The 288358-nt window shown below is 44.1% G+C and overlaps 4 protein-coding genes, 1 long non-coding RNA gene, 1 other non-coding gene and 1 pseudogene across 22 annotated transcripts; 4 read left to right on the top strand and 3 right to left on the bottom strand.

Annotated features, from left to right (window-relative positions):
- The first annotated feature begins 51082 nt into the window (after positions 1 to 51082).
- ACSL1 (acyl-CoA synthetase long chain family member 1) lies at positions 51083 to 115906 on the top strand. 7 transcript variants are annotated; one of them, XM_040966269.1, is made up of 21 exons: positions 51083 to 51157; positions 72145 to 72371; positions 84760 to 84874; positions 90420 to 90484; positions 92100 to 92201; positions 94634 to 94733; positions 95263 to 95441; positions 100107 to 100139; positions 100299 to 100350; positions 101201 to 101274; positions 103246 to 103323; positions 104913 to 105047; positions 107269 to 107403; positions 107724 to 107819; positions 108266 to 108338; positions 110392 to 110480; positions 111123 to 111239; positions 112445 to 112588; positions 113234 to 113335; positions 113446 to 113517; positions 114215 to 115906. In XM_040966269.1, the coding sequence occupies exons 2-21, from the start codon at positions 72177 to 72179 to the stop codon at positions 114353 to 114355; spliced, it is 2097 nt and encodes a 698-aa protein (XP_040822203.1). In that variant the 5' UTR covers positions 51083 to 51157; positions 72145 to 72176; the 3' UTR covers positions 114356 to 115906. The 7 variants fall into 7 exon arrangements, with proteins under 7 accessions (XP_040822203.1, XP_040822201.1, XP_040822202.1 ...); XM_040966267.1 differs by lacking the exon at positions 51083 to 51157 and adding an exon at positions 54880 to 54993; XM_040966268.1 differs by lacking the exon at positions 51083 to 51157 and adding an exon at positions 70373 to 70533.
- A 12001-nt stretch (positions 115907 to 127907) lies between these two features.
- Positions 127908 to 152978, top strand: CENPU (centromere protein U). Its single transcript, XM_040965758.1, has 12 exons — positions 127908 to 127990; positions 129115 to 129429; positions 131072 to 131138; positions 132276 to 132387; positions 135870 to 135975; positions 137968 to 138028; positions 138464 to 138700; positions 142309 to 142375; positions 144499 to 144607; positions 150154 to 150232; positions 150780 to 150827; positions 152908 to 152978. Exons 1-12 carry the CDS (start codon positions 127908 to 127910, stop codon positions 152971 to 152973), a joined length of 1350 nt encoding a protein of 449 aa, XP_040821692.1. The 3' UTR covers positions 152974 to 152978.
- A 2866-nt stretch (positions 152979 to 155844) lies between these two features.
- On the bottom strand, positions 155845 to 251114 carry PRIMPOL (primase and DNA directed polymerase). Of its 8 annotated transcripts, none has more exons than XM_040966280.1 (13): positions 198224 to 198314; positions 195713 to 195930; positions 192559 to 192656; positions 191222 to 191351; positions 186150 to 186297; positions 174948 to 175235; positions 169501 to 169663; positions 166837 to 166925; positions 162443 to 162532; positions 162255 to 162363; positions 158645 to 158727; positions 158519 to 158565; positions 155845 to 156736 (listed from the first exon to the last, which is right to left on the bottom strand). In XM_040966280.1, the coding sequence occupies exons 2-13, from the start codon at positions 195890 to 195892 to the stop codon at positions 156488 to 156490; spliced, it is 1674 nt and encodes a 557-aa protein (XP_040822214.1). In that variant the 5' UTR covers positions 195893 to 195930; positions 198224 to 198314; the 3' UTR covers positions 155845 to 156487. The 8 variants fall into 8 exon arrangements, with proteins under 8 accessions (XP_040822214.1, XP_040822217.1, XP_040822215.1 ...); XM_040966283.1 differs by lacking the exon at positions 198224 to 198314 and adding an exon at positions 251018 to 251114 and having other exon boundaries at positions 156488 to 156736; XM_040966281.1 differs by having other exon boundaries at positions 156488 to 156736; positions 198207 to 198314.
- Positions 156602 to 157764, top strand: LOC121146715. Its single transcript, XR_005882248.1, has 2 exons — positions 156602 to 156672; positions 157657 to 157764. It is a non-coding gene; the product is annotated as an uncharacterized LOC121146715 (long non-coding RNA).
- Positions 198693 to 220297, top strand: CASP3 (caspase 3). Of its 4 annotated transcripts, none has more exons than XM_040966289.1 (7): positions 198693 to 198763; positions 207780 to 207843; positions 209918 to 210042; positions 214816 to 214944; positions 215484 to 215659; positions 216180 to 216300; positions 218262 to 220297. In XM_040966289.1, the coding sequence occupies exons 2-7, from the start codon at positions 207794 to 207796 to the stop codon at positions 218489 to 218491; spliced, it is 831 nt and encodes a 276-aa protein (XP_040822223.1). In that variant the 5' UTR covers positions 198693 to 198763; positions 207780 to 207793; the 3' UTR covers positions 218492 to 220297. The 4 variants fall into 4 exon arrangements, with proteins under 4 accessions (XP_040822223.1, XP_040822224.1, XP_040822225.1 ...); XM_040966290.1 differs by lacking the exon at positions 198693 to 198763 and adding an exon at positions 198935 to 198975; XM_040966288.1 differs by lacking the exon at positions 198693 to 198763 and having other exon boundaries at positions 207329 to 207843.
- LOC121146948 lies at positions 217634 to 217737 on the bottom strand. Its single transcript, XR_005882307.1, has one exon. It is a non-coding gene; the product is annotated as a U6 spliceosomal RNA (small nuclear RNA).
- On the bottom strand, positions 232346 to 250781 carry LOC121146392 (annotated as a pseudogene).
- Positions 251115 to 288358: the final 37244 nt, after the last annotated feature.

Here is a 288358-nt window from a genome sequence, read left to right as displayed (position 1 = left end):
TGGGGAAAGGAGAAGACACCAGGTGCTGCATCTTAGCAAGTTCATAGACTGGACTCAAATAAAACTACAAAAATGCAAGCAAAAATACAAATTACAGTGATAAACTACATTTTCCATCCATAAGGTTAACAAATATTTCAAAGAATGACATTGGAACCAGTGCTATGGCGTAGTGGGTTAAGCTGCCTACAATGCATCCCATATGGGTGTTAGTTTGAGTCCCAACTGTCCCACTTCTAATCCAGCTCCTTACTGAGGTACCTGGGAAAGCAGTAGAGGACAACCTGAGCATTTGGGACCCTGCACTCACACAGGCCATCCAGAAGAAACTCCAGGCTCCTGGCTTCAGGCTGGCCCAGTGCCAGCCATTTGGGAAATGAACCAGCAGATGGAAGATTTCTCATCTCTCTCTCTCTCTATCAAACTCTGCCTTTCAAATAATAAAAAATCATTTACTCTGTTAGCAATAATGTGGGAAAATAGGTCATGGTTTATGGAAGCATTAGTTGGTGTAATTTTGTAGAGCAGTGTGGCAGTATTAGCCAAAAATGCCTTTATTATGCCAATATTTACATTTATTTATCCTTTTTTTTCAAAATTCAGTTTCAGAAAGCAAATTATAGTTCAAACCTGTCTATACAAGATGTTTTTAGTAGAAAATGAAATATCTGAGAACGTAAATTGGGTTAAGTAATTTGACAAAAGCTTGACAAAAGAGAGATTGATGAAGTCTGAAAAAAATGATGAGCTAAAACTTAATTGATTGACATTACTAGTCTGTTCCTTTTTTCTCTGCTATCATGGTTGCTATTATCACAGCCTAAGTAGGCATTAGAATTCTGATAGTGTGTGAGATTTACTAACAGTCTTAATAAAATGGTACAAGGAAATCTACTGGTTCCTTTAATGCGAGCAAGTTCAGAGATCATCATGGAGTGCTTGTCTTCATTTGAGAAAAGTTAGTCTGACGACGGAGTTGGAAGTCTCACCTTTGATCAGCCACTTCTCGTGTCATCCTTGGTGGATTCTATGAAGGAAACAGTTCCTTATTGGATATTTTCTCATGCACAAAAAAATTACAGGTGAGAAAATAAGTACAGCTGAAAAATTAGGAATCAGTTGACAAAATTCCAACCTAATTATGAAGTAGGCAAAAAAGGAAGATTTTTTTTTTCACTATTGAAATCCTTTTAAGTCTATAGGCTTATTTTAGTCATTATTTAGAAACAGAGTATACATCTGAAATGGTTGTTAGAAATCTGATCTAAACTCTTCTTCAACATTGGAAAGTCCACTCATAAGCTTGTTTAATAAATAGAACTTTGCCCAACACATATTAGGTGCCAGCAGAGACATGTAAATACCCATGCACAATCTCCTTTTCCCAGGCAATTTAGAGTCAGCTCAAGCTGTTTCAGATGCATGAATAAGGAGTTGTAGAAACAGAACAGAGAAAGCAGCTTCTGGCTGGTGGGGACAGAAGGCCGGAGGGGAGGGGAGGATTGGCCAGGGGACAGATTTCATCTTCTAGACAAGAGAGACAACCATTATTTTAAGTACTGTTTTTCATTATTCCACTTAATGGTAGAGTTACTTCCAGAAATGTCAGTTATTTCACCAGGATATTACCCTGCTTGTATCAGTAATTAGAAACTTTAGAACTAAGGCAAGATTTTGTTGGTTTCCTTCTCTCAGTAGGTTCTGGGAACCTACTATGGTAGATATGGAATCTACGGTTAGGTATCCTAACCACAACATTGTTCATATGGTTTACTCATTCATCCATTGAAATAATATTTGTTAATGCTATGTGTTAGGAACAGTGTTGAAGCTTGAAGATACAATAACAGATGTGCTTTCTCAGCTTATAATTGGAAGAGTAGACACATACGCGAGGATGCTGTGGCATGTTAAGTCACTGCTTGGCACACTCTCATCCCATATAACAGTGCTAGTTCAAGTCCTAGTTACTCTACTTTCTTTCATACTAGCTTTTAACTAACTAAGCAAATAGTTTTTTTTTTTTAAGTGTAGACAGATAAAAAAAAATAATAGAAATATAGTGATGCAGTATTGCTCCCTAAACAACCATTCTTTTCGTCTCAGCATGACTTTCCCCCCAAAGCTCTGAGTTTTGACTATTCTCACAAGAATGTATGTCAAGAATCTCCCTATCAAAATAACCCTGACTCCTGCTATCCTAGAATGATTATTTGATTTATTTACATTCCCCAAGTGTTTGGTCTGCAAAAAACTGGCCTAATTAGTGGTGAACACCAAAAGGAGGCAAAACTCTTCATGAACTTTGGATGAGTTGCAGATAGTCTTTTTTTTTTCAATTGTAAGTAAAAAGATGTGATTAATGAAATACAACTCTATTTGAAAATGCCATTGACCTTTTGATTATTTTATATTATTTTCCCAAGCACCATGTACCAAAAGTGTAACTGCTAATATGAAGAAGGTATTTTCAAGATTGGTTTTATATCAAGTGGTGATATGTATTGAATGCTATTAACTACTGATGTGAAGGATAAATTCCTGGTGGAATAGGGTTTGCATTTGGATTCTCCAGAGAAGTAGAACCGCAGTGTGTGTAGAGACAAATGGATAAGAAGTGTATTATGAGAGATTCACTTCCATGATTATAGAGAACAGGAGGGCTCATGGGCTCCAGACTGCATGCTGAGACACCGGGGAGACAATGGTCTGAGTCCAGAAGCACGAGAACAAGGAGCGCTGGTGGGCAAAGGCAGGAGGCAATGGGTGTCTCCATTGTAGCTGGGGTTGGTGTGCCTTCCCCCGCCTTTCTGCTCAGTGTAGGCCTTCATGGGGTTGGAGGATGCTGGACTGGGCTGGTGGTAGTTGGTGGATCTTGTGCTCAGTCTTTGGATTCAAATCTAGTTTCTTCCAGACATACCTGAAAAAAAGAATGTTTGCCCAACACTCTAGGCATGCCTTATGCTAGATAGTTAATCCTCATAGAGGAGGAAAGATGATACAGGAAGGCAGGATTCCTGAGAAGGAAGAAGCAGATGTTGAGGGATTATAGTTAGAAGCTCGTACCTTCAATAAGTGTGTGCTCATGTATCCTGAATTGGTCACCTGGGTTAGAAAGGGTTTTGATGGCATTCTAGATGGGCAAACCTCATTCTACAAAACCTTTAGTGACTCATTCAGTCAATGTTTTCACTAAACTGATGAAAATATAATTTGTTGCTTCTATGTCACTGTTTCTTCTATATTACCTGGTCTCCAAGTATTAGAGTAATTTGAAGACAAAAATCAGGTTGGATTGTCACCTGTGATGATTCAGTTTCCTTAAACTCAGAGCCACATTTGTGTCGATGCAACTCACTGCACACCCAGATCACTTAGTGTCTGTTGCTCCTCCTCGCTCGCTCACTCTGATTTTTTCCCCCCTATGGGTAAGTTTGAAGTGTTGTGACATGAATTTCATGATACTCAGACTAATGGTCTTGCAATAATAAATTGCTGCTTGTTCCCTGGTATACCCTCATAAATGTCATAGCCCCTCAGTGGTATCCATGAAACTATGGCAAGCTGGCTTGTTAGCTGGCAAGAAGCATAAATTCATTCTCTCCACAGTTCTTGACATGATCCTCCTGTACTCAGCCACAGACAGAGACCCAACTCCTCAGGCTCTGGCTGAGGACCCATTTTACCAAAAGGCCACAGTTTGTGGGCTGTACTTTACACAGTACCATGCACTCAGAGCCTCCTAGAAGACGTCTGTCACGTTTGTGAACGTGAGATAAATCTGCTTCCAGTGTTCTTTTGCTTCTGATTCTTTTTGGAAAATTCTTCAACTGACTTGACATACTTGCCAATCCTCACTCAAAGGAGTGGCCTTTATAGAAATCCAAGTTAACAATACCCATCATCCATGTGTCTGCCTTCAGAATAGAGGTCAAAACCCCTTCTCTACATAATGATATTAAGTCTTATACCTTTACCTAGACTTACCATGTCATGTTACATTTAAATAGCAGAAAGCTAAACTTGTGACTTGTACTAAGGGACTATATGGTTGTGTTAACATGGGGGGAAATGAGGAAAGAGGAAGAGAAGGGATGAAAGCTTAGACTTATATACAGTAAGTTGCATTGGAAGGCATTTTTAAAAAAGATTTATTTTTTTAGAAAGGCAGATTTATATGGAGAAGGAGAGACAGAAAGAAAGATCTTCCATCACTGGTTCACTTCCCAAGTGGCCACAATGACCAGAGCTTAGCTGATCCAAAGCCAGGAGCCAGGAGCTTCTTCCAGGTCTCTGATGCAGGCACAGGGTCCTGAGGCTTTGGGCCATTCTCTACTGCCTTCTCAGGCCACAAACAGGGAGCTGGATGGGAAGTGGAGCATCCGGGATATGAGCTAGCACCCATATGCCTGGCAAGAATTTAGTCACTGAACCATCATACCACATTTATTGTTTTCACAGGGACAGAAAACAATAAATTAAAAAATCATTTTAATCCCTTATCTAGAGACCACTTGTAGATCTATTTGTTCCATGATGCCTTTATAAATGTTTCTTGATGGTGAACACTATTTTCTACTAAAAACCATGATAAAAGCTTTCTGTTCCATTGGGCATTGCCTGGATGTTGGATTCAGTTAAACCATCTAACTCTTACACACAGCTACAATTTCATACCTTCACTAAACTGCTAGATATTGTACCTGTTTTCCTGTCTAGACTGCTGGACTTTCTGATCACTGATTCTGCCTTCATTACCTAATCAGTAATACACACATAGCTGTTCATTAGCCAGATTGCTGGTTCCAGCCAAGCTAGGCCATTCTGCCCTGTTTCCCACGCAATGACCACAATGACTGCACCCACATCTCCTTCCAGATTTCCTTGTCACCAAGACAATCTTACAAGTGGGCATTTTAGCCTCCTTTGCTTTAATTTCTAAAGTAGTTTCTATATTTCTGTTTTCTATTCTGTAATATAAGTATCCTTAAGAAGGAGAGCAAAATTTTACAGATAAGAATGCTGCTTTTAAAAAAATCAATGCTAAATAAATTCTTACTAGGCAATAGTAACTTTGGGAAATCACACCAAGATTTGAGATTTCAAATTAGATAAGCAACTGAACAAGCAGTGCTTAACCATTTGACAGAATTTGATTTACAGTATTATTCACTGAGTATGTCCAATAGTTTCCTATTGTGCTATAACAATTTACTGCAGATTTAGTGCCTTGGGATAACGGTCATTTGTTGCTTTAAAGTTATGCAGACCAGAAGTCTAAAACCAGTTGTCACTACCCTACTTCAAGGTACTGGCTCAGCAGTGAGGGCGCCAGGGGACCAAGTGCTTCCTTGCCTCTTCTGCCCCTGGAAGCTACATGTCTGTCTTGTCTCCTGGCTGCCAGAAGTTGCTGTGGTTCCATCTCCTCTGACTCCAAGCCTCCTGCCTCCCTTGTGTTTATGTTGGAACCATGCAGATAATCCAAGACCATCTTCCTATCTGAAGGGCTTAATAACATCTGCAGAATGCCCTTTCCTGTATTGGGTAACATATTAGGAAATTAGGCAGAGTCCTAGTAACATATAAGGAAATATTCAGTTTGTAGACATCTGTGGATTTATTCCACCTGATGGAGTAAACAGAAGGCTACAGTACTAATATTCTTGATAGGTTCAATCAGCCACTCCAGGGAGCAACGTTCTCTGCTGGGATTGGATTTCACAAAAGGAAGACTCAGCCTGCCTAAAACTGAGTGGTTTTGAGGCTGGATCCACCGGACGGAAACCCAGACATTAAAGGATGGGGTATCAGGGGCTAGCTAGTGCCCGGGCCTCTGAAGAGGTGCAAACAAGGCAGGTGCTGTGACGGCCGCATTTGGGACCCAGTGCAGCTGCCAGAGGGAAAGAAGCTGGACTTCCGATGCTGACCACACAGGAAACAAACAGGAAGCCCACAAGAAGCCACAACAAGGAGCTGACTTCTCTCCCTTCTTCCTGCTCAGCAGTTTTCCTCTGAGGTTCCTTAGTGAGCCTGCTCGCCAAGAAAACACATACATGGCCCTGCCACAGCTCACACAGCTGGGCATGGAAGGTATGGCAGAATCTGGGAGATATCTTCACAAGAAGGTGTGGGAATCATCCAATGAACATCAAAATAATGGCTTTCAGGAGAGTTTCTCCACCTGTATGGCAGTTGTTGTAATGAAACTCTTTTGCGAAAGGTAGTGAAGAGCAAGCCATAAAGAGGACATCCTGGGCCTGGCACAGTGGCCTATTGGCTAAAGTCCTAGCCTGGCATGCACTGGAATCCAATATGGGCACCAGTTCTAATCCAGGCTGCTTCACTTCCCATCCAGCTCCCAACCTGTGGCCCGGGAAAGCAGTCAAGGGCAGCCCAAAACCTTGGGACCTGCACCCCTGTGGAAGACCTGGAGGAGGCTCCTAGATCCTGGCTTCAGATCAGCTCGATTCTGGTTGTTACGGCTACTTGGGGAATGAATCGGCAGACAGAAGAGCTTTTGTCTCTCTCTATCTCTCTGTAAATCTGACTTTCCAATAAAAATAAATAATTCTTTAAGAAAAAAAGGAAACATACTGAGGCAGAAGATCAGATGAAGTAAAATCATTCCATTATGACAGTGCAACCATTGTGTTTTTATTCATGGTCATCCCCATATTTTAATGGTGTGTGGACACAGTCCTTCCATATCTACCAAGTTTTCTACAGTCACAGGCCAGGCTTATTTTCTACAAGATTTAATTTAATTATTCAAATTATCAAGATGTTAGTTTTTTATTATTATTATTTTAAAAGCAGAAAGACTATTTCATCTGCTATTTCGTTCCCTAAATAGTTGCTTGTAATAGCCACATGTAGGCCAGGCGTTGTCCAGGAGCCAGGAACTCCATCCTGTTTTCTCATTAGGCTGGTAGAGGCCCAAATACTTGAGCCATCTTTCGTTGCATTCCCAGTTGCATTAGCAGAAAGCTGAAGCAGAAGCAGGGCAGCCAGGACTCAAACCAGCACTCCAATATGGAATGCCAGCTGTGCCAAAGCCCATTGCACCACTATGCCAGCCACAACATCTTAACACATACCTAGCATATGTTCCATTTTGACTTAATTAATATACCAGGATTAAGCACCTGCAGGGCTAACTGAACCTCAGTTTTGGACAGCTGGTAGTGCTTTCGCCATCACTCAGTCGACTTTCTAATAATTAAAGGATACTCAAACTGAACTATTCATTCAATTGCTTCTAATTCTCTACAATCACCAGTTCTTTCCTCTACCCATCTGTAAGCACAGCTTTTGATTTATGCTGTGGTACTAAATTTCTGAAAATTGTTAGTTTATTTGAAATCATTTACTTGTTGCTTGTTGAAAGTCCTCTGCAAGTGTAGTTTTTATAAAAGGGAAGAAGGGGGAAAATAATAACAGGAATCTACTCCAAAAATACTGTTTGGGAGAAATTGGTTCTCTGTACATGCCTGTTACCACATACATTTTATATTTGCAACCATCTCGGGTCTGTGGTGTAGGCACTGGTTCCAGTCCTGGTTGCTTCACTTCTGAGGAGTAACACGAAGGGAAAGACAGAGATCTTCATCTGCTGCTCCATCCCTCATATGGCTGTAACACCTAGGGCTGAGCAAGGCTGAATCCAGGAGCCAGCAATTCCATCTGGGTTTTCCACCTGGGTGGTAGGAACCAGGCCCTTGGGCCAACAGCTACCATCTCCCAGGTACGTTAGCTGGTATAAGAAAGGGGTCCAATTTCCCCCTGTGTGGATAATCAATTCACCCAGCATGTTTCTGCAAATAGTCTTCCTTCCCCCCCCCCCCGCCCCCGCCCGCCACTCTGCAGTCGCACTACTGACAGAAAGCGAAAACTCCAGTGTGTGTGGAGGAGTGATTCTGGGTTTTTCCGTTCTGGCTTATCAGTCATTTGACTGTTCTTGTACCAATACCACATTTCTTAATCATGACAGCTTTGGCCATGGTCATATTCACTGGAATAACTCCTTCCTCCTCAATTTCCCTGTAAATTTTCAATGACCACAGAATGTGAACTTTCAACTTTTTGGGGGCCCCAGGCCAGTCCACGGGGATTGATGCATTCTGTACAATCTGTATACAACCTAGAAGCTCCTAGTCCATGAACACGGTATGTGCTCATGTGAGTGAACCTGTCACTCATATACTTTCAATTTCTTCCATTTACATTTTACACTGCTACTGTGGAAATCTTGCATATTTTTGTTAGGTTTATGTCTACATACTTTATTACATTTTAATATACTATAAATGCTACATTTTTAATGTTATTTTATAATTAGCATAGAAAAATACGGGCCAGGCGGTGTGGCCTAGTGGCTAAAGTCCTCACCTTGAACACTCCGGTATTCCATATGGACGCTGGTTCTAATCCCAGCAGCTCTACTTCCCATCCAGCTCCCAACCTGTGGTCTGGGAAAGCAGTCGAGGACGACCCAGGGCTTTGGGACCCTGCACCCCTGTGGGAGACCTGGAAGAGGTTCCTGGATCCTGGCTCCAAATCGGCACAGCACCAGCCGTTGCACTCACTTGGGGAGTAAATCATTGGACGGAAGATCTTCCTCTCCATTTCTCCTCGTCTCTGTATATCTGACTTTGTAATAAAAATAAATAATTTTGTTTAAAAAGGATAGAAAAACACAGTTGATTTTGTACAGTGATATATCCAACAATTTTGTTAAACTCTAAATCAATTTAATAATATCTCTGGGATTCCTTTGGATTTCTTGTATATATTACAAGTTGCCTGTATGCAGGGTAGTTTCAGTCCTTATGTTCACATTTGTCTTTAAATTTTTAAAATGTAGTTTTCTATTTAGTTTTAATTTTTTTCTGAAGACTTTATTTCTATTGGAAAGGCGGATATACAGAGAGAAAGATCTTCCATTCAGTGGTTCACTCCCCAAGTGGTCACAACCACCAAAGCTAAGTTGATCTGAAGCCAAGAACCAGGAATTTCTTTAAGTCTCCCATGAGGGCACAGGGTCCCAAGGCTCTACTGCCTTCTTTATCTGAAATACAGTGTTACAGAGATAGGGTAGGGGAGAGGGAGGAGGAAAGGAAAAAGGATGAAGAAGAGGAGGGAGGGAGGGAGGGAGGGAGAGAGAGAGAGAGATTGAGAGAAAGAAATGGGTTCATTGGCTCATTCCCCAAATAGCCACAGTATCAGGGGCCTGGAACTTCATTTGGGTCTCCCACAGAGGTGTCAGGGGCCCAAGCACTTGGGCAGTCTTTAGTTGCATTCCAAGGTACATGAACAAGGAGTCACATTGAAAGTGGACCAGCCAGGATAGGGACCCATATGGAATTGTGGCTCTCAGGCAATGAATTAACTCCAATGTCATATAAAATTAGCTCCCCCACCTCATTGTTTAAAATAAAGATATTCATCTGAAAGGGAGTTATATGTGGGGGCAGGGACGGAGAGAGAGAGAGAGATTCTTCCACTGGTCTATTCCGTGTTCATGGACTAGGAGCTTCCAGGTTGTACACAGATTGTACAGAATGCATCAATCCCCGTGGACTGGCCTGGGGCCCCCAAAAAGTTGAAAGTTCACATTCTGTGGTCATTGAAAATTTACAGGGAAATTGAGGAGGAAGGAGTTATTCCAGTGAATATGACCATGGCCAAAGCTGTCATGATTAAGAAATGTGGTATTGGTACAAGAACAGTCAAATGACTGATAAGCCAGAATGGAAAAACCCAGAATCACTCCTCCACACACACTGGAGTTTTCGCTTTCTGTCAGTGATGCGACTGCAGAGTGGCGGGGGAGGGGGAGGTGGGAGGGAGAAGGAAGACTATTTGCAGAAACATGCTGGGTGAACTGATTATCCACACAGGGGGAAAATGGACCCCTTTCTTACACTAGTACAAAACATAAACCATCTAAAAGAATGGGATGGTTTCATGAGACCAAGAAAGGCAAGTGCTTTCTAAATATCTTTATTTATTTTTATTGGAAAAGGCAGATACAGAGAGGAGGAGAGACAGAGAGGAAGATCTTCCGTCCACTGATTCACTCCTTAACTGGCTACAATAGCTAGAACGGAACCAATCCAGAGCCAGGAGCCCAGAGCCTCTTCCAGGTCTCCCTCTTCCTTGCAGGGTCCCAATGCTTTGAGCTATCTTCGACTGCTTTCCCATGCTACAAGCAAGGAATTGGATGGGAAATGGGCCCACCAGGGTTAGAACCTGTGCCCACATGGAATCCCAGCACATGCAAGGCAAGGACTTTAGCTGCTGGACTACCACTCTGGACCTATGGATGGATTTTTTTTTTAATGTAGCATATGCATTCAGTGAAATATGAACAAGCCTTAGAAAAGAAGGAAATTCTAACACCTGCTACAATATGCATGACTCATGATGATCTTGAACAAGCAAAGAAACCAGTCAAAAAAGACAAATACTGTGTGATTCTACATGTACAAGACACCTAGAATAGGCAAAGCAAAAAATGGAAACAGAAGTAAAATAGAGGTTACCAGAGAGAGTTATTCTTCAATGTATACAGTTTCAGTTTTGGATGATGAAAAAAATCCAGACATGGATATTAATGATAGTTCTGCAATCTGATAAAGGTACTCAGTGACACTCAGCTGTACATTTGAACTGGTAAATATTGTGTTATATACATTATACTATAATTAAAATACATAGGGAAAAGTGTATACACAAATTTACCAAAACAGTATGCACGTAATCAGCTACTCAGATGTAATTCTGTTGGGTGTTGATTGATTCATTCAAAAAGGAGAACTGTGTTGAGTACTAATGGTGTGCCAATTCCTCTTGTGGTTTTGGAGTCAGAACTTGGCCAATAAGACACATGGCTACTTTCACTTTGGAGGGTATAATAGATTATGAGGCTGTATCAGTGTTCTTCCCTTTCACCTTTTTCTGGTTTTTTCCACTGGGAATTTTAGCGAGTATGCTCTTTTTACATTGGGTGGGTTGGGGGAACAAGTGGAAAAAGGGGGCATTTGAGCAGTATCAGTGTGAGGTGGTGGTGCATTTTCCTTCTCAAGCTTCCTTCCTTGTTGTGAAGTGAAACTCCATCCAACCAAATCGGACGACAATAGGTGGGAAGGCAACGGGGGATCACAAAGCAGGAAGTTAGACCTGTGCTGTCTGCGCCGACACCATCCTAATCCTCTCCACATCATAATTTGGGGTCTTCCGATTTCCCAAGGTGTGTGGGCTGCAGTGACTCAGCCCTGATCGCTCTGCCCACTTCCCATGTTCAGATACTCCAATGCTATTCTTTTTTGAAAAAATTGCCCTGCAATGGTGCTTCAATAATTGTCCTGATCCTCCCTCCACTTCAGCCATTGAATTTCTTCTAGAAATCCACATAGATCTGCTCTGAAAAGGCTGGGCAAGAAATTCACTGAGTCAGCGCCCTTCTGCCAAGAAATTGGTGCTAATTTTGGGCTTCTCTTGCAACATAGAAAAACAGAGCAATTTGGGGACTTTGCAATGCAAAAAGTCTCCCAGTGGCCTAATTTCTCCATCCTCTCCCCACCCCTACAATAACAACCCTAGGTTTCCATTCCTTCTTGGCTAATCTTGGCTGGAATGGTCTGAGCTGGGTGAATCGAGAGCCCAGGCTCTGGTACATGGAAGGAATCACTCAGTCTTGCGGTATCTCCCTTCTTTCCCTGCATTACACCTCTCCTGTAGATAAAAGAGGTCTGCCAGATGAGCAGTTTCAGCTGAAATCCTTCTGTAGCTCTCCATGGTCTTTGGCCTCGGGATCTATTCCAGGCAATCACCTTCCCTCCCTCTCCCAACATGAAATGCTTGACGCCTCTGAACATCTGGCATTTAGGCTGTGAGATCCCTCCAGGCTGCTAGCATGCTTAACTCTGGTATTCAATTACTACTTTGTTTACAAATATATGATGAATCATGAATGAATAGAACCAAATTTTATGGCTTCCTTCTAATCTTATTTTCAAGGCAAATCTCTCTCTTTCTCCCATGGGACTGATATATCTTTTTCTCCATTTCACTTCTTTTTGTCTCCTTCTTTAAAAACAAAAAACAAAACCCTCCAACTATCAACCATTCCTTTGAAAATTCCCTCTTCTCTCTCTCATCCTAGTTCTTCCTGATCTAGTAGTAGTTTTACCTACTTTATTGCAGGGTTCAGGCTGCCTAAGTTCAAAAGCTGATGACCCTATCTGACAGTGGCAAATTGTGTGCCTCCATGTCCTTTTCTGTAACTAAAAGGTCAGGTTGTTGGGAGAGGAGTAATACATGCAAGACAGTGAGCATGGAACCCAGTCATTGATGAAAACTTTGGCAAATATTGTTGGTAATGCAATTTAGATAGAGATAAGCTGGAAAATTATCTAGGGAAGCAACCCTTTCTTAAGCCTTTGTCAGACTCTAGACTTCATGGTACAAAGAGAAAATAAATAGTTGATCCATGATATGAAATCTGGATGGGTGGGTTACTTACCAGCAGAGAGATGAATGAAGAGTGGAACGGCTCCCTCTTGCTCTGAATCTGCCAGGTGGGAAAACTCTGCCATGTGTCTCAGTCTCTTTCATCCTCTAGCAACTTAACCACCTATTGCAATAACAAACCTCAGGAGCATGCAGTGCCTGGTGATGCAGACATATTGCCCCCCTTCAAGGTGCCCGAGTTCTACTCCCAGCTCTAGCTGCTGATTCCAGCTTCCTGCCAAAGCAGAATCAGGGAGGCAGTGATCAATACACAGGTCTCCATATGGGAGACCTGAATGAGGGTCCTTGCTGCCATATTTGTAGCCTGTTGTGGATGTTTAGAAAGTAACCAGAAGATGGGATCTCTCTCTATATGTGTGTACATGCGTGTGTGTGTGTGTGTGTGTGTGTGTGTGTGTGTGTGAGAGAGAGAGAGAGAGAGAGAGAGATGCTCTCTCTTCAAAACAAGAGTGAAATTTGGAAAATCACAAGCTTCTGACTCACCAGTTATATCATTCCCCGTATACAAGAAAAAAGCTGCATCTTTGAGAATCTCAACCCTTAGTGAACAATCAGTGTGAGTGACAAAGCAGATTTAATATTCCAAGTGTCCAAAGGGCCAGTCAGAAGGTGGCTCTGCATTTTGATTTAATCTACTATGATTCCAAATACCCCCCTTGCTTCTGAGTGCTATGCCTTTCTAACCAGTGCCAGCTACAGACTCTGACAGCGTTTTGGACTCTGCAGGTACACAACATCAGCCTCTCAACTCTGCCCAATTTGCTGGTGGACCTGTAAATAATACACAAGTCTAGATCTGGGTCCTTTGTGTCAGTTGAACAGATCTTAGGGAACAGTAGTTTGTTTTACCTCTTTCTGGCCATTTGAAAGCTGTCTGCTTCCTCTACTCTCAATCTCATTAGCCTCATTACAAATTCTTTTTATTTCATTACCTGCTACGTTGGAAGTTCCTGAGGCTGGCATTGTAACATAGTGGGGAAAGCTGCTGCCCATGACACGACACTGGCATCCCATATAGGCACTGGTTTGTGTCCTGGCCACTTTGTGTCTGTTAGATGATGGCCACCGACCGCCCGCCCGCTTGGTGAAATAATATCGGCAAGTTGTTCAGAGTTGAGATGGAAGCTTTATTGGAAAATCCACTCCTGGGCCCCATTCGCGCAGAGGGGAAGGAAGAGGGAAGCGAAAGGGCGTCTGAGATACATGTCTGGGAGTTTTATACCCATCTACACACGTGGGAGGGCAAAGGGGCTGTTCGTGTCCCAACTATGCAAGGAATGTCCATTCAGGTGTGCCATTGGTCAACTGGAATCCCGCCAGGTAGGTGACGTAACCGGCTCCTGTGGCCCCTCCTCCTGTGGGGGCGGGGCAGACCCGCCCCTAGCCTCCAGTGCCCTGGGGAGCCATCATTCTGGACTCTTGGTAATAGGAAAGGGGGCGACGAAGTCGTTCTGGCTACTTCCTGCTGAAGGGGGGGGCGTAGTCCCTAATTGTGGTCCGGAGAGGGCTCCGTGGGCACTGGGACGTAGGGGTGGAGCAGCAGTTGGTTGAGAGTGACCCGTGAGGCTTCTTGGATTTTTTCTTTGGCAAACCTTAGAAAACAAGGAGCAATGGTTAATAAAAGGCCTATAACTATTAATGGGGTTAGTATAGGCATGAGCCAAGTTAGTAGGGGGGATTCCCAGATGTTAAAGCCCGAATCCTTGCCCAGATTTGGCCAACTATTGAGTCGATCCCTTATTGACTGGAGATTTTTTATCCCAGTTTCTACTATACCAGATTCGTTAATATAATAACAACACTGTTCCTGTAGGAAGACACAGGTTCCCCCTTTGCTTGCAGTCAGCAGGTCCAGGGCTCGTCGATTCTGGAGTGCCACTTCAGCTAGCGAGGTGATTTGTCGCTGCAAGGATGCCAGGGACTAGGCTGAGTCTTCTATAGCCTGATTGAGGTCCGCTTGGAGCTTGTTGACCTCGATGATGGAGTGACCTAGGGCTCCTGCACTGAGGACTACTGCCAACAGGGAGGTAGCAATAGACATTCCTACCAAAGTTGGAATGAAGACTGCCAGTTTGGTTTTTTCAAGATCCTGGGAATTTGAAATTTCCTGTTTAGCTTCTGATTAAGAAAGCAGTGTTAGTTGGTGCACCTGCTAGAAAATTCATCACAGTTGACTGAAATAGAAGAAAATGAATTGAAAGAATTGGTGCTGGAAGCAAGACAATTACATTGAGCCATGTTTAGACATGGGGCAGGGGCTGGCCAGCAGAATGGAGATCCCAGACACCTTGCAATATATGAGGTTTCCCAGTGCGACACAGCTGTTTGGAATAAAAACATTTGTTAAGAGGTGGGCTAGACATGTGCCCTTGACAGTGGCATGGGTTGCAATACACTAATGAGGCAAATCCAGCTGAAATGAAGAGGAAGGGGTTAGCTGTTGTCCAGAAGAGTAAGAGAGGAGTGAGGTAGTCAGGAGAGTTGGTGGGTCAAAGAAGTGGCAGACAATTTATCCTTGGTACAAGCACTAAAATGTTTGAGGTGAGAAATATGATACCAGGAAGTGTGATCAAGGAGTTTGGCAGTCACAGGCATGGTCAGGGTCACGAAGTGAGGCCTGGTCCACTGAGGTTGGAGTGAGCGTGGGTGGAGGGTCTTGAGGAGGACCAGGTCACCAGGCTAGAGAAGAGAGGCATCGGGGTCTGATGGTGTGGTAGCAGCCGGGTCTAGAAGATAGCAGTCAGCGTGGTCTCAGAGAAGCTTTTGTGGGTGAACACATGGGTGAAATCGATCTGCCAATTCTCATCTGGTTAATGTCCTTGCAGCTGGTGAGTAGGCAAGCTGAGCTTAAGGGCTCCTTGAGGAAAAACAGTGGAAAACATTAGGCAGGAGGAGTTAGTGAATGAGGCATTGGTGATGGGCATCCCTTTGGTGGTAAGGGATTCCTTCTCCTGCCAGATGGCAGAATGGGGAGGCAATTGGCCTCTAGGATGGACTCAGGAATGAGTACCACATAGGCTGCATGGTGCAACCATGCCGGTTGGAAACCGAGCTACCAGCCACTAAAGAGTGAGGTCAGGAGACTGTAGAGGCTGGTACAGCAAGCCTTCCCTAGGTAAGAAGTGAGAATCGAGGACCAGCTGGCAAGAGTGAGAGATTGGAAGTTGAGGAAAGTGTTAAGGGGAGAGGACGGTGGGTGAAGTTCTCAGGAAAGACTCGTAGTTACATCTCATTGGTGCATAACCGGAACAGCACAAATTCTGCAAGCTGTGGGAAAGGGAAGCAGGAAGTGGTGCCAGGGTCCAGGTTGGGATGTTCCTTTCTGTTACATGTTGGGGAGGAATGGCAGGCTCTTAGCCCTGCAAACGAAACTGGTTAATGATTTGGTTAGAAGAAATTTATACATTTGAGTGGATGACACAGGAATGGAGGGAGGGGTTACTTATCAAAATGATGGCTTGATTTCCTCCTGAAGCTCACTGGAATATGTAGTCTCTGAGGGTTGGTCTTGAGGAGCTTCTTTGGCGACGCATGGATCATCATGGCAGGTGTTGACCTTCTGTGCAGATTCCACATTATGGCCATTCTTGGATGGAGTGTCCATTTGACTTAGGTAGAGAACTGGGAACACTTTTACTCAGCCCAGATATCGCGGCTTTATGTTGTATGGAATTAGTGGGGAAGCTTAGGCAGGAACATGCATGACAGCTGATTAAAATTATCTAGTGAGACCTTGAGAAACAAGACAGGATGTATAGTCTGGCCTGCTTCTAATCTTGTATTCTTTCCCTCCCTCTGCTCATGGGGACTCTGGCTGCTAGCAGGAGCTAAGTCAGGGCCTATGGTAAGGCCAGGGCTCCAGTAGGCAGTGGCCTTCAAGGTTACAGTGTTAGCTAGTAAAAACCGTTTCTAAGGTCTTACATACACGAACTCTGGAGTTTCAGGTAAGGTCAGGACCATCCATCTCTTCACATAGAGTACTGGAAGAGACATCATAAAGGAAGTGTGAAACTGCGGAGACATCCCATTGACTCCCATTACCTGGCTGGACAGAGAGGAGAGCTGGCCTGAAAGAGAGGTTGGTACAGAACAGATGGTGTCTCTGGACAGAATATACAGCTTTACCTGTGATGTTGCTGACCCCAGGCCATCCCTCCATAGCGATGGATGCTTTGGGAGCTGGGCAGAGTGAAAGGCTTTCTAGCTTGTGGCCCACCATGGTTCTGACCCAGGAATACTTTGACCCCCAGGGCAGTCCCATTTCTAGTGGCCTGGCTCTTGGCAGAGCTAACAAGACTCTTTGAAAGCCACTTCTATCACTGCAGCTGGTTGCCCAATATTCTGGCTTCCCATATCACAAGCAGGTGCTACTTGAGGGTAGACTAGCCTTACTGGGTCTCCTAGAGAACAGGTTACTGTATAAAGCCACATTAATGAGCCTCCTGATGCCTAGCTCACTACTCTTCCTCTGGGCCCTGGTTAAAGTGGGCCACAGAGGCAACCACGGGATGTCAGCCAAAGGGATGCTCAATTCTATCCCTGAATGCCTTAATGGGCTGATCTAGGAATTTGTAGTTACAGGCATAGTCCTGATAGTTTTAGGGTGATGCCTACGAGAAGATAATTAGGCTGCTTGGTCTGACAAGTTAGCCATCCCTATAAAGGGTCTGGAAATCAAACTGTGCAGCCTGAGTCCCTCAGTGAGAGAGAGAGAGAGAGAGAGATGAAGAAAGTAGTTGGAAGCATCAGATTAATTACCATCAAGTAAAAACTCTCAAATAGAAGTTCTAGAAAGCATTTGCCAAAGGTCTGATGTCGGCTACAAATTTGAAACAAGCACAGCTTTACAATTAGCTTAAATTGCACATTAGAAAAAGCAATAATATCAGTGATAAATATTTAGAAAAATGCTATAGGCAATTTAAAGGACAATGATAAATTACATTGCACATAAACCATGCAAGATGTATTCCTCTCAAAACTTTCATGACTTCCCATTCCTTCTACGACATGCTTTAACCTGGAAATACTCTATAAAACAATTGGTAAGAGCACATGAGTTTACCTCATGGCTTGGAATAACTTAGCAGTGGATTAGAGCAACTCTATACTGGATTATTTTGATATACAAATGTTAAATTAAGTTACAGAACAACTTAGCAAATTACAGTTTTGTTCTTTTGGTAGATGTTAATTAGCTTATCTTTTTATCCCACCCATCTTAGATAAGGGGTGGGGGTGGGGATGACAAAAGGAAAAAGAGTTAAAAGCAGTTGCTGCAGCAGCAGCAGGGAATCAGGCATTATTGGGGTTAAGTCAGAAGAACCAAAGAGGGAGAGCAGGTTAGGTTGAGGGTGAGAATGGAGAAAGGCAAGATGGCAGATAGGGTCCTGCCACATGAAGGAAGGCAAGATGGTGGACAGGGTCCCATCAGGTGGAGGAGAAAGGCAAAATGGTGGATGGGGTCCTACCACATGGAGGAGTGGGAGGGGAGCTGGGAAGATGGCGTCAGAACAGGAAGTGGAGGGGGGCTTGGGAACATAGTACCTGCGCAGGAAGTGAAGGATCCGAAGGAAGAAGGTTCTGAGTGGGGGAGAACGAACTGGGGAAAGGCGAGTTGGGGAAAATGTGAGGTAGAGGTCAGAGAGGTCCTTGGGCAAGGATAGGGACCTTCTGTGCAGCAAGGATGTCCACACAGAGGGAAAAAGGAGGAACAAAGAGAATGATGGGGTTAGGTGGAATTAGGTGGGGCAAGATATGGGAGTAGATAGAATAAGGGAGGGGTGGGAACATAGCAGAGAAACAGAAGGTGAAGTGACACTGGAATCCAGTGGCTACTCAGGAAGTGAAGGAGTCTGGAAACATGACAGAAGGACTGGGAGCGTAGAAGAGGTGACCAAAGAGGAGGTGACCTTGGGGAACATGGCACAGGGACTGGAGGAGTAACGTACAAGGTGGATGGGCCAAAGGCTCCGAGAGAGGCGAAAGTGCAGGTAAAGAGGCTGGCAGAGAAGGAGGTGGGGAAGAAGTGGGGGCTGGGTGGAGTCCTAAAAGTTCTGGTGGCTCAGAAAAGGTATGGTTAGGTGAAAAGTCTAAGAGATCCTTGGGAGAGTGGGAGGGCTTAGCCTTGGCCAGGAGAATCTGAGTCGTGGAACAGGAGGAACATAGGGAAGGGCAGGAACGGAGTTTCCAAAAAGCTTCCACATTACGAACTTAAGACCATTTACCCTCGCGAGGACAGAAATTACCCAATTCCGTGAGGATCTGAAAATCAAACGTGCCTTCTGCTGGCCATTTGGAGCCTTTTCCAACACGTACTGTGGCCAGGCCACGGTTGAAAAATGGACAAGGCATTTTTTGCGTAAGTCCTGGCCCAGACCCATGGTTTTAAAATTGGCCAATAAACACCTTAAGGGGGTTTGGGGGCCATGAGCTCGGGACATTTTGTTGCCCATCCTGTCCCAATAAAGTATCTCACGGCTAATCTAAACACAAAGAAGGCGTCCCCGCTTTGAAATTTAGACTAGAGGGGAACCTGGTTCCCCGTTAAGGAGGGCCAGTCAGTAGGGGGGACGTCTCACACCCCACTGAGGGCCCTGGATAGGTGGGAGCCGGTCAACGACCAGGGCGTCCCCCGTCTCGCTGAGGGCTCAGGACAGGCAGACCACGTGTACACGGTTTGGGGGGTCTGCAGGAGGTTGGGGAATACTTTTCAGGACAGGAGGAGCAGGGCGGAGGGACTTACCTCACGTCTGTCGCTTCGCAGCCGGCAAAGGCCTTGGGGCTGGCGACTTAGAGGTGGAGAGAGGAAGGGGGGAGCTCAACCAGTTTAGGGAGCCCACGCATCCCTTCCCGGGTTTCCGGCACCAAATGTTAGATAATGTCCACCGACCGCCCGCCTGCTTGGTGAAATAATATCGGCAAGTTGTTCAGAGTTGAGATGGAAGCTTTATTGGAAAATCCGCTCCTGGGCCCCATTCGCGCAGAGGGGAAGGAAGAGGGAAGCGAAAGGGCGTCTGAGATACGTGTCTGGGAGTTTTATACCCATCTACACACGTGGGAGGGCAAAGGGGCTGTTCGTGTCCCAACTATGCAAGGAATGTCCATTCAGGTGTGCCATTGGTCAACTGGAATCCCGCCAGGTAGGTGACGTAACCGGCTCCTGTGGCCCCTCCTCCTGTGGGGGCGGGGCAGACCCGCCCCTAGCCTCCAGTGCCCTGGGGAGCCATCAGTGTCCAATTCAGCTTCCTGCTAATGCACCCGAGAAAAGCAATGGGAGTTGGGTCTCTGTAGTGGTATTTGAGACCCAAAGGAGCTTCAGGCTCTTGACTTCAGTCTGACTCAGTCCCAGCCATTGCAGCCATTTATGGAGTTAATCAGCAAATGGAAGACCTTTTTCTTCATCTCTCTAACTCAAATTAATAAAATACATATTTTTTAAAAATTAGGATACCCCTTCCTCCTTACTTCTCCTATCGTTGTTTTATCAATGAACCTGTGCTACTTAGTATTTCAGTAGCATCTGTTTCAACAAAATGGGATTGTTAGTGTCTATAAGGAGTAGTATTGAATTGTCTGCTGTAAACTAATGCTGAGCAAGTCATTTTATCACTCTGAGCCTTCATTCTTGCTAAAATGGGGATGAGTTATATAACAGCTTTCTGTGTAAAACTCCATGAGTTGAAAGCTGAGACGTGTTTCTGTTAGCCAAAGAGGAAAGCCTAGTTATCAGGTTAACATCATTTCTGTCTTCAGGTGGGTCTGTCTTTCGGGGAGATTTTGAAATTTTTTTCTATCATAGATCAAGAATGCTTTCTTTATTTCTAGTTCCCATAACCCATGCTGCATTTGTGTGTCCCCTAGCCTGGCTGTATGAGATGTTGTCGTATTTGGTCTTTTTCATCACCTTTGTAAAATACTCACACCTTTGTAAATGGTGCTATTGACATGAAGAGTCTGATTGTCTCTCAATATGGAGATAGAAGAAAGGTAAAGTAGCCTTTAGAGTGAAATGTCACCCTGATGGTACTGCGGATGTCACTGGGTTTCCACCATTGTCACATGCCACAGAGCAATATTTTAGTTAGTGGTAGATCAAGTACATGACAGTGGCCCCAGGGGACTTTAACAGAGCTGAAAATCTCTGGTTCCCAGCATTTCCACTATATTTGCTATGTTGAGGTACACAGACACCACCGTGTTACAATTGCCTACAATGCTTATTTCCTACAGTGACACACTGCACAGGTGTGTAGCCTGGAGTAACAGATCACACACATGCTAAATAGCCTTGGTGTATACTAGACCATATGCTCTAGGTTTATGCAAATATGTGCTACAATATTTGCATGGAGATTCAATCACCTAACCACACATGTGTTAGACTATCCTCATCTTGAATGACTCATGACTATATTTCAATTTGGTATGCTTATTGTCTCTCAGCATGCACTGTAATTATTGGCGAAATGATTAACTTCTCAGTTCATTTCTCATTTCTGCTTAAATTTTCTTTAAAAAAAAAAAGCTTTGTTTCTTGGTGAGCAGAATTAGTTCCCACCATATGACTATGCGTCATGATCTTTTATTCTTCTTACAGTACAAGAAGAGTATTCATTAGCTTAGTAAGTAATTTGTTCAGCTAGGAAGCTTCAGCAATCCTAATGTACTCACATTTGGGGGGTGAAAAGAGAATGACTCAAGACCCATCTACATTTTTCTAGCTTCATAACCAAACCACATTTTTGAAACTGAAAATGAAATTGTTCTATGATGTCAGGCATGTTCGTTGATAGAAAAATCATGAATCATGACTTTTAAAAAATAAAACCAGCCCAATTCTATATTTTCCCCTAGCAAGATTGACTCATAAAACCTATATGCCTTTCCTGAAAGCAGTCAGATGAATGTCTCCTCTGTTGCATGTAGGTGGGGCCATATGACTGCTTCTCAGCAAGGGAAACAGGTAGGAGTGATGCTGTCATGAAGGGGTAAGGCAGCGTCTCCCCTTTTCTCCCACTCACTGGCTACATAATGCCAGGGTAGTCCCATAACCGAGTGCTGAAGCTGGCAGAACTATCTGGCAGGAGCTGTACCCATGGACCTATATGTAGAAGGTTGCCTGCCTCCATCCTACTAAGACTGTAAGGTTTGTCCTTAAGGCTCAGGAGCTATAGCAGCAGACTCTTCTTTGTGAAGACAATTGGAGACTGGTGAGTCTTTATAGAGCTCTTCCTGTGAGGCATGGTCAAAGATGCTGGTTCCTAAGTGGTTCACAACACCCTGCCCATTCTGCCTTCATGTGGAATAATAATACCATTTACATTACTCCAGCAGAGGAAGGCCAGAGTTCAATGTGAGGAGCACATACTCTCCTTTCAGTTGACCTTTGCTGCCCAACCCATGTTGGCCAGTCCTTCATGTCACAATTTATAAATCAGTCAAGATCTCTTCTTGCTTGTAAGTTCCTTCCTCCTCCTCCTTTTTTTTTTTTTTTTTTTTTTTTTAGCAAATAAGAATGCCTTGGGCCCTCTCTTAATTCTCTGTCCACTGTGCCTTCTTGTCTGTCTGAGTCTCTTATCACAAGTAATTTCTATCATGATTATTCCCCTAAAAGTGTATCTCAAATAATCTCCTATGGGGTCTGTCTCTTGTTTAAGAGAAAGAACTGTAAAGCTCCACAATATGGAGATCTAGTTTCCTTCTCCTGTACCACAGTTGGCACCAACTGCTTTTCTGAATCTTCCCTCCTAGTTCAGACCACTTAGAATTTGCAATAAGCTATCAACTGCTAACTCAAATTAGGCAAGATAATGTCCAATTTGCTCTTTTTTCTCTAATGCTTTTCCTAATGTTTAAATTTCTCCCATCAGTGAACAAATCACTTTGATATTCTTTGCCAAGAGCTTTGAGATAATAGAAAAAAGATGAAAACAGAAGAAACACCAGTATGCTCACAGTTGAGGGAGTCATTTACATAAAACCATGCAAGAACGAAAGAGTATAGAACAATTAGTCATCACCTGGGGTCTATGCAAAGTGCATTCAGAAGTATGGAGAGCAGAGTGTTTGCTAAAGCAGAAGTTTAAGGTGAGAGTGAGCCCATAAGGACAGTTAGGCTAGAGCTACAAGAAGCACAAGCATTTCGTTTATGGGGAGTATTATGAGCAAAGGCACAGAAACAGAAATATACATAACAACTACAGTGGGTCCCACTAACTATGCGTCTCTCTGTCTCTCAAGTGCCTTGCTTTCATGGACGCTGATCCTCACAGCTGTCCCGAGATTATCAGGCAGACCTCATAGAAATAAGAGAATTCTGTTGTCAAGAAATATAAAATGGCAGCTTTGGGGTTCCATATGTTTACTTCACCTACCACCTAGGAGTTTGGAGAGGAATAGAAGTAGTGAACTTAAGCACTTAGTGAAGTTAGATTATAGAGATGTTGCCAAAGAATCTTCAAAAAGTTCCAGAGAAAATGGAATAAAAAGATTCATTTATTTTCCCAATTTTTTGAAGTCTGTGCATGGTGGTTTTTATAGCATATATATTTTAAAGGATTTATTTATTTGAAACAGAGAGGCAAAAAAAAGCCAAAGATCTTATTTTCACTGTTCTACTCTTCAGATGGCCACAATGGCTAGGGTTTGGTCAGGCTGAAGCGAGGAGCCAGGACCTTCATTCTAGTTTCCCATATAGGTGACAGGGCTCTAAATACTTGGGGCATCTTCCACTGCTTTTCCCAGGCTACTAACAGGGAGTCGAATCAGAAATTGAATATTCAGGACACAAACATTCCCGTAACCAATGTGGGATGTCAGCATCACAGGTGGTAGTAGCCCTATCCCCATGCCACAACACCAACTCCTCATGCACAGTGTTTTATAATATACATTGTTCCACGAATATATTGAAGTCCCATTGTACATAGACTGAGAATGCTGGGCCTGACCTGTTAAGAAGTAACATGGGGACTGTTGCAGGTTTTTTAGAACTTAAGCAGCAATAGAAGTTAGATAAGATTTCAGTTTAAGGCCAAGGTCCATGCTAGCTTTACAGTTCTGGGAATTACAATTAAGCTTACTGAGATTCAGATTTTGTTTGTAAAATATGCCAATCATATCGATACATAAGGTTGAAAGATCTGAAGGAGCGAATGTATTCAAGCTTCTACAAAGTGTCTATGATAAAATTGACATTTATGTATGATGGAAACCGTAGCTGTTATGATAGTGCTACTCCTGCTATCACTGCTCAAGAGGAGAAACAGCCAAGGACCTATGTTCTGAAGAAGTATCCTGAGATGGATGATGTTGTGATTTGGGTAGTAGTTTGTATGTCCCACAAAGGCCCATGTGTAAAGGGCTTGTTCCCTAGGTTTTAGTTAATGGAGTCAGGATGGAACTTAACCAATTATGGTGTCTGAGGGTGGGAACTGGGAGGGGATTTGACTGGATTCAGTGATTACTGTGGAGCCCTGTGTGAAATCATGGTTCACTGGCAGACACCACATGGAGGGTGGATGGTGAGCATCCCTGGCTCACCCCAGGATCCTTCCTCTTATCTGATACTAAACCAAGGGGGCCCCTCAATGGTGGGCTGCGAACCTCCCAAGTCCTTTTCTGAAAGAAGTCTTTTTCCGTTATAAAACAGCTTTTCTTGGATGTTAGCTGTAGTAACAAAAAACTAATAGTGATGATTAGTTGAGTTTGGAAATTTTGAGGTTGAAAGTTGATAATACATACAAATGTATTTGTATGGAACAACTGGTTAAAAAAATTGACTCTGGAAATCTAGATGTGTGAACTGTTATAGCAAATATATACTACTAAGAAATAAAGATTAACTAAAGTCTAAAGAGGAGAGATCAGGGCAGCAGCTTTGACACCTGGGGATGCTTGCTGCTAGATAACTTGATTTGTGAGAGGGGTTGTTCAAAGGCAAACAAGAGGTGAGATGGTAATGTAGATCACAGAAATCATGGAGCAGGAAGGAATTCTCCAAAAGGAGAAGGTCTATTGTGCCCAGAGATGCTGAGAGAAGACATGATTGGAGCCAGGAAAAGACATCTGCAGTGGGCACAGTGCCAGCATGGAACCCAGACGGGGAGGAACCAGATGGAAATAAAAGACAACAGGCAGCCCCTCATTCATGCACATGTTTACATAATGAGCGAGACTTGGCTTTGGCTAGAAGTAGCAGTAATGTGAACAATAGGTGTTATTTGTAGCGTTTGGAAAGGTCAATACCACTGATAACCTTGAATAAGCTCCAGTTTATCTCTGCCCTTGTCATGACAGTTCTCTTCATGCTTGTGTCCCGAACCTGCCCCCCCTTTCAAACCCATTGCTGCTGCCTCCACCTTTAGTCTGACTTGGGTTGGCTCTTGACTTCTCCCTTGAGTCTCATTGTAGTCACCATAGCAACCTCATCCATTTGACCCTAACCCCACCATTTTTGACAATGACATGGATCCTGTAACCTTTGACAAATCCATCTAAGGTTGCTTCTTCAGAGGTGTCACCATGAATGAAGATTGTTTCATGCAATAGTTTTTCCTGGTTTGGCACAGAACAATTATGATTGTGGGCCTCAGGTCACTCTTCCTAAATATATTCAAAGTTCTTCCAGCTCTTCACCCTAATTTCATCATTAATTGTACCCAGCTGTTGGCCAACTATTTCTTGGCCATACACCAGGAATCATCTCTGTGCCCCAGCTCACTTGGTAATTCTTCGAAGAATGCTTTCTCCATAATACCTATCTAGCTGGCTTGCTTTAGTTCCTGCCCCGACTAAGCAGAAGGCTTTCATAATAATTTCCCATGTGTTCCCTTCCCAAACATACTCAACCTGTCTAGCTGCCTTGTCCTAGTAGCTGTGATCTTAAATCTCTCAGTAAAAGTGACATTGCAGATTTCTCTGAGTTAAATTACTGTTTTGTTTTTTTTTGTAGTAAATAATTTATGGAGAAAGACTGGTAAACATCTGGTTCGCCATCAAGATTTCACCCTTAAGCTGTAGTGTCCATTGATCATTGTGATCTGAATCTATTGTCCTACTTCCGTCATTCCTTCTGCATTTTAGTTGATGCCTAATATAAGAAAGGACCTTTTCTCACTCTCCCACTCCCTCCCTTTCTCCATTTTTTCTTTTTTTCATATGTGTATACATATGTACATTTGAATGTATGTACATGTATTCTCAGTGTAGACACATGGGTTCCTACTTTATCCCATGGGTTATAATCCCTTGCTGCCATTATGATCAAATTGTCTGAAAAATGGTCATTGGGAACCCATGTCCCACTATGCTAGCTCCCATGTCCTTTTTGCATGCTCTTAGCATTTTAAAAAAATTCCTTCTGGTATAACAAGATGTTCAAGACTCTACTTGTATTTCCTTTGCCCCTATCTTTTTTTTTCTTTTCCCCTATCTTATGAGCACTTTTCTCCAAGCTACTCTGATGCCTTTCCCCACGGACAATGACTTACAAACTCTGATCCAAATGGTGTGTGCATTGCTGCCAGAGGGTCACCTTTCCTAGGCCTCTGAAAATCTAGCACAGGATCACGTGAGTTGATTCGACAGTGTAATTCCACTCTGACCTCATACGTTTCTTCCTTACCTTCTCCTGTTCTCTATTGCATTTCCCTTCTTCCAATGTGAAGATATTGGCTCCAAATATATTTATATGCACTATTTTTCTCAGTATTAGCAGTATTCAACTGGTCCAATGAGGTAGCCTACTGGCTGAATCCTTGCCATGCATGCGCCAGGGTCCCATATGGTCACTTGTTCATATTCCAGTTGCTCTGTTTCCCATCCAGCTCCCTGTTTGTGGCCTGGGAAAGCAGCCAAAGATGGCCCAAAGCTTTTGGGGCCCAACACCCATGTAGGAGACCTGGAAGAAGCTCCCTGCTCTTGACTTCAGATTGTCTCAGCTCTGACTATTGAGGCTACTTGGGGTATGAACCAGTGGACAGAAGATCTTTCTCTTTGTCATTTTCTCTACCTATCTGCCTTTCTGGTTAAAATAAATAAATCAAAACAAACAATATTCAAATATAGTTTCAGAATTTCTAGATCCATAGAACCCAGAAGGATCAAGATTGCTTTTTAGTGATTCTTTTCCCCTTTCGTTTAGGCATTGATCTTAAAAACATGCAATTCAAAATGTTTAGGGATACATTGCCTCCATGATTTGAAACAGCATTGAAGTCATGTGTTTCTGTCTATAATAAATTGCAGCTTTTTTGAATCATTTTTCAGTAAGTTTTAATCAATTTTTCTAGCATTTCCATTAGCTGTCAGATAAATCCCATCCTACTTAAAGAGCACTCCTAAACATTCCCCACTCTCCAACCCTAAGCAATCCAAATTTACATAATTTCTATACTCTAATATGTCATATAAATGGAATCAGACAATAGTATGTCCTTAGTACCTGCCTTCATTCATTTAGCATATTTTAAAGGTTCCTACCTGTTGTAGCATGAGTCACTACATAATTATTTTTTTATTTATTTTTATTGCAAAATCAGATATACAGAGAGGAGAAGAGACAGAAAGATCTTCCAAGCATTAATTCACTCCCCAACTGGCCGTAATGGCCAGAGCTGAGCCGATCTGAAGCCAAGAGCCTGAAGCTTCTTCCAGGTTTCCCACATGGGTACAGGGTCCCAAAGTTTTTGGGCCATCCTCAACTGCCTTCCCAGGCCACAAGCAGGGAGCTGGATGGGAAGCAGGGCCTCCAGGACATGAACCGGCATCCATGTGGGATCCCAGCGCATGCAAGGTGAGGACTTCAGCCACTAGGCCACCACGCAAGGCCTCCATCATTATTTTGATGGCTGAATAACATTCCATTGTCTGGAAACACCACACTTTACTTATCCACTCATAACTTGTGCACATTTGGGTTACTTGCATATCTTAACTGCTGTGAACATTCATGTACATGTTTTTAGGTGCCTGTATGCTTTCATTTCCCTGCAATATATTTATATATACACAGCTGTGGGGTTGCTGAGCCATATTGCACTCTATATTTCACCATGTTAAGAGCTGCCAGACTGTTTTGCAAGGTGATTATACCACTTTGCATTTCCACCAGCTGCAGGTGGGAGTTCCAGACTCCCTCCATCCTCACCAACACTTGTTATTATCTGTTTCTTTGACTATAGCCACACTAGTGAAATCTTCTTGTGGCTTTGATTTACATTTCCCTAATGGTTAATGATGCTCAGCCCCTTTTCATGTGTGTGTTGCTAGTTTATATATATTCTTTAGGAAACTGTTAAAATCCTGGGTCTGATTTTATTGTTGAATTTTTTTAAAGATCTGCTTACTTATTTAAAAATGTAACAATACACACATGGAGAGAGGGGGAGAGACAGTGATCTTCCTGCTGCTCCTGTTGCACCCCAAGGCCTTCCCATCAACTCCAGTCTACCTATTGAACTGTCTTGTTTTCTGCTGTGTTTTGGATATTAGTTTGAGTGTCCCCCAAAGGCCCATCTGCTAAAGGTTAGGTTCCCCAAAAGCCTTATGTTAATGGTGCTAAGAGGATGAAAACTTAATCCAGTGTTGCTGTCTGAAGATGAATTTTTGGATGTAAGCAAAGTGAATTAGATTGTTAGTGCAGTTTCCACATTCAGATCCTAAAGGCTTTTATAAGGAGAGACAAGACAAATACATGTTCATTCCTTCTGTGCTGCCTTGGGGCCCTACCAGCAAAAATGCAATCATCAGATGCCAAACCAATAGGTCCTGCCACACTTCATCTGTGCTAAGATAGGCTCCTCTCTTTCATAAGAAGTTTACTTAGGTATTTTGTTATAGGAACAACAAAAATCTTATTACTATAGTGTCCTTCTCAAAAGACATTTGGCCCTGAAAACATGATCTCCCAATTGCAGGACTCTTCATGTGAAGAGTCAGACCAGTACCCCATTGTCTGCTTGCTGTAGCTGTGCTGTTTGGGAAGTGTGAGTCCTCTATTTTAAGTTCAACTTGCTTTTTCTAAGAAATTTTGTCCGATCCTGGGATGCTGGTATTTTCATTTGTTTCATTTTATTCTTATTTGAAAGGTAGATTTTATATAGAGAGAAGGAGAACTCGGGGGGAGCAGGTGTGGGGTGGCAGAGGTCTTTCATCTCCTTATTCATTCCCCTCCCCAAGTGGCCGTAATGGCTGGAACTGAGCCAATCTGAAGTCAGGTGCTTCTTCCAGGTCTCCCACATGGGTACAGGAGCCCTGAGTCTTCAGCCTTCTTCTGCTGCTTTCCCAGGTAATAGGAGCGAACTGAATCAGAAGTGGAGCAGCCAGGGTATTAATCTGCATCTTTATAGGATGCTGGCAGCACAGACAGAGCTTAGCCTACTACAACGCAATGCTGCCCCCTCCGTAGGAATTTCAGAGGTAGCTTGTCAATATCTGCAAAGAAGTCAGGGGGATTTAAATAGGAATTATGCAGACTCTGTAGATTAATCTGGAGGGCATTGTCAGTTTAGCTTTTATATTTTCCAATCTTTGAACATGGAGTGCTGTTGGTTTGAATGTAGTTTGTCTTTCGCAAAATTTATGAGAACTTTGATTGCCATTGTGGTTGGTGGGACTTTATGAGATGATTAAGATATAAAGAGAGATTACTGTTTTTCTTATAGGGATGGGTTCATTCTAGTGACAGTGAGTTTCTTCACAGGAGAGTGGAAGGCTACAGAGAGACCATCCTTGTATTTGGGCTTTTCCACATGCCCTGATTCTTCGCTCCCACATATACATTTGTCATGTTACTACATAGCAAAAGACTCTGGGTGATGTGATCACCTGTCCTTGAACCTCCAGCCTCCAGAATTGAGCCAAACAAACTTTCCCATATAAATGATCAATCTTAGCTATTCTGTTATCACAATTTTTAAAAAATGCTAAAATAGAAAATTACTTTCAAGGAATGGAGTTGTATGTACACATGCTTAGTTCTATGGCCTATCAATGTAATATATTTTCATAATTTTAATTATTCAAAATTGCATTATATTTTACAATCACTAAAATTTTACAAAATTTTACAATTTGGGGTTTTTTTTTTAAGAAGTGGAGTTGTCATTACACTAAAATGTGAAAATATGGAAATCACTATGAAGCTGGGTAACAGTGGGTCAAGGCTAGAATAAACTTAGAAAGTGTGTTGGAATAAACCTGTCTTGCTGTAAATAAAACATGAAAGGTTATTCTGACTATGTCTGACCAAAGGCAGCTGGAAGCTTAGAATGTTTTAGAGATTGATTCAGATATCATCTCAAATGATAATGATCAGCATGTTGATGCAAATGTGGATAGTAAAAGTTGCTCTGACACACTCTCAGACAGAAATAGGGACAATCTTATTAGAAACTGGAGTAAAGGCCATCCTTGCTACACAAGTGCAGAGAGCCGAACTGATGTGTATCATGCCTTTCTACAAGACAGAATGTAGGTGGTGATGGATGACCCATCATAACTGGTGGAAGAAATATAGAAGCAGCAGAGCATCAGGCTAAAGTCAGTCTAAACACAGAATTTATTGTTGAAGGGGAAGTAGAGCATAAGGATGGAAAAAATTCTCGGCCTCATCCTGCAAAGAATTAACACACTAGAGTGCAGCCCAGCCAGCTAAGAGATGAGCACAGAGGGACGGAAGCCAGGAGCTGTTTAGCAGGACCGTGAGGAAAAAGGCCTAGAGGAAGGCGTTGCAGAGGTGATGAGGCTGTCACTCTGACGAGAAATTCTGAATGTTAGGAGTCCAGGGACATAAAGGGATCACTACCTGGAGATGCTGGCTTATGACCTCAGCAGAACCCTAGGACTCCAAAGCTGGATTGGCAACAAGGATACATCTCTATTCTTGCTCTCTTGTGATACTTATTTTCAAAGCCAAACAAATGTGGGAGGGAGAGCGTGGCTAGAGGCAAGTCCACTGGAAGGGCAGCTGCCTGCACCTTGCCAGCCATGGAAGGGACTAAGCTGAGTGCCTCCTCCTGCTCAGGTGGAGCTGTCACTGAGTGGAGCACAAACAAGCTGCAGGCTCAGGAGCAGAACAAACCATTGTTGTGGTTCTGAGCCTTTGGATTCTGGAGTGGTGTGCTACGGGGCAACAGAGAAGTGATACATCACTCATCTTTCCACTTTAACCCTCTCCTCTCATTCATTCGAACTGCTCCATTCTCAATCACAGTTTGCAGTTCTCTTCCTTGTGTCTTTTCTCTGGCCATTGCTCCCATTAGATGCCCTCTATCCATTGAAATCTTACCATTGCTTAAAGTCCCATTCAAATGCCCTTCCTTCTATGGAACGCCCCTCACTGCCCAGCTGGTTTTGATATCCTCCTCCTCTGAAGTATTGGAGAACTTGGTTTTGAGCACTTACACAGAATTTGGTTTCTTTGCTAACCAGGTCAGTTTCTGACCCTCAAAAGATAAGCCAGCCTCTCCAGTTGCCTCCAGTGGCCAACTCTGTGAGCCCCTCTACCTTTGCAGCAAAGTTGGTCCCCTGCATCCTCCCCACTGGCCTGGAAACACCTTCAGGACAGGGTGCCTCTTATGGTTTTTTGTCCCCTTTCCAGTGTTCACAATAAAACCCCACCCATCATTTTATGTATGCTTTGTTGAAACTTAAAAGATAGATCTCTGGGGATGAGTGTGATGGCACAGCAAGTCAAGCAGCCACCTATAGCACCAGCATCTGTTACATGTACCTGCTGGAGTCCTGGATATTTCACTTGTGATCCAGCTCCTTGTTAATGCACCTCATATAGGGAACTGGTATGTGGATCTAGACTCCTGGCTTCAACCTAGCTCAGCCCCAATTATTGTGGCCATTTCAAATAAATACATAAATCTTTGGGTCTTTTAAATAAATAAACAAATCTTTTTTTTTTTTTTGAATCTCTGATGAATAAGATATCAGGCCCAGGAACTTAAACTCTTTAAATCTGTAAATGGTTGGGAAAGAAGACAATGGTTTTCAAACCAGCATCAAAAGTTACAGGACTTTTAATCTACGAAGCTAGAAACGGTTCAACTGGGTTCTCACAATTTCACATGCAAAAGAATCCTTTGAGGATGGTAGAGGGTGCAGGATCTGACTCCCAGCCATGAACATTCTGCAGAAGGAGTCTGACTCCTGGATGAGCTATCTGCAGGGACTCACATGGGTGGTATAGTATTCTGTGAACTGCACCTTGAGCCACCCACCCCACCCCCCGGGCTTTGCTGGGATTCTAATGGATCACCTCTTTTTTTTTTTTCCTGCATAAAATTGACCCATTTCTGAATCTATCAGACATTCAGAAATAAATCCATGGAGCCTTCGTAGCTGTGTCCTTCCAGCTTCCTTCTCTTGGTTCTCTGGAATCCCTCACAAAATGAGAAACTCAGTTCTGGGTCCCAGTCTCAGGACCACGTCATGTAGCACTTACCCTATGCATGCACCAAGCATAGTACATGTGACTCTTACTTCATGATGGCTTATGAGGAACAATAGGCACAGGCTTGGGCAGCAGTCATGAGAAAACTCCTCACACAGCTCCAATTATAAGGTTCCCAACTGGCCACACTGAGCTCCCACCATACCCCTCTGCCTTCACTGAGGCCCTCTTCTCACAGGCTGCTACTGCTCAGTGGCCAAGTATGGCAAAGGCCCAAGGCCAGGCTTCCTGGAGGGAAGCTTGCTGGTCAGACTCTAGAGAAGGCAGAAGACAGGCCAATGTGGGCAACCTTCTGCACATTCGCCCACATTGACCTGAATCTGTCCTTGGACAGGAAGCAATCTGCCACTGCCATGGGCATGACCTTGAGTGGTCAGGAAGCAGGGGATGTTCCGCTGTGCTAGTGCTCCCAAAGAAGCCCCATCTCCCTGTGGTAGACTTGTCACTCCTCTTAGACCCTTCACATTCCTCTGAAGTCTCCCAAAGCCATCATCCACAAGATCTGTACTTGATAACCTTGAATTGTACATTCTGTAAAAGAGACAGCAAGGAGCATTTCTGTTGATTTATCCTGATAAGAAAGCAGCAGAGAAGGCATGAGTCTTTGTATCTGCCATTCAAAAAAGGAGCCAGTGTCAAAATCACAATCCCCCATGCTTTCCTCCGTAAGTCACAGAGCAAGCCTCCCAGTCCCATTTCGTTTGTCCACTGAGCACTACCCGAGTCCTCTATAAGGTACTAGACTCAGAGAAGACATGCTAACAGGGTCGCCAGCCAGTATCAAATAAACGTGACAATGATAGAGTCTAGGGAGACCCAGGATTGAAGCAGCTTCTGTTGTAACACAGATAAGTGTATTTACCACAATGCCAATGGTCTCAATTTTAGTACACACACTGTCCTCCAGTTAATCTAGCTGTGGCTAGGACACCAGGAATGCTGTGTTCTACTGGCATCTGTATTCCTAGGCTGCCATGGCTGGCCCTCAGGCAGTGTGAACTGGTTGTTTTCCTCTGGTTCTGTGATCTCTAGCATTTTTATCTCACTGCTTTATGACAACTCAAAGCCCTATAAAGCTTAGAGTACAACATCCAAAGATTACTGTGGGGCAGAAAGGAGGGGTTTAGACAATAAGAACGGAGGTTGTGCAATATCATCTAGAGCTGTGCTGTCCACTGGTCTCATGTAGTTATTGAAGCATGTCTGGTCTGAATTGAGATGTGCAATTTTTGTGTCAGGTGCACATAGATTCTTTTTTAAAAAAAATTATTTATTTTTATTTGAAAGGCAGAATTCCAGAGAGAAGGCAAGACAGAAAGAGAGATCATTTGTCTACTGTTTCACTCCCCAAATGGCTCCAACAGCTGGAGCTGGGCCAGTCTAAAACCAGAAGCCAGAAGCCAGTAGTGTCTTCTGAGCCTCCCACAATGGGTGCAGGGACACATGGATTTGGTCCATCTACTGGTGCCTTCCCAGTGAATAAGCAGAAAGCTGGATCTGAAGTGGAGCACCTAGGACTTGAACTGATGCCCATTGGGGATGCTGGCACTGCAAACAGAGGATTAGCCATGGTGCCAGCCCCAGCTGTGCACAGATTTTGAAGATGGTTTAAAAAAAACACACAAAATATCTCACTAACAATTTTTATGCTGATTACATGTTGAAAAGAGCCTAAGCTTTAGCTAAATGAAATGTATTATTAAAGCACAGCTACTAGGAGAGTTTTATGGCACATAACTTGTATGAAGTTCACCTTCTATTACACAATGCTGGCCTAGATGTGAAACTCAAAGATTCAGCACAGAACCCAGCAGAGAAGCACTCAATTAATATTTGAGCAATCAATACAAATCTCCACAAATATGGACATTATTCTATTCTCTGAAGTCAGGAGGAGTTCTCTCTCCTTATTTTATCCAAGCATTTGAGAGGAGAGTTGATTTCAAAACTCTTTTCCCCTCAGATAACAGCCTCCAGGCCTGACTTCCCCTTCCTGTGGTTCCAACAGAAGCTTGGAGAGCATGGAAGTAGACTGCCACCACAGAGGCCTGTGTGCTCAAGGCCTGATCTAGAGGGTGGTGCTGGTGGCATGCATGACATCATGAGGAGGTGGGACTTCCCTGGAGCTCCTGCAGCCAATGTGGTTGTTACAGGTGTGCCCTTGGAAGGCACTCTGTGAGAGGGTTGGCATAAAAGCCTGCACAGGAGCTTGGTCTTTTCCTACTTGCTGGCTAATAGGCACGTTCCATCCTCCACCTTCAGCTGCCCTTGCCTTTACCACTCTTTCCAGAGGCCAAACCATTGGGGAGTCCCAATCTTGAATCTATAAAACTGAACAAAATGAGTCTTTCTCTTTATAAAGTTAATTATCTTTGGCATTTTGTTGTAGTAATGAAAAACCAACTAACACATTCCCTGAGTGTGCATTAGATTGCCTGTTTGCAACCTCTGTTTAGGTGGGTAACAAGCATCTCCGACCAAGCATCTCCAACGCTGAAATGTTTTTTTTTCCTCAGAAACTGATAATAGCACCACTATCCATCCAGTCTTTCTGGTGAAGTCATTGAGTCCTTATTTTTCTTCTTGTTTTTCCATCATCACTGCCACCCAACTTCTTTCCCATCACCCCACCCACAATATCACTGCCAACCAACCCAATCCGATCAAGAAACAACCCCATTGGTTCTTTTGCAAAGTACCTTCCAGATATATCCGCTTTCTCCACCATCACTGCCGCCATCCTTGCATCTGCTACCTTCCTCACTGACCTGCAGTATTATTCCTAGCTTGTCCAGATGTTGCTGCCACCATCAGAAATTCCTGCAAGCCATTATTATCTTTCTGACAAAGAAAAAAAAAAAAAGAACTTCCTTGGGCCATCCTCTGTTGCTTTCGCAGACCACAAGCAGGGAGTTGGATGGGAAGATGAGCAGTCAGCACACAAACCAGCACCCGTGTGAGATCCCAGCACTTGTTATGGGAAGACTAGCTAACTGAGACTTTGTGCAGGGCCCTGCAGTAAGATGCTCTTTAACTGTATCTAACAAATGTGCTTTAATAAAGCACACAAATAGAGGGTTGGAAACAGCTGGGGGCAGTTGTTTAGGAAGTCTCAGGCTGGGCAGACAAGAAATGATCAGTTAATAAAGCTCTCTATGGATAACGGGGCCAGAGGCAGGTAAGCCGAGGTTTTGATCACACCATTTGTTAGCTGTGTGATCCCAGCTTTCTCCAGGGGTGGGTATGAAAACTACGGCATCACTCTCCACCCTTCCGGGGACTTCACCCAGGAACTTCCCAAGCTGAGAAGGAAACAAAGCAGAGTTCATGTCCCTCACCTAGGACACATGAAGCATTAAAAAAAAAAAAAGACAAGTAGTCTTGCCTGTAGAATCAAAGAAGATGGAGAAATCAAACATGGGTGAACCTACATCACAGACACACTTTGCTCATCTTGTTTTGTAATGAGCTTGCATGGCTGCACATTTGTGGACAAAGTGAACACAAGAGAAGAGGGGCCAATTAGAGCCTGAATCTTTCACATGGGACCCATGCTTGCTCCTTTTCATGAGAGCAGATGTCTTCCACAATCTTTCCTGTGATTTAACATGAAAAACAGTACATTTCATGCCTACTTTCTGCATCTAAATTTCACCTTCTTCTAAGACATTCCTCCATAGACATCCTCTTCCCTTTCAACCTGTTGTGCCCCCTGCACACCTGCCACCTCCTTCCAGTTCTTGCTCTTGCCTGACTCTTCCTTCTACCTGGTCACTCATACACATCTCCAACTCTGGGGACTCTTTTGATGTTTCTATGACTGTGGCATCAGGTTCTCTCTGCAGGAGAATCCCATCACTGCACATCCAGTGAGCACAGAGAGTCCTCCCCTCGCTCTCTGCCCTGATCAGCCCTACTCATCTCATCCAAAGTAGCATTTCCTTCAGGTTCCACTGGGAACTGAGAATCTGCAGTAGTTCCCCTTGGTTTAATCATCGTTTTTGAAGGTCTATGTGTCCAGAACATATTATGCCAGGCCATATGCTGGTTGCTGAGGATATTGATAAGCAGCCTGGATCTGACTCCATGGATCTGACAAGCTCCTTTCTCTTTCTTTACCAGCTCTCAAATAGGCTTGTGCATTATTTCCCAGGGTGAAGTTCCTTCATTTGTTTTCATCCTCTGAATTTTGCTAATTACAAAAGGACTGATTCAAAGCCTCCCTCATTAATATTGTTCTTTTCTTCCACTTCAACCCCTTCATTCTACCATTTATTTGGTCCCTATCCATCATTGCCTTAATTTTTTAAATGAGATTCCTTTTTCATTTCTGTGAATCTTGTCCCCACAATTACACATAAATGTAAACATCTTGAAGGTGGCCCTCCCCAAGGTATAGCTAGCAGAATCTTTAGAAGTATTTCTGATTGATTGATTGATTGATCTCTATAGAGATGTATCATTTGAGGGATCTATGCTGTTTTGTCATGTAAAGTCAGATAGGAGAGAACCAGACTGGTACCTTCTTGCTGTCATTCCAAATTGTTCAATTGAATCTGTATTCACTGAACTTTATATCTTTAATAAGTAGATGTTTAATATCAATTCTCTATACTCAATCACTGAAGACATTGAATCATTCCATTTTGTTTTATGAATGTTCATGTCTTTTCTTTTTAAAAAGATGAATTTTTATTGAAAAGGGAAACTTATGGAGAGAAGGAGATAGAAAGACCTTCATCCACTGGTTCACTTCCCAAGTGGCTGCAATGGCCAGAGCCACATCCATCTGAAGCCAGGAGCTTCTTATGGATGCAGGGTCCCAAGGTTTTGAGCTATCCTTTGCTGCTTTCCCAGGCCACAAACAGGGAGGTAGAAAGGAAGTGGAGCATCCAGGACATGAAACAGCACCTGTATAGGATCCCAGAGCTTGAAGGTGGAGGATTAGCCAGTTGAACCATTACTCAGGGGCCATCATGTCCTTTCTAGGACTTGACTCAGAGCCTGTGCTTTGATTTCTCCCTTTACCTCGAACACCTCTAGTGTTTCACCTTTACAGGCTCTCCTGCTTACTCTTCAACACAGCATCTAGAGAACTTTCATACTCTATTTGCAAAAGCCAGTGCCATGCCATGGCTGTCACTTGTGTCAAATATGGCATTGAGCAAATAGCAAGTACCTAAGAATGTTTGCTTAGAATATTTTTCTGTTTTGATGGTTTATTTTCTCACCTAACTTGGCAACTGCATTCTAGTTCACTGAAAACTGGGATTGTGTTTCATGTCCCATTGCATCAATAGGGCAAAACACAGCCCTGCCACCTATAAGGCAGGGTGGGGGAAAAAATGAATGGATGGACAAGTGGACAGGCAAATGGATGAATGATGTAAAGTAAGGGAGATTTCTTACATCCAATTTCCTTGCCAGAAATTTCTGAAGGAACTGGTAGTTGAGCTGTTCCTTAAGGGCTAAGGAAAAGATTGGGGGAAAATCAGCTTTGCAGAGGCTGGGGGAGTTCAGAATGTCCACTTAGTAGCTACCTTCCCCCAGGAAAGATACCAGATCTGGTGGCTCCAAGTCTTGCCCTGTCTGAGCCTCATGGTAAGAAATGGCTAAAGTTCTGGTGCACCTGTCCAGAAACTGAGAAGGCACGTGGAGTGTGCGTCATTGAGAAAGTAGAGAAGTTCTGGAGACATCTAATTGAGACCCATGAGGAATGCGTGAGAGCCCTGGGATTTAAGATATGAAATAGTAATCTGGTCTGTGAACAAACATTCCCTGCAGAATGAAGAAATAATTTTCAATATTCTTTCATGAACTTTGATCAGTGGAAAACATATTTGTGATTCATTTTTTAAGAAAAAGGAAATTATCTATGGTTAATACAAAACAAAAGGCTAAGGAACATGTAGACGTGTGGAAGCAAGACCTCATACATCTATCACAATTTGGTAACAAGGGCAAGTTCACACAAGGAAAACAACTTGAGTGAAATCTCAGTGGACCATATGGGTTTGACTATGGCAAAGTAGGCAAGATATGGAGTGATGGGCAATAAGGTTGATGACGGGTCAACCCGTCAATAAGGGCTGCAGCCCGAGTCCTTTCAAAGGTTTCATGAATTGAAAGCGTAGTCAGCTCATGATAATACTCCCAAAGCCTGATACAGGCCCACTCCACTCAGAGGAGGGGACACTAAGCTGGCATGGTGAAAGCTTGGCCCTGGCTGCTGCTCTGAGGTCACCCTTCTCCTGGCTTGCTGCTTGAGTCCTGGTGATGGTCTTGGCCAAGCCCATGCTTTCATTCTTGAAAGACTCTAGTTGTGTGTCACTTTGCCTGCCTGTCTTGCTCTCCTGCAATCCTTGGAACTTGCCATTTATTTGCTCTTTTTCCACATTCAAGATTCTTCCTATTTGCTTTCATGAAACCTGATTCCTTTCATTTCAACTTCTGCTCAGTCTCATTCACATGTTTGAGGCAAGAATGCCCCTGTCCTTCTGCTACTGTCGTTTCTTCTAATCCGTCTTATTTTCCTTGATAGCTCAGGTTCCTGCCTTCTATCATTAGATAGTTTGTTGTTGTTATTGTTAGCTGATCCCTCCTACTCCCATTAGAATGTAGGCTTTTATCCTGAAAATCACACAAAGTGGTAAGGACATTTTCTTTCTTAGTACTGTTTCCTGAAGCCTGTAACAGTGCTTGACACATAAAGGCACTCAATACATATTGGTTGAACAAATACATAAGTAATTCACATGCCCTAATGAGGAGTTTAAAGCCTTTTATAGTACAATCTACCCTGGAGCAATAATATCCTAGTATCTTCAATGCAGAATGGACCACATTAAAATGATGGTATCCCACCCCAGCATTCTAAAAGATGGAAGCAAGGAGCCTAGACAGGCAGAGATCAAGTTGAAAGCAAAAATTGAAGAGCCAAATGTAGAAACTTGGTCTCCTCATGCTATTCCAAGTTTACCATAAGCCACTTCAGTTCCAACCATTCACTATGCATAGAGGCATAAGAGGGAGCTTTCTAAAATGGAAATGCAACTTCCCTCTGTTTAACTGGGCAGTTTTTCATCACCCAGTCCAGCCATCTAAGCTGGCTGGGAAAACTGCCAATTCTGCTCTGTCTCCTCTCTTCACTCCTCTGCCACCCTGCTCTTGTTTATGCCTGCATTTATTATTGTCTGCTAGCTGATTGTTACCCATTTACCCTTCCGAACTTTGTTTAAGGGTATGACCACTGTGAGACCTACCTCCTCATGTTTCCAAGGAAAGAAATTATTTCCATCATGTAAACTAACTCTAGTATTTGTTTTATCAGTGAGCACAGAATGTGCTAGACAATTATCATGTTTTGCTGTATAGTATTTAACTTTCTTTGTATGGATGGAATCATATTACTCTTTCCGCAACTACAGGAAACAAACTGAGATCTTCTTCTATCTACTCTAGTAGCCAGGACATAGGTATAACACCAAAGACTGGCAGAGGCAAGCTCTTGCCATGGTATTTGGTTCTCACAGAGTGTAACAGAGGCAAAGACAGGGCTGGGATTTACCCATGGCAATGACTGCAGTGTCCAGACATGTCCAGCATGGTGGCAGTTACTGTACCCAAGCCAGCAGCATTTGAACAAACTGTTTTGATTCAAAGCAAGCTCTGGTTCTTTATGGTGCCTGGTTCCCAGTCTCTATACCAGGTCATATCTCTCAGTTGCTGACATTCTCCAATTTCCTTCCAGGGAATTCTGTATCTATTCAGAATAGCCTCAAGTTGATTTCTGTTGCTTACAACCAAGAAGATAACTATCTTACCATAACCTCTGGCTCATTCTTGTGTAAAGCAATAGGTGCTCAGGAAAATGGACATTTTAGTAAGACAAATATACGAGAGCATCAAAAAGCTTATGGGAAATTGCATATTATGAAAAAACGAAGCATAGCTTTTTTGAAAAAAATGGCACCAAATTGAAGGTATCTTTTAATCCTATGTTTCTGTGATCTTTTTGAAGTGCTTTTGCAAGCTTGAAAAGGAGACAAATTGAAGCAGATCAATTAACCTAAAGGTTAGGCTAGACCATTATGCTTCTTTTTCTAATTAGCATGCAAATTTTAGAAGCTTAATGTCATGCTGTACTGCAGGGGGAAATGACACTCAGGAGACAGAGATTCCAGAAAATTATGGTTATTTAAGCCTTCAGTAAACTCTGAGGTTATTGCCCAAAAACCAGTATTTGGGCAAAGAGGGACTTAGTGCCTTCTGAAAGACTACTTCTCTTGAAGAAGAGATAGTCAGTGCAGCAGCACCCAGATGTTTCCAATAGGGAACACAAGTGACCAGAACAGAATGCCATGAGCAGCCTATCTTTCAAACTGAGAATTGTACTAAAAACAAACAAACAAACAAAACCAAAAACCCAGCCTGACAAGCATTTTTAAAAAATGTTTGATCATGATACAAGATGTTATTAATAACTTTGAGCTGTACAGAGTGCATTATAAGCAGTTTTGTTGGGTCAGTAAGAACATTGATATTTACCATACTGAGCTGATTCTAACATTCATGTAGTCAGGGTGTTCAGACTGAAGGTGTCTCACTCAACGTTGCTGACACAGAATACCTCTGGTGGAGACTCTGGCTTTGCATTTGACATAATCAAGAGAGAGTGTGCATTTTCAGACATGTGAGTGCCAGACAAAGATTGTGCTGGGCTCACATGGCCCATGTGCTGGTGGTACCAGTTACTAGCACAGGCACCTTCATTTTTATGTCAAGTTTTTGCCCCTGTGGAGATAAGAATTTAAAGCAGAGGTTTAAGTACTGTGTATAAGAAAGAGCAGAATCTATTTAAAAGAGAATGAATACACATCCACACCTGATTTTGGCAATCCCACATGGAGAGATGCCTGGTATCAGTGGGCCTGAGAGTTGCCTGTGAGGAACAAGAGAACGAGGAGTCGAGAGAAGGACCTATGGAAATGATCCACAAGTGCTCATAGCAAAACACAACAAAACTAAACAAAAACCATTCTCATATGTATCAATTTTATAGTTGGGGTGGTACATTAATTTAATATTAACATGGGGTGGAGCTTTGCATGCTTGAAGCTTTCTGCAAGTTTCATGGTACCTCCACATGGAGCTTAACTTTCATGCGGCCATCATGGCATCTCCTCCTCTCTGATTCTGGCTGAGACACAGCTGCATCATGGGAACGTTTTGGCATACTGAATTGGCATGGTAAGTGTGGATACACAGACATTAGGGGGAAAAAGTCCTTACAGTTTTATTTTTTTCTGACCTAACTCTGCCTAGTAACCCATGTCAACATTGTGGACTTTAGTGAGTTATTCAACAAAGCATTTTAGGCCGAAATCTTTAGGAAGGATTGCATTTCAGAGCTAGACAGGCACTAGAATACCAAACCAACTAGAAGCTCTCCCAGATCCCTCCCCACAACTCCACCTGCAATGCTCCAGTACCTACCATTGTAGCCAGTGCATAAAACAAGCTCAGTAAATATTTTTAATTGAATTCATGGAGACCTGAGTTTAGAATGAAGCTCTAACTCATTACTGACTCTAGGCACAACATTTTTAGTACTGGGTACTTGCAGTTGGTTTTAAAATGTTGGGGAGCTGGGATAAAGAAGTTAAAATGAAGGACCTATTAGGTATCAGTCCTTTAGAACATGCAGGACTGGTTATCATTACAGTTCATTTTAAGATGATGAAAATAAGATAAAGAGATTAGTCACCTAACCAGAAAGTAAACTCAAGTCTTGATTGCAAATACTTTTCGATTTTATTTATTTTTATTGGAAAGGCAAATACACAGAGAGGAGGAGAGACAAAGAGGAAGATCTTCCATCTGATGATTCACTCCTCAAGCAGCTGCAATGGCTGGAGTTGAGCAAATCTGAAGCCAGGAACCAGGAGCTTCTTTTGGGTCTCCCACACAGGTGCAGGACCCCAAGGCTTTGGGCTGCTCTCAGCTGCTTTCCCAGGCCACAAGCAGGGAGCTGGATGGGAAGTGGGGCCACCAGGATTAGAATAGGCATCCATATGGGATCCCAGCACATCCAAGGTGAGGATTTTAGCTGCTATGATATCTCACCGGGCCCACAAATACTTTTTTATTTGAAAACATGAGTGACAGAGAGTAAGGAAAAAAGAACAATTTTGCATTTGCAGTTCACTCTCAAAATCTTTCAGCACTTAGACTGGTTGAGGTTGAATCAAGGAACCCAGAACTTCGTTAGAATCTCCACAAGGATGACAGGGTCCCAAGTACTTGGGCCATCATCCTCTTGCCTTCCCAGGAGTATTAGCAGGAAACTGGATTGGAAGCAGAGTAGCCAAAGTAGCACTCTGATGTGGGAAATGGGATTCAGCAGTGCCCTAACACCGGCCTCTTTGTAGCTAAATTCTAGAACTCTTTCTAGTGCAGTTCTTAACTAAGGTTGCTAGGAGAGCAACAGCAAGTATTTAGAGACCTTATAAACATGAGTCTTTTATTAGATTTTCAAGGTGGTCCATGACTGTCCAATAGCTGAAAGGTGGGCTTAACTTTGCATATAGGTAAAATTTAATTAGCACAATGATGAGGGAGATGAGAACAGAAATGGATGAAGGTTATTTATTGCTCCACTCATCCAGTTTCCATACCATTCCATACTGATTTACCAGGTCACACCCACTCCCTGTGGTATTTATAGACACACTGTACCCAGAAAAACTTCACTGTGTGTGTGTGTGTGTGTGTGTTGAAGATGGTGTGTGGAATTGATCCTACACTTGGTCTCCCTCTGGGATTTGGTGATGTAGCAATCTGGTGATATATTACAGTCTGAAAGTGCTGGAGTCCAGTTCCAGCTGAGTGCATGGATGAGGTGTAAAGAGGAAAGAAATGGACCACTATGATTTCATGATCATAATGGACAATGCAAGAAAGCTGTCCACTTTATACAGAAGCAGTCAAACTCTGGTTCAGACTTTTTATATCATGGTCAAGTGGGTGTTTCCAAGGATAATTCTGCCATTTGTTTCACCTAAAAACTCTAGAAGTTCCTACTACAATTCTTATTCTACAACTCAATCTTGTATCACAAAGAAAAGGAAAACCTGAAGATTAAGGAAAGCATGAAGTTCAAAATACAGGTCCCTTGATTAGCATAAGGTCAATGGGGACAGCCAAGACAGCATGAATAATAGAAGGCCCTTTTGCAAGATGTTATTATTGTCATTAACCTCTAAGCTCACATTGAGTAAAAAAGCCAACTCCACAGTAGCAAACAATGCCTGCATGGATTAGAATTCTGCAGGGTGGTCCATGCAAAGGAAGGTGGAGCTGTGTTCAGGTGGTTGTAGAGACATCGGCTGGGCCCTGTCATGCAGCAGGAAATTCCTTGTGGCCCTGCTTGCAATGGAACAACACTCTTCACACCTTTGTGTCTCCCACATCCACTGCACAGACCCCAACATGAAAGGAATACTAGTGGTTCTTAGACTGTAGTGGTGAAGCAAGACATGATCAATAATGATTAAATACTAACTCAAACAGCTGATGTTTGGCATGGCAGTTAGGCCTGTTGGGGTGTCTGTACCCCATAAAGAGTGCCTGGGCTCTGTGCCTATCTCTGACTCCAGCTTCCTGTTAATGTCCAACCTGGGCAGTAGTGGTGATGGCTCAGGTAATTGTGTTCCTGTCACCCTTGTGGGGAGACCAGGATTGAGTCCCCAGCTCCCAGCTCCAGCCAGCCCACTCTAGTCATTTCAGGCCTTTGGAGTGTGAACCAGTAGTTGAGAATTCTCTGTCTGTGTGTCTTCTGCTGTCTGCCCCTCAAGTAGATAAATTAGTTAAAAGGGTACTAACTCTAATTTTACTCTCTACTTACAGGTCACAGGTCTTCATTGGGTCTTAGAGATGAAAAACTAAAAATATTATATAAAATCACCTCTATGATATGTGTAAAAAATGCTTATGAAATACAAATGAACTTCATGATTAGACTTGAGTCCCACCATCAGGACATTTCAATATGTATATGCAAATGTTCCAAAAGCCAACGCATTTTTGGTTCCAAGCTTAAGGAGTACTCAACTTATTGTGCTTGTTACAATTGACTATGATTTAAATTTCATGCAACACAATATTGTGCTCACTTGGAGGATGAAAACTAAGGGCTAAGCTTCAGTCTGTCAATAATGGCGTTTGAATCTGTGCTCTGTAACTGCTCTTAGCTTGCCAATAGTTTCATCTAGATGGAGAGGGGAATGAGAGACCAACTGGTTGGTGAGGAAAGCAGGGGTAGATTATAGATGATCCTTAGAAACTCCTGTCAAGGCTTGAATTTTACTGGATATGATGGAGAAAACCAGCTAAATCAGAAAGATGAAGAAATTACTTACAACTTCCTCTTGATAATAGATTAAATACAGTTTCCATTCCACCTCAAGAAACACAAAATAAAATGCTGTAACAATGCAGAATGGACAGTGGAAGCCCTCATTTAATCAGCAGTTCTATGTTGGAACAGGAGTGCAAGGCAGGGACAGGATCCAATGAACAGAGGGGAACACCTGGAGGGGTTACTATCCAGACAGATAGGAGCTCTCCCATCTGTTAATAAAGGGATAGGTTAAGAAAGGGTGGGGAGGGGAAGTAGTGCTTTAACAAATGACAAGGAGTGTGAGGAACCTGAGACCTCTGGAAATCATGTGAGAATGAACAGTGACTACACAAGAGCTGCAGTTTGGTAGACTCCCCCTCTACTGGAAATGGTATAGATTGGTTTTGGAACCCAGCTAAGGGAACTGGAATTGCACATACGTTCCTCTGGACTTGGGGAGATTGGTATGTGGAATTTGCCTTAATTTGCATGTGTGTCTCTAAGCCTTCCAAGCATAAGACTATCTGTAGGACTATGGCATCTCTGCCTGCTCCTCCAGCATACCAGTAGGAGGTTCAAGGCCAAAGGCTGCATTCCTATACGAGCCTCTATTAAACATCTGAAAGCATGTGGGTAGGGAAAGAGCCACACAGTCTGAAATGTCTACAGCCAGATCGTACACCCTAAATTCTTAAATTAGTGGTTCTTTAAAATGGAAAGCAGTAAATTTGGCTTTCATCAAAACTGAAGCCATAAATTTTTAAAAACTCTATCAATCATGTTAGACTGAACTTTCTATTTTTCTATAGAAAATTATGAAATTGTCATTTATGACCTCCCTCACTGAAATTCATGAATGACCCAGAATAATCATTAAAAAATAATCAGACAAATCCCAAGAAAAGGATATTTTGCAAAGCACTGGGCGGGTGCTTCTCAAAAGTGTCAGGTCCTACAAGGCAAGAAGAATCTGAGAGATTGTCACAGCAAGGACAAGATGAGTGACAAGTGCATGGGACGTGGTGTCCTGGTTGGGATCCTGGAATAGAAAAAAGAGCATCCCCTAAAATTAAGAAAATCTGAACAACTGATGAGCTTTAGTTTAGAGTACTGTTTCAGTACTACCTAATTATAACAAACATTCCATACCAAAATAAAATGTTAACCACAGGAGATATTGAATGATGGATTTATGCCATTTTTCTATACACTGAAAGAAGCTCATAAAAGATCATTTACTTAAAAATATCATGTGAAAAGTTAATGAGTATACAGCCTAAAACATTAAAAAAAAGAGAAAACTGCTTGTAGAGATAGGATAAAAATTTATGCTGTTGTGTGGTGCAAGTGAGATCACACCAGACCTGTCTAAGGTTTTTTAAGGAGTCTTTATTAACCAAGCTTAGTGAAAACAGAGCCCACTAGAAATAGCAAATCACAAGTCCATATGCAATTCAATCAAATATAACCCAATCAATCATGATTCAATCAATCATAACCTCATAAAGAACAAATGGTGGTTTCCCTTAAGTCCATCCATTAAGCTGAAGATCTGTGTCCCAGCTTTGCCAACAATATAAGTTATCCTAAGAGACATGCAGTGAATAACCTGGACACACTTACAAAGCTGCAGACATTTACCCCTCCCTCACCCTCTCCACATTCCACTGCTGCTAGGCCTCACCTCTCCTAGAACTTCCGACAGCACACAAACCAGAAATACAAAGCATCTTAACAGTGCTATCTTTATCGTCCCACCTAAGCAGTAAACAGAGGGTGAGGAATACACACATACACGGACCATGCTCGCGGGATTACCTGTCCTGGGGAGGACAGAGCAACAGAAGCTCAGGGCCAGGCACAGGATCAAGAGAGCGAGCCCCTCCTTATCATGAGCCTTTCTAGGGGCTTGTGAGGGGAGTGGTTACAAAACAATGCAATACTGCCCCTCCCCTCAGATGATAGGTGAGAGTCACAGATGGGTTGGAGCGAATCCCTAGGTGGTGGGGGGAAAGGCTGAGGGTTTCTCCCTAAGGATGGAATTAACATTCCATTGTTGTCAGGCCCCACCATCAGGACAGAGGGTGGGGGACACATCCATATTCCATTTGCCCACTCTCAAGGGGTGCTGGCTATCACTGGCTGTACCCCATAACAATGCAAGCTTTAGGTTATTTTTTTTCTGAACTTTCTGCAGTCTACAATTTTTTCTTTAAACATTTTCTTTTATTGGAAAAGCAGATTTGCAGAGAGAAAGAAAGAGAAAAAAGATCTTCAAATGCTGTTTTACTCCCCAAGTGGCTGCAACTGCCGGAGTTGAACAGGGAAACCAGGAGTCTCTTTCAGGCCTCCCATGTAGGTGCAGGGTCCCAAGGCTTTGGGCCATCCCTTACTGCTTTCTCAGGACATAAGCAGGGAGCTGGATGGGAAGTGGGGCAGCTGGGGCATGAACCAGTGCCCATATGCAATGCTGGTAATTGGAGTTGGAGGATCAGTTATTTGAGTCATCATGCTGGGCCCCTGGGTGTTATGTCGTGTAAAACAAAAAAGCCCTTTTGCTAGAAGCTCAAGACAGCCCGAACTTTAGAAATGCATATACATGTATTTTTAAAAATTCTATTTATTTTTATTTGAAAGATTTACAGAAAGAGGAGAGACAGAAAGTGAGTGAGAGAGAGCTTCCATGCACTGGTTTAATTACCAAATGGCTTCCATGGCCAGAGCTTAGATGATCAGAAGTCAGAAGCCAGGAACTTCTCCTGGGTCTCCCACGCGAATGCAGGGACTCAAGCACTTGGACGATTCTCTTCTGCTTTCCATTAGCAAGGAACTGGATTGCAAGTGGCACTCATATGGGCATTACTGGGCAGAAGCTTAATCTACTCCACCATGGCACTGACCCCTAAAAATGCATATTTTACTGTGATTTCTGTTCTTAGTGTAATATAAAGAAACATTCACTTTTATATCCAGTTTTGTAATTTTCTAAATGAGGTCTCCTAAACTCTGGAAATTTTAGGTTCCACAAAACCAGGATTCACCTTGGCTGCCATGGATGACTCAAGAATAATTAGAAAAAAGTATTCAGTTCAGCAACTGAGTGCTATTATGTATACACATTGTAACAGGACTTTAAGGCAAGGAGAAAAGAGTGATGTGGATGCATGTGATACTCTAACACTCCAGGCACTTACAGCTTTCCGGGGGAGAAGGGCAGATGCCTAGTAGAGCAGCAGCCTCAGAACAGACTGAGTAGATTGAGTACCTTGGTACCAAGATAGCCACAAAGGCAAAGAAGCACTTGTTCCTCAGAGGGATGCAGTCAAAGTCAAGGCTTGCAGAAGCAAGAAGGCCGCAATGCAAGGCATCCATGACCAAACCAAAGGATCTGCCTTGTCACGCACCTCATTCAGAGACCCTGATATCTCTGGAAAATTCCCCCAAGGAATCAAGATCAAGTCCCCCTGACACGGAGTCTGTTGTGAAGAAGATGGAGGACCACCCCATCTACTGGGTATGCTGTGGAGGTGAACAGGTGCTTGTGCTGCAGCTCTATGGTCATGCCTGATGCAGAGGGGAAGACATATGTTCCATACGATGCTCTGGATGCTGCCAGAACACTGGGCCATCTATACTGAGTCCAGCTGGCTAAGTCTACACAGAAGCTTTTCCACCAGAAAGAAAAGCCAAAGCCAATTGAGCTCCAGGCTCCCACCACTGATACCTTCCTATATCTGACTGATTACCAAGGGCTAGAATTCAAAGCACCTTGGCCGCAATCCATTGACGTGAGTACATTTCAGTTCTCATGAAACAATAGATGGGGAAGGTCCTTAACAATCATGAAGCAGGAAGTTTTGAATCAGGGTCACTATTAACCTGCCAACAGCTTGTCCCAAAAAGAAGACTTACAGTGTAACTTCTCTGGGAGATTGACCCATTAATCTCCCAGTTTTAGACACATGTAGAATTGGATCTGGCCAGACCTTGCCTTGGCATTTTAATCAAGCCAGAAAGTAAAGGTTCTAGAACAGCTGAAAAGAGGAAATTTGCTCCCACTATAACAACTGGCTCTCCTTCACTGGCTTATTGAGGTGTTTGGAAAAAAAAAAAAGTGTAGCATAGGGAGTTGAGAATAACTTCCTTCCTTAAGTCACAAAATGGGACTTCTAATTACAGAGTCTGGAAACTTCACTTAGAAAACCCAGGCCCTGGCTGTCAAGTCTTATGACATCCTTTCACAATAATCTTGTCCTTCTTGGGCTGCTTCCCACCACATTCTCTAGCCAATGGCCATAGGACACCCCACAAACTGTAAAAAGTTATTAGTGAGAATCTAAGACTTATTTACTTTTATTTGAAGGGCAGATTTACAGAGAAAAGGACAAAGTAAGTTCTTCCATCTGCTGTTTCACTTCCAAATGGTGACAACAGACAAGACAGGACAGGGTCAGATCAGAGTCAGGAGCCAGAAGTTTCTTTAAGATCTCTCAAAGGACCCAAGAAATTGGACCATCTTCCATTGCTTTCCTAGGCACATTAGCAAGGAGCTGGAACAGGCATCCATATGAAGTGCCAGTGCTGTAAATAACAGCTAAACAAGCTGAACCATCGCAAGGGCCCCAATAATTTCTTTAAGTCTTTGTACTGAAGGGATCTAGGAGATTATTTAGTCCAGCTTCCTTATGCAGGGTCCTAAGGAATGAAGTTGTTTCCCAGTTTCACATAGCAGCTTTAATTAGAGCAGGAATTCAGACCTAATTGGTGGCAGTATGCAGTCTCTATTCTAACCTTGTAACTTACTTGCTTTAAGGACCACAGGCCAGAAGCAAGCGTCCAGTATGAGGATAGCATGTCTTGCAGGAGGAAGGTGAGACAGCCAGTGACAACTGCCCATAGGTTGTGGCTCCAACCGTGTCCTCCCTTAAATTCATTTGTCAGTCACCTCAGGATGTGACCTTAGATGTAGAAATAGTCTTTTTTGTTTTTATTTTTATGATTTCTTTATTAGAAAGGCAGAGGGAGGGATTGGCTAAAGACAGGAGCCTGGAACTCCTTTTGGGTCTCCCATAAGGGCGGCAGGGGCACAAGTACTTGGGCCATCTCCTACTTCCCTCCCAGATGCTTTAGCAGCGGGCTGGATCAGAAGTGCAGCTGGGACTTGAGATGGCATCCATAGGGGATGCCCATTTTGGAGGCTAGGTGACAACAGCAGCACCAGAGAAAGGTTCTTTAGGGAGGTGATCCAGTCAACATTAGGGTAGGACTGAATCCAGAAGCACTGGTGTGCTTATAAAAGGGGAAATATGGACAGAGGGAGGATGTGAAGAGACATTAAGGAGAAGAAAACCCAGTGCTAGGCAGAGGAAGACCCCCGGGCCCAGCTCTTCATTAGAGCCCACAGAAGGACCCAACCTTGCTGGACATGTCTGTACTTTGTGACACGAGGGTACAAAAGGCCTTGAAAATGAATACAACACAGAACTTGGAAAGTGCCTAAGGAGGCTGAAGGACTGGTTGGAGAAGTAAGAGAGAAAAGGAGAGGCTAAAATGATGAAATTGTGGGTGGGGAGTTGAAAAGAGAAGCCGAAGATTAGCCCAGGAGAAAATGGAGTCACCTTTCCTTTTCCCTCTTAATGGGAGTCTAGAGCTGGAAGACACGAATCCAGAAAGAGCTGTGCTGTTTTAGACACTGGATTGGAGGATTGGACTCACCAAAGAACCAGCCGCCCAGCGCACTGGGGGTGGGAAAACAAACACTCCTGCCACACTCAAGGCAAGACCTGCACAGCTTTGCTAGTTAGCTTGGGTGGCACTTGTTGTTGCCCCAAAGTGGCAGCCTCTAAGACAGGCTCTGAGTGAAGGCCTAGGACTGTGCCCAGCACCAGGTAACCTGCGTCAAAGGCAAATGATGACAGTACCCACCTCACGGGGGGTTGGAGGAAGCTTCTGGTCCTGCCTTCAGATCAGCCCAGCTCCAATGCTTGTGGCCATTTGAGGAGTGAACCAGTGGGATGGAAGATTCTCTGACTTCCTTCCTCTCTCTGACTCTGCCTTTGAAATAAATTAGCCATGAATTTTTAGAAAACATTAGGATAATGTATCTGAAGTGTTAACAACAGAGACTTATCAAGCAGTCTGTTAGGATTCAAGTTGCTGTGGCAACCCTCCTCTCCATCCCTCAGACTTAAAGCCAACCGTCCAAGTCCAAGGTTGCTTCACGTCCGGGCAGCTGAAGCCGGGACAAGAGCCAGGGCCTGTGGCGAAACCCTGCGTGGGGACCACGGGAAAATCGGATTAAAAGCAGGGTGAGCGAGCGGTCAATGGCCAACAAAGCTCTGGGGCCACGCTGGAGGGGGGGCGCTCCCAGGACGACCCGTACCCAAAAGGAAGCCAGGGTTCACGTCGCTGCAGGATTGTGACACTACAGTGCACCCTCGCCTCTTCCCCCAGATAGGTCAGGCAACCCGGTGGGCAGTTGGCGTCACGCCCCTGGGTCCTGTCCCCTAGGCCCTGCCAGCCACGCGCCCTCCGGGCCAGGGGGCGGAGCCTGCGTGCGGCTGGGCAGGGTCTGCGTGGGCGGGACCGGCGCGGCGGGGCGGGGCGGGCGCGGCACGCGCGCCAGCAGTAGCCAGGCTCGGCCGTGACCGGGCGGGGAGGCGCAGCCGCCTTAAATAGCGTCGGGAGCCGGCTCCGGGCAGGGAGCGAGGGTTGCAGTGACAGCCGGCGGCGGAGCGGCCCGGCCAGCCGAGCGGGTGAGTGCGCCCTGCGGCGTGGACCTGCTTCTGTGGTGGCCGCCTGTGCCCGGGGACGCAGGGTGTGCCCCCTGCAGGGCAGCTTCCAGGCGTGGGGAGGGCGGAGAGGCGGCCGCGCCGTGGGAACACGTGAAACGCCCAGGGGCTCTCGGGGACGTTCCGCTTTTCCGGTCTCCGCTGTGCGGCCTCGCGTCCCTCCGCGCCGGTGGCTTCCACAGGCCGCTTCCTGTGGCCGAGGCTGAGCCGGGGATGCCCGGGCGGGCTGTGCGGGCGTGCAGCCGGTGACGCGCGCGGGACCGTCCCCTTGTTTGTGTGCGGAAAGCCGGTGTCTGCGGGGCGGGGTTGGCGCGGGTCTCGCCGCCCCCGGTGTGCCTTGTGCCCCTGAAAGCGGGGGACGGGGCGCGGGGCTGAGCCCCTGTGTGGCGGCCTGACCGCCCATGGCCCGGAGCGATGGCCTCCCCGAGCTGTGAGGCATCCCCGCCGCCAGACGATTTCGGTAGGTAGACACGGTGTTGGCGGGTGTCTCGGCGCGGGGGAGAGTGCTGGCAGCCGGTGCGCAGCCGAGATGGAGTCCTGACGGGCTGTTGGGGCGGTGGGGAAGCTATCTTGACACAGGGTGCCGCGGAGACAGGGAGCGTTGTGGCGGCTGGAGACTGGAAGGAACACGTGGGTTGGAAGTAGAAGACCATCTGGGCCGAATAATCCGTGTGGCTGCCGGGGCGGGGGGCGAGGGGGAGCACTCGGAGACCCTCTCTCTGCATTCCTGCCAGGTTCAAGGTTGTGGAGCTTGCCTAGTAGGGCCCTTGTACTCGTGCCCTTGGAGTGTCCTGGATTGAAGGCGCAGGAGGTCCCTAAGTATCCCAGTTCTCCTTACCCTTCCTGTTAGTTCCTGGCCCCAGGGGCAAACTGGCCAGAGCTTGCACTTGCTGGCCCGTTTCACTGCAAAGTCTGTGATTATAGCAGTGAAACAACGAAAAGCAATCAAAACTTTCCCTGGACTCTGTCCCTCCTCTCCTCCCCCTCCTCCCTTCAGGTGGATGTGGCAGTTGAGAGCGGCTGACACTTGCAGGCTGAGTTGAAGGCAGAATCTTTAAGGGGGGGGGGGCTGGCTTCCCATCAGTTTGGAATCAGAAAGCAGGCAGTGCTGTAGTGGATAACTGACAGGACCAGGTCTTGGGAGGTATTCTTTCTGATTCTAACCCAACTGGGAAAACCCCATCCTAGTCTGAGTCCTTATTTAAGAAAAGGCTGCTGCAGGCTACAATCTGGCATCAGCTAAAATGTTGCAGCTAGAAAATCAGAATGCTACACTCCCTGCTCTCCGGCCCTTTATGTAATAAGTGTGTATTAAAGATCTCTCTTTTGAGTTATTGTGGAGAGTACAATTTTTTAAATTTATCCTTCTCCTATGATTATGAGCATTTTGACATATTTCCTGACTGTGATGCATACTTAGGCAATATTTTTATTATTATTTCAGGCATCCCAACTAAAAAGGAGATCTCTGGGCTCGTAAATTTTTTGAGAAGTGACGTGTGACAAGCGCAGGTTGGGATGACTGGCTGCTTATGCTGTGCAGATGGAGGTCAGGTTTGGGATGACTGCACGTATGTCAGCGTGCCAGGCATTAAGCTTACTGTGTAGGTTTTGCTATGTCTTCAGTTGTGATATGATTGCTTTACAGAAAAAGGCTGTGTACAGTTTGGCGAGGATCTGACTGGCTTCTCATTATTGCCAAGAGTGTTTCCCTCCTTCTTGCCCTTCCCGTTTAACTTTTCTGGAAAAAAAAAAAAAACAAGACTTTGGGAATACTAGTAACTCCTAGATGTTTATATTCAATGACTTGTAAAGGAACCTTTGATTATTAAGGCATAAATTTACTATGCACATTTGCCATTTAAGACATATTTATTATTCCTTTAACATGATCTTATAATCAGTATGTTGAGGTGAGACTCCATCAGCAGTGTTTTGTGGACAGTCTGGTTTGGGTGATTAAGTGTATGAGGTCCCTACACTAAGAGATTTCCTATAAGGCAGCTTGGAACTGTGGGCATCCTAAGCCTCTTTAAGCCTTATTGTCCCACGGGCAGTGGTTGTCAGGAGATCAATTACGTTTCCAGAACTTTTGTTTTTATTTATTTAAAAGCCATAGTTATGGGGCCCGGCGCGGTGGCGCAAGTGGTTAAGTCCTCGCCTTGCACGCCCGGGATCCCATATGGGCGCCGGTTCTAATCCCGGCAGCCCCGCTTCCCTTCCAGCTCCCTGCCTGTGGCCTGGGAAAGCAGTCGAGGACAGCCCAAAGCTTTGGGACCCTGCACCCGCGTGGGAGACCCGAAAGAGGCTCCTGGCTTCGGATCGGCATAGTATCGGCCCGTTGCGGCTCACTTGGGGAGTGAATCATCGGATGGAAGATCTTCCTCTCTGTCTCTCTTCTCTGTATATCCGCCTTTCCAATAAAAAATAATAAAAATAAATCTTTAAAAAAAAAAAAAAGCCATAGTTATGGAGAGAAGGGAGACAGAGAGAGAGAGAGAGAGGAAGAAATCTTCCATCTATTGGCCCACTCGGCAGGTGGTTTTGGCAGGTGGACTGGCCCAGGAGCCTTATCTGTGCCTCCTACTGGGGAGGTGGGGGCAGGGAGGCAGGGACCCAAGTACTTGGTCTGTTGCTGCTTTTCCCAAGGCATTAGCAGGGAGATGGATGGGAAGAACAGCCAGGACACGAATCAGCACCCATGTGGGATCCCAGCATCTTACAGTGGCTTGACATGCTCTGCTACAATGTGGTCCCCCCCAAAGCTTTTGTTGAAGGTTTTCAGGCCTGTTAGTTTCACAAACACATTAGAGTCATGAAGTGCCTTTGACACTTGTTAGAGAAGGGGAAGGGAGAGAAGATTGTCCTTGAACTAAAGCTCATTTAGGCCACCAGGGAGTGAGTTTGAGTTTCCCTGTATTGGCACTTTATGAGCCTTCTGAGAACTAGTAAAGAAATGCAGTCGCTAGGGAAGTGGTTGAGCTTTATGAACTAGGAGATAGAAGCAGTTCTTTTTTGTTGTTATTGTTTTAATTTTTAATTTATGTATATATTTAAGATTTATTTATTTTTATTGCAAAGTCAGATATACAGAGAGGAGGAGAGACAGAGAGGAAAATCTTCTGTCCGAGGATTCGCTCCCCAGATGACCGCAATGGCAGGAGCTGAGTCAGTCCGAAACCAGGAGCCAGGGACTCTTCCAGGTCTCCCACAGGAGTGCAGGGTCCCAAGACCCTGGGCTGTCCTTGACTGCTTTCCCAGGCCATAAGCAGGGAGCTGTAGGGGAAGCAGGGCCGCCAGGATTAAAGTCGGCACCCGTATGGGATCCTGGTGTATTCAAGGTGAGGACTTTAGTTGCTAGACCACCGCACAGGGCCCTGTTTTTAATTTTATGGCACAATTTCACAGGTCTGGGATTTACCAACCCCCTCCCCAAATTCCTTCCTACGTTTACAGCAGCAACTTTGAGGCTGTCATTTTAGGTGAAATGCTGAATGTGAACTAGGAAAGCTTTAGTTCGGGTAAGCACCGTGTGATACAAAGTAGCAACAGGAGGAAACTGTCAGGTAATCTGAGTTGTTACATTTTCTTTCTGACATCTTCAGCTTTGGATGTTGCTGGTGGGGTGGAGACAGCACCGTAGGTGGGCAGTTAGAACCTCTGGGAAGCCTTGAGGCAGATGGATTAACTTGTGCCATCGTCCTGTTTACATTCACACCAAAAGTACACAGAGCTAGGAGGAATTCACCTGGAGGCAAATGTCTTGTTTCCTGGAAAAGGTACCTGGACTGAGTCCCTCTGTGAGTAATTTCCTAGTCTGTCAGGGTTTTTTGTTTGTTTTTGAATGTGAAAGGCAGCATTTCAGTCTCTTCAGTTAGCTGGTTCCCTTCCTGTTTGGCTGCAGTAGCAGAAGCTAGACCTGTCTAAAGGCAGGAGATTCTTTTGGGTCTCCCTGTGGGTGTAAGGGCCCAAGCATTTGGGCCACTCTCACTGCTTTCCCAGGCTACCTGCAGGGAGCTGAATTGGAAGTAGAAATGCTTATTTATTTACTTCTCTCTTATTGTTGATATTAAGGAAAATTTGTTTGTTAGAAGTTTGTTAAACTTTATTTATTTAAATATGTATATTTTTAAATTATGACTTGATGTTAACAGTGATTTGGGAATGACTTTTACAAATGGATCAGTTTTAATGAACTTCTTAGTTCATGTTTTCAAGTGTAAAGTTATCAAAATGAGCGTTTCGTGGCTTGGAAAGGTATTAGAAGAAGTTAGACCAAGAGGAGGAAACGTGTGTTGCTTTTTAGACCATTTCCTCATTATGGGAGGGACTTCTGATAAATGAATTATCTGTTCATTTGCACAACTTGAGCTGCTGTAGAAATTGGCACTTTTCCCTCAGGTTGTTGTGGGAGAGAAAAAAAATGTTTTTTTTCATGTCTGATCACTCTGCATGGCACTCCAGGGCCAGGTTTGAGAAATGTTTTTATAAAGAAGACCCAAATGGCATTTTTCCTTAGGTTAAGAACTTTCTCTGTAGGAGCTATTTGTCCTTGGGGGTTCAGTTGTCACCTACCCAACGGAGCTGTGGTGGCTGCAGCTGGCCATGCCCACGTGTGGGACAGGATTGGCTCTCATAGCACCGAATGGAGCAAGACAGTGTTCTCGGAGCTTCTGTTGAGTCAGTTCTGTTAATCTCTCGACAGTCGTGTGTCCTGCTCTTATCAATATTTTAGGAAAGATAAATAAACAGTTATGGACTAAGGTGCCCATACCAGCTTTTGAACCTAGGCAGTCTGGCTTCAGGGTCTTTGCTTCTAACCACTGGCTCTGTGGGCCTCTAAAGCTAGGAGTTGGCAGATCAGGGCTGCAACTCTTTTTCCTCTGTTTTTGCCCTTGATTCCCACACTCCCCTCCCAACCCCCCCCCAAATTTCATTAACATTCTAATGTGAATTTTCCCTTTGTGTAACCAGAGTGCTCAAAGAAACAGCACATTTTGATTCACATGGGTTCATTCAGTGACATCACTTGCTGCATAGGTACGATTTTCTAGAGAGTGAAAAATACATACATACATACATACAAGACTTTGCCTGAGGTATGCAGGTGGTAGGGAGCATCTTCCGAGTGGCAACATGGGTCCAGGTGCGGCAGAGGTGGTAGAGATGGCCTCACCAAACCTCTCCACTTTGCTCTATGCTGCACATCTTGGAAGACTTTTACAGGGAAAGGACCTCCTTAGCATCCTCTGAATCATGATGAAACTGGACAGACAAGATCTGGACATGTGAAATCCCAGCTTGGAGGCAAGTTAGTATTCTTGGTTGGAATTTGGATCTCTGTCCCAGTGAACTTTTAGGCAGAATCCCATGATAAAGCAATAGATCTAACAGGACAGTGTTGCTCAGTGTAGGAAGGAGGAGTGCCTCTCCATGCTCACACAGGCCTGGGAGCTGCTTCTCTCTGTCCAGGTGCCTTGCACCACTTCAGAACTGCCCCGCACTCTGCTCAGTGCTAGCATTAACTCATTTGTTTTACCAATCCAGTGACTGTGGGTGCAGGTAATGGGAGTGACAAGCTGAGGTTGCACAACTGTTTTGTCCTCTGGCTACGGCATGCACCATGGAGTTTGGTCCTGGGCCCTGGCCTGTGTACGGATTGGCTGGACTTTGCCATTGCCCTTGACTTGTGACCCGAAATCCCCACAGTCAGCAGGTTGTACTGTTCTAACCTATCTGCATCATGTTGCTCAATGTACACCCATTTCTTCCTTCCATTCCCTGTGTGACTCCAACACAGAGTCTGTCCCCCAAGTTTAGCAGCAAAAGGACACTGGTCTGCCCTGTGGCCAGCAGCCCTCCAGACAACCTCAGCAAGGTCCAGAGCTGGCCTTAACTCACCCTTGCAGGGCTCCCATGGTGTGATTCCAACCTACTGCTTCCCATGCCTCACCCAAACCCCCATGGACTCAAGAGCTCTTGTGAAATGAGCCTGTGGCGATTCACTACTCCACCTGAGCCATCCCTTCCACCTCCCTGGCTTCCTGGCTTCCGGAACGAGCCCCAGGGCCCTGCTTGCCCACCTTGCCCCACATGGAAAGCCAGTCTTCCTTCTATTCTCATTTCCTCTGAACTCTGGTTCTCAGAGGCACTGTTCCTGGAGTGACTCTTCCTGTCTGATTCCATATTACTAGCTCCCTGCAGTGCTGGGCTGATCTGTGGCTGGAGGCACCAGCAGCAGCACTGGAGCTTGGCTAGCAAACAGAGGTTCTACACTGAGTGCTCCAACCCTGGTTCAGAAACTGCAGGATAAGAGCTTGGCCTAGCAAAGGGCTTCTGAACAACCATGTGGTGCACTGCTCTGTGTTCTTTCTCATTGGCGGATGCCAGTGCATAGTGATTCTTCAGTCTTTGAGCAGTATCCCTGTCTCTGTACTTCATGTTCCTTTTCATGTGTGCATATCTTGCTTCCCCAAGTAGCCACCAGTTACTGTCTAAGCAGATGTAGCCCTAGTCATTGCCACTTCTGTGTTTTCAGGAGCATTTAATGCAGGACACACTGCTATTAAGTGCTCGATATTGTCTGATTGATGCTGCGAAGCATTCTGACAAATCAGCTGACTCCTAGAAGGAGTCCCTGCAGGAATGCGTGTGGTTAGGTCCCAAGTTTGCCTTCTCTGACTCAGTGTAAAGCTTAGATCTCATTGTCAAGACCAAGGGTTGGAGACCCTCAAGACCCAAACCTGGGCTTCCTTTGGGGTGCCCCTTGTGTTTGGGGTACATCTGAGCCTTTCCTTTCACTGTAGTTTTAGTTATATGTGAGGAACAGGTGGCTGTGGGCTCTGCGGGCTGTGGGAGGGGAGAAGATTAGTGTCAAGTCCCAGATAAGCTTATGTAACTGTACTATGATCTTTGTTTACCTGGTATTTCTGCTTTACAATCCTGCGTTGTTCTGGGCTGCTAGCGAAATGATCAGGTAGCTTTTTGTTCCATCTGTAGAACAGTCTCACACCTATGCCTCAGGCTAGCTTCAGAGATGTCCAGCATGCCAAGCTGGCAGAGGCCTTGCTGTCCAGCAGTCCAACCAAGCACCTCCCAAGGAAAAGAGCTGAGGCCCAAAGAGGCGTGGCACAGCAGATCAGAGTGACGGGTTAGACTCTCAAGAGGGAGCCAGTTGGCCGGTGTTTCTTTTTCCTGATGTGAGTCAGAGATGAGTTCTCCTCTGCCAAGGCAAGATGAGGCTAGGGACCGAGCCTAGCCCAGGTGAGGCCTCACCAGTGAGGCCTGTCTCCAAGCCCGCGCACTCGACGTGGCTAAGTGGCCCTGATTCCTCTTCTTCCGTAACGCCCAGCCCAGACCATCTGCTCTCTCATGAGTGGCCAGCTGTGCTCTGCCCTCCACAGCATGGCCCTTTCCATCCCTGGATGATGTTGACTGTCTTAGTTTCCCCTTCTTGCAGCGGTTGGCAGGCTGTGTTCTGCCTTCTAGGTATGGCAAGTCTTTCTGGGTGCTTCAGGGAGTATCTAGATTTTTTGCCCATACGAGGAACCTGGTGGAAACTGCAGCCAGGCCAGTGACCTGGGAGGCCTCAGGTGTCCTCAGGAGACTGATAGCTGGTCTCCTAGATGTGTATGGACATTATCTACGGATGTGAAAGGCACCAGACCATCCATTAGGGTTAGATGGAAATAATGGAATCTTCGTAGATATTTAGATTTTTCCCCCTTTTAAATTCCTAGCTGTATCATGATAAGGTTGGGAAATGTTTCTAATATGTACATGTGTATAGTTAATAAATGAAAGCATTTACACATCAGGGTGCCTCGATTAAACTACCGCTGGGAGGCTTTGTCCAAAGCTTAAGAACTAGAACGTTAAGCCTTTCTCTGTCACCAAGATTGTAAGAAGCCTCCAAATGCCAGTTGAGAAATGAGGGGCCTGAGTTTGTCAGTTTCAGGGGACCAGAAAGTGCTGTTCTTTACAACCAGATGGTGATTTGTGCCTTAGTGGGTCTCTAATTTCAGGACTCAGATTAAAGCCTGGGTATGTTTCACCCTTGGTACCAAAGCTTGACAACAGGAAGTCTTTATAGAGATGGGCATTTTATTTTTTCTGGATCGATCGCATCTGTCTGCTCTTATGTTGTGTCACTGGTGTATAGTGCCTACTAATGACAGTTTACAAACCAGTAGTAGGGACCTTTTCTTGAATAACAAATGTGCTAAGTTGGCTGTTCCAGGTTACTGTTTAAGTTGACTTTGTTGAAACTTTTGGACACGAGGTAAGACACAGTATCTGTTCCCCTCAGTTTTAATGTTCTGCAAATGTCACCCCCAAACTGTGGGACCATAGAGCTAATAAAACCTCCCACATGTCACCTGAATGATGAGATATTTAGAATTTACTTTAAAACTATTTTTAAATGAGTGTATATTGTAGTAATATGGGGGGGAAGCAGTGCAGGGAGAGAAGGGGAAGGAAGGGGGAGGTCGGGGGAGAAACCCCTATATCTATAAAACCTTATCATGGAAAATAATATAAATAAAACATTAAATTATATCTTAAGAAATAACAAAATGAGTATAATGAAGCGTGTTGGCAAGAACTGTTTCTTGTTGAAGCTGAAGCTATGTGGTAGCTTTGTTAAACTATTCTGTGTGCTATTGCATAGATTTGGTAATTTCCGGACAGAATGGCCAAAGTGAATATAGAGACTCCAGATTAGTGGCATATATCGCAAGCAGGCAGTACCCAAGCTGCACAAGCTCTTTTCCTTCACTCTTGTAAATACTGGGATGCTATTCTCAAATCCTGTGCACCCTGTTATATTTGTTCTGTGTTTAAACTTCCGCTGAGCCAGTCATCTTAAGTGACTCCTACTCTGTAATTGTTTCTGCTTTTCCATAGCAGTCACCTGTAAAACTTACACCAGCTCTACACGAAATCTGCAGACCTGGGAGTAGCAGTGCAGGAGTCCATGTGGGGATTCTAGCTGCTACGTGCTCCTGTCCTGCTAAGCCATTTCTCTTAGTTCTTTAGTCACCCTGAAACCCTGCTCTATTTTCAGAGGCGTCAGTAACCCTACCCAGCCTTGTGTCCTCCGTAGCCTTCTTGTCCAGGGCAATGCTAGTTGATAGCTGTGACCTCTCAGAGCAGCTGGGCCATAGGGCCTCGTTGAGGACATGGGCTGCCTCCCTATCTCAGGCTCCCATCCCAGGGGAGGCCCCTGACAGAAACCCGGAGGTCTGAGTGAACCAGCTGCCCATGGGGCAAGGGCAGCAGGAGTGCTCTTGTGAGGAGGTCAGACTTTCCCAGCCTCTGCCTCCTGTCACTGCTAGTCCAATCCTAACCCACCTGCCTCTGCCTGCCTCCCTGCTCCCAGCACAGTCTGCCTTTCCCAGCATGTTTGCCTGTTTGGATTGGGCCTAGTTCCATCCTCACTCTTGGGACAGCCCACCTTCGTAGCTCTGGCCTATGCATAGAACTTTTTTCCTCCTCCTGCAGCTGCAGGGGCACTGGGCTCTTACTGCTCACTGCTTGCTTCTGCACTTGTCAGGTTTGTTCTTGTGTAGTCCACTCCTGAAGGTGTGTTTGCCTTCCCCAATAACTCAAGTTGGTAAGGGCAGAAAAAGCATTGTAAATGCTTCTGTCCTCATGGTGACATCTTTTTCTGTTTGCAAAGGACTGAGAGCTTGTTGTGCTCCTGAAGTTTTCAGAGCGTTGCTTGCTTATTTGCAATGGGACCCTCCTTTAGAGGAACACTAAGTAGAGCTAGGGCCCAGGAATGTATTTTCTGGGAGGGATTTATAGCCCATCTGTCACTGTACCTTAAGGACAGGTTGCCACCTGTAGTATTTATGCAGCAGCTAGGACATGCAGCAGGACAAGAAAACAGCTGGCCTGACTCTGTTGCATCTTGTTTTGCAAATTTAAAGCATAAACTTCAGTTAATGTTTAAAATGGCAGATTTTAAATGCATTTTACCACAATGACAAATGATGAAAAATTAGCAAAATACAGAGAACAACATAATAATAGTAGGAACATTCACTGTCCCCCACCACACACACGGTGGGTGGGTCTTTAAAATTTTTATTTGTTTTACTTGAAAGTCAGAGAGAAAGAGAGAGGCAGAGAGAGATCTTCTACCCACTGTATCACTCCTCTGGTGGCTGCAACAGCCAGAGCTGGGCTGATCTGAAGCCAGGAGCCTTGTTTCCCACATGGATGCAGGAGCTCAAGGGTTTGGGCCTTTCTCTTCTGTTTTCCCAGGTGCATTAGCAGGTAGTTGGGTTGCAAGTAAAGAGCTGGGACAGAAGCTGATGCTCATACGGTATGCTAGCACTACAGACGACACACTGGCCGCAAGTGGATGGATTCTAATAGTGATTATCTTATATGTGTGTTGCTTTTTCCTGGCATATCTGGGTGCAGGTGTAATCCTTGTCTTCTTTTGGCTTCTTGTTCCCAGTCTGGGAGGTGCCCCCAGGGGACATGACCCTGCTCTGTTTGAGGGGCTTCCTCAAGATTGTGCAGCTCAGCAGGGGTCCTGCTCAGAAACCAGAATGTGGTCTTCTTACCTTGGAGTCTAGGATTTGCTCTATGTTTCTGTTTATTTTTATAGTCACCACCGGGCAAGGCTGGCTTTGTACAGAGAACTGAGAGGACCACAAGACATAGGAACCTCTGTAGTTTCTGTCTAGCCAGGGCCCAGCTCTGTCTGTCAGGAAAGAGCTTTCAATCCCCTTCCTGGGAACTGTCTCCCCACCCCTTGTGTGTCTGAGGGACTCTCTTACTTTCAGGTATTTTGTAGATCATCCCAGTCTAGCATGATAGAAAGTGTATTTTTCTGGAAGGCTTTTAGTGGTAGGAGCCTTAGCTCTTTTCACTATTGTAGTAACAGGCCCTGCTTGTCTTGCCTAATGCCATTAGACCAAGGTGTCATAGTCTTCAGCCTGCAGTCCTAACACGATCAGGAATCTTTCCTCTGCTGAACGTCAACGGAAATAACATGCCTTATTAGAGCTGGTCTGTGAGTGAGCTGGCTTCTATGTCCAGCTGTTGCTTGCAGAGGAATTGGGTCAGCTGCCTGTCTCCATTAGCCAGAGCAGAGCCAAGAAACTGAGGCTGACTGTTCTCCCAAAACCCCGCACCCTTCTCCGGATCTTGTCAGGAAACTTCCTGGCCTCATGATGGCATATGTACAGAAATCGCTTAGCAGTGTTTGATCGGCAGTAGAAGAAGAAAGGAATAATGTGAACGCTTTTAGGAGATTGTTTTTAATGGAAACTTTCCATCTTAGATTCTCCCCACTGAACTTCAACCTTGTTCGTGGCCATTGACATGACCAGGATGTCTTCCTCAGGTTCATGATAACTGTAATTACCATTTCCAGGGCTGGTCTTTGCATCTCTGTGTGACCAGAGGAGGTGGAGTGCTCTGCTGTACACTCCGGGGAAACTTGGGTGACGCTGACGCTGCTGTTGCCATTGCCAGCATCCTTTGCATCTCAGAGGGCTGCCCACCCAGCTTTCTTAGTATTCCAGGTTGGGCCTCCTCACGAGAGCTCGTGTGAATTGCATCAGCCAGCATGCCGAGAAGCCAGCTCTGTTGACTTCTGTGGTTTTCTCTTGCAGGGGTTGGGGAGCAGCACCCTGGTGGAGCTCAGGGCTTCAGCTGTCCTGGCATTTGCTGTTCTCCATAGGAACAACACAGCTTGTGTCTCTTCCTTTCCCTTCAGAAAGCCTTGTCTTGGTTCAGAATACTCCACACTCACATGAGGAGTGTCTAAATGTCTTATGAGGTGCAGAGGGTCCTTGTCCATAAGAGCTGGCAGAGTCCTGAGGGTGATATTATACCAAGTGCAATAGTATGAGAAAGAAGCTTCCATGGAGCCGGGGACTCTTCTTGTGTGGCCTTACATTAGTGACCTGCAGTTTTTTAAATTTCTTCTAAATCTCCTCAGAGGGGCTTTTCCTCCCTCCTCTACCCTGACTCAGAGCCACCATGTGGACATGACAGGCCAGAGGAAGGAGAATGCTAAAGTCTGAAGAGGCTTTGGTTGCCTCCCTCTTCCTTGGAGACCAACCTACGGCCTTGGCTTCTGGGACTCCCCATTAAGCACCTTAAGAAGTGATACTTGTTTGTGTGAAGCTCGGGCACAGTGTTGCACAAGTTTGGATGGGAGTTGGGTCTCTAGTGTCGCAGTGGTGAGGTGGAAGACCTGTCTCAGAAGATATAATGGTTAGGGCTGGGTGTGGTAGACTAGTGGCTAGTTCTTACCTTACATGTGCTCGACTCCCATATGGATGCCAGTTCATGTCCTGGCTGCCCCACCTCCTATCCAGCTCCCTGTATGTGGCTTGGGGAAGCAGTCAAGGACGGCCCAAAGCCTTAGAACCCTGCACCCACATGGGCGACCCAGAAGAAGCACCTGGCTTCGGATTGCCTCAGCTCTGGGTAATGCGCGCACCTGAGGAGTGAATCAGTGGATGGAAGGTCTTCCTCTCTGTATATCTGGCTTTTCAATAAAAATAAATACATCTTAAAAAAAGAAATATATGAAGGCTGGTTTCCTGGGGACTGGGCCAGTTCCCAGGAGAGATACTGGTGGTGAAATGAGGCTGCCCCGTACACTTAGTCTTTCCTCATTGAACTATTTCTTTCCTTTTTTTGCTTCTGGTCATGTTGTAACACACCAAGGAATTGAACAAATGGGACTGTGACTTCTGGTCTCCAAAAACTGTGAGCTGAATACATCTCTTATTTCTAATATGCCTAGCATCTAGTGTTTAGAAATGAACTAAGACAGGTACCAGGGGCATAGAAAGCAAGCTGGGAAGGGATCCTACTCCCACAGGAGACAGAAGGCTCTCAGCAGGTCCTGCTCACCCCAAGTGTAAGATCCAGGAGGAGCCAAGTTCCCTGCCAGGGCACAAATTAAGAATTGCTGGGGTCAAGAGGTGGGGCTGATTGCCTGGGATAGGATCTGGACATCTTGAACATGCACCATTGGTGAAGGAGAAGATGGGGGACCATCAATGCACAGTGGGTCGAAGTGAGAGGGAAGACTATTGAGGGGGTCTTTGGGTGGTGCAGGAAAGGACCAAGAACAGAGGAGGAACTAAGAGAGATGCATGCATGGTGTGCCTTCTGCCGTCACATGGGTGCAAGCAGTGAGGACCCACAGTGGAGACCCCATCTCCTCACATGTAAAGGAAGACACACAGGACCCTGGTAGCTCCCAAACTCCCCTCCGCAGTTTCGTGTTGATTCCACCAGGCTCAAAACTCAGACCTCTACTTTCTTTTGTTTTCCCATTTCTATCTTGGTCACAAAATCTTAAAGAGAAAAGATTAAAATATGCTTATAAGGCCTGGCATGATAGCCTAGTGGTTAAATCCTCACCTGGCTCATGTTCCAGCTACTTCACTTCCCTTCCAGCTTCCTGCTTGTGGTCTGGGAGGGAAATGGAAAATGGCCCCAAGCCTTGGGACTCTGCACCTGTGCTGGAGACCCAGAAGAAGCTCCTGGCTCCTGGCTTTGGATCGGCTTAGCTCCGGCTGTTGTGGTCACTTGGGGAGTGAACCAGCAGATGGAAGATCTTCCTGTCTCACCTTCTCTGTGTATATCCACCTTTCCAATAAAAAATAAACAAACCCTTAAATATGTTTATATTGTGGTAAAATATATGTAACATAAAGTTTACCATTCTTAAGCATTTTAGAATGTGCAGTTACATAATAGAATTATGTCCTTCACAAAATTGTATAACTATCACCACTGAGAACTTCCAGAATTTTCCTTTGTACCACAAAAACTCAGTACACATGAAGCAATATCTCTCATTCCTCCCTGCCCTCAGTAGCCTCTGTCCTACTTCTTGTCCCCATAGATTTGAATTTGCCATTCTAGGCAGCTCATATGAGTGAGGTCACATAATATTTGTCTTTCTGTGTAGGTGCTTGGCTCACCTAGGGTAACTTTGCCAAGGTGTTCCCACATCATGGCAGGTGTCTGAATTTCCTTGTTTCTCAGGGCTGAGTGCATTGGATGTATAGGCACATTTTGTTGACCCCTCATCTATTGTTGAACATTTGCCTTCAAATCCTGACTTAGTAAACATTGGTTGGCATGACAAAATCATCATCACTGTTGCCCATGACCTCGTCAGTGTTTGAATCACTGCAGATCTGCACTGCAGCACTTAATGCCCCAACCCCCAGCCCCCAGACTTTGCCCTCAGACCTAGGTTCTAGTCCTGCCCTTGTGTGGAACAGGGACCAGACAGGTACCTCCACAGCACTGGAATTGAAGGCAAGAGCAACTTTGTGTGGTCCGCATTTAGTCATCATGTGTGTGATTGCTTAGCACTGTGCCTGCCACAGAGTAATTTTAGCACGCAGTGGCTGCTGAGGAAGGCACAACTCAGTTGGTCTCCCCCATTAATCTTCCTTGCCTCTCTTATCTGGTTTAGCTCTGCCATTCATTCAGATTAGTTTGCCAGAAATGCTAGCCCTGTGTTAGGACCTTGCTCTGTAGTCTGATTTCTGCCCTCACAGCGTGGGATGGCTCTTGTTTTCTTAGCCAGCATTCATTTGCCAGGCCCAGTCCAATGTGAGCTTGCCCTTCCTTTACACTTATTCACTGGCATTATAGGCTCTTGTGTGTATATATGTTGTGTTGTGGACTGTGTTTTATCCTCATGCCTCAGGAACAGAGCCTACAAGTTTTTCTCAGTTTGTACCCCCATCTGAATATGAAACAGTTTGTACACCCCAACCTATGAGGAAGATTTCCCTAAACTCTCTCGCAGTCCTCATTTTAAAGTCCTTCCCAGGTTGTTTTATTGTGGGGTGTCTTTGCAATTCCTTTACACAGGACATCAGATCCTGAAACCATTCCTGCCAACCCCATCTGCCATCCTGATGAAGCTCAGCAAGCTAAATTTGATTTGTTCTAAAGCAAAGATATTCAATGCTAGCTGGGCAGTCATGTCTTCAGGTTTGACCTTAACAAAGGGGAGTGTTAGATGTTATTGTAAAAGGTTTTAAAAACCAGTTTTAAAGGACAAGAAAGTCTGAAGTTTAATTATATGAATTGGATCCGTAGGACTAATTATGCATGTGTCACTTGCACACTTATGCTCCTGTAACTTGAGAATTTGTTCCAGAAGTAGCTACATCCACAACTGAAAAACATGTTTCAGCTTCCATGGAGGAGAAAAGAATGAAGCGATGCCTCCATAGAATTGTGTGGCATCTCAGAATGTAACTGTAGAGATGCCTAAGACCAGTTGCCTAACACGCATGTGCGTGTTCAAGGGATTTAAATGAAACATTCATGAAATATGAATTTATGAAGGCAGCATTTTTATAGTAATTAAATGTGTCATATGACTTAAGCATGAGAGTACTTCAAATAGTCCGTGGAAAAAGAGTTTGTAGCAAAGTTCATTTCTGTGACAAGTTTGAAATCCACTTTTCATAATACACATTTTCTGTAAACTTTTTGAAGACTTCTCCTGTGTAGTTTACTGAATGTAGAAACTGCCATTTTTGGCCATTTCCTCTTCATCCCCAAATTGTTTCTCTGTTCAAGCTGAATGCATTCTGTTTGTGACCTCTTGATTTCAGGGGAGCACACAAGGCAGTTGTGAGTTTGACATGTCAGTATAGCTTTGCTTCTGAACGCTTTGGGACCCACTCCTTCTCTGAAAGGTTTAGCAAGTCAACGTATAGAAGTGCTGTGACTGACTTACTTTTCCCCAGATCATATTTATAAAAGCAGAGCATCACAGCATGTTTCTCTCCTTTGTGTCTTCTTGGAAGTTAAATTGGTCATTCACAGTACCACTTAAATGAAAATTCAAAACCCAATGGTTTAAATTTTGTATCGCTACATGGGAAGGGAAATCCCAAGGTAGTAGATGGAAATATTAGTTCCCTGTGAATTGCTTGCTTGCTTGTGTGTAGGAGACCAAAGTTACCCAAAACTTCTTTCCTTCTTTTGCTCAGAGGGAAGGTGGACCAGGGATGGCACTTGCAGTGAGGGGTTCCTGTGTAGGATAGGATTTCGAAGGCAACCTCTGCTTCCCTCCCAAACCTGGAGGCATTGGCATTTCTTTGGAGCTTTTGGGCCTGTCTTTCTCTCTCTCTCTTTCTCCAGCCTGCGCTTTTGGTCCAAGAGGCAATGGCTTAAGCAAATCTAGCTTTAGGTAACTTGCCAGCCAGGGTTAAGGAGCATGCATCTAACAGTTGTGGAGTGGCGAGCTGAAAGGCCTGCGAGTGGTCGGGCTGCTGTCCGCTTGTTTCCTACAGAGGCTCGGGCTCTGCCCGGCTAGTGCAGGACAAAGGGGGAGCTTTCAGACTCTGTAAATAGCCCATTGTACACAGGAGGAGGTGGGGCAAGGAATGGCTGCATATTGCCAGCTTGGCTGTGCTAAGGAAAGATGTCAGAGTTTCGTAATTTGCTGCTGCTGGGGCAAGGGTGATGTTTCTGTGGGCTGTTTGGGGGGGTGTGGTTCTAGCACAGTTGTCCCATCAACTTGCTGTTCAGCTTCATGAACACTTGAGGAACACCCAGATCACCTGTAATTTTGGTTTACAAATGACAAAATGCTCGTGTAAGTACAGCCTTGCAGAATTGTAGTGGGGTGCATGCATGTGTGTGTGTGTGTGTATGTGTGTGTGTGTGTGTATGTGTGTGTATGTGTGTATTTGTTGGGGTGGAGTTGGGGGGATGCTGAGAATGATGGCCTTGTGTGTCAGCTCTGGCCAGGAACCCCTATTTTCATTAAGTGATGAAAGGTGAACCTTTGTGTGCACTTGAGAGCTGCTCAGAGCCAGGGTGTTCAGATAAACGCTGGTGTTGATGTTGGTAGACATTGAGAGTTGCAGTGTGTTTTGGTTGGGTTCCCTCAGTATGCTATTCCCATAGTTTTTAGCTGCAGGTTGAGGAGGGACCCTTGAACCCCTTGTATCAACTGTTGGGTGGGTATCCTTAGAGGAGAGGGTCACTGCCTCAGCAGAGGTTGAGTCATTCATGCAAACTAGATTGAAGAGTCATGCGGGCATCCTGTTCTGGACCAGCACCTGGAAGCTGTCAGGGTCTTTGGCCTTGACTGCCTCATCATTGTCATTGCTTTCCTGTTGTGATGCTCAGCTAAGACTAGATGTACAAGCCCTTCTAAAACACCAAATGGCTGCTTACTCGATCCCTAGCCACGCTATCCCAAGTGTGGGCAGGCAGACCCAAGGATTTCTCTTGGCTCACGGTCATGTCCTCCAGTGCTTGTCATCCTGCCCTGCCCCATGTTGCCCTGCCCAGGTCTATTTAAAGGTGTCCTCTCTGCTGGTTCTCAAAGCTGGCTTGAGCCACATCTCTCTGACCCCTGTCACACTCTGTCGTTTGGTGGCTAGAGACTCCAGCTTCATAGGAAATTCAAGAGAGCCAGCTGAGCAAACCCACTTTTGTGTGGGTCGGGGAGGAAGGATGTTCAGGAGCAGCCAGAGGGAAGGGAGAAGCCTGCGCTCCTGAGCCCGATCTGTTCTCCACTGAGAGACTGCTGCCTGTGAGCCAGTAGAGTCGTATTTTTAGAAAAGAGCAGCATGATTTTGGTGCCTGGGCTATCAACTCCTCCCTTAGATGACAGGATGGAAATTTACTTTTGAAAGAATAAAGATTCTGACTAGAACACCTCTGCACTGGCATGATCTATGTCTCTGAATTCCAGCCGTTTGTTAGTTAGCATGTGTGTGACTCTTAGCTTCTTAGAGATCTGCTAGGACTGAATATTCAAGCATGGTGTTTATGTTCACACGAAGCATATAAAGGCTATTCATTGTGTCTAATTCTCTTTCTATAAAGGTCTGCCTTCATATTTGTGTAATCCAAGTACCTTGTTTTTAATAGCAAATTAATGGAAGGGAAACAGTTTTGAAGGCTGATCGCATTAGAATTGAGATTTACATGGATCTAGATGAGGAATTGTCTTAGTTCTTTGCACACAGACTTTAGTTTTCCGATGTGCAAAATTAACCCTTTGCTCAGTGCAGTTGGTTTGCAGCTTTGCAGCTTGTTACCTGGCTGCCAGTAAGAGCTTGTCATTGTCACTCAGTAAATCTTAGAATTTAACTGGATTTAAAAGCTTACCATTACAGATGAATAGCTAATAGAACGTTCATGCTATCAAATCTGAATCTCAAGATTTTTTTTCTAAGCTTTTTTTCTAAACTTACTAAACTTTCTTAGTATAATACAGGCTTGTGGGTTTGCTCCTGCAGGTACCTAAAATTAACAAATTAATTACCCATGTATGACTCTATTTGCCTATAGAGGAACTCGTATCTCACTTGGTCATTCTGTTGAATGCCCCCTATAATTCAGTTTCAGTTTTCTGGAAACCACTTCAGGGACTTTGAGAAGTGAGGGTGTGTGTGTGTGTGTGTGAAACCGGTTAATTCTATGCATCGTAGGAGTACTGCAGGGTAAGAAGACACCAGCAGGCAGAATGATGGGAAGGCAAGGCCAGCTTGTATGTTCGGTTCATGAGGTTGCCTGGCACCTGTAGAGTATTACTTATGACGTGCAGCCACTCAGGGCCAATAGGACCTGGACTTGACCTGTCTGCTTATCCTTGAGGTCTCTCACAAGCCCTCCCTTATCTCTGGCAGACACAGCTTGCCTGATTTTGCATCAATCCCATTAGATCCTTAGCCCACCAAAAGCCCGGCTCAGGTCATGAGCAGCGTTCCTGGCTCCTAGGGCAGCGCCCGACAGACAGCAGACACTCAAGTATGGCAGGCAGCCGGAGTAGCTCTGTTCCTGTGAATTCACCCAGAACAAATGCGTGGACTATGAATGTATTCTGGGCACTGTTTCTCTCTGGGTATGTCCCCTGTTAGTTAGACGTGCCACCCGACCCGACATCCGATCCCACATTTCATTGGTTTACAATAAATATGCCCATTGTCTCTTCGTATTGGGACGCTGAACAGAAAGAAAACAGTATCTGTTTGCAGAACTGGCACTGGCGTCCACCCTCACTGCTGCCTGTCCCTGCCCATGGGTGGAGCAGTGGGGTGACTCTGCTCCGTGCTCCTCATTGGCCCATCCTCCACTCCTGCTCTCCTGAGAAGTCAAGTGTGGCTTTTGCCTGCTAGTTACCTTTAGCCCAGTGGGCAGCCGCGTAGGCCTCCACATGTGACTAATGCCCTGAAAGACCTTGGCAGGCGGGTAAGCGCCCGCTGAGCTCCTCCGGCCCCTCCCCCACCCTGGCCGCCCTTTTCTGTCGCTGCAGTGGTGTGTCACCTAGCAGTCAGCTGTCAGTGGCACAGATGGTGAGTGGTTTTGTAAGTACTGCTGCTTTCTCTCCAGAATTATGACCTGAAGAATTTGCCTGTCATTTCTTTGTTGTGTTGAACCTTAATTTTTCGTGTGTGTGTTTGTGTGTGATATCTCACATTGGGTTGTGTAGTATTGATAGCTGGGAACCCAGCTTGCTATCCTGCTGTGCTAGGCAAAAATCTATTCCAGTATAGAATTTAAACTGAGAATTTCTATTTTTAAAAAGATTATTTCAGTCTTGGGACTCAGCCACTAGAAGGAATATATGAGTGTGAGTGTAGTAGTTCACAAATACCATCTGAACTGGTAATATGTTAAACTGTTAATACTTGTTGCAAGGCCAGAGAGGTTTTCAGGAAAATCTTCCAGATCATTTGCTATTATTTTCTTTCCTCTGGGGCCAAACTTGAGAGTAATTATTCATTAGTGACTTTCTAGTTGGTGCTAGTCCCACTGATTTTCTATACTGCACATTTGTTTTATATATTAATTTATATTTAAACTGACATTCAGTTTGTGACTTTGATTTTTATTGATAGATCTAGCAGGTTACCCCTCTGATTTTCATCTGTATTTTAGCTCCTTAGTGTTTGTGAGCTCCTTGTAAGCAAGCATCATTTTATTGCCTTTGCATCTTAGAGTTCTGCACTAAGAGCTTTGGTAAAGGCAGTAATCACACCTGACCTTTGTTGAGCGCTCTCTGGTGTGTGGCACCTTCTTAAGCTCTTTATGGGAATCATTTAGTCAGCAGAAAAGCCCTGTAGGATAGGTATTATTTCCGTCGCCTTTTATAGATGGCAATTCCGCGGTGCAAAAAGGCTAAATAATTTGTCTCAAATCATAAAGCTAACACCTTGGAGAAACAGGACAGGGATTCCAAACCTAGCCCTTAACCAGTCTATACTTGCTCTCACATACTGTGCTGTAACCGCACTCTCTCAGGGCTGATTTTTGTACACCTCCTTTCTTTGTTTATTCATTTTAAATATGCTGTCTTAGGGACTATGAAAGGAAGGGATCTTATCAGAAAAGCTAACTGTGTTCCAGCATGTTTATTATTACTCTGTGGAATGAGCACCAGGAAGATGAGAGCCATGTTGCAGTTTAGACTGAATCTGTTTTACCAGTTGGAGAACTTGTTCTAAGCTCTATTGGAAGAAACAGAGACTGGTGACCCTTGGGTGGTTAGTCTCGCCTGTGCCTTTTCACTCATATCCCCACTGGCCTTGAGAATGAGACGAATATCTTTGATTAAGAGAACAGAGATGTAACATCAAGGAAGAAAACAAACTCATACCACTTATCTGAGTGTTTGATTATCAGAATCTTTTGTGAGTAGAATCTGTTTGATGTGGCTAATGAAAGCAGGGTTGTTTTTTTTTTTGTTGTTAAGAACAAGCTCAAGGAGAAATACAACAAAAATTAAGACTACAGTGCTTTTGGAAAATGAAACTGGGCAGCCAGGAAAAGACTTGGGCCATTGGACTGCAGGTTCGATGCCTTGTTTGCCTGTCGGCTGTCATGTTAGTTGGCTGGCGTTCGGGAGTCCTGGAGAGCAGTCTGCCTCCCTGGAGTGAACATGGCTCTCCTCTCTCTCCTCACAGAACACAGCTTGGAGGATCACCAACCCAAGACCATGCAAGCCCATGAATTGTTCCGGTATTTTCGAATTCCAGAGCTGGTTGATTTCCGGCAGTACGTGCGCACCCTTCCAACCAACACGCTTATGGGTTTCGGAGCTTTTGCAGCACTCACCACTTTCTGGTACGCCACGAGACCTAAAGCCCTAAAGCCGCCATGCGACCTCTCCATGCAGTCGGTAGAAGTGGCGGTAAGTGGATCCAGGACCCACCCCTGCCTCCCGGGTTCTCACTGCATTTCCTCAAATTAGTCAAGCCCCATCGAATGTGACGTTGACCGAGACCACAGTCACAGTCAAATAATTGTGTGTGAAGATACTTGGCAAACAGAAATGTGCTTAACAGACAGATGGCAAACTGAAATAGAGGCCAAAATATAGGGCACAGGAACAAATGAGGTGATGTAAGTTGGTGATCTACCCAGTCACTCCTACATCCCGTATGAGCTTGCCCCCTGGTCTGGGCGATGTGCTGGGGGAGGAGCACCAGCCCAGAATCCCTCTTCTCACACAGGTTCCATTCTAGCAGAGAAGAGAGCTGTCCAACACATGTTTCAGAAGGATGAATTTCACTTGTTGCTCTCACAGACTGGACACAAACTCATTCTGTTGAAAGGTCCTCTGAGATTTCAAATAGGATCAGACTGGCATAGGAACTTGCCAGAATAGCAAAGCGGCAGGATTTAAGCTGGGATGTGAGAAGGCAAGCGCATTCCAGAGGTGTCTAAAGTTTAGGGCGGTAGTTGTATGTGACACGTGCAAGCTAATAATGATGGAAATGAAACCAGAACATATGTAACTTGTGAGTAATGGATTGGATGGCAGAGGAAAGCTTAACACTTTTTCTAAGATTCTTTCTTCTCGAAATTTACCCTTGCAAACTCTCATGAGCATTAGTAAACTGCGGCAGAGGTTGGGAGGATCAGGAGGCTGGTCCCTGAGCCACTCTTTGCTCACTTTCCTCTGCGTAGGTCAGAACTTCACTGCTTAGTTCTTTCCCCACCTGTGCAGGAGACTGTTCTGAGCCAGGGTCGTCTGATACTCTGCTCTCAGCTGTAAAGGGGAAAGACCCTGCCCGTTCCCTGCTGGGCTGGTTGCCTGAGGAGGAGAGCGTGTGCCTTTCCAAATGCAGTGCTGGCTTGATTAATAGCCTTTGGTTATTAATAAGGTTTTAGCTCTTTGTTTTATTTTAGACATGTTTTTGGACTCATTAATGTGAAACTCTTAAAATATAAATCAAAGACATGTCAGTGTCATTAATGCCAAAATCTGAATGTAGAATCAACTGAGCTGCTGAAAGAGGCTGGCTCTGTGCTCGTTCCGGTCCCGAAGGCGTGTGCGCTTGTTGTTAACTAAGCCGATCATGTACCGATTGCACCTTTTCTCAGCATTTCACGTGAGATTTCTGGCGCTCCTTCTGGCAGAGCACCTGGTGTACAGCAGTGATGTTGTTGTAGTTATGAAAATAGTAGCTGGCAGTTCAGAGTTAAGACATTCATAATTTAGCCTTGGCTGTAAGGAATGCCTAAGTCTCATTATATGAGAAATCGTACGGGCACTTACAATGTGGGTTTTAAGTTCCTGCTTAGCAAAAAAACTGTTGTGCCTCATTAAAATAATATTACAGATTCTCTGCAGAACAAAATTGAAAATGCTAGATAAGTAGAAGGAAAATTAAAATCTGTAATTCTTCCACTTAGTGTAGAGGCTTCTTGATTTTTCTCCTTTCTTTCTTTCTTTTTTTTTTTTTTTTTAAGATTTATTCAAGTTTATTGGAAAGTCAGATAGAGAGGAGGAGAGACAGACAGGAAGATCTTCCATCTGATGTTTCATGCCCCAAGTTGCTGTGCAACACAGCCAACTGGAAACCAGGAGCTGGGAGCTTGTTCCAGGTCTCCCATGCGGGTATAGGGTCCCAAGGCTTTGGACTGTCCTCTGCTGCTTTCCCAGGCTACAGGCAGGGAGCTGGATGGGAAGCAGGACTGACGCCTATATGAGATCCTGGCACATGCAAGGCAAGGATTTTAGCCATTAGGCTACTGCACCGGGACCTTTTCATACTTTTTAAAAAGGATATTCAGAATGTGTAGGTCTTAGGAAGAGCTCCCCAACTTTCCTTTGCCTTAAAAAAGCTTTGTTTATTTTTATTGGAGAGGCAGATTTACAGAAAGAAACAGAGATAGAAAGTTCTTCCATCTGTTGATTTATGCTACAAATGTTTGTAGTGGCCAGGACAGAGATGATCTGAAGTTAAGAGCTGCTTCCAGATCTTCCCTGTGGGTGCAGGGTCAGAGGGCTTTGAGCTGTCTTCTGCTGCTTTCCTGTGGCCAGACAAGAGGCACCTAATCCATGTGGAGCAGCACTGGTGAGGAGCCTGGCTGCTGAACAGAAGGACTGTGCCTGCTTTACTCCTCCTTGCCAGTGAGGGAGCACAGTTTGCCATGTTGCCCCTCCCATCTGCTGTGTGCACTTTCTACCACCTTCCCTTGTGTTCCCATAAACTTTACATGGATGATAAAATGAAAGCAATCTGCACTTTTTGGGTTGGGCATGTCTTTCATTTTCAAATCAGCAGTGTAGAGGTTGGCTCCTTACAAGTTACACCTCCTAAAATTTCCTTTTAAACGTAAAGGCTAGGAAGAGGCTATTAGCTGTGCTGTTGTGGACTTCTGGGGAAGGGAAAGGCAGTGCAGACCCCTGCGGCAGTACAGGACAAAGGTGCTGGGATTAGGAACAGCATCCGTTGTCTGTCTCAGGGCCGGGAGCGTGGCTTGTGCAGGACTGCACTTGGGAACTATATCCTGTGTGAGCCATTAGCATCCACGCACCTGCCGGTCTGGGAAGAGCTTACCCTTTTGGAGGCTTGGTGGTTTGCTGCTGCTCCCTAGCTGAGCACTAGAGAGAAGACAGCTTTGAGGGGTGTGTTTGTTCATCTGCCCTGCTTTCCCTAGGAACACACAGGGTTTCTGATCTCAGCTTGTCTCACCCTGTTTGCAGATTCAGAGCCCTGTGTGCCCTCGGGAAGAGGGTCCAGCCCCCACCCCCCTCCACTGGGCAGTACCATTGGAGAAGAGCAGAGAGGCAGGCAGTGATTCACGCCTCCTCTCCTTAGCATAGTTACCCTGAGCAAGTTCACTGGACTTTTGTGACCTTCAGAGTCCTCAAATGGAAAAGAGAAGCGATGGCACCACCATCTCTGCCCCATCGCATTGCCAAAATTACCACATCGATTTAGCATCTGCCCAGCCCAGAGATGGGCTCGGAGCAGAACTTGGTTCTGTCAGGGTTGTAGTCTCACCTGTCATGGCTCAAGGGGTGTAGGGCATGAGCTATGGAAGTATAGGTGAGAATCACTGTGTTTGCTGAGAAAGAACAGAAAGCGCCTGTGAGAAATGTGCTGTGGGCACTATGAGGTGACTTTCCTGTCAAATAAGGGCAGAAAGGTTTTTGTTAATTACTACTAGATTGCACAAACTAAAGTGAAAACTTATGGGTTTTTAAATTTGTTTTGTCAGAGAAGGGAATAAATCTTAGGAAATAAAAACCTTTTTTATGCACTTACATGAATCAGAGGACAACCTGTTGAACACCCATTCATTATTTTCGCCCAATTAGCATCATTCCTCTGCTTCCTACTAATCCTTGTTCTCATACCAATCTGCAGCTTAATTGAGAATAAGCCACTCAAATGAAGGTCCTTGTAGTATAATAATTGCAAGTCCTCAACCCTAAGAGTGATTTTGAGAATGTGAGGACTTAGATTAAATTTTACTTGTGCTGCCTAACCCAGTTAGTCTGTAGCATATTCATAGTTTAGACTTCTCACTATACCTGGTTCTAGCATGAATTCATATCCTTTAGTATGTGGGACCAGTTCCCTGGCTGTAACTCATCTTGTTTCCAGATTGGATGCCATTGTTACCCTACAGGATGTTGACGCTCAGGTCACACATGCTGACTGCTGACCCTTTTGTACAAAAGGTTGAAATTTACTTATCCATATGTTAGTTCACAGCATCAAGGCCCAGCATTTTTGGTCCACATTTAGAAGGTGTGCATGAAGCATTGCACTGCCAGGTGTTTGCCTATGGCTAGCAGAGTTGCTCATGTTCACAGTTAACTTTGATGTGTGTGTGTGTGTGTGTGCGTGTGCAAAGGCATACTTGCAAACTGTCATAAGCAGCTATTTCAAGAGAAGGGAGCAGATGATTGAGGCATATGTTTCTATAAGGACCTACTCCAGAGTTTGGGAAGATACAGCAAAAGTGGGGGCTTGTGGGTAGTGATGATGAAAGAACAAAGAATGGCCATGCTCGTGTGGACCTGAATGACTGGGCCTGGCTTGGAGCAGGGAAATTCTTTTTAAGCTGGTGAGGGGTCAGTTACTGCTTTGAGGGCCAAGCTCGGAAGCTGCTAGGGAAGGGCAAGTGGGGTTGGGTGGTGCCTTTGCTCTTTCTCATGGGTGCCATCCTCATGCGTCTGTAGGCAGAGTGCAAAAGCTCCCTGTAAGGTGGGGATGATAGACGAGCAAATGTGAACCTGGAAGGAGGTAGTAAAAGAGCACTAGAGGGTGGAGAACTGTTAGGAAGAGTAATCGCATCTGGTTGTCTCAACAGCCGTCTATAAACCTGACGTATTCCAATAGTCATGTGTAAATGTCACCTCATTCTCATCACCCAGAGGCTTCAGAACAGAGAATAATTGATACGTAGGTAGTAGTATACTTGAGACTGGAAGACCCTGCTGGTCCAGGACTCTGGCTTCACATCTGTCATGATATTGGGTCAACCTTGACTTTATTTTGGCATTTGTTTTTATTTATTCCACTGTTGCAAGTGCCCGGTCACTATGCTTTATGACCTGGTCTGCCCTGGCCTTAGTTGCATGGTACTTGTGCAAGTGGACGAATGAAGATGTAAGCAAAGGCTTCCCATAGAAACATTGCTGCGGTGGTACTCAGAGAATCCTTGGTTATCAATTCCTGAAAAGCCTACCAGCAGTTGAGGACCTCTGCAGTACACTCTCCTAGCAACTGGAAGGTGAGTGGAGAGAATGACCACCTTTGTGGAGAACTGTTTTGACAGTGTGCAAGCATTTTCAAACCTCTGGGTAACTTTTGTATCTTTCTAAATCATGGGCTTCTTAATAAAAATGGAAACCCTTGCTCATCACTTTTGCCTGCTAAGCTTTCATTCTAGAAAACACAACTGAATTGCTCTTAGAGGTGTTAGTAGAAACACTCCCGAGAGTGCTTCATGATTTGAATTAGGTGCTCGAAGTATGTCCGGTGACTAGCTTGGCATTTGGCAGCATATCACAGACAGCTGAAGGCCAAATGTCTGATCTTTCAGGGCAGATTGGGTCACAGAGAAGTAAGTAGCTGCTGAATGGAGTCAGTGAAAGAAAGGAGTTGATTGTTATTTCTAGGAAAATTTTGCTGGGTTCCCCGTTCTAGGAAGGGGTACAAAGCTGAAGTTCACTCAGTTACCAGGACGGAATCAGGCAGGTTTGAAAACACAGTTGGATGACACTTCTCACAGGCTCATTACACCAAAAACACATGACCTTGTAATTGACAGAGAAACACAGGCTGTGATATTTATCTGAATTTAAAAATAGCCTCTCAGACCCAGTGTGGTAGCCTTGTGGCTAAAGTCCTTGCCTTGTATGTACCAGATACCATATGGGTGCCAGTTCTAATCCTGGTGGCCCCGCTTCCCATCCAGCTCCCTGCTTATGGCCTGGCAAAGCAGTGGAGGATGGCCCAAAGCCTTGGGATCCTGTACCCATGTGGGAGATGCGGAAGAGACTCTTGGCTACTGGCTTCGCATTGGCTCAGCTCCAGCCATTGTGACCACTTGAGGAGTGAATCATTGGACTGATCATTGGATCTTCTTCTCTGTCTCCCCTTCTTTCTGTATATCTGACTTTCCAATAAAATAAAATAAATCTTTAAAAAAAAATAGCCTCTCTCCCAATTGGGACAGACTAGTGCCAAATGAAAAATGACAAACGTAGGTGCTGTCTGCTTCTCAACAAATGCTTTAGCACGCACTGGCATCCCAAGGAGAAGTGCTGGGTGAGAGAGATGCATGCCTTCAGACTCAACAGAAGACGCAAAGCACAGGGCTCAGCACACTTCTGAGGGCTGGCATGTGAGGTCTGCAGGCAAGCTGACTTTGTTGGAATGATGTACATTTGAGGGTATTTGGGGTTTGTGCCTGAGAACTTTTCTTCCCTTTCACTGGGAGGGGAAAGGCTGATCTTTTCCCATGCCCTTCAGCAAATCATCTAATTGGGAGAGTGAGGAGCTCAGAAAGTTGTCAACTGGAGATAAATCAGGGACAACAGCAAGGCAAAAGGTGAGGATTATAAGGAAGATGTTGAAGAATTAGAAAAGCCAGCCAGATACTGGTCATCTGGACCCTGACTCCCCAAGAGTGAAGATGAACCTTGTGTGGGCAAGTTCGGTACCTGGTTGAGAGTTATAACATGATCCCTAATGTATCTGGCTGGCTCATTGAAACCCTGCTCTGCCACATTGTGCATGTGGGACTGCAAAGGGAAGTACAATCCCAAATGGGAGTGTCCTCATCTGGAAGGTGGCTGGCTTCCAGCAGGTGCTCAGTTGTTATTTACTTGCCTTTCAGCTTTTTCGCATGCAGGTGGCAAAGCTCAGCAGACTGTTAGGGATGTAAAGGATCTTGGGAAACTAGCTAAACAGTGAGCCTAAATATCAAGCCCTGTGTTGCAAATAGTCCAACACTTTGGGGGGGGTGGGTCTGGGTGAGTGTTTTAGATATGCTGTCCATCGTTTTTCAGAAATCATTAGGATGCAGGAGGAGGTAGGTGGCTGAAGAAGTTGGGTCCTCTGCCATCTGTGTGGGAGATCTGGCCTGAGTTCCTGGCTTTGACCCAACCCAGATGCCCTCAAGGATGTTTGGAGAGTGAACCAGCAGATGGGAACAGGCTCGCTCTCTCTCTGTGTCTTGCTTTTTTGCCTCGGAAAAATAAACAGTTTTGAACAAGTTGTAGTTTAACACGTTAAAAGACCTAGATTGCTGAATGTGGAAATTGATGGCCAGGCACCCTCTTTGAAAGGTCACCAGATGGAGAAGTAGTTTTGTGCCTGTTAATAAGAAGCAGATGATTTGCTCGGGGCTGGGAAGAGGTGTGTGAATTACAGGTGCTGGGAAGAACTTGCTCCATGTGAAAGGAAATGGAAGCAGAAAGAGGCATTTTTACCTGAAATGGTGGTTTCACATGCTGATTTTCTCCCTAGAGATAGTTTTTTTTTAAAGATTAATATTTTTATTGGAAAGTCAGATATACAGAGAAGAGGAGAGGCAGAGAGGAAGATCATCTGTCCATTGATTCACTCCCCAAGTGGCTGCAGCCGCTAAAGCTGAGCCAATTTGAAGCCGGAAGCCAGGAGCATCTTCCAGGTCTTCCACGTGGGTGCAGGATCCCAAGGCTTTGGGCCGTCCTTGACTGCTTTGCCAGGCCACAAGCAGGGAGCTGGATGGAAAGCAGGGCCACTGGGATTAGAACCTGCACCAAGATGGGATCCTGGCATGTGCAAAGCAAGGACTTTAGCTGCTAGTCTACCCTGCCTGGTCTGGCTTGGAGATAGTCAATGCTAAATCTAACCAAGTCTTCAGCAACTCATAGAAGTTACTTGGTCCTCGTCTTCTTTTCCTCCCTGCCCTCTTCTCCCTTCCTTCCCTTCTTGGGAGCTTGTTTCCTTTGCTTGTCTCCTCTTGTCCCTCACTCCCAACTCTCTCCTGCTAGGGAATAAGCAGTAGTAACCCAGCAGGCATCTGGTACCACCTGTAGATACCCATTACCTAGACTGAGATAAATGAGATCACAGTTTGTAAGCTTGAGCCTGTGCACCCCTACGAAGGTCTCTGGAATTTGTAACCTTTGCATTTAAATAAAGGCATGGCACAAAATAACTTAAAATCTGGGCTCCCTGAACTTCAGATATTGAGTTAAGGATGCTAGCGTTGGAGCCACTGAGAACAGAGGTTCACTGTTTTCTTACCCTCCCTTCCCCCTACTTTTTTCCTCCAACTTGCCCTTAAGGGGAATTTGAACTTCAGTTTCCTCATTCGTCCTAATTCAACTTGAACTTCTACTTCCTGAATCCACCCATGTTGGGAAGCCTAACCTCAAGAAGTGCCTTAGTATGTGTGGCTGTTGCAGGGCATCCTCTAATACACTGAATTGAACAGCATGACTTTGACTCGACTTTTTTTTTAATTGTGAAAACCATAACCACACCAAAGAGCTCAACAGCAGAAGAAATTAAAAGCCCTTGATGTGTCCTGACTCACACTCCTAATGCCTGATTTCCTGCTTGGTCACCTAGGGCACCCCAGCTCTTCAGTGCCTCCAAAGCCCCGCCCATTAGCAGGTTGTGTCTAACAGGCTGGATGTAAGGTGGTTTCCATGGAAGTGAATGTTCCTAGTGATCTTCCCACGTGCGTGGGTAACTCCTGCTCTTGAAGTGACTATCCTGTGATGCATCTAGCACTCTCGGGGTCCCTCTAGCCATAGTCAGCCTTCTCAGCACTCCAGTGTACACTACCTGATTTTGGTAGGTAGAACCAAGGCTGTTGACACCAGGGTGTAAGTCTAACATTTGTGTTCAAAAAATGGTAAAGCTTTTGCACATCGAAAGTGTGATTCTTTAGGGAACACGTCACAGAGCCACAGAATCTTATTGGTTAGTGTTCCCTCCTCTGTTTAATTCAGTCTCCTCTCCGGAAGGTACAGAAGATGTTTTACAATTCTGTGATACTGTGACCTCTTACGCGGTTTCACCTGTGCCTTGAAATGAATGTCTCTTTTTTGGCATGTATCCCACTCACTGTTCCATTTGCAGGCTTTTGCTAATTATTCTAATTGCTAAATATCTTACCCTTGGGTTACTTGTTAGGATGTCTTTAATGGGGATATAATTAACTTATTTAACTTTTATTTAATTGTCTTATATCCACATATATATCTCAAAGTATTGAAGATGAGATCATATAGCACCAAAAACTCAAACCGAAATGAAGATTTTATAGCTTACTCTTTGTTCTAAGCTCATCCTTTTAGGACAGTGATCCTCAATGTAAGATTTGGGATGCTGACCAAGGTATTTGGCACGTCTGGAAGGAAGATGGCATCCACAGCCAAAGCTCAGCTTCATCTCTTCTTAAACCTTCGTCTGCTCCCTCATCTCCTGTTTGATCCAGTGGAACTGCTGTGTTCTCAGACTTCCCAGTCTCTTAACACCGGTTTTCCTGCCACATCCTGTTTGTTATCCTCTGTCCTAGTCTAGGCCATGTAAATTGGTTTTTACCTAGTGTCTCTGCCTCCACTGTGTTTCGCACATTGCCTATACATATTGTGTTTTTCTTTCTAAAGCATTTCACTGTTTACTTCCTTGCAGGGCACCTTACTATCTCTAACATGGTGATTCTTAAGCATTAGCATTTCCAGAAAGACTTCTGAAAACACAGGATTCTGGGTTGAACCCCCTGAGTTTCAGATGCTGTAGGTCTGTGTAGACTCCAGTGACAGACTTTCCTAACAAGTGCTGGGCGACCCTCAAGGACCTTGGCTGTAGTGTGATCCTGTGGCTCCTACATCCCAGGTCTTTCTAAGCTCTTCTGTTGCACCAGTGCTCCCTGGAATCCTTCTGCTCACTTCAGGACAAGCTGTCTTATTTACCTGTGGCCCATCCTCCCCATGGGTAGACATGAGAGTGAGACAGCAGGATGCACATGAATGAAAACCATGGATAAATGAGTATTGTGAAGGGGGGCCCCATGCTACTCGGTGCCACACGGGCCTCCATGTGGGCCAAGTTATGGTGCTGTAGCCTTGGGCTGTGTTTCAGTAGGCAGAGTAGGTTGGGCCCATGACCGGGAGACTGTTGTTGAGGGCAGGTGGTTTCTCTTTGCCATGCATATCTTACTTTTCACACTTATTCTATGTTCTGTTGCCCTCTTCGTCTCATCTCCCCTTAGCCTTTGTGCCTAGGATCTTGGCAGCCTCATGGGTGGAGGCTTCTGATGTTTACTGTTTAACTTCAAAATTGCTTCTGAATTTTGAGCTGGCTGTTAGTGTAAAAATATAGGTTGTGGTGTTATTGACCGGGTGGGTAATGTCCTACACAGATTCATATTCTCAAGTTAATTTATTATTTAATTACAAATAATCTTAGATACAGTGTCTCCGTTTTATACAAAAGGAAACAGACTCACAGAGTATGTGATAACACACATGATATTAAAGTGAAGCGATTTCTCCATGATTAGCTATGTGAAGAAGAATTTCCTTGCTTTATAAAATATCATGTTATGGGGATTGGTACTGTGGCTCTGTAGGTTAAGCCCTGGCCTTCAATGTTGACATCCCATATGAATGCTGTTTTGTGACCCAGCTGCTCCACTTTCAGTCCAGCTCCCTACTAATGTGCCTGGGAGAGCAGCAGAAGATAGACTCTGCCACCCATGGGAGAGGGAGGACCAGGCTCCTCGCTTCAGCCTGGCCCGGCTCTAGCTGTTGCAAACATTTGGGGAGTAAACCGATAGATGAAAAATGTATTTCTTTGTCATTCCTTCTTTTTCAGTACTCCACCTTTCAAATACATAAATAAACTAGAATTTAAAATATTGTAGCTATTGTTGCAAGATGTTGACAGAGATTATGCCAGACAAGTCTGGGATATATTAAAGAGTCTTTATTAACCAAGCTTGGGCAATGCCCACTTGAAATTAGCAAATGATAGGTCCGTGTGACAATCCAGTCTGAATCAAAACCCTGAGAGGAACAACTGGTCATTACTGTAAAACCCACCCATGAGGACCTATGTTACAGCTCCCCCAATAATTTAAATTATCCTAAGAGACATGCAGTGAACAACCTGGACACACTTACAAAGCTGCAAACATTCCCACCTTTTCCTGGCTTCTCTGTCCACATTGCATTACTGCTGGACCTCACCTCTCCTAGAAACTCTTGAAACTACAAAAGTTAAAAGTACAAAGCATCTTCACTGACTTGCCCAAGCAGTGAAGAGAGAGTGAGAAATACAGGCATACAGGCATACAGGGGCCATGTTCAGGGGCTACCTGTCCTCGGAGTCTGTCTGCAGGAAGCCACAGAGCTAGCAGGGACTGGGGAGGCCGAGACCCGGAGTTCCAGAGCAATGGAAGCATGTGACAAAGAGAGCAAGCCCCTCCCTATCATGGGCCTTTATGGGGGCTTGCAAGGGGTGTGGTTGCCCAACAATGCAATACCACTCGCTCTGAGGTTCCAGATGATGACTGAGTGTTACGGGTGGACGGAAAGGACCATATATGTGGGGGAGTTGTGGCTTTCAAGCTTGTGACCTGTTCTAGCTGCCTAAGACCACAACACTGGCACATCACAGTGTCTGAGCTAAGGAGTGTTTTTAGGGTTGCTCTGGGTTCTGTGGGGCATCTTCAGTGTTGCTCTGATCCTTAGTGGTCAGTGGCTCACGTTGAAGAACTGCTGCCAGTGAAGACGGCTGCTGTTACTGTGTGTAGCCAGAGCTGTCTCCCAGCCACGGTCAGGAGTTCTTGGGGATCACAAATGTCATCCTGGAGCCACCAGGTGAAGACTGTGTGAAGGAAGATGTGCAGCCTCGTCCAGGCCTCCTGACTCTAAGTGCTGCACATGACAAGGCGGATATCGGACTCAGCATGTTCTAGGTGTTTGGTTGCCCAGGACTCCACCTCTTAGGTACTATAGAAAAAGCTGAAGTCCCTAACAACATGATGCAGTGGATGAGGGCAGAAGACAGGAGGGGAAAGTGTCACAAAGAATGAACATAAGTTTGTAAACACACACCGAGTGCCGTGTGATTTCCATGCAGGCCCAGCCCCATGCCCCCAGCAGCTGAAGAACCAGCCCAGGGTGGTGGTGGCCACCATGCCTGGTTCTCCTCCTGTTCTGTTTGGCCTCGTTGGGCGATATCCACGAACGTGGGTCCCAGAGCCTCTCCTCCTTTCACCATGGTTGTTTCCTGTTCCCAGAAATTCTCCAGCCATGTTGGACCCTGAGCTTCTCTGCCTGCATTTCCTTCCCACTGAACGAAGGCGTGATGTGAACACGCAACAAAGGCCCACCATTCACTCCTTTGGCGATTGCTCCCCGGGCGGCTGCCCGATGCAAGCTCCCGTGGAGTACTGGGCTGACCCCGGGAACTGGTTGGACTTCTTAGCTTTGTTGTATTTATTATTTTTAACTGACAAAAATTGGGTATATTCATGGTGTATAACAGGAAAAATAAGTGCACAAGATGGGTTGTACATTATGATGCCTGTTATTAACAATATATTATATGTCCTGGAAATCGCTGGCAGATTTTAAATGTTCTCACCACCAATAAATGATATGAGGTGATGGGTGTATTAGTTTCATTCATCCATTCCACAGTATATAAGACTATTTTAATACTGTTTTTGCTGAAACTCACGGGTTTTGATATTTTTGTTTTTGTTTTTATTCTTATTTCTACGAGATTTTTAACACTTTTATTGTTCTTTTCCAACAGGGTAGTGGTGGAGCTCGAAGATCCACGCTGCTTGACGGCGACGAGCCCCTGGTAAATTTTTATGATGACGTCACAACCCTCTATGAAGGCTTTCAGAGGGGCATACAGGTGTCAAGTAAGTGTTTTCTCACCTTGTGGGACCAATACTTAATGAAGAAATAGCAGGTTTCCTTTCAGAACAGCACAGTTGCACCATTGTTCTGTAACTCAGCATTGCCCAACCCCCAGCTCCTCCAGTGACTTTCCTGTACTCAGGCCGGAAGCCCACTGGACCCTCGGAAGGTTCCCTGTGGCCCAAAGGGCATCCATATCCCATTTTATTCCCTTGCACTCTGTGTTTTGTTGGCAGCCCTGTGCACCTTCACTCCTGGAGGTGCTAATATTGCCTGCAGGGGAGTGACCTGTTAAAGTTGTCCCATTCCAGCAGGTTTGAGGTTTGCTGGACCGTGAGCTGTGTTCTGTTGGAAACACTGGGAATGTTGACTCATGGGATTACCCTAAATTATTAACTGTGACATGTGGCACCTGCCTGCTTTCCAGACCTCCCCTGTACCCGCTCCTCCAGTTGCCTTCAACTTCTTGTGAAGCCATTGCTGTCTCTGCTTTCTCTCCTGCAGGCACGATCTTTCCACCCCAGCCAGGGTTCTTGATGTATTTATAGCAATCTTTTAAGGCTCAGATTCTGTCATTTTCATCCCTTACCTACCTTCTTCCCCCTCCCCCTCCCATTATCTCTGCATACCTCAGTGCGAGTGAGGTGTTTACCTGGCATTCTGCCTCACCTGGTCGTGCTCTTGGAGAACAGGGCATCCTCAGATATCCACTTCCAGCCCGGCACAGGGCCAGGCACACTGCAGGTGCTGCTCCAGTGTAGCTCCCGAGAAAGGACCACACCTCACATTCCCTGGTTTTTGCCTCTTCATCATCTTGGGCATCCGTGCTTCATTACTTAAGTCTTCCAGTGGGTGGCTTTTATATTTGCAGCTGCTTGCCAAACTGTAATCCGCTCCATGCTCAGGGACTGTGAATGTTGCCTTCTCTACCCCCACAGTATGCTGTGTGTAACGTGTCTCAGGAAGTGACCACTGTTTTTCGTTTGACTTTGGTAAAACTGGATAATCAGGCTCTGTGTTTACTTCAACATTGTTATAAAGTAGAACAATCTAGCATAAGACCATAGGGAGAGGGTGTGTATGGTTCCTCTTCTATGTCAAGAGGCAGAGAAATAGAAAGAGAGGGAAAAACAGAGAGTTCCCATTTGCCATCACATGCCTGAAACACCTGAAGCTGGCCTGGGTTCGAACCTGAGCTAAGAATTCAACTTGGGTCTTCCCTGTTGGTGGCAGGTTCCCAATTACTTGAACTATCACCATTGCCTGCTTGGGTCTACATTAGCAGGAAGGTGACAGCAGAGTTGGGAGTCAGACCCAGTTCCCCTGGTGGGGGCGCAGGCATCTTAACCAATGTGTCACCTGCCAGGCTGGACACCTGCCACAGTGTGTGTTCAGTACCTCCATCACAGTGGCTGGATGAGTGCACTTCAGGAAGCTTATGGATAAGGAGACCGAAGGATGTCTTCTTGTCCAGGACATCTACCCCTGAGTGCTGCACATGGCAAGTGGAGATCTGTCTCAGTATGTTCTAAGTATTTGGTTCAAAAAGTTTTCAACTCCGTGTATGAGTTTTTCATAATACACATTTTCCTCATGGGTTTTCTGAAGGCCTGATACACATGTGTGCGTGTGTTAAATGTGATTGTTCCCATGGTTAGCAAAATGTGGGATTCCTCTAGAAATATGGTGACCCACCTTCTCCTCGGTGCCTTCCCTGAGCTTGAGGCAGGTCTGAGACTTGTTTTGGTCACTGTGTACCTGTTAAAGGCCATCTAGGCTTGACTCAGAGAAGGTGAGAGAGACTGGAGGTCAGGAGTCTGACTGTGTACTGAAGAGCACACTCCAGTGCAGGGCACTGTTGCCTTAAAAAAAACAATATATATATATATAATTATTATATATTATTATTATTCCAAGCATTCACTTTCTCAGACTTGTGTAAGTTATGTTTTCTAAAAGCAAAACCCAGCATTTGGATGCGGTGGTCAGAAGTTTGTTGGATGATGAGAAAGGTCAGCCTAGCATTTTCACCAGCACGTAGGAAGCCATCTGTAACGACTGAGTACCCTGCCTGCCAGCAGCTCCTGTCCGTAGCTACTCTTGGTTATTACCTGGGTGTAAAACACATGGATAAAAGTTATACAAATTAAGTTATTAAAAGATATTGAAGCCCAGGCCCATCATCATCCAGTTATGACAGCCCGTATTTTAAAAGTTTCTCAGCAAGCTGGGGTTTAACTTTCTCTCTTCTGAAGTTGGAGTCCACACACTTTTTCTGTCGAGGGTCAGAGAATCAACATTGCAGGTACTCGGGCCATCTGGCCTCTGCCGCAGATACTCAGCTGCAGCCGTAGATAATTCGTAAGTGAATGAGGGCGCCTGAGTTCCCCGTATCTGCAAAAACAGGTGGTGGCCTGATTTAACCCTCGGCTGTAGTCTGCTGATCTGTTTTGAAGGAGTGAAAAAGCATCATCTCACTTGGCTGTTACATTTTATTTCCTATGTAAAAACAGCACCTGAGGGATCTTGTGTGTGGCCCTCTCTTTATTACCATCTCGAAATTGGAGAGGGTCTGAAAATAAGATTATTTCTGTTTTCATCCAGACAGGTTTTTTTTTTTAATTTATTTGTTTATTTTATTTGAAAGCCAGAGAGACAGGCGCGTTCTCTCTCTCTCTCTCTCTCTCTCTCTCTCTCTCTCTCTCTCTCTCTCTCTCTCCCCCTCTCCCTCTTTCTCCCTCTCCCTTTTTCTCCTTCTCTCTCTCTCTCTCTCACACACACACACACACACACACACACACTCTGTCTTTCTCTCTTTCTCACACAGATTTACAGTCTCTCATCTGCTGGTCTAGTTCCTGAATGCCTATAATGGCAGCTAGGGCAGGGCCAGTCCAAGTCTGGGAGCCGGGAACTCAGTCTCAGTCCAGTCCCTCGCTGGGCACTGCCGGGTGGACCACTGTTTTATCTTCCTAGTTCTCTTATGTCCCCAAACCAAACCAGCTGAGTTCATGAGCCGAGACCTCTGGTGGTAAAGCCTTGTGTGTTGCCATCTCCTGCTCATCTGTTACCTAAACAGAATTGGGGAACATCCTGATGTTTCACAACTTTTGTTTTCACAAATACTCCCTTGTTTTGCCTCCTTTTGTATCTTTATTTAGCCAAATTTTGCCCCTGAAATTCAGATCTCAGATGATTACTGATCATGTGTACTTGGACATAGACACTTTTTATCTCTCTTTTTCATATTGAGTTAGAATATGGACCTAAAAGTGATTTATTTAAGAAACAGGATGAGAACTTGCTTTTGCTAGTTTACTCCCCAGATACTTATAACACCTGCGGCTGGATCAAGCCGAAGCCAAGAGCAAGTGACCAAGTCAGGATCGCTCATGTGGGTGGCAGGGGCTCTAGTCCTTGAGTTACCACCACTGCCTCCCAGGGCGCACTTGAGCAGGAAGCTGGACATGGAAATGGAGCTGGAACTAGTAACTCAGGCACTCTATAAGGGACATGAGCACCCTAAACACCAGGCCAAGGGACAGGGGCTCCCTAACCACCAGGCCAAGGGACGGGGTGCCCTAACCACCAGGCCAAGGGATACAGGTGCCCTAACCACCAGGCCAAGGGATACAGGTACCCTAACTATCAGGCCAAGGGATAGGGGTACCCTAACCGCCAGGCCAAGGGATACGGGTACCCTAACCATCAGGCCAAGGGATACAGGTACCCTAACCATCAGGCCAAGGGATACAGGTACCCTAACTATCAGGTCAAGGGATACAGGTACCCTAACCGCCAGGCCAAGGGATACAGGTGCCCTAACCACCAGGCTAAGGGACAGGGGCGCCCTAACCACAAGACCAGGTGCTTGTCCTGAGTTCGCAGGTTTTATACTTTTTTTTTGAAATATGAAAATATTCATTTATTGCCAATGAAATAGCATTTTCCAGAGTTTTTTCAGTTACACACACATATATATGAAAGGAGAAATTGTTTTCACATACTAAAAGTTCATACTTCAGAGAAAACAGATAAATGTCTAAAAACAATCAGGAAGCAGCCAGAAATATTTCCTTTTACTTTGAATATGGAGAATGTGTTTTTAAAAAGATTTGTTTGTTTTTATTGGAAAGTCAGATATACAGAGAGGAGGAGATACAAAAAAAGATTACATCCACTGGTTCATTCCTCAAGTGGCCTCAACGGCCAGAACTGAGCTGATCTGAAGCCTGGAAATTTTTCCGGGTCTCTAACACACGCTCAGGGTTCTGAGGCTTTGGGCCATCCTCTGCTGATTTCCCAGATCACAAGTAGGGAGCTGGAAAGAAAGTGGAGGAGCTGGGATTAGAACTGGCACCCATATGGGATCCCAGCTTGTGCAAGACAAGGAATTGAGCCTCTAGGCTACTGCACTGGGCCCTACTTGAAATTTTTATAATTTATGTGTAATTTAGAATATGAACCTTTGCAAAAAAATATAAAACCCTTAAGTGGCTGAACCTATATTGTACTAGATTCATTCTTTAATGTTAAAATGATGCATAATTTATCCCTCATAGCTCAAAAGTAAATGAAAAAGCAGGTTATTACATTTGTCTGTAGCAAAATAAAAATGCATACAATCAAGTTATGGAATGTTTGGTGGAGTATACAAACTGAAATGTAATTGACCATTTTATTTTTGACCATGCTTAATCTTTAGATTTGTTTTTCATATTTATACTCATTTTACAGGAGTAACATGACTTAGATAATACAGAGTACACCAAACACATATTATTAAAAAGAGATATTTTGGTGGAAAATAAATTAATGAAAACATTTGGGAACATCAACTTACTAATGTTACCAAGTTCTTCAATATTTACATGATTCCTTCACACTAGATAAAAGTGTAATTTAAAAATATTCTCAATCTTTCATGCATTATACTTAGTTTAACAGAGGATGGTTCTTTTAAAAATTTTATAAAGGAATAATACCTCTTCAAAGAGAAAATGTTTAAGAGAACATAAACTTACTATTCATTATTTAGCTAATAAGAATACAGTTCAGTGACTAAAAATATGCAGACCTGAATTGAATGTGATTTTTCAATTTATTCAGGCTAGCAAGTTGAAAAAATATTTCGTCACATCTGGTGCAGATCCAATTCACTGCTGAAAGGCATGTCTGTGGAGTGGCTCACTTTCTTACGCTTTATGCTTCTTTAGAAATGTTAAGGGCCATCTCTTCTGAAAACCCACGGCAGCAGCATCTCTCTGCTCCTTGCTGTTGACACCCGACCTGGGCTGATAGAATGTTGTGTTGCCCTTCCTCCTCTCTTTCCTCCCTCTCCTGTCTTGGTTTAAGAAGTAAATAAGCAGGCACACAATTAGACCAAAACTCAGGGAGAAAATGCTTGTAATCTGATTCATCATTTCTGATTTGAGGACTACCATGGCGTCTCTCTGATACTATGTAAAATGTGGTGGGATAAACTCAGGGCTTGTTGGTCCTTAGAAAGCCCAACGTTTGCTTTGTCATTGTTTTCTCCATTTGTAGATGATGGCCCTTGCTTGGGCTCCCGGAAACCAGACCAACCCTACGAATGGCTTTCCTACAAACAGGTGAGTTTCCCAGCCGTGCGGGTGACATGTACACACTGCTGTGCTTCTGTGCTGGTGGATCCCTTGAAAGCCTGTGCGCTGGACTAGCTCAGGGTCAACATGTGGGATGTCCAGATGGAGAAACTTGCCACAAAGGTTTGGGGACATCCAGTTAAGTAATTGAATTGGTGGCTTAAAACTGGTGTAATAGATGATAGTTTTTAAGATAAAATTCTAGCAAGTGACTGCTCTTGCAGATTTGTTTGTTTGAAAGGGATTGTGATAAAGAAAGAAAGGGAGGGGCAAAGAGGAAGATTCTTCTCCCATCATCTGCTTTGGCTGCAGTGGCCAAGGTTGCGCCAAACCACAACTGGAAGCCCAGGACCCCACCTGGTTCTTCCACGTGGATGACAGGGGCACAAGCACTTGGGGCTTCATCCAACTCTTAGGCGTGTTAGCCAGGAGCCGGATCAGAAGCCGTGTGACCAGGACTCCAGCCCACTAGAGCACAGTGTCAACTCCTGAGATGAAAGACATAAAATGCCTTTCCAGAAATATAAATGTTTGCATATTACCCTACTAATGTATGCCTATAATTGCAGGCATCCTTTAAAGGCAGCTGAGAGATATGACTTGGTCTTTGGAGTAGCAGGCACTAAACTCACTTGTCACCTCAGCAGTGCTGGTGTGATCCTATAGGCAGGGCTGGCATGGCACCACATGCCAGAACCAACAGCGTTCCGGGCCAGGGAGAGGCGTGGCTTTGTCTCCTACAGGCACGGTGTGCTTTGAAAGCTCTCCTGAGGATCCAGCAACCCAGAGAGAAAAAGAGCTCCAAATTTTGACACAGTATTATTATTATTATTATTATTTTAACTTAATTTGGGATAGAACTAGCAAGAAGGCGAACATGAGTGTACACTCAAGGCCTCATTTTTGTGAATCTACCTATTTTTAACTTAGTTGTTACAGTAATATACATGTAGCAGTTTTTGGTGTAATCAATAATTCTGTCCCAGTTCAATATGATTTTCTTAACTGTAATGTTTAGCAGCTGTATTGCATTTTCTTAGAGATGTGCCATTATTAACAGTCCAGCTACTATCCCCTTCCTGAGTTGTTTTTTTTATTTAGATGATTTTTGAGATATGTGTCTTGGAGCATAGGCTTTTTAAAACCTACTTCTAAAATTGAAATTTTTGCTGGGAAAAAAGCCTCAGTCGTGGAATTGTTGGGCCTTGGGAGAGTTGTTTGTTTTATAGGTCTGTCTAGAGACTTGCTGCTGCTGTGATTCTGTTCGATAGTAGGTTTGGGCTACGTTACTATTTTTTATGCATGCCTTTTCAAAAAGTTGAAACACTCAGTGTCCCTGTGTTAGCTTTAGGGTTGTTCAGCAGGCCTAGCCTGGTCATCTGGGACTGCAGCTGGTGGCTTGAGACACATTTGCCCGGCAGAGGAACCCTTGTGTGTCTTCTCTTCATCCTGGGCTCCCGAGAACAAACCCGTGCCTCGGACAGGCATCTGCGAAGGAAGGAGCATCCGGGCTGCCAGCATTGGGGCTGTTGCTGCTCTGCTGCAGGTCAGCTGTCTTGTGGGGCTGGGGCCTGACGCTGTGCCTGCTTCCTTCCCATCCCAGGTGGCCGACCTGTCCGAGTGCATCGGATCAGCGTTGATCCAGAAGGGCTTCAGGGCCGCCCCCGATCAGTTCATCGGCATCTTCGCTCAAAACAGACCCGAGGTACTCGCCCTTGGCCACTTGCCCTGTCTGGTTTCCTGAGTGGTGGGTGTGGTGGGGGGGGGGGGAATGGCAGCTCGTCAGAGGCCATACCTGTTTGTGTTGGAGACAAAGGTTCCTGATCTCATTTGCACAGAGAATATGACTCTAGTCTTCTCCTTCTTAGAAAGTTACATAAAAACAAACCTAAGCCAGAGCCTACTTAACCTGTAAAAGAGAAGAACAGCATTTAAAAAAATATTATGAGACTGAGGGGCAGAGCTCTGACCTGCAGCTGCCTTTAAACACACACTGTGGGGTCTGGCCATGCAGGCTCAGGCTCAGTGCCTCTGTAAAGTGCAGCATGGCTGTGAGTTTAAAAACTCTTTTGGAGGCACCACATTTATTGTTCTGTAACAGGTTGGTGGCGTAGCTCCTTGCAACATCCAACCACCTACCCCAAAGAAATTAAGTGTGTTCTCACACCTGCCTATGTCCCCAAGGCTTTGTTAGCTCAGTCCCTCTGTTTTGTACTATCTGATGCATTATCACGGCTTTTTATAGTTTTGTTAAGAGGAAAATGTTATTTTCCACAGCTGAACCTATTCATCCTTCCTTCCTTCCTTCCTTCTTTGCTTCCTTTCCTTCCTTTTTTTAATTGGAAAGTCAGATTTACACAGAGAAGATATAAAGATCTTCCATCCGCTGATTTATTCCCCAAGTGGCTGCAGTGGCTGGAGCTGAGCCGATCTGAAGCCAAGCAGCCAGGAGATCCTCTGGGTCTGGGTTTCCCACACAGCAGGTGCAGGGTCCCAAAGCCTTGGGCCATCCTCAACTGCTTTCCCAAGCCACAAGCAGGGAGCTGGAAGGGAAGTGGAGCATCCACTATACAAACTGGCACCCATGTGAGATCCTGGTGCATGCAAGGCGAGGACTTTAGCCACTAGGCTACCATGGTGGGCCCGCTCTTCCTTCCTTCCTTCCTTCCCTCCCTCCCTCCCTCCCTCCCTCCCTCCCTCCCTCCTTCCTTCCTTCCTTCCTTCCTTCTTTCCTTCCTCCCTCCCTCCCTCCCTCCCTCCCTCCCTCTGGTTCTCTGGTTCTCTGGTTCTCTCTCTTTCAGTTCTTTCTCTTTCTGACTCTTCTCCACTGAAACACAACCTAAATAGTGTAGTCGAATTTTATCATGAATCTATAGCCACTAAACATACTGCTTAATTCAGATTAGACTCTTTCCCATATGTGGAGTTAGTTCAACAACTGTTTAGTAAGTGCCTATTATATGTCTACCACTGTGGGGCTCCAAAGTGCACAGTCACAGGCTATCTTCATAAAGTTCTGTGTAAGACAGGACACTGGCAAAAGCTGATGCCCACTCTGTAAATGCAGAGTAGCTCTGGGACAGAAGAATTATGGAACTCAGTCAGTTACTGGAGGTGGTACCTCAGTTGAGTCTAGAAGGAAATAAAGAGTGGGGACAAGGGAATGCCAGGAACAGCTGCATGCCTGCACCAAGTTGCATGTCAGTGCCAGGGAAATTAGGCATTTGTGGTGTGGCTGGGTAAAGGACAAGAGAGAGAGTACCTACCAAGGAACTTGGACCTGTTCCTCATCTTGATAACTTGAAATACATTCCAAGCCAAAAATAATAGCACAGGAGCCCAGTCCCGGGTCAGGCCAGGTGAGTGTGCTGCTGCCTTCCTGTGGCCACGGAGCCTTTAGCTGTGCTGTGTCCTGGTTCTGCAGCCCAATTCCTTCGAGTGCAGGGGAGGTCACAGGAAGCTCCCGGGGACCAGGAGTGAGGCAAGCGACCTCGCCCATGGTCCTCTGCCGTGTGGCTGACAGGGTTGAAGGCAGGGTGACCTGTCTGTCAATGCAGTCTCCTGTTAAACAAATCTGAGCTCCTTCCCCCATCCTTTGACCATCTTTTGGCTATCTGTACCTGCCAAAGGATTGATCTTTCTCAAATCTATAGCTTCTGTCGTGCCTCTAAGTTCCCAGTGGTTTTGCCTTGTCCACAGACTTGAGGCCAGCTGCCATGTAATCACAGGCTCCTTCCAGCATCCCTGTCTGTCCCTGTGAGCCTCGCTAACCTCCTGCCACCTCCCAATCTGCTGTCTTTTTGTCCTGCAGGCCTTTCTTTTGGGGGATCCTCCTCCTTGCTTCTGCCCACCCTCCACCATCCCACCTGCCCCTGTGAGCACAAGGGCCCACCATAGGCCCTCCGCCTCAGGACCAACCACTATTGTGATTCCTCAGGGATCTCTTTCGTGTGTTTGCAAGGTTGGCTTTCTCTTCAGGAAGAAGCCATGTGTTTTGTTTCCACTGTGGATCCTGGGGTACCTGGTGCCAAGCATGGGGAGCACAGGTGGTCACTCTCTGGGTGAGGATGTTCTTGTCCTGTGTCTCTGAGTGTGCTGATGTCTTGTTTTCTTCCCTGATCTTGGCTGCGCACACAGTGGGTGATTATCGAACAGGGATGCTTCACATACTCAATGGTCATCGTTCCACTGTATGACACCCTCGGCAGCGAAGCCATCACGTACATTGTCAACAAAGGTACAGCGGTGCTCAGGGGGTTACCTGCCCAGCTGTTGGGTAGATTCAGTGACTTCACAGTCACTCACGCGATCAGCAGTGTTTCTGTTGGGCTGCTTCCAGGATCTCCACAAGCACCCAGCTCTCTGGGTGCTCAGGTCCTTTATGTGATAGCATGGTAGCCACACGAAACCTCTGCACATCTGGCCAGTCATGTTCAATTGTGTTTGTGGTACTGACACTACCTCATACAGTGTAAATGCTGTCTAAGTAGTTGTTATGCTGTAATGTGTAGGGTGTGATGGTGGGGGAGAAAAAAAAGGTCTGTATGTGTTCACAGGAAGTTTTCTTCCACATTGCTTCAGCCCCCAACCAGCTGCATTCATAGGTGCAGAACCTGGGGGTGCAGTTGGTGTCCCTTGATGGAGATTTCACGTTTACCTGCGCAAACTCCCTTTCCACTAAAAATGGGGTACATAAAGTGTCTGAGTGTCCGATGTTACAGAGTCAAACTTTTAACTTCATTTTCCTTGTCTCTCCTCACACACAGCTGAACTGTCTGTGATTTTTGTTGACAAGCCACAAAAGGCCGAGCTGTTACTAGAGGGAGTTGAAAATAAGTTAACACCGTGCCTCAAAGTCGTGATTGTCATGGACTCCTACGACACTGACCTGGTGGAGCGAGGCAAGAAGTGCGGGGTGGAGATCACCAGCATGAAGGCCATGGAGGTGAGTCGGTCACCAGCCACCTGCTTCGGGCTCAGCTTAAACGGCCAGTGCCATCACTCGGTTCCCAACCTGTGAAAGGTGAAGAGCAGGGATTCTTGTCTGCCTGCCGGAAAGCCAGCTTTGACCTGACAGCCCACGTGCAGAAGCTCTCTCTCCTAAGGGGCATGGCGGCAGTCACCCGTATGGCTCAGAGCTGAGACCAGCCATGGCAGCGATGCCCAGGGATGCTAGGGTCCACTTCAGGCAAGTGGCCTTTTAGGATTTATAGCCTCGTTAGGTCTTTGTGCCCTTTACTTACTCATCTGTCTCTAAAACTGGCTGCTTTCTTGAAGTCCCGGTGGTGGGTCCTCGATGTACATATTTGATTTGGTTGATTTTTGTGAATGATAACTATTGCCATGGTAGAAGGTGAATGTGGTCCATATTGGAGTTGGTGGTTTGGAGTCAGGTCATATGTGAAACTGCTCCGCACAGTGGGACTTGAGTTAGAATTCAGCACAATGAAGCCAGTCTGAGGGGGAGCTTTTCTTTTTCATTTTCTTTTTAAAAGAATTCTTTATTTTGTTTGAAAGTCAGAGTAATGGAGAGAGAGGACAGAGAGACAGATCTTCCATGCACTGGTTCATTCCCAAATGGCTGCAGCTCTGGGTGTGTCCGAGGCCAGGAGCTTCTTCTGGGTCTCCTGGGTGCAGGGACCTTAGGCCCCGAGCTGTCCTGTGCTGTTTTCCCAGACTGTGAGCAGGGAGCTTAATTGAAAGTGGAGCAGTGTGGGCAGTCATTCCTGAGTCTCTACCTGCTGTCTGGTGGGCGTGGCTTAGAGCTTACCTGCCTGTGACCTGAAGCACAGCTTCCAGCCCTACATGTGGAGCGTGACCTCCGACATGGCTAGAAGGTCAAGGGGAATACACGTTGAATGTGATCTCTGACATGACTGGAAGGTCAAGGGAAATAGATGTGCCTTAGAGTGAATTACAGCATCTTTGGTGGATGGGGGGACTGCCGGAAGATGCCTTCCTGCCCTCCCTTTCCTTAGCTTTTAAAACTTGTAACTTGTGCATCATAAAGCAGACGTTTTTCACCAGCTTGTCTTTGGTGGTTCGTATGGCCTCACTCTAGGTGACCACAGGGTCGGCTAGCAGGTTTAATCCCTGAGAGAGCAGCTCTTCCTATATGGGATGCTGGCACTAGCGGGTGGAGGATTAGCTTGCTACACCACTGTGACAGCCCCTAGAGGAGCTTTTTTTATAAACACATCATAGGAACTAAGAAACTAAATGGAGTAGTAGTTCTCTTTTTGAAGGTGCTGTAATAGTTTTCTTCAAGTGCTGCAAATAGGATTTTAGTATTTTATGTATAAACCCTTCTAGAAAGAATTCCAGGGTCCTGGAAGAATCTGTGGACACTTTCATGAAGCCTGGTAGTCACAGCTGTTATGACTGAGCCTGTGTCACACACATCTGTGTGTGCACACACGTTGATACTATAAGCATTACTGGTTGTGCTTCATGATTAAATTGGGACTTTTGCTAGTATGGCATTTTTGCACTTGTTTTTCTTGCAATCCCCTTTGAAAATAATGTCCTCTTACATCCTCACCTTCTCTTTGATCCCCCCTCAGGGAAACACTCATACAAAGAAATTTTTCTTTGCCTTTTGGCTTCTGTATGATAAAGATGTGATTTTATTTTATGTAAAGATTGATTTTTATTTATTTTGAAAGGTAGAGTTACAGAGAGAGCGAGAGAGATTCTGTCTGGTGGTTCCCTCTCTAAATGGCTATACCAGCTATATATGGGCTGGTTTGAAGGCAACCTCTAGGAGCTTCTTCCAAGTCTCCTATTTGAGTGCAGGGGTCTAGGGAATTGAGCCATCTTCTGCCTTCCCAGGCACATGAACAGGAAGCTGGATCAGAGGTTGAGCAGCTCAGACATGAACTGGTGCCCAAAAGGGATATGAGTGTCACAGAGGGCGCCTTTACCTGCTATGCTGTAGCACCCACCCCAGAAAGTTAACTTTAAAATCAAATTATTGGGCTCGGCGCGGTGGTGCAGTGGTTAAGGTCCTCGCCTTGCACGCCCGGGATCCCATATAGGCGCTGGTTCTATCCCGGCAGCCCCACTTCCCTTCCAGCTCCCTGCCCGTGGCCCAGGAAAGCAGTGGAGGACGGCCCAAAGCTTTGGGAACCTGCACCCGCGTGGGAGACCCGGAAGAGGCTCCTGGCTTGGGATCGGCATAGTATCGGCTGTTGCACTCACTTGGGGAGTGAATCATTGGACGGAAGATCTTCCTCTCTGTCTCTCCTCTCTGTATATCCACCTTTCCAATAAAAAATAATAAAAAAGAAAAAAAAATCAAATTATTGCCCAGCATGGTGGTATTTCAAGTTATTCCTCTACCTATTAGTATTGGCATCTCATATGGGTACCACTTCATGTCCAGCTGCTCTACTTCTGATCCAGTTTTCTGCTTACAGCCTGGGAAAAGAAGCAGAGAATGGATCCGGTCCTTGGGTTCTTAGAACTACAAGTGACCAGGAAGAAGCTCCTGGCTTCTGGCTTCGGGCGGCACAGCTCTGGCTGCTATGGGTATTTAGGGAGTGAGCCAGCAGATGAAAGCTCTCTGTCTCTCCTCTCTGTGAGTCTACCTCTGTAAAATAAATCTTCTAAGACAGCATTCAGATTTGATTAAAGATTGTAGTATAAAGTTTGCATTTTACATAAACTTTTTAGGAGTTTTCATAAACTTTTTAGGAGTTTTTTTTTTTTTTTAGGATTTATTTATTTTTATTGTAAAGGTGGATTTATAGAGAGAAGGAAATACAGAAAGATCTTCTATCCCAAGTGGCCACAGTGGCTGGAGCTGAGCCGATCTGAAGCCAGGAGCCAAGAGCTTCTTCCAGGACTCCCACACAGGTGCCAGTTCCCAAGGCTTTGGGCCATCCTCTGCTGCTTTGCCAGGCCACAAGCAGGGAGCTGGATGGGAAGTAGAGCTCCCCAGATACAAACCAGTGCCCATATGGGATCCTGGTGCATACAAGGCGAGAATTTAGCCACTGAGCCGTTGTGCCAGGCTGTAATATATAAACTGATATATAACATCTTAATTTGTGAAAGGCTTTATTTTATCCTTGCTTAATATGATTCAGGCCTAGCTATTTAAAATTTGGCAAGAAAAAGATGACAACTTAAAGAAATAATGTAAAATTAGCCTTATAATTAATCTTTTGGTTGTTTATATTGATGTGTGATTTGAAAGCATCAAGAATAGTGTGAGTAGTCTTTGGAACATTTGCATCTCAAAATAGGAACCATCTGAAAAAACTATGCAACAAACAGTCACGTACCCACTACTAAAAGCTTACAATTAATATTTTAATGTATTTGCTTTATTACACTTAGTCTATCATCCTATCCCTCTGATGTATCAATCTCTTATTTTTTGTGCATTTTTAATAAGTATTCTTTACCTCTAAATACTTTAGTGTTCTTATCATTAACTAGAATTCAATATTTGTCTAAGACATTGTCTTTTTTAACCTGAAAATGACAACTTTTTGAAATAATAACTATACATAGATGAACTGACTATGCAAGAAGTCAGTGGATATTTCGAAGGAAGGTTAACTCAATTCTCACCATGTTTCCATGTTTTTTCTAAATGATGACAAGATAGATTTAAGGCAAATAGTGCACTAATTTGGATAAGGTTTGTTCCAAATAAATCAAAAGCTAAATTTCCTTCAGTCCTTATTTGATGTTAATATTTGAAAAAATGGACATCTTTAGAAGTTATATAAGAATTTTAAACAGATAAACTACTTGCAGTTAATAAACTAATTTTGAAAAAAAAAGTGCAGACTTATCACAGCTTTAGCTCTTGATTGACTTCCACGTAGATATCAGTGTTCCTGTTTTTAATTAGCAGTCTGTTAGACATGTGATTTAAAATGTGATTAAGGTTAAAAAGTGGGCAGCAGCTCAGTGAGCTCTGACCACACCCATCTCGTTTCCATTGAGCGTTAGACCTGCTTGCTCCATATGCTCACTCAGGCTGCTTGGTTTTACTAGGAAAGAAATATAGTTCATGTAAGAAATTAATAGATGTTAAAGTGGGCCCCCTCACTGCTTTATCACAGTAAACTGAGCCCTAGGAACTGGCTGTAACTGGAAGCCTGCTCCTGGGAAACGCTGCACCTCCCAAATAAGTGTGTCCTCTTCAACCTGTGCACCTGTTCCAGAAGCAGTCTTAGATCATCTCTTGTGGCTGTTTTGTTCATGGAGGCTCCCAAATTCTTCCTCCACTCCTGGCTTGAGGGAGTTGCAGGGCTCTGTTACCACTCTCGCAGGACTTTGTCCAAGTGACCATGGGATGAGAAGTGAGTGGCCGCAGACCTGAATCTCTGTCTTTGAATAAATCCTATTTCAAAGACCAATTCTAAAATGCACTTTGACATGGTTTTATGGAGGAGAGGAGGCTGCTAGAAAGCGACTTCCTTAGAACAGTGCCTGGCTATTGTTGCTCTGGTTCATGAAAATTACCCTAGTTCAGAGAGCCTGGAAGTTAGGCTGTCCTTGAGCCAGCAGGGACTAACCTGCAGTTGTGTGATCCGACTCTGCAGTTAGACTGTGTTCCCACCTAAGGTTCTCTTTTTCTCTTTCCTTCAAGAACCTGGGAAGAGCCAACAGAAAGAAGCCCAAGGTAAGCATGTGGTGCTCCTTGCTGCCAGGACACCCCAGGCGGGTTTCCCTCTGCCTGCAGATCGGGGACTGCTGGGAGTCTTGGGAGAGAGCTTAGCCCTTGTGGTTTTCTGTTCTGTTGATTTATACCTGCTTTTGTTTGTTTCTTTATTTTCTGTAGCCTCCAGCACCTGAAGATCTGGCAGTAATTTGTTTCACAAGTGGAACTACAGGTCAGTTTTGAGATAAAATTGCTTCTTGGTATTTTCTGAAACTGCATACTTGTCTGCCCCCGCTTGCTCCTTCCTTCCTTCCTCCCTTTCTTATTTGAAAGATATATTTACAGAAATAAGAAGACACAGACAGAAAGAAAGATCTTCAACCTGCTGATTCACTCCCTAAATGACCTCAATGGCCAGAGCTCAGCTGAACCAGAGCCTGGAACCAAAAGCTCCTTCCAGGTCACCCACATGGATGCAGGGCCCCAAGGACTTGGGCCATCCTCCACTGCCTTCCCAGGTCATAAGCAGAGAGCTAGATCAGAAGTAGAGCAGCCCAGACAGAACCACGTCCCTATGGGATCTAAGCTCCCCAGGCAGAGGATTAACCTGTTGAACCACCACACTGCCCCAAACTGCCCCTTTTTCCCCTTGAATCGCTTGGATTAACTGTAGATGGACTGGAAGAGAAGGAAGTGGTTCAAGAACTGTAACCTTATGCTCTGCCAGGTGCTCGCAGAGTCTGAGAATTCATAACAGTTCACAATCGTGTATCTCCTCTCCATTTGTTAAGGGTGACTTTAGTTTCAACCCTCTTCCTAGGCTCAGCTGTGTTAGTGGCTCTCACTGCTCCACATACCCTCTGAAATGTGCCCATGTTAGCAGAGTTTCGTTAAGATTGTTTTATGGCGGTGAGTTTCGGTGGAAGGACTGCAGGTTGCTCAAATTCAATGTTGCCTCCGTGGGTATGCTGAGCAGTGGAAGGGTGTGAGGTCCCGATCACGCATGCCCTCCTAGCCTTCTGTTTCTGCCATCCTCTGATGGGATGTCTTTAACTGTGCTTTGCTTCCTCTGTTCTCTGCAGGCAACCCTAAAGGAGCACTGATCACCCATCGAAATGTCGTGAGCGATTGCTCAGCTTTTGTGAAAATGACAGAGGTAACTGTGGGATATCGCCATCATCTTGCTTCATATTTGTCAGTTGGCCATAAGCCTCAAGAATGGAAGTGGCCAAAGTGGCACCACTGAGTTGGCTCCATTTCATATTTAGAGCACACCTGGAATTCAGGTATGGCCTAAGGATCACCTGCGTGCTTAGGATGTGCGTCTAAGCTTGGCCACTGAAATGGTATGGCAGATGGAACTCCCTGCAAGTATGAGATAGTGAAACTGCATTTAATGCTGCTATAAAAGTATTTCCAGGAAAGGACGAGAGAGAGAGATGACTCTCTTGGGATTCTTATACAATCCCTGTGTTAGGAGATGTCTGATATATTGACAATGAAGTATTGGAGGGTTTTGCATGATTACTATTTATTATGGCCAATTTGACTTCCCTTACCATGCGCAAGATTAAGGGAGGGCCTCACACTTCTGCTCAGGCTGCCCTAATGAAGTGCCACAGACCAGGAGGCTTAAGTGGCAGCCACTTATTTTTTCACAGTTCTGGAGGTTAGAAGTCCAAGGTCCAAAGCCAACAAATCTGGGGTCAGGAGAGGGTCCGCTTCCTGGCTTACAGATAGCTGCCTTCTCCCTGTGCACATACAGGATGAGTTGGTGTCCCAGCCCTATGGGGTGGGTCTGGGCCCCCACAAAACAGGCACCTCAGAGCCTCATCTCCAGATAGATTGGGGGGTAGGGGATTAGGCCTTCAACCTAAGAGCTGAGGGGAGGGATGCAGTTCTCGGGGCTAAAGTTATATATTCCTAACTTGCCTTTTAGAGGGACCTTGGGGAACAATAAAGTGCCTTTCCTGTGTTCTCATTTCACATCATTTGCTTTTGCAGTTTCTTGGGAGCATTCTGTAGCCTTAAAACCGCTTGTGGTGGAGCCTGTGCTTAATTGTTTTGGGAAATCAGCATGTTTAATCTTTGGTTCCTGCAGAAAGATGGACTTTGAAGGCTCTCGCCACTTTTCACACTCTTAGTCCCAAATACTTTATGTAAGCTTCAGCAGTTCAACATTTGGTACCTTAACAGAGTGAAATTTAATCACTTCTTTGGCCTTGAAAACAAGTTACAATGCTTTGGCATTTTATAAATTTTATTAAGACAAAAGAGTACAGGGCTTTATTTAAAAACAGTTATATCAAGGAGCATTTACAGCATTGTAGAACTTGTGGTCAAGAAAGTAGCCATTCTTTTCATGCTACATCACAGAATTGGAAAACATCACTATTCCTGGGTCTGCTTTCAGATTACGTAGCAGTTTCATACTGAGAAACACCAGTTGGGACGCAGGCCACACTGAAATAGCTTTCAGCTAAGCCTGTGGTTTGTCCAGCCTCCCTCCAGCACTCCGGGGCTGTGTGGAGTCTGCCCTCTGGAAGTGGGATCTTTAAGAATGAGGCAGCTGGGGGAGGAGCAGGGAACACTTCAGAGGGGGTGCGCTGCCTCCCTGGGAATTTGACAGCACCCTTTTTTTTAATTTGGTATGACAGCAAAAGACGTTAAGGTAGAAATGTTGATCAAATGCATGTTCTAGCTACATAGACACTGTAAATAAAAGGACCTTGAAAATCCATTTTCCCTTGACTAACTACTCCCTCTGCAACATAATATGCCGTCTTATGTTGGAGAGAACCTTAACTTACCTTAAAGTGGAATTGAACCTGCTGAGTTAGTGGTGTACTAAAACCCTGAAAAGTTAAATGATTTGAGCACATAATCCCTTAACATCCCAATTTGGGCAGAATAGTCCCTGTTATGGTGAAAGTCCTGAAGTGAAGTCAGTCACTGAGGATAACACCACTGCATTGCAGCAGCTGAAAGTGTTGGTCCTCTCTTCATTTGATGATCCTAAGCAAAAGCTGTTCCTCCTTAGTGTTGAGGTACTATGTGCTTTAAAATAAAGTGGGAAATTACTGGAAATCTTAATGCTTTTCTGTCTTGCTGGTGTCTTTGCTTACAGACTGCAATCAATCCTTGCCCAGATGATATTTTGATATCTTTCTTGCCTCTCGCCCATATGTTTGAAAGAGTTGTAGAGGTAGGCATTCAGTTTTGTTTGACCTGCTTGCTTGTTTGTATTGTGCTAAGTCGTTGTGTTTTGCAGAAAGTACTTGCCTTGAATGCCAGTGACACACACATTTCGTTTTTACCACTGGCACACATGTATGAACAGCTCATGCAGGTAAGTGTGACGTGTGGACTTGCACCCTCACAGTGGACCCTTGACTCAGGCCCACTCTGGAAGAGGTGCAAATTATTTGATTCGGAATAGTTTATTTTCCTGGGTCTGAACCAGATATTTAAACTTTAACTATCCATTTTAACAATTAGAAGCATCAGCTTTTGAAGAATGCTAGTATGATCATGATTCCAGAATGGTGAATTAGAAAAGTAAGGTTTGGTGAATTAATTCCCATAAAGCTTTGTAGCACCTTTCTTTGACTATACATGCTCACAGTGTGTAGGTTGGCTTAGACTGGTTGTGCCCATAGGAAAGCAGAATCATCTTCCTCTGGCCTTGATCTACATTACATGTAGCCATGTGGCCAGTCTAAAAGTCAACAAAATCCATTTTGCCTTTCTGGGAAATGTAGCATTTATACTATGGGAACAACAGTCAGCCACAGTGACTTGTTGACCACCAGCTGTGTGCCAGGCACTGTAGTCGGTGCCAGAGACAGGCACTAACGGAAAGCCTGACAGGTCAAATGTCATTACACTTGACCTTAGCTAGAAGGTCGAAAAGCAATTGGCCGGGCGCCACTAGATACCACCTTCCATCTTTAACTGTACTTCCTGCCCGTCAAGATTTGTGTGTGCAAAGTGAGCTCAGGCAAGCTGGTAATGGACCATATGTACCTAACTGGAGTTGTAGAAGTGTGCCTGCAAGGTGGACTCCAACCCACAAAGACCTCCTGAGCTTTAATTTTTAAAGAGAGAACTGTAGTTCACCTTTTTTGTGGGTTCTGCTTTCAAATCTGAGGCTGTTTGTACTTCTGGCACACCGTCTTTGAGTTTGTTTTTCTTTTTTAAGTTACAAATAAGCAGATGACCAAGTGCATGTGGCTTGCCAGGGCACTTTGCACTACACAGGGAAGAACACCACACAGGGCATTGTGGCTGGATGGCAAGCCGCGTGGGTAGGAAGTCTGGTCTCTCAACGTCAGCATATGCAATGTCTTTTCAGAAGGTTTTTGTTTAGATTCAAGTCCATGAATGAGATTTAATCAATCTGGACTGGAATCATTTGTTAAGATTTTATTTTGAGAAGTTTCTGGAGGCTGAAAGTAACTGAGATGTGCAATAATATCACATAACTCATTCCACAGATACTTACCATGAAGCTAAATGAGTATCTCTGGTCATCCCTGACAAGAGTAACCCTAGCTTCATACAGACTCCTGCTTCTTCAGGACAATCAGAAAGCAACACAGTGACGAATTGAACGATGACCAGGAGATGCAGAAACATTGCTTTCTTTTATTTATTTATCTGCTTCTATTTGGAAACTTTAAGATTTGTGGAAACTGGCCTAAAAGGCCAACGCTGAGGTCTCGGGTGTTATTGTGGGACTCTACCCCCGCAGGGCAGGGGTAAAATATCTGTGCTTTCTGTGTGCCTCGGTAGTGTGTAATGCTGTGTCATGGAGCCAAAATAGGATTTTTCCAAGGAGACATCAGGCTGCTCATGGACGACCTCAAGGTGCTCCAACCCACTATCTTTCCTGTGGTGCCAAGACTGCTGAACCGGATGTTCGACCGAGTAAGTCCGAAGCAGCAAAATGCAGCTGACAGAGTGCTGGACTCTGAGCGGGAGCCTCTAGTGTGAGTGGGGCTCAGCCATGCGCCATCCGTGTGGCCACGTGCAGTCTCCTTCCTCTTCAGTGTAGTCGTCAGGGTACAGGATGGTGTGTGCCTTTCAGGCTTGTTGGAGAGGACAGCAGGAGGAAACACACAAGGATACCCCCTCAGGAGGCACACAGAGCTGCCAGGCAAGAGGTCACTTCATTTTTACAGTAGACGCCTGGAGCCTCTGCTTTCTCACCTATAAAACCTACCTCTCTTGCCCTGCCATCCAACTCATAAACTTGCTAATTGGACCAAATAAAGGGAATAGCTATGGAACAGCTTCCCTAATTACAAAGCTCCACGTGCATATTTTGGAGGGAAGCTACTAAGCTAAGTTGGAGCCCGTGAGAACACCAGTCCATCAGCTGGCCTTGGTCAGATTAGCAGCTGGCAAGAGACAGGAAGCTGGAGGCAGGACGGAGCCAGGACTCAAGCCCTGACGTTCTGACATAGGAGCGGGCGTTCCAAATAGTGCCAACTGCTAGGCCAGTTGTGCTGTTCCCTTCAAGAAAACTTGAGGAGCTTCATTTACTAATTTAGCAGCAAGTATTTAATGTGGCAGTTAAGTGCCTAGGTTTGGTTCTGGCTGTCCCTCCTGACTCTAGCTTCCTCCTAATGCATGCCCTGGGAGACAGTGCTAATGGCTTAGAAATTAGGTCCCTGCCATGGGCAGTGTTGTGGCGTTGTGAGTTAAGGTGCAACACTGGATCCCATATGAGCGTATCAGTTCCAGTGCTGGCTTCTCTGCTTCCAGCTCCCTACTGATGTTCCCTGGAAAGCCACAGAAGACAGGCTGAGTGCCTGGACCCCTACAGCTACCTGAGAGACCCAGAGCACATGGCTCCTGGCTTCAGACTGACCTGCCACCGCTATTTACAAAATAATGATCCAGTAGATGAAAAATCTTTCCCTCTTCTGTCCTTCTGTCTTTCTGCCTGTTTCTTTTACTCTGCCTTTCAAGAAAATATAGAAACAAAAAAACTGGATGCCTGCCACCTACAGGGAAATGTGAATGTAATATTGTACAGTTCATCTATTTAAAGTCTACAATTCAAAAATTTTCAGTCTTTCCCCAGTGTTCTGCCATCATTATCACAGCTTTAGAATGTTTTCATCACCTCAAAAAGAAATCTCTTACCTGCTTTAGGCTTTTGCAGTTTTTTTCCTAAGATTTATTGTAGTTATTGGAAAGGCAGAGTTAGAGAGGGAGAGAGAGACAGAGAGATCTTCCATCTGCTGGTTCACTGCCTAAGTGGCCAAAATGGCTGAGGCTGGGCCAGGCCAAAGCCACAAGCCATAGCTTCTTCCAGATCTCTCACATGTGGACAAGGACCTAAGCGTTTAGACCATCCCCACTGCTTTCCCAGGTGCATTAGCAGGAGCTGGATCAGAAGTAGAGCAGCAGGGGCACACTGGCACCCATGTGGGAAGCCAGCACTGCAGGTGGTGGCTTTACCTTCCTCACCACAGTGCTGAGCCCTTTGCTTTCACTTTGATCTTCCTCCCCAATCAGTCAGTTGTAAATTTCTCGCTTCTGGACTTTGGTATGACTGGAGTCGGGTAATGATATGTTCTTTGCCACTGGCCTCTTTCATTAACATGTTTTCAGGGTTCACCCATGTCGAATGTATCAGTCTTTGTGCCTTTTAATGGTCAAGTAATATTCCGTGGTGTGGCTAGAACCCATTTTATTTGTCCATTGCTTCATGCACGGGCATCTTGTGGTTTCCAGCTTTTGGCTGTCAGGAACGTCTAGGTGAAAGTTTCCACCCAGTGGACATCAGATAGAACTTCAAAAGGACTCATTTGAAATGGAATTAAAAGACATGTTTACTTCAGTGCAAAAATAAATAAATAAATAGGCATAGTTCTCCTGTATGATTTTCCCATGAGCATTTTGAAGACCACACATATGTCCTGCTTCCTTCCTGGCTATGTGGCCAGGAGGATTTGCTGTGTTTCTGCTGTGCAAAGAGCAATAGGCTGTTCTCCACAGCGCTGCACCTGAGGACATACTGCCCACCATGGGCAAGGGCCCCAGCTTTCTTATGCCTCTCCAGCCCTTGGCATTTTCTGCCTTTCTGGTCTGGCCATCCTAAGAGGGGTGAAACCTTTCTTCTCTATGGCTTTGTTAGATCTTTGGACAAGCAAACACCGCCCTGAAACGGTGGCTGCTGGACTTCGCATCCAAGAGGAAGGAGGCCGAGCTCCGCAGTGGCATCATTAGGAACAATAGCCTCTGGGATAAACTCATCTTCCACAAGATACAGGTAGCATGCCATCCTGGTTTCTTGGGCAAACCCACCCGGGTTTTAGTGCCCCCTCCCGAATGCTGAGAGGGGTTTAAGTTGCCACCCATCCAGTGTACCCAGGTTGTGATTCCCCCAAAATACCTGTAAGCAGTGGTGCTGGCCAGCCCCACCCCCCGGTTCCCTTCCTCTCCCCCGGGGGCTCTGGGGTAGTTTTGGGAGGAAACATCATGCTCTCTGGAACCCCTGCAGCCGACAGAGGAGCACAGGGGTCCCCACACAGACACCGCCCCTCGTCCGACTTACAGATGAAGAATGCTAACTTTGTGCCCCTCTCTCAGGCCAGCCTGGGCGGGAAGGTGCGGCTGATGGTCACAGGAGCGGCGCCTGTGTCTGCCACTGTGCTGACGTTCCTGAGAGCGGCCCTCGGCTGTCAGGTGAGGCTCTGAGGCAGGTGCCAGGATGCCTCAGCAACCCTTGGCTGTGCTGTACTCTCTCTACTGCTTTACCAAGTCATTTTCATTCACCTGGTGCGTCTTTTTCTCTAACAAATATGAATCCTGTGGAGTCATGAGCACCATCATGCTGTCTTAACTGTATGTGTGCTCAGGCTACTTAGCATGTGCATTAGCTCACACGTACCGTTCTTTGGTGGTAGTAGTAGTAGCAGCTGTAATCTACTTTCGAGCAGCTTTCATAGTCACCCTGTGGCATGACAGCTTGCTTGAATTTCTCCTATTCCAAGGCTGTGTGCTGTGACCAGCGCCTCCCCTGTTCTCCCTACTCTTGACTTTGTGCACTTGTCTTGGAACTTAATGACTTGAACACTTTTGGTAAAGGCGTGTCTGTTGCCTGCTTAGTAATCTTCCATCTCTTGGACCAGTTTTATGAAGGTTATGGACAGACCGAGTGTACTGCAGGGTGCTGCCTGAGCATGCCTGGAGACTGGACAGCAGGTAGGATGGGGGCAGGCCTTGGGTGGAGTGTTCTAATGGGATATTGGAATAGTTGAGAGTGGAGCCATCACTGACTGGCTTATTAAATGAATTGAACAAGTGCTATGTCCTCAATAGGTCTCTGGAGAGACACTCTTGTAACTCAGGGAGCTGGGGGAAGATACCCTGAGGCAGGGCAGGGTGGAGGTCTGCAGAGCTTGCCGGTGATTGATGAGTACCTCATCAGCAGTGGTGGCTTTGACCCACATACAGTTATTAAGTTTCTGCAGGATACAATGCTGTGTGTCAGAACCACAAGACCCTTTTTCTCAAATGACAAGCAGGAGGGTAGACCTGTCGTGAACAAGTTTCTGTGGTGGGCACTTTGGTGCGTGTTAAGTGAGTGATGTCCCGCAACATCCCTGTGGCCTCCCTGGGATCTGAGAGGAGATCACAGTGTGGCTACATAGCACGGGAGACCATGCACGGTCCCAGCGGCCTTCTGCCTCAGAGCGGGGAGTCCGGCCCGCTTCTGCCACCCAGCTGCCATGCCTGCCTGTGCTGTGCTGATAAGGACATGCCCCTGACTTATTTGGTACCCTATGAACACAATCACCATGTAGGAACACAAATGACAGGGTCTAAAACATCTTTAAATCTTTTAAATCTTTTTCTTTTTCACAAATATTTATTTGCAAGTCAGCTCCATCTACTAGTTCACTCCCCCAGAAGGCTGAAATGGCTGGGGCAAGGGCAGGCTGAAGCCATGATCCAGGAGCTTCATGTGGGCCTCCCACCTGGGTGGCAGGATCCTATGCACCTCGACCATCTTTTGCTGCTTTCTCGGGCTACTAACAGGGACCTAGCTCTTTAGTGGAATAGCTGGGACATGAACCAGAACCCAAATGGGATTCGAGCATTATAGGCAGTGACTTTACCTGCCGGGCCACAGTGCTGGCCTCAGACCTAGCACATCTCATATCAAAACCTGCTGAAGTTGAGACTGGCAGGCTATATGTCTTCTTCATAGTGTTTAATTTTTAAGCCAGGCTTCTTACAGAGAATTTGGAATCAAGATCTTTATAAGCTAAAACTAAAACACCGCCATAATTATCTGTGACATTTTTTAAAAAAGAGTTTCTTATTTATTTATAAGGCAGAGTGAGAAAAAGAAAGAGCACAAGATCTTCCCACTGCTGATTCATTCTCCGAATAGCCACACGAGTCAGGGCTAGGCTGGGACAAGGCCAGGAGCCTGGAACTCATCTGGGACTCCCACACAAGTGCAGGGGCCCCGGTACTTGGACCATCTTCCGTTGCTTTCCCAGGAACGTTAGCAGGAAGCTGGCTCAGAAGCAAACAACAGGAGCTCACACCAGTGCTTCAGTATGGGATGCCAGTGTAGCAAACAGTGCTTAACCCACTGTACCACAAGGCCAGTCCACATGACACTCTGCAGACATGTCTGGTGTCTGTTACTTTGGCTTTTGGGAAAAGACAAGTTAGTCCTAACACTCATTGGCAGGACACTTAAGGTAGCTGTGCAAACAAGCTGTATCCTCTTACTGAACTGCGATAGAAAACACGCTAGTCTGTATTTAAGGGAATGAAGGCTGTATGGGATCAGATCCAGGTGGTGTGTGTGTGCGAGTGATGAGGTTCCCCGAAATGGCATCCATTGTGGCCTCCTTAAAGCAAACAGGAGCATATAGTCTGTGTGGGAGAGGGATAAGGTATGGGTAAGGGAATCAAATCGGGGAGCCCATGGAAAGCTCTGGAAGGTTTGCTTCCAGGTATTTTTAGTAGCCCTCACATTTAGCAGCCAAGTTACCTAAAATCTGAAAAATACTTGAGTGCATCAAACGTGGAAAAGCTCCCAAGAGCCCTTTTTGATGTTTCCATTTCTATCCTGGAAGTAAGCTCAGTTAAGTTGTTCTACCAGAAAGAACATCTGTAAGTACATAGGCCAGGCGTTTCCCCGAGGTACAGTTCCACAGAGCTGTCGGTATTGAGTAACTGTCCAGGGGTGTTGGCAGGCCCCTTGGGCATGATTGCTCTCTCCTTCAATACACAGGCCACGTGGGTGCCCCAATGCCTTGCAACTTTATCAAGCTTGTTGATGTGGAAGAAATGAACTACCTGGCTTCCGAGGGTGAGGGCGAGGTGAGTGGGCGTCCTCGGTCATTGCCCGCACTTGCTGGCCATTAGAGCAGCAGTGCCATCCCAGCACACCTCAGTAAGGCCCCTGAGCTCAACTGCAGGGGCAAGCTGGGGGGTCACATGGGCTTCCCTGCACTGAGGACACATTTCTGCTGAACTCTCCCCAGGGTGGAAAGAAGAGTGCTAACAACTGCCTCTCATTCTCACCTTCTGCCCTACACAGGTGGGATTTGGAATAGGACGTGTTGCAGTAGGTCCTCAGGGCACATGTTCTGTCTGCTCATTGCCCCACCCCTGTTAGTGAGCCACTGGCTGCTGGGGGGAAGCCCAGTGAGGTCACAGAGGTGTCAGCACCCCCTACCCCAGAGCTTCCTGGCTGCAGTGAGCAGAGCCAGGACTAGGTGTCAGACCTAGTTTGCCTGCAGTTTATCTGCAGCTGAAGCTAGTGAAAATGGGAAACAGGGCATTGAGGACCACTCCCAGATGTCAAGGGCAGCTCCCTCTGGTTGTTGGAATTCTGGGCTTCTCATCAAAGCGTAGCATCCAATTTACACATATGTGCATATGTGTACACACACACACACAGATTTCTTCAGAGAGATTCAGTCATTGTTAACAGGTCATCTGTTGTTTGTTTTGTTTTAGGTGTGTGTGAAAGGGCCAAATGTATTTCAGGGCTACTTAAAAGACCCGGCGAAAACAGCAGAAGCTTTGGATAAAGATGGTTGGTTACACACGGGGGACATTGGAAAATGGTTGCCAGTAAGTTCTTACTGCCCCTGTGCGCATACATTTGGTTTGGCTGTAGATAATTTCTTGCGTGCAGCACAACCTGCCGTGAGCCAGAGGCTCCCACTGGAGGCAGTGTGATGCTCCCAGCATGCTTGTTCAAGGTTTTCCTGCAACTGCAATCCCTATGTTTGGGTTGGGTGCTTAGCAATGGTTCTGGTTCCAGTGTGGTTTTAGTACTGAGGCTTCCAAAAGGGCCATCGCCTGACCTGTTCAGGTTTGCCAGCTGTGGGAACAACCACTGCTTTTTTGAAGTTATTAATATTGTAAGCACTAAAATGGCTATTGGAATTTCTTTTATCATTGTATGTTGTCAAACTTACATAGACTTAAAATGCTCAATACTCTGGAATTTGTATTGAATGTCCCCTCAAAATTCATCCACTTGTCACAGTACCTGACAATTAAGAAATAACGTCAGTCCCTCTTTGACTTGAACAGGGCCCAGTGTCAATTTTGCCTCCCGCTCTTGCTCTAATGGAAGCATCACCTAATTTTTCTGGCTCTCTGCTTACCCCTTTGGAAAATGTGGAATGAGAGAGGTCTGTAAGCTTCCCAAGGATGCATTTTGCAGACATACATGTGCCCTCCAGGAGGCAGCATTGGGGTTTTGTTTCCTGGAGGTGGGCACCACTGGCCGCTGACCATTGTGGCCGAGGGATGCTAGTGAGCTATTCCTACAGTCCTTTGGCGACTCAGCCAAACAAGAGGCCAGCCAGAAGTGCACCCTCCACTCAGCCAGGAGCAAGGAGAATGAAGGAATGCCCACACAGACCCTGTGCAGGTGCTGTGCCTGAGAGCACAGCGGAAGGCAGTGTGTGTCCCCACTCTGAAGGAACCTGCCTCACCTGATGGCCAGATACACATGTACCTAATTCTAATGGGAGGGCAGAATAAAGCAAGTGAGGCAGTCAGTCAGATCAGTGGCCAACAAGCCACTGGCACCCAGTGGGAAATGAGCCTGGGTTTGGAAATCTTTCTCTGTCTCTGACTGCCTCAGGGGGTGATTTCATTGCGCTAAGCCTTCGTTTCCTCTTCTGTAAACTGAGATAATAACAAGCTTTTTTCAAGGGGTTGTTAGGATTACACTCCAGTACCTGTCAGTACTGTGTAATAATGGATGTTAGTGGGCGACAGCCACGCCCCCACTCACAGCTCTCCTTCCCTCTGCCAAACAGAACGGCACCCTGAAGATCATCGATAGGAAAAAGCACATATTTAAGCTAGCCCAGGGAGAGTACATTGCCCCGGAAAAAATCGAAAATATCTACCTGCGGAGTGAGCCTGTCGCTCAGGTGTTTGTGCACGGAGAAAGCTTGCAGGTAGGTGCTCTGGGGGCTATGTCAGTGCCTGGAGCTGCAGCGCTCTGGGTGGCATTGCTAGTTTGATGTGAGTATAAATCAACACAGACTTCTGACACACTTAGGTATTCTTGACACACTGCTGGTGGGTCTCGCCGCTTGGCATCTCCTATCCAGATGAAAGCTTCCACGCTTTCATCATACCTAGGGTAGTCCCATGTAACAAGGAAGTTAAATAAAGATACTTGGGGTGGGGGGATGGGAGGAGGTAGTGCATGTTTCCAATTCAACTAGGACGGAAAAAAATTGTCTGGGTTTTAAGAAAGTCTAAAGTTTCCAAATCTATCAAGCCTCGTTGACTTTTACAGTATTTTTGATATGACAGAATTTGCCTCCTGTATCACTCTTTTGAAAGTTTTTAAAAATGTATTTAAATTAAAATGAGGGTTTCCATGAGTCTCTGAAAACATCAATTTCAAAATTCCTGACAGGATTTATCCTGTAGTGCCAGCATCTCTCCCCGTGCCCTCAGTGAACTCCCCCAGGAAGGCGGGCGGGGGTGGCCCTGCCAGGGAGCCTGCTGTAGAGGAATCAAGAACTGCCGTCTAGGAGGTCTAGGAGCCGTTGAGCCCAACCCCTGTGGTGACTCACTTGTCTGGGTTCCAGGCATTTCTCATAGCAATTGTGGTGCCAGATGTGGAGACGTTGCGTCCCTGGGCGCGAAAGAAAGGATTTGAAGGCTCTACTGAGGAGTTGTGCAGAAATAAGGTGAGGCCTGGAGGGAGCGCTCAGCGTCACGTCTTCACCTCTGTTCTGTGTTCCCATGGCCACGGAGGGCTCCCCAACACAGGAAGTACCATCTTTCTCTCCTTTCTTAGGATGTCAAGAAAGCTATCCTGGAAGACATGGTGAGACTTGGCAAGGAGGCTGGGCTGAAGACGTTCGAACAGGTGTGACTTTCGCCCACACACCCACACTCTAAGACAAATGTTTGACCTGAAGAGTTTTGACACAAAGATATTATAAAAGAAAGATGGGATGACTTAAAGAAATAGATGAGGAATGAATGATGGCATGGGTTTATCAGGGAAGGGTTTTTTCATTTGTTTAAATTTTTATATTAAGTTTATTCAAAAGACAGCGTGAAATATCCCTTCCACTGGCTCACCCGCAAATGCCCACATCAGCCAGGGCAGCAGCGGGCCAAAGCCAGGAGCGCAGAACTCAGTCTGGGTGTGCCACATGTCCTACAGTGACCCCAATACTTCAGCTGTCAACGGCTGCCTCCCAGGGTGGGCATTAGCAGGAAGCTGCATAGGAAGTGGAAGAGCTGGGATTTGAACTGGGCACTGCAGTATGGGATGCAGGTGTTCCAAGTAGGAACTTCACCATCAAACACTTGACCCCAGGGAGAAGGAAGGGATTTTTACCCAAGGACACAAGTTCTTGGTTTTGGTTTGTTTTTGTTTTTGTTTTTCCCCATCCCAAACGCTCTGCTCAGGGCAGGACTCCTGTGCTGTGCAGCTTTGCCAGAGAGGGTGGGTTGGCTGCCTGGAAGGATCTTTAACCCTGCAGGAGCTTAGTGCTTTGCAGATGTTGGTGGTGTTGTACCCCCTTCCTGCTTTTCACAGCCTCATTTCTTTGCAGATCAAAGGCATTGCTCTCCACACTGAATTATTTTCTGTGGAAAATGGCCTTCTAACTCCAACAATGAAGGCAAAAAGGCCCGAGCTCCGGAACTACTTCAGGTCCCAGATTGATGAACTCTATTCCACCATCAAGGTGTAAGGAAGAGGAGAAAAGCTCCAAAGGAATGCCACCCCTTCGCGTCCCGGTCTCACCTGCTGCTGGCCTTCATGATGGTAATTTTGACTACAGCAAGAGTGGGAAAGGAAGCATTCTGCTTGGCTGTCCATTGGGTTCTTGTCATAGGAATAGCGGAAACGGAACACTGCCTTACAGTCACCTCGTGTTGCAGACCATGTTTCTGGTGGTACACAATTTCCAAAGTGAGCCTTAACAATTGGAAAGGGGAAACTCTAAATGTACTAAGTTATTTAAGACTTGCTCCGATGTAAAGAGGTGGGTGTCCACACGTGTGTCTCCCTGTGTTTCTAGCCGTGTGGTTAGAACTTTGCTCTTTCTGAGATGTCTGCTCTACTTACTGCACGCGCTGCAGTTGTCTGCTGCTCAAAGCCCACAGTGCACTGGAGGGACGCTGGCCCCTTACACGCGAGGACAGCTGCCCTGGCTGGAGAGTGTCACAAGAGGACCACAAGTTTTTTGGTTTTTGCTTCTGTTTTGTTTTTTCTTTAAATCCCCTGCCACCTTCCCTTCCTAGCCCCATTCCCCACGCACTCACATGGCCCTCCTGATTCGTAAGGGGTCCCAAGTCCCCTGTCATTTCTGAAGGTTCTCAGTGACCGGAGAAGGCGTCTGGCTCAGCAGCGCAGATACCGACTCACCCACTCGCTGACTCACCCGCAGCGCGATGCACTCGGGCTCGGCTCCCTGGACCCGCCTCCCTCCCTCCGGCTCTCCCCAGGGACTAACGAAAAACCTGCCTTAGACTCTACAGTGAAGACAAGCATTTCAAGAAAGAATGAATGACCTGGATTGCCACGATCAGCTGTGATAGCTAAACAACTGTCCACTTTCTCTTCACTGAACCACTCTCTCTGTTTGTATCTGCCAACAGATTTTTAATGTGGTTTTCATATCAAACGATCATGTTGTGATTATCTTGCTTTTGTTTTGTTTTTGTTTTTGTGTTTGTTTTTTTCTCCCCAAATAAACTCTCAGGCAAAGCATGTCTTCAAAAATATTAAGGGACTAGATATACTTGGGTACTTGAAATGGACAATAATACGCAGATGTTCTTGAATATCATAATGCTACCTGATTTCTATGAAATGTATTTGACAAGCCAAAATTTAGGGTGTAGAAATAAGGAAAAATCATTTCCTGGGATTAACTTCTCAAGGGATTTTTTTTAAGTTAATTTGGGAAATTAACAGTGTTTTATTTTATTGCAGGTCTTTACCACGTCTGACTGCATTGAGCTTTGATTTATACATTTAAAGCAGTTGTCTTGGATATGTGAGAGTACACGTATTATACAAGCACAACAGGGTTTGCACTCATGAATTGTCATTGTAATAACACTATTTGGTAGCCTAACTTCATATACGTATTCCTAAATGCACAAAAAGTCAATAATTTGTCACACTGGGGTTTTGAATGTTTGCTTTAAGTGTTGGCTATTTCTATGTTTTATAAACCAAAACAGAATTTCCAAAAACAATGAAGGAAACCAAAATAAATATTTCTGCATTTGAAGTGAGTGATCTCTAAGGTATAGCACCCGGAAAGGCCTGTGTTTGCACAGTGCAAGCGTAACACCAGCCCTGGAGTCAGATACCCCCGTTCTCTCCCTCCCCTACTGTACCTGACCTTCCTGGGTACTCTCACCTGTCACTCAGCTAACCCTGAGCCAATGCCCCAGGCCTTTCACCAGATGTCTCTGGCCACCGGCCCGCCAGCCCCATGTGGTGGAGAACACAGTCTCAGCAGGGTTGAGATGGGTCTTGTTTTTATTGGGAAGCTTCCTCTCAAGACACGTTGGCTATCATTCATAATGCTTTGGTGGACTGAATTCTGGATTTTCCTGTATTATAGTAATTCTCTTTCTGTGGAGCTATTATTAGAGGTGTCTCGTCTGTAGCAACCATTTTTTTCTTTCCATATGTCTTTTTCCCACTCTCTTCCACTTTAAAGATTTCCTTTGCCATAAGTTATCATCAACCCACGGTTTCTTCCAAGATAGCCATGTTGAGGGCCTCCTGCCTGCCTCCCTGAAATGCTGTGTGTGGTGTGGGACTGTGCGTCTCATTCCTTTGAAGCTCGCACCCTGCGCACTTCTCTGATGTTACATCCTGTTGCTGTGGCTGTGAGAGATTTGTGGAGATAAGAGATTGATTTAGCTCCATGCTCAAGGCATTGCTGGCATATGGTAGGGGACTCTGCAGGTTCCTGGAGCAGAGCAGAGCAGTGTGCAGCGAGGGCACTCCAGAGAGGTAGCCAGCCTGGCTTTTGTACCCATCTCATGAATGTTCCCTCACTCCCTCGAGATTCTGGTCACCCCTGAACCTTTGAGTGGATGGGACAGACTGGGAAGGTGGAGCCCCGCACAACCCATTCACCTCCCAAAGTTGCCTCCTCCAAATACCACCAACTTAGAGAATCAATGTTTCTAAGACACAAACCCTGGGAATAAGCGTCCGAGCCACCTTAAGGTTCTTTGTCCATTCTGCCCCTTTTGTTGGGAAAACCTTGTCTTACCTGCTTTTCCCTGCTCTTCTCTCATCCCTTGATGGAAATGTGAGGTTTGGAGTGTAGGCATAACCTTTCTCTTTCTCCCTTAGCACCAAATACAAGGCTAATAAATGTAGGGCTTAGTAGATCTCCATGACACTTGAAATTTTGAACCAAGTTCCCCTTGCAAAGAGGTTGGTCATAAGTATTGGGTTTTCTTTTTAATGGTAAAATAATACACATCCAGTTACCATTGCAACCATTTGTAAGTGGGCAATCCAGTGGAATTAAGTATATTCACTTCCTCATGCTCTCATCTACAAAATTCTTCATCTTGCAGAATAGTAGGTTCTCATTCCAGCCCCTGGCAACCACAGTCATCCCTCTGGCTCTTTTGATACCCTTCTGTAAGTGGGATGCTCCAGGATCTGTCCTTTTGTCACTGACTTATTTCACTCAGCACAATATCTTCAAGGTTCTTTCCATGTTTTAACATGTGTCTGAATTTCCTTTTCAAGGCCAAATGATCTTCCACTGTTGTTTTGCTTTATCCATTCACTGATGAACATCTCCATCCAGGTCTGCCCTGTTGTGACAGAGGTCCAGGTACTCGGGCCATCTGCTGCTGCCTTTCAGGAACATTAGCAGGGAGCTGGCTCAGAAGCAGAGCAGCTGGGACTCAAACCAGTGCTCATGGGATGCTGGTGAGGAGGCGGTGGCTTCATTCTTTTGTTTTTTTTTTTAAAGATTTATTTTTATTATTTTTTCATTGGAAAGGCGGATATACAGAGAGGAGAGACAGAGAGGAAGATCTTCTGTCCGATGATTCACTCCCCAAGTGAGCGCAACGGGCCGATACTATGCCGATCCGAAGCCAGGAGCCTCTTCCGGGTCTCCCACGTGGGTGCAGGGTCCCAAAGCTTTGGGCCGTCCTCAACTGCTTTCCCAGGCCACAGACTGGGAGCTGGAAGGGAAGCGGGGCTGCCGGGATTAGAACCGGCACCCATATGGGATCCCGGGCGTGCTAGGCGAGGACCTTTAACCACTTGCGCCACCGCGCCGGGCCCGGTGGCTTCATTCTTAATTCTCCTGATGCACGGGTGCTTCTCACTGCACAGCCCTGTGCATCTGTCTGATGGTGCTTCCTCCCCCAAAGCCAAACCAACCCCCATAATGCATCGTTCCCCATCTCACCAGAACAGAAATAAAACTGTGCAATGTGTGCCTGGCCATGAAGCAGCTCTGCCTTCATACAGACTCCCTAGGTGTTAAGCTTCTATCTCCAATGCCTGGGAGAGCTGATTCCCAGTGGAGTCTGGGTTGGGAGGCCCACGTAGGGGAGGCAAATTCAGCAGCAGCCCCTGCCACCCCTGGAGCTGAGTGGGGTCCCCAGCTCAGGATGCCCTGGACACACCTTCACTCTATATTTCAAAAAATATATGTTTATTTATGTTAAAAGTCAGCATTAAGAAAGGGAGAGATACAGAGAGATCTTTTATCCTTTGGTTCACTCCCCAGATGGCTGCAATAGCCAAGGCTGGGTCAGGTCAAAATCAGGAGCAGGAGCTTCATCCAGGTGTCCCCATTGGGCGGCAGGAGCCCAGGTTCTCTACTGGTTTTTCCAGGCCAATTAACAGGATGATGGGTCTGAAGTGAAACAGCTGAGACACAAACTGGCACCCATGTGGGATGCCAGCATTACAGGCAGTGACTTAGCGTGCTGTGCCATACAACACCAGCACCTGATCCCCACCTCACAACTGTCCGCTCTTTAACTTCACAGAGTATAATATCACTGTGCAGTTCAGTGACTTGTCAAAAATTAAATCTGATGCTGGTCACCAAGGACCAAAAGCTTGGAAGAAGCAAGTCACTCAATGCTAGGAAAATGTCAGTCTGGGTCACAGCCATTTGCAAGCTTATTAGCTGCGTTAGGATTTCCTGGAGTCAGAAGGTCTAGAGGTAACAGGTGTTGTGACTGTGTAGTGTGGCGTGCGTTGTATTCTTTCCTCACATCCTCGTTTGCTTTGGAAGCCTGGGGTGGGTGATGAGCCGTAGATGATAATGGACTGGTTCACCCTCAGCTCGGGCCTGGCATGGCTGTGTGTCAGGTGCACGCGGCAGGACCTTGGAGAAGTTTCTAGTGGAGAGAGGCAGACAGCAGACCAGGAGACAAGTGGCCAATCTGAGAGGGTCGTGGCTGCTTTGAAGAGAGCAGTTGTGATGCTGTTGCCCATTTTTATGCACTGGGGCTCTTGGAGAAGGTGACCATAGGGGCAATAAACTGATGGATGAGCAGGAACACGGCTTGCAATGCTTTGGGGAAAGTGTTCTCCAAGAGAAGATAGAGGAAGCACAGAGGCACTGGCTGAGAAAGCCTTGGTGGCAGGCAGGGAGCAGGTTCCTAAAACATCACAAGGAATGGAAAGCGTGGAATGAAAGAACGTAGAGGAATAGAGCTGGATTGCCACAAATCTCTTTTTTTTTACCCAGGGTTCAAAAGAAAATCATTAAAGGATTATTTATTTATTCAATTATCATTTGAAAGAAATAACAGAGAAAGGGAGAGACGGATCTTTCGTATGGCCACAATGGCTCTGGCTGGGCTAGATTGAAGCCAGAAGCCAGGAATTCCATCTAGGCCTCACACATGGATGGCAGGGGCCCAAGCACTTCGGCTGTCTTCTGCTGCTTCCCCAGCAACATCTGCAGGAAGCTGGATCAGAAGTGCAACATCCAGGACTTGAACTGATGCCCAATGGGATGCCGACATCTCAGGGAATGGCTTTAACCCACTGTGCTGCAACGTCAGCCCCTCGCTGAAGGGTTTGGAGGGCAGGAATGGCATTCCCTGATTTCTCCTTTTTTGAAGAAAACTGGCAGCTCTGGAAACTGCTACAGAAGGATAAGAGAAGAAGCATGCAGACCAGGTAAGGCCAGTCTAGTGTGTGTGACAGCTTGACCCCGGTCGGTGGCAGCAGAGATAGAGGGAAATAATTGAAAGTTATTTGGCAGGGCAGGAAGAGGGAGGGCTTAGAGTGTGTGCCTAGTGGAGCAAACGGTGACATGTACCTGTAGCAATGAAACACAAGCATTGAAAGGTGGGAAAGGATGGGGGTGGGATAGTGGTGGCCATTCTCCATCCCTGGGCCAGCAGGGCTGGTGTTTAAGGGGAGGCCTGCATGAGTCCTGGAGAAGGAGGGTGGACCACTATGTAATGCTGTGCAGGAAGTGGACCAGAGGATGGCAACTAGAGGAAGATGTGGGGCTGCCAGGTTTTTCTTGCACATGGTGGAGTCTTTGGAGCTGGGAGAGGCCAGAGCACAGTATCACTGAGAATGAGTCTGTAGAGAAAGAAAGTGAAGGTTGGAGGAATGAGGGGAAGGCTGCTGGGCAGAGGGTGTCAGGACTAGTCCCGTGGCTAAGTAGAGAGACCTGGGTGGGCTATAGGATGCTCCATTTGCAAGAACAGAGATGAAAAATGCAGTAACTGGGGTGGGAAGAGCAGGACACTCCTATCTGTGGAATATCATCTCCCTGTTAAATGAGAAAACAAAGGTTCAGAGGTTCACTAGCTTGCCAGAAAGCCAGCTGCCGCAAGGGACTCAAGTGGATTTTCTTTCTCTGGGCCTTTCCTGGCTGGGGTCAGCTTTTGGGCCAGCCCTCCCCCTCTGTGGTGATGCTGATCGCTCAGGTGCTTGTGAATGCTGGGGTCTGTGCAGCCCAACTCCCTGCTGTGTTAGTCATGCCACAGGTGAAGGAAGAGAAAAGCCATGGCCTCTGAAACGTCCTCTCTGTCCTTGCATCCGTATTTCCAGCTGCCACTTCCTTTCACAGCAGCAATAAACCAAAGAGAAACCTGCTAGTCCGTCCCTGATGGGGAGCAGCCTGAACACAGTGTGGAAAGTTCCAGCAGCACCTTTGGAAGGGAGGGCTGTGTCCAGCCCTGAGGGTCCCTCCCATTCAGCAGCCTCCAGTCCCCTCCTGCAGGAGTAAAGTCTGACTGCGAGAATCCCCTAGGGTTCCCAGCCAGAGGCAAATTCTTACAAGTCCCTTTTAAAAAAGAAAATTATTTTGTTGGCTGGGGCTGGCCAGGGCAAAGCTGGGAGCCAGAAGTTCCACTCTGTCCGTGTGGGGTGGGCAGGGACCCAATTCCTGGAGCGCTCACCTGCTACCTGCCAGGATCTACAGGAAGCCAGAGGGAGCTGAAGCCAGCTGCCAAACCCAGGAACTCTGACATGGCCGTTCGAATTGGTTTCTTCACGGCCAGAGTCCAGCGCTGGGAGACTTCAGTTCCAGGTTAGCCTGCAGCATGTCACACCCACAGGCACCACCATCACTCCACCCCTCCTCTGCACCCTGTGCCACGCTCACTGGCCCCTCCCAGCTGCATCCTGGAGGAGATGCCTAAATAGGCGTTGACTCGCTGTAAACTCACTCCTTCCTTCAGCATGGGTTGTTGGGAAACTGCTACCTGTGTAAACCCGGATGTCTTCCTCGGGTCCTCTCCTTCCTTCCTTCCTTTGCTCAGCTCCAAGTCTTGCTGCCGGCAGTTCTGCAGGTGAAAGGGCTTCTATTCTTGGCCTCAAGGCTTAGCAGTTCTAAGTCACTGTTTTTGCTTTTTAGGTTTTGGTAGCCCCTCCTTTTTGATGCTACTGTGAACAGAAGAGGAGGAATGGTCTGGATCTGAGCTTCCAGTTTCTCTGCCCCAGCACTACCCTTACCCCAGGCGGAGGCCACTGGATTCCCCCTCCTCCCGCCTGGAGCCCAGGGCAGCGTCCTGTTTTTGCACGTGCTCAAACTGGAGGGGCACTCAGCTTGCAGCAGAGGTAGCTGATACAGACACCCAAATGGGGCACACAGGAGGCATGCATGAAAACCAGTCTGCTCACATTCTGATTAAGTAATGTGTGCAGAGGGAGTGGCGAGTTCCCACGCCCACTAGAACAGCTGCCTCGTACCGTCCGCAGCCCTGCCTCAGCGGAGCTTTCCAAACCTCCAGCACAGCTTCAGGGGCCTCTGCTGGCAGCGCTGCAAATGGGCCCAGTGTGCAATGCAGTCCGGGACTTCTCCAGCCCTCATGCCGGCTGCCCCGTGTCCCACGAGGGGAGAGGCCCAGCCCTTGCCAGGACCGATTCAGCGGCCTCCTGTTTGCCCATGTTGGTTTCTGACTTGCTCTTCTTGCAGAGTGGAGGTTTCTAAAATCCGTGTCCCGCCCGCCCCCTCCGGCTTCTCTAACTCGTCTCAATTCTGAGCTGCTGCCTGGAGTGGGAGCAGGCCCTTCCCCACCCTCCACCCACCTCCAGGCCTTGCACAGCATGGAATCTGATTTTCAGTCCTTCTGGAATCTGACCCGCACTTCCGTATTTCTGCGGGGTATTTTGCCAGGGCTCCTGGTCTGTGCACTGCAGGTGCGAGGAGCTGGAGGGCCCCGCGTGTGTCCTGGGATGTATTCAGCGTGGCTGCCTTCTGCGGCTGTGTTGCAGCCTCGCTGAGATTCCTGTGTGAGCCCACTGCAAGCCGCTGCTTTGTTGCCTTCACGCTGTCTCTCCAGGGACCACCCTTCCCAGACCCCTCCCCCTTGCAGCTCAGTAGGATTCTTAGGGTCTCTTTCTTTCAGGACACCCTCATTCTCTGAGCCCAGGAAACAAACTGCAGGGCATCTCTGTGGCCTGACACAGATGTGGGCTGAAGTGGGGAGATGATGACAATCTCGTGCTGAAGGACAAGGATAAGCAGTGGAGGGTGCTGGTCAGTGAGCTGCAGTGCCAGAGGGCACCTCCTCCCAGAGAGGATTCTAGCAAGGAGGGCTTATGTCACCTGGGAAGCCAATGGGGTGCCTCTCCCGAGTCCACTGTTCCAGATAATACTGCTGGAGGGAAACAGCTTGCCCAGAACCCTCTTCACGGTCTACTTTGCTACTGTGTGCATTCTCAATGCCACCCAGAGTAAGGGCTGGGTGAACAAGAGGACAGCTTCTAAAGAAGGCGTTCCCCCTCACCAAAGCTTAGAAGAGAGTAACAGAGACAAGTCTAAAGTGAAGGCATCTTATTCTTTATCCCTTTAAGACCATTTTTTTTAAAAAATATAAAGGTTTATTTATTTTTATTGGAAAGGCAGATTTACAGAGAGAAGGAGAGAGAAAATTCCTCCATCTGCTGGCTCACTCTGCAAGTGGCCATAACAGCCAGAGATGAGCTGATCTGTTAGCCAGGAGCTTCTGAGTTTCCCATGCAGGGACAGAGTCCCAAGGCTTTGGGCCGTGCTCAACTGCTTTCCCAGGCCACAAGCAGGGAGCTGGATGGGAAGTGGAGCAGCCGGGACATACACCAGCACCCATATGGGATGCCAGCACTTGGGGGTAGAGCATTATTCAGTCAAGCCATCACATCAGGCTCTTTAAGGCTACCTTCCCCCACTCTTTCATTGCCGTATTCCCTTGGCCCTACCTATGTCAGTTTGAGCTGTATGTTGATTTTTTTTTTTTCCTGTGTAGATTGGAAGTCTGCTAAAGAATCCCTGAGTGTTACTGGAATGTATGCATCTGCCAGGATTCTGGCAGCAGGCTCCGGCGGCCCTCGGGGCAGCTGGGAATGGAATCTGAAACACGTGGCGCGGTGTGGTCCCAGCAGCTTGGTCAGCCCTATTTAGCCATGTGATCTCAGCTTGGGTAGGAGCAGTGCCAGCGAAGTCTGGAAAAAGTAGGACAACAGATACAGGGCAAACAAGTTCAGTCATCAGGGAAGGGAGCCATGGCAGGGTTGGAAAGCATGTGACATCCAAGAGATCTTAATGTCATTGCATATTTGCTCCAATGGAAAAAAAAAAAAATCTGCTGTCCAACATTACAAGACACTGAATGGTACTTCCCCTCTAGATTTTTATTTCCTCTTTTGTATAAAGGGAACATCTGAGAAAGTATCTTCCACGCCTGACCTGCCTCCTTTGCCCCTCCCGTCCGCCCCCAAAGCTTCCAGTTCCTTCTGCAGTGTCATAGTTACCAGTGTTGAGCGGTTGGCCTGTCCAAAGCAGATAACAACCTCAGTTTATTAAACTGCCAAGTTGAGGGAGGTATTTTCGGCACCCAATAGCTAGGAGGTACTGCAGGAGGGTAAACAGGCAAGGTGGAAAAATAAATTATTTTCCTGTCTGTAACCGAAAATTATATACTTTGCTCCTAACAAAAGTTTACAGCAATGGGGGGACAGTGTTGAGGCACCGCAGGTTAATTTGCTGCTTGTCACTCCGGTATCCCGCATTAGAGCATCATTGCAAGTCCTGGCTGCTCCACACCTGATCCGGTTCCCTTCTACTACACCTGGAAAGGCAGCTGAGGAAGGCCCGAGTACCACCCTTCTGGGAGACTTGAATAGAGTTACTGGTGACTGACTTTGGCCTGGCACAGACCTGGCTATTGTAGCCATTTGGGGAGTGAATCCGTAGATGGATAACCTCTCTCTCACTTTTGCTTTCAGTTTGCTCTCTCTGTCTCTTCCTTTTTTTGCTTTCTCATAAATAATTTAAAAAGTTTAAGGAACAGGGCCTGGCAGAATAACCTAGTGGCTAAAGTCCTCATCTTGCGTGCTCCGGGATCCCATATGGGTGCTGGTTCTAATCCTGACGGCCCCACTTCCCATCCAGCTCCCTGCTTGTGGCCTGGGAAAGCAGTCGAGGATGCCCCAAAGCCTTGAGACCCTGAACCTGCATGAGAGAACAAGCTCCTGGTTTTGGATTGACTCAGCTCTGGCTGTTGCAGCCACTTGGGGAATGAACCAGCAGAAGGAATATCTTTCTTTCTGTATCTCCTCTCTATATTGTTTTTAAAGGTTTATTGGAAAAGCAGATATACAAAGTGAAGAGAGACAGAGGAAGATCTGTCCACTGTTTCACTGCCCAAGTGGCCACAATGGCCGGGGCTAAGCCAATCTGAAGCCAGGAGCTTCTTTCAGGTCTTCCATGCAGGAGCAGCACTCTAAGGCCTTGGGCTGTCCTCGACTGTTTCCCCAGGCCACAAACAGGGAGCTGAATGGGAAGCAGAGCCGCCGGGACACAGTTTGGTACCCATGTGGGATCCCAGCGCACTCAAGGCAAGGACTTTAGCCATTAGGTTATTGCACCAGACACATAAAATAAATCTTCTAAAAAAATTTACAGTAATGGATTTGATAAATTATGGAAGAATATAATTCAAATGAAGGGAGAAAATTAATTAGGCAAGAGAAATTAGAATATCTGTGTTATTAGTTTTGGTAAGTTGGCTTTAAACCAATATTTAATATGTTTAAAAACAAGCAGTGATTACTTTTTCTAATCTCTATTTCTTTTCTTTCTCTGCCCCCTGGTGGACACAATGCTGAACAGCAAACTTCATAGATGCTCACTAGAAGGAAGAATTTGCCCAAGCTAGAGCCATATTCATTGCCGCTTGTCTCCAAGGTTATTCTGTAGGATAAATGAACAGTATTTGCAATTACATACCAGCCTAATGATTCCAAAATATGGAACTAGTAGACAAAAGGTGTTTAAGTGTACAACCATATGCCCTGGACATGGCTGGTCTCATCCAGAAAGCTCATGGAAAATGTGTATTAGGGGAGAAAAAAAAGTATCCGCTTCCAATTTTTTTTAGCACCAAAATAAGCTTATTGTCTAATTGCCCTTCCTTTCTTCTCCGTTTTTGGAGCCTCATCTTCTTAGGCGGCAAACCACTCCCCAGGAAGACCTGTTCCCCCTCACTCAGTGTACCCAACCGTGCAAGAGTCCCCACAGCTCTTTTAGCCTATAGTTTGTGGGATAAAAACATTCAGCCCCCCTCCCCATTACCTGCAGGGCTCACGTCCCCTCTACCCCCCTCCTGTGATGCACCCCTGCTTCTCCTGACCCCGAATCCCAGCTGTCCTTTTTCAGCACCCCCCAAACCTACTAACGCAAGGCTGGTGAGCTTGGCAAGCATTCACCCAGGGAGGGTGGCATGGTGGCATGGCAGTAAGATGGGCACGGAGCAGGGGCGACCCAGCACGTGGGCACTAGCCTGGTGTTCTTGCTGTTGGGGATGATGATGCTGGCCAGGGTGCTGATGACAGAACTCAGGCTGAGGGAAGGACTGATGGGAGAGCAAGAGGGACCCAGCGGAGCTCCAAGCCCCTTCTGGCACCTGCGCATGAGTTCCTTTATATCATCGAAGCTTGTGTGGCTTGAGCTTGTTTTTTTTTCTTAATATTTATTTATTGTTATTGAAAATCAGATCAGATTTACGGAGAAGAGAGAGACAGAGAAAGATTCTCCGTTTGCTGGTTCATTCCCCAAGCGGGTACAGCAGTCAGAGTTGAGTCAATCTGAAGCCAGGAGCCTCTTTCAAGTCTCCCACCCGAGTGCAGGGTCCCAAGGCTTTGGGCCGTCCTCTACTGCTTTCCCAGACCGGAAGCAGGGAGTTGAATGAGAAGTGGAGTAGCTGGGACATGAACCAGCGCCGAAATGGGATTCCGGAACATGCAAGATGAGGATTTAGCTACTGAGCCATGTTACCAGGCCCTTGAGTTTATTTGTCCATGTGAAATGCTGACCCCTTTTCATTCGTTGTAGCGGGAACATTTTGTTTCTCAGAATGGCAGGCATCTGTGGTTTGGCTGGTCCCTGTTCCTGGAACTCAGAGCTCTCAACGTACTCTCTTGCTGGGGACAGCTCATGGGGATTCAGGGAACCCGGGTCATTGCCTGGTGGTGGAGAGGCTGGCTTCAGCCCCTCAGGGGCCACTGCCCGGCCCAAGGGCCACTGCCTGGCTCTGCAGTTGCCCCAAGGATTTCTGGGAAGAATGAACAAGTGTCTCACGGAAGATGAAAGAGCAATGGGCTATGAGCAACCGGCAGATGACCAGCTGAAGGGAAAAGCAAACCACACGCTTCCTGGAAATGCGCTCCTGGCTCGGGTCTGGCCAGCCCCGGCCGAGGTGGCCATGTGAAGAGTGAACTAGCAGAGAGACGATCTCTCACTCTCTGTCTCTCCCCCTCTCTGCATAACTCAAATAAATATTGAAAACAAAAGCAAAAAAAGCAAACTCAATAGTTTAATATATGAACTCTAGAGAGAGCCAAATGTAAAAAGTCTTGGAAATTCTAAATATGGATGATTGAAGGGACCAAAATAATCTTTTAAAGATTTATTTTTATTGGAAAGGCAGATATACAAAGAGAGGGAGAGACAGAGAGACACATGTTCTATCCACTGGTTCACTCCCCAAGTGGCTGCAATGGCCAGAGCTGAGTGGATCTGAAGCCAGGAGCCTGAAGCTTCTTCCGGGTCTCTCACGTGGGTTCAGGGTCCCAAGGCTTTGGGCTGTCCTCCACTGCTTTCAGAGACCAGAAGAAGGGAATTGGATGGGAAGTGGAGCAATCAGATTAGAACTGACACCCGTTTGGGATCCTGGTGCTTGCAAGGCGAGGACTTTAGTAGCCTCTAGGCTACCGTGCCAGGCCTGGGCAAAGTAACCTTACACACTGTTAATGGAAATGTAAATTAAACTGTAAAACAACATGCAAAAAAATGGCATGATAATGTCAAGTTCAGCATGAGGATATTCTGCACAGCAATAAGCCAGAGACAAGCTCAAGACTGGCACCCTGTAAGACACCTCCAGGAACAGTCAGTGCCCTGTGGGTGGTCCCAAGACGGCACAAGCACTGTATTCACACACTAGACCATAAAACTGGTACATCATGCATTGCAAAGACACTGAAGAGCAATGAACTACAGCTCCACAGGGATGTGCATACAACACAGTGAAATCTCTTTTTTTTTAAGATTCATTCATTTATTTTAAAGGCAGAATTACAAAGAGAATGAGAGATCGTCTGTTCACTCCCCAAGTGGCCACAACAGCCAGAGCTGAGCCAATGTGAAGCCAGGAGCAGGAGCCAGGAGTTTATGCTGGTCTCCCACACTGGTGCAGGGTCCCAAGGCTTTGGGCCGTCCTCCACTGTTTTCCCAGGCCAGAAGCAGGGAGCTGGATGGGAAGCGAAACAGCTGGAACATGAACTGGCACCTGTACGGGGAAACAGGCAAAGCTCTGGAGGGGCTGGCTTATCAGTTTTCCCAGAGCACAGAAGAGCAGTGGTGGGTTCCTACAAAAGTCACTTGGATGAAGCTCAGAAACATAACAATCAGTATGTTAAATAGGGATGTGCTATGGCCAAGAAGCACAGGCTTGAGCGGCTTTCCTCCCCGGAGTGAGTAGTTCACGGGAAGAGGGGTCATGCACAAGGACCCCTAGTTGTCTGTGAGGGCTCAGGGCTGGTTAAGCGGCATTCGTTCCAGACAAGACTGTGTGTTCCCCTCTCTGCTTTTTAATACATGTCACATGTCGCATTTTGTGGTGAAAATATTAACAACACAAAATTTAGCATTTTAACAATTAACTTGAAAGGCAGCGAGAGAGAGAGGACAGGCCTCTCTGTCGCTGCTTCACTCCCAAATGCCCACAACAGCGAAGATGCTACAGCCAGGAATCCGAGTTTCCCATATGGCTGGCAGGGACAGCACTGCAACAATCGCTGCCGCCTTGCAGGGGGCACTTGAGAAGGAAGCTGGGGGGACGGGCACAGTGTGTTAAGCCACTGCCTGCAATACCTGGATCCAATATGAGCGCTGGTTGCTCGTATTGTGTCCATGGGAGCTGTTCCACTTTTGATCCACCTTGAGGCTGGGTAGGCGCTCTGGGCTCCTGACTTCGGCCTGGCCCAGCCAGCGCTCGCCTTTTGCAGACATTTGGGGAGTGAAGCAGGGCATGGCAGATTGCTCTCTGTCTCCCTCTCTCTTGACAGCTTTGCCACATGGCAGTAGGCAACTTTTTTTTTTTTTAATTGTAGAGTCATGTGGCATTAAGTACAGTCAATTTATGGCCCAGACATCATTTGGAACTTATATTTGTAATTAGAAATCTATATTCATCATTTTGAATTTATACTTAGAAATCTATAGTTCTATGTCTTCAATTTCTTTTTATTTCTATGCAACTTTATTCTCCTGCATTCCAATCCAGAATAAGAGACCATCAGTTCCAGAAGGAACCCTCCCCGTTTACAAATAGAGATACCGGCACGGATGGAGCGCGCTGGGCTGGGCTCACTCAGCTGCTTCTGAAGTGTAATTCCGCAGCGAGTTACACCTGAGCCCGGCGCGCAGCAGCCCCTGCAGGTGCAGATCCCACCAAGGGCTTGGATCGGCCCCCTTTCCGCCAGGTGCCCGCCCACCCCGCAAGAAGGAAAGCCTAGAAAAGTCCAGACCAGGTTTTCCCTCGCGCTTGCGCCCGGCGGGAACCTCGGGCCGGGGGCGGAGGCCGAGGGAGGCGAGACGCCTCGGATTGGCCGGCCGGAGCTGCGCGGGGCTCGGCGGGAGCTTCGGTGCGCGCGGCCGGAGCTGCGCGGGGCTCGGCGGGAGCTTCGGTGCGCGCGGCCGGAGCTGCGCGGGGCTCGGCGGGAGCTTCGGTGCGCGCCGCGGTCCGGGAGTGGCGAGATGGCCCCGCCGGAGCGGCGGCGGGTCCGCGGCCGTGCGGGGTGAGTGTACAGGGGTCTCGGTGGAGGTTTCGCCGTGTAGGTGGCGGGGTGGCTCTCTTCCGCGCGGCTCGGCGTCTGCGAACCGGGGCTGTCCTCTCTCGGTTTGCTGGGCGCACGCCCCGGACCCGGAGGTGCAGCCCCCACACGCGCCCCAGGTTGGGGCTGGCGGCTTTGAAGTTGTGCGCGGGTTAGCCGGCCAATGCACCGAGTGTTGATCGCCAGGGCATCCGCGCCCAGGCTGGAACTGCCTCGGAGGCTCCCCGCTGACGCCTTGGGGCGTGAGGCCCCCGAAATCTGTTGAGTGGTCCCCTCGAATTGCAGCAGTACCCGCGGAAGGGAAACTGTACTTGTGGTTATCACGAAGACTCCCACCCGTTGGGAAGCCTCCAGCTTGAAGGCTGAAAGGACATTTGGCTTTTTGTTTAAGCCCACGCGAGAGACGGCTGAAAATGGTTTAGGTGTGGGCGTGTGCTGATCCGCTTTCTAGTTAGTACTGCGTTACTTGGCTGTGTGAGCCTTGCTGTTGCCCGCTCAGCGCGTTTGGACTGAGATGGTTGGGGAAGGCTCTTGGCAGTTAACTGAACACGCTGTGAGCAGTTGCCGAGTTGATCTGTTACCATTACGCTGATTGGATGGGCTGTAGCCAATTAAGTTGCTTCCACACCTGGCTTGTGTCTTCCTGCAAAGGGTGTAAATCGGGTTGCTGGTTGGAGGCCTCTGATGTTGTGGGTCTGGGAGCAGTTCCGTTGTTTCTGATTTTGCTTTGTCCAAATAGGCTCATCTAGATTTTTCATCTTGGCGTCACTGACAAGGTGTTTCTGAGTCCCAGAATGATAAAGTTGCCGTTACGCAAATACTGCTTCTGCTGTCTTCGTTAGGTTTTCAGGATCAGCTGTAGCCTGGAAACTTAAGAAATCGCTGCTTTTCAATTTTTTCTTTAAAAGCTGTGATTCACATAATGATGTTTTGCACCCAGTTAGCTGGCACTTGTGCCCATGAAACACAAGTTCATGAAAATGACATCTCTGGGGCAATGTTTTGTTCGTCTGGATTTCCCATTTTACAAAATGGCTGCGGTGGAAGCCCCTGAACAACCTTGTACAGCTGATGAAAATTTGGGCCTTGACTGGAGATTAGAAAGTTGCCACAACTGTGCTAGGAAAGCCAGGCTGGTGGACTTAGGGGTGCGTGGAGATCTCCACCGATGGGCGAAGGAAGGGCAGGCTCTGGATGGGAACTGCCAGGGCCTTTCCTGGAGGCTGCTGTCTGCCTAGCTGCCGGTGGCCTTGGGCTCACATACACCTGTCCCCTCGCTCCGCCTTGTGGAGTCCAGCTGGGTGAACAGGTGCAGGTGGCATGGTGTTAGGTCCCTGATCAGCGTCAGTGTACCAAGTCCATCACCTCCGGCCGCCGGCAGAGCAGCAGGCTTAGGGGGCTTTCATGTCCTTGAGGGAGAAAGAGGATATTTTGCATGTATTGGTGATGTAGTCTGATTTCTGAAGTATGCTTGTGGGACTTGGGTTCTGTTTTCCAACCTCAGCAGAGCTGTGTGTGCACCATTTGTCTGACTAATGAGTATAATTGGGGAAGACAAGACTTGGAAAGCATCCAAGTTATGGTATTTTGCCTGATTTTAAATATTTCCTAACTTCTTTCTTAGAGCGGTGTGTTCAAGGAACACTTCAGGAAGAACATATTCTGTGAGAGAAGTAAGTTACCTTTTTATATTTTAATGTGATTTTTTTTCCCACATTGACAATACAAAAAAGCTTTGGTGAAGACCTCAGAGTTTTCTGTAAGTCATTTGATTTAAGCTCTGTGTTTTAGTGTAGTTAAAAAAAAAAAGGCTTATTCCTTTTCCTCCCACTTTTTCCACTATCTTGAAGAAAATGAACCTTTTTAGCATTTTAGAAACGGCTCTTTTGTTCTGAGCCTGGGTTGCTTTGATTTTCGCTTACGTAATTACCGTTGTATAAAAATTGTCCAGCTTTCTGCGTTTTGCCATTTCTCACACCGTTTTACCATGCCGCCAGCGATGGCGTGTGATTTGATGATAATCCGTGTAGTCCACAGCATATTTGTGTATTTCTTTAGGAGAGTCTGAGGATGCGCGTTTGCAATGGCAGGTGCATTTAACACTCTTGCTGGCTATTTCCAAACTAGCTCCCAGTGGCTCACGCATACAGTGCAGGGCGCCTGGCAGCTGAGCGTGGCTGTGTTCTCCTTTGGGCTTCGGGCGTCCTCTGAGGCACGTGGCCCTGCGCCACAGCAGCCCTTGCAGCAGGTCCCGCAGGCTGAGCTGTGCGCCTGGTCTCTGCTTCAGTCGGGAGTCCTCACCCCTCTCTGCTCTCACACAGGGAACAGGAGGTGGATGAGCAGGTTCTGGGGAGACGCCCCGTCGCTTTGTCTGGTCTAGGCATCTAACATTGCTATGGGTAATCCAACCTACCGCCTAGTCACCTTACAATTCTGTGAAATGAGGATTTTTAAAAATAGTTTAAACCAACTAGAAAGAGTACGTCGTGGCCATGTGAGATGCATCTCTCTGTGTCTTGGAGTGGAGTCACGGTGGAACTCAGCACAGGTTTTGCTGCCTTCGCGGTGCAGTGGCCCATGTGAGATGTTGGTGGAAGCTAGTGGAAGGCTGCAGGGTTTCTGCTCTGGTCCTTTGCAGAAAGGACTTGTCTCCCCTGCCTTCCTCAGTCGGGACCATGTGTCCGGGGACGGCGCAGTGTGGATGGCTTCTCCAGGCAGCAGCCGCGGCAGGTGTGTCCCTGCTGAAGATGACAGCTGGGTTCTGTCGTGGGTCAGAAGCAGGGCAATGACTTGATTCCATTCACTTTTAGAAAGCCGGTCGGAAGCACGGGCCTCCTGACGTGTTTGATTTTCCTGATGATTCTGAAATTTCCAGCAGTGCCAGTGAGGGTAAGAAGGACGCAGAGCCTTATGAGACTTTCGGTTAGTATTTTGTGTCTTTGTCCAAAAGTACTTTAAAGCAACAGCATTTAGGCTACATGTAATAAAAAGAGATGTATCTCCAAATGTCAAAATCACTTGTCTACAGACACTGTTCTGGGGAGTACTTGATAATTCCAGTTAGTTATGATCATTGCCTTTTTTGTTTTCTAAGATTTAATTTTATTTTTATTGGAAAGTCAGGTTTACAGAGTGAAAGAGAGGGGAGAAAGATGTTCCATGTGCTGATTCACTTCCCAAGTGGCCACGGTGGCTGGAACTGAGTCCATCTGAAGCCAGGAGCTGCTTCTGGGTCTTCAGTTCACATGGAGGGTCCCAATACTTTAGACCATCCTCTGCTGTTTTCCCAGGCCATAGCAGAGAGCTGGATGGGAAGTGGGGCTGCCGGAATATGAACTGGTTCCCACATGGGATCCTGGCATGTGCAAGGCGAGGACTTTAGCCACTAGACTACCATGCCGGGCCCCAAAATTCGTTCTTTTGCAGTATATAATTCATTGGTTAGTAGTGTATGCAAAAGTTGTGTAATTGCCACCACCACCTGATTCTAGAACACATTTCTTACCCTCACAGCCCTGCAGGTAGTTGCACTCGCTCCCTGTTCCCCTGCCTTTGGACTCCTGGCAGTCCCACCTGGTTTCTGTGGATTTGCATGTTCTGAACAGTTCTCGGTCAATGTGTGATTGACTTGACACTTAGCTTGCTGTTTTCACATATGTTCGTTCATATTGCAGCATGCATTTGCTCATTTCTAAACGTTCTTACTACTCAGGATTCCATTGGGTGGGCGTACTACGTTGTCACCCGTTCCTATGGTGGTGTAAGTCTTGGCTCTGCCCACTTTGGAGCTGTGCTGGAGAACTCCGTGCAGGTGTTTGGGTGGGCGCGTGCTCTCAGCTGCCGTCGGCACATACTATCTCTGCATGGACTTGCTGAGTACTTCGGTATTTTTAGGTTTTTTTTGAAGGACTGTGTTATAAAGCAACTAACACTTTATATGTCTGCAGCAAGGTTCTAATTTCTTTACATCTCAACTTATTAGCTTAATGTTTTGATTCTTAAATAGTATGAAGCAGTGGTTTTGTGTATATGGAAAGCTATAACGTTTGTTATTTTAAATATTTTAAGTGCAGTTTTGTGGCGTTCACATTTTTGTACAACTATCCTCACAGTTCGTTTCTAGAACTTACCCATCTTGCTAGCTGAGGCTCTGTGCCCATTGGACATGCCCTGTTCTCCTTGTGCCTCAGCCCTTGGCAACCAACCACTCTTGTATTTCCCGTAGGAATGGACTCCCGAAGCGCCTCCTGTTGGAGGAGTCCTGTAATGTCCGCCACTTGGGGATTTATTTAATGTCTTCAAGGTTCATCCCTCCTTTAAAAAGGATTTCTTTTTAAAGCAGAATAATATTCCATTATACATGTGCATGATGTAGATATGTCACATTTATCCATTCATCTGTTGGTGAATGTGTAGCTTGCTCCCGCCCTTTGACTGTTGCTAGTAATGCTGTAGCTAACGCAGGCGCACAGCCGTCGCCCCGGGCCTGCTTTGCCTGCTCCTGGGTTCATGCCCAGCAGTGCAAGGGCTGCATTGCACGGTCTGTGTTGGCGTGTTTGAGTAAGCGCCGTGCAGCAGTTTACATTCCCGGCAGCGATGCACAGGTGTCTGGCTTCCACACCCTCCCCTCTACTTGTTTTGTTGTTATGCTAAGAGAGATGACATAGTAACTCATTGTGATTTTGATATGCATTTCCTAACTGTTTAATCGTTACTAAGTATGTTCTCAACAGCCTTACTGGTCAGTAGTACGTCTTCTCTGAAGCGCTAACCACACTATTTTTAAATTGAGTTTTAGTAAGATGTAAGAATCCAGCTAGAATGACTGGTTATATTTGGTGATTAGGGATTTGTTGGATTTTTTCTTCTCTTCACAAACGAAATCCTTTGCCTTATGGAGAGCAATAAAAAGTAGATTACTGACCTGTGCAATCAGTAGCTGATCATTTAAGCAGCAGTGGATCTGAAACATTCTGCTCACATTTGCCCTGTCCTGCTAAAACCCGAGCCTGAAGAAGTAGCAGTGCTGTTCTCTCCAGCACGTCCTTAACTCGTGCAGCAGTTCAGCTCTGTCCCTGCTGGTCCCCTCACTGCCCTACCAAGGCCTCCACTGTAACCGGACGCCGACCCAGCACCCCACGATCCCTGTACTCTCCTGGGCGGGCAGGAGCACCCCCTCCTCCAGGTGGCTCCTGTCGATGCGGCAAGGCCAGTTGTTCTTTTTTTTTTTTTTTTTTAAGATTTATTCTATTTTTATTGGAAAGGCGGATATACAGAGAGGAGAGACAGAGAGGAAGATCTTCCGTCCGATGATTCACTCCCCAAGTGAGCGCAACGGGCCGATGCTATGCCGATCTGAAGCCAGGAGCCTCTTCCGGGTCTCCCACGCGGGTGCAGGGTCCCAAAGCTTTGGGCCGTCCTGGACTGCTTTCCCAGGCCACAGGCAGGGAGCTGGAAGGGAAGCGGGGCTGCGGGGATTAGAACCGGCGCCCATATGGGATCCCGGGCGTGCAAGGCGAGGACCTTAACCACTTGCGCCACTGCGCCAGGCCCAAGACCAGTTGTTCTTTTGCCATCTTCCGCATTCAAGTTAACTTTTTTTTTTTTAAAGATTTATTTTATTTTTATTGGAAAGTCAGATATACAGAGAGGAGGAGAGACAGAGAGGAAGATCTTCTGTCTGTTAATTTACTCTCCAAGCGGCCACAATGGCCAAAACTGAGCCGATCCTAAGCCAGGAGCCAGGAGCTTCTTCCTGATCTTCCATGCAGGTGCAGGGTCCCAAGACTTTGGGCCGGCATTAATTGCCTTCCCAGGCCACAAGCAGGGAGCTGGATAGGAAGTGGGCAGGATTAGAGCTGGCATGCATATGGGATCACATTGCATGCAAGGTAAGGACTTTAATCACTAGGCTACAGCGCAGGACCCTCAAGTCAACTTTTTATGCTACCCAAAGGCTCCAGCCAATCCAGAATAAAATAGGAAGGGAGGAAGGACTGGCCTGTTTGACCGAAGAGCCATTCATTCACCAATACTGAGAGCCCTCTGTGGGTAAGACACTTTGGGAGGAAACAGTCCTGCCAATGACACTACACTAAAGCAGTAGAATTCACCAGTCAGGATTTCCCAAGGAGACAGTCCATGGGTGAGGGGAGAAAAGGTTAGACTTCCTATTTATGTTGCTTTAACACAATAAGGTATTTCTATTAACATATAAGTCCTGCAGCAAAGATGGATAACTGACATTGGTTGTTGATGTGTGCTGTGTCGTGGAGGAGTGGTAAGAGGCGGGAATGGGTGCCCTGTCGGGTTGATGCTGGCTTTGTTAGCCGTTTAAGCAGGTTGCTCTGCGGCAGGAACACTGCTCACGGACCGCTGAGACTGTGTGCTTGGGTCTCGCCTAGACCCTCCTCTCCACAGCACCGCCATCTATGCTGACGAGGAGGAACTCTCGCGACACTGTGGCTCATCCGTCCGTTCAACCCCTCCGGGAGAGAAGGCGCGAGGCAGGTACGTCCGTGGGAGCCGGGGCTCGGCCCCGCTGTGGGGTGTGCGAAGCTCTTTCAGTCGGAAGCTGGTAATGCTCAGACTTGGGAATTTTACTTTGAGCCAACTTGGTGGGTGCTTCCTCGAGAGAACTTGGACGTTCAAAACAAATTTCTCCATACTTGGCGTTGTGTTAAATAATTATTGATTTTCATAAGTAACGTAACTGACACTTGCGGAATCCTAGAAGCCATGCCTGCGGAAGGGGTCGGGCTTTGGAGCGTAACCGGTGAGAGCAGGGAAGGCTGTGAGCACCGAGCTCCAGGTGCTGCTGGGAGAATCCTCCCCGCGCCCGAGGACACAGGCTGGTCGCCAAGCAGACACGAAGCGTGCTTCAGGCATCTTGTCTCTGAGGAGCGTCAGGTTGAATTCTCTGAATTTCTGTGACGATATGGGTCAGAGACAACTTTAGAAGAGGTTAATATAAGGCAGAACTTAATAACTTTAGGATTAATTATAAATGATTAGAGCAAACACTTAGAGACCTTACTAGGTAATAGATCAATTCCAGTATTGAATGTATTTTGAAGGAGTCAGAACCACTTTTTTTTAAAGATTTGTTTGTTTATTATTGGAAAGTCAGATTTACAGAGAAGGGGAGATAGACTTTCCGTCTTCTGGCTCGCTCCCCAAGTGGTTGCAATGGCTGGAACTGAGCCAGGAGCTTCTGGGTCTCCCACATGGGTTCAGTGTCCCAAGGCTTTGGGCCGCCCTCGACTGCTTTCCCAGACCACAAGCAGGGAGCTGGATGGGAAGTGGAGCAGTTGGGATATGAACTGGCGCCCATATGGGATCCTGGGTGTGCAAGGCGAGGACTTTAGCCACTAGGCTACCGTGCTGGGTCCAGAACTGCATTTTAAACACAGCTGTTTCACTTAGGCAGAAAACTGAATGAGGAAGTCACTTTGGGGTTATCTGAATTATGGAAGTTCTGTACTCCTCTGGGAACTCCGGTTTTTGTGAGATGGTTTTGAAAACCAATAGTAAAAGCCAAGTGTTTGACAAACTACCCTCTCACTTGAGACGACTGAATGTGGCCAGGCCAGAGGTCGGTTGTCTGAGCCGTCACCGCTGCTCTGAGCAATGTGCTGCAGCGGCAAGCTGAAGTGAAAAACCAGTGTCGAGCTCAGGCCCTCGAATGCGGACTTAGTATCTTCATCACTGGCCCAGATGTCTGCCTCATGCCTTGTTTTGGTTTTGTTTTGTTTTTTAAAGATTTATTTATTTATTGGAAAGGCAGATGTACAGAGAGGAGGAGAGACAGAGAGGAAGATCTTCTGTCCAATGATTCACTCCCCAAGTGAGCGCAATGGCCGGTGCAATGCCGATCTGAAGCCAGGATCCAGAAACTTCTTCCGGGTCTCCCACATGGGTGCAGGGTCCCAAGGCTTTGGGCCATCCTCGACTGCTTTCCCAGGCCACAGACTGGGAGCTGGAAGGGAAGCGGGGATGCCGGGATTAGAACCGGCACCCATATGGGATCCTGGCGTGTTCAAGGCCCTGCTAGGCCACACCGCCAGGCCCCTCATGCCTCATTTTTGAGTGCATGCATTTTGAGGTTCATGTTAAATGTTGATTGCATTGAATGAGAAGATGAAAGAAGCATTGTCTCCCATCTGAGGTTAGGATTATTTTTTTCAAAGGACAAAGGAAAATATTCCCTCTTCCACTACCAAAGCCGGGTCTAGTGGACTGGCTCTTAGCCCGCATATCTGAGACCGATAACTAAAAGACAGACGTGGTTCTCAGATGTGACCAAAATGTGCCTTGAACTGCTGCTTGCCTGCGAGGTGCTCACCGGACGTGGCTGGATGGGGCAGTTGGCCAACATGTCCAGGAAGGTGACAGGCCTGCCCGGGCTGCAATTAGTCGAGCAGTATTTTGGGTTGGGTGAGCAAACGGCAGAGCTGCTGTGTGAATGTTTGCACGGTACTGATGGCTTATTCTTTGCCACAGTGTGAACACTTCTGAAAATAAAGCAAGTGAAGATGAATCCGTACAAATCAGCGCCAAAAAGGTATGTGCACATCATCATCTAACTTTGGGAGGCATTTCCTGTTTCTGTCGGATGCAGACAGAAGAAAATGTTCTGTGGCAACATTTTTTTTTTTTTAAAGGGAAAGTATTTAGTTGCGGAAGATCTCTTAATCATAAAAGTGAAATCTTTTTCGTCTGAAGTGTTGCTCCTGTTTTTCGGGTGTGTGTGCTGGTTTCCAGAGCAGCCTGTGATGTGCTCAGGTCGCGACTCAGCGGCAGAGGCGGCGGTTGGGAATGTTGGTCTGGGGCTCTTTGTGGTTTTCTTGTTCTGGCCACTGGTCACGTTGCCATCTCCTGTTATGTTCAGTTTTGAAACTTCCAGAGGGGAAATGTGAGCGCCCAGTTTTGTGCCCTTGCAGTCAGAGTGGCGAGCATCTGTGTTCCCCTAGGCAGTGGTGCCGCTTTCTTCACACAGCCGGCAAGAAAACGTAAACCGCTCAGCGACGATTCCGAAAGCTGTGAAACAAGTGAGATGAGAAGAAAAGTTTCACAGCCAGAGAAAATAAGTGTGCGGCAGTATGAAGCTTCTCCAACTGGGATGCCTTCGGGGACCCCAGGGACACCAGCCAAGTCAGCCCTGCCTGAGAGGCGAGGAGACCTGCGTGGCCAGGCGTCGGCTGAGAGAGACCCCCTGGCCACATCGAGGCCGCAGGTAAGAGCTGCCACTGCGGGCAAAGAAAAGACTAGATGGAATTTTTTTAACAAGGCTTGTTTGTTTCTGTCGGTTATTTTAAAAGATAAATTTTGTGTTTTTCTTACTATAAAAATGTGTTGGAAAATCCAGAGAGGATGATGTTTGCCTGTGTTTCCATAACCCAAGGATAGCCCCCATGTTTGCAGCTGTACTCCTCAGCCCTTTGGACATTCTTGCCCTGCGTGGGCGCCTGCTTGCCATGAGGTACCTCAACAGTGCCACGCTTATGGTGCATGCCGTTCTGTGCATGGTTGTGCCATAATGCAATGAATCTCTTATTAGTGGAAAAATGCTTTAATGAAACTCTCTTTGTAGCTAAATCGTGTGTATACCCTTAGAAAAAATAGTTCTGGTACAATTTCTGGGTCAGAATCTAAGATTCTTGACATATGTCAGTTTATTTGGTTGGTTAACAATTTGAATAAGTAATTCATCTCATATTTGACAACATGTTATAGTATCATCTCCCGCTCCTCTGTCTTCCACTTTCCACCTTCTCCCTAAATGCACACGTAGGCAGTTTCTTTTGTTTAATGATTTTACTTCTGATGTTGTTTACGTAGTTGACAAGGCTGCATACCCATGAGGCCCACTGGTGGGGAAGGTCGAGGTGTGGGGAAAGGAGGGTGGGACAAATGCTCCCAATTTTCCTTTTCTTTCATTTTCTCCTGGATCAGGGGGTGGGTGTGGATGGATGGAAGGGGAGGGGGCCGCTCCCAGTTGACAAACTATATCAGTACCCAGAGATGGGGGGATGTTCCCTTGATGTCATCATAGGATCCCTGGTGTGGGGCAGGACACTGAACACCTGAGGGTATTGCTTGAGTCACCTTGATAATTCTGAGATCTTGTTGCTGTATGGTTGAGAAAATCTTTCCAAGGCCCATTGGCTGACAGTCGACCCCAGTGCTCCCACTCGCTCAGACACTTGCAGCCGAGGCTCAGCGAGGAGAGTTGTCCAACCCGTTCTTTGTTCCATCTCCTGAGATGACACTCGCTGTCCTCTGCAAACCCAAATGAGGGGCTCTCTTGTCCTTGCTTGGGCGTGTTGCACTGCACAGTCATCAGCAATCAAGGAGGCACAGTTCTAACACCTGCACGTGCTGGTGGTTGCTCCAACCCACTCTGGCATGACCTACCCCCAACTCTGCCCTGTCTTGCTCCTTGCCATTGGAATCTGCAGCCTGGCCTGGCCTGACCCTCCTGAGTCTCATCTCTCACTGATAAGTGCTGCAGCCAAGACTTGCCCAGCCTGCCCCCATACCTGTTCTCATGTGAAACTGGTAGGTGTGACAGCCTAGCCCGGGATGGCCTGTACTTTATCCTGGCTCCTGCACATGTCAGTGTGGTGTGGCTTTGCCCAGCCCTGCCCGGTCCACATGCTGCCCCCCTACCCCTGACACCTTATGCTGGGTGTCAGTCAGTTCCATGGTCATGCCTAGCTCAGCCAGTCCCCAGTCCCAGTCCTTGAGCAAAGCAGAGGGTCCTACAGTCCTACAGTAGTGAGCCCACAAATCCCCCATAGAATCTGCCCCCAGACTTGGCTCTCTTGTGTGCTGATTAGTGTCATGGCCCAGCCTAAAGTGGTATACCCCCTACCCCAAAACTTACTATGGGCTAGCCCTGCCGTGCAGGGCCCCAAGCCCTAACTTTTGTGTGTCAGTGGGCAGTGGCTGGTGCCAAGTAGCCTGGCTCAGGTCTCTCATATGGGTGGGTGCACTGGTCCTCTGGTTTCCCTCTTTCAAACTGCCAAGTCTCAGACCCCTTGTTCACCTGCAAGTGCAGTGGCATGGCTGGTCACTTTAAGAAATAACCAAAAAAAGATTAAGCAGCTATGCTGGCACACTGGTATGGTTAGCACAAATGTGATATTGACCAGGCCCAGAATGCCCTCCAGCTATTGGCTGCTTTTCTTGCAGAAGTGTTAACACCTGCCTAGGTACAATGCAGCAACAGCTGGGTGGCAATTGGTTTCTAATGTATTCTTCCAGAGTTTCCTTTCACATGTTTATTTATAAGTAAATATGAATGTTACTTTTTGTTTGAAAGTCAAAGTTAGAGATCTTGTATCTGTTGGTTCACTCTCCAGCTGGACATGCTGAAACTTAGAGATGCAAGTTTTATACAGGTCTCCTGGAATGGGTGTAGGGCACCCTATACTTGGACCATCTTCTGCTTTTCCTAGAGCATTAGCAGGGAACTGGATTGGAAGTGAAGCATCAGAGACATGGACTGGTGTCCCTGTGGGATGCCAGTGTTGTAGGCGGTCGTTGTATCTGGTGTGCCACCACGCCAGGCCCCATTTCTCTTTTTTACAAATGGAAGGATAGTATGCATGTTCTTCTGCATCTTATTGAGTTTGTCTTGGTGAAAAGCCCGTGTGCCCTTGAAATTTGCAGTTGTTAGGTATAGTAGTCCATATGTGTTGATTAAGATCAGTTTGATAGTGAAGTTACAATGTGTGGCCTTATTTTGTTGTGGAGGGTTTTTGTTTATTTTGGTCTACTTGATATCAATTACATAGGTTGGTTTTTTTTGTTGATTTTTTTTGTTTTGTTTTTTTTTAAATTTGTTTGAAAGGTGAAGTTAGGGAAGGACAGTGAGATTTTTCACCCACAATATGACCACAATGGCTGGAGCTGAGCCGATCCAGGAGCTTCCTTTGGGTCTCCCATGTGGCTGCAGGTGCACAAGCCCTTGGACCATCTTCCTCTGCTTTCCCAGATGCATTGGCAGGGAGCTGGATCAGAAACGAACAGTGGAGAATTGAACCAGCATCCATAGGGGATAAATTATACTGGGCCAACATTGTACCCTTTAATGACTTCCCTGCGCACTCCCTCTGTCCAGCTTCTTGTAACCACTACTGTGCTCCGTGTAAGGCTGCTTGAAATTGTGTTTATTTAGGTTGTATTTCCTGATGAATGGTTCCTAGTGTCATGAAATCTTGAAAAGTCAATATTGTATGATCTTAATCTAGCCAGATGAACTGTCTTATGCTTATTCTGCATGCTAAGCCATCCCCCCCTTTTTTTTTTTTAAAAGATTTACTTTTATTGGAAAGGCAGATATACAGAGAAGAGGAGAGACAGAGAGGAAGCTCTTTGTCCAGTGATTCACTCCCCAAGTGGCTGCAACAGCCGAAGCTAAGCCAATCCAAAGCCAGGAGCCAGGAGCTTCTTCCACGTCTCCCACATGGGTGCAGGGTCCCAAGGGCCTGGGTCATCCTGTACTGCTTTCCAGGGCCAGAAGCAGGGGGCTGGATGGGAAGCGCGGCCACCAGGATCAGAACCTGTGCACATATGGGAACTGGATTGAAAGTGAAGCCTTTTTAACTTTTTTTTTTTTTCAACTTGTTTTTGTCTTTAAATTGAGAAAGGACTTCAGGCATATCCTTATCCAGGTTTGAAAGTGTCTGCCTTCTAACTAGATTGGTTGGTTTATTTTCTTTTGATGTAATTATTGAAATGGCTCAGGCTTGTTTTAATGCTTATTTTCTGTTTGTCCTTGTTTTTCCATTACTCTAAACTGCTTGAATGAACACATGTGCTACTTTATTTTTATAGAAAGCTCAGAGAAAGAATGTGTGTCAAGGCAAAAGAAGGAAACCAAGAAGGGACACCAGCAGTGCAGGTACAGGATGGCGATTTACTTGTTTATTTTCCTTATTTAGAGAGATTGCCCTCCTGCTGATTCATTTTCCCCAGATGCTCACAGTAGCTATGACTGCGCAAGACTGAAGCATCAGGAACTCCTGCCCGGCCTCGTGTGTGTGGCAGGGACTCAAGGAGTGGGGCATGCTGGTAGGAAGGGGGAATCGGGCAGGGACCTGGGACACCAACCCTGGCCCTTCCCCAGCTGCGGCACCCTCTGGAGAGTGAACCAGCCTATGGAAATTTTCTCTCTCTCTGATTTTCAAATAAATATAACACTTCTAAATGACATAAAGATTTAAATGTGGAAGGTTCCATTAGACACATTTTAGAGAAAGTACAGGCATATGTAAATGAATTAGTGAAGGGTTCTTAAATAAGACACCAAACACTAAGACTATAATGGAAATGATTTTGACTTGAATAAAGTCAAGGACTTCTGCTTATCCAGAGACCCGCACGGGACCATGTCGGGGCAGTGCTGGGTGCTTCCCTTGTTAATCTTCCTTTCTTAGGCTTCCCCGGCGTCCCAGGGTTATTCACCTTTCTATTGCATGTATAAATGGTCTCACGCATATACGATAACCCAGTGATTTTGATGCCAAAAATGTTAAATAATTTTGGATAGGCTGGATATAGTGATTTTTTAAATAATTTCAGATCTATTTCTGAGAGGTTAAGGAAGGCTTTATTTAGACTAGTAAGATCTTTAGATACTGTATTTAAAACAAAACAACTTTTACAGATTTTTGTTCTGGAATTCCTGGTTCCTGAGTTTGGGTCAGCAGGGACTTGGATAGGGAGATAGTGGCCAAATCAGGGTTATTGATGGGAAGGCGGTGCCAGAGGTCTTTTGTCTGCTGGTTCACTCCCCACATGGGCACAGCATCCAGGGCTGGGCCCAGCTAAAGGCCGCAGCCAGGAACTCTGTCCTGATCTCCCACGTGGGTGGCAGAGGCCCAAGTTGCTGGGCCTTATGCCCCTCCAGGGGCATTGGTGGGTCACCAGATCTGGACCAGAGGAGCTGGACTTCAACCAGCACTTTAACATGGGAAATGAGCAAGAGGAGCAGAAGGTGTGTGCTGCCATGAACCTGCCACAGCCGTGAGCCGGACTCGGATCCAGGGGGATCTGAAGTGAACACACTGTAGGTGTGTCCCTGGGTTTGCAATATTATATAAGGAGCTAATTAGGAAAAAATATGTTTTGCTAGTGGTTAATGCTAACCTTATGAATTGACAGGAAAAAAAAAATACAAATGTGCATTGTAATTCTTGATTTAAAGATTTATTTATTATTGGAAAGGAAGATATACAGAGAGGAGGAGAGACAGAGAAAAAGATCTTCCTTCTGCTGGTTCACTTCCCAAGCGCCTGCAACAGCCGGAGCTGAGCCAATCCAAAGCCAGGAGATTATTCTGGGTCACATGGGTGCAGGATCCCAAGGCTTTGGGCAGTCCCGGGCCACATGCAGGGAGCTGGATGGGAAGTGAGGCAACTGGGATATGAACTGGCGCCCATATGGGATCCCGGAGCTTGCAAGGCGAGGATTTAGCCACGAGGCTATTGTGCTGGGCCTGTATTGTAGTTCTTCAGTTCAGATATCTTGATTGGATTCTTCATTTCAGTGTTGAGAAAATTGGGCTTCTCAAAAGTTGACTTGCCTAAGCACTCCAGGCTAGAAATCTCAGCCTAGAGATGTAGGTCTTCCGATTCCTACTCCAGAACACTAATGTGGCATTGTAAAACAATGCACTGAGAACTCTTCATGGATTCTGCAAGTGCCAATTATGAGATAGTGCAGTTTACTAAGCGCTGCCAGCAAGGCCTTTTTCATGCGTGCTGTTGGACAGCCATGCTCAGGCAAGGCACCAGGTCATTAAAGGGCAGCGGTGCTCTCGGCGGCCTCAGCAGGAAGCAAGTGACCATGCAGATAGGGTTTGTGGACACTGGGGCAGGATGCAGTCAGAATGACGTTTTGCATGATTTTTCGACTGTACCTGCCGTTAGCCATTTAGTGGGGATATTTTTTTTCAAGCTTTGAGAACCCTGTCTCTATAGCCAAATTATGAAAAATGTGCATTTTAATTTGATCTGATTCTAGATATTTCTGACAGCATGCATATTTGGTGTCTAGAAGGAAAAAAGAGCAGTGACATCATGGAGTTGGATATTGTTTTGTCTGCGTTTGAGAAAACAATCCTGGAGTATAAGTAAGTGTTGATGTTTTGGTATGTGTGCTACTAATATCTAATCAGTTCCCTTTCAAGTACAACTTTGGCATATTGCAGGTTTTTGGAATGTAGTGTTTTCGTTACATTTTAAAACGTTTTTTGTTTCCATTGCAATTTTTCTTTAACCCTGTTATTTAGCAGAGTTTTTGTATGTCCAAATATGTGAAGCTTTACTTTTCTATCTTTAGGCCATAATCAAAGATCAACATAGGTGATGATATAACAATATCTACTTTGGAATGGGGAGGCTTTTACAGTCTAGCACACGATTTTATGCAGATTCTAGTTACTGGATTTGGGTAGCATGTTTAATTATTGTGTATATGGAACCAGTAGTTACTCAGGTTTTTGGGGGACTTGTTTGTGCTGTGTATATTTTAGAGACCATTTTATTAGGAACATTATACTTAAAATTGCTCCGCTTTATAAATTAAAACATTTTACCATCATGTGGTGACTGTCTCCATTGGTAGAAAGTACTTTTTGGTTTTCAGGTCTACCTTATCTGATGCTAATATGCATCATGACCTTTCCTTTGCGAACATTTGCCAGACTGGACAGTCTAACTAAAGACATGCAAAGACAATGAGGGTTTGGTTCCAGGCAATAGTAGTAAATCAAATAATCACTATAAAGTGAGTGGTTAGTGTTGGGTTTCCCAGAGCATCTGAAAGTTACATTTATACTATACTGTAGTACTAGTACTGGGTCGAAGAACTGTAAGTAACTTGGTGTGAAGTATTTGCTGAACAACTATCACTCATCTGCTGGATGAGTCAGACTTGTTTCTCTGGTCTGACCCTGAGGTTGCTGACTACGCAGTGTGCTGGTTGCTGGGTGGCTGTGACGAGTTCTTAAAATAGGTCAAAAATGAAGCTGGCCACATTGGTCCACTCTGCTTTTCCTGGAAGATTTCTCTGTAGTATGGGGCACTGTTTGAGAGTGGTTTACCCAGAGTAGAACTTCTCCTAGACCCTCTGAAGTTCCTGCCAGCCTCCTGGCTGTGTCTGTGTGATGTCCTGAATCTTCTGCTTGATCTGCGTACAGCATCCTCTGCAGACACAGGTTCCATCTTAAGCTGCTTGCTCCATTCAGCCCACAGGAAGCAGCTGCTCACCTGGTAACCCTTGGTCAGGAGCTGGCAGCAGTGCAGCTGCATCTTTAGGCTCCACTTCTGGTTCTGGTTCTTTCTGCTGTTTCCTTCACATTTGAAGATCTTTTCTCCATCCGAGTCTCCAGCCCCCTCGGTCATCTCCAGTGGTTGGAATCAGTGCCTTTCAGATGCTTCATGCTGACATTTTGGGCCCCCTTCCGTGAATTGCACATGTTCCTAGTGGCTTCTAGAAGGATGAATCTTTCCCAGGAGGGAGGCCAGGGGCTTTGAAGAAAGAGCATCATTCCATTTGGGCATCAGACAGGTTGGCTTGCGGGGGGAGGTGTGGAGTGCCCCGTGGGTCCAGGTGAGGTGTGGGCAAGGGTGTGCAGCAGGGATCCTGGGAGAGGCTCCTGGCGCATCGTCCCAGCAGTCTGGGATGGCCCGCTGAGGGGCTTTCCCGAGCACTGAACAGTCCACTTGGCTGCGGGTGAGCCAGCTGCAGCCAGCATCACCGGGCTTGGTGTTGAACCAGTGACCTAACAGGTTTCAGCACTTATCCTTTGTTTTTCCTGATGTACAGGTTAGAACATTTGCTAATGTCCTTGGATGTATGTGTTCAGCCATATTTCACATCTGTCCTTTGTTGCACTCTTTGGCTCCTAGCTCTTTTGGGGAGGTCTTAAATTCATGGTTTTTTTTTGCCGTGAATGTTATGCTCAGATTATTACTAGAGTAATTTCACATCACTGATGCGCCTCCTGGATTGGTCTGATGGAGTGCGATCCCAGGCAGCTTCCCCTCACACTGCTGTGCCTCCTGCAGGGCTGTCTGTGCTTAGCCCACTTCCCTGGCGGCCAGCTGTTCTCGGGGGTGCCAGAGACGGAGGTGGTCAGGCCAAGGGCAGCAAGCCTCAATTGCCTGTCTCCCAAGATACCACGTTGTCTCAGGAGACCTGTGGTCTGGTCACCCTCCCTGGTAAAGCTGAGACAGCCGCCGAAGGTGAGCCTCCCTGTGGGCCTGCTTGATGGGTCTGGAGGATGGAGGTGCTCAGCACCGCAGCCGTCAGGTGCTGGGCAGGTGCTGTTTGTGTGTGGTTCTGGGATCTCAACTGCTCTTCAGCCATCCCAGCTCCCAGCCAGCACTTTTTCCTCTCTGTTGCTCCCCTGGGGGCCAGTGGGTAGGGGGTTATTTCACAGTTTTATCTGTTTTTGCAGTATTTCCTCTCTGGTTCTGCAGAGTTGACATCAAACAGGACCAGCCCACCTTGCAATAACTCTGCTGTGTCCTTGTGGGCTGTGCCTGCCTTATCATTGTCTAGTTTGTAATATATAGAGCTGGTCTGCTGTTACAACTTGTTTTGTTAACACAGCCCAGACCATCTTGCTCCCCAAATGCCCGCAATCCAGGAATCTCCCACCTGGTGGGCAGGAGCCAGTTGCTTGAGCTACTACTGCTGCTACCAAGGGCCTGAGTAGCAGGGAGCCAGAAATTGGGTCAGGGCCAAATGGCCACCGTCAGCATAGTAGGAAGTGGGACGGATGCCTTGAACATCCCTAAGTGGAAAACCCAGGTGTAAAGTGTCCTCAGATCTGAAACTGAGCACTGACATGAGGCCATAGTGGAAAATTCCACACCTCCACACCTGATCTTGTGATGGATTAGTCAAAACACACAACAAAAAATATCACGCAAAATTACCTTCAAGTTGTGTTTTTAAGGTGTTGTATTAAAAATATAAGTGACTTGGGTCCTGTTCAGATGAAATCTGATTATGTTTGAGTACACATGTGCAAATCCAAAACATTTACATCCACAAATCCAAAGCACAAAACACTTCTGACCCAAAGCATGTTGGATAAAGTATACTTTGCTTGTATTTTTCATAGATTCAAAAGTACAAAACAATCCTGTGTTTTTGTCACATTAAACAGTCACCAAAATCACTGATCCATTTAGTTTTTGTGAGCCAGATTCTCAGCCACATGAAACACTTCATGCTTTCAAAATCAACCAAACAACTTCTTGTGGGTCTATTTTTGATACCCTACTCCCATTAACCCTGATGTGTTTTGTTTTGCTAACAGACTCACTGTAAGCAGTTTGTCAGTATGTATAAGCAGGGACATGAAATGTGAGTGTTATAAACTCATAGGATATTCTATAGCTAAATCTGTAAGTGGCCGGATTTTTAAGGCATTAAAATTTGAAAGAGCTGTGTCTTGGCATAATATGTAGACTGTATAGAATCCATTTGTTATCGTGAACCACACACAGAAGGCCTGGGCAGTTTCTCCTACTTTTAAAATGTTTTTGGGGCCAGTTCTGTAGTATAACAGGTAAAGCTGCCACCTACAATACACTGGCATCCCATATGGGTGCTGGTTGGAGTCTTGTCTTCACCACTTCTGATCCAGCTCCCTGCTCAAGACCTGGGAAAGCAGCAGAGAGCCCCTGCACCCACATGGAGGACCAGGGTGAAGCTCCAGGCTCCTGGCTTCAGATGAGGTCAGCTCTGGCTACTGCTCTGTCAAGTAAAATAAATCTTTAACTTTCACAGAGACAGCAAGCCTCTGTCCGCTGGGTTAATCTCCAAATGGCCTCACCGCACGAGCTGGGCCAATCTGAAGCCTGGAGCTTGTTCTGGGTCTCCCATGTAAGGTGTATGTCCCAAGGACTTGAACCGTCCTCTGCTACTTTCCCAGGTCATAAGCAGGGAACTAAATTGGAAATGGAGTAGCTGGGATATGAACCACTGCCCATGTGGAATGCTGGCATCACAGATGGAGGATTAGTCTGTTATGCCACCATAGCAGCCCCCATCATTTCTTTGCATTATCGTACTGAAGTCCTGGCTAATGCAATAAGAAAAGAAAATTAAAGGTAGACAGATTGGAAGGGAAGAAATGAAACTGTCTACAGAAAATGTCTGAAAGGTGGCATGACTGTCTATGTAAAAATGTCTATATAAAATGTCTGAAAGAATAGACCAAAATATCGTAGAGCTAATTACAATCATAGCAAGGCTGCAGGATATCAGGTTAACACCAAAGTCCATCGCTTTTCTATAGAGCAGAAACAAATAAGGGAGAACATGAAATGAAACACACGTCATTTATATTAGCAGCAGCTAAAATGAAGTACCTAGCTATATATCTAACGAAATATCTGCAACATCAATATGAAGAATAATATTAAACTCTGATGAATGAAAGCAAAGAAGTACTAGATAAACTGAGAGATACTCTGTCACCATCTGGGCACTCCCTGTGGACAGGATGTCAGTTCTTTTTAGCTTGAGCTACCAGATTCAAACCCAATCAAAACCCAATCAAAACCCAATCAAAAATCAAACCCAATCAAAATCCTAGCCAGTTATTTTGTAGATGTCAACAAGCTGGTTCTGTAGTTACACAGGCAAAATACCCAGAACAGCCACCACAGGACTGATGTTGGAGACTGACACTGTCTGATGCCGAAACTGACTGTAACTGCGTGATAATAAAAAAGTGTGGCATTGGCCAAAAAAAAAAAAAAGACAAATAGTTCCATGGAACGGAACAGAGAGCCCAGACATTCCTCAGAAATAGAATCAGCTTATCTTTGACAGGGTAGCAGAGGCCACTCAGTAGAGGCAGAACAGTCTTCAGCAAGTGGTGCTGGCATAACTGAGCATCCACGTACGTAAAACCTAAATGTACATAGAAATCTAGTACCCCATAAAAACTGTCTCAAATTGAAGGCCGGATCTAAAAACCGCAAAAACTCTTAGAAGAGATGACCTTGGGCTTAGCAGTGACTTGGTAACAACACTGAAGGCACAGTCTATAGAAGAGTAGGTAAGCTGGACTTCTGGAAATTTGGAAATTTCTGTTGTACAAGACACAGACTCAGGAGCAGCAGAGGCCGGCCTCCACCTGCTGCCTGCCGGATGACAGGAGCGGGAACTGGCTTCTGCAGGTTAGCTTGCCAGTTTCCGAAGGACTGGACAGGTGACTTATGGCTGCTGATGCACAGGTTAGTCCACACATAGAACTTCCTTCTAGTAGCTAACAGGCCGGAAAGGAGGGAATAGGGACTGCTGGTTGTTAGATCACATGATAGAAGACTGGGATTGGCTGGAAGTGTTTCCGCATCACCGGGTACCATGTGTGCACTTAGCCACTGTCAGGCAATGCGCATGGTTCTTCCACCCCCACTCCCCCATTTCAGAGCACTTGGAGGAAAATCTTTCTGTTCATTTTCTTTTCAGGATATTTCATTTTCAGGATATGCTTCCTGTATTAAGTCTGAGAAAGTGCTATATCTTACCATCTTAGATAATAAAATGGTATATGCCAAATTGTGCATGTATGTTAATTACACTAAACCAAAGAAACACCCATTTCAAAAATCCTTCATATCTAGTTTCATTTTTTTAACTCCTCTGCAGAGAAAGAATAGAATCTAAAATCTGTAAAGAAGCCATCAATAAATTTCATTTGAATATTAAAGAAGAACTCATCAAAATGGTAAGTTCACTGACAAATTTCTGGGCTTATTTCCCAGCTTCTCCTGAGGCAGCACACTGTTATAGAAAAGGTCACATTTTTGGGCACTGTGGTAGCGGTCATTAGCATGAGGCCCAGCTGGGGTATGTGAGGGCCGGCCTAGGAGGAGGCTGAGAAGGGTGGCTGATGTCGTCCCAGAAGGCAGCCTCCTTCTCGGCCAGCAGTGACATATGGACCCACCAAGGTCCAAGGGAGCCTATGACACTCTAGAAGGCACATTCTTTGTCTCCCCCCCCTCCCCACAGCTCTCAAATAAAAACAATCCTTCACATCCCCTGGGCATGACTTCCCTGGCCCACTGTCTATACCGGACCAGTGAACTTGCCCTAGAGTGCTCCAAGTAAAGCTTGTTTTAAGCTGAACTCTATTCTGTGTGGATTTCTGGTTCTGATCATGAACTCCAACCTTAAAATTAGCACTACCTATTTTATATGTTGCTTTTAAATTAGATGTGAATTATGTGAAAGTAACAATTCTGGCATGTACACATGAATTTTTTCGTTTGTAGCTTAAAGAAGCCCAGATGTGGAAGAATCTGAAAAGGAAGAATGCTAAGGTAAAAGACGTCAGGGATTTGGGTCATATATTAATCATACAGAAAACTAATATAACAGAGTTAGGACTTAGACTTCACAGTTTGTGGAAGAAGTTTTAGATTTGATTTTACTTGAGCGTTAGGGAGAGAAAGGCACATCTTCCACCCTCTGGTTCACTCTCCAAATGTCTGTAACAGCCAGAGTTGGACTAGTCCAAAGCCGAGAGCCAAGAACAACTCCTGGCTCTCCACCTGGGTACCCCGGCGGCCTCAGCACTTGGGTCATCCTCCATTGTGCTTTCCCAGGCTATTGGCAGAGAGCTGAACTGCAAGTTCCCATATGGGATGCTGATACCACCATACAAAACCCAGAATTTATCTATTTAAGTTGGGCTTTTACTTGGTTCACTCCCCAAATGGCCTCAATGGCTGGAGCACAGCCAGTCTCTTCTGGACCTCTCACACAGTGCAGGCTTTGAGCTATTCTCCACTGCTTTCCCAGACCACAAATGGGGAGCTGCACGGGAAGTGGAGCAGCCGGGACGTGAACTGGTGCCCACATGGGATGCCGATGCTTGGAGGCAGAGGATTAGACAGTTGAGCTATTGCACTGGCCCCTAATATTAAGTCTTTTAAAAAACATATTCCATAGTTGGTCTACAACTGGATATGAAAGTCTACAATGGGGCCCGGCGCGGTGGCGCAAGTGGTTAAAGGTCCTCGCCTTGCATGCCCGGGATCCCATACGGGCGCCGGTTCTAATCCCGGCAGCCCCGCTTCCCTTCCAGCTCCCTGCCTGTGGCCTGGGAAAGCAGTCGAGGATGGCCCAAAGCTTTGGGAACCTGCACCCGCGTGGGAGACCCGGAAAAGGCTCCTGGCTTCGGATCGGCATAGTATCGGCCCGTTGTGCTCACTTGGGGAGTGAATCATCGGACGGAAGATCTTCCTCTCTGTCTCTCCTCTCTGTATATCCGCCTTTCCAATAAAAAAATAATAAAAAAATAAATCTTAAAAAAAAAAAGAAAGTCTACAATGATCATTTAAGTGTGGAATGATGTATATTTATTGCTTTTGAAGTTGTTTAAAAACGTAACTTTTAGAGCATTCTCTCAGGAAAAAGGAGAGTCTGGGAAAGATCTTAGGCTGGGAGTCACAGTCCTGATTCTGCTGTGTCTGTGAGAAGCAGGCCTGTTCTGACTGTTCTGCATTGCAGAACCTCAGAGGTCCCAGCACTAAACTGCTGAGTCCAGGAGCAGGGAGCCCTCTTCCTCCACATTTGCAACAGTAATAAACTTGAAAAGCACACATTCTGGGCCCAGTGGTGTGGCCTAGCAGCTAAAGTCCTCACCTTGAACGCGCCCGGGATCCCATATGGGTGCCAGTTCTAATCCCGGCAGCTCCACTTCCCATTCAGTTCTGCTTGTGGCCTGGGAAAGCAGTCGAGGACGGCCCAAAGCCTTGGGACCCTGCACCTGTGTGGGAGGCATGGAGGAGGTTCCTGGATCCTGGCTTTGGATCAGCATAGCATCAGCCGTTGCACTCACTTGGGGAGTGAATCATTGGACAGAAGATCTTCCTCTCTGTATATCTGACTTTGTAATAATAAAAAAAAAAGTACACATTCTCCTCCCAGGAATTACAAGTCTTTTTTTCCCTTTAATCTCATTGCAATTTTTACATTGTTTACAAGTTGGAGCATTAAGGATGTCAAGCAATGTAATGATAAAATTTATCATGTTGAAATGGTTTAAAAATGTCAAATAGATCACAACTCTGCCCTACTCCAGTGTTTATCTGGTGCACCAACATCACATCTGTGTAGCTAACGGGATCTGATAAAGATTAGCCCTCACCTTCCTTGCCAGATCATGCTGAAGTAGCTCCTTGCCCCATTACCCCCATTTTTTTCTGGGTTCCCATTTCTTTTCTGTTCAGTACATATCCATAGTGGTAACCCATACTGCCTGCCTGCCCGCTCGCCCCAGTGTCCCCACAGCTTCACGATGCTAAGGCTTGGGTCTGTGTTGTTGCCCTCCTGTGTAGTATCTGACACAGTCTACACGGTAGTACTCAAACATGTACAAATTATTCTATCACTTAGGTGATTTCTGATATCGAAAAGAAAAGGCAGCGGTTGATTGAAGTCCAGGATGAAGTGCTTCGGTAAGGTAGTATGTCTGTTTCAAGGCTTAACCTACAAGGATGTCAGTATGGTGGGGTGCTGGGAGGAGTAATACCTATTGGCTTGCCACATGGAAACACCAGGTTACCTGTTTGTCTGGATGCTCAGTGAAGGCAGGTTACACCCCCTCAGCATTCAACCTTCCAATACATCTCTCAGCTCTGGCCCGAGCAGCAGCCTATAACTAGATTAATGGACAGACCAGAATTTGGGTGCCTGGGCAGTAACTCATCCCGAGAAGGCCAGAAGCTCCAAGCAGTGTCAGATGCATGCTCTGCTCTGGAGATGTGAGATGGTTTGAGAAAGGAAGTGTTGCTATCAGATAATTAGTATAAGTACTAAGTGTCACAGAAGTTTGAGAGAAATAGATTGTCTAGTCTGCTGGTTTTCCAAATTTAGACTATATCATGGGCCCACACCTGTTTAAAGTTTTTGCTTGGCTCATGCCAAAATAAGTGAAGCTTAGAGAAACCTTTGTGTGGCAGAGTGCTTTCCTGGATGTTTTTAATAAATTCACCCTTCAGTTGCCTTCGTCATCTGGTGAGGCATGTTATTTTCACTGTGTAATAAAGCATTGTTGTAACTTTCCAGCCCTGTGAGCCCGTAGAACTTAGGACGTAATCCTTTTAAGATGGCGGGCCTTTAGTTCCATTAAATTCGGATCTTTAGATTAAGCTGACGTATATTTCCCCCCCCCCCTGGCCCGTGATGGTTCTATGTTCATCTACCTTCATGCTGGCCCTGCAGGCTTTTTAACAGTTGTCTGGTCTCTGGGGACAGTGTCGCTCATGCGAGCCGCAGCGCCCCATGCCAGCTACAAGTCTGAGTTTTTCAAAACCGCATGCATTTGCCTATTCCCCAACCCTCACAGCTTAGCTTCTCTGTATTTGGTTTTAATACAAATTACCACCTACATTTCTCTCATTCCACAATAAATAATACCCACCCCATCCCCACCACACACATACTCTTTACCCCCCCTAAAACCCCATCCTCCCCTCCTCTACTTCCCCATCCTATCCCTAAACCCACCCACCCGCCTTTTTCCCTTCTCTCAAAATCCTCTAAACAATTAACACATTCCCACCCCTACAGTTCTTCCAAAACATAACTTCCACCATCAATTGTACCCACTCCCAATTAACTCAATTCCATTCCCAACATTCCAAACATAAAACAACACCATAGTCCCTCTATCCTATCCTCTAAATATCCCATTAACAACCCCCATACCACCCCCCTTGCCCTTGTCCCCTCTCCACCATTCCCTCAATGTTTATACTTCCCCCTCCCAATCTATCTCCCATACCACCCTTGATTTTATCTCACTTCCACCCCCCCCCTTTCCAATTTCACCCTATACCACCCCCTATCCAACTCACCCCTCAAAAACCAAAAAAAAAAACCAACCCCACTCCTTAACCATGTCGTCTGATCCTATACTCCGTCCCCTCCTTTTCCCCATCCCAGGTCCTACCCACACCACAACCGCCCCAATCATACTAAACACAAACCCCCCCCCTATCCCCCCCCTACCCCTTAAGCCACTTAGAACGGGTCTTCCCTCCGCCATCCCCCCCCCCACCCCCCCCCCCCCCACATCTTCCAACAGCTTCTTCTCCTACCAACCACTTTCAGATCCTCCCGGAGAACTAGCCACCAACCCCCCTAAACGCCCGGTCCACAACGGCGTCATACGTTCACCCTCCCCCCCCACCCTTCCTTTCTTAATCAAAACCTTCGCACTATGCTTCAAGTGGGCTCCTCCGTGTGCCACCGCTCCAGAACTGTAAGGGAAAAAAGCATTGTAGAGGCAACACCAAAACACCACTGCCAATCAGAATATTCTATCACCATATTTTTACTTACTTAGTGTAGGACAGAGAAGTAGAGAAAAATCCAGAATTACTGATTTCTTAAAGGTATATATACTTCAGAGACGTGCACAGCCCCATTCTGGTATGTTTATCTGAAAAATAAGCATTATCTAAGTGGTGATAGTAGGTGCAGTTTTTACAGAAACTGCATACGTTTAGTAGGAGAAAGTGTGGTGTCAGGATTGCTTCGAGATTTTTACTGCATAATGTTTAAATGCTATGGTGCCCACCTCAGATTAATTTGTCCCCCCAAAATGTACACATTTGTATCCTAATTTTATATAAAATGTAGCTTGCCACATTTGTTTTTTACATTCAACAGTGAGGTAATTTTCCTGAACTCAAGGTTTGTTTACATATTAAAGCTTATCAGGTGAGCTGGTTACTAAATTTGGAAAATAGCAATCACTTCAACACTGACATTCAGTGACTGCACCTTGTTCAGAGCACAGCTCTCAGGAATGCCCTCTTTGGACCTCTACAAAGCAGAAACAGGGGTTGCTGCAAGACAGTATGCTGTTTGAGTGTGTGTCTGTCTTCTTTCCCTAAACTCAATCCATAGTCCCAGGTGTGAGCTCTGCATCTGCTTGCTCCCTGAGAGCTGAACTAAGACAGTAAGTGCTTGCTCTCAAACAATTTGGTACATCCACACCTCTCACTGCTAGGGAAAAAAAAGTACTGTTATATATTAGTTGGCTGCTTCTCAGCCTTACAGTTTGTTCCTAAGTTTAAAGGCACAAATTAAGTCATTTGGAATGATCCAACAAATTTTCCAGAGATGGATTTAGGAGTTTTTCCCTATGCATTATTAAAAGCCTGTTGTCTCATTCCACTGATACTTGCAATAAAAGTAAGCCTAATTTAAAATTGACATGAGATCAAGCAAGCTTCAACTTTTATATATATATATATATATATATAAATATATATATATATATAAATAAATATATATATATATTTCAGACAGCACTGTTATGGGATGAGAACAGTAAAGCCCTACAGCCTTCTATGAATTATACCCTAGGGAAACAGATTACAACTGATCTTATTGGCCTAAGTTTAAAAGTGAAAGTAGTTAATGGAAAGGTCTTTACATATGTAATGTATGGCCAACAGAAAGATATGAGGGTTTGAGATTAATTTGAGTTGTTTTCTTTCAACAGTATGATTCTTCCAGCCTTCCAGCTATGTTATTTAAAGCAAGATCCTTTTTGGGAGCTGAAAATCATTTGCAGAATATCAACCATCAATTAGAAAGGCTCCTGGACTTGGAGTGAAGACGACAGCTCTGGTGAAACGCCTGTGTAAAAGATCGGTCTCATGCTACCTTCTAAAACTGTTATAAATCTTTTGGGGAAAGAAGGCGGCCTTGTCACCAGAATTTAGTATTTGTCTCATGACTAATGTTAAATGGCATCAAATTGATGCCATAGTCTTTTGATAATGTCTTCAGTAATTTTAAAATGTTGAAACCCCCTAAGTCAGCCCCAGACAACAGATTTTAAGTATACAGCAGTTAATTTCCAATAAAACTAATTTACTTAAGTAGAGTAGGTGGTTAAGGGGGGAATAATAAGTTAAGGCTTGTTACAAATCTTAGATATTTCAGCATATCCAACAGGCTACTCCTGGAAGATTTCCATAACAATTTCATCAGGAATTTCATCCACTCCACTGCTGTAACTCTGAAGAGTGCTCTCTGCAGCCTCGGCTAATTCAGCATCTTCAGTAGCTTCTAGGAAGTTAGCATCATCCATGTCATTGTCCCAGTCAGTGTCGGAGGATGCAGCTGTTGACAGCTTACTAGGTGACGATTTAAGACAACTCTGGGTTTCATTATTCCAAATTTCATCTGTTGTAAACTCTTCTTCCTTTAAAGTTTTCAGTGGGGAAAGCAGAAATCAAGGCTAGTCATAATTCAGCATAGACAGCATATGATAAAATAATGAATTCCAAAAAATATTTACATATGTTGGAAATTAGATTTTTTTTTTATCTGCAGTTCTGAGGCACTTAGCCCTTGCTGGAATTAACTTAATTTTGAAGATACACTGCAGTGCTAGCAAAATTTATAAACTATCTTAAGAACATGACCGAAACAGTTGTTAGAGTTTTGGGATAGTTGCTAAAATATCAGTATTATCACCTTATATATTCTAGTTATAAGTTTTCTGAATTTAGTAATTTTACCAGTTATATAACCAGTAAAAGCTGAGAAGTTACTCTGAACAAATGCTCAAAAACAAACAGGTGTACTGTAGGAGAAAGCAACTGTTAGGATAAGGAACTCTGCCTCAGTTGCTAACAGTTATGTAGGTTAGAAATTTTTATAAACATCTTTTTCTATTGCATTGGTTATCCTATTGAATGTAAATCAGTGAATAACACTGGCTAATAATAAGTTATATCCATTACTTTTTTCTTTTTATCCCAAAGTACTTTCAACTTGGAGGACTTAAACATCATCCAAATAAGACTCCCAGAACCAAGCGAGGAGACACCTTCTTGCTCCTTTGGTTACTTCTGGTCATTTTAACCTTAGGTTCTTTATGTCCAGCCACTACAAAGATTTCTACTAGTGCAAACTTTTTTTTGGATGTTAAAGTTTTAAAATGTGTCCTGAAAATACTTCCATTTTTTTCTCTGTCCGATTAAGTTCAGTTCAGAGAGCGCAAGCAGCAGTGTTGATAAATAATGATGGAAGTCTAGTTTCCTGTAATTTCTGTGGGGATAATGTGTGCATAGGTGTTAAAAGTAATTTTTAAATTCTGTAGGGTTTCTTCCTACTTAGTTATGACATTAGATTCTGGGAAGAATCATGCAAAGACCTTTACATCTATTACCTCCGGTCAAATTATGAAAGGGGAAATTTTTTTCCTCTTTTTGTGTTTTCTCCAATGCATATGACTTATTTTTGCAAGAAAAATGTTAATTTAAAATTTAAAAAATATTAGATTATTAAAGGTATATGCAATTCTAATTTTGTCTTTCAGATAAAATTTTACCAAAGATCTCCCAATCTGCTAGTTGATTCCCCAGATGGCCATAACAGGAACCTGGGATCCAATCCAGGCTTTCCACTTGGTTGCAGGAACCTAGAGTGGAAGTGGAACAGCCAGGAAAAGAACTGGCATTATGAGATGAAATGGGGCACCTCAAACCACTGTGCCAATCTCCTACTCTTAAAAACACAAAGATTGTTTTTGCTTTGCAAATAAAGCATCATACCAATCAAACTGGGAGTAGCATACCGAGTTAAGCCATCATCTGCAACACTAGCATCTTAAAATGGCACTGGTTCATGTTCTGGCTGCTCTACTTCTGACCTAGCTCCTTGCTAACACACCTGGGAAGTCAAGTTCTGGGGACCCTGCACCCATGAAGGGAAGAAGCTCCTAGCACTGGCTGTTGTAGCCATTTGGGAAGTATGAAAAAAAAACCTTTGAAATGTTTCTGAATTTTTTTATGTTGGGATTGTTCAAGTTGTACAATTCATTATGCAGTAAAAGAACAAGGTGCATGTTATTAAACCTATACCAGGGTAAAAAAAAATTGCAGTGTATTTTCAAGTAAAACAATGTTTTAAAAGCTTAGTGGACACTGTTCATGATACATTTATACTATTATAGCAAGAATTAGAAAGCTGTATTTACCTCTTTGAAAAGAAACAGAAGGCGTACTTCATCAGGCAGTGGAAAACCTTAATCAGACAGTGAAACAATTTTTAATATAAATGCTTCATTTTCACTTTATGGTAAATGTAGACATTAGTAACTCACAGGCAGATTTGAAGTTTTCTGCTTTACATACGGGATCATGACATTTTTGATACCAAACTTCATTTTTCAGATCAACCAGAATCCTTTGTTTAAAAAAAGAAAAAAATATTAATACCTAGACTAGATCAAAAACTAAATGGAATTTAAATGCTGCCTATACAGTCAAGACTAAGACTTTAAAAAGTAAAAATGTGAGTAGATACCCAAATAGAAGAAAACTGGTTGTATTTAAAGCATCACACAAAATGGACCTCAGGGAAAAAAAACGAAGAACCATCCTCTATCTGTATCCCTCAGATAGGTTCAAAACATGTACTCAAAATGGAAAACACTACAAGGACAAACACATCCCCGCCATAAATCAAGAGTTCTGCTGCTTGCAACACTTGCATCCCAAACCAGAATGGTCAGTTTGAGATCTGAGTGCTGTTTGTCCAATCCAGTTGCCTGTTAAAGTGCTTGGAAAGGCAGTGGAAGATGTTCCTTGTACTTGCACCCCTGTGACCTGTGAGGGGGATGACGATGGAGTTCCTTGCTCCTGGCTTCAGCCTGGCCATCGCAGCCGCCTGGGAATGAACCTGTGGTGGAAAGATTAATGTCCCCTTCCCCCAAACTGCCCCTCCTCATACTGTCACCATCTTTCAAATAAATCTTAGAAAAATTCTCTTTGTAATTTATGGACTAAATAGCCACCCAAAAATGCTCAGTAAAGATACAAAAAATATGAATGCCACAATTAAAATTGACCTAATAGGCATGTATGAAACAACTCTATTAAAAAAATACTAAATAATAAACTCTGGGCTAGCAAAAGATGACGACTTCATTGTATGTTTTAGTTCACAATACATTCTTTCACCTGAAATCAAATTTTAAAACTAAAAGATAGCTACTGGGAACCCTTAGTTTGAAAGTTAAGAACATGTCTGAATACCCCCACAGCTCAAATAAGCAGAAATTTAGAAAATTTTTAGACCTGGATGACACTGAAAATATGTATTACAATATATGAAATGCAGACAAAGTGATCCTGAGAAGGAAATTTATAGTCTTAAACACTTAGATTACAAAAGAAAAACGGTGTAAGAAAAATGAAGCAAGCCTGCTTAAAAAACAAAAGAAATGGAGAGCAAATCCCAAAGGAAGAGAGACCAATGCAATGGCTCGACTGGCTAATCCTCTGCCTACAAGCACCAGCTACTAGGGTGCTATTCATATCCTGGCTGCTCCACTTCCCTTCTTGTGGCCTGGGAAAGCAGTGGAGGACAGCCCAAAGCCTTGGGCCCCTGCACCCACATGGGAGACCTGAGGAAGCTCCTGGCTTTGAATAGGCTCAGCTGAGGCTGTTGTGGCCTTTTGCGGGGTAAAGCAGTGAATGGAATATGTCTGTCTCTTTTCTCTGTAAATCTGCCTTTCCAGTAAATTTTTTTTTAAAAGCCAAAGTAAGCCAATGTTACAAATGTTACTGAATGCAATGTATAAGAAGAATATCATTAGCATCTTTGGCCAGTAACTTTGAAAATTATGATAAAAGACAAAGTGCCTAAGCAAATTTTAAAAGTAACAGAAAGCCTAAATAATCCTATAAGAATCATTAAAACCAAAATCTTGTCAAATCTGATGAAGTAGTTCTTCCCACATCTCCCAGAAGACAAAGTGCCTAATATTCCATGTGCTAGGTGGAGGGGAGGGTGAAGGGAGGGGAGGACCAGGGTATGTACCCTGGCGTGGAAAAGGCAGGTTGATCTAACCTGGTCAACATTCCAGTGATGGACTTGCTGGTGAATGCTGCAGACTACATACTGAAGTGTCCTGGGGACAGAGTAGGAAACATACTTGCAATCTTCGTTCCAATTTTAGTGTATGTGCTGTTGAAGCTAGCACACTTTACTATAATCCTTACAGGAAACATACTAACACTTGATAGTTGGCAAACATTCTTAAAAAAAAAAAAAAGAAGAGAAATCTTCCATTCACTGGTTCTCTCTCCCAACAGCCACAGCTGTTACGGGTGAACCAGGTCGTCCATGTGGGTCGTCCATGTGGATGGCAGGGGCCTAGGTATTTGTGCCATCTGCTGCTGCCTTCCCAGATGTTACTAACAAGGAACTGGAACAGACAATCTACCATGCGATACGAGCAGAGCAAGCATGTGGTGGCTTAACCCACTGTTGCACAATGCCAGCTCCTGTTAAAGCTACCTGTTTGCTCTGCAGAGGCTTAACATGACATTGTACTTCATTGCGTCTGATAATGTCCTATCCGTAGAACTGGGTTCTTTGTGGTGGTTATGAGAAAGTTCTACCAATATCAATGTGGAAACCAAATGAGGTGGTTTGGTGGTGTCCAGTCTGTGATCACACAAAGGCAAAAAGAACATACATCCCCCACTGATAAGTCATAGCACTTAACATAAAGATATTTCCTCCTGACTTCTGAATATTCTTTTTCAAACATACTGTTAAAACAGACATTTATAGGCTGTTTGAGAGTAACTTTTTCATTAACAAAACTCTTAGATATTTCTTGTTGCTTCAGAGCAAGTGTAAAAAATTATTTAAGATACCAGGAACACCATAAACCATGAAAATTCATGAACTCTGGAGGGTCCTTATTCATACACAATATGTTATAAAAGGTGTTTCTACCTTTAAAATGGCATATGGTAAATAAACCTTGAATCTAGGATTTTGAGATGTTTCCTGGAAATGTCACCCATACTGTGTAACTAACAGACAGATGTACAGTTTGCATTACGCCACTGCTCCTGATGCCGACATCTGTATCAGAGTGCCAGTTCAAGTCTCGGCTTCTGATCCAGTTTCCTGCTAATAAGCCTGGGAAGGCAGCAGAAGATAGGATGCCAGCATCACCAGCTGCAGCTCAATGTGCTGGGCACCACCACCAGCTCCTGAGAATTCCATTCAAAAGCAAAACAAAACCCAAAAAAACTAGTGAGTTAAGGATATCAAGCACAGTACTGAGTTTTCAGCAAATGCTCCATGATTTTTCCATTTCCGGCATGCATGCTAAGAGTATCCACCTTGACTTTAAATATGAAATACAACAAATTAACTATTTTGCAATTGATAGCTACCAGATTTCTGTTTTGTCCTCATTCTCTTATTTAAAATATGTCTAGCTTTACTGCATCCTTTCTTCTGCTGGTTTTGCCAGAGCATCTGTAAGTTCTTTGAAAGCGGGTCTGATGTTTGCGCCAAGCATCCAGGAACCTGAGAGGCCTCCAGTCGCACGGTGTAGGCTGAGGAACCTACAGCTCTGCGGCACTCAGAGGCGGCTGCTCCTCCCGCCCCCACCTGCCCATTTCAGTGTAGAGTCCATAAGGTGCCTGGGACACACAGGCTACAGTAGAGGGGGGACAGATCCTCTGTCCCTATCTGTCCCCATCTGATGCTTTTGCCCTAGTTCCCAACCTCTTCTCAGGACAAGAGAATTTTATCAAATGGAGTACAAATAAAGCTGACATATATTCAAAGCAGTGTGGTATCTTTGAATATTAAAACCCCTTAACCAAACTTAACTGCAGTACAATTTTGTTAAAAAGTTGTGCACACTTAAACACAAGGCCTTGAAAAACAATGTTACTCACATGATGTTATTGCTCTTGTGGGCTCTTCCAATATTTTCACACCAGCGATATTTGAAAATATCATAAACCAGTAATTCTTCTGAGGAAAAGTAGCTCCACCGTCTGATTCCTAAGATACACAGAATGTTTCTAAAGATATGATGAGTCTGAATCATGTAACAGTTACTCAAAACTGAGATAAGCATTACCTCCTTTAATGTCATTTTTAGTCACCAAGGAAAGAACAAACCGATCGACTTCAGGGTAGGGTGAAGACTGAAAACCTTCGAGGGTTTCTACTGCAAAAGACAAAAGAATTATGTAAAAATTATAACAACTGAAAAGGGAGAAGTTAAAATTAAATTGCTGTTTAGTATACTTGCAAACTTTCACTTTTTTTTTCTCCTTATGCAATTCTCAGTTCACAGGTTCTTGTTACAGTACAAGGAAGTAGGTAAAACTAAAACTTCTCATTTAGGTCCAGTGTTAGTGAATTTTCATGGCAAAACAATTGAGATTATTTTCACTGCTTCCTTCATTCTGACAAAGAATAAGAGGGCCCCTCACATCCAAGTGCTTGATGTCGTAATGAGCCAACCTCCTGGTGAACCAGAATGACTTCAGTGTCAGTTAAGGCCACTCTGTGGTCGTGAGGATTCATGACAAAAACAAGAGCACTCTGTAATTATGTCTAAACATTTTGCAAACCACAAAAACCGCCAAGTGCCCCTCCAGAGTGGCTAACCCAACAGTGGACTTCTGTGGCTGTACATTTACTACAGCTTTAGTCTCCCCTCTAGCTGGCAGTTATTAACTGTCACAGTTGTCCCTGATAGTACCCAACATAAAACATGTCCAAGCTTCTGTGTACACTCCCACAGTCACCTAATCTAAGCCCTAATCCTCCCATTCTAACAGCCTCTTAGCTGTCTCCATGTTTCTCCAGTGATTCCAGAACTCAAACATTGCTATGGATGTTCCCTGTGGACTTAAGAGGGTACAAATTATATTTGTACCTAACTCTACTGAAATAATGTTTAATTAAAAAAATTTTTTTAAAGGCTTATTTTTCTTTTTATTGGAAAGTCAGATTTACAGAGAGGAAGAGACAAAGGAAGATCTTATGTCTGATGATTCACTCCCCAAGTGACCACAAAGGCCAGAGCTGTGCTGATCCGAAGCCAGGAGCTTCATCCAGGTTTCCCAAGGCCTTGGGCTGTCCTAGACTGCTTCCCCAGGCCACAAGTAGGGAGCTGGATGGGAAGTAGGACTGCTGGGATTAGAACCGGCACCCATACAGGATCCTGGCACAAGCAGGGCTAGGACTTCAGTTGTTAGGCTACTGTGCCAGGGCTCTAAAATTTCTTTTAAGTCATCTGCATTGTGGCACACTCACAGCAAGCAAGTTGAGTTTGAAGACACTTTAGGGACCAGCCACTTATCTTGGAGTGCTTGTTCAAGTCCTAGCTGCTCTGCTTCCAACCCAGCTTCCTGCTCACGTGCCTGGGAAGGCAGAAAATCCCCTACGCATGCAGGCTGCTGCCACCCCTGGGGGAGACAAGGATGGAGTTCCTGACCTCTGGCTTTGGCCCGGCCCAGATCTCAATGTTGTACATTTAGGAGTAAAACCAGTGAAGAGAAGATCTTGGTCTCCACCATTCCCAGCTATGTTGCTTTGTCTTTCAAATAAATAAAACTTAAATTGGACTTTATTTAAAGACAGAAATGCTCAGTTCTCTTAAAATGAAGTTTCCATTTCCCACATAAAAATAATACCCAGAGAAATTATAGGAAATATGTGAATGCAGAAATGAGTTCCATATCAATGTCAAAATGTTGAACGAGAAGAAATAAATGCATAAGAAAATGTTATGCAGGCAGTGTGTATGCGTGCGGCTATGATGAGCAGTTACAGCTCTTCTCTGACTACTGTCTGCCTGGCAGGTCAACTTGTGTGAACTGAATGTGCTTTGGCTGCAACAGCAGGAGGAGCTCCTCTGTGGGAATTAAAGGTGTGAACAAGCTCAGGCTTTTGGTGCAGCACTGAGCCCATATTCCACATTACAGTGCCAGGGTCCATTCCTGACTCCAGCTTCCCGCTAATACGCACACCAGAGGGCAGCAGGGGATGGTTCTGCTAGCCCGGGTCCCTGTCTTCCATGTACAAGAGCCAGAGGAGCTCCAGGTTCCCAACTTGAGCTTGGCCCAGCCCCAGTTGTTGCAAGCATTTGGGGAGTGCATTAGTAGATAAAAGACCTCTTTCAACTAAGTAAAAATGAATACATTTGTTTAAAAAGCTGAAAGTGATGTGGTATTAACAACTGAGAGAATATGACCTGTCTACCAAGAACCCACTCCCACAGCTCAGACAGCACCTATGTAATTAATCCCAGTCAGCTGCCGTCTATTTGGAGTTTCTTAGCTGTGGCTAAAATGAGGGGTGGCATATATGTTTTAGTCAGATCCATGTAAGGCCCATCCATGCCTGGAAGCCAACGACGGGAAAGAATTCCGTGCATGGGAATGCTTCATTATACCTTTCCTCAAGGAAATGTGAAGATGTCATTCACATAGCCATCTTAACCTTGCAGGAAAGTTTTGCAGGGCAAGTGACAGAAGGTTAACTGGGAAGTCAGAATCTGCAACCAACGAAGCCGGATTGAGGAAGCTTACCCCAATTCCAGTTAAGAATCAATGGCTACTCTTAATGCAATACTAAAGTAACCAAATAATCTGGAATTTTACATAATAATTTTAACATGCTTCAAGTATGTGTGTGTATATATATATATATATACACACACACACACACATTTTGCATACTTCCTTTTTCTTAATAATTTCTCACTATCTTATTTGAAAGGGAATGGGAGAGAGCAAGAAGAGTAGGATTTTCCATTTCTTGGCTCATTCCCCAAATGCCTACAACTGGGTCTGGGCCAGGCTGAAGCAGGAGCCAGGAGCCACCTAGAGGTCTCCCAAAGGACCCAGGTACTGAATCATCACTGGCTGCCTAGGATACGCAGCATCGGGAGGAAGCTGGATCAGAAGGCATAGCAAGAACTCAAGCCAGCATTCCACAATGGGATATGCACATTCCAAGATGCAACGTAAATGACCGCACAGAACAGCTGGCCATACTTACTTTCACATGTTTTACCATTGTTTTTAAAATCACATACCATAATAAACTGGTAACTCTACAGAACAGTTACACAAATCTAAGTTGTGATCCTATAATACATATCATTTTTGTAACAATTTTTTAACATTGTAAATAGATGTTTTACATATATTAGTTTCAAACATTTTAATTTAATATCTACAGATATTTCACAGTATGTCACCAATCCAATAGTATTGCACATTTTGTTTTACTACTTACAGTAAAATAATATACCAAAATATTTCAATAAAAATGTTTACTGGAGGGCTTATATAAGGAAGCTTAGGATTAAAACCTATAGGTTTGGGCAAGGCAGAATAACCTAGTGGCTAAAGTCTTCACCTTGCACACACTGGGATCCCACATGGGCGCTGGTTCTAATCCCAGCATTCCCAGTTCCCATCCAGCTCCCTGCTTGTGGCCTGGGGAAGCAGTCAGGGATGGCCCAAAGCCTTGGGTCGCTGCACCTGTGTGGGAGACCAGAAAGCTCCATGCTCCTAGCTTCAGATTGGTTCAGCTCTGGCTGTTGTGGCCACTTGGAGAGTGAACCAGCAGACAGATCTTTGTTTCTCCTCCTCTCTGTATATCTCACTAATAAAAATAAATAAAAACTGTATGTTCTTCAGGACAAGATTGGGTAAATTCTAACAGTCATACCAAAAATAGTCTCTAATATTCAAATAGATCCAAAATAATTATAATATATTCAGAAATTCTAATAGAGTCATACCAAAAGCACGAGAAAGGTATCTCTGTGATGGAAATAAAGGAAGTGTGCTACAGGATTAAGTAGCAAATTGTTGCAGGAGATGGCCATCCTGGATTGTGGACAAAGAGGTGAAGAGAATGTTTAGCCTTTATTTTCATACATGCTTATTAAAAAAAAAAAAACTACAGTATTCTGTACTGTTTTGAAACACACAAATATGAAAACTACTAAGTACTTTAATAAAAATCTTTAAACACTCTTTCTGCTTGAAATATAAAAGTAAATTCCAACAATCAATGGAGATGAATACAAGATCTAATGTTTAAGGTAAAATGGGTTTCTAGCCCTTACAATTTTTAAAAAAGATTCTTTTGTTTTTTTATTGGAAGGGCAGATATAAAGAGAGGAGGAGAGACAGAGAAGGTCTTCCGTCCTATGGTTCACTTCCCCAAGTGGCCGCAATGACCAGAGCCGAGCCAATCCGAAGCCAGCATTCCAGAGCTTCTTCCGGGTCTCCCACACGGGTGCAGGGTCCCAAGACCTGGGGCCGTCCTCGACTGCTTTCCCAGGCCACAAGCAGAGAGCTGGATGGGAAGCGGGGCTGCCAGAATAAAACTGGTGCCCATGTGGGATCCCAGCATATTCAGTGTGAGCACTATATAGCTGCTAGGCTATCACGCCAGGCCCCTAATCCTTAAATTAAAATAGGAAATTATTTTTAAAATCACCTGAAATGCTGGTATTATTAAAATGCTCCGGTCGCTTTCTGTTATCCTGAGTTGCTTCACATGTAAGGATTCGTAAAGTATCTGAGAATCTGAAAAAGAAAATACATGAAAAATTGTATTAGAACAGGCATCTAAATCTATGCCTCATTTCCCCACAAAACGCCAGTCCTACTGATTTGTTAAAGAAAATAAATTTTTTAAAAGAATAAGATGGGCAGTGTTTAAAATATTTTCTTTGGCGTCTGGCACAGTAGCTTAGTGGTAAAAGTCTTCACCTTGCATGCGCCAGGATCCCATATGGGCACCTGTGTCCCAGCTGCTCCACTTCCCATCCAGCTCCCTGCTTGTGACCTGGGAAAGCAGCTGAGGACGGCCCAAATCCTTGGGACTCTGCACCCACATGGGAGACCCAGAGGAAGCTCTGGGCTCCTGGCTTCAGATTGACTCAGTTCCAGCTTTGTGGCCACTTGGGGGGTGAACCAATGAATGCAAGATCTTTTTGTAGCTCCTCTATCTGCCTTTGCAATAATAATAATAAAAAATCTTAAATACAAACAAGACATTTTTCCTTGGGGAGAACATTTGATCTAGCAGTTAAGATGTCAGTTTTGGCATTTGTACCACATATTACAGCCTGGATTTGAGTCCCGGCTCTGCATCTGACCCCAGCTTCCTGCATGTGAGCATCTGCGCAGGTAACAGAGATAGCTCAAGTATCTGGGATCTTGCCATCTTCTGGAAATCCCAGTTCAGTCTCTGGCTCCCACCTTCAGCTTGGCCCAACCCTGGATATTGTTGGTATTTGCAAAGCGAACTATGGTTCTTATCTGCAAATATAAGGAGCCTTTGAAATTGTTGTTACAATCCTAACAGTGTGAATAAGAGGAAACTATAAAGAAAAAAAGGAGGAAATTGATTAAAAGAAACAAAGGAGAGGCACAGTATAATTAGAGAATTGAACCTTTGCTTCTGGAAATAAAATACGTGGTTTATGCTTAGATACACAAGAGAGGCAAGGCAATTCAGTAGAAGAACCTCTATATCTGCAAGATCAACATTGAAATGGCAGGAAACACACTTTTCCTTTTAATACAACTGTTATGCCGCTTCTAGAATTCCAGGTTTATTACTAGTACTTATCAACATGTACTGATTCATAATGTGCTGGGCACTGTTGCCAATGGTTTATGTGTTCAGCTTTAGCTTTTTAAATTCTATGATGTTTACCTTAAAAGCAAAAATACTAACGAATTTCACCTTTCTTCCAAGACAGGTTAGTGAAGGACTTCCAGTCAGGGCAATCCCCCTGGCCACCCTCCCGGGGTAACGGCCTACACCAACTCCTGCACTGAAACCACTGCTCCCCAGGCAGCAAACTTTAAATATTTATTGATAAAACTAATTTCTAAGGATTTTTTTCCTTGAAATACCTAGGTGAGGCTAAAACAAGAGTTGCAGCAAGTTAATGGGAATGTAATTTGATATTTAGCAAGTTTTGAGATAACAGTGTCAGTCCAGAAAAAAGAAATGAACACAAATATTTCTGTTTAAAAATGACTTTTACAAAACACCAAAATACAGAAGCATAAAAGTCCAACAGGAGGGCTGAAAATAAATTACAGTATGTCAGTTAACAGAAACGTATATAGACATCAAAAGCTGTATTTATAATCAACTACTGAAAAATTACTTTTTAAATATTTGTTTATTTTATAAGCAGAGTTAAGAGAGAGAGGGAAAGAAAGACAGAAGAGAGAGAAATCCTCTAGCTGCCAGTTCATTTCCCAAAAGGCCCTAATAGCTGGGCTGGCTCAGGCCAAACCAGAAGAACTCCATCCACATCTCCCAGGCAACACATGAGCAGGGAGCTGCATCAGAAGTGGGGTAGCCTAGGAGATGCAGCACTGCGGGTAATGGCTTAACCACTGCACCCCGTGCTGGCTCTGGCAAATGGATTCATTTGGCAAATATTCATAATACAATGTTGAACAGAAAAAATAGGTAACATGGGGCAGGGACTGTGACCCCATAGGCTAAGCCTCTACCTATGGTGCCATCTTCTTCCGTAATGGACACCAGTTACAGTCCTTGCTGCTCCACTTACCACAAACTCCCTGTTTCTGGCCTGGGAAAACAGAAGAGGATGACTTAAGTCCTGGCACCCTGAACCTACATGGGAGACCTGGAAGAAACTCCTGGCTTCCAGCTTTATACCAGTCCAGCTCCAGCCAATTCAGAACCAGGGGATACAGAATTCTCTTCTTCTCTCTCCCCCATCTGTCTATCCTTCTCTCTGTAACTTTCTTTTTCAAATAAAAGTCAATCTTAAAAAAATAGGTAACATAAGCATAATGATCTCAAGAAGTATTTCTGCAGAAAGCTACATAAATGTAAGTATAGAAAATGAGAATTAACATTTCCAAATATAATTATTCATTGTAGAATAAGAATTTAAGAAAAACTGAAAAAATATGCACAATCATAAAAAGATAACAACCAAATAGTTATAAAATATCACTTAGGAAAAAAGAATTTTGAGAATCAAGTATCATTTTCGTGAGGTACAGTGAATTTACACAACTCACCTTTGAGGAATGTACAATGCCATTTATGGCGTAATAAATTGTCAGGAGTATACAATATTTTAATTCTGGAACCACATACCTGACATTGCACACCAAAGACGACAGGAAATACTGGTACTCTTCAGAAATAGCTTTTGATTGCTTAGGAAAAAATTTGTTATCTTCAGCAATTTCCAAAGCCACGTGTTTTCCCAGTTTTGATGACTTATACAGCCGAAAGTTTCTATTTCTTGTATAAACTCCTGTGTTAAAAAAGTAACATGCATGAAAGCCACACCATCTCTATTGTTCTGAAAATCCCTTACATGCAAGGATTTCAATAACTGCCAAATAACTGTATCGTTCAGTTTGATTTTCCATGAACCTTTTGAGGAATTCTGGTCCAGCTGTAAGCAAAATTAGACCAAAACATAATTAAGATGAACTAGAGCTGGCATGGAAGAATGCCACATCCGGAAATAACAAGCTAGGTTGTTTTCCAGCAACAATCCCATTGAAAACAAATGGAAAAGTTGAATAGAAGTTATTAACAATAAAAAACGGAAATTGCCTGGCATGGTAGCCTAGTGGCTAAATCCTCGCCTTGCATTTTCTAGGATCCCATTCGAGCACCAGCTTTTGTGTCCCAGTTGTTCACTTCCCATCCTGCTCCCTGCTTGTGGCCTGGGAAAGCAGCAGAGGATGACCCAAAGCCTGGGACTCTACACCCTTGTGAAAGACCCAGAAGAAACTCCTGGCCACTTGGGGAGTGAACACATACAACGTGGTTTCAGCCTTATGAAGTTAAAAAACAGACAAAATTAATCCAGCACATTAGACAGAACAGTCGTGTGCTGTTGGAAGAGCGTATGGATTCAGATCAAAAGTGGCATAGAGGGGCCCGGCGCGGTGGCGCAGTGGCAAGGTCCTCGCCTTGCACGCCCGGGATCCCATATGGGCGCCGGTTCTATCCCGGCAGCCCCGCTTCCCTTCCAGCTCCCTGCTTGTGGCCTGGGAAAGCAGTCGAGGACGGCCCAAAGCTTTGGGACCCTGCTCCCGCGTGGGAGACCCAGAAGAGGCTCCTGGCTTGGGATCGGCATAGCATCGACCGTTGCGCTCACTTGGGGAGTGAATCATCGGACAGAAGATCTTCCTCTTGTCTCTCCTCTCTGTATATCCGCCTTTCCAATAAAAAAAAAAAAAAAAAAAAAAAGTGGCATAGAGAACGTTACATACTCATGGTCACTTCTCTTGGGTGATGTGATGACAAGGTGTGTTCACTTGCTATGAACTCACTGATCCAGTTAAAATAGAAATAACTTTTTCTAGATGAATGTTATATTTCAATAATGCATTTGGAATTCCTTTTGCAAGAGGTGGGGCAAGAGACACCAGTTTTCTCAGCTATTTCATAACCAAAGCTTCACCAGAACTAAGGAAGCCAGGTGAGAGTTCAGACTGCTTGGTTTTATTATAACAGACACTGTTATATATATTATTATACAGGAGAGCTGCCTGAACCACCTTTCCCTTCATGATAAGCAGTGACCCTCCCACTTCTGGAGAGATCCAGACTTTACACTTACACTGCAGCACCCAGCCTGCTATGCTGCAATCTGGCACAGGACAAGGCTCCTCTTCCCTGCCCCCAGATAGACTGAGCCCCTTTTGCCAGGCAGCCAAGGGACTGCATCCACCCCCATCCTTCACCCTCCAGCAGCCAAGTACACCAAGATTCCAGCCACTGGGGAGTTGGATGGGAGAGTGAGCTTAGGACCCTGTCTTGAACCTTAGCACTGGGCTTGCTGTGTTGACACACAGAGCACACACACACACACAAACTCACAAACTCCAAAGCTACTCTGATCAGATTTGTACTTAAAGACAAAGCCTCTAGATGCTACCTGACGTCTGGCAGAGAGCCCTGCTCTGAAAAGACAGAACAATATTTTGGCCTGCATCACCCCGAGTTTTAAACAGAGACCACCAGTGCAGAGCCCTGTGGCTGTTAAACTCAGGTACTGCCTAGCTTTAGTTGGCCTGGGTGCCTTCACGTCTCCCCCATGCTAGGCAGACAACGAGTAGCAGGACTCCAGCTGTGTGAGGAGTAGGACAATGCCATATGCGCTGGATTGCATTGCGTAACTTGGTGTTGGGCTGTACAATCCATCTTGGGGTAGAATGACTCAGAAGAGAGTTCATCTGGCTCTTTGTAAATTAATAATAAACCATACAATAAGCCAATCTGACCTAATGACATTAACAGAACATTTCTTCCAACAGCTTCAGAATACACATTCTTCCCATGAATACATATAAGATTCTCAAAAATCAACCACACACTATGCCTCAAAACAAGTCTCAAAAAAATCAAGCTCATAAAACCTTGATTATAATGAAACAAAAGTAGAAATAGCAAAAATAATTTTAGGAACTATAATACATGAAGACTGAGCACCATGCCTAAAAGAAAAAGTGAAATTTTATAATTTCTTGAAATGAATAAAAGTATAAATACCACAAACTTAAACAAAATAAAACTTAAAGGACATAGCAAGAAACAATACTAACATTTAACTTTACAGCAGTAAGAGCTTACATTAAAAAACAGATAAAAGAAACTACTGATGTATCTCAAGAAATTGGGAAGGAACAAAATAATTTCAATGTTGGGCCCGGCGCGGTGGCGCAAGTGGTTAAAGGTCCTCGCCTTGCACGCCCGGGATCCCATATGGGCGCCGGTTCTAATCCCGGCAGCCCCGCTTCCCTTCCAGCTCCCTGCCTGTGGCCTGGGAAAGCAGTCGAGGACAGCCCAAAGCTTTGGGGCCCTGCACCCGCATGGCAGACCTGGAAGAGGCTCCTGGCTTGGGATCGGCATAGCATCGGCCCGTTGTGCTCACTTGGGGAGTGAATCATCGGACGGAAGATCTTCCTCTCTGTCTCTCCTCTCTGTATATCCGCCTTTCCAATAAAAAAATAATAAAAATAAATCTTTAAAAAAAAACAAAATAATTTCAATGTTAACAGAAATAACAGAGCAAAAATGTAAATCCAAGAAAAAATATAAAAAAATAATTTTTGAGATGACAAAATCCCACTAACTTCTGCAATAGTAACCAAGAAAACAAGAGCACAAAAAATAAATTGAGGTGCCAAAGACATTATTTAATGCTACCATGAATAAATTCAAAGGTGAAAAAAATGTTATTCTATGATACCACAGAATTAAAAGGAATCATTAGGAACAAATTGGAAATCTATCCAGAAATGGGTAAATTTCTGGGAACTATAAACTACTCAAATTGAACTGTGCATACAGAAAGCCTGAACAGATCAAATAACAGCAATGAAATTGAATTAGTAATAGAAGGTCTTTAACAGAAGTCCTAGAGCCAGATGGCTTCACTGCTGCTGTTCTACCTAAATGTTACAGCGAAAATCAGCACTACTCCCCAACTGCTTCCACAAGGTTGGGAGAACACTCTACCAAAGTTACCCTATAAGGCTAGAATTGTCTGGATACCAAAACCAGAGAAGTATAAAATGACAACCACATGTGAGGGGAAGGAGGATGGGAAGGGGAAAGGACAATTATTGACCCATCTCTGACGAATATAGATGCAAACATTTTGGATAAAATATTATTAAAGTGAATCCAACATTAAAAGGATCAGCCGGGCCCTGCACTGTAGCCTAGTGGCTGAAGTCCTCATCCTTCATGCGCTTTTTCCACAAAAAAGCAATTGCTCTAGTAGTTGTGACCACTTGGGGAATGAATCAATGGATGGAAGATCTTTTTGTCTCACCTCCTCTCTGTATATTTGATTTTCCAATAAAAATAAATAAATATTTTTTAAAAGAATGGAATAATACTTAATATGTTCATATTATCCAAAGTGATTTACAGATTTAAATGCAGTCCCCATGAAAACATCATCATTCATAGAATTAGGGGGGAAAAAAATCTCAAAATTAACATGAAAACACAAAAGTCCTCAAATAGCTAAAGCTCTCTTGAGCAAGAAGAACAAAGCCGGAGGCATGACAATACCCGATTTCAAAACATACCATAGACCTACGGTAGGATACAGCTTAAAAAATACAATAAAAATGTGCATGCATTATTAAATTCCTAAGCCTTTCAAATAGGTTCAGGAAAAAAACTTCCTCATCTTCTTTTAGTATATAATTAAACAGAGGTATACTGTTAAAATATTTCTTTCGAGAATATCAGATGGATTTTCTTACCGTTTTCCTGATATTTCTAGCCTAGGAATATGACTTCAAGGATAAAACAGCCACAAGTTGGGTATTCTGCTTGGGGAGTTCAAGAGTAGTGAGAGGTGGAGCGCATTGACCAGGTAGCGTTGCTCTTTCTGCTATATACTGTCCTTATCTGATTATAGGCTGCTCAGCCTGGATTCCCACCTTCTGCTAACGAGGTATTCCTTGGGAAGAACGCTCCTTGCCATGCTTTGGATGTGGTTTGCCCCCCCACCATTCACGTTCAATTTATTTCTCAATACAGCAGTGTTAACAGGTAGGGGACCTGGCAAGCAGTGGCTAGGTCATGGGGCCCTACAGAGAAGAAATTGATGCTGGTCTTGCAGAAACAGGCAAATGTCAAGTGCAGATTCTAAAGACGAGGCCTGCTGCATTCTCTCCGTCCCATGACGTCATTTGCCAAGTTTATGATACAACTAGAAAGCTCGCACCAGAGACTGACAAAGGAGACCATCCAATCTCAGACTTTCACACTTCACAGATGTGAGCTAAATAAACTCCTTTATGCATGTACCTGGCCTCGGTCTCTCTGTTACAGCAACAAGGTTAACTCTGACACTAATCTACTTATAACTCATCATTGTTCCTACCCAAACTGACACATCTTCACTTAACAGACTTACAATTCCAAATTCTGCCACTTCATTTTCAGGGACACTAGAAAGATATCAACACACTGGGAACAATCCCCAAATCTTGCTATCTCTGTTGGCAGGGAAACCTTGCCAACAGTTTAAATCTACTTCCCTTCAACCTGTATGAACCGAAGCTCTCTGGAGGGCTGGTTGACGCCACAAGTGCTCCTTCTGGCTTTTCAGATCACAGGCTGGGACCTCAGTGAGCTGTCTACTGAGGGACAGAAAGTCTTGTCAGCCTAGTGTTTCCTATACACTCAGGTCCAGAGACCCAAACCAAACAGATGCAAAGAGAGCCTGGTGGGGCTGAGGGAGTCACCAGTTGGGTTGTGCAACAAGCCTGAGGGTCCCTGCTCTTACCAACAAGCCTGCATCTACCACAGAGCTCAGCTTGACTTTGCTATGTGAGTTCTTGTATCCAACTTAATGCTCATGGTCATAGGATTTCCACAAGATCTCTAAACTAGTAGATGCCCAAAGCCTCCTCAGGCCAATCATGTTCAGCTAGCGACTTGGGCTTTCGCTGGGGCCTGTGATAGCAGCGGGAATCCTGTGCACAGCGACAGCCTGGATGGGCATATCCAAGAGGAGGCCAGGCCAGTCCACGACAGCTGTCAGTGTTACTCACCCAGATCTACAAAAAGATGCTTCTCTCCCATGTTATTCTTCACAACTAAAAATGAAAGATCAGGATCACTTTGCTTAGCTGATCCCAGACTGTCTTGTTTCCTGGAATTCAATGTCCCACTCTCTCTTAGGCCCGCCTCTGGGGACATTTTGTTGAAAGAACTTCCTTGCTCTATCAGCACCTCAGGCAAATGAGAAAATCCACGGCTCATTGTCTCTGGAAGGCTGCCATCATCTTCACTGGCAATTGAGTCAATAGCAGGTTGCAAAACTGTTCTCACAAAATTACCTAAGGAAAAAAATGTGGTACGGTTAATTTAATTCTTCTTTCCTGGACAGTTAAATGTAAGATTCAGACTCAAATCAGCACATAAGGAAGCTTGGTACAACAGCCTAGTTGCTAAATCCTTGCCTTGGATCCACTGAGATCACTTACGCACTTGGTTCGTATCCCTAATGCTCCACTTCTTATGCAGCTCCCTGCTTATGCCCTGGGAAAGAAGTGGAGGATGGTCCAAAGCCTCGGGAACCTGCACCTGCGCCAGGACACCCAGAAGAAGCTCCTGGCTTCGGATCAGCTTAGCTTCGACCACAGCCACTTGGGCAGCCCCTAACCCTAAACCAGTAAACAGATCTCTTTCTGCATCTCCTCTCTGTAAATCTGCCTTTCCAATAAAAATACATAAATCTTTTAAAAATCTGCACATGACAGTTTCACAGGCAGAGTTTCAGAGTTTCCTTTGATTTATGGTTTTAAAATTATTTTGTTATAAACTGTAACATGTCTCTTACTGTTTCTTCCCTCTTAAGCAATCTTTTTAGAACTTACACTGGCATGGAAGCATGTTACAGGTTTATAAACAAACCATTTTAGAAGGGAAGGCTAATTGGAGGTGTGTCAATGGTGTGCCATTGTAAGTGTGCCAGCACAGCTCAACATGTCACCACAAAAGCAAGATGATTTTATTTGACAGGCAGAGAGACAAAGAGAATTCGGATCCACTAGTTTTCTCCCCAAATGCCACAATAGTTGTAGTTGAGCTGTGCTGAAGTCAAGAGCTAGGAACTCAATCCAGATCTTGCATGTGGGTGATGGGGACCACCACTTGAGCTGTCACCTGCTAGCTCTCAGGGTGTACATTAGCAGGAAACCCTAAAGGAGAGTGGAGCAAGGCTCAAAGCAAGCTACCCTAACATGGGAAATGGGGGGTGGGGGACTCAACCAGCGCCCAAACCACTAGGCTAACTGCATGTCTTCACCACTTTAGTAATAAAAACTGAGTAGAATTGCCCTTGCTATTAATGAAAAAAGAACAGAATGGTTACATAAGGAAACAGTTCCAAACCAAAAGAGAGAAATAGAATCTCCACCATAACCACCTGGCATCCAGATGGTAGAAAACCTCTTAGCGGTTCATTCTCTTTTGTCAGCCAAGCCATGCCCAGAGAACTCTGCCTCCCACAGCTGCCAGGCTGTGACTGTTCCTACGACCCCCCCCTCAAGATTTGTCATAGGATGGTTTATGCCCTGGAGGTCAAATCCACAACCATAACCAAAGTATACTTTGTACTTCATTTGCATCCTGAAAGCTCAGAATTATGGTGTCCAATCTGTGCCATGAAAAATTGGTATAGTCCCAGTGAAATTGTAAAATTATCCTGACAATAGGATGCTGGACTCTACCATTTTCTATACCTACAATGTCAGGATTCGCTTAAATAGCAGAATGATGAACTTAAGACTGTGGTTGAGGACTATACTATTGTAATACATGAAAAATCAATGGGGACAGGGAGGAAAGTAGGGAGGGAGGAAAAGGAAATCCCTGGGGAACTGTATCATAAAATGTAAACTTAAAATTAGGGACCAGTGCAATAGCATAGCAGCTAAAGTCCTTGCCTTGAACGTGCAGGGGGATCCCATATGGGTGTCGGTTCTAATCCTGGTGGCCCCTGCTTCCCATCCAGCTCCCAGCTTTTGACCTGGGAAAGCAGCCGAGGATGGCCCAAAGCCTTGGGACCCTGCACGCATGTGGGAGACCTGGAAGAGACTCCTGGCTCCTGGATTTGGATCAGCATAGCACCAGCTGTTACGACTACTAGGGGAGTAAACCATTGGACAGAAGATCTTCCTATGTCGCTCCTCTATCTGCCTTTCCAATAAAAATACATATTTTTTAAAACTTAAACATTTTGGGCCCGGCGTGGTGGCGCAAGTGGTTAAGGTCCTTGCCTTGCACGCCCAGGATCCCATATGGGCGCCAGTTCTATCCCGGCAGCCCCGCTTCCCTTCCAACTCCCTGCCTGTGGCCCTGGAAAGCAGCAGAGGACGGCCCAAAGCTTTGGGAACCTGCACCCGCGTGGGAGACTCGGAAGAGGCTCCTGGCTTCGGATCGGCAAAGTATCGGCCATTGCGCTCACTTGGGGAGTGAATCATCGGATGGAAGATCTTCCTCTCTGTCTCTCCTCTCTGTATATCTGCCTTTCCAATAAAAAAATAATAAAAATAAATCTTTAAAAAAAACTTAAAAATTATTTAGGATTTATTAATTTTTTATTGGAAAGGCACATATACACAGAGGAGGATAAATAGATCTTCTTTCTGCTGGTTCACTCCCCAAGTGGCCAAAGCTAAGCTGATGTGAAGCTAGGAGCCAGGAGCTTCCTCCAGGGGTCCACGGATTTGGGTTGTTCTTGAGGGCTTTCCCAGGCCACAGGCAGGGAGTTTGATGGGAAGTGGAGTAGCTGGGATATGAACTGGTGCCTATATGGGATCAAGGCACGTGCAAAGCAAGGAATTTAGGCTACTGCACTGGGCCCCAAAATTAAAAACTTAAAAAACGAAAATTTGGCATGGTAAGCTAGAGCTTCTTTAAATTTATACACAACCTATGCCACAAAATCAAGTGACAATTTGGCTATTAAGCTGCATTCCTTTATGACAACTTTGGTAAAATGCAATACTACAAAATTTGTTTAATCTCTGGAAATGTTATGGTCTGGATATGTTACTTCATTTACCAGAAAGGCTTGGGAACTCAAACCACAGCCTTAATTATTCCCCTACCTAAAGAAACCAATGCAATTTCTTGTAAAACACTCAAAGCAAAAATGAAAGCAAAATCATTTGATCCAATGATATCCAGACATCATTATTTCTAGAACAATAGAGAAGGTAAACTCTGAGTGAGAAAAAACTGTGATACCTTAAATGACAGGAAAGTATTACACACATATAGACACACCTGACAAAGTTAATTTTCCTGGAAACTTCAAATTACATCTGATTGTCCAGACAGTAAGCGATGTGGATGGGTGATTTCAGAAAGGGTTGTGACAGTAGCAGCAGCGCTACAGAGGCCGGCTGGGCCTTTGAACCCTGGCAGACAACTAACGTGACCAGGGTACAATGACAGGCAGTTAAGCAAATAGCAGTATATTGGGCCCCAGTGATGAGCCCTGCCTTCCACTTCCATTCTCTAATCTTATCACTCTTACCCTCATAAAGACTGGGATTAGCACTGGGCTGGGAATAGGTCAAGGGAACTCATCAGTCAGGAATGCTGGCAGATCGGCACAACAGTATGTTTGGACAGTTCAGAGTCTATGATTGAGTTTCTTTACTTTCTCTGAAAGGCTAGCAATAACAGCTGGAATCACTGAGAGCTCCACTGTGGAAAGGGAACTGAAGGGAAACTATGACGCTTCCCATTGCCTGCCCCCAACGATTCACGAGGATACTCAGTTATCAGGTCTGAGTATGGCTCCACTGCTCCCCAGAGCAATCACAGGCTCATACGATTAAGATAAAAATTTTACTTTCATTTTGACTTTGAGTGGTTTACTAGGCCTCTGCCTTTGCTTGTGTTGTTCTAAAAGTAAAGTCTGTTTTCAAATACATGAAATAAATTTATTCAAAACTCAGACTGAATGTCATCTGCTTTTAGGAGATACCCAAAACAGAATTCCAAGGACCTGACATATTTCTATTTGCCCTTCTTCCAAGCAACAGATTCTCAGGGTTTTGGGTTTTTTTTTTTTTTTTTTTTTTTTTTTTGGTGGCCTTCTGGCTGATATTCAAACAGCAGCCTATAAGGAAAGAAGATACAGACATACAGGAATCAAAGAAGTATCTTGCCTAGGAGTCTGCCTCTCGACTCTGACAGTACCTATTGAACATGCATGCATGAACTCCACAGTATTTCTTAAATGCCTCGTTGTATTCAGCACTGCTGCTATGGTACTGATAGTATTGACAACAACATTATTATTATTATGTACTGAGCTCTGGGAAATACAGTAGTAAGAAACAGTGCATGAATCCAAGTTTTCAAGGTGGCAGGACACAGTACCAGTGTTTGCCTCCTCCTCATCCTGAGCTGGGTGCCTGAGGAACAACACAAGACCTCAGAAAGGGAAACTCCCAGGACTTGGAGAACTAGGAGAGAGGCACAGAGAGAGGAAAAACCAACCAGCTATGGCGACCATGGTCCCACAAGCAGGGTATCTGCACTGCAGAGGAAAGGGCAAACAGGAGAGCCTCCAAAGGTCCATCTGCAGGAGCGCCTCAGACCAGCAAACCCAGCCGCAGGGGGAAGCCACAGCAGTCACAGGCAAGGGAGCTGGGAAGGGGAGAACCCATCACAGCTTTGCTCTATTGTCATTCCCAGCCCACAGAGCACATGCTACAGCAGTGTCATGCCTTGAGAAGAGTCACTGCTGTGATCTACACTGTCCTTGGGGACAGAAGCCTCCCAGGCACTCCATATACCAACACAACTGATCAGAGGGCCCCATGCAATGGCTCGATTGGCTGGTCCTCTTCCTTGCATGTGCCACGGTCCTATATGGCCACCGGTTCCTGTCTCAACTGCTCTACTTCCCATCCAGCTTCTTCCTTGTGGCCTGCGAAAGCAGTCGAGGATGGCCCAAGGCCTTGGGATCATGCACCCACATGGGAGACCTGGAGGAAGCTCCTGGCTCCTGACTTTGGAATGGTTCAACAGCAACCAGTGTGGCCACTTGGGGAGTGAACCAACAGATGGAATCTTTTTGTCTCTCCTTCTTCCTATACATCTGACTTTCCAATAAAAATAAATCCTAAAAAGAAAAATTAGAGTCTCACAAATCCAACAGGGCAGTAGTGGTGAGCACGACACTCTAACCCAGACAGTATTCTCCACCATGAAAGACAAGGTGGACAAGGTGGTGTGAAACATCCGGCAATCCTGCTCCAAATCAGGAATTTTTTGTTGTTATTGTTAAGACTTTGTATTTATTTGAAAGGCAGAGCTAAGGAGAGAAGAGACAGATTCCTCCATCTGCTGGTTTATTCCTTACACGGTGTCAATGGCCAAAGGTGAGTCGGGCCATGGGACCCAAGCTCCACAACTTTCCCAGGCATATGAGCAGAGAGCTAGACCTTAAATAGAGAAGCCAGGACTTGAACCAGTGCTCTTGTAGGATGCTGGTGCTACAGGCAGAAGCTTGGCCTATAATGCCACAACCCTGGCTTTAGTAATCAGTAATTTAAAATGTCTCCTAAAAACAAAAATTCCCAGGCCACCTTTGAGTTCTACCAAACTTTTTAAAGATTCATTTATTTTTATTGGAAAGTTAGATATACAGAGAGAAGGAGAGACAAAGATCTTCCATTTGATTATTCCCAAATGGCCACAATGGCCAGAGCTAAGCTAAACTTAAGCCAGGAGCCCGTAGCCTTTTCCAGGTCTCCCACACAGGTACAGGTTCCCAAGGTGTTGGGCTATCCTCAACTGCCTTCCCAGGCCATAGGCAGAGAGCTGGATGCGAAGTTGGGCTGCCGGCATTAGAGCCAGGGATCCTGGCATGTGCAAGGCAAAGACTTTAGTCACTAGGCTATTGTGCTGGGCCCAAGTTCTACCAAATTGTTAAGAAAGAAACTAAAAAAACCTGAGAAGGAAGAAACCCCAAACTTATTCTACAAGGCTAGCATTACAAAACAAAGAATAAGTAAATAAAATAAGATAAAGAATAGAAAAATAAAACTATAGATCAATATCCCTGATGAACATAGAGGCAAAAAGTTCCAACAAAATACTAGTGAGCTGAACCCAACAGCACTTCAAAATGATCATCGACGCTGATCATTTTATCTCAGGATTTATCTCAGGAATGCAAGGATGATCCATTACATAAAAATCAATGACTACAATATATGACATCAACAAAAGGATAAAAATGATATGATCACATGGAAAGGGCATTTACTAAAATTCATGATAAAAAAAATATCTGAAAAGAAAGTCTATATATCAACAAAGATGATTACTGACAAGCTCACAGCCAACATAATTTTGAGTGGAGAAAAGCTGATGTCACTCACTCTAGTGACTAGAACTAGACAATGTTTACTCCTACCATTGTTTTTTAGTAATTGTGAAACTTAACCACCCAGTTAGGCAAGAGAAAGAAATGAAAATCATACAAATAGGAAAGAGGGAAGTAAGACTGTTTCTGTTCGCTAATAACATGATTCCATTCACACACAAAAAGATCTAAAGATTCTATCAAAAAACCTATTAAATCTGATTAACAAGTTTAGCAAAATTGCAGATGAAAAACAACGTGTGAAAGTCAGCAGCATTTTTATATACCTGTAGAAAAAGAAATAATAGGGCCCGGTGTGATGGCCTAGTGGCTAAGGTCCTCGCCTTGCACGCCCAGGATCCCATATGGGCGCCAGTTCTATCCCGGCAGCCCCGCTTCCCATCCAGCTCCCTGCCTGTGGCCCGGGAAAGCAGTGGAGGATGGCCCAAGGCTTTGGGACCCTGCACCCATGTGGGATGCCCAGAAAAGGCTCCTGGCTTTCGGATGGGCATAGCATTGGCCGTTGCGCTCACTTGGGGAGTGAATCATCGGACGGAAGATCTTCCTCTCTGCCTCTCCTCTCTGTATATCTGACTTTCCAATAAAAAAAAATAATAAATAAATAATAAGAAAAAGAAATCATAAAAGCTATCCTGACAAAACAGCTACAAAAATAAGAAACTTAGGAACAAATTTAACCAATAATGTAAACAATTTCTACAATGAAAATTATAAAATATTAAAAAAACTCAAAGCAGACACAAACAAAATGGAAAGATGCTCTCTTGTTCAGGGATTGTAAGAATTTAGTATTCCTTAAATATGTAAAATTCCCAAAGCAATTTATGGGTTCAATGAAATTCCCATCAAAAGCAACTTAAAAATTCTTATAGAAGCACAACAGTCTCCTAATACTCTAAATAAAACAACACAAATAAAAAGCTGAAGACCTCACAACATCTTATTTGAAGATATACAATAAATAGAGCCCTAGCAAATACAACAGCATGTTACAGGTACAAAGCAGACGTGCAGACTGATGGAACCAATTAGGGAAATCAGAAACAAATAGGGGTACATGGAGCCAAATGAATTTTGCCAATGCCATCAAAAATACACACTGGAGAAAGGACAGTCTCTTTAATAAATGGCGCTGGGAAAACTGAATATCCATACTCACTGCAACTCTACCCCTCTCAGCCTATACTAAAATCAGCTCCAAATGGATTAAGGCTTAAATGTAAAACCTGCTACCATGAAATTATCATGAGAAAACTTTAATCAGTATGTAATTTTTTGAACATTCCTGAAGCACAGGCAACAAAAGAAAAACAAGAGAACTGACATTTGGACTAGTGGCTGAGATGCCTGCCTCCCATGCTGAAGTGCAAGAGTTCAATTCCTGACTTTGGCTCCTCATTCCAACTTCCTACCAATGTGTTGAGTCCCCATCACCTATCTGGGAAACGCAAATGAATTCCTGGCTCCTGTCTTCAGTCTGGCCCAGCCTTGGCTGCTGCAGCCTTTTAGGGAGTGAACCAGTGGCTGGATGCTCTTTGGCCTTTCAAATACAATAAAGATAAATACAAACTTAAAAAAAAAAAAGCTGGCAAGGGTGTGAAGAGGATGCTTAGACATTAGGCAAGAATGTAAATGCTCAGCCACTAGTACAGAGGTTCTTCAAACTACTATAAATAGATCAGTCACATGACCCAGCTTTTCCATTCTGGAGATCAATGACAAAATTAAATTTATAATTTTGTTTAACTTTAGAACAATTTTTTTATAGAAGGCATTTTTTAAAAAAATTTTAATTTTTATTGCAAAGGCAGATTCACAGAGAAAGAAACACAGAAAAATCTTTCATCTGCTGGTTCAATCCCTAAGTGGTGACAATGGCCAGAGCTGAGCCAGGAGCTTCTTCTGGGTCCCCATATGGGTGCAGAGTCCCAAGGCTTTGGGCTGTCCTCTACTGTTTTCCACGGCCAGAAGCAGAAGCTGGATGGGAAGTGGAGCAGACAGGATACAAACCAGCGCCCATATGGGATGCTGGCATTTGCAAGACAAGGATTTATCCACTAGGCTGTCATGACAGGCCATCAGATCAAATTACCAGGGAGGAGAGAAAGATCTTCCATTCACTGGTTCACTCCCCAAATGGCCACAAGGGCCACAGCTGAGCTGATTTGGTGCCAGAAGCTTCTTCTGGGTCTCCCTCATGGGTGCAGGGTCCCAAGGCTTTGGGCTGTCCTCTATTGCTTTCCCAGGCCACAAGCAGAGAGCTGGATGGGAAGTGGAGCAGCTGGGACAAAAACTGGCACCCATATGGAATACTGGTACTTGCAAGATGAGGATCTAACTAGCGATTCATTGCACTAGGCCCAGAACAATTTGTGGATATAACTGCGACTATTTTGATAGTTTGATCAAAGTGTGAAGCACTAAGGATCAATTAGGAAACGTCATTTGATTGATACTATAAAATGTATGATACACTTCTCATTTTTCTAATGAAATTAATGTTCTCATATCCTAAGATTCTTGCAAACCAGATATCAGTTTTGGAGATTTTAGAACCATTTGTTAACATAAGCAACCTCCTTACTTCCAAAGGACAGATCTCCTCCATAAAGAAAAACAATTACTATGTACCTAAAATGATTATTTCATAAAAATGAGAAAATAAGTTTTTCTCAAAGGGAAAAAAAGGACATCAGAATATGAAACTCTCACGTGTTTGCAACACTGTTCACAACAACCAAGTGACAGAATCAATCTGAATGTCTACAGATGGAATAATACATACACAAAATAAGGGACACACACCCACTGCAGACTTATTGTACCATGAAGGAGATCCTGGCAACAGCAAAGCCCATATTTTGGTGGTCATTACATTAAGTGAAACGAGTGAGACACAAAAAGACAAATCTCTTTGATATGTGGAAGTTAACAGTACAGTCAGTAAGAACTGAGAACAGTAGTTATCAGAGACTTGGAAGTGAAGGAGAAAGGGACCAGACCACAGTCAGAATAGGTGCCAGTGCTTCACAGTACAATGGGTCAACTACGAATCACAGCACATTATGTAGTACATAAAGAACTCAGGAGAGCAACTGGTAGGCAGTAAGTGCAGAGGGACCGTGGGGAGGCTGGCCTCATCAGTTTACACCATCCACATCTGTTGAAATATTGCACTGTTGAATTATTATTATATAAAACATTTTAAAAATTTTTAATAAGAAACATCGTAATATATATCAGGATATGTAGATAACACATCCCTAAAAATTAGAGGGAAGAAAAAGCCATGGTTCCTTCCCTTAGAAATTGTAAGTGAAATGGAGAAGACGAAGAAAACAGGAAACAGTAAGTGCTCTGACACGGTAAACACTGGGTACTCTCGGCACCCTGGAGGAGTAACAACCTCCATCGCAGGGTTACAGCTTCACTGATGACTCGGGATCTGCACTGAGCTGTAAGACCAGGCCACAGGAGGTGTGTCTGTTCAGATAGCAGTGGAAAGGCCCAAGGACGAGAGAAAATGTGGGCTAGAGAGCTAGTCAAGTGGGAAAGGTACAAAGGGCCTCATTTTGCAAGCTACACCATCAGCACTTCTTTGGGAAAGTGGCATAGTCCTGAGGGGTTTGAGTACTTAACCAGCTTACTCTGGCTGAATGACCGACTCAAAGAGCAGGTACATGGAGGTCAAAGAGAACCCCAGGATTTCTACTTGGATAGTCAGGCAGATTATGATGCCATTCTCTGATAGATCACAGGAGCCAAGAGCTGGGAAAAGACAAGGGATTGGTTACAGGGCATGCTGAGTTTTAACTGTCCGAGCTGGAGACACATAGAAGGAAGCTGGCATCCAGGAGGACAATTTGGGTTGAATATAAAGGTTTCAAAACCATCAACACAGCTGATGACTGAAGTTTTAATAGTGATCAGCCAGCAAAATAGTGAGTGGGAAGAGGGTCAAGAACTGGTCCCAGAATTACTAAGATCTAAGTCTGAGAGAGACAAAGTACAACTAAATGAGCAGAAAACAGCTGATAAGGAGGCCTGAGAACATAGCACAATAGGGCACTGTGACGAGGCATTATCCTGAACTAGCAACGAGGTTCTTGATTTTTACAGGTCAGTCCTTTAGTGACTGCATTCACGTCTTTACCCTACGTGGCTGTGAAATTGTTAGACACTTGCAGCTCTGAGGACATCACCTATTATCTGGATTTCAGCCAATCTTTTGAACCCCCATCGCTGCTCTCATAAACTTTCGGGATTTTGGCCTTTCTTGAGACCTTGGATTCTGGTGATTCCCTTCCGCCATATGGTACTGACATGGTTTTCTACCTAAATCTGTATCTCTATAAACACCTAATCCTGGGGCCAACACCCTGGTTCCACTTTCAGGACTGTATTTCTAGACTTCATCTCAGCATTGAAATTCTACCTGGAATAAGCAACTAGACCTCCTTGATAGGACCTGGGACTTAAGCCCCATGGCAAAGGTGATGGTCAGAAATGCAGACATGAGGCATCACAGGTGAGGCCTGAAACAGAAGAATCTCTCACAATCATCCAGGAAACAGAGCACAGACCGTACCAGGACACATATGGCCACCCCAGTAGCTAGGATGAGAATCACTAATGCCAAATATATTTCCAGTAAGTTGATGTACCCAGAACAGGATGATAAGACTATATCAAGCAATCCTGAAAAGCATGAAACATCACATTTCATTTTAGATTACCATAAAACCTAGCATGTATGTTTATAATTTCAAGAGGAATAGAAGAACTACACTTTTAAAATAATGCCTTGATTTTTTTTAAAAAGCACTGCACTTACCAACATGGATGTTATCTTTGAATGCCGCATCACGGAGCTGGAATATTAAATGGCGGCTAAACTTCTCTTCAGTGCTAGAGTCCAAGTTGAAAACATCTACAGCTGAGCAATTTATACCATATAAATCTTGAAGCTCTCTGCATACATGCTAAAAATAAAATGTAAATATTTTTTGTTTGAAATGTTTCTATGAACAAATTTTAAATATCGTGGGGCTAGTAAATTTAACCAATTAAAAATCATTAAAAAGTTTTGCTTATCAGAATATGTATGTTATCTATAAACAGAAAACCTGTCATTTAAAAATCATTGTACATTAAAAAAAAAATCACAGGCAAACAATCTGTACATTAACCTCCTCTAACATCACAATAAGAGTACTTCTTTTTAAGCATTCTGAGAAAAAAAGATTGATTCATTTTAGTGGAAAGGCAGATTTGCAGGGAGAAGGAACAACTAAGTTCTTCCATTCACTGGTTCACCCCATGAATGGTCATTATGGTCAAAGCTAAGCCAATTTGAAGCCAGGAGCTTCTTTTTATTATTATTTTTTTTTTTTTTATTTTACGATACAATTCCACAGTCTCTGGGATTTCCCTTACCCTCTCCCCAAGCTCCATGCGCTCCAAGTCAGGAGTTTCTTTCACGTTTCCCACACAGGTGCAGTGGCCCAAGGGCTTGGGGCATCTTTTATTTCTTTCCCTGGCCATAAGCAGGGATTCAGTTTGGAAGTGGAACAGGCAGGACATGAACCAGCACAAATATGGGATAATGGCACCTGCAGGGTGCAAGATTAACCTGTTGAGCCACGGCACCAACCCCATAAGCATGTCTTTAAATATCATCTCTGAATTTAAATTTACTTTTTTTTTTTTGTAATTCTAATTCTCCGAAAACCTCACTCATACTGAGCCCAAACCCACCTCCAAAACCTCCCTTGGGGGCCAGATGATGCTGCCACAGAACACAGTTATGCACTGCAGAGAAGCAGCAAGCATCTAGCTGGGAACACAAGATTTGGAGTCGGAGAGCTAGGCTTGATTTTTGGCTTTGACATTCACCACTGGTGTAATCAGTCAAACCCAGACCTTAACATTCAACTGTATTTAGCGGGTAATAATAACAGCACCTAACTTTTGCAATCATTTAAGAGAGTCTAACAAGAAAATGAGACTAAGGAGTTAGGATAGGGCCCACCAAAAAGGCCACAAAGTATTGGCCTGGCAGCCTTGAAGTTCTTTTCCCTAAGCCTCGGTGTTCTCCTTTGCAAAATGAGTCAGCAAAGACCTACCAGATAGGGTTATTTTGAGATCAGCAAAAGGTATAGAACTGTCAAGTACTTTAATACCCAATGATGTAATGAATTAGATTAACATTATCTGGCATCATTCCAGCATCACACACTTCCCCCATTCTTGACTCTTCTTCAGTAGATTCTTATTTTCTGAGAAGTTGCCTCAGCATCCCAATCTATATCAAACTTCCCCATGTATCTTAACTCACTGTGCTGTACTTACAAAGTTACAATTTTTATATTAACTTACTTATTTTGATATGTTCTGCATTATAGAGGTTATTCCTCAACACCTGTTTTCTCCCTCTTCTGTAGAAACAAATTCATAGGCCTGGTGTGATGAATTTGTGGGCCCAATGCAATGACTCGATTGGCTGATCACTCTTGCAAGAGCCAGGATGTCTCAGTAGGTGCTAGTTGGTGTCCCAGCAGCTCTACTTCCCATCTAGCTCTCTGCTTGTAGCCCAGGAAAGCAGCAGAGGACGGCCCAAAGTCTTTGGACTCTACATTCACATGGGAAACCCAGAAAAAGCTTCTGGCTCCCTGCTTCAGCTCAGCTCAGCTTCAGTCACTGCGGCCACTTGGGAAGTGAGCCAGCAGATGGAAGATTGTTCTCTATCTCCCCTTCTCTCTGTAAATCTTCCTTTCCAATAAAAACAAATAAATCTTATAAGCAAACAAAAAAAACCAAAATCCAAGTCTCAGCTGGAGGCCAGCTAGAATAAAGCTATCTCCCAGCCTCTGTTTACAAGGCATAACTATGTATCTTAAGTCTTGCCAGTGGGATAGCAGAAGGTAGGTATGCCACTTTAAACGGTACTGTTTAAAGGGAGGAGCATACACTGCCCTTTCTCCATTTGCTACTGGCCAGGATGCAAACAACTTGGCATGAGCCACCTCGGACAATATGAATGAGGCAACATCTTGGGAATAGCAAAGCAACAAGCCTAGTCCCTAACAATGGAGCCACACTGAATGTGATGTGAAACAGAAATAAGGTCTTGTTTAAGCTATTAAATCTATCTTAATTCATTATCATCCACTGGATTACAAATTTCATGAACTAAGAAACCGTGTCTCTTTGAGTTCACTCATATTACAAGGACAAGACACAGTGACTGACAGTTTGCTCTAGAACTAAAGAGAATAAATTTAGTTAACCTAGCCAATATAAGCACTCTATTCAATTTTCTCTCCAAATTAAACTTCAAAAATTTAAGTTCTTTAAACGCAGATGTATAACCATTGCGAAAAGAGTATGCGGTTCTTCAAAAAAACTAAACGAATAGCTACCATAGGATTCAAAGTCCCATTTTTGGGTGTATATTCCAGTGAAATGAAATACAACTGCCAGAGACATCTATCTGCAGACACCCATGTTTCTTGTAGCACAATTCACAACTGCCAGGTGTCCATCAGCAACTGAATAACGAAAACACAGTAGGCATAGTGGGCAATAACTCAGCCATTTACAAAAAAAAAAGGTAAATATTTTCAACCTGCATGGAACTTAAAGTCAACATGCTAAGTGAATTAAGCCAAGCACAGAACAATCATCACATGATCTCACTCATTTGTAGTCTTCTTTCAAAAGAACAGGTGCACCAAGGTAAAAACTTACAGTCATCAGAGGCTAGCATGAACATGCCAAGGGGGATGGGGAAGGCATGGTCTGTCGGTACTAGGCTACTGCTAGACAGGAGTAAGACATTCTGGAGTTCTACTGCACAGCAGGATAAAGGGAGATGTTACTTTATAATTCTCTAAGAAATTAGAAAGTGTACAACTCTTCTATGCTTTGAAAGGGTATACAAATTAAAAAATTATAAGAAAAATTTAAGTTGCTTAAATAATTAAGTCATAAAATTCAGAGGTTGAATATATTTGATTCCTCCAGCAATGTTATCTGGTGACAAGGTTTCATAAAATGAATTTGTACTGGAATCTGCCAAAATTCAGCCAATTAGAATAATCTGTAAGCAGAGTCACTGAATCAAAGGGTATTATATGTTATGTTATTACCAGTTATTCATTAACCACCTGTTGAATTAAGATAAGAATTAACTGAAGATGCCTTTTCATACAAACATGTAACAAAATAAATCATGACTGAATGGATTTGAACTGTAATACTGCAATAAGGTGGAGTAATCCACCATGGGGGGAGGATACGGGGAGGGGTTGGGGGAACCTCAGAGTCTATGAAACGATGTCATAAAATGAAATGCAATAAAAAAAATCACTTGCTGGATTATAAACTTGCTACATCAAAAAAAAAAAAAGAAAAAAGAAGCCAACTTCAATATTGTAATATAAATAAAGGCATTACACTAAGTAAAATATTCCTAATAACTGTTGTACCAACATGGTAAACAAGTTAAATAAAACATACTGTTAAATTTATGTTAAATAATTTTTTAACGTAAGTACATTTTTTTTCCAGCTTTTGCTGGTGCAGATCCGTTGTTTAGGACTAAGGCATTGTGAAGAATTTGGAAAAAAATGAAACACTTGCAGGATGTTTGATACAAGTGTTTACCTATGTTATAACAGTATCTGTGTCAGTATTACTATTATGGAAATTCTGAATATCTCATACAATATGCTACCTGTTTGTTGCTGGCATTCCCATAGTTAAGTACCAATGGAAATGTCTGAATCCTGAGTCCCTTCAGGACACAAAGAACCCACACAACAGATCCTCCTATGCACTGTAGAGGCATTGCACACACCAGGAACGAGTCAGTATTTATGGATTGAAAACATAATTAAAGTTAAATGTTCAAAACAAATTGCTAACTATCATGAAATACAGAATTTAAATTTATTTTTAAGGTTTCAATTATTTTAAGAAAAATGGCTTTTTTGGGTTTTGGAAGGGAAGAAGATTTTATGTCTATTTTGTTTACTTCAAAGATATTACAATCTATACATTGAAAAGTATTTGCTATGTCTTTCATATAAATGTAAAATCAAGCACGAAGAGACCCAACATAAAAGCAGATACACTTTAATTAGGGTAGATCTTAATAGAGAGAAAATGGCTTGACTACAAAATTATTATTCAGTTAACATTTAAAGCACAGGATAACTAATCGATAAATGCTAAGATCCAATCTGAGTGCAAATAACAGCCAATACATTTTTAATTATACTTCATGGAATATAATCTTTAAAAAAAATTAACAACATTGATAGGACTTTTGTGTTCAAATTCATATCATTCCACTTTTTAGAAACTGTTTGCCATGACTAAATTAAAATACTAGAGCTACATTCTTTTTTTTTCTCCATTGAAAATAGTGCCAACAGTGTTATCAGATAAGGTTCTGGAATTAACCTTGAGCTTAGATTTCCTATTTCTTGAGTTACATGAAAAAATTGCTTTGCCAATTCAAGCATTCTGATACTATTTTCCATTAAACTCATATCAGTGCCCAATTTTTATATGAAAATTACTTGACCTGGTCTTTACCAGTATTGGCTCTTTTATAATGGAGGTCAGAGAATTAACACATAATTGCAAACCATAGAAAATTCCAGTTTGTGTCTTTTTCGAAGCTTTTTAAAATCAAGTATAGTAACACTACAAAATATATGGACATAAACTGGACCTTGCTTCCTTCTCATAGTTCACTCATAGAAGATATATTAAAAATTGGAAATCCCAAGGAAAAGTAAAAAGAAAAGGGATGACAAACATGGAACCTACAGGATACACGGGCAGGATTCACTGAGTAACTGAAGAGATCAATGGAAAAAAAACAAAAGAATCTACCTCAATCAGTAACGTGACCATCTTTTTCCCATCAGCTCCTGGATTGGCAGGCTTGTTAAATTCTAAATCAAAATAAAGCTTGCACACAGCATTTTCAGGAATCACTTCGTAGCAGTGCAAGAGATTTTTCCTAAATTGAGTAATACAAAAGTATTTATTGTATCGCTTTAAAATATGGCAGTTGACCTGATATTTCAAGTACTGTGCTAAGTACGTTTAAGTACAGGTAAGTAGGAAGTCATGACAAGACCAGGTAAGCCTGGTTACAGTGTCCAGAGCGCCACCAAACACGCTGTAACAATCACACTCAGTAGTATAACTGGAAAATAATCCTATAGTGTGATTCATTACACAGGTGAATTTCATCTTACATAATACTCTTGTATTGGGCTTTGGTGTCAATAGTAAATACATTTTCAGAAAAGAATGTTCTTTCTCAAACTGGGGATACTTTGGGGATCCCATGAATTCTCCATAAGAATTTGTAAAATTTTATACTATCACTAGGAAGAAAGTACTTTTTAGTGGTAAAAAAAATAAACTTCTAAAACATCTAACTTCAATAAACTTTCCAACTGCTTACATTTCCAGTAATTTTCTTCCTGCTGTGCAGAGGAATGACTTTTACACAGATTACCTAGTAAGTCAATGAGAGGTGGGCTAAATGAAGTTCAGGCAGCCTCCTTCACAAAAAAAAAAAAGGTTTGATAATTTGGACAGAAAGTGAAGGGGAGATCGTGTCATCACGTGGCACAGGCAGGACTGGATCTCAAAACACACGCCCCCACACTCTGCAGCGGTATAATCTGTATTGCAAAGTGAGATTTAGTCTGAGCCACATAGCATCTATTCAGGTCTTCCTACTCTAATTCAGCTCCATGTGCGATGGATGGAAGTACCATAACTAAATCCACACGGTGTTGCATGCTTACAAAGATGGAGACACTGCAGCAACAGTGCAAGTACTTCTAAGCCTAGAGGGCATGCCTATCGACCCTTCTCTTACATTCCTCAAGTCTGAAAAATAGTTGGATGGGTCACTCAAAGCAGATACTTAGTATTAACAATATGAGTATTCACTTATGATTAATAGTTATTAATATTTGGTTCAAAAAGTATTTCCTTTAGATACACAAATTGGTGTTTGCATGATTTTCTTCTCCCAAGGCCAGTGAGATGATGAGTGTTGTCATGAGAAATAAACTTCAGAAATTCATTCTAACAGGAAAGGAATAACAAATGCTGTGGCCAAAAAACTGAAAGCTAATTCAGCCTGAATTAATTTCACCAAAATTACTATGAAGGAAATGTAATTTAAGTGTTTTGTTATGACTTACCGAGATTTGTAGTAAAACCAGAGCTGAAAATAGGTTGTGACAAGATAAATACGCTGTCCATCTCCTGTTTTGTACTCCAAAGCAAATACATGAACATCCTGTATAAAATTTAAAAATCCAAAATGAATAAAAAAGCACAAATCTAAATTCAACCGTAGCTATTTAATTTTCAGAATCTGATTTTAACATTTGCTTCATTAAAAGCAAGACTGAAAAGAATAGGGCGCCCTGGAACAATAGCCTAGTGGCTAAAGTCCTTGCCTTGCATGTACTGGGATACAGCATGGGTGCCAGTTCATGTCCCAACTGCTTCACTTTGCATCCAGCTCCCTACTTGTGGCCTGGGAAAGCAGATGACCCAAAGCCTTGGGACCTTGCATCCATGTGGAGGACCCAGAAGAGACTCCTGCTCCTGGCTTTGGATCAGATTGGCTCAGCTTTGGCCATCGTGGCCACTTGGGGATGAACCAGTGCACAGATCTTTCTCTCAATCTCTCCTTCTCTGCAAATCTGACTCTCAACAGCAACAACAAAAACAAAACAAGAAAAAAGACAACAGAGGCTGGTGCAAGGGCATAGTAAGCTAATCCTCCTCTTGTGGTGCTGGTTCATGTCCCAGCTGCTCTACTTCCAATCCAGCACCAAGTTTATAGCCTGGGAAAGCAGTAGATGATGATTCAAGTCCTTGGATCCCTGTACCCACATGGGAGGTCAGAAGTTTCTGGTTCTTGGTTTTGGATTGGCTTATTTCAACTCATCATGGCCATTTGGGAAGCTAATCAGCAAATGGAAGATCTCTCTCTCTCCTTCTCTTTGTAACTCTCCCTTTCAAAGAAAAATCAAAGCTTAGATGTAATCTCTAACCTGGGGTTTAGGGAGAAGACAGGAATTAAAGACAAACAGTCATTAGATATACGTCATTCAAAATTTAAATATTTGTGTTTCTTTTTAATCATTCATATAATACACAGCAAAGTGGAAACAATGAAAATATCCATGTTAAAATGAAAATCAGTTTAATTCCATTATGCTGATTTGACTTTCTGTAAGAGTTTTATTTTTTAGTTTACATCAATTCAAACACAGAGTAATGAAAGTGGAGAGGAAGCGAAAGAGAAGTGGGGAAGAGAGAAGGTGGGGTGAGAGATGGGATAGAGCAATAAAGAGGGGAAGCAGCAGTAACAAAGCAAAAGGGGAGAGAGAAGGTGGAGAGAGCTTGGGGGTGGGGAAGAGCCTCCATCCACTGGTTCACTTTCCAAATGATCACAACAGCCAGGGTTGGGCAAGGCCTAAGCCAGGAGCCTGGACCCCTTCCGAGACTCCCACATGGGTGCAGGGGCCCAGGCACTTGGGTTGCCCTCTCCTGCTCTTCTCAAGTGCATTAGCAGGGAGCTGGATCAGAAGTGGAGTAGCCTGGACTCAAACCAGTGCTGATAGAGGCTGCACCACAGAGAGCTGTTTAATTTTTTTAAGATTTATTGTTTAATTGAAAGGTAGAGCTACAGAATAAAGAGGAAAAAAGGAGAATCTTCCATCTTCTAGATCACTTCCCAAATGGCTGCAACGGTCAGGGCTGGACCAGGCTGAAGCCAGAAGCATGGAGCTTGCCCTCGATCTCCCACATAGGTGCAGGGGCACAAGCACTCGCACCTTCCTCAGGTGCAGTAGCAGGGACTCAAACCTGCATTCATATGGGATATCAATGTCACAGGTAGAGGCTTAGTGTGCTATGCTACAATATCACTCAACCCTCAACTCTGGTATATCTGTTTACTAGAAAAAGCTCTTCATGGCAGAAGTCATGAATGGTTATATTTAAACCAGTTTTGCAGTAAATAACCCTTAAAAATGGATTCCTACATATATCCAAATGTACTAGAGATTTGTTATTAACTGTAGCCCCAACACTTTATAATATTCAGATTGTTTTTGGAAAATACTGGGGCTGGCACAATGGCTCAACAGGCTAATTCTCCACCTCCAAGCACCAGCATCCCAAATGGGCACCAGCTTGTGTCTCAGCTGCTCCATATCAATCCTGTTTTCTCCTAGTGCCTGGGGAAAGGAACAAAACATAGGCCAAAGCCTTGGGACCCTGTAACCTGTGGGAAACATCGATCCTGGATCCTGGCTTTGGATTCGCTGGGCTCTGACTGTTGCAGCCATTTGGGGAGTGAACCAGTGCACGGAGGATCTCTCTTTCTCCTCTCTATAAATCTGCCTTTCCAAGAAAAATGTGTGAATCTTAACAGAAAGAAGCTGAAGATTGTTTTTTCTAGATTTATTTCAATGGCAGATTTAGACACACACACAGAGGTGCCTTCTATCTGCTGTTCACATCCCAAATGGCCACAAAGGCTGAAGCTGGGCAGCAGCCAAAGTGAGGAGCTGCTTCTGGGTTTCCCCTGGGCCACTCTCCCCTGCTCCCCCAGCTCATTAGCAGATACAGAGCAATCAAGACTCGAGCCACAGCCCACATGGGATACTTGCAGGTTCACGTGTGGGAAATCAAAAGAGGACTGAGCTTCCTGATCTTGAAATCAATTCGACAGACTAGAGACTGGTGAGTCCAGCAAGCATCACCGCTATGCCTTTTTCAAAACCCAACACTAAGAACCTGTCATTAATTTAATTTCTGATGCCTGAATGGGTTATACCAAGTAAGAATGGTTTTCATTATTTTCCCTAAACTATGGGGATGAGATATGAGGAAAGTAGCATTCTTCCCGTAAGACTTAACAGCAGTTGAAGCTTATAGTATCAGCATCAAGAGTATGTATTATACATGCATTTATTTTCCTTACAGTACCCAACAAAGGCTGTGCAGTATAGATTTATACTGCTTGATTTGATGACTTTTTTGAACATCCATGTTATCTGTAGGGGTGGCATGTACAATAGTTCCTCCCCTCTACTTAAATATATAGACAGTCTCTCTTCCTTCAGGATACCATGACTGAGATGTCACTGCTAATTCTCTAAACTAATAGGAAAATACACATCATTCTTGCTCATTACCAAAATAAGTTAAATGGCTGATAATTCTTATGGATATTTTTCCAAAATCATGTGATATTGTTGCCATCGGTAGAGTGCATAGCCTGAAACAGAAATGATTGAAAAAAAATTTTTATAAAAATGATATGGTAATTACCTGTTTACAAGTTTTAGCGAAATTAAAAGCTTGCCTTTGACGATGAAATAGTTTCCAAATGGAGGGTGGTTCTTCCAGTTTGGACAATCTTGGCCTATACACGGAGCACAGTGGTTTTGCCTGGTAATAAGATGCTCGCTCTTCGATCTGCTTCAGCTTTTCTTCCCATTTTCTACTCATTAGTTCAGAAGTCCAAGATGATTCCTATTCCATGTAATCTATTGATTAGAACAAGAAAAATTTCTATACTTAGACTTTTGTCTTGTTTGATAAAATTTCCAAACTCTTTTCCTGGCACTTACCTTCTTTATATCTTATTCTTTGCATGGAGTTTTGCAAAGCAGAAGAGTAGGCTGGTCATAAGTTCTGCTTCCAGGGCAGCCAAAGCCTGCCAGGCTCAGGTGCCCTAGCTTGCACCTCCATGCTCCTGGTTTTCATTTTTTATTTACCCACGTAGGGGGAGAATTCTACATAAGCTTACACCCATCAGTATTTTGTGCTTTCTGGTCATATGCAAGTTCTAGTGTTTTTAAAATTTCTGATACTTGAAAGTGTTTTCTTCTTATGACTTAACACTATTTCTCCTTCTAACATATTCATAAAAAGCATGTAACACTGTGACACTGGCATCCCACATGAGTGCCAGTCTGACTCCTGGCTGCTCCTTGTCCTAACCAGTTCCGTGCTAATGTGCCTAGGACAGCAGCAGCAGAGGCCCCAGGTGCTTGGACCCCCTGCCATCCCCATGGGATCCTCTGCTGGAGCTCCAGTGCTAGCACCAGCCTGGCCCAGCCCTAGCTCTAGCAGCCATTTGGAGAGTGAACTAGCTAATGGAAGATGGTTACCTCTGCTCCTCTTTGATTCTGCCTTTCAAATAGATTAAATATTTCGAGTATAGGATCAAGTCCCAGCTACCTGGCTTCCTCTCCAACTCCCTAATGCCCCTGGGTGGACTGCAGGCAATGGCTCTTGTATTTAAGCTCTTGCTTAAGTACTTAAGTCTCTTGCCTGGCCCAGCCCTGGCCATTAAGGCTATTTGAAAGGTGAACCCATAGATTATGAACTCTATCATTCTGAATTTATATAAATAAATACCGTTAAAATTAATTTGCATAATGAATTTATGGTCATTGTAATTTTATGCTTACTTCTGGATGAAATACATTTAAATTTCCCAAGAACCTGTTGCAAGGGATCAGAAAGCAAACAGGGCTATGTTCTTATCTAATTACTCCCTCTGCACAGGAACCATTATCCAAACACCACAAAATACCCAATGACTCATCCTTAAAACCACTGTCCTGAGGCCAGTGCTGTGTCAAACTAGCTTAAGCTACCACATGCGGTGCTTGTATCCCATGTGGGCACAAGTTTGAGTTCCAGCTGCTGCACTTCCACCCCAGCTCCCTGCTATTGGGCCTGGGAAGGCAGTGGAAGAAGACCCAAGCACTTAGGAGACCTGGAAGAGGTTACTGGCTTCTAATCAGCCTAGCCCCGGCCACTGTGCCCAGCTGGGAGGTGAAATAACGGATGGAGGAGGTCTCTCCTTTTCTCTCAAATAAAAACAAATCTAGAGGGGGAAAAATATCACTGAACAATGCTCTCATAGGTAGCCTCGTAAATGATGTATAGCATCCCTTGGTTCCCACCAGAGTTTACCCTGTGAGGACTAAACTCCCCTCCAGCAACGTGCCCTACATCACCTCTCATCTCTTCTTGTTCAGTCTTCTAGCCAACTGAATGACAGCCACCCGCCCGTGTTCCTGGACCATTCTAGAAGCCTTGCTGCACCCATTGCTCCCACCCGCAAGGCCCCACGTACATCTTTGCACTCTGCTCCTTCGAGGTCCTGAACAAGCTGCCTCATCTGCTAAGAGAAAGTACTGAGTGCCTCCAGCCGGTTTCCCGAAAAAGCTCCCCAGGCCAAATAAATTAACTTCCAGGAAAACAGGAAACCGCTGTGGCTGGTGGACCCGAAGCTTCATTCCGCTAGTAAAGCTGAGTCAGGAGCCCGAACGTGTAAGGACTTATTTTAACCACACCTGTCACCACGTCGCGCATCACCTGCCTAACCCCCGTTTCCCTCCATTCGGGAAAGTGAAAGGTCACTCGGGAAAGTGAAAGGTCACAGCTTCTCTTCGGGAATCTGGCCCTCAAGTCCAAGGAAATTATTTAACCTTTTTAAGCCCAGGTGCGCCCTGGGATTCTGAGAGGGCTAGCAGAAAGGGTACAAGAAAAAACTGAAATGGCCGCCACCTGTTTGCGCCGCGCACACTGTCCCAGACCTTACTCCCCGACGAGAGCCACAGGAATGCTGAAATCCTACGCAGAATTTGCGCTCAGGTAGGTGGGCTGAATTTTCCGGGAAAACGCTCCATGCAAATCTAAAAAGGCGCCCAGGGCCAGAAGAGGGAGAGCACCGGAAAGGCAATCACGGCTTTGGGTCTGAGGGGAAACGACAACCAAAGGGTCCTCAGGGGGAAGCAGAGATTACCAGCGCGGCTCCCGGACCTCAGACAGGGCTGCTTTCTCCGGTTAGTCTCCGGGCCAGGCGCTGCCCACGGGCTTCCTTCGGCGGCCCTCTGAGGCCCGTAAACGCGGGCGGAAGCCCGTCCAGCCTCAGCTGCAAACGCCGGATCCCGACTTCAAAGCCGGCGCCAGGGGCGGGACTACGGCGCCGGGCGGGGCGGGACGTCCGCGTTAACCCACGCGAGCCAGGCCAGGGGGCGGGACCACCGGAGGGGCGGGGCCGCGAGAGGAGGGGCGGGACTGCGGCGCCGGCAGGGGCGGGACGTCCGCAATACCCGTGGCTAACCAAGCCAGGGGGCGGGGCCTCGGGAGGAGGGCGGGGCCGCGGGAGGAGGGGCGGGACTGCGGCGCCGGCAGGGGCGGGACGTCCGCAAAACCCGTGGCTAACCAAGCCAGGGGGCGGGGCCGCGGAAGGAGGGCGGGGCCACTGGAGGGGCGGGGCCGCGGCCGAGGTACCTCTGGCTGCTGCGGTAGACGGAAGCAGTGCACCCTTGGAGCCTGGCAGGTGTTTGTCCTTGGGCGGTAAGTGCATCCCTCCCGGCCCTCCCCGCGGCGCCCCGAGCCCCGAGCCCACTCCGGCCGCTCTTCCCACGCCCAGCGCCTGCCTCGGGGCAGCGGCTTGTGCTGCAGCTGCTGCTAGAAGGCGGAGGGAGTGGGCAGGATCTGGCAGGCAGATCCTTTGTTTTACAGGGCTAGCATTGGGCGGGCGGGGAGCCGAGACCCAGAGAGGAGAGGTATGGCGGGAGACGTGGAGCCGGGCTTTGCACAGAAATCCCTGTTGGCTGGAGGCCCGGGTTAAGGCTGAGGATGGAACCAGGCAGCCGGGTGAGGGGTCGTGAGAGCCCGATCCCGGCTCAGGAGGACGGTACTGGACGGCGGGTGGCCTGGTCCCGGGTTGGGGACCCAGCAGGGGACTGGAGGGCGACAGGATGCCGGTGAAGGACGGCGCCCAGGACAGCAGGCCGAGAAGCGGACCGCCAAGGAGGGAGGTGTGGCACAGGGAGAGAGCGCCCCGAGGGCGAGAGCCCGAGAGACGTGGCCCTGGGGTAGAACCTCCCCGGCCTGACCTCGTCGGGAGCGGGGGGGCCTGGCCGTGATGGGAGAGACCTGGCCGACCTGAACCCCCTGACTCCGCAGCCCTGGCGGAAGGCGCTGCAGGGGCTGCAGTGAAATCCCCTCGGCCATGCTCAAGCCGACCATGCTGTGATCTTTGTTTTCAGAGGTCCCGCCCTCAGCCTCGCAAGAACCAGCGCCCTTCGCCCCCTCTCTCCCACCCACCACACCTCTTTCCCGAACGGTCACTAAGCCTCGCCAGCCTCCTACATGTCTGCCATATGTTTCTGGTTCTCTCCTCCGAGACTAGCCGCCCTCCAGTCTCTCTCCAGGGCCTCCGGCCCCTCTTCAAATCCCTTCTTACAGCAGGAAAACCGAGAAAGCTGTCCTCTTGCGTTTAGCAGAGCCGTAGCCCTTAACCAGCCACCACCTCTCCCGGACCTACATTTTACCTGGTATCTTCACTTTCTCTACCGCCACACTGACCTTCATACCAACTGAGAATACTGTTGTATTCTCTCTGTCCCAAGCACATCTGCCGATGGCTGGGAACCCTACTTCTGTTATGTTTCTCAGCTCCAAGGAAAGCTTCCTAATCCATGTGTCACATCTGGCGCTTCCTAACAGGGATGTGTCATGCCCTTCGGTGTGTGTTTGCTCTTCCCTATTTTTAGATCCTGAGCAAACTGAGGGCTATGATTGATCATGGTCTTCCTTATTGTCATTCAGTGTACTCAAAGCCTGGCAGGAGTGAATGCTAGCCCCTCCACGGGTGTTCTCGCAGCAGCACTGTTTTTTTTTTTTTAACATATATTTTATTTTGAATTATGTGGTACAGTTTCATATAGGCTGGAATTTCCCCAAAACTCCCACCCCCGACAGATTTTCCCCATTTTACTACAATGGTGTAATCCTCCATAAGGAATTGTAATTCTGTCAGTCTCTTATTTGTGCACCCCAACATTGTTGGTACAGATGATGTCAGACAGTCCAGCATCCCACTGTCTACACATGTCCAACGGTTTCATTGGGAGTCCATCTTTCATCTGGGAGCAGGGATACATGTTACGTTATAACACCATGTCTGTGTATAATAGACCCCAGTACTCCATCACCATAGATTTCCATAATTGAGAAGCCATATGGTTCTTGAATAATTTGGCCATATTTAGGAAAAGTAAATGTTTTAGGATTGCTTAATGAATGGTGATTACAACCTGTGGGTTAGCAAACACTGTAGAAGTGAAGGGAGGAGTCCTAGACAGTGGGAGGAGATGCTAAGACAGCCTGTGGCAAGCTGATTACATCATCTCACAGTGAAGTTAAAGCTTAAACCATCCCTCCCAGCCTGACTTGTGGGCTTGGGCTTGGCTTTCCTCTTCTGCAGAAAACCGCTTCTGAAAGCGAGAATGATTTTTATTTTTACTTAATGAACGGCCTCAGTGTCTTGTAGTGCAGCACTTAAAGCTGGCCAAAGTAAAAGAAATGAAACTGTACCTGGTTAGATCAGATTCGTATTTGCTATCCTGGACAAAAGGCCTTGCCTCTGATTGTCTAAAGAGACCGGCATCTAACCTGATATAGGCAATTATAATGCTGCTTTATTGTTTTACACTCAAATCTAACTTCACACAGTATCCTATTGCTTCATCCCGCCTTGAAAGTTAGAAAGCGCTCTTTATATTCACTTGAGTGGCATGATATTAATCCTGGTATTTAGCATGAGGTGGTTCTTTAAGCTCTGTCCCAAAGATAGGAAGCACTGGCATTCAGCCTTTTAAAAAATTAGAATTCTTAACTTCTTAAATATGGTTTATATCTTTTTTTTTCTTTTTGAAACAGACATGAGTACATGAGAGGGAAAATGCTACTGTGTTGTCAGTCTATACCAGGTTCCAAAGGCACTGCTTCCTAGCCTGTCCATAAGTGAGGTGAAGTCTTTGTACTTTACAAGGTTGTGAAGATCAGATAACTTCTGGGATAACTGATTTTTAAACATCAAGATGGTTGTTTCTCTACCTGTTATGTTCTTGCCTCCAGCATTCCCCGTAGACCTTTACTTTAGGGTAAAGGGAAATGAGACTGAGATGCTCTTGGCAGGGTCTAGTACCTGCCATCTAGGCTACTCATTAATACAAACATTAGAAACCCTGTGTGGGGTTGGGGCCTTTGTCTCACCCACTGCCACAGGATAGCCAGTGTTCTGTCCGCAGTGTTCAGGAAATCACTAGGGTGCAGGTGTCAAATGAACAAATGCTACTAACTTTTTGCAGTTTCAGACCTTCTCTGGCAGGCAGAGCGTCTTAAATCAAGTGAATTTTAACCTGAGTGAGTTGACAAAGCAGTGAGTGGGGAGGCATTGTAGGTTGTCAGGAATTTTTGTAAAAGGTATCCACAATTCTATATACATTTCTTACAAAATATCTAGAACTTACAAGGGCTTCCCATTTCCTCCTTTTAGTAAACTAGTTTGAGAGAAGACAGACCTGTTGCACATTGTAAGTACTATGTTCTCCCTGACTTGAGCCACGAAAAAACAGGCATTGCTTAGCGGGGAATACTCCAGGAAGCTTCCTGGTTGGGGGGCCCAGGCTAGAGAAAAGGTCTTTGTTGATTTGATGTTGCTGAATTCAGCTGCACCTGTGTTTAATTTTTACTTTTCCATTTGCATGTCTTGCCTGAATAACATAGTAAATATCAAGAGATTGACTTCCTCATGCTGAATGAGGGTCACTAGTTTAGCAATTTTAATACACTCCCAGTCAATTTCAGAGACCAGATGGAACAAGATTTCCATAAAACCTCAGGTATGTGAGCTTGACACAATAGTCTATTGGCTAAATCCTCGCCTTGCATGCACTGGGATTCCATGTGAGCGCTGGTTTATGTCGCAGTGGCCCCGCTTCCCATCCCGCTCCCTACTTGTGGCCTGAGAAAGCAGTCGAGGATGGCCTAAAGCCTTGGGATCCTACACCTGAATGGGAGACCCAGAAGCTGCTCCTGGCTCCTGGCTTTGGATGAGATCAGCCCTGGCAGTTGTGGCCAGTTGGGGAGTAAACCAGTAGACAGAAAATCTTTCTGTCTGTCCTTCTCTCTGTAAATCTGACTTTCCAATAAAAATAAAATAGATTTTTAAAATTAAAAAAAAAAAACACCCCTAACCCTCAGGTATGAGCTGAATTTTTCTTATGCAAACTATTTTAAAACAAATGTTCTTTCTGTTTCACTTACTGAATCTAGAAATGTGGCTGCTTTTGAGATGACTCTTTTTTTTTTTTTTAAAGATTTATTATTTATCGGAAAGTCAGATATCAGAGAGGAGAGGCAGAGAGGAAGATCTTCCATCCGATGATTCACTCCCCAAGTGACCGCAATGGCCGATGCTATGCCGATCTGAAGCCAGGATCCAGGAATTTCTTCCGGGCATCCCACACGGGTGCAGGGTCCCAAGGCTTTGGGCCATCCTTGGCTGCTTTCCCAGGCCACAAGCAGGGAGCTGGATGAGAAGTGGAACTGCCGGGATTAGAACCGGTGCCCATATGGGATCCCGATGCGTTCAAGGCAAGGACTTTAGCCGCTAGGCCATGCCGCTGGGCCCCAAGATGGCTCTTTCTAATGGGTAATAAATATATTCCTGATATTTTTCACATTTTTTGCCAGAAGCCATAATGGGTAGGCATCATCTTTGGTTTTTTTGTTTTGTTTTGTTTTGTTTTTTCTATTGGAAAGTTGCATATACAGAGAGGGGGAGAGACTGAGAGGAAGATCTTCTGTGTACTGGTTCACTCCCCAAGCGGCTATAACAGCTGGAGCTGCGCTGATCAGAAACCAGGAGACCAGAGCCTCTTCCGGGTCTCCCACACGGGTGCAGAGTCCCAAGGCTGTAGGCTGTCCTCAACTGCTTTCCCAGGCTACAAGCAGGGAGCTTGATGGAAAGCCGGGCTGCTGGGATTAGAACCAGTACCCATATGGGATCCCAGCGTGTTCAAGGCGAGGACTTTGGCCACTGGGCTACCACACCAGGCCCTTTCTTCTTTGCTTTTTTTAACAAACAGATGTAGAGAATGTGTCCTAAGGACCCAAACTGAATGTTTAACATGAGACCAGTTGCACTCTTGCACTGCAAAACATGTATCCTTCAATGAGGAAACACATAGGCCAGGGTATTCCCCTAAGATTCCCAAGAACCTGAAAAAAAATTCCTATAGCCTAGTTACATTGTAGCTATCAGTGATACGGTAGAAAGAATTTGTTGCATGTTTGTGGTAATGCCGATGTCAACAAGCCTATAGCATTACCTGTCACATAAAAATACATATATGTGGAGCAGGTTTCAGCCTAGCACATGAGAACACATTATAGTGCCTGGGTTTGATTCCATGCTCTGGCTCCTGACTCCTGGCTTTCTGCTAATTTAGACCCTGGGACGCAGGTGATGATGGCCCATAATTGTGTTCCTGGCACCCCTGTCCTCCCCAGCTACGCTCTGGGAATTTAGGACATGAACCAACAAATAAGAGCTCTCTCTCAATTAAAAAAAAATTGTAAAAGTATGATTATAATATATACCTTTAGGTATTACCTATATATAGTAATGATCATAATTGCTACTAGTTTTATATTTACCATCCTGGAATGTACTCTATCTTTAAATGAAAGAAAAGTTTATTGTAAAACAGTACATGTTTGATCTGTACTAACTAGGTTTATATTTGGACACACTGTGATATTCACACAATGGCCAAAATCTACTAATACATTTCTTATATCATGATGCTGGCTTTTAATTATTTGACATGCAGGCAGAGAGGACAGAGATAGCAGTTGCTAGTTTGCTGTACAAAAGCTGCAACAGCCAGCGTTCAGCCAAGCCAAAGCCAGAACTGGGAACTCGGTTTTGATCTATGAAGTTCATGAAGGAGATCTAACTACTTAAACAAGCACCTGCTGCCTCCAGGGTGAGCGTTAGCAGGAAGTTGGAATCAAGAGCAGGCACTAATATCTGGCAATGTTGATGTCTCTGTCAGCAGCTTAACCTCTAGGACAAAGTCCCACTGCCAAAGTTTTGCTTTTAGAAGCATATTGTCCAGGGGCATGAGAAACACCACTGTTGGCATTCCTCTTTTCATCATTAGAGTGGGTACAGTATGTACTATTTCCATGTCTGTCAATTTCTAATTAGAGCTTCTGAGGTTATACATTTTTGTTTCCTCCTTTGAAATATACCATCATGTTACATGATATAGAGTAGGAGGAATCTGCCTTCCTGCTGGCTTCAGTCTTAGTTCTGCCACTGGAAGTTATTGAACTTCTCTACGTCTCTGTTAACTGAGCAAAGGGAATTGGTGCACCTCCGAGTATTGCTGGAAAGACCACATGGAAATATATGTGAGTCTATGTGAATGGGCTATAAGAGGAAGTACTTCAGGGCAATGCTTTATGCACAACACGAATCACATAAGGCATTATTCTTGCTTGCCTTTGGCTATTTGGTAAATCTTGTAAATGGTTTTTAGTTCACTCTCATGAAGATGAATTTTAAATTAACAGTGTGTCTCATGCACATTTTGAGATATAAAATTCCTTAAGGTAGAGACCAAATTTTATCACTTTTCTAAGATTCTCTGTAGGACAGACACCAAAATAGCCTAATTGTGTGTGACAGATTAGCTGTATAATATTAGCTGATTTAATATCTTGTTTTAAGAGCTCTACATAGGCTTTCAAACAGTTTGTTCTTGAATAATATATTGCTTGGATTTTTTTATTCCAAATTATTGATTGTACGTAAATTAATGTAGGAATTTCAGTTTTAGAAACTAATTTTCATAGTTCTGCTTTAATTTGCTAGCTAAGTTGTTCTGTTTTACCTTTCTATTGCCATGAGTAATTGGCTAACTACCATGTCAATAGGGAAAGCATTCCAACTTCTTACTTTTTGAGGAAAACTCAGTTTGAAATTTTTAACTACTGTAGAGTGAACTAACTTCTACTGGTCACATGCTCTGACTGTTGTAGTTTTAGTAGCCTATGTTACAGGGATCTGGGAACTGGAGAAGTGATGGTGTCATCCAGGGTACCAGCTCGTGGCAACTGATCTACTCAAGTGACCTCATCCATGTGCATTCTTAGACCCAGCATCTCCAGCATTACACACATCAGCACAATAAGAAACAACTATGTTAAGTCCACATCTGTGCCAGGACACGTTTCTAACATCTCCTTTATTTTCCCTTTGTATTATGTTTTGTCAATTAAAAATGTTATAAGAACTTAAACTCTGGTTACTACAGATAGGGTAGGAAATGTTTCCCTTGGGGTATTTTTTCTTCCTTCCTTCTGTTTTTAAATCTTCCAAAGATGAGCTCACTCATCCCCAGAATGACTTGTACTCAGCTGGGCATTAGCTAATGTAGGTGAGGTAATGCTAATGTTATACCTTGGTGAGCACGACAGAAAAAGACCTCTACTCCCAAGAGTGGAAAACACAGACAACAAGTACAGAGCAAATGTGCATGTGTCAGATGCTAAGACTGTATCCATTTTACTTCAATATATTACGATCTCATTAATAAAGAAAAGTAATTGTGTTTAGAATTTACTCTTAAAATTTCTTAAGTAGAAAGACATTATTTTAAATTCTATTCTTAAACTTCATAGGTTTATCTTTTTTTAAAAAAAAATCATAGATTTTTCTTTCAGCCATCAGCTACTTACACTAAGACAAAAGAGACTGCATACATTAATCTAAATGGTATGGGTTAATCCTTTGACATGGCCTCTTGAATAATTAATAGTAGTAACATGGGCATACTGTTTTACCACAATGGAGTTTCTTCTTGGTTTGTTTATAAGTAAAGTGAGTATACCCTGAAGTAATAGTGTTACTAATTGGTGTTACTAATACTGTTATAAGAAGTTGAGAAGTGATCCTGAGGCTTGGATCCCAAGTTGTCACCTGTTGTCAATTTCTCTACTAAAATCTTCATTATGACCTAATTTATGCCCAGAAATTTGCTTTCTTGTCATCAACATCCTAAATTGATGCCAAGCATCACATCAAGACAGTAAGAAACAATAAACCAGTAACACAAACATTTATGATTATTATCAAATGCTATAGACTATACATGACTACTTCTATATTTTTTAAAAGGTTTTATTATTCACTTGAAAGACAGAGTTATATAGAGAAAGAGAGATATCAGCATCCACTGGTTCACCTTCCCCTCCCCAGCAAATGGCCACGATGACGTGGGCTTGGCCAGGCCAATGCCAAGTCAAGAGCTGCTTCTGGGTCTCCTACCTGGGGGTGCAGACACCCAAGCATTTGGGCCATATTCCACTGCTTTCCCAGGCACATTAGAGTAGCCAGGACTCAAACGAGTGCTTATATGTGGTTTTACCCACAATGCTACAGTTCCAGCCCTATACCTCTACTTTTATACAAGAGGGAATGCAGTAGCTTTAACAGTGCCAGCATCCCACATACACGTTAGTACAGCGTGTTTCACCACAACATTTTGCTATCATGAGGTAATAGGAATTGTTTGGCTCCATTATAATCTTATGAGACCTCTGACATATATGTGGTCCACTGAAATGAGGCACACAGCTAGGCAGAGAATACCATCGTTTAAGCCCCTCATGCTCTTCCCTTCAGTTCCACCAGCCAACTTGTATTATGCCAACAACCCTTATTTTTCTTCCTATTACCACTAATGAGACAATTCTTGTTTCAAGTGAATACCTCTCCATATCTAACAGGGATGGGACCTTTTGTCCCTTCAAGACCTTCATTCTATTCTGTTAATGTCTCATTTTTCAATGGTATCGTTCTCATCAGCATAAAAACATGCCATGGCACCTAAAAAGAAACCTCCTCTCTTGCTCATTCCTTCTGTTAAGTATACTGTTTTGCAAAGCCATAGATTTGGTTGGGTTCCTGCACCAAACCCAACAGATGGAAGTTAGACATACTCAGGCCAATGCTCTACACCACCACGCTGAAACTAAGCTGTTTAACCACCTGAGAGGTCAGCAAGGAGGAGAGAATGGGCAAATCCCCAGAGTTTTAGCTGGCGATACTAAAATTCCCTTTACTGTAACCCTTACAAGGAAAGTAGCTTTGAAATAATGAATTGGCTTTTGGGTCTCTGTTTCTACCCCTTTTATTGGACCCTTTCTGTCTATTGAGTCAACCACCTCTGGAGAATTCATTAAGCTGTTTAATTTTTCCCTATGTACTTTATGTAATTCATTGTAAGTAATCCAGACTGAACTAGGGGATGGAAGATCTTTCTGTGTCGCCCTCTCTCTGTAATTCTGACTTTCCAATAAAAAATGAATATATCACAAAGGATCATTGTTGTACCCCAAAAACCTTAACAGAAAAGAGATTTAGAAAAATAATCATTGGAATCACTAATATGCAGTCATTTTATAATGACAGTATTTTTTGTTCACTTCCCTTTTTATATTCTAGGTAATAACAGTATCATGGAGAACGCTGAAATCTCTGTGGATTCAAAATCCATTAATTCGGAAACGTGAGTATTTCAGTGGGATCCTATGTAATCAGAGACAGATGCACATATGTCGTGGGGTAAACTGAGACCTGGGAAAGCAGAAAGATTAACGGCTTTCAAGTCAGAGAGGTCAAGCTGACTTCCTACCCCTGACCTCTGCGCCTTAGGGACCTCACCAGGTAACACTTTGACAGAGGAAAAGGCAATCAGTGCCTGACCCTGGGGTGGGAAACCCAGTCCTGCAGGCAGAGGGCGCTACCTGAGAGGCAGGTGTAGCAGTCTGGCTGCTCTGGATCGTCCCTAATCCCAAGATTAGAGCTTGTCTGTCTGGGGACAGTATCTGGCTTCCTGTTTATAAATTTGAAGAACAATTTCAGTTTGAAGAGGAATTGCCTGATATGAATTATCTTTTGTTCTTTGCTTCTGTTTTTTGTGGAATATTCGTGCTTATTAATGCTTTCAATCACAGTAGGTAGAGAGAGGAAGAAGCCAAGACTCAAATAATTTCACTCACATCTGTTACTATCCATTTGGCTGAAACTATCCATTCTCAAAGTTTATTGCTGAGATCCCATGTTATTTTGCTGCCCTGGCCCAGGAATTACATTACTCATTTTGTAATGCTAAATAATAGCATTATAGCAGTTCCAATGAATAAACTTAGAGATTCTTTGTTTAGCAAAGAAATTTTCCTAGAAGTTGAACTTTTGCAATGCAATCCCATTTTAAAGTTTTTTCTTGACATAGATGTCATTGTTATTTAGATCTTTTTAAAGTGATCCAGACAGTTCCTGTTTAGATCATACAGAACATCATTTAAATGTCAAATGCATAGGAGTCCTGGACAAGTTTTGATCCCACAGTGAGCTACCCTCATATCCCAGGCCTTCGAGTCTCTGCTGCCTAGCAGGCAGGTCCCATCTTGATGTAACTGTCATATTTTTTGACAGATGGAAAGTGGTAGAGAAAAGCCCTCCAGAGCTGGGTGTTAATCATTTACTGATCCACTTGTGCATGACCCCAAGACTACAGCACTTGATTTCCAAGGCTCACATTTTTCCTGGTAAATGCTAGGCCATTGATCTCTATTATAAATGAAACACAGTAGGAGATCAGCAACAACTGTTGATAAAACAATTATAATAAAATATTTTAATAAAACCTACTTATAAATTCTTTATTTTTGGAATTTTCCACTAATATTCTGAGACCATGGTTGGCCATGATTGACTGAAACTACAAGAAAAATGCAAAACCTTTACTTAGAGGAGAACTAGTATAATGTGAAGTATTCTGACGGTTAAGTTCCTGAGTATGTAACCTTTGAGTTTTACTGTTTGGCTGTTCCCGGGCCCACTGTTGCCTGATTGTTGGTACACATCAGGAACCTAGCTTTTGGTCTATTTCCATCCCAGTTTTTTGGAACATAACACCCATGCACTTACCTACCTTCCTGGCTAGTTTCTGCGGCTGGTTGAGATGCACAAAAGAGAGCTCACGGCCCTCATTTCAAGCTCTTCATATTTGATGCTTTAAGAAAAAGTTCACTCACTCCTGGTCCAAAGAGCAGAAGTTTTTGGCAAAGTGACTTCCAGACAAGGATTTGTAGTTTGTGACTTTTATGTGCTGTTAACTTCTGTGTATTAATGAGATGGCTAATTTGTGCATTAATATGATGGATAATTTCTTATAGAGTCTAAGAAATAATTATGATTAATAGTGCGCTTGGAATCGTTTGCAATTTATTGAAATTTTTAAAGTATAGGATGTGCCCACTCACATTTGTTTAAAAATTTAGAGGAAACATTCAACATGTTGTGAAAGGGCCACCTGAACTCTAACATTCAGCAGGTAATTCCTGTTATCTGGGCTCAGTCTCTGCACAGACATAGCACTTGGCTGGGCCTCGTGATGGGACATTTCCTCACCTGGAGGATGGGCTGTTATGGAATTCAGCTGAGAGCTTTCAGCAGCACCCACTCTGATTTCTAGCACAGTTGTTAGCCATTCTTTTTGAGTTACAAAAGTTGCATTAATGTAAACAGAAGGGTTGGGCATTTCTACCTTTATATACTATCGTTTGATTTCCAAACAGAAAGATCCTCCAGGGAAGCAAATCAGTGAACTCAGGAATATCTTTGGAGAGTAGTTACAAAATGGATTATCCTGAAATGGGCTTATGCATAATCATTAATAACAAGAACTTCCATACAAGCACTGGTAGGTATCTTATGTATTCCTTAATCCTTTCTTAATATTTGTGTCATTTACATTTGATAGGTGAAAAGTAGTATTGATGTGAGTATAGGTTAGCCATGACCCGGAAGAGCAATGAGGGAGAAACAGGGCAGGATCCTGCAGCACATCAACCCGCAACTCTGCCATCCTTCCTCAGGATTGCTTCTCTTCCACCAGCTGCCTCGCATCTGTACTTTGTTTCCCTGCCCTGACTTCTCTGTCATCCTTGAGTTTACCCTCATATTTCCTCTTTCATATCTGTACAAGGTCTCAAGAAATAGTAGTGAATGATAGTATTTTTCCTTTCCAGAAATTGCAAGGCACATCACAGACATTGTTGTATTTATTTTTATAACCACCTTGAAAAGTAGCTCGTTTTTGATGCAGGGAAAGTACAAACGTTACGTGGTCACCCATATGGTAAAGGTGGAACGCAGGCCTTGGTCTGCCTGACTCCCGGGCCTCAGCACTTATTCTGTCTCCTATTTGCTTCAATTCTTGTGTTTTCATTCATTCTATTGCCCTTGTCTGCTTACCCTACAGAGATGGCAAAGACTTCCCCATCTCTGCATCTCTTTCTCTAGGATTTATGTATTTTAAAGGTGAAGTGACAGAGAGGGAAATCTTCCATCTGCAGGTTCACTCCTCAACGGCCACAGTATCCGGGGGTAGGCCATGCCTGAGCCAGGAGCCTGGAATTCTAGCCAGGTCTTTCAATTGCATTTCAGTCATCTTCCTTCACTTTTGCAGTTACATTATCAGGGAGCCGGATTGGAAGCTGAGCAGGGTCAGACTATCCAGTGTCAGAAGCAGAAGCTTAAGCCACTGTACCATAACACCAGCCCGATTCTTTTTTAAAAATTTTATTTGAAAGGCAGAGAGACGCAGATCTTCTATGTACTGATTACCTGAATTCCTGCCAATCCAGGGCTGAGCCAAGCCAAAGCCAGGTACTTCATCTGGGTCCCCCCCGTGGCTGACAATGTTTCAAATAGATTCCTGAGCCATCACCTGCTGCCTCATAGTGTATGCACTAGCTGAAGTTGAATAAGAAGTGGAGCATCTGGGACTCAAACCGAGCATTCTGAGATGGGATGCTTGCGTACCAAACAGGGACTTAACTGCTGGCAAGATACCTGCCCCAAAGACTCCTCATCTCAAAGATACCGTTCTCTTGCCCCACTTCCTCCTTTTTTTTTTTTAAGATTTTTATTGAAAAGGCAGATTTACAGAGAAGAGAGAAAGATCTTCCATTTGTTGGTTGACTTTCTAATGACTACAACAGCTGGAGTTGAACCATCCCAAAGCCAGAAGCCAGGAGATTCTTCACAGTCTCCCATGCAGGTGCAAGGTGCCAAGGCTTTGGGCCATCTTTTGCTGCTTTCTCAGACCATAAACAGGCAGCTGGGTCAAAAGTGGAATAGCCAAGACACAAACGGGCACCCCTGTGGAATGCTAACACTTGCAGGCAGAGAGTTAGCTGGCTGAGCCATCACGCCAACCACCCCTTCTTCCTCTTAGTTCTTGTGATACTTATCTCCTTCTTTTCCTTCCTGAATACATATGATATAAGCTGGCTGTCTTTTTTCTTTTCAATTTTTTTTCCATTTAAATTTCATTTTTGTCCATTTTTACCTTTACTTCTGAAACTTCTCTGTTAATTCACCAAGTTGGCTTGATCTCCAAATCCCATTCTCAATCATTGTACTGCATACAATCTGAACCTAGTAACTAGAGTTTAGAATGTTGGAGAATATAGAAAATAAAAATCCTTGGAGTCCCAAAAAGATAATTTGCATTTTGATTTATAACTTGATTTTTTTCTTGACAGCTCTTCTGAAAATTATGATTTTATTCATAACATGCAAGCAATGTACCATACTTGTTCTGTTTAGTGTAATGTAAGTTTTTAATGTTGCTCAGATATTGGTGTCTTGGGTAGCAGCTTAACCCACTGTTCCACAACACCAGCCCTATATCCATTATTTAATTAATTTATTTTTAAACTTTATTTTATGATACAGTTCGATTGCCTCTCCGATTTCCCTTACCCCTTCCCAAATCCCCTCACCACAATGATTTCCCCTATATTATTACAATAGTATAGTCCTTCATAAACAGTCATAATTCCATCACTCTGCTATTTAAGTGTATCCTGACATTGTAGGTGTGGACAATGGCAAAGAGTCCAACATCCTATTGTCAAGATATATTGAACAGTTTCATTGGGAATTCATCTTTAATTTGAAAGCAGAAATACTGCATTGTGTTTTCACATCTAGATATGATAGTCTCTATTATAGTTACAATACGTCCCATTAAATGAAAAGCCATAAAACAAAATAAACAACAGCAAGAAAAATAGAAAATTTACAACATGAAGTTAAATAATATACTATTGAATGACAAATGTGTTGCTAAAGAAATGAAAAGAAAATAAAAAAACCTCTTGAAGAAAACAATACTATTACATGACCTGTGAGTCAGTGAAGAATTGATGAGTCAGTTCTTCACAAGGATTGATATGAGTTAATTGAATATGAGTCAGAGAAAAAATATTTTGAAGAAATGAAAATAAATAAAAAATAACAAAAGCCATGAGAAGTAGCAAAAACAATATTGAAAGGGCTATTGATCTTGTATTTTGAAAGGAAGTTGCTTTATATCAGAGAGAACGAATATATGATATTTGTCCTTTGGGGATTGGCTCAGGATCCCTAGCTATCAGAGAAATACAAATGAAAAACACATTGAGGTTCCACCTAACTCCAGTGAGAATGCCATACATTCAGAACTCTACTAACAACACCTGCTGGGGTGGATGTGGGGAGTGAGGTACCTCCTTCATTGTTGGTGAGAGTGTAGGCTAGTGCAGCTATTATGGAAATCAGTATGGAGAGTGCTAAAAGAACTGAAAATTGACCTACTGTGTGACCCAGCAATCCCACTTCTGGGAATATATCCCAAAGAAATGAAGTCTGCATATGAGAAAGGGATCTGTAATCCTATATTTATAGTAGCACAATATACAATAGCAAAAACATGGAAACAACCCAAATGCCCATTAAAAGAGGAGTGTATAAAGAAACTGACCTATCTACTCCATGGAATACTACTCAGCCATTAAAAAGAATGAAATTTTACCATTTGCAACCAACTGTCCCAACTATGTATTATTTTAATGGCTATGGACTACCACATCCCCTTAAAAATCCTTTTCACTCTGTTTGCATAATTTACCATTAAAAGGAATATTTTTGACTCTTTTTATTTCAAATTTTTAAATTGATGCTTTGAAAATTCTTTGAATTGTTTTTACTAACCATACTAGAATTAATGCTTACACAAACTAGATGCAGTGGGTCTAATTTATGAGATTATGAGGAGTGAAAAATGCTGCGAAGCCAGAGTACTCTAGAAATACAGGGTTTGATGCTAGTAAGCAGGTTAAACTTGATCTCCACAGCCAAAAGGCACCATTTTCAGATAGAGGTTAACTGGGTTAGCAGAATGAAAACCACTGATAATCATGCTACCCAGGGATAGCTTGGAGATGAAGTTATTGCCATGTTTTGTGTTTAGTCTTCATATACATGAGCTTGAATTCTCAGATGTGTTCCCGCCCAGAGTGTTGCCAGCTTTGCAATGTGAGTGTATTATATAGTCTGTCTACACAGAGGGCATCCAGTCCAGGGAGTGGGAAGAAAGTCAGGAGCCCTGGACCCAGACCTAGCCCAGACGTGGGCACCTGGGACAGGTTTCTTAGTCATCCCTGCTACCGGTCCACATTGTGCACATGAAGCTGGCAGCAGTCACTTGTGAGATATGGAAGGGATCAGAAAAGATTGCCAGGAACAGAATGTGTGATCATACAAACATGGTGCTGTGGTAGAGGGTTTTATTTCCTGCCCTGAAAAGATACTATAAAAGTAATCATTTCTCTTAAAATTGTTGGGAACTTAGAGTCAGAGAAGCACATGAGTACTTTTAAAAGTTCGTTGATGGGCTCATCGCAGTAGTCTAGCAGCTAAGGTCTTGCATGCACTGGGATCCCATATGGGTGCTGGTTTGTGTCCAGCGGCCCCTCTTCCCTTCCAGTTCCCTGCTTGTGGCCAGGGAAAGCAGTACAGGATGGCCCAAAACCCTGGGAGCCTGTACCTGTGTGGAAAACCTGGAAGAAGCTCCTGGCTTCAGATTGGCACAGCTCCAGCCATTTTGGCCACTTAGGGAGTGAATCAGCGGATGGAAGATCTTCCTCTTTGTCTCTCCTCCTCTCTGTATATCTGACTTTCCAATAAAAATAAATAAAATCTTTAAAACAAATTTTTTTAAAGTTCATTGGAAAATAGAATAATAACTAGCTTGCATGAGGACTTTGATGACCCTCTCATGCAGTTCTGCTGGCTGATAATTGTTTCTTAAACAAGTTAAGACCATAGTATTGAATTTTTTTTCTCCCAGTCTAAAACTGTTTACAAACTAGCATTCCATTATATAAATGAATCATAGTTTATTTAACCAAACTCTCATTGTTTAGCACTAAAATTCATTTCTGTTTTTACTATCTAAAAAAATGAAAGCTGTGACTGTAGCACTGATACAGTTTACATTGTGAAGTGTCTTACATGCTAAGAAATTGAAACTTTGTATAAAAATTAGCCTTTAAAAGAATTTATTCATGAATTGCTGTGTAGTTTATTTCAGGGCAGTTAATCTTTTAAAAATACAGTTACAAATAGCTCATTCTCTTGCTAGGAATGGCGCCTCGGTCTGGTACAGATGTTGATGCAGCAAAACTCAGGGAAACATTCATGAACTTGAAATATGACGTCAAAAATAAAAATGATCTTACATGTGAAGAAATCATGGAACTCCTGCGCAATGGTAAATAATGAGAGGATGACTCTTTGGTTTCTAACTATATAATGACCCAACTATAAGTATAAATGTTAGAACATGAGACTTATGGGATTATGCTCTACATAATCCTAAATGTCTGTTTACTTTTAAAATTATTTTTATTGACTTTTTAAATTTGTTATTCATATTTTCTGTGATATTACTTTGTAGGTATAGGGATTCTCCCCACTTTTCCCTCCCACCATTTTTCCCCATATTATTACCACAGCATAGTCCTTTAGTAACAATTAAGTTTAACTTTCTTCTATTTAAGTGTATCACAGCATTGTACACAGAGCTAGAAAAGCTAGTATCATACAGTGAAGGTCTAATTGTGTATTATAGTAAGAAAGCAGTTATTTTTGCCAGTTCCCTGAAATGGTTTGAGATGCGCTGCTCTGCCTGGCAATGCCTGTGGTATGATCTCAGTTCTGTTGTCAACTTCTTCGTCTTATTCCGCTATGACATGTCAGATTGTTGAACCAAGTTGGAAATTTCTCTTTTGGTTTGTAAATGTCTTCCAGTTTCTAAAGAAGATCACAGCAAAAGGAGCAGTTTTATTTGTGTGATTTTAAGCCACGGTGAGGAAGGACGCATTTTTGGAACAAATGGGTCTATTGAACTGAAAAAACTGACAAGTTTGTTCAGAGGGGATTGTTGTAGAAGTCTAACTGGAAAGCCTAAACTTTTCATTATTCAGGTAATATATAACTGAGCAGTGTGGTTACTAAGGATTAATCTGGGATTAATTCACTCAATTCTAGATAATCCAAATCTTTTTTTTCCCCTGAGAATTAAGAACTACTGTTTACTTTAAAATATATATTTATTTGAAAAGCAGAATGACACAGAGATTTTCCATCTGCTGGTTCGCTCCTTGAATGGCTTCAATAGCCGGGACTGGGCCAGACTGAAGGCAGGACCCTAGAAATTCAGTCTGGTTTGCCCAACCACTTGGGCCATCTTCCACTGCTATCCCAGGCATATTAGCAGGGTGCTGGATGGGAAGTGGAGCAGCCAGGACCCCCAAAAAAATGCTCACTGGGATGCCAGTGTCACAAGGAGCAGTTTAATTCACTGCACCATAATATCAGCCCCTCTTGTTATGTTTTTATTCATTTAAACCACCACTTAGAAAGTATGGAGTAAATTTCAATCTCGGGCTCATATCAGGACTCAACATAATGAACAGGTTTTGCCTTCGCATCTCTCCCATCTAGGCCTGCAGAGGCACAGAGCTGGACAGCGGTATCGAGACAGACAGTGCGGTCGAAAACGACACAGTGTGCCAGAAAATACCAGTTGAAGCTGACTTCTTATACGCATATTCTACGGCGCCTGGTAAGAAAATGATGAATAAGGAATATCTGGTGTAAATTTTAAATCAGTTATGTTATAATCAATAATAGAATGAAAGAATGGCCAGAGACTGTTGAGATTTTGATATCCCTAATGAAGATGTCTAAGTTAGGATGCTTAATCAAATAGAAGGCCCAGGAAGTTGTCTTGAACCAAAAGTTTGGCTCATTGAGATGTGTCTGCATGGGAAGGCAGACACCAGTGTGATTCGTGAACCTAATACTTGATAATCTACTACATGGTACCACAGGCTAGTCACAGCTCCACCCACCTGCTAGAGAAGAGGGATGTTTTCCAGCAATTCCTTGAGAGATGGGAACTAGTGTAGGAGAGGATGAGGTAAAGTGGAAGAAAATAAGGTGGAATTGAAGCATGAATCTGCTGTTAACGTCTGCTTTTTGTAGTTGTGTTACACATATCACACATCTATTTATACAACTAAAGTGGCAGAGTTCAGAAATGTAAATTATTTTTAAACAGTGTTATATTTTCAGCTCTTCTCAGTATGATTTTCTTTATCCTTCAGGCCTCCTGCCAGCACTTTCTAAATTAAAGCAGTGCATTCAATATTGTTTTTTTTTTAACATTTTATTATTCTTATTATTATCATTTTATGATACAATTCCATAGGCTCCTGGCATTTCCCTTATTCCCTCCCCAATTCCCTCCCCACCACCTAGTTCTTTTATATCATTACTAACATATAGTTCTTCATACTCAGTCATTTGTCCATCATTGCGGGCATGGATAATGGCAGAGAGTCCAGCACCCTATTGTTAAGATATAGTAAACAGTTTCATTGTAAGTCCATCTTTGTCTGGAAGTAGAAATGCATTCTGCATTGTATCCTCACATCTGGATGTTAATCTGCATTTCACAGCTACTGTACATTCCCTCAAATGAAAAGTCATAATACAAAATCAACAATAGAAAGAAAAAATAGAAAGTTAAATGACATGTCACTAGATATGACAGTCTCCATTACACAGTTACTATACATCCCCTTAAATGAAAAGCCACAAAACAAAATCAACATCAGGGAGAAACAAGAAATTAACAACACCATGAAGTTAAATAACATGCTACAAATGACTAACATGTAGCTGAAGAAATGAAAATCAAGAACCTTCTTGCAGAAAATGATGCTACTGTATGATCTATGAGTCATTGAATGATTTAATCAGAGGAAAGTGTTTAGAAGAGATGAAACTAACAGAAAACAACAAAACCCATGCGATATAGTTTCTGCTGATTTTTGTTGGTGATGTGTGTCTCTACTAGATAATAAATAGATGGGTTTTGTTTTTTAATCCAGAAAAATATGAAACGCTTCACGAATTTGCATGTCATCCTTACGCAGGTGCCATGCTAATCTCTGTATCATTCCAATTTTAGTATATGTGCTGCCAAAGCAAGCACAGTGCATTCAATGTTGTAATAAAGTACAATAAAGACTTTTTCTCTTTTTGTGATTTGAAAAGTGTTTTTTTACTGTGTTCAAATGCCTTGTAGACAGATTAAGAACTGTCACGTGTGTGTTCTTGTGCAGGCAGTTTATTTCCTGACTAATCCAACATTAAGGTAAAATGAAGGCTGATTCAAACATCGAGCCACATCTCCTGATTCCATTCATCTATTCTGCTGTTGCATCTTCTGCGTATTTTCCTGTCTGTCCATATTGAAAGCAAGTCCAGAAAATGAAAAATCCCAGTAATTCAGTAGTGAAGTTGGACAGTCTCTCCTAGCTGAAAGCAGAGATGTCTGCAAGGCACACATTTTTTCCCCCCACCTACATTATCTCCTGTAACTAAAGATGACTTTTGTTTTTTCCTTTTTATGGCTAATAAGACCTGAAGAAATGTATGCTTCTTTTCACCCTTCAGGATTATTTACAGAACCAGCTACAGTCACCCATGGCATTTCTGTTATGTTTTGCCTTGTAGGTTACTATTCCTGGCGAAATTCAAAGGAAGGGTCCTGGTTCATCCAGTCACTGTGTCAGATGCTGAAGGAGTATGCTCACAAGCTGGAGTTCATGCACATCCTTACCCGAGTGAACTGGAAGGTAGCCACACAATTTGAGTCCTACTCCCTCGATGCCAATTTTCATGCGAAGAAACAGGTTCCATGTATTGTGTCCATGCTCACAAAAGAGCTGTATTTTTATCACTGAGGAAATAGTTAGGTTTTTTTTTTTTCAATTTGTATACTGAATGAATAGTATAAGCAACAGAAAAGTGCTATTACATTTCCCTCTCTGATTTAAATCTAGTTGACCACTCCCTATGGTACTTTGAAACATAATTACTTTCATAGCAATAAAATCAATGACACTACCTCATAACTAAATCAGGTAGTTGATTTTCAATTTAATTGGGCATAAAAGCAGATTATGGTACAATCATTATGAGAGAAACTGATTGTAAACTTAAAATTTTCCTAATTGTCAAGTTTTAACGATGAAATGAGTTTTCAATGATGAGACAAGTTAAATGTTGCAGTGATGAATTTTAATAATATCCCACCACTGAAGACTGAACATTCTAGTTTCTGTAAAACTGTAGAAATGATGTGGCATAATGTACCCTGGGCATGTACAAAGGCTTGAACTTTTATGTTAAAGTTAACATACTGAGATGGGTCAACTGTATTTTTACATTATGTGTCTGAACTGATGGATTTTGTAATGCTTGTTCTAATCATGTCTTTGTTATGAAAACTCATGCCTATTATTGAAAAAAATCTAATTAGTGATTTCAGAGAAGGCAAACTGAGTTGACTCCTTCAAGGCTGAAATGCAACAGAGGGGCAAACTTGTGCCTACAAGGTGCTGAAATGCTGACCTACAGCATCTCTTCTCATTTTTGCTCAACCAAGCAGTTGAGCTTTTCACACCAGCAAACTATCTGAAGAACTCTAAGAACCTCAAGCTGTCAAGTTACCATCAGAATAATATGAAGAAACTGTATAGCACATTCTAAAAGACAACTTAGGGGCTGTTATGCTACAGCATGTCAAACCACTGCCTACAACTCCAGCATACCATATCAGAGTGCCAGTTTGAGTCCTGACAAGATGGGGACAGGAATGGCTCAACAGCGCTGGGGCTGTTCCTGGCCTCCCTTGCGGGGGCTGGGATAGGGCTCTATGCTCTGCTGCTCCAAAAGATAGCCCAAGGGCCCAGCGTCAACTGTCACAGCCATTTGGGGAGTAAACCAATAGGTGAAAGATCTCTTTTGCTCCATCTCTCTCCCCATCACTCTTTTAAATAAATCTTTTGTCAAAATTGTAAATATAGCTTATACAATGAGCAGTGGAATATAAGGGAAAGATAAAAATTGATCAGCTGGACACTCTAATTTGCAAGACAGTAGTTCAAGTGAGGGCAAGACTGTGCTGCAGCCTGTCCGGTGAAGGCAAGGCCACAGACCAAGGCTTCAGAGCAGGACCACCAGCTCATGTTTTCATGGACATTGGTGTGCCTGCAGGATGTCCCCAGAGTGCAAATGCTGAGAAAGATACTGAGTCAGACCAGAAATCTGGGGAGTCAATAAAAGGAAAAAAAAAAATCACAGTATACTCTGTGGTATTGATAAGCATGTTATTTTCTGTTTATAATCAAAGGAGAGTGGTGGTAATATTTCAAACTGTTTGAGAAAATCCAAGGCTCATAGTACACAGGACTTTAGAAGTCATCCACTTGGAGCCCCATCCCAGCCCCTGGAAGGGAGCCAGGCACAGCCACAGTGCTGCTGAGCCATCCCTGTCCCCACCACGTCATGTCATACTCGTGAACTTTCTTCTGCTCAGCAGAGGATCCCACATTCATAGATGCCACTTACTTGTGATCAGATCTGTAACCATTCGTAAGGAAATGTAGCATGTACCTTAAGGAATGAGCCCATATGACAGTTTTGGAAAACTTTGTTATTTTGCATTTTTATTTCAAATATAAATTAAATACTCAAGATTACTGACACATTGGAGTTTGTGTTTATTGATGATGATTTATTGCCAGCTAAAAGTTAAACCATGTAACTGGGGCATTATGTAGTGGCTCAATGGCTAAATCCCACCTTGCAAATGCTGGGATCCCTTATGGATCGTGTACTGGCTGCTCCACTTCCCATCCAGCTGCATATGGGGAGAGCAGCGGCCTGTGAAAGCATTAGGAAAAGGCCTAAGTCCTTGGGACCTTGCACCCACGTGGGAGACCTGGGAGAGACTTCTGGCTCCTGGCTTCAAATTGGCTCCGCTCTGGCCATTACAGCCATCTGGGCAGTGAACCAGATGGAAGATTTTTCTCTCTCTCCTCTGTGTAAATCTGATCTGCCTTTTCAATAAAAATAAACAATTTTTTAAAAAAATTATGTAACTGAGAGCAGACCTTGGAGGAGTCAGAGAGAATGCACCACCTAATCACTTCAGATGGTAGCAAATCTGGGACAGACAAACCTTGTGGGCTTCCCAGCCCCCGGTCCTGTGAGGATCACTAGGTTTGCAGAGACCTCAGTTTTCAGATAGCATATTTTTAAATTTAAAGTGTTTTCGCCACATTAAATAGGACTAACGGGGGTGGAAGGGTGAGAAAGGAGGAGTGCCAAGGGAGGCTACAACATACCCGCTCTCTGCTGACTGCCTCTGCCTCCCTAATTTTTACTTCATGTACTTAGAAAAGGAATATACAGAAGTGGGACTGTGGGCACTTTTAAATGATTTCCATTATTTCTATAAGGAACACATGCTCTTTTTTAATCAGAGAAAAAAATAACCATAATTAGGAATGGGGACTTGTGTCTCCTGGCAACAGAGAAGGATAAAAGTAGCTGCTTTCAAAAATTATCTAGGGCCAGCACTGTGGCAATAGTGAGTTAAGCTGCTGCCTGCAGTACCAGCAAACCATTTGGGTACTGAGTCTTAAGTCCTGGCTGCTCCACTTCTAGTCCACCTTCCTGCTAATGTCCTGAGAAAGCAGTGGAGAATGTTGCAAGTGCTTGGGCCCCTGCACCTACATGGGAAATCCAGAAGAAGCTCCTGGCTTCGGCCTGGCCAAGTCTCAGCAATTGTGGCAATTTAGGGAAGTTCACCAGCAGATTGAAAATCTTGGTCTTTCCTTCCCTCTCTTCCCTGCTAATCAAAAGTTGAAATACATCTTGTAAAAAGGAAAATTGTATAATATGAACTTTTTTTTTTCATAGAGCACAGTATGTTTTTAATTATTATTACCATTAATTTTTATTGGGAGGGCAGATTTACAGAGAGAGAAAGATCTTCCATCTGCTAGTTCATTCCCCAAGTGGCCACAACGATCAGAGCTGAGCCAATCTGAAGCCAGAAGCCAGGAGCTTCTTCCAGGTCCCCCAGTGGATGTAAGATCTTTTTCTGTCCCTCTAACTCTAAAATTAAACAAATAAATAAATCTTCATAAAAATAAATTCCAGGAAATTCCAAGTTGACATTTGTACTATTTTTGGAGTTTGTTTGGCAACCTATTTTTAGCATGTGAAACTTACAAATAATAACTAAGAAATATTTCTTGTAAAATTCTTTTCGGGGCAGACTACCATTGTGGTGTAATGGGTTGAGCTGCTGCTTCGAATGCCTGCATCCCACATCGAATGCCAGGGTTTGAGTCCTGCCTCTGCTATCTAGCCAGGTTCCTACTTGTGTGCTCCCTGGGAGGCAACAAGTGATGGCTCATTTACGTATGGGTTCTTGACACCCAAGTGGTAGATCCACACTGAGTTCCTGACTTTTGGCTCCTGGCTTTGGTTTGGAGCAGCCCTGGATATTGTGGGCATTTGGGGAGTGAATCAGCAGATGGAAGATGTCTCTCTGTGTATGTCTCTCATTCTCTGTCAGTCGCTACTTTTCAAGTAAATAACCAAATCATTAAATCCTTATATATGTGTACATTACGTTTTTTTTTTTTTTTAACAAGGCAGATTTACAGAGAAGTCAAGACAAATAGAAAGATCTTCCATCTGCTGGTTCATTTCTCAAATGTCTGCAACAACTGGAGCTGAATCAATCCAAAGCCAGAAGCTAGGAACTTCATCTGGGTCTCTCATATTTACAGAAGGGCCCAAGAACTGGAGCCATCCTCAGCTGCTTTCCCAGGCCATAAGCAGGGAGCTGAATTGAAGGTGGAGCAGCCAGGACTAGAACTGGTACCCATATGGGGTGCTGGTGTTTCACGTAGAGGATTAGCCTGTTGAGCCACCATGCCAGCCCCCAAATCTTTATATAGAGAGAGATGTTTCTATATGTTTAAATATATACTATATATATGTATGTATACAGATTTTAAAGTTCATTTTGATGCAAAATGCTCTTTCCCTGTTTCATCTCCCATAGGTATCCATTCTTTGTTGAGTGTTATAAAGTTTGGGCAGTTCCAGCTCGGGAATTGGCTAGCCCATTGATGTTTCCTATCTGAGTCTGATTTTTCCTTCTCCAACTTGGGGAATTTAAAAAAAAAAAGATACTGGTGGAAATATCCTGTGGATAAAGTATTACAGACCATGTGTGGTTTAGTTACGCATCACTGTTGACCACCGTCAACAATGTCAGTAGGCCTAAAGAAACTGTTATTTACTTATCAACACCTACATAGTTCTCAGGTCTGTACCCACTAGCCCTCTAGATTTACAAATATTAACTCATGTCAACTTCTTATCAGGTATAAGAAATCTTCAACTTATAGAAGGAAAGATGAAAATAATGTAACCAAAGGCACAGTGTACTACTATTAAGGGACAAGGGGAAGATTCGAACTTAGGAGTCTTGCTAAGATATCTGTGTTTGTAACCATTTAAGATGCCTTGAGGAAGAATGATTCAGAATGGCTGTGGTAACCATGCTAACAGGTGTAGCCAACACTGTGCAGAGAATCCCTGGAGCATTCGCTATTCTCATCTAACTTTAATGAAGTTCTGGCAATGTATTTGCTACATATGGTGCCAGATGGGAGGACTAAACAGAAGAGACATATTCCATGCACTTGAGTTTGTCAGATGGCTGGTGAGACAAACAAGAAACACTTGATAAGATGCTGTTTTCATTTCTAGTTAATAGAGGTAAACTGAGTCAAAGTTCTAGAGCATGACAGTTCCCACATCTGCCTTATCCTAGGTAATCTTTGGCTAGCCTCATAATCTCTATTTACCTAAAAAAACAAAGTGAAAGAAGCCCGGATGATTCATCAAGAGAACATAGAACACGGCCAGCACCTTCCCAGCTTCTGCCACCACAAATTAAACCACCCTCAGAACAAAAACATTTGAAAAAGAGAGAAATGTGTTCCAAACATGTATAGACATTTTTCATGTCATGATTTTCTAAATAATACAACTACTATTTACATTGTGCTGGGCATTATGAGTGTTCTAGAGATGATTTAAAAATAGACTGGAGAATGTATTCACAATGCATACAAATATGAAGATACTTCACAGCACTAGTGGAAAACGAAATTAAAAATAAATTTTGGGGGTCCACATTGTAGTACAGCAAGTTAAGACGCTATCTGTTTTACCAGCAACCTATCTGGATACCAGTTGGGAGTCCCAGTTGCTTCGCTTTCCATCTAGCTCCCTGCTAATATATATGGAAAAGCAGCAGAAGATGGCTCAAGTCCTTGGGCTCCCACATCTACAAGAGAGACAACAGATGGGGTTCTAGACTTCTGTCTTTGGCCTGGCCTGGCCCTGGCCATTGTGACCCTTTGGGGAGTCAACTAACAGATGGAAGGGCTGGTGTGGGGTGTGTGAGTGTGAGTGACTTTGCCTCTTTTTGCAACACTTGCCTTTCAAACAAATAAGGAAATCTTACTTTTTTTGGTACAAATCCAAAACAACCTACTTGGTATTTGCCAATGTTTGGATATGATTTATCCCTCAAAGGTTCATCCTCCCCAATGCTGAGCTGATGCTCACACCATCCCCTTGACCCTTTAGATCTGTCAGCCAAATATACATCTTCTCTGTATTAAATTACCAATGCCAAGTCTTTCACAATAGCAGCAGGAAATGGACTACTACCATGTTACAAAATGGGTGGGGCAACTATCACAGTGTTGAATCAGAGAAAAACAGATCTCAGTGCCACTGCTGCTAGCCAGATGAATTGCCTTAGAAAAGAAGTGGCATACCATCTTCACATGGTTGTGTTCTTAAAGGAAAAACCCACATTCCCAACCTCTCAGGACCATGTAGGAAAATAGTATGTATCCACTAGGGGCAGTATTTGTGGGAAAAACAAGCAACCGAATAATTAGATGATATCCTAAATTTTATGCATTTTAACTTCCTTTGGGTGGAAATTTAGGACTGCATATGACTAGATCTTGTGTTCTACAACCCAGGCATCAAGCTGGAGACAGAGGAATCTGGCCAGGAGGTCAACAGCTGATGCGTGATTTGTCAGGCCAGCCAAGGCTTTTCTTGGCAGACCTCAGGGCGGAAGCTGCCTCCCCGCTCCAGACTTGGTACAGTCGGCAGTTTTCTGGCTGCCAAGCTCTCACACCAGCAGTTTTCCTGGCCAGACACATCCATTCCCAGGCCTCCTTCTCTAGGAGCCTCCTGCCAGGACCACTTCATAGAGGGGGCCTTGCAGACTTCATTTTGACAATTACGTACTTTTCCACTCCTACTCCTTCCCCCTCCTCTCTTTCCCTCTCGTTTCTTCCAGAAGCCTGTGGGAGCTTTTCATTGAGGTTTCCTCAGCAGATAGTGGGGCCTTGATGCTGATCCACCCAGCCTTCTCCCAGAAAACACTGCAGGGTGAGCAGACTCTTCAGTTAGCCCAGGGCTCCCGTTAGAGTAGGGAGTGATGAAAGCTCAACCACCTGACACCTGGCAGCCAGCTCAGTGGTTGACGAGGAGAAAACTGATTTGAAAAGTAGAGTGACAGAGAGGGAAGAAGGGAAGAAGGGAGAGAAAGAATGGCTCTCCTACATGCTGATTCACTCCACATCCAGGGCTGGGCCAGGGCTGAAGCCAGGAGACTGGAATTCCATCCAGGTCTCCCTTACAGGTGGCAGACTCAGTGCTTGAACCATCGCCTGCTGCCTCCAAAGCTGCATCAGCAGGATACGGAATTGGAAACATAGCAGCCAGGATTCCAACCTTCCAACATGAGATGTAGGCATCTTAAGCAGTAGCTTAGCTCATTGAGCCACAACACCCACCACTGAAGAAGTTTCTTTCTCCTTTTTAAAAAGATTTATTTATTTTACTTGAAAGTTGCAGTTAAAAAGAGGGAGAAATAGAAAGACCTTCCATCTATTGGTTCACTCTTCAAACAGTTGCAATGCCCAGAGCTGGGTTGATTGGAAGTTGGGATCCAGGAACTTCTCCTGAGTCTGCCACATTCATGGGAAAACTTAGGGCATCCTTCTAGGCCAACAGCAGAGAGCTGGATTGGAATTGGAGCAGCTGGGACTTGAACTGGTGCTTAGATGAGATACCAGTGCTGCATGTGGAGGCTTGCTTTGCCACTGCACCAAGCCCAAGACAATTTCTAACTGTAATTGAAAGGCAGGTATTAGAACTAGCAAAAGTAAACTGATAAATAACCTGCAAGAACAGACCTTGAAATAACTGTTGTTCTGTGCCACTGCCATCTTTCAAATATGTCAATCACTTCTGCTTCATGGGATCATATTGATCTATCAACAAGTATCATTAAAGTGAAGTTAAGCAAGAAAATTGTTTACATTCCCAAACAGCTGAGATAGATGAATTTCGAAAAAAAAAATCACACATAAAGTCTTTAAAGCGAACATTTCTTTCAGCTTAACAGCCTATCATAGAGGCAAATATAGATGAAAGAGAAGATCATGCTTTTTGATCCTTGGATTGTTAGGAATGGAATTGTGAATTGGGAAAGACAAGCTAATGAGAACGCAAGCTTGTTTTAGATCATCTTTAAACCAAGTGTGGAGAATCATTCCTGTGAGAAAGCAGCGGGCTGAGGGGATACTGACAGAAGAGGGGAGGCAGGCCAAGAGGGACACCATGCAGACCCTTGCATAGGCATGTGTGTCTGCATGTCCAGTGTGCATGCATGTATGTTCATGTGTATGCATGTAGGTTCATGTGTGTATATGTGACCGTGTGTGTATATGTTTGTATCCATGTGTGTGTGTGTTTGCATGTGTGTTCATGCATGTACAATTGCTTAGAGGTTCTGCTCAGCAAACCTATTTTCAAAACACCAGCTCATCAATAGTGGAAAATACAGGCAATCATTGATTTTTCACTTCCTAACCTTAAGTCACTTGTTAGCGGACAAAAGAATTGATATTTATCCATTAAAATGTGTATGGCACATAAGTGTTTAATAAAGGGAAGATATTATTATTGTTACTATTATAAAAAAACAGTAAGATGGGTTCTTATTTCCATTTATTGCCATTATGGATAATTTTGAGGTGAAAAAAATCAAGTTGTCAGTCCCCTGCATTTTTTTTTAAAGATTTATTTGTTTTTTAATGGAAAGGCATAAATACAGAGAAAGGGAGAGACAAAAAGATCTTCTGTTCACTGGTTCACTCCCCAAGTGGCCGCAACAACCAGAGCTGAGCCGATCGGGAGCCAAGAGCCTGGAGCTTCTTCTGGGTCTCCCACATGGGTGCAAGATCCCAAGGCTTTGGGCCATTCTCTACTGCTTTCTCAGACCACAAGCAGGAAGTTGGATAGGAAGTGGAGCAGCTGGAATATGAATCGACACTCAAATGGAATCCCAGCTCATGCAAGGCAAGGATTTAGCCACTAGACTATAGTGTCTGCCCCTCCTCCCTGCATTATTTCTCAAGGCAAAGTAGCAGGAAAATCTTTGTGGCCAAATTTGCCATTTCGTGGCAGCAAATGGTCCCCCAAAAGGGACAAAACCTTTACAGGATGTCACAGCTTCACCCAGGTGATGCCACCACCAACAGCCCAGAAATGTGACTTTCCCTGTTTAAAGATCAAATTGCCTGAGCTTCATTTGTGTACCACATATGGGTCAGCACATTCAGACTTAACTCAGCCATTTGAAGACTTTCTCCGTTTTAAGGTAGGGTTGTGAAGCCTCATGTCTTGGAGCAGGTTGAAGATAGAGTTAGTCCCCCATAAGACACCCGTAGGATACTCAATCCATAGATACTTGGTTCCCTTAAATGATATAGTATTTGCTCTGAGCCTACACACATCCTCCCATACTCAAACACATCTCCATTATCCTATTGTGAATAATAAAATATAAATAAAATAAAATATAAATGCTGTGATAATAGCTGTTATACTGTACTGCATGGGGGATAATGAGAAGAGAAAAAGTATACAACTGCACCTGCTCCTTATTGTCCTGGGCTCCCACAGGATTCTGCTGAGCTATGCACTATTCCCTTGTCTGTCTTCATCACCTTGCCTCTCTTGGCATTTGAGGATTCTGCTCTTCCAGTTCTGGACTTTGGATCCATTCTGCAATTATTCTATGTCCCTTTATCTCAATCGTTAACTAAAAATTAAGTCCCAGGATGCAGTGAGAAAGCTGTAAACTTGGAGTCCACAGGGGCTGAAAATTACCCGGTACCTCCTGAGATACAAACACTGATTTCTTCCTTGAACTTCTAAATCTCTTGGTGATAAATTTAAGAGATTGTACTAAATAGCTTTCTTTTCTTACTTGCGTATCACCTGAGTATCCAGAAAGCATGTCCCCATCATAGTTCAATTCTATTGTTGCCTAACAATTTACCATAAACTTAGAACCTTAAAACAGTACAGGAAGCTCACTGTAATAACAGAAAATGGCCTAGTACAATGTGTGAGGGAAGGCCTATGTTAATTATCTTGATGAGACAGTTCAGGGTCTCACCAGGCTCAAGTCAAGGTACTAGTTAGATTGCATTGTGATCTAGAGGTTGGCCTGGGAAAGAAATACTTTCAAGCTCACATTGTTGGCAGAATTCAATTCCTTGTGGCTGCAGCACTGCAGTTTCCATCTTCTTTCTGATTGTGGGCCAGGGCTACTCAGCATCTGCAGGCCACCATCATCCTTGCCATGTGATTCCCTCCACATGCAGTCCGTGATGTAGCTGTTTGTTCTCAAAGGCCAGCAGTGTGGACTATCTCTCTTTGAACACCTCCTCCCTTCAGAGAAGGCCTGGTCTTGAACTAAAGAGTCCACCAAACAAGACCGAACTCTGGGTTATTTCCTTTTTGATTAATTCAAAGTTGACTGATTAGAAACCTTCATTTCCTGGGCAAAGTCCTTTCTCTTTTGCCATACAATGATCTTCCTGCCAGGATTGAGATTTTATCACATCCACACATTCTGCCCACACAGAGGGATGAGAATCACACAGGGCATGTACATCGTGGGGCAGGAATTTGTGACGTCCTAGAGCTCTGACTACAGACTTCTTAGCTCCTATGGAGGGCGGAGGGTGGGACCTTACAAGGGCTGAGTAACACTAAGTAGATCCCACGTGAATCAGCATGTGATTCACTTGGATAGGTACCAGGTGGTTTCACTTCTTGCCAAATTGACACATGCAGGAGAATCCCAACAAAACTTCTAGGCACCACACCCTGTGAGAACTTTGTCTTTCTGGGAATGGGTATGCCCCTTGCAGCAAGCATCTTCAACAGCCTAGTGCCTAGTGCCTAGTGCCTGCCATTCTGTCCCTGCCGCTGAACAACTTAAGTGTTGCAATGAGCAGCCAGTAAACCACAGCTCCTGCAGCCTGAGGCCTCATTCTGGAAATCCCAGTATAGTGACAGGAGTGTTCACAGCAGACCCCAGAAACTGCCTGACCAAGGCTATGTAGCATGCTCCACTCCAGAAACTGCCATGCTGTAAGCGTGGTGTGATGTGCTTTTGCCTGAGCCTCGCAGTGAAACCACACTTGCTTCAGAGAGATGCTCACCAGCGCTGGCTCCAGAGCAACAGCCCAAAGATGGCAGTCATCAGAATCCTCGGGCACAGCTGCTAGCAGTGAAAATCCAGGCAGCTACTTGGGGAGAAAATTGGACTGTTTCTTGTCAAGTTAAATACGTACTTATGAATAAGCCAGCATTCTATGTGTAGGCATTTAAAAGAAATGAAAATCAACATGTATTGGAAAACTTGTACATGAATGAATGTTCATAGTATCATTATCCTGAATGATCCCCAAATGTCAACAAAACAAATGCAGAAACTAAATATAGCCACGCAATGGAATAGTGCTCACTAACACAAGAGTAAGCAACTGATCCAGCCGGGGTGGATCTCAGAAGGTCTTGCTGATTGAGAGAAGCCATACATAAAAGGACATGGTTTGGGATTTTGTTTTCATCAGTATCAGAACAAATGAAAACAAAGCTATATAGTAAGAGAAATTAGGCAAGCCCTTTCTGGGGGCAGGGATTAGGGCACAAGGTTGATTTGAGGAGTTGGATGTGGAAATGTTCTAGATCTTTCTGGTAATAGAAGCTGCACAGCTATAGTCATTTGTTGAAATTCAGCAAAGTACAATCTTAGTTTTCTGTTTCAATTTAAGCAGAACTATATTCATTTATGGGGTACAGTGTAAGGCATCCATAATACATTATATAATTATCAGATTAGGGTAACTGGCATATAAATCACATTCAATAACATTCAATGTATCCTATCCTATACACACACACACAGTTGGTATCAGCCAGTTATCCTGCTGTGTTCTGGAACAGTGGAAGATGTTCTTCCTATCCAGCTGCCCCTTTGTTCCTATTGGGTATCACATTGGAAAATATTAAAATGAGTGAACTTTTCAAATGCTAAATATTCATTAGAATATTAATTGCAAATATCAATAAAGTCGATTTTCTTAAATGACCCAAATACATTGTTTCTACTGAAGAAAATTCTAGGTTACTTTATGTGTCTCTGTAGCTGTTCTGATATTTATGCTATGGTCTTCAGTTTCAATAGGATTTCTATTTAATGGAAATAAAAGTACTGTGAGGACCAAGTTGGAATAGTCATACTTCTCCTTGTGCCTCCTGCTGAATATTCATGTAGCTCCAAAAGCACGAACATTATGTATGTAACAAAATTACAAGACTGTGAGTAGAAAAAAGATGAGCAGGTGAGCAATGAATGTTGGAACCCAGGGAATGACCTAGGTTCCCTGAGTTTTCTTTCAGTCTCATTAAGTTGTGGATAGGAGGCTGGAGGAACTGCCAGCCCAGAACCCCAGCAGGCATCGATCCAGAAGCAGTGGGGTGGGGAGTTCTAAGCAATGAACTAGGAAAGGGCAGCCAGTCAGACTGAAAACATTTAACAGCCACCACCTCCTCCACCTGTGCCAGCCAAGCTTGGCTATGGCGCCCAGCAGCAAGACTCTACCTGAAGTGAGTGCTGATTCTTTTTAAGAAAAAGCTCACATTTACAATCAAGCTGGCTATGACTGAAGGGAATTCAGGCCTCATGATAATTAAGCCATAACAGTGCCTCTCCCAGAAGGGTTCCTAGGACTGTGTTTTATGACCATGAACTTGTTAGCTGCTAAACGGACATCTTTGCTACTCTTCATTCTCATATTGAGTCGTTGGGTTTTTGGTTTTTAAAAAATAATCAGCATTTTCTGACCAAGGCAGGAAGAAGAATCCTCAGCCAACTGTCAGGATGGCTTTTGTACCAAGCGATCATTACCACTACCCACATGGCAACAACACTTGCCAAGAAATTTACTTGCACTTCCCACTAATTTACTCAGAGCCTGTCACCCTGCAACAAAGACGGGATTCTAAAGATAATCAGACATGAGTCACATGCTCCCCAGGCTTTCAGTGCTGGAGGGATTGCCTTGGTTTTCAGCTCAGAGGAATAAGAAACTTGAAAGGCAAACAAGGCAGTGCTTCTTTCTCCTCGAAGAACAGCAATTCTTATTTAGCTGTCCAAATAATATGTTTAAATCACATGCTTTAGTAGTTGTATAATTTCAGAAAGGAGAGAAGCAACTCACATTTGAGTTCATGCATTTCAAACTTTTTTGGTTTTCTGGGGGTTTTTTGGGGGGCGGGGCTTATCTATTCCAAGGGCAGAGTGACAGCACCCAACTAAACTTCTGTTTTTAATTCCACTTTTTAATGAAATTTTTGAAGTGCCCTTATGCAAATAGCAGTCAGCATATGTTGTAGAAAACTTTATTCCATATTTAAGATGCCTTATCCAGTAAGAGTAAATTGCCTCTTTGCAGGATTTGGAAAATGTTTTGGATAGCCCAAAGGGATCAATAATGCTTCCTCTAACTGTCTATTCAGACCTAACAGGAAGAGTGAAATACTGAAATGTCACTTTGAAAACTAAACTTGACATGATACATGTCATTTTTTAATGGAATGAAAACCATTTTTTACAGCATTTAACCATTCACACATTTGTACACATACATATACAGTAAAGGCTCCTCAGCATTCCCTGAACAAGCTGACCGGTGCATTATCACTGGGGGAGAAAGCAGTTGATGTGCTTTCAAGTTTGTTTCTTGGGAACTAACTATAGGCTCTCTCAATGTAAGAGTAAAGACACCAGACACAAGACGCCAACTCTTAGCACCGGAGACTGAAAGCTTCACAGGCGAAGGATGTTACAAATAGGAGAATCTGCCTGCAAGCTCTATGCAGTTGCATTCCTTCCGTCAAATAATAAAACATAAAAATCAATAAATAAAAAGGAAGAAAAAAAGAGGTCTATGCCTAACAGATTTAACAAGTTAAATAGTTTTTAAAATCCTTAGAATTTCACAATCCTATATAAAATAAAGTTTCTGGCTTGTAATGAAATGCTTGAAGTTTCAGAGATGTGGTAAAGAAAAGTGAATTGAAAACAACAGTTTGTAGAAAATTCAGGTCCCAGAATAACAATTGGAAGCGTTCCCTTGCAGAAAGGAATGGTGCAATTTAGCATGTATTCTCATCAATACACCTGAAACTGTGGACAACCAATATCAATTGGTATTCTAAACTGCCACTTGAGAAGTTTAAATCAAGTCGGGGGCAAGAAACTGAACAGACAAGACTTGAATGGAAAGACAGCAGCTTCCTTCCTTGACATTTTCCAGACATTATTCCAAAGTTCAGTTATTTGATGGCTTGAGAAACCATATCCACGGAGTTTTCCTTTCTGACCTGAAGTGACTCACTGCTGATAGACAATAATTCTTGTAGTTCCTTGTTTTCAAGCTCTAATTGGGCTAATTTTTCCTGAATCTTAAAAGACTGATCATCATCTACCTGAACTGCTTTCCTCATCACTTCTCCCATTTCGCAGATTCTGTCAATCTGACTCTAATTTCTGCAGAGTGTGACTGGTGAGCTTTCAGGACCGATTCAGCACCGACCGCTGCCTTAGCGACCATCAGCCATAACATGTTTCCGGTATTTGCTCATGATGAGTTCCAGCGCATCCTGGTGTTCTTCAAAGGAAACCCAGAGCTCTCTGTTTTCCTGCTGCAGGTCTCTAATCGGTGTTTTCCTGGGACAGCAGACTGTGGGGTTTGTAATAGGCTGTATCCTTTGCGTTGGCTGCATCCTCTGGATACTGGTCCGGAAGCACAGTGCCTGCCTCGCACATAACGGTTACTCGCAGGTACAGACTGATCCAGTTGGCCATCCCTTCGTGCTCCGGCAGCCTCTCTAGCAGCGTCTTGGCATCGGTCAGAATCTTCTCCAAGGTGCAGCTCTTGGTGCTCCTCCAACATGATATGTGTTAAAAGCTGTTTTGGGGCCAGTGTGATGGTTCAACTGGCTAATTCGCCACCTGCAAGTTCCAGCATCCTGTATTGGCACTAGTTCATGTCCTGGCTACTCCACTTCCCATCCAGCTCCCTGCTTTTGGCCTTGAAAATCCCTAGACAATGGATGGCCCAAAACCATCCTGGCTTTGGAACAGTTCAGCTCCAGCTGTTGTGGGGAGTGAATCAGCTGATGGAAGATGTTTCTGTCTCTTCTCTAACTCTACCTTTCCAATAAAAATAAATTAAAATAAATAAAGAAAACCAATCCTGCTGTAGTGTTTATAAATATGAAGTCTACAGCTTATAAAAGACAAGTCTGCTATCTGCCCATAAGAAATTTTTACTTTCCTTTGAAGATTTATGTATTTGAAAGTCAGAATTATACAAAAAGAGGAAGACAAAGAGAGTGAATAAGACAGAGAAAGAGAGTTTCATCTTTCACCCACTAGTTCACTGTCCAAGTGGCAAGTGGCTATGGGCAAACAGCTAGGGCTGAGCTTGGTGGAAGGCCAGTATCCAGCAACTTCATCTAGGTCTCCCCATGTAAGTGGCAGGAACTCAAACACTTGATTCATTCTCTGCTGCTTTCCCAGGCCTTTAGCGGGGAGTGGGATTGGAAATGGGACAACCAGGACACAAACTGGTATCTGGATGGGATACCAGCATTGCAGGCTGCAGCTTTACCCACTACACCACTGTGCCAGCCCCACACATGAAATAGTGAGTTGCAGGACCCTGAGTCTCCTGGGTATCTTGGGATGCATGCTGCTGTGCTGGACAATAACATGACATGTGTGAGCCTCACACACCAGTGGGGCTCTGCTGATGGATCTCTAACATCATGCAGTAATATGGTTCTGTCCTGGAATCTGTCGGGGAAATGGTGTATAAGCCTACAAAGGGTTTTATCTAACTTGCTAACTGCTACCATAGCAACCAGATACTATGTTCTCTGATCTTTAATCCCTACCTCCCAGAGCAAACAGATGTCAATCCCACTCAAATTATGGATTTTTGCTATTACCAACATTTATTTCTTGTCCCTAGACAGGGATTAGATACCCACTCCCTGCCAGATTTCAAACCAGTAATGGCATCATGATGTGTCCCAAGAGGAACCCAAGGCTGTCAGGACAGCTGAAACAACTGCTGCTTTAACCCTGTCTGCCAACCAGTGAGACTTGTCCTGTGCTCCTGTTTGTCCTTGAGCTCTGCTAAGGAGCTCTCCCTGCCACAATGGGGGAGAATTGCCAAACCAGACATGAGGTCTACTGGGCATCACAGAGGTGTGAGCACACACCTCAGTGTAGGTTGTTGTCTGCAGCATCTCAGTTCAACTTTCCAATCCCATCAGTGAGTCACGGCAGTGGGTGGGTGAAGGGGCTTTGCTCTCACAGACCGATACATACCCTCTTCACACCTGCTAGCTTGACCCAGTTCTTGAGGTCTTGTCTTCAAGGCCCAAATTATAACCTGACACTTTGTTCCTTTTGTTGTCATGTTAACATGTAAGATACTTACAGACTTTTGAGTGGAGGACATTTCATCATGTGTCACAGGGCCCCAAGAGAAAAAGCCCACAGCACAAGTGCTTTTCACCCAAGATGCGATGTGTGACAGTTAAGCAGTGAGAGGCTCGAAAACCAAAGCTCCCTTCATGTGTTCTGGGTGTGACAACTGTTCTAACCTTACAAAGTTTGTACTTCCCCTCAGTGGAAAAACACAGACATAGCTGATCTCCTAATTGGTGCTCTAAACCAGTGGTTGATCTGTGTGGTTCGGAAGCAGTGTTGAAACGTTTGCCCTACTGCATTACAAATCAACCCAAATGTAAAGAGTGTAATGCCATTTGAAGACAGAGTTAAAACCGCACTTATTTCGTTCTCCTTTCTGCTAAACTATAAGATCTTCCAATATTGCTATGAACTATTCATTTCCATGAAATATAATCAATTAAATCCCACAATTCTGCAGCTCTGATTGGCTGCCTTACTTAATGACCAATTAGTCTGTTTACTATTTGCACTGGCCTCTATTTTCCAGGAGGCAGAAGTGCTGAGGTTTGCTAGCTGAGCCAGTGGCAGTTTGACCCTCACATATTGATAAATGCAGAGCAGTGCAACCAAGCTTCCCAGTCCTCTTGTCCACCAGAGCAGGCACAGAGAATAGTCTTGGTATCACAGGTGGACAGAGGCACTCATGGCTGAGTGGATGGCATGGGGATGCCAGTGCCTCAGGGTCCTGCATGCTGTCCCCATGGTTGAGCATATTGGTGAGGTCTAACTGCTTACACTACACAGGGCCTAGGACAGAGACCAGAGGCATGCTTTCCTCAGAACAGGAGCTGAGCACATCTCATCCATTGAGTACAACTGCTCTTGTGAGGTGCTTGAATTTAAGAGAAAAAAAAAAATTAAATGTGAAATCAATGCCAACTTTTAAGGGGATTTAAAAAAATCATTCTATGACAAGCTAAAGCTGTAACTGTAGTCCCCTTCTCTCTCACTCTTTTAAAATATTTATTTTTTATTGGAAAGGTAGATTTACAGAGAGGAGAAACAGGGAGAAAGATCTTCCATCTGCTGCTTCACTCCCCAAAAGGCTGCAATGGCTGGAACTGAGCTGATTTGAAGCCAGGAGCTAGGAGCTTCTAGTTCTCCCTCACATGTGCAGGGTCCCAAGGCTTTGGGCCATCCTCTACTGCTTTCCTAGGCCACAAGCACAGAGCTGGGAGGGAAAGAAAGTGGAGCATCTGGGATAGAACTGGTGTCCATATGGGACCTGGTGCCTGCAAGGGTGCACGTATGTGGGATTGGCCAATTGAGCCTTCACACCAGGCCCAATCCTCTTTAATAGAGGCGTAGGGTATACTGAAAGTTTCATTTGGGAGCCAGCATTGTAAGCATAGTGAGTTAAGCCACTGCCTTCAACACCATCATCCTGTATGGGCACCAGCTCATGTTCCAGATGCTCCACTTTTTACTTAGCAAAAGATGGCATAAGTGTTTGGGCCCCAGCACCCATGTAGTAGACCCAGAAGAAGTTTCTGGCTTAAGCTCAGTGATTGCAAGTCATCTGGGGAGTGGAACAGTGAATGGAAGATCTCTTTCACTCTCTCTCTCTCCTTTCTCTGCCTCAAATTTTCAAATACATTTATTTTAAAAAAGAAAAAACAAAGAAACTACTATAGGCCCTGGACATTCACATTTGTAAAGTCCTTCATTTCTTATCCAATAAATATAGTAAAGAATTAAACATCCCACATCACATATAGTCTTCCTACAACATTTTTAAAAAGTGACTATAATACAGCACAGATAATTTTATGGTTTTTCTGTTTCAGACAACAGCAGCTTCTTCAGGCTCTTTCTTGCAGCTCCCGTAGTTCTGTGCCCCGCCCCAGCACTGTTCACTCTGTGGCTCCCTCTGTGGAGGAGAGTTGGCTTGGCACCCAGATGAGTTTTGTCAATTTTTATTTTTTTCTCTTTTGTTGCTCCTTGCCAGCTGCCATTGGGACTCTTGTCTGTACTTGGTTACTCCAGGGGAAGCGTGCTGCTTCTGCTGTCACTAGACACTGCATTTAACTTCTTTTGATCAACCTCACTCAGAAATTTTGTATCCATTCTAAAAAGTAAAAACAATTGCTCCATTTGCAGTAATATCTATCTAAGCCAAGACAATTGGAACTTTTTAGATAGTTTAGGATAAATCTGTCATTCTTCGGTTGCTGTTTCTTTAAGCAAACTCTGCGCTGAATAACTCCACGTAACATTGTTAATCCTAAGTGATGTTATCAAATTTAATTCCTTTTTTTTTTTCTTTCTTTCTCTCTTTAAATGTCTCAGTTACTTCTATTCTTGTTAACAGAGTTGCCCAAATCTAAAGTGTGATTCTTTCTGGTCACCTGCTATAGGGGGCTACCTCAGATCAGGTGTTACTGAAACTGGCTGACATATCCCCCCAGGGCACTGTTGTGCATTTCACCTTACAAGCACTGGCAGAACTCAGCTCTTCGTGCTGATAGTTTTTACTCAATACTGCTTGCTGTTTTCTCTGTTTCACTGCCATATTTCCAACAAATGTTCTATTTTATTTGAGTATTTTAGTTTCTTTTTTTTTTAAAGATTTATTTTTATTATTTTTTTTATTGGAAAGGCGGATATACAGAGAGGAGAGACAGAGAGGAAGATCTTCCGTCCGATGATTCACTCCCCAAGTGAGCGCAATGGGCCGATGCTATGCCGATCCGAAGCCAGGAGCCTCTTCTGGGTCTCCCACGCGGGTGCAGGGTCCCAAAGCTTTGGACCGTCCTCGACTGCCTTCCCGGGCCACAGGCAGGGAGCTGGAAGGGAAGCGGGGCTGCCGGGACTAGAACTGGCGCCCATATGGGATCCCAGATGTGCAAGGCGAGGACCTTTAACCACTTGCGCCACCGCGCCGGGCCCTTTAGTTTCTTTTTTAAAGGTTTATTTTAATTTTAATTTAAAGATTTACAAAGAGGAGAGAGAGGTGGGGAGACATCTTCATCTGCTGGTTCATTTCGCAAATATCTGCAAAGGCTGGAACCGAACTGATGACACAGGAGCCAGGATCTTTTTCCAGGTCTACGTGGACACACAAGCTCAAGGTCTTGTGCCATCCTCCACTGATTTCCCAGTGCATAAGCAGGGATCTGGATTGGAAGTGGAGCAGTCGGGCCTTGAATCAGTGGTCATATGCAATGCTGGCATTACAAGTGGAAACCTAAAGTGCAATGCCTTAGCACCAGTTCAAAGTATTTTAATTTTAAAATAATTTATTTATGCATGTATTTTTTTGAAAGGGAAGGGGAGAGAGAGAGGTGTCTTTCATTTGTTGGTTCATTTCTAGTGCTTGCAGCATTTGGGGCTGGGCCAGGGAGACGCCCAGGAGCCTAGAACTCAATCCAGGAATTCCATGTGTGTGAGAGGGACCTAAGCAATGAAGTCATCTCCTGCTGCTGAAAGGAGTCAGAATGGGACCAGCGGGAAGGCAGTGGTGACCCGGGGCTGCTCCAGGGACATGAAAAATGTTCTTATCCTGGCTGGGAAACCAGCCTGAGCTAAGAAGCAAGTTTGACAACGAAGCAGATGTAGAGAATTTGGTTGATTAGTCTGGAGAAAAGCAGGTACTGGATTAAAGGCCATGTGCAAGCCCAGTGGCTGACACTGTCCTGTCCAGTCACAGGAGTGCGAGGAAAATAAATGGCACCCCTGACAGTCCCCAAGAGAGAATTTTTCTTGGTCCTGTGACAAACTGTTGTTTTTCCCCTAAACAAACCCCTAGCATAAGACAGCAATGGCCCTTTCTCCACCTTGTGCCATATCCGCAGTGTTTTTTTTTTTTTAACCTTTCCTTTCTCCAATATTCTTTTGCTAAAATCACCTGCGTGTGTACTCATGTGGTTCACATTTCAGCACAGAGCAAGTGCCTAAGTTTCATTCCCATTGCTATACTGCGTGTGCATCAGCAGGAAGCTGCAGCCCGGTGCAGAAACTCACCGTGGGATGCAGGCATCCCAAGGGGTGCCTCACTTCATGCGCCGAGCACACATCCTCAAGGCGCACACCTCAGGATTGCCTTTCCCCTTATTTGGTTCAAGCGACACGTAGAACCATTAAGTTACCTTTGTCTTCCTGATGTCTCTGTTGTCTGATGATGTTAATATTATTATAAAAGCAAGTTTATTCCCTTTATATTTATTATTTGAAAAAGAAAAAAGACAAAGTTAATAACTAGCACTGATGTTGCTGGTTATTCTTTCCAGGGTAAGAACTATGAGTTTCTCACATAGAAGACCTTGTGTTACTGATTTTTCTGTCTTGAGAGCTTAGGACAGTGACTGGCCTGTTTGATTTCAATATATTCTTATTGAATAATGCTTTGTATGTTTGAAGATTAAAACTTTCCAATACTTGCACAAAAAAGCTGTTTACTCATAAGTAAAGCACTGTCATTTCTAAAGAAGGCTAAATCTTCAACGTCATTGTAGCATTGAATAATGATGAATGGCAGTTGTCTATTCTCAGATCTGAAAATGTCTACTGGACATAATGGTAGCAATGCCTTCATCTGGGTGTGCTATTTTGTCTTCACCACGAGGGGGCGGCACAGATATTGAAATCAACTGTCACCTTACATCATGCACTAGTTTACAATACAAAATAACTCCTTGATATTACTGAATAGAAAAAGGCTGCAGTATGTTTGAAGTTTAAGCACTGATTTTTCTCATGTTCAACTGCATTACTGTAGTCTACAATCCAAAGCAGACTTGCACCTTTTAAATGAGGAGTTGAACTTAGGTTTGTTATAATTCTAAGACTAAGAGGCTTCCAGCTTGAGCCCCTCTCTACCACCAAAACCAAAATAGATTTTTAAAGTGTGGAAGTATGGGCTGGCATTGTGGTACAGTGAGTTAAGCTGCTGACCTCAATGCCTACATCCCTTATGGGTGCCAGTTCGAGGTCTGGCTGCTCCACTTCTGATCTAGCTCCTTGCTAACATGCCAGAGAAGCAGCAGAAAACATCCTAGGAATTTGGGCCACTGCCTCCATCTATGTTGGAGATACAGAAGAAGCTCCTGGCCCAGCCCTGGGTGTTGCAGCCACTTGCAGAAAGAACCAGGCAATGGAAGATCTCTGCCTTTCTGTCTCTCTCTCTCTGTAACTCTGCCTTTCATATAAACAAATAAACCTTGTATCAAAATAAAGTGTGGAGGGCCGGGTGCTGTGGTTTAGTGGCTAAAGTCCTCGCCTTGAACACGCCGGGATTCCATATGGGTGTCAATTTTAGTCCTGGCAGTCCTGCTTCCCATCCAGCTCCCTGCTTCTGGCCTGGGAAAGCAGTAGAGGACGGCCCAAAGGTTTGGGACCCTGTACCCGCGTGGGAGGCTCAGAAGAGGTTCCTGGTTCCCGACTTTGGATCGATGTAGCACTGGCCGTTGCGGTCACTTGGGGAATGGGTCATTGGACGGAGGATCTTCCTCTCTGTCTCTCCTCCTCTCTGTATATCTGACTTTGTAATAAAAATAAATAAATATTAAAAAAAAATACAGTGTGGAAGTAAATACTGGATAGCCAAGGTCACTTCCAGGTCAGGAGTAGCAGATTCCTGAGTCCGTGGAAGAAGAACCCCAAGACCCTCAAGAGGCCTCCGGTGGCAGAGCGGCTTTGTTTTCCCACACTTATACCTGCACAAGGGTCCGGCAGCTTGAAAGCAGAGGGGAGTAAGCTATGGAATTAGAGTGGATGTACAGAAACTAAACTGCTCAGAACAAAGTCAAGGTGAAGACAGATGTCAGCATCACTTCCTTTTGTGACCCCAACATCTAATACTCTCTGCAGAAGCTGGGTATAAATTAGTACTCTATCCGTGAGTCTTACTGTTGGTGATGGGCAGGTGAGTAGGTGTGGGGTTCCTTTTTTTAAAAATAAAATCTTACTTGTATTGGAAAGGCAGGTTTACAGAGAAAAGGAAAGACAAAGATCTTCCATCCACTGGTTCACTCCCCAAATGGCTGCAATGGTTAGAGCTGAGCCAATATGAAAGCAAGAGCCAGGAGCCTCTTCCAGGTCTCCCACATGGTTGCAGGGTCCCAACACTTTGGGCCATCCTCTACTGCTTTCCCAGGCCACAGGCAGCGAGCTGGGTGGGAAGTGGGGTAGCCAGGACACAAACTAGCACCCATATGGGGTCCCAGTGTTCACAAGGCAAGGACTTTAGCCATTGAACCATAGTGCCAGGTCCAGGTACTTTAAGGAGGTTGAGATGCAAGAAAATGTTCTTGATTACACCATGATTTGATGTTTCTGGTTTAAATTATGTGTCACAGGCTTTGGTTTTTATTATGGAGACTTTCAGGCATATACAAAACCAGAACAACAACAACAAAAAAGACTCGTGCAACCTTATGTCCCCTTCAGCTCTTCCTTTCTCTGTAGACCCTGATGTTTTAGACTACACAGAATTCCTCTATTCCTATGCCATTCTCTAGAGTCAGGGAAGATTCTCTTGTAATCCAATAATATAAGCTCAGCCGTTCCTATGTGCTCAGCCGGTGAGTACCTGCTGCCAGCCCGTCACGCCCAGGGATCGCTTCCGGGGCACCTTAGCAGCAAAGCCTGCCTTCGGAGCTGTCGAGAGAGGCAGTTTTTCTGTCTTGATTTTCACATTTGCTGCTTGTTCTCAACACTGCATATTTGCTTTTGTCAGGAGTCAAAAAACCACAGGCTGAGTTCAGACCTCGAACTGGCTGGGAAGAAGCAAAGTTCAAACCAGACTGGGAGGGGCGAGGGTTTCCCCAGCTTGTGGGGCTGTGTGGCAGAGGCGTGCGGCACACAGCATCTCCCTCTCCCTTCTCTTGGGTCAGAGAATAAGGCCTGAGCAGCTGGAAGCCGATCACCAGGCTTCTCGGGCTCCATCAAGGCGTCCCCTTACGGCTCAGTGACTGTTTACTGAGTGGTTATCATGCATTGTGTATTGTGTTAGATAGGTCAACCCTCCCAACTGCCCTGTAAGTTCTTTATCATCACCTTTTTTTTTTTTAAAGATTTTTTTGTTATTATTTTTATTTTTTATTACAAAGTCAGATATTTTATTATTTATATAGTCAGATTTGTATTACAAAGTCAGAGAGGAGGAGAGATAGAGAGGAAGTGGAGCTGCCGGGATTAGAACCAGCGACCATATGGGATCCTGCGGCATTCAAGGCGAGGATCTTAGCCACTAGGCCACGCCACCAGGCCCTATTATCACTTTGAGTTAGATCCTAGTCTTGTCACTTTATCACACCTGAGGCAACTGAGCCATGCAGACATGCATGGTTTGTTGCAGACTGTGAGTGGCAGAGCTGGCATTCAAGCCCAGGCCTGATGGACTCCAACGCTCACTTTGCACTGGATGGATGGGAACAAGAGGAACTGTTCTGTAGGAAGGCTCTGTCGTCCCAAACACAACCATCTGTGTCTAAGATCACCACGTGTTCATCTCTCTCGATCCAGGAGTTTTGGAGATGAGTGGTTTTAAAACTCCTACCTGAAACAGTCTTGTCTGCAAAGAATACCTTTATATTATCATTGGTACAGCAGGATCTTTAAAAACCTCATGTGTATTATATGTATTATGAAAAACTTTGTGAGGATTTAAAAATTTGGCACCAAAATAAACTTAACTTTTTTTTTTATTAAAGGGAGAGTGACAGATTTATTTAGGGACTGGTGCCATGGTTCAACAGGATAATCCTCCACCTTGAAGTGCTGGCATCTCATATGGGGACCAATTTGTATCCTATCTGCTCCACTTCCAATCCAGCATCCTGCTTATGGCCTGAGAAAGCAGTAGAGGATAGCCCAAAGCCTTGGACATGGAAGAGGCTCCAGGTTCCTAACTTCAGATTGGCTCAGTTCCGGCCGTTGTAGCCATTTGGGGTATGAAGTAGTGCATGGAAGATCTTTCCCCCTCTGCCTTTCTTTCTGTAAATTTGCCTTTCAAATAAAAATAAATCAATAACTAGTTTTAAAAATCTGGATTTATTTGTTTTTATTTGGAATGGAGAGTTACAGAGAGAGAGAGAGAGAGAGAGAGAGAGAGAGAGATTTTCCATCCACTGTTTCACTGCCCAAATGGCTGCAAGTGGGACTGTCTGAAACTAGGAACCAGAGCTTCTTCCAAGTCTTGCACATGAATGGACCCAGGCATTTGGGACAGCTTCTGCTGCTTTTCCAGGTGCACCAGGAGGGAGATGGATCAGAACTGGAGCAGCGGAGACTTGAATCAGTGCACACATGGGTTCAGGAAGCAGCTTTACTGACTATACCACAGCATCAGCCCCAAACCCAACTTATAATTCTATTTTCTATTAATTTGTTGAAATTCTCTTATATCTGAATAGTTATGAGTATTTGTAATCATGATATCCCTAATTTCTCTAGAACTTGATTGGCTCAATGCACTCTTGAAAGCAGCCTGGGGTTTTAGAAGGGAAAGCACACACAAAATAAGCCAACATCCACTGATGGTAATTCTATATTGAAGGTTCTTAATCAAACCTATATCAAAATCTTCTCTTAAAAAATGTAGGATGCTACATTAAAAAAAACATTTATTTCTATTTATTTGAAAGACAGTGTTGGGGCTGATGTTGTGATTTGGTGGGTAGAGTGCTACCTGGGACACGAGCATCCCATGTGGGTGCCAGTTCAAGTCCTGGCTGCTCTGCCTCTGACCAGCTTCCAGCTAATATACCTGGGAAAGCAGTGGAGTATGGTCCAAGTGTCTGCAATCTTGCACCCATTTGAGAGATCTGGAAGAAGCTCCTGACTCCTGGCTTTAGTCTGGCACAGTCCTGGCCCTGTGTCCATTTTAGGGAATGCACCAGTGATTAAAATAACTCTCTTCCTTTTAAAAAAAAAACTCTACATTTCAAATAAATAATTGTTTTAAAGAAAGGCAGTCTCACAGAGAGAAAGACATAAAGAGAGAGGTCTTCCATCTCCTGCTTCAGTCCCCCAAAGGCCACAATAGCCAGGACTGGGCAGCCCCAAAGCCAGGAACCTAGAACTCCTTCAATTTCCCACATGAATGGCAGGGGTCCAAGTGCTTGGGCTGTCTTCAATTGCTTTCCCAGGTGCATTGGCAGGGAGCTGGATCAGAAACAGGGCACCTGGCACTTGGAGACTCAAACCAGTGCTCCAAGATAGGAAGCTGGCACTGCAGGCAGTGGCTCTGCACCACCACACCAGTCCCAAGATTTTTCTTTGTTTAGATTAACCAGAGTCTTCTGCTGAGCACTGTGCTGCAGCTGGCGGACACTGGCTCACAAGACCGCATGGCTGTGCACGCTGCTTCTCAGCCGTGCATTCAGTCAACTGGCTTTGATGCCAGTGTTGACCCCACAGGTCTTCAGACCAAGTGCCCGCCGCATGCATGGCTCCAAAAAGCAGAGATTTTGTTCTTACACTTCTGGAGGCTGGCTGCCTGCCACACAGATTCGGGGGGGGGAGGGGCTGTCTGGCCCTGGAGACCCTGGGGAGGCTCTCCTAGTTCTCTGCCTAGCTCCTGGTGATGCCTCTCACCCTCAGGCCTCCTTCAGCTCACTAAAGCATTCCCTGCTCTGGGCCACATGGCCACTCTGGATTCTCCAGCGACTCTGTGCTTCCACTCTGACCCTTTTAAGGACACCATTCAGAGTAAAGGCCCCACCCTATACCAGGATGACCTCATTTCAACTAATTATATCTGCAGTGACCCTGTTTCTAAATAAGGCCATATTCTTTGATGAAGAGAGTTAAGATTTCAACATATCTTTTTTTAGGGGCGGGGGGGACACAGTTCAACCTGTAACACAGTATAATTCAGCCCACACTACACACCAGTAATTTAAAGAATAATTCAATTAATGCTAGAGTTAGATTGTTACATGACATCAGGAAAGGGCTGGTCACCTCAAATATTATTTTTCAGTAGGGTTTTTCATCAGTGATTTCCACAAATTCCCTTGGTGTCTGTGGGATATTGGCCAGGACACCACACAGATATCATGCGCAAACTCTTCATGGTATTTTTATAGAACCTATCTCCCCTATATAAATCATCACTTAGATGCATCACATATCCCACAAATACTCCCAACACACACTAAAATGTGTCTCCAAGAGCTTTTCATGTTAGATCCAACCTTTACTTCATAACTGCTGTGAACAGTATTTTGTTCCATAGATGTATAACAGTTTACATTATTGTTCTCTTGTTGCCGATTTTTACTTTTGCTTTTTTATTTATTTGAAAAACAGTCACAGAGAAAGGGAGAGAGAGATCTTTCATCTGCTGGTTCACTCCCCACATGGACTGTGCCAGGCTGACACTAGGAGCCTGAAATGCCATCTGGTCTCCCTCGTGTGTGATAATGGTACAACTACTTGGGTCATCCTCCACTAACATGCTTTTCCAGGCACATCAGCAGGGAGCTGGATAGGAAGCAGAGCAGCCAGGGCTGGAATTCTGAGGTTGTAAACAACTTTCAATCTTTCATAGAACCACCACAGCAATGAAAATCCTTACATATGCCCCTTTATGAACATGCAAATAAGCAACAAAACCCAGAAAATCTTTATTTTTAATTAGTTTCTTCATTTTATTGTGAGAGAGCTCCCATCCACTGATATACTCCTCAAATGCCCACAACACTTGGAACTGGGCTGAGGGAGGATTAAGCCAGGAGCTGGGAACTTAGTCCAGGACTTCCATGTGAGTTAGCACTTAGGTCATCACCTGCTGCCCACCAGCTAGAAGCAGGAATCAAGAGGTGGAGTCAGAAGGTGAACCGAGACACTCTAATACAGGCCAAGGATGCTTTAACCATCATTGTAACTTCTAGGCCAAACACCTACCCCACGAAGCAGAATTTCTGAGTTTAAGACTATTATAGTTTCAATAAAATGCCAAATCTGAACATATTGCCAAATAAATCCTCTCTCTGACAGTGGGAAGAGTATCCCTTTCTCCACATTCTAACCAACAGGCTTCTTTAAAAAAAAAAAAAGATTTATTTTTATTATTTTTTTATTGGAAAGGCGGATATACAGAGAGGAGAGACAGAGAGGAAGATCTTCCGTCCGATGATTCACTCCCCAAGTGAGCGCAACAGCCGGCACTGTGCCAATCCAGAGCTAGGAGCCAGGAACTTCCTCCAGGTCTCCCATGCGGGTGCAGGGTCCCAAAGCTTTGGGCCGTCCTCTGCTGCTTTTCCGGGCCACAGGCAGGGAGCTAGAAGGGAAGCAGGGATGCCGGGATAGAACTGGCGCTCATATGGGATCCCGGGCGTGCAAGGCAAGGACCTTAACCACTTGCGCCACCACGCTGGGCCCTAACCAACATGCTTCTAACAGTTTTGTCCCGCTGGTGGGTGCAACATGCATTTTGTTACTGTTTTGGTTTGCATATTCCAGTTGCTAATGATGCTGTTTATTGGTGCTATGATCTGGGTATGGTTTGAGTTTTAGATCCCTAAGCCTTCACTTGTTGAGACTTGGTCAGCAAGGTGATGATGATGGAGGTCATGGAACAGTGCCCAGTACAAGGTATTGAGGTCTTTGTATTTGCTTAGTCTCATTTATTCCATTCTATCAATGAAAACTAGACTGACACAGTTGACTACTTCTATCTTCCCTTGGTAAATGTCAGTGGTCTTTCATGACATACATAACTCATTATCCATTCTCATGGCCCAATCTGCAGTTACTTTAAAGTTCAGGCCTTTGAAATACAACTCCATCTGTTTACTAGCTGCTACATCCTAGAAACAAAGCTAATATTTCATTTGAATTCACATGGGCCCTCTGCTTACTACTAACTTATCTATTTCTACTATTGATGTTCCTTTATGTTAGTGACTCAGCACGTGAAAAAGTGAATTTTTTAAAAAAGTTTGCTAACCTAAAATTGATTCCGAAAATTAAGTATGAAAATTAAGTAAAACTGAGTATGAATATAGATACAAATCAACCAAACCACTTCTACCGATTTCACTGTCTAATCCAGGCAGGACCTTCAGTATTCTAATTTTTAGATTTCTGAAGGTAATTTTCAATTTTGCCAAAAAATGCAAGTAGGAATGTTCTTAACTGATGTGCTCAATACTAGTAGTTTACTCTTGTTGTAAGAGGTCATACTGGCTAATAGGTAGTTAAGAACTCTGGTCTCCAGTGAAATTTCTCTTTAAAAATATAATATCTTGGGCCAGGTGCGGTAGCCTAGTGCCTGAAGTGCTTGCTTTACACATGCTGGGATCCCACAAGGGCACCGGTTCTAATCCTGGCTGCCCTTCTTCCCATCCAGCTCCCTGCTTGTGGCCTTGGAAAGTAGTTGAGCACAGCCCAAAGCCTTGAGACCCTGTACCCATGCAGGAGGAAGAAGCTTCTGACTCCTGGCTTTGGATCTGCTCAGTTCTGGCCATTGTGGCTACTTGGGGTGTGAATCACGGATGAAAGGTCTTCCTCTCTGTCTCTCCTCTCTGTATATTCGACTTTCCAATAAAAATAAATCTTTTTTAAAAAATAATATCTTGCTTGAGGTTACCCTACCAGGGGCACAGTCTTCTAACTCCTGGGTTCAGCATCAAGAATAGCCACTGGGAGTTAGAATGTGAATTCCATAGCCCTGAATTTTAGTTCTCATCAGAATGGGAGGAGGGGCTGTCAGTCCCACCCTTCTTAATGGCTTCCTGTCAGATCACTGCTTCTGGCCTGGGAAAGCAGTAGAGGATGGCCCATGAGCTTGGAACCCTGAACCCATATGGAAGACCCGGAAGAATCTCCTGGCTCCTGATTGGCTCAGCTCTGACTGTTGTGACCATTTGGGGAGTGAACCAGTAGATGGAAGATCTTTCTTGTCTCTCCTTATCTCCATAAATTTGAATAGAACACAGTTCAGCAGTCTTACTGGGACTGTGCTTTTCACTTAAGGATTACAATTGTGGCCTTCTGATGGGCTTTGTCTCTGCCATCTTGCTGAGTGTTAGCCATTGTTCTGCACACCAAAACTGTGCTTAAATTACATCACTTCCACCATTTTCTTGGATCTTTCTCCCTTGGAAGTCCCTCCTGTCACGATGCTTCGAGATTGCTATCTTTTAAATAAATCTCACTTTGCACACTGAAATTGTCTGCATGAAAATTCTAATCAAGATTGCCATTGTGCCTGCCCCATGAGGTCACAGTGTACAAGTTGGAATCGTGTATCCCAAGTACTCGGCCTACCAGCCCTGCCCATGGTCCACTCTCCATAAATGTTGGCTGAACTTGGAAAACCAAAGGGCACTGCAGCAGTCAACCAAGGCCACAGCTGTTTCCGTGTACACATGACAACTTTTACATGGAATTTGTCTTCTATTAGGAAACTATCCTTTGCATGTTAGCTGCCTGGCCAGCACTTGGACCAGGACCATGGCACCATCAATAATACAGCCATGGCCGCAGCTTCCACCCAGCTGGAAGGACTAACAGTTCACAGTGACTGGAACCCAGCCTTTCCTTCCATCAGTACAAATAAATTGAGAGTGGATTGACACCTTAATATGTGCTAATTTATCATGTATTGCAAATAGGTGTCTTAATCAACATAACCCAATAAATGAATATAATGATGTAATATAATATCAATATGTCATAAAAACTGCTAACATTCAAATTTCAAATAACTGAAGAAATTTCTGTACTAGACTATATCTTTTTCACTTGATTTTTAGAAAATTCCATCTTTCTTTCCTCCCAATTCCATAGTTTTTAATCCAAATTCTCTGAGTAACAGCCTTTGCTCTATTTTTAATTTATTGTTTTAACTGTAAATTCAAATTCCCAGGCAGTTGCCTCAGCAGAATCATTCTTCTCTCTTTGCTAGAGCTACAAATTAGGTCACAGCACACTCCCAGAAAGACTAAACTATGTTCTATTTAAGTGGGAGGCTAAGTACTTTTCTTTGTAAAGAAATTATGGACTTCATGTCAAAATTCATGTAGACAGGTATATATTCAATATAATATTCAGTCTAACAGTTTAGACAATTGTTTGGAATCAAGAAACATGTTTTAATATGAAACTGCGTTAGCTAATGAAACGTACAATATTTTTAACTCAAGGTATAGATGGTGACATAAGTACATTTTTTTCTAAAGTGATAAAACCAAGAATGACTTATGTTTTCTTGAGATGCATGCTTATTTTTGCAAAGGGTTAATAAAAAACTGTATAGTTTAAATTACTGTATACGTAATAGTGTTACAAAGCTAAATATAATGTGCAGCATTGGTTATAACAAAGATTCCAGGCATTGGCAGTCAGGCACGAATTGAACCATTGGGTTTTTGCAGGCTAATAAAGGCATAAGCCACACGAACACTAAATATAATTTAAGGAGCCCATAGACAAGGAAACTCAAGTTCCTGGGAGGTCATGAAGGACCATAAACCTGTCTGTGGGAAGAAAGGAACGGGTGGGCGCTCTGAAGGCAGAGCGGTCAGCAGGTGAAATCCAGGGACAATGTAATTTGTCCAAAGAAATGCTAGCAGTGTCCTAGGGCTACAGGAAATGAGGTGGGAAGGAGTGCAAGAAGCAGCGAAGAGACACACGGGCAGGGCTTCTGTTGCAGATCTGAGATACTTGAAAGCAGAGAGGTGCACAAATGGGCTTGTGGAGCACTTGGACAAGATTCTGACCAAGTGCTGACAACGGGAAAATGAAAAGGAAGGGGTCCGGCGGTGTGGCCTAGCAGCTAAAGTCCTCGCCTTGAACGTGCAGGGATCCCATATGGGCGCTGGTTCTAGTCCCGGCGGTCCCGCTTCCCAACCAGCTCCCTGCTTGTGGCCTAGGAGGGCAATTGAGGACGGTCCAGAGGTTTGGGACCCTGCACCCTGGAGGAAGAGGTTCCTGGTTCCCGGCTTTGGATCAAAGCAGCACTGGCCGTTGCGGCTCACTTGAGGAGTGAATCATCGCATGGAAGATCTTCCTCTCTGTCTCTCTTCCTCTCTGTATATCTGACTTTGTAATAAAAATAAATAAATCTAAAAAAAAAAAAGAACCACTCAGGAAGTAGAACACATAGAACCTAACGAGTGTGAAGGAGAGAACTGGGAAGGGTTTCTGGATGGAGGGTTTGTACACGTAGTTCTCATGAATAGTAAAACCACAGAAAGGAGGCAACAGGTGAAGACAATGTGGCTCTGATAATTTAGGCAACTTGGTCAAGCTGGTAGGAACGTGGAAAGAAGTGTCCGGCAGGCTTAAGCAGAGAAGTCTGGGTTGGAGCTACTGATGAAGGATGTATGAGCATTTACTGGTATCCTAGAAAATAGATCAGACTGTTCAGACAAGGAAGTGAAACAAGGACACAAAAGTTTATGACAGGCAAAGGAAGACAAAAAAGGATTTAGGACTGAAAATAATTCAGTTAGTCATCTCTCCTATCATAACTGTAATGGAAGTGTACATGAAGATGAAAAGGGCCGCCTTTGCAGAAACATACAAACCGCCATTTTGTCAAAAAGCCATAGGCGTTTTTTTTTTCCCCACAACCTACATTTGCGTGAACGATGGTCTCTCATAGGCATGAATTTCAATTTTTTTGTACTGAGGTAAATTTAATCACTTCTATTTCCATGAACCTTCGGATGTAACGTTTTTTTAGAAAAAACAAAGCGAGGAACCAAGGGAGGGCAGAACAGAGGAAGGAAGGAGCCGAAGGGAAGGTGGGAAGTGAATATGACAAGGCACTAGGCTGACGCCAGAGCTTCTGTTGTTTTACATAAAGGGGACATATAGGAGCCCGATGGCGTGGCCTAGTGGCTAAGGTCCTCTCCTTGCACGCGCCGTATCCCATATGGGCGCTGGTTCTAATCCCGGCAGCTCCACTTCCCATCCAGCTCCCTGCTTGTGGCCCGGGAAAGCAGTCAAGGACGGCCCAAAGCTTTGGGACCCTGCACCCGCGTGGGAGACCTGGAGGAAGTTCCTGGCTCCTCGCTCTGGATTGGCACAGTGCCGGCCTTTGCGGCTCACTTGGGGAGTGAATCATCGGACGGAAGATCTTCCTCTCTGTCTCTCCTCCTCTCTGTATATCTGACTTGGTAATAAAAGTAAATAACTCTTTAAAAAAAAATCCTGCCATATATGCTTTCTCACCATGAAAAAGGATATGTCATCGTTGTTAGCAATTAAGAAAATAGATAAAACTGTAACACATACACACACACAAACCAATCCTTTAGTCCCCGCCAGCTCCTAACCTAACCCTCGTGCTGTGTACGCTTACAGACCGCGCCATATTTTCATTAGTCTGAGTACATATACACAACATATTTGGTAGTTTTTCAGTCCTGTATTTTCCAGAGTGTTCTTATATTTACTAGGCGACTAGTACTGCAATTTGTTCTCTTACCTGCCCGGCGTGCATGCTGACCGTGCATTGTGTCCACTTGGGGGCTGTCTCGGTCCGCCTCAGCTGTACGTTCGGCCCGAGGCCTGCGCACACCCCTTCTCCCGGGGCGGCCACCCTGGAGGCCAGTCACCACCCTGCGCCTGCGTGCTCTCCGTGCGGACTACAACTCCCAGGATGCATAGTGCAGCCGTCGCCGCCGGCCAGCGCCACTTCCTGCTCCGGCATTTCCTGTGTATTAGTGGCCTGGCCAGGTGGAGGACGAGCGTAGGGTGGGAGGGGTTTGCGGGTGTAGGTTTTATTGACATTCTGAGTTATTGTAATGGAGAAGCGGTGGACCCCGCTGAGGGTTGGGTAGTGTAGCTTTGCGCACCTTTGCTTTTCTGAGCCAAGAGCGGGGTCTTTGCACTTCCCCGTCTGCAGGCCAGCACAGGTGCCTCAGCCCCAAGGGCGAGATGTCAGGGAGACAGCTGGCAGTGCTGGAGTTCGCTGGTGACTTTATTTTCCTTCTGAACCTCAGGGGGATTTGAGTGGGGGAGTAAGAATACGATAAAGAGGGCTGTGGGATGGTTAACCTCGGTAACCCGCTCCCGTTTCTTGTCAGGATTGTCCTGGGGTAGCTTTGAACCTTGTTAGTGCTGGGTGCAGGGTCGCCGCATTGAAGACCTTTGGGACTGCTTATGGTTCATGTGTGCTGAGGAGGTACCCATAGACGAGGACATGAGCTTGGACGCAACGCACAGTTTGGTTGACAGCATCCCTGGATGGGTGCCATTCGTGGGACACTGCGACTTCTCCCTTCACCAGAAAAGCAAAAAATGTTTGTCTTCAGGAGTGAGGGAAATGTGAGTTCATTGAAATGAGTTGAAGGGTGAACTGTGTCTGGGAGGTGAGCGACTAGAGATGATCATGGTTACTTTTCAATAAGGAAAGATTGTTAGGCCAGTGGCTTGAGACCCAACCCTGCCTGTGTCACGTGTGTGATGTCAGGCGCAGTGGTTGATCTCTGGGCCCCAGCGTCCTCACTTATGAAATGCAGATGATGTTAGCTGTCACTCTTCACTGATGGTTTCTGTCAAGACAATTCACAATGGGTATGCAAAAATCATTTCTGAACTCCACAGCCACCCCTGAGGGGGTGAGTACAAGTAATAGGGCAAGTAGGACCACTGGTTGGGGCAATTTAGGAATGCTAGTTTAAAAAAAAATGTTGAGATCATTACCATGGGGCGCAGACTGGTGGTCTGGAGCAACAGATGGATCATCAGGTGGGAGTGGTTATGCTCTTGGGAGCTTAAAGATGGTGGGAGCCTGCTGTGTCTTGATGATTGTTTATCTATGGCTGGCATAGTATCCCATACTTGATGCCCAGGCTCTTTATGTTCCTGGACCCAGAATATTCTTACCCTACAGAAACAGATTCAGTAGGAAGATGTGCATGTGTGTGCACAGAATATATGTGCATTAATGTGTTTATATACACACGTTTGTACATAAATACACCATACATGTGTTCTAGGGTACTTCAAAAGGTTCATGTACAATGGAATTAGATGATGAGTCTATTTTGTTGTAAAGAATATTTAAATCTATCTATAGTTGTTTCATGATGTGCATTTTCTATGAACTTTTTCAAGTGCCCTCTTACAAGGGTACACAGTCACATGCTACCTTATGACAGGGACACATTCTGAGAAATGCATTATTAGGCAGATTTCATTATGTGAACATCACATAGTTTACTTACACAAATGATTATATATCAGGGTCCCCAGCTCTGGGCCATCTCCTACTGCTTTCCCAGGCCACAAGCAGGGACCTGGAAGGGGAGTGAAACAGCTGGGACATGAACCAGTGGCTATATGGAATCCATGCAAGTGCAAGGCAAGGATTTTAGCCACTGAGCCATTGTATATGGTCTTAAAATAGAGGACCGATTGATAAGCAGGAGAGCCTTAGGTGAGAGCTGTCATTTCAGTGTTATTTATTTTTGAGAGGCAGAGAGTAAGTGAGTGCACCCCATCTACCTGGTTCACTTCCGAAATACCCACAACAACTAGGACTGGCCTGGGAACAAAGCTAGGAGCTGGGAACTCCAACCAGGTCTCCCCTGTATGTGCCAGGGATCCAACTGCTTGAGCAATCACCATGGGCTCCCCAGGGTCTGCATCAGCAGGGAGTTCAGCCTTGAACTTGAAGTCAGGCACTCCGGTGTGCCTGCATCCCAACCAGCATTTTTATGGCTAGGCCAGATGCCTACTCTTTGATGTTGCAGTCTTGAGGAAGTGTTGCTTCTTCCTTAAGGACACTCAGTTTTGCTTTGAAGGATGTTCAACTGTTTAGATGAGGCCCATTTATATCATTGAGGGTGATCTCCTTTTAAAATGTGTGTTGTCCTCACCTTCAGGTCCTTGGCAGTAATCCCTGCATTGTGTCAAGTCATTGAATCCTATAGCCAAGCCAAGTTGACACCTAAAACTGTAATACCCCAGAAAGTCTTTGCTCAAATTTCATTTTCAAAACATTTAAAGGTGTGACTCTAAATATTCACACACGCTTACATTTCCTGCCTCTTTTATCTCTCGTGTTTCTCTCTTAGCAGTTGTCTTTGTACCATCACTGCATTAATTATTCCTGGGCTCATTGGCCCTCTGCCTCCACTAGAATGTTAGCCCTGCAAGGCCAGAATGTTTGTATGGCTTGTTCCCTCATGGCTGCTCAGCATAGGTTATGGTGCCTAAAGCCAGTAGGCTGCTGTGTTAAGAGGAGCCCCTGGGAAATGTTTGTCAAATGGATAACAGGATGGATTTCATCATGAGATGTCCCTGAGCAGCCTTTACTAGGGGAGAAGGAGAGCAGACTATAGGAAAAATGGTAGGAACTTCCTAGTTTGATTCTTGAAGGTGGGAGAATTACAGTGAAGCAGGAGAGACAGAGTTCTCTCTCCCCTTTCTTCACTATGTGATTGGACAGGTTCTCAAATTCCTTTGAGTCAAGGTGTCTGCATCTGTAACCTGGCAGAATGAATTTAGCATATCGAGTTCTGTCTTTGAAGATGCGTCTAGCTTAGGGACTCGGTGTTTATTCAGAGGTGACTTACATTATTGTTAAATATAAAGTAGGGGCCTGTTTAAGCATCGTTGGAACAAAAGTAAAATTATTGCATTTAAATATACCATCTGTGAAATGGTGAAGTTGTAATCTGATAGTTTGTTAATACACAAGTTTGAGTTGTCACACTCAGCCTCTCCTTGAGACCTTTTAATTTTGCTACAAAAGGATGAAAACCTTTCAACATCTAGAGTCTCCCAAACAGATTTAATTAACATCCAACTCCTTAGTTGGACCCAATGTGCCATTTTAAGTGCACAGCCTCTTGGTTGCTAGTCAGAAGCCCTGCTCATTTGTTCCTGCGGATTGCTGACTGGGAAAGAGCATGCTTTGCCAATGATGTTCTACTCAGCAGGGTACTTTGATTTTCTCCTAAGGCTGTTGTTTTGGAAAACAAGAAAGAAGTTAGATTCCAACAAAGCTTCAACGATATCCTGCTCCAGCTCCACTGTAATTTTTTCCCCAGGGAGCTGAAAGAGTTTCCAAAAGACTCAAGTGACTATACCTCGCATTGAACCCTGTTGTTTGTGTATCCGTATGTAGAATTTGAACAGTTTTAGTATTGGTCCTCCCTGAAAGAAGAGAATTTTCCTGATGTGAGTTTATCAGAAAACCACTGAAAAATTTTGTGTAAACCTGAACATTCTATGGCCTTATGTTTGATTTTCATTTCTTGTAAGAAGACATTTATAGTCACAAAGAAAAGCAGATTTTATGTAGAAAAGATGAGGCCCGAATGTTCTCCAGAGTTTTTTTTTTTTTTTGGTTTGTTTGTTTTTTATTCTGGCCTTTCTTTTCCTATAGTGTCTGACTATAACTAGTTACAGTGTTTCATGTTTATTTAAGGTGTGGGCAGATTGTGAAAAATAGCAGTTGGCTGTAACATTCTGAGCTATGTTTTTGCTTCTCAGTTTCTACTTTGCTCTGTTAGGAAAGATGATAGAGAAGGAGAGACTGAATTGAAGACTGATGGGTTTTTTCAACATATCTTTCGAGCACAAGGCTACTTTTTCACACAGAGAGGACTGTGGAGTTTGGATTGGCACTCCTTAGAGTATCATCCAGTTCAGGGTGGCTGGTCTTTGGTGGGAAACAGTGGTCACTTCAACCATCCTTCAAGGCAACAAGATATTTCATACTTAAACATGAAGGATGACATGAAGAAAGTATACCTGCTTTGTGCTTTGTTTTCTGAATGGATCAAATGCAGATTTACTGTGAGTTTTTTGCATGTGCTCCAGTGTATTCATTTTAGATTTAGCTTGGCATGTCTACAATCTTATCCATGGGTTCTGCTAAGCAAAAGATATTTTGTAAGGTTATTCACTCCTTAGTGTGACCAAAGCTTTTGAAATTTTGAATTTTGCAGCTCTTCACAATCATGCTTTTTAAGTAAGTTAAGTTCATGTTAAAACAAGTTTTCTTTCTACTGAGTATATTCTCCCAGTTAGAAAATAATGCCACAAACCCAAGCACCAGATGCAGCAAGTCACACAGGAGGTCTTTATTTGTATAGAAGTGAGTGGCTGCATGGAGAAGCAGGAGCAGAGAGAGAGGGAGGAATGGAGTGTGCTTTTATAGCATAGTGGTGGGCACTGGAAGTACAGGTTGTGGGAATTGGAATACAAGGTGGTAGGTGAGACCAGGGGTATGGGGCCACAAAGGATTGGTGGATAGGGCTTGCAGGGAACAAAATTGGGCATGGAACTAAAGAGCCCAAGACTTACAGAAATGAAACTGGAATTGAAACTTAAGGGAACTGAAACCAAAGGGAAACCAGAACCAAAACGTTAAGGGAACTGAGATGTAAGGGAAGCAACTGTCTAAAGAGGGGGTTCTAAAATGGCAAATGTCTCATTGGTCTTCAGGGCCAATGCTTGAGTCACTCCTCACACTTTCGTTATTTTATACAACAAATAAATACATTACATGTATTAGGTCACAAGTGCAGAAAATAGATGTAGAATGAACAAGGCACAAGACATATCCTTTCCCTCTGAGGGCTCACATTCTCGTGAAGGAGGGATAGTGAACAAATGGATAAATCACACAACAGCAAGGAGTCATGGCTCCTGGGGTGGAAACCCAGGTTGGTGATGGGTTAGAGAAAGATAGGGCTGTTGTTGTAGACAAGGTAGTAGAGGAAGTGCTTCCTCCAGATATGGTCATTAGAACAGGTTGGTATACAGTAAGGTAGTGAGCCACCTGAAGAATATCTGAGATATATACTCAGAAACCATAAAGGCTTTGAGGCAGAAGCAAGCCAAGAAATTGCAGGGAGGACAGAGGGGCTCGAGCACAATGAGTAATGGGCAAGGACATGACAGAGGAAACAAGAGCCAAGTGCATTTAGGTGATGGAAGGACTTTGGATTTTAAGTGTGTCACCAAGTCATTATAGTTTTTATTAATGGGTGTAGCTACCTTCTATTTTATTTTTAAAGTTAAGTTCACATATCATAAAGAAATTCGCATGCAATAACATATACTCTGTTTAATTTTTTTTATTCTTAACATTGTTTACATTGTTGAAAGAGACACATGCCCATATGGGTCTCTGATTAGGGTCGGGAGGATCAGGTATGGAGGGATGTGGTTGGAACAAAAATTTCTCTCCCTCTGTTCTGTGTCAATAGGGGTAGAAATGTAGGAGGCAGCTCCTTGCTGTAAAGTTAAATCAGCACTCAGTGATGGCAGATGATCATTTGATGATGCCTTAGAGACCCTGATGTGGGGAGGAATGTTCTGAGGGTGTGACTTGAGTGGTTTTAATGGTTCAGACACATTGTTAGTTGGATAGTTCAAATACATTGATAGTTCAGTTTCATTGTTCCAGGGTTGATAAGATTTTTCCAAGATCTATTGGTTGATCAAGTCTACCTTTATGCATCCACAGACCTAGGAACATGCTGCAAAGTTTGACATCCTCTGCTGACCCAGATGAGCTAGCTGTTATGTCCCCTGGGTACATCTGAGCATGCTGTCCACTGCATAGGCATCAACAACTGAGGAGACTCTGTCTAAGGTAGGATGACACATCCTGTGATTTTTCCTTGTGGTCAGAATTTTGAGTCCAGTGGTCTAGTTGGAGAGTCCCCTAAGAAGCCTCACTAGGGTGATCTCAGACTTGACTAGAGTATGTGCCAGCCAATGCAGTTTCAGGTTTGGTCTGTCTCCTGCACCAGCCAACAAACATACTTGATCAGTCCACCCCAGCCCCATCTCTCACAGGAATCAGTGGGTGCTGTGATCCAGCCCAACCAGGCTGCCACATACCTGGTCCTCAGGCATACTAGTGTGTGCCACAGCCTAGTCAGAATAATCATTATTAACACTAACCAGGCCTGTACCCAGCCCTGGTTTTTGTGCATGCCAGTCTCTGCTGCATTCTAGCCTGCATTCTATATCCCATCTGGCTGTGATGTACACTTGAGGGTTCTACAGCTTAACTCAGCTTAATTCAACTTGACCAGCCCCCAGACCCAGCTCTTACTTATGCTAACAGGTGCTGCCATCTTGTCCAGTTTGGCCTGCCTCTAGTCCTGGTTCTCACGTTCGTCATGAGAAGTAGATATAGCAATAGATATAGCCTAACAGGGGACTGTGTATAGTTCTCTTGCTAGGCATGCTCCCAGCTACAGATCTTGTGCCTGCCATGGGTACTGTGGTCCTGTCTGAAATGACTTACATCTGGTACCAGGACTTACTAGCAGATTCTGCAGCCTAGCATAGCTGATCTGCACCCATTATGGCTCTCTCATACTAGCAAATATACATACAAGCCAGGCCTTCCCCCAGCCCTGGTTCCCATGCTCGCAAGTGGGAGCTGTAGCCCATCATAGAGGCAGTCCCACATGGGTGAGCCCACAATCTCCCAAATAACCTGCTTCCAGAGCCAGTTCTCTTGCATGCTGGTTAGTCATGGCCCAACCTAACACAGTCCACATCCTGTTCCTACGCTCACTGGCGGGTACTAAGGTAGAGCCCTGCCAGGCAGTCTTTGCATTCATGGCTTTAATATGCAACAGTAGGCTCTTTTTGGTGCCAATAATCTCAGCTCTGGTCTCCCACATGGGCAGGCATATTAATTTGGCCTCAAAAGGTCCTCTGGTTTCCCTCTTCCACCACCCAGTCCTAGCCCCCTGATTTACTTACAAACGCAGTAGCCTGGATGGTGGAAGTTCTCCAGAAGTTACTGCTCACCTGTCATGTTCTTCCTCAGCAGTCCTCCCTCCTACACATCTCTGGACCCACTCCCCTGTGCATTCCACAACCCCCATGCTTACGAACATGCCAGTCACTAAGCCTGATCTTCCAGGAGTGTGCCATGCCAGCCTGGGGTCCTGCCTGCCTACCCAGGGCCCAAGTACGCTCACACATGTGTCCCAGACCCTGTCTGTTGGCATGCCAGCTTCTGCCCCTGACATAATCTTAAAAAATAGAATAGGCTTCTATGCTGGCACACTGATACGGTTAACACAAATTTGGCGTTAACCAAGCCATGATACTCGCCAGCTGTTAGCTTCTTTTTTCCCTGGCAGTGTAACACTTGCCTAGGTACAATAAAATCTAGGCAGTTGCCTACACCTGGGAGAAATTGCAGTTTCAAAACACTGTCATTTACAATAACAGAATGAAATATTGAGGTAAAACCTGTCAAAAATGTGAGAACACATGTATACTACAAGACATGTGGCCTGCATTGTGGATCACTAGTTGTGATCCTGGCATCTCATATGGGAGGGCCAGTTTGAGTGGCAGCTGTACTACCCCGATCCAGTTTCCTGCTAATGCACCTGGAAGGCAGCAGATGATGGCTCAAGGAGTTAGATCCTGATGGAGTTCCTGGCTCCTGACTTTGTCCTGGCCCAGACTTCACTATTGTGATCATTTGAGACATAAACTAGTGAATGGAAGATTCATGTTTCTCTCTTATTGTTTTTCTTTTTTTTAAAGAAAGACATTGCTGAAAGAAATTAAAGACCTAATGCTGAGGCTGAGAATTACTAAACCCTGGTAACTGGTGTAGCAGTGGCAATCTTGACTATCCCCAAACTTCTACTTTTCAAAAGATATTATTGAAAAAAAATGAGGGTCCATTGTAGCACAATGAATTAAGTTGACTGCAATGTTAGCATCCCATCTTGGAGAACCAGTTCTAGTTTCTCTTCTGATCCAGTTCCCTGCTGAGGCACCTGGGAAAGCAGTAAAAGATAGTTCAGATACTTGAGCTCCTGACAAGCATTAAAGACTAAGATGGAGTTCCAGATTTCCAGCTTCTGGCTGGCACAGCAACTGCTATTGGGGCCATTTGGGAACCAAATTTCTGAAATAGCAGATAGAAAACATTTTTCTGTCCCCCCGCAACCCTTCACTATGCCTTTCAAATAAACTTAAAAGAGAGAACAAAAAGGAGGAAATATGTGAAAATTATATATTTAGTATTTATACTAAGGATATAAAAAACTGAAAACTCAATAATAAGAAAACAAAGAACTCAACTAGAAGTAGACAGAAGACTTGATTATATACTTTGTCAAAGAAAATTTATGGATGGCAAGTAAGCACATGAAAAGATACTCAACTTCATTAGTCAGTAAGGAAATGTAAGTTAAAAACACAATGAGAAGCCACACCTGTTGGAATGGTGAAATTAAGAAACCTGACTCCAGGCCAAACAGTGATTAGAATGTGAAGGAACTGGAACTTTCAGAAATTGCTGTTGAGAATGTAAAAATCACACAGTTTTGCATTTGCTTAAAAATTTAAATGTACACCTGTTCTATGATCTGGTTGTCTCATTCTAGATATTCACCAGGATAATGATAGCTTGTGACTGTAGAAAGACTGACATATGAGTGTTCATGGCAGGTTTATTTGTAATAACCCGAAGCTGGCAAAAACCCAAGTGTCCATCAACAGGTGAATGGTTAAACCAATTGTGGTATAAATAACACCCAGCAACAGGAATACTGCTCATGCATGCTGCAACATGGAGAAATCTCAAAATTATTATGCTGCCTGAATGAAATCAGACTGAAACAGGAATATATATTGTGATGTTTAAGTTATGGAAATTTTAGGAAATGCAAATGTGTATATAACAGAAAGTAGCTGCCTGGGGAGGAGGGGTGGGGGTTGAAATTTCAAAGCACTGGGAAACTTTTGAGAATTATGAATATGTTCATTGTTTTGCTTGTGGGGATGGTTTCACACACAGATTTTAATGTCAAGATCTACCAAATTATACATTGAAATCTATAATGTATTATATGTAAATTATAATTCAAAAATTTTAATTAAAAATGCATCAAGGATAATACAACAGACATATTGCACTTACCCAGCTTTAGCAATTTGCAACATTTTGCTCTTCTTTTTTAAGGAGTTTGCTGTAAAAGGGAGCAGAAAAATGGGTCGTGTTTAGGAATGTGGACTAAGCAAGGAGTTTTTGCCTGTTGTTACTGTGTGATATATTATAGTGTGCTTTTATTCTCATGAGGGGTGAGGACAAGTTGATGCAAGAGAACAAACTACAAGCTGTGGAATGGACAGGCCAGGCTGGACTGTTGTCCTGTATACAAGGAAGGGATGGCTTCAGATAGCAGGGAAACTCATCCATAACAGAAGAAAAGACCAAGATGTGAACAGGGCTTGCTTAGTGTACCACACTGACTCTTTGTTAATGCCGATGATGATATCAACAGTTAAAACAATGAGAGTCATCAGTAGGCCTTTGTATTCATAAATAAAATGAGTTACACAATTCAGCTGCACTTGAGTTTCTTAGATGAAGTTTTCAACCAGGAAATCAATTATTTTTTATAGGTACAGATTTTTCTGTATTCTCAGCTAAGAAAGGATAATGATCTACGACCACTTGGCCTGAGTTGGAATCATCAAATGATAGATCTGAATACATTTCCTGTGTGCGTGCTATATATATAATTTCAGTGTATTCTTGAAAGCAAGGACTTTTGGCCCTGTTTGCATCCCTTTGTTGGTACTACCAACCACTGCCACTACAGTTACCCACACAACAATGACAACAACAAAAATATCAATTGCTCCCAATTATTAGGTGATGCTAGGCATTGACTCAGTCCATTAACAGCCCGGTGAGGTGGATGACATCATTAGCTCTTGATTTTGGCTACCCTGGGTCACTTCTCTGAAGCATCAGGGCCAGAATTAAGATCCAAGTCCATGTGACTCCAAAGTCCTGAAAACACAAGTTTAATGTTTTACCACTTCCTCTTGTGAAAGAGATTATACTGGCGAGAGTAGATCTGAGCATCTTTATCTCCAATTCTAATTTATTATAAAGACCACATCTTGACAAAAATAAGGGAGCTCAGAGGAATGAAAAAAATTCACAGTTTCAACATCCTGCTGCAGCAACTGTTTTCATTTTTCTCCATTTCCCTTTGACCCTTATCCACATGTACATAGTCATAGATGCAATTTTATATTCTGTTTTTATGCTTAATATTAGTTATACCAAGTACTTTTCTTGTGACTCTTTAGTCTTTTAGGGATGCCTAATATTCCATTTTGTTAATGTGCCAATAAGATATGCTTTCTTTTCTTTTTAGTTTTAGAAACTAGGCTCTCCCCTTTTCTGCTTTTTTTGTCTTAGAAAAAAAATTCTAAGTAATGAGATTACCAAATAAGAATTTGAACATCTTTGTGGATTTGATATTCAAAGGAGAGTGTAATTAGGAAAATTTGTATCTTTATCATAGTACAAAAATTTCTAACTGGCAGGAACTGATGAACAACAGTATTTTCTGTGTAGGAGGGCCTAAAAGGAAGACAAACAGGGAGTGACTGCTAGTGGACACACGGCTTCTCTTGGGAGTAATGAAATGTTTTGTTAGTGATGATGGTTACACAACTCTGTGAATGAGCTGAAACCACTGACTTCATGGTATGTGAATTAGCAAAGCTGTAACAGAATACTAAAGACAAAATTTCAAATGTTTCCAGTAATAATTTTAACTCGCACTGGGAAAATTCTTGAGTGGTATTTGCATTTGGGGGCAGTGTTTCCTAGTGTGCAAGAGCACCAAACTGCCAAGTGAACTTGAATTGTGATACCACGGAGCTGCTCTGTGACTCTTGGCAGGTACTGTAAGTTAGCATGATGGTTTGAATATAATTTGGCTCACGGATTCACGCAGTTTATTCCCAGACATTGGTTAACAGTGCTGAGTATGGAACTTTAATCCCTTATGGAGTTTAGAGACAGGACCTCTGGGATGTATGAGATCAGATTAGATCATTAGGCTGAGTCCTGGTGGTTTTCTAGGGAGAGAGATGGACAAACATGCGTGCTCTCTTATGCCAGCTCAGAACTCTGCCCAATAGAATGCCATTACCAGAAGCTATATCAGTGAAGCTTGCCCAATCCAGAATTGTGAGCCAAAATAAATATTTTTATTATAAAGTTATGCTGCCTAGGTCATTTCATTATAGTAATAGAAAGCTGACTCCTAAAACCCATACTGAGACAAAGTTTGGAGTACCTGCTGTTTATTAGGGGTCAGCACTTTGAAAGGAAGAAAGTGGAGTCAGAACTGGGGTGGAAGGAAGTAAGATGCAGGCCTGACCAAGCTTTACCCACCCAGCAGGGAACTCTAGAATTGTCAGAGCTCTTGAACTGTGCTGAAAGAACCAGATCTTTATATGCTGCCTCTGTTAGCTGGTCCAGGACAGACATAGCCTTTAAATGAGGTACTTTCTGCATCGGAGGCTGCAGAAGGAGCTGACAGCAGGAAGCTGACTGCACTGGGATTCTGCTGACAGCTGGACCACATGGCCAGTCTGAACAAGAAGTCTGGATGGCTGGTCTCTGTGTCTACTACTGCAAACTGCTTTAACTTCCTTTGCTTCAATTTCTTCACCTATGAATCTGAGATAATACTAATATCTGCCTCTTTAGGAGTGTTAGAGAAATAAATGAGATAATCATGTGAGTACTACAACAGAGCTTGTCATACAGCAAATGTTCAAAACTTTGCTATTGGTATTGTATGGTCAGCTTTGATAAAGATTACAATGTGACTTTATGCTGAAAACGTGAGGACTTCAAATTTTAGGGCAGTTTTATAAAGTTCACAGCAAAATTGAGCAGGAAGTTCGGATTTTTCCCTTTTAACCCATGTCTACCATGCATGCACGGTTCCCCCAACAACTCAGGAGACTTTGAGAAGGAATGACATATATCTGAGATTATTTATATTGTATTTTGAGGGTGGATTGAGCAGAACCTATAAGAAGTGAGTTGAATGAGGTTGTGAAGGTTCCCCTGTCCCCCATTTCCCAGTTAGCTGCCACGCCCTGACTGGCGTTTCCTTCTAATTCAATTGTTCCTAATTAATGACACCTCTGTATGTTGAGCAATTTGTTTATTGGATCCTTTCTGGTGTGACAGCTGACTGAGAACACCACCTCATGTTTGATAAATGCATTAGGGTATGGTTCTAGAACAGGTAGCTCCCCAGCACAGGATCCAGTGACAGTGAGTCAGGAAGTTGCTCAGAGCAGAGGCTGTGTGTTTGTAGGAGGGCTAAAGGAGCCCTAAGCCACTTGCTTGCTGAGCCATGTTGGGAGGATGCCAAGAGGGAGACAGATGCTCAGGAAAGGAGTTGGAAGGCTATGGGGAGCCTTTGCCCGGTCTTTTCCTAGGGATGCAGTTCAAGGGAAGGAAGAAAAACTTGATAGATTCCTTTTAAATGTAGGGTTAGTTTCAATTTTATTCATAATGTATAGGAGACAGTCTCCAAAAGTTGAAACAGCATTGCTTTTTTAAAAAAATTATTATACAGTGACATGATTTTTTTGGAACACACTTTCTATGAATTTTTTTTAAAAGATGTATTAATTTATTAGAAAGTCAGATATACAGAGAGGAGGAGAGACAGAGAGGAAGATCTTCCGTCCGATGATTCACCTCCCAAGTGAGCTCAACAGCCGATGCTATGCCGATCTGAAGCCAGGATCCAGGGACTTCTTCTGGGTATCCAATACGGGTGGGTTCAGGGTCCCAAAGCTTTGGGCCATCCTCGACTGTTTTCCCAGGCCACAAGCAGGGAGCTGGATGGGAAGTGGAGCTGCCGGGATTAGAACTGGCGCCCATATGGGATCCCTGCACGTTCAAGGTGAGGACTTTAGCCGCTAGGCCACACTGCCGGGCCCCACAGGGTCTATGAATTTTAACACAGGTATGAGTTAATATAATCCCCACTAAAATCACGATACAGAAAAACTCTGACTCCACACAAAATTTCTTGTGCCATAACTTTGTAGTCACTCTAACATTTTTGCAAACTTGGATCTGTTGGCTACCACTGCAGTTTAAGACATTTTGCTTTTCAAATCTTGTCTTTGGTCTTCACGGAGTTTTTGTAAAGACTGTGAGCTTTGGGGTTAGAAATACTCCTTTACTGCTATGTGTGTGCTCTTGAGGGATCATTTAATGAGGAGTGGAAAGACCAGCTAACACACTCATGGGATCTGCTTTCCTCCCCACTAAGGATAACTAATCTTCATCTTCATGGACCTCACCCAACAGAGCATGATCAAATTAAGGGGAGGGTCTAGACTTGTGTGATTTATAGTGGAAACAGCAAAAAATTACTTGGGGGGGACAATAAAATATTGATCTTGCTGGTGAACCTTGAGAGATGAAAAGAAAATTACCCATGTTTCTTAAATTGCTTGAGGTCATACAGGTGCTAACAGCAGAGCCAGGATCCCGACTCAGATGATCTTACTCCTGACCATAGGTTCTTAACTGCTGAGTCCACAAAAAACATCATAACACCTGGAAACAACACATACATGTTGTCCTTCACGTTTCATGTTGGACTTGGCAATCCAGATGTTTCACTCGCTTTACAAAAAAGGCAGATTTTAAAACTTAATGCAAATAGGCATTTTTCATTTCAAAATGTTCTCTTGAAGATTCTGGGTTTGTATTAACTGCTTATATACCCTGCATCCTGAATAAACTCTGGTTTTCCAGATTAAAGCACAATGCTTCCAAGAAGGTACAATGAAGCACCTCTTTTTAATCAAATATGAAGCACAGTAAAAAATATCATCTTGCCAGTCTGTATAATTTTGTGATCCTATTGCTTTGTTGTGTTTTTAAAGATTTATTGTTTATTTGAAAGGCAGAGTTTACAAAGAGAGAAGGGAGGGAAGGAGAGAGGGAGGGAGAGAGAAAGAGAGGAAAAGAGAGAGAGAGAGATCTTCCATTTGCTGGTTTACTCTCCTAATGACTTCCTCAACCAGGACTAGGGGTCAGGCTGGAGACAGGAGCTTTTTCCCGGTCTCCCATGTGGGTACAGGAGCCCAAGCACTTGGGCTATCCTCAGCTGCTTTCCCAGGTGCATTAGCAAGAAGCTGAGTCATTACTGGAGCTGCCAGGGCTCAAATATTGGATCCCAGCGGGTTTAACCTACAGTACCACAGACCTAGATTTTTTCTTTTGTTTATTCAATAATCATGATTCAAAAATAAAATGTGCACAGTCTGTTTTCTAATACTTCTTATTCTTTAGTTCTTCCTATAAGTAGTTGTTTCAAAATCTCTTATAGTTTATCCTTGTATTTAAAGTCATATTTGAGAAATTTTTACTGTGTTGCTTTATTTATTCTATATTCTGGTTATGAGGCAAAGGAAATGTGGAAATCCATATACAATGGCCACGTGGATATAATCTAGAAATCAGTAACATGAACATATCTGGAAAGAATTGTAAATATTAAATATTAATTGATACCCTTCTAAATAATTTGTGTGTGAGGAAGAAATCAGAAAGAAAATTAGGTAATATGATTTGAATGAAATTGAAAACACAGCACATGAAATTTATAGAACGTGGCTAGAGCAGGAATTACAAAGTATAAAGCATGAAAAGTTTATGTTGGAAAGGAAAAAAGTCCTCAAATTATTAGCCTAAGTTTCCTATTAAGAAAACCTGAAAAATAAAAGCAAATTAAAATTTAACCAAACAGTAGGAAGTAGAGAATAAAAAAATAAGAGTAGAAATCAGTGTACTGGATAACAGGAAAAGATAAACAACATAAATAAAACAAAAAAGCGAGTCTTTGGAGAAAATCAGCAAAATTGAGAGACCTTTATCCACATTGATGAAAACAACAAGGACATACATGATCAACATTAGAATGGAGGAAGTCTATCAGCATAGATCCTGAATATATTAGAAGGCTCTGTTGTGGGACTACTGTGGCAACGTAAGTTTGATACTTTAGATAAGACTGATTTATTTTTTAAAGTTTTTATTTAAAGATGTATCTATTTTTATTGGAAAGTCAGATTTATTTACACGGAGAGAGAGAGAAAGAAAGAAAGAAAGATGTCCCATTTGCTGGTTCACTCCTTAAACGGCCTCAATGGGTGGAAGCTGAGCCAATCCGAAGCCAGGGGCTATGAGCCAGGAGCTTCCTCTGGGTCTGCCATGTGGGTGCAGGATTCCAAGACTTTGAGCCATCTTCCACTACTTTCCCAGGCCATAAGCGGGGAGTGGATGGAAAGTAGAGTAGCTGGGACATGAACTGGCGCCCATAGGGAATCCCAGTGCATGCAAGGCAAGGACTTAACCACTGGGTCCCTGCATTGGACCCTGACATATTTCTTTTAAGACAAACTACTAGAGCTTATTCAAAAAGAAATAGGTGGCATGAATAGACTTCCATTAAAGAAATTGAATTTACAGTTTAAAGGTTTTTTACTAGGAAACTCCAGTCCCAAACGACTTCAATGTTGAGTTTTGCTAAACATTCAAGAAATAGAACATCAATTTCCCCCAAATTCTTACAAAAAAGAGAACATTATTTTGCTACCAAACCGGCCAAAGGCATTACAGGGTAAAAATAGTTACAGATTAATATGTACTCCTCATTAGCGCAGATACAAGGATCCTTGACAAAATATTAGAAAGTATGAACAGCTTCAAAAAGTTTGTGGAAACTGTGATTAAGAGATGCATTTATCTAGGTGTAAAAACTTTTTAAAATCCACATGGAGTGTTTGCACAGCATATGTTTTCTAAACCCCTTTTACAGAGTCCTTATATTCATAGAATTGAAAATGTTTTTGTGTCAAGATAAATTTATATTTTACTCGCATATCTTATGGATGTTTTAAAGTTGCTTTGTGTGAGCCAGCATTTTAAAAAATGGATAATGTATCGTGAAGAAGTGGTGTTATTCTGAGAAATAAAAAGCTCTTGCTGAAAAATTAATCAATGTAAATTCTGCTTAATAATAAACAATAAAAAATTATGTGATAAACATATGGGGAAAAAAGCACCCATTTTATAAAATTTAACATGTGATTGGAACACAAAAATCTCCTTGGAAATGAGGAATAAGCAGTAACTTCCTTAATCTGATAAGGGACATCCATGAAAAACCTATAGAAAACTGCATAAACATTGTGAATGACTGAATGCTTTACCTCCAAGGGTGAAGAAGACTCCAAGATAACAGTTCACACCACTTCAACTCAACACTTTATTAGAGGACCAGTGGACCAAGGAAAGGAAATTATATAGAATACCTATAGATCTTGGAAAAAAAAAAAAAAGAGGGGCCCAGCGCGGTGGCGCAAGTGGTTAAGGTCCTCGCCTTGCACGCCTGGGATCCCAAATGGGCGCCGGTTCTAATCCCGGCGGCCCCACTTCCCTTCCAGCTCCCGGCCTGTGGCCTGGGAAAGCAGTTAAGGACGGCCCAAGGGTTTGGGACCCTGCACCCGAGTGGGAGAACCGGAAGAGTCTCTGCATAGCATCGGCGGTTGCGCTCACTTGGGGAGTGAATCATCGGATGGAAGATCTTCCTCTCTGTCTATCCGCCTTTCCAATAAAAAAATAATAAAAAAATAAATCTTTTAAAAAAAAGAACTATTACTGTCTTGACTTACAGGCTACGTGAACATTCACATTTTAAAAACCCCAAATAATTTACAAATAAAACTAGTAAATAAAGCTCATTGTCATGAATGATGAATACAGAATGAGATGTTTAACAGAGAAATGATTTTATTAATCTACACTGCAGCCATCATCCACACTTGCAAAATGACACACTTTGTCTAAGAACACACAGACTTTTATTTCCCAAAAAGTCAGGGTGTCAGAGTTCTCATTACAAAAGCCAGGGTATGCAAAGCTCTGCTTAATCATCATCTTGGGTGAAACTAGCAGTCTCTAAAATTGGTTTTCTTATGTTAACTAAAGTTGAAGAAAACCAGAGAGGGGAATTAACATAGCTACTTAGAACTTAAGAAAGGTGAGAAGAAATGGCACTGGAGTTAGAGACACTTTCTTCTGTTTTTTTTTTACCATCAATGCACCAAGTGTTCCTGTTTCATGATAAGCCTCCTTGTCCATTGGCACACTCAGCTCCTTCATCTAATAAGTGAGTTTATCAGTTTACAACATCAATGTAATAATTGGATATTGAAAAAAAGTTAATTTATAGTATCACTAAACAAATGAAATATGTAAGGGTAATACCAGAAAAAGCAATACTTGTATACATAAATGATTGATTTATTTTTAAGATTTTAAAATTTTCATTGCAAAGTCAGATACACAGAGAGAAAGATCTTCCATCTTTTGATTCACTCCCCAAGCGGCTGCAACAGCTGGAGCTGCACCAATCCAAAGCCAGAGGCCAGGAACTACTTCTGGGTCTCCCACTCGGGTGCAGGGTCCCAAAGCCTTGGGCTGTCCTCGACTGCTTTCCCAGGCCACAAGTAGGGAGCTGGATGGGAAGCAGAGCTGCCAGAATTAGAACAGGTGCTCATGTGGGATCCTGGTGCATCCAAGGCGAGGACTTTAGCTGCTAGTCTACTGTGCCAGGCCCAGTAATTTTTTAAATGTTGCAGAATCAAAGATGTTGTTTATGTTATGGTCACGGATTAAAAATTCAATATTCCTGAAATGGGCCCAGTGCAATGGCTCCATGGCTAAATCCTTACATTACAAGTGCTGATATCCCATATGGGTGCTTGTTGGTGTCCTGGCTTCTCCACTTCCCATCTATCTCCCTGCTTATGGCCTGTTAATAAGTAGAGGACAACCCAGAGCCTTGGGGCCCTGTACCCACATGGGTGACCTGCAAGAAAATCCTGGCTCCTGGCTTCATATCATTTCAGCTCTAGCCTGGGGAGTAAACCAGCAGAAGGAAGATAGTTCCCTCTTTCTCTCCTTCTCTCCACAATTCTGATCTGCCTTTCCAATAAAAATAAACACATTTTTTAAAAAGATTTATTTTTATTATTTTTTTATTGGAAAGGCGGGTATACAGAGAAGAGAGACAGAGAGGAAGATCTTCCGTCCGATGATTCACTCCCCAAGTGAGCCGCAACGGCCGATCCTATGCTGATCTGAAGCCAGGAGCCTCTTCTGGGTCTCCCACGCGGGTTCAGGGTCCCAAAGCTTTGGGCTGTCCTCGACTGCTTTCCCGGGCCACAGGCAGGGAGCTGGAAGGGAAGTGGGGCTGCCGGGATAGAACTGGCGCCCATATGGGATCCCAGGGCGTGCAAGGTGAGGACCTTAACCATTGAGCCACCGCGCCGGGCCCAAAAATAAACAAATCTTAAAGCGAAATTTTGAGAGTGATGGAAATGTTTAGTATCTTTATTATTCATTTGTCAGAATTTACCAGACTTAAAAGTACATTTTTATATACAATATATTTTTATAAATGTAACCTTAAAAGCATAATAAAGACCAAAAGAGAACCTACAAAAAGAAAAATAATGAAGGCAGAAAGACAACTAAGGAGACCAAAGAGGGATTACTGCGGATTTAAAACATAGGATTTAAGATTCTCATTCTCAGCATTGGACAGACTTGAGCTTGAATTTTAGCTTGCTGCATGCTAGTTGTATGATCTTAGAGAAGCTATTTATCCTTTGTAGCCATGCTTATTCATTTGTCACATAAGGACTATAACAATAACTATATATGCTATACCCTTAGAATAGTATCTGCAGAAGAGATAATTATTATACTGTTTGAGGAGTATTTAAGAGGCAGCAAGGATGGGCAAGTGCTGTGGTACAGTAGATGAAGTGCCACTTAGAATGTCTGTGGCCTGTATTGGATTGCTAGTTTGTGTCCTGGCTACTCCACTTCTGGTCCAGCTCCTTTGCTCGTACACCTGGGAGGGTCCAGATGTAGTTCCTGGCTCTTGGAATCATTCTGGTCCAGCTGTTGCAGCTATTCGGGGAATGAACAAGCAAATGGAAGACTAATGTTCCCCCCCTCTCTTTCTCTCTTTTTCTCCCTCCTGCCCCAATCACTTTGACTTTCAAATAAACAAATATTTAAGAAAAAAGAGGTAACAATGATATGATGTGGTGATGAGCTGGATCTTGTGAATAAGGAACTAAAAGGATGTAAGGATAATCCAGAGGTCTTATTTTGGGTGACTAGGGCCCACTAGCTGATACATAAATTTAAAGGGAAGACAATGAATTCAGATTTAAAAATATTGAGATTGGAAGGCAGCCCTGAGGGTCACCTTAGTGAACCTTCCCCTGAGAGTTGCATGTAGATGTTCAAAGTTCAATTTAAAAAAGAAAGGTTATAGCTTATACTAACTTAAATTTTAAAGCATTGTTACAGATGTGTAGCATGTAGAAAGACCTATATTGGTTGTATTTGTACTGAACATGGTCAGCCTTTTATGGGGGAGGGCTTTATTGGCTAAATAATAAAGTAAAATATCTACTTACATGATATTTACATTGTATTACTATTTAAAGTCATCTAGAGTTAATTTAAAGTATGTACAGCAATGTCTTATATGCAAACACTGTGCTGCTTGATATAAGGGATTTGTATATCCATGGATTTGGGTACCTTTGGAAATCCTGGATCTAATTCCTACAGCCACCAGAGAATGGTTGCACTGTGTTAACTTCCTGTATCTCAGTACAGAAAACTTGTTAGGCACTCAAAATATGTTTGTTGAAGGAATATTTCCTTTCTTATGTCCTGGAGGCTTCTGGAGTTTGTGCACTCTGGGTATAAGAGGTTTAGGATGGGGCCCGGCGCGGTGGCGCAAGTGGTTAAAGGTCCTCGCCTTGCACGCCCGGGATCCCATATGGGCGCCGGTTCTAATCCCGGCAGCCCCGCTTCCCTTCCAGCTCCCTGCCTGTGGCCTGGGAAAGCAGTCAAGGACAGCCCAAAAGCTTTGGGAACCTGCACCCGCGTGGGAGACCCGGAAAAGGCTCCTGGCTTCGGATCGGCGTAGTATCGACCTGTTGCGCTCACTTGGGGAGTGAATCATCGGACGGAAGATCTTCCTCTCTGTCTCTCCTCTCTGTACATCCGCCTTTCCAATAACAAAATAATAAAAATAAATCTTTAAAAAAAAAAAAGAGGTTTAGGATGGAAACTCTGAGAAACGACTGCAAAACTTGAAGTGCCTTTCAGCACAGTGTCTTACAACAACACAACAGCTGGTGCTACTTGCTCTCTGTTTCAGTGACTGCGACACTCTGCTGACTTCTGGTTGTCCCAAATGTTTCTCTTCAATCCAATATTCTTTCTTAGGCAGTCATTGTATTTGTTTATTTGACTTCACTAGCCACTGGGACTATGTACCTTTTCTTGGAAAGATTTCTAAAAAAATCTTTGGCTTTATAATTTTGGCAGCAGGACCTGGAAGCATCACAGGGAGAATAAACTGGAGCCTCGCTGCTCTATGGCTGAAAACCACTTTAACTCATTGTTACTGCTCAATTCAGCCTGGAGACTAAAGGATGATCTTCTTGCTCATGCAGGAGCCTGTGTATCCAATTAAAATGTGGCATGGCTTCCCGAAAATCACCAATTAGGATGATTGCATTTGCTTAACTCAATTGGACAGGATCGCACATGTCTTAAAACTTGCTCTTGACTCTTACTAACAGTTGTTCCTCACTACCTAAAGGCCAAGAAAGCAATCCTCGTTGTCCTACTGACCCTCAGTTCTCACTATGTTTTTTTCAGCATCCTGTGCATACAGCTGGTCAGATCTGCATGCCATGGTTATTTAGCAAATTTGAAAAACAGTGGGTTTGTTGGAGTCAGAGTGAAAGGAGTAACTGATCTAATGAGCTGAGTGGGAAGTTAACGGACTGTAGGAGGGCTGAGTCATAGCTGCTGGGAGCTTCAGAAACAGCTCAGCCTGGCCAGCTGCGGGAACATTTTACCAAATATGTCTGTCCTTAGCTCCTCCCAGTTAGGGCGGGACAGGAATGACTTAGAAAGTCCTGAGTAGGCGATTTCACATTTTGAAACTATACCTTACTGTCTGAGTTCCGCTCAGAGACAATCTTTGGGGACAGGCCATTGGAGGAGCTCACAAGAGTGATCTCCCTTAGAGGCGAAACTGTCAAGATGACAAAGGCTGGAACATGCAGAATTTCACTCTTTGAGGAGACTTCAGTGGGAGGATCTGCTGATATTGCATATTCAAAACCAGAACACTCCCAATGCTCTGCCACTTTTCTTAATTCAGACAGATAAAACAATTCAGATGTACTCTTATGCATCTAGTGAGTTAAGAGGAAAGAGTTCACAATAAAAAGAAGCTGGGGGAAACAGAAAACAAAAAGAAGCATAAGCAGTGAGCTCCCTAGAAAGAAGCTTGGAGATATCACAGATACTGAGAGAAGGAAAGGTAAATAGTTGCTGGTTAGATCACTATTCTATGTAACAGTAACATTGTTGATCAGGATTGTCTTAGAGTCTCCTGGACCTCATGGTCTCCTGAAGCACCCTGAAGACCCGTGGGGGTGGGGGGAGGTGGGAAGCTCTCAGGTTCAGTTTAAAGGAGGGAGTGTTTCCTTCTCTCTATCACCTTCCCACTCTCCTTCATCCTCTGATCATACTTTACATTGATTCCATATTGTCACTTCCCCATCTGTGGTCCAAGAATTTTGCTGTAAATCTCTCTAGCTTTTGGAGCAGGTGCTGTGAACTAAGGATTCTATCCAAATACTTTTGAGGTACAGCTCACGTTGGAAATGTTGTTCCTGGGCTCTGGTGTCCACTTCTGGAAAACACACAGGCTTCATTAGTGTGCTGGCTCTGAGCTGCTCATCATGAAAGAGATGTATGAACACTGAGATCAAAGACCTCAGCACGGTTGACTTTGTCAGGTGCACACCTTGTTATCTGTGGCAATTACAGTATGACAAATCCAAGGATCCCTTTTTCTGAGTAAAGACCTAAGATTTTGGACAAGGAGACTGAAGGAAGTCAGCTATAGCATCCATGTGCACTAAACCTTCTTGAGTAATCATGTGCCATAGGCCCCAAAGCTCACTTAAGCCAAGGATACTTTGGTTCAGTGAAAAATACTTTTCTCTGGATTGTCATCTTGGCAATAGAGTCTCACCTAGGATGAGAAAGGTAAAAAGGATGCATGTGAGAACCAAATGGCATTAAAAAAAGACATGGATATTTGTTTCTCTTCTATCTCTGACAAAAACAAACGCCAAGACTGAATGGCTTGAATATGTAATGGAAGGCAACAACAGTCCCGGAATGTGGCTAACTCTAATCTGTTCCATTCTGAATAATAAGACAAATGGAGAGCCTAGCAACAAACCAGGCTTAACTAATGGCTGTTTCTGAAATACATGGATGGAAAAAGACATGGAATTAAGGCAACGCTGTGCTGGGATCTCTCTCATCTCATTAAGTGCCAAGCCTGACTTGGTACAGCTGATCTAAAACTTGTAAGGCAATGCATTCTTTCTCCTGGGAATGTGAGTTGTCCTACGAGCTTACAGCCACGTATATTTAGTGTATAAGTGTGTAAGAAATAGCTTTAACTCATACAAGTGTTGTTCAGGAAGGATAATTCTCTTAAAAGCTAACATGATACAAACATTGTGATATACCTTGATTCATTCATTCACCTAACTTTTATTGCCTACTGAATATGTACACATCTTGGAGTTAGGCATTCACTTCTAGATAGTGAGTGTTGGGTAACTTGATTCTACAGCTCTGTCTGGCTTTTTTATCTATGGAGAGTGAGGACTTGGCAGTCCCAGTCCTGACTGCAGGTGATTGCTTATTTAGAGAGAAGGGCTGAGGCAGCTCTACAGAGTCATCTTGGTCATTTTTTAAAGATTAACTCTGCTAACTTGCTTTTCCCCCTCACCAGAGCTTCACTGTAGACATATTTTAAATTCCACTGATAGGTGGCCCTTTACAGATTATTGGAAGAAGTATTTTGCTTCTGGTATGATGCAGCTCTGGGGACAGTGCACAACACTGAACTTTTTTGCATAAACTGGTCCAACAGCTGTGGTGATCCGGTGATGACAGAAGCCAGAGAACATTTTGTGTTTCAAGTAAAATCCCTGCACCTGGTCTTAGCAGCAAAGGCATCTCTGGCGTGGAGAAATGATTTCTGGGTTCAAGGACCTGAGAAATGCTACACACACAAGGAAGGATTCCTTCTGCTACAAGGCAGGGTAAGCTTTGCCTGCATCCCACAATCATTCTGTGAGAACTCTAATTAAATATCTTATTTGAGTTTACACATTATTTCCTCTAAGCAGGCACAAGGGTTTGCTTGCCATCCACCTATACCCACTGTTGCATTTGGAAAGATAAGTCACATGTTATACTGTCCCATTAATGAAGGTGCTCATTAAATAAAGTCACAAATAATGTAGCATATTCATTCTTGCTGAGCTTTTCAACATTTGCATCAAAGTGGCTTGAAAGATTAAAAAGTCTATAAAAATGCCAGATACTTGAGGGAATATTTACCTTGCCCAGAAAAATAAAGGCACAAAAAACTGATACTTAAGAATCCTATACTTGATATTTCTCTTGATTTGACTGGACACAAGAAAGGCACAAAAGCCACATGAGAATGCATGCCTGATGATGTGTATTGCAGATGATCTGCATGTTTTTCTTACCTTTGAGTAGCTTGGCAAGCCTCTCACAGTTCTGTCACGCATATATGATCTTATTTGAGCAGCAAAATAATCCTGTGAGGAAAACAAGTGACAAAAATGCCTATCACCACTCTCCAGATGAAGAATTCCAAGCGATCACAAGGCTGAGAAGGGGTTTGGGGTGCTGAATCCAGTTAGGCATTAGGCTCTGCTCCCTTCTCACAGGAATGGGGGTGTTTTGTCCCTGCATTTTTGTTAGTTTCAGTAGAATAAATAACAGGAACAAAGGTAGCTGAAAGATCAAAAAGTAGAATGAGTTGGGCCAACCTTGTGGCTGTTTAAGCCACAGGCTCCAATACCAGCATCCTATATCATGCCAGTTCAAGTTCCAGCTACTCCACTTCTGATCCAGCTTGGTGCTAATGGCCTGGTTCAGGCGAAAGATGATGTTTTAAGTGTTTGGGCTCCTAACACCTATGTGGGAAACTCAGAAGCTCCTGGCTCCTGGCTTTGGTCTGGTTCAGTTCTGACCATTGCTGGCATTTGGGGAGTGACACAGCAAATGGAAAATCTCTTTCTCTGTGTGTGTGTCTCTCCTTCTTTCTCTCTCTGTAACTTTACCTTTCAAATAAATAATAAATAAATCTTTGAAATAAAAAGTAGAAAGAGAAATAGAGGATAAATTCAACAGGATCAATTTGTGTGCCTCGGAATGAAAATAGTATCAACTATGTGTGTTGAGCTTCATGGTTTGTCAGAGTAAGGTCCAAGAGAGTCCTTTTGTTGGCATCTAAACATGTGATTGCTTTTGGCAGCTATTTGGGATGGGCCAAGCATGTCAACACATGGGATGACACAGAGACACTCATAATTTGGACATCGAGTTAACCTCTCAGGCTAAAATGAGGACATATCAGTAGGTAAGTCAGACAGATGAATAATCAGGAAATGACTGGCTACAGAGATAGCTATGTTCCAATCTGACCACTGTGTTGTATCCAGACATCTGCATTTACTCACTGCAGGCTGAACACAATAGGTGTAGTAACCTAGAGGAGTATTTGTGCTTTTAAAAATTCTATTTTTTGTAAAGACAGAATGGCGGTGAAAGAGATCTTTTCATTCACTGTTAATTGGGTCATAGGTATACCACCTTGAAAAGGATTGATGCCAGTCTTGTTCTTGTAGGAAAGCAAGTTAGTTCACACATAACTGGGTGGTTGTAAAGTAATGACACTCCATGTGCTTGGACCCTTCTTGTTATTTCCTAGCCACAGGACTCCTCACCAAGGGTCAAACAGTCTTGGATGTGCCACCTCCAGGACTGTGAGCTAAATGAACTTCTTTTCTTAATGAAGTCTCTTGCTCCAAGCACTGTGTTTTAGCAACAGCAGATTGAATGCTTTCATCTATAGAGTGAGGATGTAAAATACAGACCACCAGTTTCTACTGTGTTGTCTTGCTTGCCTTGCTGTTGTTTATTGCTGTATCTGTCTCTACTAGTTTCTTCCTCCAGTATAGTTTATAGAATGATGTCGTGTGCTTTGTTCTTCAAACTAGTGTCCTGAAAGATGATCAGGAAGCCAACAGCCATCACTTCATCACTTCAGTATGCTCTAAAATATTTATTTATTTATTTATTTGAAAGTCAGACTTGAGAGAGAGAGTTGGGGAAGGATAGAGAGAGAGGGAAGCAGGGAGAGAAAAAAGGTATCTTCCATCTACTGGTTCATTCCCCAAATGAGCCAGGAGCCAGGAAGCTTTTCCAGCTCTCCCACATGTTTGTAGACACCCAAATACTTGGGCTATCTTTTGCTGTTTTCCTAGGGATTTTAGCAGGGAGCTGAATAGGAAAATGAAACAGTCCGGACTCAAATTGGTGCCCATATGGGATGCTGGCATTGTAGGGTGATGGGTTAACTCACTCCACCACAATACTGGCCCTTCCTTATCAGTCTTCCCACATGTACTGTGGATAGTTCTATTGGCCTTATAGTCTTTTCCTGTCATACACTAAGAATCTTAGTTTCTATTGCTGCAACTCATAGTTTAATCTGTTAATGGTTAGCAATAACTTACTCTGATATTTATGTTCTAACAGGAAAGTAACATAACATCAGAATATATTTGTCTTGTTAGTCCATTTTTTCTTTGCTTTTTAAGGATTTATTTTATTGAAATAGCAGGTATATAGAAAGAAGGAGATACAGAGAAAAACATTTTCCATTCACTGGTTTATTCCCCAAATGGCCACAATGGCTGGAGCTGAGCCAATTTGAAGGCAGCAACCAGGAGCTTCTTCCGGGTCTCCCATATGAGTACAGGCTCCCATGGCTTTGAGTTGTCTTAAACTGCTTTCCCAGCCTACAAGCAGGGAGGTAGGTGGGAAGTGGAGTTGCCAGGATATGAATCGGCACCTCTATGGGATCCCAGAAGATGCAAGGCAAGGGTTTAGCCACTAGGCTATCATGTCAGACCCTCAGGCTTTTTCAAGGTAGAGATTATAAACAGTAAAATGCTGGAACATTCTTTGCATAGCACCTTCCTTGTCTTGGAACCCCATTCCTATTTGCATGCCTCCATCGGGGATATCTGGCAAGTCGTCATGTCTTAGGAACTACATCTGATCTTTTCTCTCCTCATTTTCTGTTTCTTATCACTTAATTTTTCTCTCTTCTCTCCCTAAGTCTGTGTTTCCATTTCCTTGCCATTTCCCTCTATTTTCCTCTTTTTAGATATTTATTTCTCTAATTTATTATTTACTCTGTCTTGATCACATCTGTTTCAAGTATCTATATGATACTTCGTTTATCATAACTACAGTCATTTCTCTTCCACACTTTCATCAGTTATTTTTAAGTTTCTGTTATAAGCATGCCTGATTATTCTTACTGTGTGGCAGGTCTTCCCTCTTCTTTTGCTGATCTGATGCCTGACATTACTGAAGGTGAGGCTTGGAGACAATTACTACTGTCAGCTTATCTTACATGTGTTTTCTAGGTCAATGAATAAAGACCCAATTTCCTAAGACCCAGGAGAGAAGTGTGAGCCACAATGTGAGGACACCACAGTAAGGAAACTTTAGCAACCTGTATGTGAGACTGGTGGTTTCAAATAGGATTTACAACAATGAATTTGAAGAAACTTTGAGAGTCAATGAAAAGCAACTGTAACAGCCATTGTTCTGGTCTCTGTTCTAGTTGATATTGCTATAAATCAAACCACCCCAATCTAAATGGCCTAAAAAAACAAAAACCCTTCTTATTATTATTGTTTACAGTTGGGGATTAATTGAGCTTAGTTAGGGTTCTGATCAGTTACAGTTAGATGAATGGGGTTAAAATCTAGGGTTCCTGGTGGCAGTTTGCTGGGACTTCAGCAGGAGCAGTCAGATCATCCACATGTGCCTTCTGCATGCGGCCTGGCTTCCCACCCCCCACATGGCAGCTGGCTTCCAAGAGTGAGTCTCCTAAGTAAAAGCCAGAAGAATACTGCACTATCTTTTATAGTCTAGTCTGGAAGTCTCTAATGTCACTTTTGCTAGACTGTATTGATGGCAATATTCAGAGAGGTCCTCTGGGTTCAAAGGGAAGTGACAGGGCTTCCCTCTTGATAGAAGAGGCCAGGATCACATCATGAAAAGATGAGAAAGATGGTGATCACCATTTTAATTTGGCACAATCCATCCTTCGGCCCTGAGGACATGCCTGTATCACTCCCACCTGAATAAAAGACACTTTTCTCCTCTCTGGGATCCCATCCCACATTTTATTTCCTGTGGTGTCAGGATAGATCAGGATGAAACAAAACAGAAGATTGCCTCTATCCTATCTGTTATGTAGGAGCTGCTGTCCCCATTCTTCGGATTAGAAATCCAGGGTTTCCCTTGGAGCTTTTCTATCTTTATCACTTAAACAGTTCTGGGTTTTTGACTGACCTGCTTCTATATCAAGAGATATGAAGAGAAGTCCCGGGACACTCACCAAACCCCTTTCTTGGAGTTTGGATTTCTTTCCCCAACCCACCAGCTAGTATTTCCTTCCAGAGTCAATGTTAGTTCCTATACATTTTCTTTCTTGCTTTTAGTTGTTTAGTTTTAAGTTTTACTTATTTGTGAGGTATATATGGAAGTGGAGGGGGTGGGCAGTGTGGGTAAAATTTCCCATCTGCTGATTTACTGCCAAAATACGTGAAACAGCTGAGACTTAACCAGGAGGCAGGAACTGAATCTGGGTCTCCCACGTGGGTAACAGGAACCCCAGAGCCATCACCAGCTGCCTCCCGGGGTGTACAATAGCAGGGAACAGGAATCAGAGCCAGGACCTCAACACGGTGCTCTGTTACAGGATGCAGGCATCTCAAACAGAGGTCTCACTACGCCAAACTACCTCAAATCTAACTTGCTTTTTTTTTTTGCATGTAATTGCTGAAAGAGAGACCATAGTTTCTATTCACTCCATTTTAACTGGGACCTGATCTAAAAGTCAGTTTCTTAATTTTAGATTTGTTTGCCATCTGGAAAAGCAGAGAATAAGAAATCATTTTTTTTTTTCAAACTTAGTAATTTGTCACCTTTGTATTTAACCGTTTATGTTCTATCTTATCTTTGTCCTATCATTTTATTGTAGGCATTCGCAGGCCTGGTGGCACTTTGAACACTGTGCCTGGGAATCTCCTCAACTAAATCTTGCAGCTCATTGATACATTTTCTGTGTTCTAAGTTACTGTACATTTCCATACTGCCAAACTTCCCACCACTACATAAAAATGTCTCCTTTACTCCAGATATCAACATTGTTTTCCTCATGTTTATTTAAGCTCTCACCAGCAGAATCCTCAAGGATCTTCCACCTTCTATCCACCACCCGGTCCCATCCCAAAGCTAGGACACACATTTTAGGCTTTTATTATAGTAGTATCTATTCTGGTTGCAAAATCTATGTAAGAGATTTCAGAAGCAAAATTACCTTGATTAAAATAAAGGATTTGTTATAGGGATTAGAATTTATGTCATTAGAGAGCTGGTTAAGCTATGTTGCTACTGTGTCCAGAAATGGGCCTTAAGGAAGCAGATTTCATGAAGGGAAGATGGGTGTGAAATGGGAGGGAGCAAGCACACACTGGTATCTGTGTGGATGAGGCAAAACCCACATGGATACACTGGAACTGAAGGCCTCCACATTGATCTTTCATACCTGGATGACCTACAGAAAAGCTAGTGCACTTTACAGAGGAATGCCTCACAAACGCAGCCCATAACTTGGAGAACCAGAGGGAGCAGCTCTTGTGGGAACTGGAGTGACTGAAAGCCTAGCTCCAACTCTGTGCCGGCAAGATGAACCAGCAAATTTATAACCTTGTATGTGAACTATGATAGTGCCTGATCCTACACCAACTACTTCACACAAAGCTTAGCTGCTGCTCCACTTCTGCCTCCCCACATTTTCTGGGAAACTTACTTCCAGCTTAAGAATAACTTTGACACAGTACAAAGCCATGAGAGTCCTGAAGCTCCTGTGCAGGGATTGAGAGTACAACCTGAGAATGCACAGCACTGTCTGTCTGTAATGGCAGAAACTGGTCTTTGGAGGGCTGAATATGAATGAAGTACAAAGAATGCACACCAAGGTAGGGAAAATTAGTGCCTATAAGTTGGTGAGAAATAATGAATAAAAGAGGTGGCCAGCATAAGGCTTAATAAAGTAGTATTGAAGTGATTATTAGTACTGTTTTAGTGTATCCCAAACTTGTCAGCAAATCATCAATGGATTTTCTTTTTTTTTTTTTTAAAGATTTATTTTTTTAAATTTTTATTGGAAAGGCAGATATACAGAGAGGAGAGACAGAGAGGAAGATCTTCCGTCTGATGATTCTCTCCCCAAGTGAGCGCAATGGCCGATGTTATGCCGATCCGAAGGCAGGAGCCAGGAACTTCTTCTGGGTATCCAATACGGGTGGGTTCAGGGTCCCAAAGCTTTGGGCCGTCCTTGACTGCTTTCCCAGGCCACAGGCAGGGAGCTGGAAGGAAAGTGGTACCGCCGGGATTAGAACCAGCGCCCATATGGGATCCCGGGTGTGCAAGGCGAGGACCTTACCACTGCGCCATTGCACTGGCCCCCATCAATAGATTTTCTACATTAGCTTCTAGGGTTGGCATAACAAAATTTCACATGGCAGCGTAATCAATGAAAGCTAATAATGTTGCAATTCTAGAAGCAAGGAGTTCATGCTCAAGGGATTAGAAGGTTTAGTTTCTCCTGAAGCTTCATTTCTTGGCTTGAAAATGGCTACTGTTGTGTGGGCATTTATCTGAGTGTGCACATGTCTGGTGTCACCGCTGTGTCCTAATCTCCCGTTCTCATAAGGACACCCGTTACATATGCCTGCTGTTATAACCCCATGTCACTTTAATTACTTTTCAGAAGGTCTTATTCCCAAGTGCAAGACAGTAGCACTTTAACTACAAATCTGGGAGGTAGTGAAAGGCCAGGATGCCAATAACATCTTCTGTAGGACACTTGGATCTGAGATCTGTTTCTGCTGTATTTTCTTCTTGGAAATTTACAAAACATATTGATATATGAAAGATTATACAAGGTCCTGAAAAAAACTCAGTATTCAACTTTCATATACCTCACTGCTTTATTTACATTATTTATTACTTGAGTCATACCACTGCCTCCTAGGGTCCACATTAGCAGGAATCAAGAGCTGCAGCTGGGTAGGGAACCCAAATAGTCCCTGAGGGGTGTGGCTGTCTTAACCACTCAGCTAGGACCCACCCTGTGTATATTATATATTGACAGCCCTCAACACCTTTCCTTGTGTGTTGGCTGAGCATGTTGAGCTGCTGCATGGGAACCAGACAGGAAAAGAAGATGGAAATGAAGCAAGTGAGGACACTCACAAATTGGAGTCTGACGAGGATGAACCAGAGCTTGGGTCTGTTTATCATGAGAATCCACTTTGGTCTCTCACCAGCTCAAAGCCTCAAACACTGAAGATGCTCCATAAGCTGCTGTGGAGATCTTTGTTGAGAGAATGGGGTTGGTGAGTTGGCAAAAGGGTGGGCCCTGGCCAGATGGAATACCCCGTCCATCTCTTCCAAAAAAAAAAATCTTTCTAAAGACATGGAGTCATTTCTAGAGGTTTGGAATTTCCTCACCCTCCTATAGCTGTGGCTTCCAACCTGGCTTAACCTTTGCTGCCTGCAGCGTTTGTGTGCTTCTTGTAGTTGAGAAGAACAGGACTGTGGATACCAATAGAGTGTGGACATCCTGAGCAAGGATGCACAGGCTATGGTGCAGGCAGGAGTGAAAGGATTGACAGGGTTCTGGTTTTGCACAGTCACCTGATTCTGCAGTGGAGGCTTCTGCCACACCCACATCCAGATATTCTGCAACAGCCACATGGACACAGATCACCTGCTGAGGCCCCTCCTGGCTTGTGGCCTACTTTCCAGCCAAATGCTCAGCCAAGCTATTCTGGCTCAGAGGTTCGCTTTTTTTCTTTACTACAATTAGACTCTGAGCACTCCCCATGGGGCTGGCCTCCCGTCAGTCCTCTAAATGAGACCCTACCCTCACTTCTCTTAGTCAAGCAAACGCTGTATGCTGCCTTGACATCCAAGACTGCAGGTGGCTTTCTCTATTCTTGTCCTCCTCCTGGCAGGAATCTTCTCAGGTACCCCTGACGGGGTTTCTTAGCTTCTAATAACAGTGAGACTTTGAAGCTGCAGTCCTCACAGCCTGGTGAAGATGACATTATTTTCATCAATACCCTTCTCCAAAAGACTCAAATGAACAATCACACCATCTGCCCTTTCAACAGGGCACAGAGCAAGTTGCTTTCTGTGTATTTTTTGTCATGTGTATGTTAAGATTTACTTCCTTGCAAGGATCTGGTACAATGACTCCTCATCTTGCACATACTAGAGTCCCATATGGGTGCTGGTTTGTGTTCTGGTTGCTCCACTTCCCATCCAGTTCCCTGCTTGTGGCCTGGGAAAGTAATCGAGGACTGCCCAAAACCTTGGGACCCTATAACCATATGGGAGTCCCAGAAAAACCTCCTGGCTCTTGGCATCAGATTGGCTCAGCTCTTGCCATTGTAGCTACTAGGGGAGTGAACCAGTGGATGGAAGATCTTCTCTCTATATCTCCTTTTCTTTGTATATCTGACTTTCCAGTAAATACAAATGAGTCTTTTTTTCTTTTATTTCATTTACTTATTTGAAAGGCAGAGTGGCAGAGAGAGGGAGAGACAAAGAGACCTTGATCCACTAGTTGACTTCTGAAGTGACTGCAAAGGCTGAGCTGGACCATGCTGAAGCCAGGAGCCTGGAACTGCATTAGGGGATCCCATGTGGACACATGGCACCAAGCACTTGGGCTTCTTCCACTGCTTTTCTAGATAATTAGCTGGGAGGAGGATTGAAAGTGGAGAGCTGAAACTCAAATCAGCACACATGTGGGGTTCTGGCATTGCAGATGGTGGGCTAATCTGGGTCACAATACCAACCCCTATGCTGTATTTCTTCTCCACCAAAAAACAAAAACAAAAACAAAAAAACCTTGGGAAAAGGAGTCACATTTTTTTTTCTGACTTACAGAAGAGAATATGGACTCCCAGAAAGCAATTTCACACAGCTAGAAAGTGTCAGGGTACTGAATAGGACCCACATTTCTTAATTCTAGGGCCAGGATACTCCAAGGTTTTCACACGTGCCTCATTTGCAAAAAGCAACCTTCAACCTAGCACTACTCTCTCTCTCTCAAGAGGCTCACTGTATTTTCCTCTGAATCCCAATTCACATGTTCCCCAGGGTGTCTGTCTCAGAAATCTCCCCTTTGGTATCCACTGCACTCCACACAACACAAAAATAATTCCTTCAGCAGTCTGTACTTGCTGACTTGCTTTGGGAAACGGATACCTCCTAATTTAATCTGCCACATGAACTTGAGAACTATCCTTACCCAGGAGGTCTGGATCCATCCCTTATCTGCCTTAGCCTTGAACTGTGGTGTCTACAGCTTTCACTCTCCCTCTCTTCACTCCCCTCACACAAACAGTCCCTGCATCTCACATACCCAACATCTTTGCCTTGTAGGCAATACCCCTTGAGATCGCCTACTTATCTTAGCCCCAGTGTTTTTAAGAACAAAATCACACACTCAAATACCCAGCAAATAACTGAACCACTCATAAGGCACAGTCTTCTGGGAATTGTGCTTTGGCCTTGCTTAAGGAGAATTTCATTCTGGTGTGAAGAGAGAGCCAGTGAAATATTTTGTATTCCTTTAAGAGGTGATCTAAAATGTAGTGCTGTAAACATCTTTGTTTTAGATTCTTGAAGGGTCTGCAGGCATGAGGCTGGGTGGTATTTTGTTGAGAAGACAGGTTCAGGGCGGGGAGGACTGCAGCTGACATGCAGAAGGGAGGTCTTGTGAGCCAAGGTCCCATAACCCAAGCAAACTTCCCATTCTAGGAGTGGATGTTGGGTATAGTGGTTAAGGTATTGCATGGGATGCCTGCATATCATGTCAGAGTGCCTGGGTTCAAGTTCCTGATTCCAGCTTCTTGCTAATGTGCACCCTGGGAGCCAGCAAATGATGGCTCAGGCGCTTGGGTCCCTGCCACTCACACAGGAAACCTGATTCTTGGATGGAGTTCCTGGCTTCCAACTTTGGCCTGGCTGAGGCCCAGCCATTGAGGGTATTTGAGGACAGATCTTTTATAGTCTCTCTTTTTCTCTACAACCCTGCTGCCTGTTTGTCTCTCTGCCTTCCAACTCAATAAAATAAATACTTTTTTATAAAAGAACTCAATGGGCTGGTGTTGAAGCATAGTGAGTGAAGCTGTCATTTGTGATGCCACAATCCAATAGTAGATCTCTGGTTGTCTTGCATAATCTTCCAACCCAGCTCTCTGCTAATGTGTCTGGAAAAGCAGCAGAAGATGGTCCAAGTGCTTAGGCCCCTGCCACCCATGTGGAGCCTGGCTCAGCTCTGGGCATTGTGGCCATTTGGGGAATGGACAAGTGCACAGAAGATTTCTATCACTCCCTTTCCCTTTCAATTCAGCAAATCTTTAAAAAGACACAACAATAACAGTGACAACAAAAAGAGTTCTGACCTGTGCTCACTGCCTGGCTGGCTATAATGTGTTGATGTGGCTGAAGTGGCCGTGGGAGCATTGCACTGCCATGTCCTTTGCTTTCCCAAGTCTGAGGTTTAGACTGTAGAGTATCTTCCTTCAGCTCCTTAGTCTGTTAAGCCTAACAGGTGAGATGCATCCCTTTACACCAATGGCAGGTGGAATTACCAGCTGAGCAGAGCTCAGAGTCAACCTCGAAAAGCTTCTTCATCCCTTGCTGCTGGAGACAGAAGTGGATGAATCTTCAGACAGATCCTTCCTTCCAGAATCCAGGGTGTTTTGTGGTAAGCAATTTAGTGCAATAGTGACCACCTTCTCCTGGTTTTGTCCGAAGTCATGTGAGGCCTTAGCAGACCAGCCATGCAAAGTCAAAGTTGGCCATTCCAGGAAATGACAAGGGGAAACAGCCCCAGGGAGGGATGGCACACAGTGAGTCTGGGGAACAGACCAGGGCCTGTGTAGCAGAAGCAGGGGTCCAACAAAGTTCTTTTGTAAAAGGAAAGCCAGCAAAGATGCCCAACTTTCTCAACCACCTTGACTTGCTTGCAACTGCTCAGTTCTGTTCTTTCAGCACAAAAGCAGCTCTGAACAATATGGGAACAAATGAACAGGGCTGTGTGGCTGTAAAATTTGATTCATGGACACTGATATTTGAATTGTGTGCAATTTTCATGTGGCATGAGATGGTATTCTTCATTTGCCCATTTTCCAATCATGTGAAAGTGTTCTTGCTTCTGGGCTGTGTGGAAAGAGGCAGTGGACTGGCTTTGGTTTCTGGGCTGTGGTGTGCTGATCCTTGTGCTCAAATCTGGAAAGCAGGACGACAAAACAGCCCTCTGTTAGGTTCAGGGGAGTTAGGTAGGCATGGACTAGACTGCTTGCAGAGAGAAGCTTTGTAGGACACTGGTGGAGCCGTATGAATTCTATTCTAATTGCTATGGGAAATGTGTGAGGAGTTTTACGCAGGGAAGTGACATGATATATTTTAATAACAGTCTGGTGCATCTGAGCAGAATGAACTGTTGGGAAACAAAAGTAGAAACAGAGATTTCTGTCAGGAGCCTACCTCAGCAAACCAGGCAAGGATGATAAAATATGAAATGAGGTGTTACATCTCCAGCCTCAAATCACATGAACCTCTCTGGGTGCGAACGTGTTTAGCACTCGACAGACTGCCTAGCTCCAAGTTCACACTTTGTGAACACTAATTCTGTGGCTGTCCTGCTTCGTTGTTGTTGGTAAAAGCTGAGAGTATTTGGCTCTGTCTTGGTACCTCACCACTCAGAGACATGGGCCATCCTATGAAAACTAAGTCAGATAACATCAGTGAAAGTAAGTAGGCATGCTTAGATTCAGTTATTTCTTTAGACAGGATACATACACACACATATACACAGATATGATTAATTTTATACAGCAGCTTGACTGGGCTAAGTGATACCCAGATAGTGAGAAATCATTATTTCTGGAAGCACCTGTGAGAATATTTCCAGGAGAAATTCATATTTCAACTGGTGGGCTGAACCTCTGTTCTCGCTGGCATGTCAAGCATCAACCCATGCATTGAGGGAGGACCAAAATAGGACAGAAAGGTGAAGGAAAGGTGACTCCCCTCTCTGTTTGGATGAGGACTCCCATCTTCTCGTGCCACCAGTAGCAGCACTGCTGGGTCCTGGCTGCCTTCATGCTCAGAGCAGGCATGGTACCATCAGCTCAGGCCTTCCCTGGGACTGATTCACACCCTTGGCTTCCATGGCTCTTCTGCTAGCAGATGGCACATAGTGGCACTTCTCGGCCTCCATAAACTTAGTCATGAACAATTGCTACAAGTCTCTCAATGTGTCTAAAAAAGGACAGCATATGAATGTTAATATGCATATCATATCAGTATACAGGACTATGGTTCTTGGGAGAAACAGCTGAACAGACACAGGGATATTTTGTTGAACCATCTGAAATAGGTAAATGTTTCTACTGATTAAAGCTTATCAAGACAACTGGACTTTGTGTTGTTTTGAAAATACATTTAGGAGGAAACATCTAGGTATAGCCATTCTTATATCAGATAATATAGACTTTGATGTGAAAAGTATTAAAAGAGGTGAAGAAGGACGCCACATAATGATCAAAGGATCCATTTAACAAGAAGAGATCACCTTAGTAGTTTCTTAGGATTTTTTTTTTTTTGTCTGTACTTTTACTTGGTTTTTCTCTCTTGTTTTTCTGGCTAGTCTGGCTAAAAGTTTGTTTTGCTCATCTTCTTGAAAAATGATTCTTTCTTTTCACAGTTTGTAGATTTTAGTTTTAATTCCATTTATTTTTGCTGTGAGAATATTATTTCTTACTTCCTGTTTATTTTTCCTTTTTAGTAAGTCCTCGAGATGCATTATTAGATCATTTATTTGAGCTATTTTGATTTTTTTAAGCATCAGATGTTATAAATATCTGTCCCTTTCAATACTATTTTTGCTACATGTCATGAATTTTGGTATTTTTCTTTTTATTTTCATTTCCTCAAAAAAGTTTTTCTTATTAAATTCTTCAGTGACACACAGGTCATGCAGCAACATCGTTTTCTTCATGAAGGTTTTTATTTTCATTTCTTCATGGATACATTGGTCATTCAGTAGCATGTTATTTAACTTCATGCTGTTGTAAATTTTCTATTTTTCTTGCTTTTGTTGATTTTGTTTTACGGATTTTCATTTAAGGGAATGTATATCAACTGTGTAATAGAGACTATCATATCCAGATGTGAAGATACAATGCAGTGTACAATGCAGTTTCTCTACTTCCAGATCAAAGATGGATGCCCAATGAAACTGTTAAAAATCACTTGACTCAGCCTAGCATTGTAGCCAAGTGTCTAAAGTCCTTACCATGCATGAGCCGGGATCCTATATGGGTGCTAGCACCCACTTCTCATCCAGCTCCCTGCTTGTGGCCTGGGATAGCAGTCGAGGATGGCCCAAAACCTTGGGAATCTGCTCTCCTCCTGTGGGAGACCCAGAAGAAGTTCCTGGATTCTGGCTTTAGATCAGCTCAGTTTCAGTCGTTGCAACCCTTTGAGGTATTAACCAGTAGACAGAGGATCTTTGTTTCTTCTCTCTCTCTGTAAATC

This window comes from Ochotona curzoniae, unplaced genomic scaffold, assembly GCF_017591425.1.
Source record: "Ochotona curzoniae isolate NIBS_2020 unplaced genomic scaffold, NIBS_Ocur_1.0 scaffold_4505, whole genome shotgun sequence".
NCBI classification, from domain to species: Eukaryota; Metazoa; Chordata; class Mammalia; order Lagomorpha; family Ochotonidae; genus Ochotona; species Ochotona curzoniae.
The sequence above is the reverse complement of the archived record's forward strand: the minus strand, read 5'-3'. Positions and strand labels throughout refer to the sequence as shown.

Excerpts from the sequence above, each read along its gene's own strand:
- PRIMPOL (XM_040966283.1), bottom strand. The coding sequence starts at position 195,892 with ATGAGTAGAAAATGGGAAGAAAAGCTGAAGCAGATCGAAGAGCGAGCA. Across the intron at positions 166,926-169,500 it reads TCTTTGGTGTGCAATGTCAG|ATTCTCAGATACTTTACGAA; the intron begins GTATGTGGTTCC and ends TTTCTTTTTCAG. Across the intron at positions 158,566-158,644 it reads AGAAAACTTCAAATCTGCCT|GTTTTCCACTGCCTGATGAA; the intron begins GTGAGTTACTAA and ends TGTCTGATTAAG.
- CASP3 (XM_040966288.1), top strand. The coding sequence starts at position 207,740 with ATGACAGTATTTTTTGTTCACTTCCCTTTTTATATTCTAGGTAATAAC. Across the intron at positions 207,844-209,917 it reads AAATCCATTAATTCGGAAAC|AAAGATCCTCCAGGGAAGCA; the intron begins GTGAGTATTTCA and ends ATTTCCAAACAG. Across the intron at positions 210,043-214,815 it reads GAACTTCCATACAAGCACTG|GAATGGCGCCTCGGTCTGGT; the intron begins GTAGGTATCTTA and ends TTCTCTTGCTAG.
- CENPU (XM_040965758.1), top strand. The coding sequence starts at position 127,908 with ATGAACTGGCACCTGTACGGGGAAACAGGCAAAGCTCTGGAGGGGCTG. Across the intron at positions 138,029-138,463 it reads TACAAATCAGCGCCAAAAAG|CCGGCAAGAAAACGTAAACC; the intron begins GTATGTGCACAT and ends TTCTTCACACAG. Across the intron at positions 144,608-150,153 it reads AAAACAATCCTGGAGTATAA|AGAAAGAATAGAATCTAAAA; the intron begins GTAAGTGTTGAT and ends ACTCCTCTGCAG.
- ACSL1 (XM_040966269.1), top strand. The coding sequence starts at position 72,177 with ATGCAAGCCCATGAATTGTTCCGGTATTTTCGAATTCCAGAGCTGGTT. Across the intron at positions 103,324-104,912 it reads TGTTTGAAAGAGTTGTAGAG|TGTGTAATGCTGTGTCATGG; the intron begins GTAGGCATTCAG and ends GTGCCTCGGTAG. Across the intron at positions 105,048-107,268 it reads TGAACCGGATGTTCGACCGA|ATCTTTGGACAAGCAAACAC; the intron begins GTAAGTCCGAAG and ends TGGCTTTGTTAG.